The sequence below is a fragment of the Cryptomeria japonica genome, chromosome 6 (assembly GCF_030272615.1).
Source record: "Cryptomeria japonica chromosome 6, Sugi_1.0, whole genome shotgun sequence".
In the NCBI taxonomy this organism is placed as follows: Eukaryota; Viridiplantae; Streptophyta; class Pinopsida; order Cupressales; family Cupressaceae; genus Cryptomeria; species Cryptomeria japonica.
The window spans coordinates 446,394,174-446,682,531 of NC_081410.1; the positions used below are offsets into that span (position 1 = coordinate 446,394,174).

At 37.1% G+C, this 288,358-nt stretch overlaps 1 protein-coding gene across 1 annotated transcript; it reads right to left on the reverse strand.

The window, feature by feature from the left end:
- Positions 1-80,316: 80,316 nt before the first annotated feature.
- Positions 80,317-239,062, reverse strand: LOC131037514 (AUGMIN subunit 2). The gene is made up of 6 exons (XM_057969674.2): positions 238,774-239,062; positions 201,852-201,983; positions 200,976-201,080; positions 193,397-193,465; positions 135,370-135,483; positions 80,317-81,025 (listed from the first exon to the last, which is right to left on the reverse strand). The coding sequence occupies exons 1-6, from the start codon at positions 238,897-238,899 to the stop codon at positions 80,636-80,638; spliced, it is 936 nt and encodes a 311-aa protein (XP_057825657.2). The 5' UTR covers positions 238,900-239,062; the 3' UTR covers positions 80,317-80,635.
- Positions 239,063-288,358: the final 49,296 nt, after the last annotated feature.

Here is a 288,358-nt window from a genome sequence, read left to right on the forward strand (position 1 = left end):
TCTTATGTTTAGGAGATTTTGGAGAAAATGGAATAATGCTTGTTGAAGGTGTTTTCGGAGATTTCAAAGTTTGAGAAGCAGCTGCCTGAGCTCTAAGACGACGCTTCCGTCGGCGTTCACGTGCAGAACGGTTTCGTCTAGTCTTAGTAGGAAGTGGAGAAGATTGAGGAGGAGGAATGTTCTCATCCTTATCACTTGGGTGTTTAGGTTGTGGTCTCTTAGGTTGAATAATAGGAGAAGAGGAAGGTCTCTTCTCTCCATAAGAGGAAGGAGGAGGAACTGCTCCATATAAAGGAGGAATATTTGGTTTAGGAAGGAGACCAAGTCCATCATGACGAGGAGGTATAGGTCTACTTTTAGAAAGTTTATTAGACATAGACATAGTCACATCCATAGGAATGGGTTGGGAATCTTCTTGAGGAAAGACATTAGTTTTATCTTTCAAAGGAAGAACTTCCTTCTCAAGAATGATAGGAATATCAAGTTTGGGTGTTCTAGGTTCACTTAGAGATAGGATCATATCTATTTTCCACTTTTGATAAGATTTGAAAAGATGATCACTTCGCGGAGGAAAAGATTGGAATTGTTTAGGCCAAAAATAATCAATAGGAACGCTAGAAGTTCTTTCAACTGGTTTAAAGAGACTATGATTGACAGTAACAACTTCACCATTATGGGGAAATTTCAAACACTTGTGAATAGGAGAAGCAATAGCTTTCATGGAAGATAGCCAAGGATAGCCAAGCTTCACACGAAATTGTTCGGAAGATGGAATAATAGCAAAGTTCACATCAAGGGATTTGTTATGGACCTCTATAGGTAATGTAATAGAACCAATTGTAGGAGAAGAAAATGCATCAAATAGTTTCACAATCACATCTGTTTTGTCATAGATCACTTGATTCAATTGCAAAGTAAAAAGAAATTCTTCAGTAATAACATTAACCATGCACGAAGGATCAATAAGCACTCCATGGCAAGGTGTATTCTTGACTTTTGCAACTATGTATAAAGGACCATCAGGTGCCCTAATAGTTTCACTAGAATCAAATGTGATGGAAGGTTCTTTAGGGTTTTCTTGCTGCTCTACAAAGTTAATCACATTCGGAGTCATAGACACAAGACCATCAGATGAGAAAGAGGAATCATTAGCCTCAATCACATTAGAGGTATGAGAAGGTAACGGATCAGTAAAAATCTTAAGATTTTGGTTAGGAGGAGCTACAGATGTATTGCCTTTATCATTCACTCTTGAAACAGAGATAGTATTATTATCAATCAAATCTTGAATTTTACCCTTTAAAGCAAAACATTTTTCAGTACCATGCCCAGGTTGACGATGAAATTCACAAAAAGATTTGTTATCAAAATAGGGTGAATTAATCTTTGTAGGATCTATTTGCTTTATAGGAGGAAGAGTAAGCACATTTTGTTCCAATAACTTATTCATAATACTATGCAATGATTCATTCAAAGGAGTAAACTTTCTTTCTTTCTTGAAAAACTTAGAAATAGGAGGCACACCTGATGCTGCATTCACATTGTTGTTGATGATATTTTCATTGATCTTAACAGACTCTCTATTCGGTTTAAACTTTCCAAATGGTTGTTGACTACTATCACCCTTATCACTCGGAGCCATAGGATTTGCTTGTTCCATTTGACTCACAGTCAGTTGATAATTGTGAAGAGTTGCACACAACTGTTGGAAAGAAGTAAACTCAGAAAATAGAAGTTTATCTCGAATATCCTTTTGTAAATTAGAAATAAAGATTCTTTGAATATCATTGTCAGGCATTGGAAAAGAAATTTGAGCATACAAATGCTTATATCTACCAATGAAATCAATCACTTTTTCTTTAACACCTTGTTTACAATGCATTAAATCAATCAAAGTAACTTTAGGACTTATATTGTTTTGAAATTGTTGAATAAAAGCATTTGCAAGTTGTTCGAAAGAAGTAATAGAATAAGAAGGCAACGAGCAATACCATTGTAGAGCCTTATCTCTCAATGTCCTAGTAAACAGTTTTGCAAGCAACCTTTGGTCATAAGCAAAATCGGTACATATTGTTTGAAAAGTCTTAACATGTGTTAGAGGATCACCTTTACCATTATAAAGTTCCAAATGCGGGATTTCAACATGTTTAGGAGGAATAGCTCGAACAATGTCAAGAGAAAGTGGGCTCGCAACATCAAATGTGGGCACACTAAACTTAGATTGATTCATAGAGGCAATTTGTTGCTGTAAAGAAGAGACAGTTTGTGCAAGATTGTTAATGGTCGCTTCAGTCGAAGAGTTCATATTAGATGTGTTAGATTGAGATGGAGGTATTATGTTATTGAAAGAAGGTATTGATTGAGAATAAGGTGGCAGGACACTATGATAGTTAGCCATAGGAGATGATTGGAAAGGAGGAACACTACAAGGAGGAATGGAATGGTTAAATAAATTGCCCCCTTGCGTCATGTTCATTTGTGGAGATGTAATAGGGACACTCATTGAAGTAATGAATGAAGAAGTCGGATTGAATGAAGGAAGAGGGTTAATTGAAGAGGAAGGATTGCCCCCATGACCGGTGATCATAGGCGGGATGTCTTGTATTGAAGTAGTCATTATGTTTGATGTAAAGGTAGGTATGCTAGCAATAGAAGTTGTTAAAGGAACAGAATGATTGACTTGAGTAGGAGGTGGTGTATAACCTAAAGTTTCAGCACAACTCTTCATAGGCATCACATTCGAATCCACAATGTGTGCAATACCACGCAAAATATCAATTCCATTCTTATCACTTTGAACCATACGTTTTAGACCCTCAATTAATGAAAGAGCTTGACTATCGGGGTATTCTTGAGACATCCATTGCTGAAAATCATCAAATTGGTTATCCAATTTTGAAAGTTGTTCTACAAAAACCTCATGGAGAGCTTCTTCATTATTAGGAGGATTAGAGGAATTACCCGTGTCCTCGTTAAAAAGGCTATTCAAATTAGGTTCCATCTCCTCGGTAATTAAACCTCAGAAAGACTTAATTCTAAGGCTTCGTCTAACGGGAATAGTGTAAGTAGGGCTTATTGTTGTAAAACTCATGCACTAGAGAGAGAAGATTTTGAATTTAGAGGTAGCAAATTTCAGTAAAATCGGCCCATCTCCTAGATTTAAGCTGTTAAATGCAATCACAACAATCTCCCGAAATTTCGGAAAAAATGTCAGGGACCGTGGCGCTCGGGGTGCACACGGTCCTCGCAACTTTTTTCAAAATTTTCAGGGATGAAAGCTATGATGATTTTAAAGCTAATTTGAAAAAATTGAGTGATTTCACGATCTGTAGATAGGCCAAATTAAAGTTGCAATCTCAAAATTGAACCCTACCAAGATTGTTGAAAAATGCAAAATTTGAATTTTGAAAAAGAGATGGAAATTGAAATTTTGAATTTTATGATTTTAGAGGGAATACCAAAAGCAATGCCAGTTTTGAATTTTAAAAGTTGACTCAATTTCACGCAAAATTCAATTTTGAAAGTGGAAATCAAGATTGTCGCAATTAAACATTTAATTTCAAAAGTCACAAATTGCAAAAATTTGAATAAAGCACTGAAATTTTGAATGAATGCCAGCAAACTTTTCAGATTTAGGACAGTAAGAAGCACAATTTTGACATGAATTTCAGTTTCAACAATTTTTGAATGATTAGAAGCCTTAATCCAAGCAATCACAAGACCAACTTTGACCTTAATTTTGAAAGTGTTGTAATTGATAAAATCAACCAAAATTCTGGATTTTAGCAGAAAAATACAGTAAGATCTAACTCTCGAAATTTCGAAAAAAATGTCGGGGACGATGGCGCTCGGAGTGCACATGGTCCTCACAACTTTTTTCCAAATTTTCAGGGATGAAAGATATTATGATTTTGTTGCGGAATCCAAAGTTACAGCTAATTTGGAGATGTTTTGATCAGTGAAATTGTCAGTCAAAGGTTGAATCAAGAGGGTTTTAAAAATTAGGGTTTTGACACTTAACCACTTAATTTTCAGAATTAAAGCACAAATGTGAATTGACAATTTGTAATAGAAGGGTAGATCTAAAACAAGCATTAACCATTAAACATTTCGCAAGCTCAATTACTAAAAAGAAAATTTAGGGTTTTTATGCAATTAACCTCTAAAATTTGCAAAAGATCAAACATGGAAATGTAATCAAGGCATCCAATTTTTAGATCTAACCATGAATAATCAGAAAGGATGTTCACGTCAGGTTCACCAAAATATAAAGCGGAAAATCACGAGCGAACCCTAAGTGTTCTCCCCACCACTCCAAGGGGAAAGGGGGTCACTTAGGGTTGACGGTTTTCACTTAGGGGAGACTTTACATTCAAAAGAGGGGTTGAAACCCACAAGATCCAATCCCACACAATGCAAGATTGGATTCTAAATGAGTTTCAAGGGTTAAGACAACAAGGCTACCCTCTTTTGTAAAGAATGTAGATAGAAGGATTAAGCTAGGAATGCATGAAAAGTGAGAAAGATTTGCTTATAAACAGAGATAGGGATATAGGATGAAGCTGCGGACCTGGAATTAGCAATAAAATGTCGAGACAGCGCTATCCTACAAATTTGAGCAAAATTTGACGGGACAATGGCGCCCGACGTGCACACGGTCCTCCGAAAAATCCGCGAAACGAAGGGGGATCTGTTCGTCTCTGCACAAGGATTCTAGATCTTCAATTACAGCCGCGTACTTGCAACCTACACATAGAAAAGCGAAGACGATTGGGGGGTTAGGGATTAGGGGTTTGCCCTTAGGTCAAACCCCGATTTTGGAATTAACCAAGAAATGAGAATGTTGTAAATGTAAATGATTGTAATGTAATAAAGTGCCAATACCTTGTTGTAAGAATGTTTGTATTCTTACATGCAAAGGTGTAAATGTTGTTGTATGTTGTATGTTGTATGTGATCTCCTCTTCAATGGTTGAATCCTTGTCTTGAATGCAACACTTAGCCTTGAATGGAGACTTAGAATGATCAATTGGTTGAAGGAATGCTTGAATGCTTGAATGCTTGAATGTTTGAATGTCGCTTCCGCCTTTTTTTCATCTACCAAAATGGGAGAGGAAATGTAGTTTATATACTTGCCAATTAGGGTTGATAGACTGATTTTTCCGACCTTAGGCCGACCTGGGAAGATTATTTTCCAATTTGCAAACTAAAAGACCCGAAGCCCCATAAGAGACCAGGCCCAAAATAGGGCCAGGGACCAAGGCGCTGGGTGCCATGGTCCCACCTCCAGGGACAGCAGGGTGCAAGGAGGATTAGGCTAGGGTGCTGAAAAATGCAGTTTTTGATGTCATAAATAGGTTTTGGGGTCTCCATTCAGGTTTAGTGTTGCATCACCATCGTGAAGACCCAAATGTAGTCGAAATTGCAAGTGTCGCAATTTTAGGACACTACAATAAGATCTTCGGATCTTCGGGGTAAGAGATTCTGGTATGCCTAAGAAGTGAGTGTTGTGGAGGGGAGCTAGTGCTACCATATCTCTATCTATCCTCTTTGTCTAGATAATTAGAGAAATCCAAGTGGGGATCCAAGAAGGAGAATCCACTTTCCAGCCTAGGTTGTATGTCTTTTGCATGTCTTCATTGTTTATACCCATAAATTTTGTTGCATTGGGCTAATATAGGCCCCCCTCTTTCACACTTTCTTCAAGCATTACCTTGGCCAGTGTGTACATTGATGGGGATATGTGAGAATGCACTTTCTTTGTCTATGAGCATGACTTTGTATGGGTATTTTTGGTAAATATATTAGGGCTTGTTGGCAATGTTGATGACTGGCGGCCTTGGTGAAATTGTAGTGGGCAGAGGGGTTTACAGGTTGGGGATAGTAGCTAGGGTGTTATATGGCTTGTGAGGAATTGATAATGTTTTTGAGGGCTCCGAGCTCATGAGATAACTTGGAATGTAAAGTGAATTTTAGAATAAGTGGATGAAAATGAGTCTAGATGAGTGGTTAAATAGACAAAAGGTAGGCAAGTATTTAAAAATACAGTGTTTGTTGGAGGGTTAGTTCTAATTGTTTAACCCTAAGCGTTTTTTTCTTTTTCTTTTTATGGTTTATATTTTTGGAGGGTTTTTTATTTTTGGATTCCTAATCTATTGTAGTACATAATATACAAGATTTTATTTTCTTTCTGACTTACTTTTTGGGTGGCAACAAATGGTAGTGTTTTAGGCGTGCAACATTAATGTCTCTCCATATTAGGTCTCTATGCAACTATCTAATCCTTATCACTTTAGATTCATTAATCTCATGAATGTAGTATGGTCCTATCCATCACACCTTCAACTTCCCTTTCTTTTTCAAATTGTTGTCATACATCAATACCAAGTTCCATATTTTAAATGTCTTCACTCTTAGATTTTGATCATGCCATGTGTTCTATCTCTATCATTTTAATTGATGGTCATACATTGCAATTTGTTTAAATTCATCCAATTCACACAATGACTCCATCCTTTATGTCAAATACTAATCATCCTCCAATCAAAGTGAGTGCGACATGCATATTAGGTATAATGAAGTTCATCAGAATTGTTGCATCCATTGCCATACACCAAATGAAATGGGATGAACTTACTAGTCCTCTTATATGAAGTCTAGTAGGTCCAAAGTACCATAAGTACTTTTACATCCCAAACCATTATGTTTCTATCACACTATTAGTTAATTCTTTACCAATTATCCTCTTTAGTGCTTCACTTTCCCCATTATCTTGTAGATGATATGGTGAACTCTTATTATGAATAATCATAAAATTCTAAAGTAGTTCCTTGATCATATTATTGACAAAATGCTTCCCTTGATCACTTAAAATACTCAAAGGACATCCATACCTCGTGATTATATTCTCATACAACAACCTTGTAGCAGTCTTTATTGAATCTACCTCTACCATTTTGTTAGATACTTCATTTAGGCGATGATGAACAATGATTTTGAATGACTTGACGATGGATCAATTGGCCCAGTGAAGTATATAGCCCATTTCTCAAATAGATTTTGTGCTGGTACCAGTCTTAGTGGCATCTCATCTCTTATGGTAGGTCTTCCTACTCTTTGGAAAATATCATAACCTTTGGCATACTCCTACCTATAGTTGTATTCTCATCTAAGAGTGGTACATTTTCGCTATGGCTTCGACATTCTATACTTCTAGCTATAGTTTTAATCTCAACTAAGAGTGAATACATTTTGAACATTTTCATAATGGCTATGCCATCTTCCAAAGACTTACCATGAGAGATGAGATGCCACTAAGACAAATACTAGCATATAATTCACATTTTTTATGGTCACCATATCATCTGCAAGATAATGGGTCAAGTGAAGCACTAAACAATATAATTGGCAAATCATTGACTAATATGTGTGATAGAAACAAAATAGATTGGGATGCAAAAGTGTCTATGGTACTTTGGGCCTACCATGTTGCATACAAGATGACTAGTCACTTCACCCCAGTTTAGTTGGTGTATGGCATGGATGCAGTAGTTCTAATGAACATCATTATACCTAATATGCATATTGTTCTCAATTTGCATTTGGATGATGTTTAGTCTTTGGCACGAAGGATGGGGCCATTATAAAAAGTGGATGAATTTAGACATATTGCAATGTATGCCCATCAGTTAGAGCAGTAGAGACATAAGGCATGACATGACCAAACCCCAAGAGTGGAGACATTCAAAACATTTTCCAAAGGTTGTGACATTTGCCAATATCTAGCAATTTGTAGTCTCTTAGTTATAGTTCTCTCTCATTGTTTCCTCTTGCTATTAGTTCATGAGCTTCCTTTAGAATTGATTGTCTTTTATGTTTGTATACTACCCCCCTTAAGATATTGTCTCTCCTCAAAAGGTATTGATCTCCTCCAACCTATGTGTATGGTGCCATACTCCACACTAATGATTTCCGATCCTATTGTAAAATATTATTGGGAAAATTATCCTATTGTAGCAGTATAGCAATGTATTCTAGCTGTTTTGCTACCATCTTGATGTGAAACAAATGTGCGCTAGGTAGATCCTCTCCTTAGGCCTTCAATTCTTCCTAGATTTATATTTTGGACTAGTATCCAAACCTTCATTTCTCTTTCCTAGTTTCACCATGATCTTGAAATCAAACTCCTAAAACAATAACCATTTGCATATGTGCCCATCTGTGACTAGTTTATTCAATAAATACTTCTATAGCTCATGATTAGTAAAGAATGTGAATGGCGTGGATAATAAGTAATGTCTATATTTTTGTAGTGCAAACCATAGCCAATGCTTCTCCAAAAAATTGATCTGGAAGAAATCTCCAAAAACATCGAAAAACAATCAAAACCCTAAAAATTAGAAAACAACCAAAAAATCCAAAAAAAAATCATCATTTTATTTCATCAATAAATGTGTCCTTTTACAAAAGACAGATATCTGAGCAAACATGGATAGAAAAATCATAACACTACACTTATCAAATCATGTATCAACAGACAAACTATCAATCAAATCAACATGTCAGACATATCAACTTGTCGCGTCTATCGATCAATAAATGTATCAACTTGTCCTTTGTCTAACTATCATCTGTCTTATACAGAGTGTAGTATACTCGAAACCAAACCGTGTTTGTCTTATATGAGGTATTTCATTTCTAAAACAAAACATCATGATTGTCCTATCAAACACAAACACAAACTATCAACTTTGACAACAAGATCATAATGGTTGTTGACTCACTTGGTCTAGTGAGTCTTATCTTTTCTTAATTTATCTTTGGTCATGTTCCTATGCTACTTGAGGATATCACCAAGTGTTGAGAGTGGCTAGGATGGTTCATGACCTTTCTTGTTATTGCCTTCTTTTGTGGGATGTTGTTCACGATGTTCTGTATGTCTTGGGTGTCTGTGTTGGTTTTGTCACTTTATGACTATTGCATGTACCTCGACCCTTGACATACAAACCAATTTTTCAGAACACACCATGGATGCATTCCTTATCTATAATGAATATCTATCCCATTTACAAAAGATCGCATTATTTCTCTAACCACATATATGTCTGATAGTTCTGACACTAAATATGATTAGTATAGATGCCAAGCTAACAATATCAGAGGGGGGGGTGAATCATTCAAACTTAATCTTTAATAAAAACAACAGATTCAACCTTGGTAACCTTATCAGAAAAATAGTAATGCATGCAGAACAATAAATAGATAAGATCACAAACATATAACACTAGATTTAACGTGGAAACCCAAATAGGGAAAAACCACTATGGGATTTTGGACCCACTAAGAAATATACTCTTCTAGAGTATGCTCAGTTAAAAGAAAATCCTATTAAAGATTACAAACACATTACTAGATGTGACCCAGTTAAGGGATTTCCCTCAAATCTGTTAGGATCTTCACCTTGTTAGAAGTGACCTTGTTAAAGGATTTCAAACACTCAATAAGAATGTCACCTTGCTAGAGGATTTTACAAATAAGACTGTTAAGTCCACTCAGTTAAGAGATTTTCTGCTACTTCTCAAAATAACAGTAATAAAAATATGTCTGCAACTTCACATCTAAAAATGCTGAAGCAGATTCTTATTTGCTCAATACAATCAATTCATAGGACTTATCTTGTCCCTCTGCTGGGCTCTATACTCTGTTATCAAAATAGGTCTTCAAACTTTTGTGCTCGGTAATCACTATGTAGCATCCCTATGCATACACTTGCCTGCATGCATTGTTTATCAACAGTTTCCTATTTATAAACAATCTTCCAACCGCTTAATCTCCTTGATCACATTTCCCATGATCAATCATAGCCATCAGATCTTCAATCTTGTCCAGGTTCAATGTATCCTTCGATCTGAAAATGTTTTACCCCACCTTGGAACTTGCATTTTCACCTTGGAACTTGTGTTAGGGTATTGCGGTTCAATCTAAGTTGTAGATCTTCCTGCCAATCTTTCTTTACCATAGATTCTTTAACAATCTTCATACACGGCTTACCAATCATTTAATCCGCTCCAGCTCATCAGCTTCCTTCATTAAATATCACATGTAAACATTTAATGCATTTTGTTATAGCTTGGTTGTAACTCAGTAAATACTAAACTTCACTCGGTAGACATTCTGCCTTCATTAACCGATAGCGATAACCTTAGGGTTTACCGACTAGGTTCCTTAGGGTTTACTGACTAGGTTCTTTGCTCGGTAACATAGTATAGTATTAACCTTTCAAACAATAGCATATGTAGGATATCAAGACAATCTAAACATCATGATCTCATCATTGTCTAACTCGGTAATAGTTGCCCATTGAATAACTTATCCCCCTATTCATCATATTCTTTCTGTGTCTTTTACCAACATCTTTATACTTATCAAATCATACTTCTAAAGATATGGCAACATCATACTGAATTAGAAAATCAATTTCTTGACATCAATGACAAAATAATAATATTAAGACAGTAATCATCCTTAATCAGTTATATCCATAGTCATCAACAACCTTCTCAATATCCTTATTGAAATGCCAACCTTCTTCTTGTTTGTTATAATGCCAACAATGTCACAATACGATGCATCCATTTTTGCCATATTAAAATAAAGCTCTCTATTGAAGGTACACGAAAGAAAGAAAAGGTTCCCTTTATCAATTTTCATACCTTTTCTTCTTTGTCTAATCTCTTTTCACTAACCTTTTGTTCTATTAGTCCATTTCAGTCTCTCCAATCTTGTACTCTAGTACCCAAAAAAATGCACATACACATGCATCTTGCATCCACAACATGTTAGTACGCACGTACATCATAAATCACTCACTCTTCATTTCATTTTATGTTAGTGATATTCACACATAAAAACATAATGCATCCAACATCATATAAAAATAAACATGCATCCAACAATCATTACAATCACACTACATATAGAATCTACATATATTATATATATCATCAAAATGTATCGTAGTACATAGTCTTGGTGTCTATCTCAAAATTGAGTGCGCAGGCTTGATATAATATCAAAAAGTGTCTACAATAGATGAACATCAAATTTCTAACTAACAGTATCATAGATTTCTCCCTCGATCCTCATGTTTTCGTCCTTCTCCTAAGGATGAAGCTCCTCCTATCCCATGTCCTATCTATCTAGTTGACCCTAACACTCTCACGCTACTTTGTATCCTTCAAGAATGAGTCACGCTCTGTGATCTACTATGGCTCTGTACCACTAAATAGGATGATGCTCTCTGATCTGATGGTACCACCCCCTCATTAGGAACCTCCAATAACGGATCTCCTCACAATAATGTTGGAATAAAGGAACACTGAGAGGGGGGGTGAATCAGTGTTCTGTAATTTTTAGCTTTGACAATCTGTTCATTAAACCACTTAATGCATATGAAAGAAATTAAAGTGCAGAAACACACAACAAGGATCAACAACACCATAACACCAAGATTTTTACATGGAAACTTGGTTAAGGAAAAAACCATGTTGGGATTATAACCCACAATATTAATATACTCTACTAAAAGTATAAAAATATTACATAAGGGGATTGCACATGCATTAAGGCGTACTGCCTAGAGCTCACTACTCAAATTACAAGAAAGGGCTACAACCCGGAAGGCTCACTGCCTTACAAATGTTTGTAAGAGATTACAATGTGTAGCGTCCTAAAATTGCAACACTTGCAATTTCGACTGCATTTCGGTCTTCACGATGGCGACGCAACACGGAACCTGAATGGAGACCCCGAAACTTGTCCATGACACCAAAAACTGCATTTTTCCAGCACCCTGGCCTGATCCCTCCTTGCACCCTACTGTCTCGGGAGGTGGGACCAGAGCGCCCAGTGCCCTGGTCCCTGGCCCTATTTTGGGCCCGGTCTCCTATGGGACTTCGGGTCTTTTTGTTTGCAAATCAGAAAATAACATTTCCTGGTCGGCCTAAGGTCAAGAAAATCAGTCTATCAGCCCTAATTGACAAGTATATAAACAACATTTTCCTCTCTCATTTAAAAAGACGAAAAGGAGAGACGAAAAAGGCGTGGAAACAATATTCAAACATTCAAGCATTCAAACATTCCTTCAAGCAATTGATCATTCCAAGTCTCCATTCAAGGCTAAGTGTTGCATTCAAGACAAGGATTCAACCATTGAAGAGGAGATCACATACTACAACATACAACATACAACATACAACATACAACAACATCTATACCTTCGCACATAAGGATACAAACATCCTTACAACAAGGTATTAGTACTTGTTTTACATTACAATCATTTACATTTACAACATTTCTCATTTCTTGGTTAATTCCAAAACCGGGGTTTGACCTAAAGGCAAACCCCTAATCCCTAACCCCCCAATCGTCTTCGCTTTTCTGTGTGTAGGTTGCAAGTACGCGGCTGAAATTGAAGATCTGGAATCCTTGTGCAGAGACGAACAGATCCCCCTTCGTTTCACAGATTTTTCGGAGGACCGTGTGCACGCCGGGCGCCATCGTCCTGTCAACTTTTGCTCAAATTTGCAGGACAGCGCCATCTCGACATTTTACTGCTAATTCCAGGTCCGCAGCTTCATCCTATATCCCTATCTCAGTTTATAAGCGAATCTTTCTCACTTTCTATGCATTCCTAGCTTGATCCTTCTATCCACATTCTTTACAAAAGAGGGTAGCCTTGCTATCTTAACCCTTGAAACTCATTTAGAATCCAATCTTGCATTGTGTGGGATTGGATCTTGTGGGTTTCAACCCCTCTTTTGAATGTAAAGTCTCCCCTAAGTGAAAACCGTCAACCCTAGTAACCTCCCTTCTCTCTCCTTGGAGTTGGAAGAGGGGAGAGCAACTAGGGTTCGATCATTTTTCGCTTTACATTTTGGTGAACCCGACGTGAACATCTTTTCTGATTATTCATGGTTAGATCTGAAAATTGGATTCCTTGATTACATTTCCGTGTTTGATCTTTTGCAAAATTTTAGAGGTTGATTGCATAAAAACCCTAAAATTTTCTTTTTAGTAATTAAGCTTGCGAAATGTTTAATTGTTAATGCTTGTTTCAGATCTACCCTTCTATTGCAAATTATCAATTCATATCTGTGCTTTAATTTTGAAAATTAAGTGGTTAAGTGTCAAAACCCTAATTTTTGAAACCCTCTTGATTCAATCTTTGTCCGACAATTTCACTGATCAAAACATCTCCAAATTAGCTGTAACTTTGGATTCCGCAATAAAATCATAATATCTTTCATCCCTGAAAATTTGGAAAAAAGTTGCGAGGACTGTGTGCACTCCGAGCGCCATCATCCCCGACATTTTTTTCAAAATTTTGGGAGCTAGATCTTACTGTATTTTTATGCTAAAATCCAGGATTTTGGCTGATTTTATCAATTCTAAAAATTTCAAAATTACAATCAAAGTTGGTCTTGTGATTGCTTGGATTAAGGCTTCTAATCATTCAAAAATTGTTGAAATTGAAATTTTGTGTCAAAATTGTGTTCTTACTGTCCTAAATCTGAAAAGTGTGTTTGCATTCATTCGAAATTTCAGTGCTTTATTCAAATTCTTGCAATTTGTGACTTTCGAAATTAAGTGCTTAATTACAACAACTCTGATTTCCACTTTCAAAATTGAATTTTGCGTGAAATTGAGTCAACTTTTAAATTTCAAAACTTGCATTGCTTTTGGTATTCCCTCTAAAATCATAAAATTCAAAATTTTAGTTTCCCTCTCTTTTTCAAAATTCAAATTTTGCATTTTTCGACAATCTGGGTAGGGTTCAATTTTGAGATCGCAACTTTAATTTGGCCTATCTATAGATCATAAAATCACTCAATTTTTTCAGATTAGCTCTAAAATCACCATAACTTTCATCCCTGCAAATTTCGAAAAAAGTTGCGAGGACCGTGTGCACTCCGAGCGCCACGGTCCCTGACATTTTTTTTGAAATTTCGGGAGATTGTCGTGATTGCATTTAACAGCTTAAATCTAGGAGATTGGCTGATTTTACTGAAATTTGCTACCTCTAAATTCAAAATTTTCTCTCTCTCCCTAGTGCATGAGTTTTACAACAATAACCCCTACTTACACTATTCCCGTTAGACGAAGCCGTAGAATTAAGTCTTTCCGAGGTTTAATTACCGAGGAGATGGAACCTAATTTGAATAGCCTTTTTAACGAGGACATGGGTAATTCCTCTAATCCTCCTAATCATGAAGAAGCTCTCCATGAGGTTTCTGTAGAACAACTTGCGAAATTGGATAACCAATTTGATGATTTTCGACAATGGATGTCTCAAGAATACCCCGATAGTCAAGCTCTTCCTTTAATTGAGGGTCTAAAACATATGCTTCAAAGTGATAAGAATGGAATTGATATTTTTCGTGGTATTGCACACAGTGTGGATTCGAATGTGATGCCTATGAAGAGTTGTGCTGAAAATTTAGGTTATACACAACCTCCCACTCAAGTCAATCATTCTATTCCTTTGACAACTTCTATTGCTAGCATACCTACCTTTACATCAAACATAATGGCTACCTCTATACAAGACATTCTGCCTATGATTACCAGTCATGGGGGCAATCCTTCTTCTTCAATTAACCCTCTTCCTCCATTCAATCCGACTTCTTCATTCATTCCTTCAATGAGTGTTCCTATTACATCTCCACAAATGAACATGACGCAAGGGGGCAATTCATTCAACCATTCCATTCCTCCTTGTAGTGTTCCTCCTTTCCAATCATCTCCTATGACTAACTATCATAGTGTCCCGCCACCTTACTCTTTACCTTCTTTCAATAACATAACACCTCCATCTCAATCTAACACATCTAATATGAACTCCTCGACTGAAGCGACCATTAACAATCTTGCACAAACTGTCTCTTCTTTACAGCAACAAATTGCCTCTATGAATCAATCTAAGTTTAGTGTGCCCACATTTGATGTTGCGAGCCCACTTTCTCTTGACATTGTCTGAGCTATCCCTCCTAAACATGTTGAAATCCAGCATTTGGAGCTTTATAATGGTAAAGGTGATCCTCTAACACATGTTAAGACTTTTCAAACAATATGTACTGATTTTGCTCATGACCAAAGGTTGCTTGCAAAACTGTTTACTAGAACATTAAGAGACAAAGCCTTACAATGGTATTGCTCGTTGCCTTCTTATTCTATTACTTCTTTCGAACAACTTGCAAATGCTTTCATTCAACAATTTCAAAACAAAAGAAGTCCTAAAGTTACTTTGATTGATTTAATGCATTGTAAACAAGGTGTTAAAGAAAAAGTGACTGATTTCATTGGTAGATATAAGCATTTGTATGCTCAAATTTCTTTTCCAGTGCCTGACAATGATATTCAAAGAATCTTTATTTCTAATTTACAAAAAGATATTCGAGACAAACTTCTGTTTTCTGAGTTTACTTCTTTCCAACAGTTGTGTGCAACTCTTCACAATTATCAACTGACTGTGAGTCAAATGGAACAATCACATCCTATGGCTCCGAGTGATAAGGGTGATAGCAGTCAACAACCATTTGGAAAGTTTAAACCGAACAGAGATTCCATTAAATTCAATGAAAACATCATCAACAACAATGTGAATCCAGCATCAGGTGTGCCTCCTATTTCTAAGTTTTTCAAGAAAGAAAGAAAGTATACTCCTTTGAATGAATCATTGCATAGTATTATGAACAAGCTATTGGAACAAAATGTGCTTACTCTTCCTCCTATAAGGCAAATTGATCCTGCAAAGATTAATTCACCCTATTTGATAACAAATCTTTTTGTCAATTTCATCGTCAACCTGGGCATGATACTGAAAAATGTTTTGCTTTAAAGGGTAAAATTCAAGATTTGATTGATAATAATACTATCTCTGTTTCTGGAGTGAATGATAAAGGCAATACATCTGTAGCTCCTCCTAACCAAAATCTTCATATTTTTACTGATCCATTACCTTCTCATACCTCTAATGCGATTGAGACTAATGATTCCTCTTTTTCATCTGATGGTCTTGTGTCTATGACTCTGAATGTGATTAACTTTGTAGAGAAGCAAGAAAACCCTAAAGAACCTTCCATCACATTTGATTCTAGTGAAACTATCAGAGCACCTGATGGTCCTTTATACATAGTTGCAAAAGTCAAGAATACACCTTGCTGTGGAGTGCTTATTGATCCTTCGTGCATGGTTAATGTTATTACTGAAGAATTTCTTTTTACTTTGCAATTGAATCAAGTGATCTATGACAAAACAGATGTGATTTTGAAATTATTTGATGCATTTTCTTCTCCTGCAATTGGTTCTATTACATTACCTATTGATGTCCATAACAAATCCCTTGATGTGAACTTTGCTATTATTCCTTCATCCGAACAATTTTGTGTGAAGCTTGGCTATCCTTGGCTATCTTCCATGAAAGCTATTGCTTCTCCTATTCACAAGTGTTTGAAATTTTCCCATAATGGTGAAGTTGTTACTGTCAATCATAGTCTCTTTAAACCAGCTGAAAGAACTTCTAGCATTCCTATTGATTACTTTTGGCCTAAACAATTCCAATCTCTTCCTCTGCAAAGTGATCATCTTTTTAAATCTTATCAAAAGTGGAAAACAGATATGATTTTATCTCTAAGTGAACCTAGAACACCCAAACTTGACATTCCTATCGTTCTTGAGAAGGAAGTTCTTCCTTTGAAAGATAAAACTAATATCTTTCCTCAAGAAGATTCCCAACCCATCCCTATGGATGTGACTATGTCTATGCCTAATAAACCTTCTAAAAGTAGACCTATACCTCCTCGTCATGATCGACTTGGTCTTCTTCCCAAACCAAAAATTCCTCCTTTATATGGAGCAGTTCCTCCTCCGTCCTTTTATAGAGAGAAGAGACCTTCCTCTTCTCCTATTATCCAGCCTAAGAGACCACAACCTAAACACCCAAGTGATAAGGATGAGAACATTCCTCCTCCTCAATCTTCTCCACTTCCTACTAAGACTAGACGAAATCATTCTGCACATGAACGCCGACGAAAGCGTCGTCTTAGGGCTCAAGCAGCTGCTTCTCAAACTTTGCAATCTCCAAAAACACCTTCAACAAGCATTATTCCATTTTCTCCAAAATCTCCTAAACATAAGATGCATGATGATCTTGATCCTGTGCGAGTTAAAGATCCTATTTTTATAAATCTTGATGATGCTATAGATGAAAATGTTATTCATGATGAAAATGTTACTTCTCTTGCTTCTGATAGTGAATATGAACTTGTTGATATTGATAACCATTTATCTAACGAATTTTCTAAAGCACTTATCCTAGCTCCTAGACAAGAACAACGTGGCTCGGAACATGAACATAGCCCTTGTTTGGATCTTGTGATAGCTCCATCTGCTGTGTTGGATGTTCCTCCTCTAGCGTGTTCCCTGTCTTCCCGAAACATTGATCAGCAAGATCGGGGGGTAGATGACGTGCTAGACTAGTTTCATTAGCATAGCAGACTCTCTCCTCCTCTTTTTTTTGTTACTTCTTCTATATGTTATTCTCATTCTTCTATTTGTTGTCCTTAGTGTTGTCTACTTGAGGACGATGCAAAGCATTGAGATCTCTTTTGGTCTCTCTCATGTTGACTCAAAAGACACATGTGTTCCCTTCTTCTAGGTGACCTTCCTTGATTGGGGAATGAAGAACAATTATGCATACATACATATGATATACATGAACTATCATACAACATACTGACCCCGAGGAAAGCGAAGTCACCTCGTGCTTTGTGTTTTGTATCTATTATCCTTGGGTTTATCTCACACTTGGGGGCTAAATCTTTGTGATAATGTGCTCCTTTCCCTTCTCGTTTCTTATGTGTATCACTACGTTAAAGCAATCACCCCCTTTGAGGCGTGTGCAATCGCTTTAATGTAGGGGGGCATACACCCTGTCTATCCCTTCAGGATATTTGAAAATTTTTGGTATTTTTCTTGCATGACTCATAGTGAGGGAACCTTACTACTGACAGTCATGGTTCTCCCTCGTGATCTTCCCTTTTACTTTGTCAATCGAAGTCGTAAGATCCTTAGTCCACTTGACATGGTGAAAGTCTTTCAATGTTGTTTCCTTGTACTTTACCGGAAGTATGAGCATACGCTTATACTCCCGCTAAAGTGGGGGCTAAATGTAGCGTCCTAAAATTGTGACACTTGCAATTTCAACTGCATTTCGGTCTTCACGATGGCGACGTAACATGGAACCTGAATGGAGACCCCGAAACTTGTCCATGACACCAAAAACTGCATTTTTCCAGCACCCTGGCCTGATTCCTCCTTGCACCCTGCTGTCCGAGGAGGTGGGACCAGAGTGCCCAGCGCCCTGGTCCTTCAGGACTAGGGCGCCCAGCGCCCTGGTCCCCCAGGACCATGGCGCCCAGCGCCCTGGTCCCTGGCCCTATTTTGGGCTCGGTCTCCTATGGGACTTCGGGTCTTTTTGTTTGCAAATCGGAAAATAACATTTCCTGGTCGGCCTAAGGTCGGGAAAATAAGTCTATCAGCCCTAATTGACAAGTATATAAACGGCATTTTCCTCTCTCATTTAAAAAGATGAAAAGGAGAGACGAAAAAGGCATGGAAACGATATTCAAGCATTCAAACATTCCTTCAAGCAATTGATCATTCCAAGTCTCCATTCAAGGCTAAGTGTTGCATTCAAGACAAGGATTCGACCATTGAAGAGGAGATCACATACTACAACATACAACATACAACATACAACAACATCTATACCTTCGCACATAAGGATACAAACATCCTTACAACAAGGTATTAGTACTTGTTTTACATTACAATCATTTACATTTACAGCATTTCTCATTTCTTGGTTAATTCCAAAACTGGGGTTTGACCTAAAGACAAACCCCTAATCCCTAACCCCCCAATCGTCTTCGCTTTTCTGTGTGTAGGTTGCAGGTACGCGGCTGAAATTGAAGATCTGGAATCCTTGTGCAGAGACGAACAGATCCCCCTTCGTTTCACATATTTTTCGGAGGACCGTGTGCACGCCGGGCGCCATCGTCCCGTCAACTTTTGCTCAAATTTGCAGGACAGCGCCGTCTCGACATTTTACTGCTAATTCCAGGTCCACAGCTTCATCCTATATCCCTATCTCAGTTTATAAGCGAATCTTTCTCACTTTCTATGCATTCCTAGCTTGATCCTTCTATCCACATTCTTTACAAAAGAGGGTAGCCTTGCTGTCTTAACCCTTGAAACTCATTTAGAATCCAATCTTGCATTGTGTGGGATTGGATCTTGTGGGTTTCAACCCCTCTTTTGAATGTAAAGTCTCCCCTAAGTGAAAACCGTCAACCCTAGTAACCTCCCTTCTCTCTCCTTGGAGTTGGAAGAGGGGAGAGCAACTAGGGTTCGATCATTTTTCGCTTTACACAATGAAGTTTTGAACTATGAAGTAGCATCAACAAATGCTTGGATATAGTTCCAATTAATTATAAAACATATTCTTACTCTGCTACACAATATTGCTCTGGTATGATATTCTACAACATATCAGAGCAACAATCTTCACCTTGCGCATGTGAAATTGTGCACAATTGCTCATACACATCCATGACAATCATCGAATACCCAAATGATCATATAAACTTATCTTATGTATCCACATCACAAATTTAGGTCGCCACTAGGTTGACTTCAAGAACACGTCACAAAAAGATGAAACGTGTACACAAGTCGACTTCAATTTGATCCAAAAACAATCAAGCGGACCAAAACAAAATGTCTAAATGCTTCCCTTAGTTCAGATCATCAACCTTAAACACAAAAAAATCGATCCACAAGATCCACAAACTAAAGCATCACACGTTACCCCTGACAACCACTGTTCTAACCAAAACATGATTACCGGATCTTCTAACTTACACAAGAATTATCACTGGAGGCTATAAACCTAGAATAAGGTAAATTGCATATCCCCAACACATCTCACAGATACTCAAAGCAAAATACTTAGCCAAAATAATTTGCCAACCAAAATATTGTACACTCTGTCGGATACCCTGTTTATCTTACTGAATCTTACTAGACTCAAGCAATCTTTACTCAATCTTCCAGAATGATGAAATCATGAAGTGCAGATGCCAATTTTGATATGAGTTTCCATAAATGACAACACCACAACATACCTTTAGTGTCTCTTACCAACAAATAATCCCTTATCCAATCAAAGGCCTCACACATAGTCATATCTTATACCCCATCAATGAACTCTCAGACTCACTCATCTAATATCTATGCCTTGGCCACTATTGTGTCTCAAGAAGCTATCAATGAAGCTCAATATAATGTGCATTGATCCCTCTCTACCCTATGCATATCTCATTCTACTAATAGTGTTTCTCTCTTGGCACTTAACTAATCCCTCTCCGTTGTCACACTCTCCATGTCCGCTATCATAGATGCCCCTTTGACATCCCAAGATGCCATGTCCTGCTAAAGATATGCTACGTGTCTCTCTAATATATCAATGTGCTCCCTTTAATATCTAACCTCTCCTCTCACAAATCCATCATCTAGGATGTGCTCTACATCATCCCCTACTGCTACATCATGCATAGGATCATCCAATACTGCTAGCAAGTCATCATACTGCTCATCTCCCTGCTCATCTGGCTCATCCTCAACCTCACCCTCACCCTCACCCTCACCCTCCTCATCCTCCTTCTCATAATCCTCATTGTCATAGTCATCATCATCTCATGGCTCTTCTCCACCCTTCATGTCGGCTCTGCGACCCTTCTCCTTTGATGACAACCTCATAATAGAACCCTCAGAATAGGATTATCTGGATCTGTCAAAGGAATAGATATATGCTCTGCAAACCATCTATCATATGCCTCTATGGTACCTACATCTATCACATCTACACCTGCACCCCACTACCTAGGCTGCAACTACTTAAACTTTGAGTAGGATACCTATGACATGATAATTGGATCCCAATCTTCTATCTCTCTCCTAGACCGTTGGTGCAGGAGCACCTAGTATCTAGTCATCATGTTAATTAGATGTTTGAGTCTTAGAAGTTGGGGGTCATGTTATTTTGATTCAATAAGGTCTATGGAGACCATTTGTAATGTCATTTCATGTGTTTAGGTCTGTATGTTAGAGTTGGAGTCATATTTTGCAAGTCTATAAAAATCTGTCAATGTTGTCATCAGGATAACTTATACCGACAAAGTGTCATTGTTGTAAAAATTGTCAATGTTGTCATTAGGGTAGTTATTCCGATGAGGTGTCATTGTTGTAAAAGAAGTGTCAAGTTTTTCATCGGGATAGTTATCCTAATAAAAGGTTCATTGGGATAGTTTCTTCTATCGGGATTGGCAAATATGGTTTAACCGATTGTGGAAGGTTATCTCGATAGTCGCTCAATTGCTTCATTTGGTATAGCTATGCCAACATGGGGTCATCGGGGTAAGTTTACCTTATCGGAGTTGCACAAAAAGGTTATTCTGTCGATAGTTGCTATTCTGATGGGTGAGTAAAGACTTCAGTTCAGGATTGCTATCCTGATGTTGGTGTCTAGTAGGGTCTTACCAGTTCAAGATTGTTATCTCGATGTACATGTTCAAATTTGATTTTTCAAATGTGGAAATCAAATAGTCATGCAGTCCAACAGTCATGGCAAGAAAACACAAATTTGGTATAAATTGTATAGCAACGTTGTAAAAACCAATTCTGAAGGGTGAAATACGAAAATTTGATTTTGAATATGAATTTGTAACATAGTTTGAAAGTTTTGAAATCACTAGCATTGTATTGGAAGTTCTTTTCATTTTTTCTGTAATTAATTTGTTTCCTGTACTTACATGTCGTTGTATGAATTCAAATTAGTTGGTCAAGTTATATGTATGGTTAAGCATTGAATTACCTTCTAGTTGTTTGTGGTCTAAGTTTCAAATTTGATGTGAAGAAGAAGTTTAACTGTTTGCACATGGTGATCTGGTTAGCAAGGCAACTAGGGTTTTAATCTTGTTTTGACAATTCTCCCTCTTTGTATTGTACCAACCATGCATAGTAATCCATACCTGTAGGGATTCTTGTCTCTCCCTAAACTGCCTTCACACTCTCTTTGGTAGCTACACTTTAAAGACCCTTTGTCTCATCATCATTTTCCCTATCAAGTACCTCTCATGTTTGTAATAAGGAATATGCTCATCATCATCTAACCAACCCTCACAATCCCTGTATGGTCTCCAAGAAAAATATCTCAAGCAGTCTAACTAATGTCTCTAGTATAGAGTGAATCTAATTGGTCCTCACAATAAGGCCCCATAATAACAATATACATATGGTAATCCTGGTTGTACTTGTCTCTATGGTATAGGCCGACATATCGCAATATGCTCAAATGCCCACACCTGTAGTAGTGTCATCCCAAAATTGAGTGTCAAAGTATCTTTGTATACTATTTGATGTAGATGGAAGTATAATATGCCTAACATGCATGGTCCCCAAGCAAATACCATCCCCCTTGACACCATACGTTGTAACACCCATCCCCATCCAATAGCAAATCCATGTCCTCTCTTGCTTGGTGCAACCAAACCTGCTATGAACACAATGATCACCGTCACAAACCTAAGATGCTGAGTCACCATAGTCTCCCATCTAATCTCATAATCCACAATGCATAGCTCATCCTTGTCCACCTTGAATAGCCAACCCGAAACCTCTCTCCTTGTAGTTGGCTCATACGCTACTAACTCTCCATGAATAGGGATCCTCAGGATGTGCCACACATCCTCTAATGTAATTGTCACCTCCCATGTCGATAGATGAAATGAGTTTACCTTCGAGTGCCACCACTTTGCTAATGTTGTAACCAATCTCCTATTTACCCTTATCTTGAGTTGTATGTGAAAGTTATGCTCCATTGAATAAAACCAGCCTATTAGGCTATATGAAGCACCATTTGTGGATTTTAATTTTGTTTATCCAATCAGATTTAATCTTTAAATTTCAAATATAACAAAAATAAGGTGGGGTTGGCAGACCCGCCCCCTTATAAAATCTGATTAACAATTTTTATTTTTTATTTTCTTAAAATTGGCAATTACAAACTTTTTTAAATGGTAGTTAATCCCCAAGGGCTGGGCGGAGGAGGTGGTGGAGCCCACTGATCGGGATGCCATAATACTGGCGATATCAATACACTGGCGCAATACTACAACAAGAGTACTTTGTTGTCATGAATTGTGTAGGGGTACAGGGATGGGGTCTAGTGACCCCCCCCCACTCGGCCCAAAAACATAAAATCGTAATATATATATATATATATATATTACGCTTTTACAAATAAAATCCGCCTCCTCGACAACACAATATTTTTTTTAAAATTTTTTTTTATTTGCAGGTAAATAATTTTTGATGAGGAATAAATATTTTTTTATTTTGCAAATTGCTTCAGAATAATTTGACGGTCGTCAAGGTCGTGTTATTAAAAAAAATTGCATTTTTTTCCAATTGTGACCTAAATAGGGCAATTTTTTTTTATATCAATTTTCATTTCTTGGCCAACCTAGATCCAATGGTGAGGTTTGTATTTTCCCAGGAGTTCATTTCTACAAACTCCCCCAAAAAACCCTCATTTGAATGCATATCCAAAGGAAACCCTTTTGACCAAATATTTTCCAAACCCCAAATCTGCCAACAACCCATCACAACAACGAACCTAAAGCCCTCAGATCTGCAATAAAACAACCCTCAAGTGTGTTCCATACCTTGTAATGTCCTAATCCTTTCATGCATAGCCATGGCTTCCACTTTGCACCTCTTCCACTCAAACTAGGGTTATACCTCCTAATCAACCATGAAAGCTTTGATACCAACTTTAGGAAATAATGATTTAAATCCACATTCTAATAATCCACTTCCTACATAACCCATTAGAAAAAAGCATGCGTACAAGCTTACGGAATCACCATAATGCAAAGATCAAATTGACAAGACACATGATAACACAATACATATGTACCTTGGGAAAACCCTCATGAGGGAAAAACCCATCCTTCAAAAGCATCCATACTCCATCATATTATTCAACCATAAAGAAATATAGAGTTACAATGAATTCCTTTGAGCCATCAAGCCCTCTAATGCATTCACATGTGTCCAAGCATGAATCCACACATCCCATGCCATGCTCCACAAATGCAATCCTCCAAAGGACTCAATATAATGATATTCCAAAACTACCAACCAACCTTAACCTCTACACATGTACTTTCTTTTATAGACAAAAAACTCACACAAAAACTAGTGGTAAAGTGAAACCATGTGCTCACAACTAACCCTTGACCCCACATTTAATATTGGGTACTAAGTTTTCTCTTTTTAAATATCTTTTCCCAATATTAAATAATCACAATATAATATTAATGTTATAATACAATATCACAATGGCCCCGAGAATATTCCAAAGGAATCTCTACATATTACACATCTATGTGCAACATCACATAATAAATAAATATTACAATTATAACATTATTATGCAAGGTGTAAAACACCTTATTTCCCAACATTGAGATGATTGAAAGCATTTTGTATGTGCTCATCTAATAATTCAAGATCCTATAATCAGGAGACTCTATAATCCTCATCACTAATAAGATCGTGCAAGGAGACCCATAAGGATGGTAACTCGACCTCAATGGGCAAGATAGATTCAACATCATAGACAAATGAATAAGGTGTAGCTCTAGTGGGGGTTCAGACACTTGTGCAATAGGCCCACTAAGCTGGATTAAATTTTATGTGCTAATCACAACCAAGGCCATTGACTATCTTTTTGAGGATTTTAGGGATAGTTTTATTAGATGCCTTAGCTTGAGCATTGTCATGAGGATAATAGGGAGTGGAGAAATGATGTTCGATATGGAACTTATCATAATGCTCATGAACATCCCGATTCTTGAAATTAAGCCTATTATCTATGATGATCGAAAGGGGAACACCATGCTGACAGAGGATGTAATTAAGTATGAATTTGGTGATTAGTTTATCAGTAATTTGTGTTAAGGGAATAAATTCAATCCACTTCATGTAGTACTCAGCAACAGTTATTATAAACTTATGGCCATTGGATGATGGATGGTGAATCTTATCTACCAGGTAGAGTCCCCATTGACAAAACAGCCATGGTGTAGTGATTGGTTGAAGTTCCTGTGCTAGTGCATGTTTCAAGTCTCTAGGAATCTGACATTTCTTCACAAAATGATAGCCTTTTTTTTCCATTGTAGGCCAATAGTAACCAATCCTCATTAGTTTCTTGGCTAAAGTTGGACCACTATATGAGCCCCACATATACCTTCATGAACCTCTCACAATGTGGTTTGAACTTCCTCACTTTCTAAAAATTTAAAGAGACTACCATCGAGACCTCGACGATAAAGGGTGTCGGTAATGATGATATATCCAAAGGTTTGGTGAATGAAAGAATAATATAGATTGTTAGAAAGGTTGGGTGGAAGGCTGTTATTATAGAGGTAAGAAAATATGTCATCATACCAAGGGGAATCAAGATAAATAACACATATAATATTAGATGGAGGGATCTCATATGCGAGGACCAAGAGATTATCCACAAAGAACTCACAACGGGTCATATTTTGTAGCATGTTGATCAAAGAAGTGATTGTAGCCATGACATATGCAAATTGGTTGTTTTCTCTAGGAATCTACTCAAAGATTATCTCTGCAATGTATTTCTTAAAGTCATCCACCATCTTCTTATAAGGAAATTGTTTTTCATCCTTAGTTTAAAAATCATTGTTTGTTTGTGAAATTACAAGCTGGGAATCACCAAAAGCATGAAGCTCCTAGCTTTTTCATTGTATTGCAATCCTTAAACTTGTAGTGAGTGGCTCGCATTTTGCTATGTTGTTGTTGCAAGGAAAATATAGTTGACATAACTTTGAGATGAAACCACCTTGTTGTATTATGAAAAGTATGTATGCACCTGCACTATGTTATGTGAAAGATCCATCAAAATAAAGTTTCCATAACTTTGACTGTGTCACTGTTAGGATGAATTCATTTGAAAATTCTAAAATTAAAGGATAATCACTATCATTAGGGCATCTTCTAGTCATTCTGCAATGGCTTGTCCTTTTATATCATTTTTGTCAACATCCTCGATCTAAAATTCACTTAAGATCATCACCCATTTAGCCAATCTACTTGTGAGAGGTGCTTTATTGAGTAGGTACTTCTTGGGTAAATTCTTGCTACAATATTTATCTAATGATAGCGCATATAATGTCCTAGTTTTTGCAAAGAAAAAACTACAACAAGACATGCATGCTCAATAGGAGTATAATTAAGTTCATAACCCACTAAGGTTCTATTAATTTAATAGATGACTCATTCCTTTCCTTCATGGTCTTGTTTTGCCAAGTGTGGCCCGGGTGTTGTTGTTGTTGTTGATATTGTAGAGTGATGAGGGATTTACTTGAATTGGTGGCATAAGAACTAGTGGACTCATGAGATAACCTTTGAGAAACCGAAACGCTTGTTGGCACTTATCATCCCATCTATATTTGATATTCTTACATAAAAAATATAATTGGATGACACTTATCTGCAAGTTGAGAAATGAATCTATGGATTGACTAAAATTTTCCTTCTAATGATCTCAATTGACTCATGTTCCTTGGAGGTGCATCTCTAAGATTGCTTTGACTTTTTACAAGATCCACTTCAATACCTCATTATGACACTATGTATCCTAGGAGTTTCCTAGAGGTTACCTTGAAGACACATTTCTTGGGATTTAATCTTACTTTGAAATTCTCCTATCAATCAAATATTTATGCTAGAACATTCAAATGGCATTCTCTTGTGATTGACTTTCCCAAGAGGTTACCTACATAGTCTTCCATCAAAACATGCATCATATCATGGAAGATTTTGGTCATATCTCTCTAATAAGTAGCACCTGCATTCTTGAGTCCAAAAGGAATGACATTCCAACAAAATGTTCCATACAAACATTTGAAAATATCCTTGTGTTGGTCCTTAGTTGTGATCTTGATTTGATTATAATCAAAGAATCCATCCTTTAGTGATAATATTGCATGTTTGATTGTGAGATTGATAATCAAATCTATGTTAGGCAAGTGGAATTCATCCTTAGGATAAGCCTTGTTGATGTCTCTAAAATTTATGCATATTTTGATATGGCCATCTAGCTTAGCTACAGGTACAAGATTGGAGATCCATTCAGGATCATTGATAGGTATGATGAAGCCAGCATCCAACAACTTCTAAAGTTCTACTTTGATTAAAAGTACCACCTGCAGATCTATCTTTCACAACTTTTATTTGACTAGTTTTGCACCCAGTGTCATTATTAAATGATGCATAACAAGATCAAGATCTAATCCAAACATATCAATGTATGATCATGAAAAATTGATTTGGCATTCCTTTAAAAACTTAATAAACCTAGGCCTCTCTTGTTCTACCAATGATGTTGCAAGGTAAATATTATGTTGTTCTTTTTTTGTCCCAAGATTTGTTTGTATTGTCTCTTCTATCAAAACAAGTGATCTCTCATGATATGCTGCTATGGGGAGAGTGTCAAACCTTCCATCCTCTAGCACCTCAAGGAGGTTTGTACCATCATATATGTCCTTTCTTTTTACTTTTTCTTAGTTTAAAAGCACCACAAAGCGGTTTTCACTAGAAGACCCTTCATTTGTTTTTGTTTTTTATATTTTTGTGATGAGAAAGTTTGGCACCCTCTCCAAAGTAGGCCACACTGTTGAGTTCAATAGGTGTAACCTGCTCTATGGTCCCCGATAGGAAGATCATCTCTAATGCCAAGATAGTATATGAATGGCTTGTCATTTTGAAAGGTATCAAGTTGTAGAGGCCCTTGTTGGTCCTAGTTTATAAGTTGAGGGTGAATGAGTGAAAGGCCATCAAAATGATCAAAGTAAAAAGGGGTAAGGGTAAAGCTACAAGAGTCATGGTTTATGTCAATTATGTCATCAAGGTCATGACTGGTACTCTCCTCATCAATTTCAATTATGAATTCAGTTGGATCAATGCACCTTTCACAGTTTAGACCTAGAGCCTCAAGACGTAGAGGATTCATGATCCCCCAGAAAACTTATTCATGCTTCACCACTAGACTTTTTGGCTTGGGGTGTTGGATCTGATGATAATTGGCCAACTCTGAATGTCTCTCAAAAAAATTCTTCTGATGTAGGCTGATTAGATTCTTGAAAAGTTTCCTCAAGATCATAGTCACTAGATGACTTGTCTGAACCCCATTCCCATTCATTTGTATTAATAGCGTGGAAATGTTCTTTAGGTGGTGTAATATCCTTGGTGGAACTTGAGGAACCAATTTTTAGTGCTACTTGAGATTTAGGACCATGTAATTGTAAGGGTGTATATCCAAGTCCTTTGGTCCATTTTTTCTTTGGTACTAGTTCTGGTTGAATTGGTTCCACAATTCCTTGTTTTGTAAGCCAAGAGGACCTTTACCATTGTATCCCATATTTTGTAGGAATTTGAAGCCTTTTCCATAGTTCTCAACTAGTATCTTGATGTGGTCCTGATTTGATTATTCTTCTGGATCTTTGTCTAATATTTTATAAAAGACTTTCTTCTTCCATTTCATCTCATTTAGTAAAAGTGGCAAGATCCCATTTCATGATTACTTTTGACATTTTTTTGTGATGATTGTGGTCTATTATATGACTTTGGGGAGTGCATAAGTTGTCTAAGGTACATGGATTGATCAATTTGTATTCTTCCATTCCTTTATCTTTGACCTAAGCCTTGATCTCAACTTGTTTCGAAGTGGAATATTTTAGTGATTCAAGATCAACATATGATGAAGATGAATTATCTTCACGATTAATAGGTATTGTTTCTTGCAATCAAGGATGAATGTTGTTGCAATACAGATAAGCATTTCAATCACCTTCAATAGTAACCTTTTTTCTATTGTGTGGGAATTTGATGCATTGATGATAGGTTGAAGGAATTGATTCATAGCATGTATCCAAGGTTGTCCCAAAAGTATATTATATGTGGGATGAAGGTCCAAAACTTGGCAAACCACATCTCTTACTATGATATTTTGCCTAGATCAAGAGCTCAATGAAATGTACAAAATAGAGACACAATATAGGACAAGAATAAATTGTATTCTCATCAATAGAAAATGATCAATAGTTGTTGTTACAATGAATATGAGCCTGCTTATATAGGCAAGGCTATATGGATATGTGAGCACACAAACATGACATGTGGCTCAATAAGAAACCAGGGTAGGTAGGAAATAGGTGTGCGTAGGTAGGAGAAACAATATAATATTCCACGTGAGGTGGATCACCCACCTAAGGTGGAATTATCACTCCACAATAAGTGGATATGATAAAGTAATAACAAGATCAACACCATAAAAGGTGGAAATTCTCCTACACACACTATCCCAATGTGGCACAAACACCCAAGTGTCTCATACCCAAATTACTATGAAATGCATTTCCTAAGTAAACTTAAGTAAGGTGTAATAATATTAAAGAATAATTATTTACACCAACACCCCCCCTTAAGTGCAACTTAGGGGAATGCACTTAAGTCTACAATGCAACTAAGCAATGCAATATGGGTCCCGACTACTAGGCCATGTTAGGTACCCATGTACAAATGCAAATGGATGCAAACCAATGTTAATGAAATCTCTCACAAAGAGGGGAAAGAGAGAAAAACCCAATGGGAAAAAACCCTCCCCCAAAAGAGAGATGAAAACTATACAAGAGAACTCTCATGGAAGAATGTGAGGAACAAAACCCCATGTGAGGAAAAAGTCCCCCCCATATGAGAGAAGAAAAGAAGCTAGGAAGCCCCCCCCTCAATATGGAATCTACACCAATGATAGAAGCTCGATGATGTATGAAGAAACTGCTCCACGAACATCGAACCACATTCCTCCCCTTAGGAAGAAATAAAACCAAAGGTGTATCCATGAAGTCTCCCCAATCATGAAGGGAAAATGTATAAAAGAAACTCATGATGAAAGGAATCTCTAAAAACTTCTCAAGTGTCCCCATGTCAATGCTGAAAGATACCCCCTCCAAAGGTGGTAAACTACTCCACACTGCTGAAAAAGGCACTCCAAGATCTAGTGGAGATGAATGGAGAACAATATCCAAAGACTCACATGTCTCCTCTAAACATAAAGAGACCTCCTCCAACTGCTGCACATAAGTATCCACAATCATATCAACCTCAAAAGAATGATCATGTAGAGAATGAACAAGAGGGTCAGAGTGTTCCCTCGCAACAATTGAAAAAGGATCATCTTCAGCAAAGAGAAGATGTGTAATGCCTTGCTAGGAAACCCTGAAGGGATAAAGCTAAAACACAAGAGTAGAGTGCAATTTTCCTTTTTTAAAGATAGACACAACATTAAGATACAAAGAGATATCAAAATTCAGATTACATAGCGGAAGACATCAACTAACACCTAAAGGGTTTCCCAATGAGATTACTTAATTCCACATTTCACTTAACTCACACTAATAAATCCAATAAGTTGATTATCTTATAACGAGCTAATTCTTAAACAAGGATAAATTCTTTCAGTAAGATGAAAATATAGATCACAAGATAAGGTTCATCCATTAAGATTTATCCATACCTTTCGTTCATACTTTTCATTAGAATTTAAGTCGAGCATCTAATTTAATAACACACTTGAATTTCATCATATACTAATGAGAGCTTTCCATGCATACTTAATTTCCTTAACAATAACTGAATATATTCCATTATTCTAATCTACATTGTTTCATGATCCAATTACTGCATTTAAAAGACTACTGCAGACATGCATTTAAGAATAATTTCATCTAATCCACTTCATACATTCTAACATAATGTTATTCATACATGCTAAAACTAAAAAAAGAAACATAAGGACATAAGCATCACATAACACCAAATTGATATCGGAGTTCACCCCTAAAGGGCTACATCTCCAGGTCTGCTCAATTGCAAGACCCCTCTTATCATTAAATAAGTTAAGAATACATAAGGTTCACATCATTTACAATCCTGCCATCAAGGTGAACATAACCAATATACAAACGACCACATTGATCAATAAATACATAAATGATACCTAAAAAGAAAGGATCTAGCTAAACATAATAGAAGCAAATACAAAGGTCCACTGGAGCATCTGTGAAACTAAGTCATTGCAACCTGAGGTCTAGCATGAAACCAGGTACTCATAAGGGCATAAGCAATGGGACGACTCCACAAAAGTGCTCCTATCAAGACAACACAACAACGCACTAGCGCACATAAGGGACAAGTGTCATCGCATGACCTGGTATGGTTACCATAACAGGTCTTCATAGGTTCTGGCCCCATACACTGGGTTACCTTGGCAACCTAATCCGAGCCTCCAGCCCATCCAAGCCTCATGTGGACCCACACATCCTTTTGTGAAGACAAGGATGATGGTTTGCCATTTCAGGCCTTCTCACTGCATGTCGAGTCTATGTTAGCACTCATCCCATGTGTGAGGCACAATTATCTTACTCAGTGGTTCATTAACTAACACTCTCATATTCTATTAGGTTATCACTTATTAGACACACTTCCAATGGGTTACCCAACAACCACTTTGGGCGCGGCCCCCAAGCGAAAGCCACTTTCTCATACGATACTAGACCATACTCAACGAACTCATAAACCAAGAAATACACAAGGTCAAGGGACCAGAGTTCAAAAAGGAGGGAACAACCATTTGGTCAAACATGACTTCACAAGAGGTACACTAACTGACAATACTCTAACTAGAGACCCAACCAACTATGGTCAACCACAAATCATCATACTACACCCACATAAAGGATATGACCAAATACAACACCACCACAAATCAACAATCAAACTTGAAACCGAGGACAAAAACAGGTACCCCAAATCAATCCATACGACAAGGTCCAATCAAACAAAGCAAGGCTTGCCACTACTTAAGCAAAAGTGAATACATAAATTAAAGCTTGCATAGGCAATAACCGGAAAAGACAATATTTTCCCATATTGATTTAAACATAAAAGTCAATCAAGTTTTCTAAATGATCTAAGTTAGATTGTAGTTATCTACCTCATCTAAGTACAGATCATTCTTGGTTTTCTAACTCTCTAAGGTTCATTTGCATCATACAATAATTTAAATATTTCATCGTGAGTTTTCAAACCAAAATCACATGATAATAGTTATAATGTATGTAGTATATACAATGATATAAAATCAATTATTCATTACTCGCATAAAAAATATGATATTCATTTTAAAAAACAAAACATCATTTTCATCCATGGTCGAACACAATAATCTAATCTCATATTCCAATAAAAAAAAATTGAAATTAGAAATTACAATTTACAAATTAAAAATTACAATTAGATATATATATATATATATATATATATATATATATTTCACTGAAATGAAAATAAATTATTTAATTCCCAAATAAATTTATTTTCATTTCCTACTTTCAAATTCCCAAATTAACATAATATTTAATCCTTTGATTAAAAATAAAATAATATAATTAATTCATTGAAATATTATTCTCTTCCCAAATTAAATCTCTTTTTCATATGAAAAGAAAATCTTAATGAATTCTCAATTAAAACAAAATCATTTCCTACCTCCAAAATAATTTAAAAATTATTTATATCACTAAAATATAAAAATTATATCAAATAAAATTGTTAGTTCCTGTCGATAGGCAGGATTACTTATGCATCCGTTAGATGCAATTTATTCTTTTTTCATTCCAATCATGTCATTGAATTAAAAAAATCTATTAACATTTTTATAGTTTTATTATTTTTACATATTTTAATAATATTATCAAAATGATTTATTTCTTTTCCTATTGGCTTATATTTGCTACAGTCATTAGCATAATTCAATTTTTTTTCTTTTATTTGTAGAAAAATATTTATTTCTCTAGTCTTAATAGTTCGGTCTGAATAAAATGGGAGAAAGTAAATCTAGAAAGATTTAAAAAAGTCAAAAAACTTATCCTCTTCTTTAATGCAAGGAGAAAGGATCCAATCAGATGTAACCAGTTGTTAGAGAAATCTGGACAAATCTTATCCCATTGAATGTGTCTTTGAATGCATTGAATGTGTCTTTGAATGCAGAGAATGATATGACTTATGCATTTGTTAGATGCAATTTATTCTTTTTGTTGTCCAATCATGTCATTGAATTAAAAAAATCTATTAACATTTCTATAGTTTTATTATTTTTACATATTTTAATAATATTATCAAAATTATTTATTTCTTTTCCTATTGGCTTATATTTGCTATAGTCATTAGCATAATTCAAAATTTTTCCTTTTATTTGTAGAAAAATATTTATTTCTCTAGTCTTAATAGTTTGGTGTGAATAAAATGGGAAAAAGTAAATCTAGAAAGATCTACAAAAGTCAAAAATCTTATCCTCTTCTTTAATGCAAGGAGAAAGGATCCAATCAGATGTAACCAGTTGTTAGAGAAATCTAGACAAATCTTATCCCATTGAATGTGTCTTTGAATGCAGAGAATGATATGAAATTCTATTGAGCCCTTTGTTGTGTTGCTTTTTCCTGCAAAAATATCAACGGTCATAGCATGAAGCTTTTGTGCAATATATGTAGCTATTATAAATTCACTAGCCAAGGGTTTTTCTTTTTAAGAATCGTATTTAATATTTTCAGTTTGCCCAAGTTTAATTTATGGCTTTTGATCAATTCATTTCTTATGTTAAGAGGCAACTAGAGTTTTTACGCTCTCATAGTTTTTTTACTACACCAGAATTGACATTTTTTTATGTTATTCATTGTTGATTATGTTTGTTGCTTGCTCTTTTGGCTTTTGTTATGGCCAGGCGGAGATGCAGTGGGTGGTGGTTTCTCTGTAAGTGGGTTTGCCTGTGTCTTGGGGCTTCTGTTATGCTTTTTTGGTTAAAATTTGGAAGGGAATGTTCCCTGATTTTTACTTGAAAAAAGTTTTGTTTATTTTTTCAATTGCAGATTTCTCTTCTGCTCTTGGTATAGGATAAAAGGATACAAATGGTCTTTTTATATTTATGATGGAGTACTGAATTCACCAAGGATATGTCAGGGATTTTGGGGATTCAATTCTTAGATACCTTAATTTGTTTCTGCAATTCTTCTAATATTTTCACAGCATCCCCAGTTCTTCCATAGGCTATCTCCCAATATTTCCTATCAAAGTAAACATTTCAGATTCAAAATTATAATAAATTTACACACGGAAATGAACTGTATTGTTTGGGTATAAGTAATAAATTTAAATCTTGAAATTGATTTAGTGGTTTGGGGAAATGGCCATGGTTTTGACAAATTAAAACTGTTCATATTTTAATTTGTCTTAAATTTGTTCATTCAGCAAATTTTACAATTCCTTTCTATGGCATTTATTTGGTTACTCACGAACTTTGATGATACAGAATGCATGTGTCAAAGGACTCAACCTCAAAGCCTAGAATGAGGAGACCTCATGTCGTCCATTGTCCCAATGATCAAGCTAAACAAAACACTTCATAGAAAAAATTACAACACTAATCTAAAACATCTCGGTAGGAACTTGACGCTTTGCGTCTCTTGTTAAATAAAACAAAAACATTGATTGCATTAAATATTAATTAACAACCACTTTTTCAAAAAAAGAAAAGAAAAAGAACTTTAGTTTAAATAAAGTTTTAAGCCCGCATGGGCTGGCCCACCATGTGGGTTGTATGTTCCCATGTATGGGGGACAAGCACTACTTTTTGGGCAGCGCTCCCCATACATTGAATTAAATGATCCCCAATGTGGTGTGTGGGTTGAGCCTCGTGCTCCCCACCCACCAAATATATATATATATATATATATATATATATATATATATATATATAAACAAAGTCACTTTATTTAATTTTATTTTTTTACAAGAAATTTCGCTTCCCAGAACACAAGGAAAAACTCATAAATTTATGAGTTTTCTAGCAAACTCATAGATTTCTTGATTTAATTTTTTTTTTACTGTTAAAAAATCAGTTCACAGCCAAAAAAACACAGTCTCAGCAGAGACTTAAAAAATAATTTATTATTATTTTTTTTTCAGAACATTTTGGTTTTCTTAAAATTTATATTAACAGAATACCCAGATCTGGGAAGGAAAAAAAATTCTTTTAAAACAAACACCATTGGCAAAATAAGAAGGATTAACATCCATTTATCCAAACCCTTCTACCAAACTTGACTGAAACACCTAATTTCTCCAAATTAAAACTTAAATCAGAGAACATTCAATGGAGATTTTAACAAAGTTTATTGAGAACAACCAAAATTCCATCTGGAGATTGGGAAGGGAGCAAGGAGAATTTAATTTCAGATATTAATCTACAACTTCTTTCATTTTCCCCAAATAAATGAGATTTTCAACAACACAACCAGATTTTTTACGAAAAAAACAAACAAACAATGATAAACAAAGAAACCAAAGATATAAACCAGAATCTTACCTCATATAGCAATCCTAGAAAAGATTTAGTGAGGAGTCCAACTCGCAGGCTCAAGAAATTTCTTCTCCTCCCAAAATCCCCAAATTTTCCATCCAAAAATATTTTCCAAAAAAAATCTACCTCCCATATTTTTCCAAAAATCTAGGTTAAATGGGAAAGGTTTGACCAAATTTTTATTTATTTATTTTGGATTTAAAATATTTTATTTAAAAAAAAATCTTCAAATTCATTCTTTCCAACTATATCAATATATTAACTTGATTTTCAATTTAAAATTGATTTTCTTAAATAACTAAAATTAACCTTTATATTTCCAAAATTCCAACAAGATTAAATTAATTCTATTTCGATTAAATTTAAATATTTCTTTTCCAACAAAATAAACATAATAAATTTAACATTAAAATTAATCATTTAATTGTACTTGCTACCAACCTGAATTGAGCAATTCAATTAACGATTAATCACATAAAAATGGAATCTATTTAATTTATTCCCCAAAATACTAATGCAAAAACACACATTTAATCAAATTAAGGATTAAGGATTAATTACTCGATTTAACCACACACACAAAACACACAACCCAAGAAAGCCACATAGACAGATGACCCACATACCCAACCAAAGGGAATACCGACAACGACTAACAATACTCACTTGAGCACAACTATGGTCAAATGAGGATCTCACGACCACCTAATCCAACTCTAAGGATTAAAGAGGTACACTCAAACCTGTGAACTCAAGTGGAGACGAATCTCACACCCATGCGGTACTGTACCTGAAATCTCTTGCAACCAAGAGTCATACATGCATAATATATAAACTTAATGAAAGCGTTAGCCCAATATAATAACACAAAATAGGAGAATTAATAACTTGCATACGAATTGGTGTGAAAACCATATTAACAGGTATGCACTAAAATCAAAACATCCGACTATAATCATTATATTATGATAAACTAACCAAGGTCAAACCGAGATTAGAAATTGATTAGGGCAAGGGTACTACAAGATGAATGTCATCAATGATGTCTCCCAAATCTACAATGTAGGATTCCACAAACAAACCTGCAATGTCTATCAAGTAATCATCCCATGAATCTAAAGCTGGAAGACAATGAATATCCTGTTGCACTGAATCACATGAAGGCAAAATTGTCGCACTATCTGCATCATCAGGTGCAATAGGTGATGTGATATCAATATGAGGAGATGAAATACAAGGCTCAAGAATGGGGTCACATGTGAGAATCCCCATGTTAAAGTGCCCAAAGTTCTCCTCAAAATCTAAACCATCACAAGAAGTATGATCATCATGTGTAGAATCATCAAATGTGAAATCATCATCATCAACAAAATCTGAAAAGGAGTATAATCGAGATGCATGATCAACCAACCCAGTTGCAATGATAGCTCTAGTCTCCAAGTCTCTAATGAAAACTGACTCAGGAGTGAACTCCACATTTCTCTTAGTTGCACCATGTGTGATTTGATAGATGGAAAGGAGATTGTTTGTCAAGTGGGGTACACACAACACATCATTGAAGGAGTTATCCCCAATGACAATAGATCATTTCCCAATCACATCCATGTATGTATGATTTCCAATCAAAATCTGTGGCATGGTGCAAGGCTCAAATTTAGAGAACATAGACTGCGAAGATGCCATATGATGAGAAGCCCCTGAATCGAGAAGCCATCTCTCTGAATCATGACTTGTAGTAGCACAAAGAGCTTTTCCTTTTCGTATCCCAAAAGAGTGAGTCTTCCCACTTCTAGAAGCCATGAATGCTTGCCCTTTTCCTTTTGAATGTGAGGAAGTGGAAGTTGATGAATCATCCTTCTTGTCGACATTAGGCAAATCAATGTTATGCTTTTTGAGGATATGTGTGAGCTCATCAATCTTCCTAGAATGGCAATGATGCTCCTCATGACCAAAATTTTTACAATAGGCACAAGTAGGTCTCTCCCTCTTTGGTGAGTTATCCCTCTTGGAAGAGGATGAATCTCCTTTTTGTGGAGAAGATGATGCTTTGTCCTTAGGCTTTGATTGCCATTTATTCTTGTTTGAGTTGTCCTTTCCTTGATTTCCTTTGTTCCCTTGATTTGCCACTAATGCTTCAGACTTAGAAGCCTTAAGACTGCCCATGCTTATCAACTTAGTTTGTTCCATCATCAACATTTTAGTGAAAGCATCAAATGTAGGCATTGTGTAGCTTGAACCCATTGTCATCCTATGGGTTTGGAAACTAGAAACAAATGCTACATATTCTTGTGGAAGCTTGCCCATCAAGTTGAAGATCAATTGAGTATCCTTCTTAATGATGCCACAATCTTTGAGTTGTGCCCTCAACTCATTTGCCTCAGTGACATAATCTTGTATAGTATCCAAGTTCTTGGGATTCAACATGGTGAGATCACTATCAATTTGATATCCCCTAATCTCATCAACTTGACCATACAAGTCTTGAAACTTTTTCCAAGCATCCTTGATTAGTACACTTCTCAATATGAAAAATGAGATCCTTTGATACATACTTTCTTAAGGTACCAATCACCATGTTATTTTTAGTGAGACAATCTAAGTGACCAAATGGATCAATCTTAGGATCAACGGGAGCAACAATAGTTCCATCAATATAATGAGTTGGTCCTTTTTCCATAAGTTTACTCCATGCATCAATTTTCCAAGTAGCATAATTATGAGGAATTAAGAGAGGAAACTTAGAAGAACCCATAGCAGCAAAAAGGAAGGAACACAAGAGCACAAAAGCACAAGAGACACCCCCCAAATTCACTCAATCAAAGTACCCCCCCAAAAATGATGATTTTGGCACTTTATATGTAGTGCGTGTACGATCGACCACTTGCAAAAAATGACAAGGTGGAATTCTAATTTTGTTTTACAAATTCCCCAATAGGTTGAGAAATATAAAGAGAAAGACCATAAAGATAGACCTATGCAATACAAATGCCAAATTGGCCAAATAAGACCATATAATGAAAGTACAATTTCTACCCACAATTGCTACAAACTGATAGCATATTATGAGATTAGAGGAAAAATCATACACTTTCAAAAAAAATGGCACCTGAAAAGGAGTTCGTATGAGCCCGAACGGAGACCTGGAAGTTGCAGAAATGAGGATTGGACAGGTTCAGTCACCAAAAACTGAGAATTCTGAAAAATTTGTCAACCAAAATCAGAAAATAATTTCACCACGTGAAAGTAAACAAAATTCTAGTGCATTTCAAAAAAAATTGCACCGAAAAAGGAGCAAAAATGAGCAAGATATGGCTATTTGAAGTTGGACTACAAAATCCAAAAGCTCAATGAGAGGGGCCTGCAATTTTTTTGAAAAAATGATGACGTAAACAAATTGTGGGGTTAAATTTTTTGGTTGTATGACCGTCGTGAAAACTTCACGACTAACTGGGCGCTGACGTGGCACGATCTGACTGGCCGAAAATTTGACTAAGTGGCTAACGTGTCAGATGATGAGGTGTCCATGGGCCAGTCGCCTCCTGCCACATGGTGGGCATGGATTCACCCAGTACCTATTGAGGTGGCGGCAGACACCTGCCAACAGGAGCGGCTGACGATGGTGGTCGGCAGTTGGGGGGCCACGGGGGTCAATGCCGGTAGGAGGCCTTAGGAGTCAGACCGTTGAGAGGGGCCAATGCCGAAGGAGTCAGGCCGATGGTGCTGGAGGGGCCGATGGGGGTGGGAGGCGGAAGACCTCAGAGACGGGAGACTCAACAGGAGGAGCAGCCAGTGCTGACAATGCCAGAGAAGGTGCGGGCCACAGATGCTAGCAGGGCTATGCGACCTGCAAGCTGTACGGTCCCTACAAAATACAGAGGTCGCGAGGGGGGTCTACGGACCCCCCAAAATAATTTTTTATTTTATTTTTTATTTTTCTGATTTTTTTTCTTCGAAAAATATATTTTTTTTTTTTTAAATCCCTACAATAATAGCCAAAATGGGCAAAACAATTTCTCTCACCAAAATAGGCCGACTTTATAACCAAAATTCATGGAAACGACCACCTAGACGTAATGGCAAGGTTGGATCTAGTCTAGGACGCCTCCAAAAGATGCTGCTCCTCAGATCTGCCTCTTGACGTCGCAATAATGCCTCTTCAAGATGAATCAATGACACTCTAATGGCTTTGATACCATGTGAGATTTTGCCAAGATCAAGAGATCAATGAAATGTACAAAATAGAGACACAATATAGGGCAAGAATAAACTGTATTCTAATCAATAGAAAATGATCAATAGTTGTTGTTACAATGAATATGAGCCTGCTTATATAGGCAAGGCTATATGGATATGTGAGCACACAAACATGACATGTGGCTCAATAAGAAACAAGGGTAGGTAGGAAATAGGTGTGGGTAAGTAGGAGAAACAATATAATATTCCACATGAGGTGGATCACCCACCTAAGGTGGAATTATCACTCCACAATAAGTGGATATGATAAAGTAATAACAAGATCAACACCATAAAAGGTGGAAATTCTCCTACACACACTATCCCAATGTGGCACAAACACCCAAGTGTCTCATACCCAAACTACTATGAAATGCATTTCCTAAGTAAACTTAAGTAAGGTGTAATAATATCCAAGATGAATAATTATTTACACCAACACTTACTTTTGGTCTTACTCTGAGTGGCCAGGTGATTGTTCCCTTATATGAGAATTATTCATCATATTCTTTGATTGTTATGATTTTCCTAGAGTCCACAATTTCTTCAAAAAATCCCAGTTAAGAGCTACTCCTCAATCTATCAAGTCTCGTTTCATTTGGTGTTTATGGAAAAAAACCTCAATGTAATGTGGTGCATTATGTGGTTGTTATGGGGACGAATCATCTTCTTCGGTGAAAGTAAGACTATGAGGGGTAGAAAGATGTCCCACCATGGCTTGAAACTGGTCCACATTCAAATCGATAGGAATGAAAGTTTCTTGCAAAGTCTTGTCTAGGATTGCCTTATGTGAAGGTGATATGCACAATAATTCAATGATGGATATGAGGGTTGGGGTATTACCCAATTGATTGATAAGGTCATACTGGTCGGTTGATGACATAGTTTGGAAATGATGCATTGTAAAGTGACTTTACCTTTACAAGTTTTATTCTTAATGGTTATGGTAGGCATATGATGACCCACTTCAAAAATATGGTTCATTGTGTACTCATAAGATGAATAGGTATAATTAGTTTTAAAATTGGCATCAATTTTAGGAGATTTTCCTTTTTCATGTTTTGGGAATGGATCCTTAAGCATCACATGTTCTTCATTGGACGAGTGACTGATGACTTGAATTGTTCCATTGTTAATAAGATCTTGAATAAGATTTTCCAACTTGTGAAAATTACTAGTTTTATGCCCTATGATCTTATAATTTCACAATACTCATTGTCATTCCACCATGATGGTTTCACTCTTGGTTCAAATGTTCAATTGTCAGGTATTGTAATGAGCTTGCTAGCAACAATTTTCTTAAATGCTGATTCAATTGGTTCTCCCTTAGGCACACATTTTCTCTGTGTTGTAGGTCTTGGTGCCCTTTGGGTACTAACTTGATTGTTAGATCTACCTTTAGGAAAACTTACCATAGGTTTGACCACATTCAAATCTACAACCCCATCGTTCATCGTGTTCTTCTTTTTGTTCCAAAATGGGGTTTTTCTTTCAAACTTAAATTATCTTTGTTTTCCTTAAAGATTGTAATATTGCCTTGGTCAAGAAGAATTTTATAAATGCATAAAACCTTTTCCACAACTTCTTCAAATATGGACAAACATAACTTGAAAAGGTCATATCTAATTTCTCGATTTACATTTTGACCATTTGTTATTGTGGAATGTGATAAGGGCAATGACTAGCCAAACTTCTCCATAATTGTAAAATGATGCAAAGGATTCCCTATTTCATTATTTGGTAGTGCACAAAGTTGTTATCAAAACTTCACAGTTGATATTGTAAGAGAAATGTTGAATAAACACTTCGGCCAAATCATCCCATATCAACTAATACCAAACATTAATTAAGAATCTTTGTGAGCCACTTCTTTGCAAGTCGTGAAAATTATCTAATGTATTGCTTTGGATCACCTTTTCATTTGTACTTGTCAAATTTAGGTACAATGAAATGTGTAGGAAAAGGTTGCATAGGTATGCTCCTATTAAAAGGATAAGGAAAAATATCCCGAATTGTGTATTTCTTTATGTGAGTTTGCATGCTAGCCATTTGTTGTTGCAATTATCTTATTTGTTGTTGCAAATCACTGTTAGGTAGTATTTTATTACTTTAAGGTTCCCTGATGCTTGATCCATAGGAAGGAGGTATACAAGCATGGTATTGGTCATGAGTATCTTCTGGAGGTAGTGGATGAGGTATGTAATTGTTATATCGACAACTTGGAATTCAATTTTGATATTGGGTATTAAATCTTGGATGAGTGTAATCATCATGTCCATGAGCATAATTGGTATTGTAAGCATGTTCTTACAGATGTTCATCAAATCTAACATGAGGTCGTCTTGTATGCGTATTGTCATGATTATAACCTTGGTTAGTATCTTGTTGTTGAGTATATGTATGGGTATTTCGTCGACCATGAAGCTCAGTAGCATGAGGTTGTTCATGATTATGTTGGGTATAAGTCGAGAAAGAACGTGTGTGGATAAGCATATTTGGTTTTTACAAAAGTGATCATAGTGACTCAGGCACATGAATACACTAATATCCATATCCAACATTACTACCACTAGGGCAATTTGGGTCATCCTCAAAAAGTTATGATAAATCAAAATCATGAGGTAATTTATCACCATCTTGCAATAACATTATAATGTTGGGGATCTTTTTTCAAGACTGCGTTAAGAAATTTGTTGAATCTAGTGTTGGACACATGATCTTGAAGTTGTGCTAATGTTAAGGACTCATTATCAAAATATGTTATATTGTTGCAAGTCTCAAAAGATCAAGTGTTATAAAATTCTTCTCCATCATAATTATATGTATCCATGTCTTGAGATCTTGGAGCTTCTTTGACTTGTTTTCTAAATCTTTGGGCTTGGGTTTCAACCATAAAAGAGAAAAGAATTGAATAGAATGGAATGAAAAGGAATGGCAAGGTTGGTGATGGAAGCTAAGATAATAATGGTGATGCAAAAAAAGTAAAAATTTGTCTTGTAGGATCCTAAGATGATGTTCCAAATGGTAAAATTAGAGCTATGACAGATAGCCACAAAATCAACAACTTAAGCAAGCTATGGCTTCCTAGGAGATGAGAAATTCCAATAGGTAAGTTGAACTAACTCAAGAGACTATGATGAAACCCAAGATGATAAATATGATGCGGGAACCACCTAGTGATGTTAAGAAATGTTGAAAGATATGTAAGGACAACAAACAACTTTTGACTTTTTAAGGAAGATTTGATGTTTTGAATGAATGAAAGTATGAAGGTGTTAGAAAATGGAAGGGAAGCAAATGGGAATCCTAAGGAATCAACTTAGAAGATCCTTTAATCTTTGTAACCATATACGTGGTAAAAAACTGCAAACGCATCAAAATGTGTTATAGATGTAGTAATAGAGTCCAAAATCACATTTTCTTGTTTATAAATTGTTCAACAAAGTTGTGCGTTAAAATGTCAAAATATGCAGCAAGTTGTTGTAGGTATATGATAAAATGTTTCAAATACCTAGTGATACTATTCAAATACGTGGCAGAATGAACCGGATATGCGACAGGATTAGCCTATAATGCCCTGCCAGGAACCCTAAAGGATTGCAACACTACAAGGCAACTAAAGGGAGAAATAATTTATTTTTTTTAAACTAAAAAAAAATATATTAAAAAAAAACTTTAAACAAAATTCACGTGGGGCCCAAGGCTCCCATGACAGCAAGTGTTGCTAACCCCAAGTATGAGGAAGGCAGCAAGTGCTGCAGGGAGAGCCTTGGGCCCCACGTGAATTTTGTTTAAAGTTTTTTTTTAATATATTTTTTTTTAGTTTAAAAAAATATATATATTTCTCCCTTTAGTTGCCTTGTATTGTTGCAATCCTTTAGGGTTCCTAGCAGGGCATTACATTTGGTATCAGAGCCAAGTTTCGATCTTGGGACCTATGGGTTATGGGCCCACAGGTCCCAAGATCGAAACTTGGCTCCGATACCAAATGTAATGCCCCGCCAGGAACCCTAAAGGATTGCAACACTACAAGGCAACTAAAGGGAGAAATAATTTTATTTTTTTAAAACTAAAAAAAAATATATTAAAAAAAACTTTAAACAAAATTCACATGGGGCCCAAGGCTCTCCCTGCAGCACTTGTTGCCTTCCTCATACTTGGGGTTAGCAGCACTTGCTGTCGTGGGAGCCTTGGGCCCCACGTGAATTTTGTTTAAAGTTTTTTTTTAATATATTTTTTTTTAGTTTAAAAAAAATAAATTATTTCTCCCTTTAGTTGCCTTGTAGTGTTGCAATCCTTTAGGGTTCCTGGCGGGGCATTACATTGGTAGCAGCGCTGCTTCCCCAAGTATGAGGTTGCAGCGCTTCCCTTTTTTTTTTAAGAGGAATATGAAAAAGAAAAAAAAAGTCAATTGTTGTATTTGAATGTTTTTAAATAGAAAAATATTTCAACCTAGAAGATTAGGTTAAAACATTTTTTCCTATTTTACCCTTGTAAATATTTTGGAGAGGATATGCTTGTTTGGAGGAGAAAACAAATTTTGGAAAAATTTCTTGGAAGGAGGATTTTGGGTTTTGAATTGGCTTGGAATTCTGTTGAAACTCACAATTTCTTATTGGGAACTCCAGAGGTTGGTTGAATCCTTCTTGTCTATTTTTAAAAATCCATGCTTTCTTCCAATTCTCTGATTATTGTTAAAAGTTTGGTTTATGAGTATTGGGTTTTGAATCTTTGCTTGCCATGAGATTGTTGAAGAAGAATCCCATTAATTTGGTTATCAAATTTCAAACTCAAACTCTCCAAGTAATTTCATAATTTAATTTATGTTCTTCATTTTGTTTGTGCAAGAAATTCATGGCTTTTGCTGTTTGTAGTTTGAGATATTGTTTTTGTGTTTTAGTAGAGTTATGCTGGCAAAATTTTGCCAAGTTTTTACACAAATAGTTCCTTCCTGGTAATTTCCAGTTTAAAAAAACAAAACAATAATAGTATATAGTTGTTAAAATATAATAAATAAAGTTATTTTTTTTAATAATAAATAATAATGTATTGTTATTTAAAGAATAATAATAATATCGTTATTATTTAATATTAAATAATAATACTAAAGTTATTGTTAGTAATGATGGTATTAATGTTAATTAATAGTATTTCTTTTAGGGATTAGATCTTCTTTTTTTTTGTATTTGGAAAAAATGATATGGAAGTTATTATTAACTTTTGGAATAAAGGAGAAATTGGATAAATTTAATATTAATTTTCGTTATACAAGTAATGTAATATAATCATATGATATTATATTCGATGAATATGTATCATATTGGAATTATTTTATATTAGTTTATATATATCTGTTTAATTTGATTTAAATGTTGACTTGGTTATAGTTGATTTGGGTAAATTGTAATTTTATCATCATCAACTGGTTGGGGGTTTAAAATCGTAAATGTGGTTCCAATTCAACCTTATTAGACATGTGACTTCATCATTTCTTTATGTTAAATAGATGCGATTTCTTTAATTCTAGAAATCCTTATTGCAAGTATTTTATGTTGTTGACTGCTTAAAAGAAAGATTGCTTGTGTAGGATCTTGTGTTTTTACTATTTGCAGTCTAGTTGTTTAAATGTCGTTGCAATATTGTTAAAATTGTCATTATGTCGTTGATGTTTACCCCTTAGTCAGGTGTCAATGTTTAAACCTTGAGGATGTGAGCCATTATGTGTTATGTTCCTAATGGTCAACCCTGGGTTGTGACTGTGAGTCCTTCACCTGTGTTAGGTTTGGATTAAATATGGTTGTCAGCCCCACCATAGAGTTCTCATAGAGAGTCTTATCCAGTTAGTGTCCTAGTAGAGAGAGTGGTTTTTGGGCGGGGGCCGCACCCGAAGTGGATGGCAGGATAACCCCTCGAAAGTCAGCTATTAAGTGATAACCTAATAATTTGATTAGGGGGTGGGTAGCTATTAAATTAATTAAGATAATGTACCCCACACACGGTTGAGTGCTTGTATAGGCTCAAGGTGTTTGGGAAGGCCTGGAATGGCAAACCTACCACCTTGTCCTCACGAAAGGTTGGTAGGGTCCGCATGATGCTTAGATGGAGTCGGGGGTTCGGGAGAGGTTACCAGGATAACCCAAGATGGGGGTTGGGACCTATGGAGACCTACCTAAGGTAACCATCTTAAGCTATGTGATGACACTCTCTCTTTAGGGTCGCTAGTGTTTTGTGAGTTGAGTCACTTGTGTACTGCGGAGTCATGTGTACTGTTGTACTTATCTTGCTTGCTTGAGGATCTTCTGCTATCTCCTAGCATGGTGGGGTGGTTCCATTATGGGATCGCATGGTCGGGTGGTAGTGCCACTTCCCATCGAATATCTTGTTCCTACCTTCATGCGAGGACTGGCTTCGCCGGTGTATCTTGGTTCTTGCTTCGTGTAACAACTCATGTTCTTGATATTGTACCTTTGAGGCCCGTGTGGTCATTGTATCAGCAACTTTGTAACCTTTGTACTCTATTGTTCTATGGAAGCCATGTAATTTATGAAATGTTGTAATTTAAGTTCATGGGATATATGTTGTTTCAATTATCTTTCATCTTATGTATAAATGAATCATTGGAAGTATATATGTTGTAACTCTTTAAATCTATCTTTTGGAAATCAATTTTTGAATTTGAGTTATTTAATCCTAATTGGCTTTCCCTAATTTAGATGGATAATTAATATTGTGATGTAGTTTTAATTAGAAGTAATCATCGTTGGTAACCCTTTAGGATTTCAATGATAGTCTTCCGCTTGTGTTATTATTATTGTGCAAAGTTATGATTAATTCACTTAATCTTTAAAAAAAAAATTATTTCTCCCTTTAGTTTCCTTGTAGTGTTGCAATCCTTTAGGGTTCCTGGCGGGGCATTACATAGCCACAGATGTGGGAAAAAAGACCAAAAATGTGTTTATGGTAAAATTGTTTGTCCAAGTCTGAATTCTAATTTGAAAAGTCTTAAGTGTGACCACATCTGATTGTTTAATGATTGTTGTGATAAGTAAACACTACAAACAAGAAGAAGCAATGGTTTTCATGTGATTTATCCAAAATTTTGAGTGTAAAGTGTATGTTCATAGGACAAATTTAACCCAATTTTCATAGGTCTCAACACAATCAAAGATACTTCAAACATTTTGTATCCCTAAGGTCAAGGCTTCACTACAATAACTTCAGCCCACAACTTGGAAACTTAGTCAACACAAATGTAAGGACACCTAAAATGGGTGTGTACACTCTTCTCTTTGCAAAGAAGACAGGTAGGGGCCTCCAAGACTAGAAGGATGACCCAATCACCCTTCCCAAAAAGTCATGTGTAACATATGTTAAGAACAAGGATTTTTGTTTCATATCAAGGGAGTCATATGGTGAGTATCTTGGGGAAAAAACCAGCTATGCCCTTGCATTGAAATTATCACAATATCCGGTCAAAATAAGGGTGGGCCACTAAGAATATTTTTAGGTGCAATTCAAGGGATCAACACCTTGTGAATGTCCAACAAGTCACTTAAGACTTTGATCAAACCTAATTGGAGTGTATAATACCTCACATAAATGTTGGTATGGGGTTTCATTTTGGATTGACACTGTACAACAAAGGCTAATGTTGGTTAGATTTTGACTTTCCTCTCAATCGATTTATATAGCGGCCTGAAGGAAAAATTTGCTTAGGATCATCCTCTTGTTTCCAAGGAAAACCCTTCTACAAAAAAATAAATGAAAATTTTAATGATTTCTCTTGCACCCAAGATCCACGAAGGTGAGGAGATAGGATACTTTCATTAACCACCTTAGGGTTCTACAACAAAGAGTGTGCAAGCACACCAAACACTTCAAACAAAGTTCTTTTTAGGTGCACTAAATTCAAATGTTATCTAATCTAGGAAAGCACAAACACACTCCTATGATACCCCTGCAAAACCATGGATTATTAGTTTAGAAAGTCAACCCCAACCTAAAAACATGAGATCAGGACAACAAATAATGAAAAGAGGCCTTCTACAAACAGATAAATTGTCTCAAAGTTTGGGATACCTACAAAATCATAGACGCAACAAAACAAAATAGAAACACGACAGAAATTAGCATATACATGTCAAAATATAAACCCTAAATGCATTAGGACCAATCATAAATGAGCCAAGAATTAACAAAAACATGTCAAAACAAAAATTTGTAGACAACTTGATCCGACTGATTTAAAAACGCAACAAAATAGAGCATATATGTGCTAAAGTAGAACAAAAATATGCTAAAACAAAATGAAAACGTGTCAAAAATTATAATCTTCAGATTAAAATAGGAATGCAGAAACCCTATATGCAACTAATACCATTGTATACGTTTCATGAGCCTACATAAATGCACCAAGAAGGATAAAAAAGCACAAAAATCCATATCTAACATAAGCAATAGAGATGCGACAAAAACTTCCAAAAATGCAGAAAAACAATAGAATTGTCACAAAATTCGGCATTGCAAATCTAAAAACACAAAAACTCAAATAAAATATTAGAAATAAGGGACAAGAGTCCCACCAAGTGTGCCAAAATGTTTATGTCGAATTTGGATACTCTTAATATTATAAATCTAAATAAAGTTCAACCACAAGACCCTAGACTTACAAAGAAATCCAACGTAACATCAATAGAGAACCATAAACATGTAAAAATGATGAACTAAATCACATTGTACCATTCACATGTTCGATGGGTTTGATCTCCATTGATCTTGCTTAATATTGCTTCTCTCAGATTTGTTGCTTGCACAAGAGCTCAATAGAGAATGGGTAGTGGTTGTGGTAGACAATTCAATAGAGTTTAGGTATATTTGAACTTGTTTCTTTGAAAGAGAGGGGAAAGAGCCCCTTTTATAGAGAGCACCTTAAAAATGGAGGGCTAAGATTAATAGGTGAAAGGATAAATGTTCGGCTAGGATTAGAGAGTAGGTATGGGAAATAATAAAATATTGGGAAAGTGGTTAAGAAATGAATGTCACTTGTCGTGGAAAGAAGAAGATAAATGAATCAATTAAATAAATAAAGATTTATTTAACTAATAGAAGGGTGGGGCCAAATAAATAAAATAAATAAAATATTTATTTAATTTAGGAAAAGGAGTTTTAAATAAATAAATAATTTATTTCAATAAGGAAAGGTTTAGAAAATGCTTGATAAATAAATTAAACAAACAAAAATTCATTTAATTAATAGAAGAAAAGGGGAAATAATTAATTAAATAAATAAAAATATTTATTCAAAAAGGCTAGGACAATTTTAGGTGTCTACAGTAAAAACATTGATTGTCTTGATTTGCTAGTTTCCTTCATTCTAGACTGGAGGTTTATTCTTTGGATAGTCTTCTATTAAGTGTATATCCGACACTTGACATATTGCATGGTATGTAGATTTGTGTCTCACTAATTTCACTACAACTAATGTTTTCTTTGGTATGTTCTTGGGGAATTCATTTTAGATGCACCCTTCTCTATTGAAATGTGTGCACCAAGTTCTTTTGGGTTGTTTAGGCTTAGTGGCCCTAATTTCTTAGTGTACTACTAACTTGTGTACTTTCAATTATAAATCTTCAAGGACTTCAATATGTTGGCATTTTGATGATGTTGTGATTGTCATTGATGGACAAACACTTGCTTTGAGATCACTTTTTGTATGTATGAGTTATGCTCAACCGGTATTTGTTCCAACCGGTATTATGAATTATAGTCTTTAGACTATCGGTGTTTTGCAAAAGGTGTTTACCGGTCACAAAGGGGTATGAAGACCTCAAGCGGTTCGAGGATCCCAAAGCAGTATGAAGGAACAAAGCGGTTGTTAATGTTTTCCCAGTCTTCATTTTGACAAACCGGTAATTAGTAAAATGTATGGATTGGTAATCGGTAATAAACCGATATTACTTTGTGATGAGTTACCAACCGATATTTATGTGATGATTTATCTTCCACCAACACTTTGGCAGTGATTTTGTGCCATGTTACCAAATGTTTCCAGATGCACTGAACCTAGGAACTTGCAATGTAATCCTATTGGACTGACATGAAATCATATTCCTTTATAAGAACATCATGCCTAGGGTTTTAGGAGTTGATAGGGTTTTAGAAGTGCGTGAGGTTTTTGTATGTGCGATCACAAAAGAGAAGATTAGGTCTATGTGAAGAAACAAAGTGTGGAGATACTGAAGACTGAAGTAATGCTAAATGTGCATTGACAATGAGCTATCAAGGATCTAACCAAGCATACTGTGCTAGTATCTAGATCACTCACTTGTTGATTACTCACATCTTCAACAAGTCTGAAACCCTTAACTGGGTAGGCCTGAAAATGCCTTTGTAAATCCTCTAAAAAGGTGGTTCACAATTGTGGATCTGAAATCCTCTCACAAGGTAGTCTTTAACATGACTTATCTCCTAACAGAGATCTAGATTCCTAACAGGATCTATTCTAGTGAAGAACAATGTATGACCTTAACCGGTCTGGTTTCTATTCTACAGATAGTTACTTGTGAGTTTCAGCTCACTGTGGTTTTTCCCATTTGGGTTTCCACGTCAAAACCTCTTGTGTTATGGTGATTGTGCTCTTGTGGGTGAATGCTTTATTTGTTGTTTGGTTTGCATTTGTCTTAACTGGTTTGTTAGTAAATCTATTATACCGGTTAACTACTAAACCGTTTAAGAGTTTAAGTTCAATAATTTTGGGTATACTAATTCACCCCCCCCTCTTAGTATTCATCACAATAGTCTTGTCTTTATCTGGTCTCCTCCATGGTTGAGCTTCGACCTAGTATTGCCTTGGAAATTATATTAGCATATTTATCAAATACCCATCCATATAGTCCTACTCTAATATCTTTGCACATTCTATATATGAGCTATTTTATCTTTTATTTTTTCTTAAATGCTCCTCTCATTTCCTACACACTTCCTTAAATTTCTTATCATAAATTTTGCCTGATTCTATGTCTCCTTGTACAAAGCTCCTCATCTAGCTAACACTTTCTATTGAAATATATAGGGTGCTAAAGTTAGCTGAAAATTATTCTTTTACTACATCTCATGTGGTTGAATGTTGAGGATAATTCTTCAAGTGGCATTCCAATTCTTCCTTTCTTAGTAAACCAACATAGTCCAATAGGCTATCCTTGTTTGCATTTTTCCCAATCTCTCCCATACAAACTCCAAAAAGAAAAAAATGTTCCAAAGCTCAAATAGTGTTAGTTCCAAAAATAGGGATCTCAATTGGTGTGTCCATGGTATGTGAATGTTTCTTGGGTTTTGTGTTGTCTTAGGTTTGTATGCCAGTTGCTTTGCCAAATTTGGTGTAGCTTGTTTGGTTTCCTTCTCTATGCTATTTCATGGATTAGTTTCTATGTTCTTATCTCTTTCAAGTTTAATGTCAAAATAATCTTCCCCTAATATCTCACTCCAAGGGGAATCCTACTCTTTACTCCTTTCTTTTTTCTCTTACTTCTCTTCTCTTCTCTCTTATCTTCACTTTGTTTTTGTGATGTTTCCACAACAACTCTCTAAATTTGGGACCTTAATAGGGATATGTCCTAGTTTGGGGCTTGTGACTCCTAATATTTTTTTCCCTTTTGTTAGTAAACGACATTTTATTAGTTAATGGTTGCACCACTATGCCCATTCTATATTAACTTGTTCTTTTCTATTTTCCTCTTCTTTTAAGTTACTTGTATTAATTACTCTTTTCAAATAATCACCATTCATGAATAGGACCTTATTTGACATTTTTTGGAACTCATTAAACCTTTCATCTAATTTAATTGTCATATTTACTAAGTTTGGTTTTTGTTTAGGGTATCTAGAAGGTTCCAATAGAGTAGGAGCCTCTATGCTACAAATTTCCTCTATTGGAAAGCTTTGGGGTTCTTGATTATGTATTATATTTTGAATTACTTGAAAGCCTTCTATTTCCTTTTAATAGAAAGCTCATATTCTCCAATATCTCCTCCTTTTTATTTATACTCTATTTTCCTTGTGTTTATAGTAACACCTACATTGACATGCTCAACGACACCCCCATTGATTTTGTCATCATCTCCATCCTTTTCCTACATGTATCCTCTCTTTCCATCATTTGTATTTTTCTTCTTTCCTCTAAGTCAATTTTCTCCTTAATCTCTCTTGAATTTTGCTTGTTTCCTTTGGCCATGGGTATTTAAGACTTGGGATTGCATTACTCCTATATTGTGTTCCATGGTGGTTATCAAGTAATTTTATTAATGTTCACATCAAGTCTCTTTGGACCTTTTCCCCCTTTCCATTCCCCATCCCCTTGGTGCCTAACCACCTCTCATAGGGTACACATCAAGAAGACAAAATTTTGATTGATCATATATGTTCCATCATTATTATTTATTTCTTGATTCGGTAAAAGGTTTAGAGTTTGAAAAAATTCCTAGTAAACCTCAATAGAACCTAATTAGGGTCTTGGCAACATAAACAATGCTAGCAATAAATATGAGAGATGTAAACTGGAGTTTTATACCCTAAGAATTTCTAGTGTTGTTGCCTTCTACCCCATACTTAGTCCCGTTAAGGCAACAAAGAAATGTATTCTAGACATAATATTAGTTGTAAATTAAATTAAAATAACATATACACACAATATGTGTATTCTTATATCAACAGATATTCATTGCTTTCCTTATATCTTCTATATATTAGTAGCTCCATATATTCTCCTTACTACGCTATGCTATTGGTGAATATATCTCACTATCTACTTATAGTTACAATAGGGGATGTGGCCCTTAGATAACATCCCTAGACTACATTCTATCTTCCCAAGCTTGCATTACAAAGTGTTCTTTCCGGTAAGATATGAAGGATCTTTGGATATGTCTTTGTACATTGTTTTTTGGCCAACGAACTTCTTAAGAATAAATTAATTGAACTTCTTATAATTAGACAACTTTAAATTGAACAACCTTTGTCAGCTTTGTGCAACCCAGATGCTTTTGTCAATTTAATTGTATTCCTATGCCTGATACGAAACAATACACGTGTACTCACCATTTGGTATAATAACACATTGATGCAAGATCAATCTACATATATAATGGAAAATAAAATACTAATAAGTCAATAGCAAAATTGAACTAAAATTAAAAAATTTACAGAAACCTCTTTTCATCATTTAATTTCATTTTAGTTGATCCTTATCCTTCTAATTCTAAATATCCCATTTCATTTAGTGATATAATAAACATAATTGATGTCCACACCTAATCACCTCATCCACATGTCATCACTATGTACATTATATCCTTTTATTCTAATGGTTTTCCCATTGATATAGAGGATGGTTATGTTTATATACCTTCTCATTTCAATAAGAAATATATATATATATATATATATATATATATATATATATGGTTAACCCATTGACCCTATAATTAATGTTATAACAAAATAAATGATCTTCATCAATGGTTTTCATAAAGATAATTATGATACCACACAAATAAAATTGACTTAAAAAATTTACACATAGTTTAATCCTAAAATCTTGAATTGAAACACACAACTAACTATTCACACACACGATGTGCTTTCTCTTCCAACCTTGGGTTCCACCAATTTGATGATCCAAGTTGGACCAAAGTGGGTGGAAGATATGCTTGTTATTATTCCTAGATTTGAGTTTTTCAAGGTGAAGTTAAGCATTCCATGACTAACTTCCATTGACACAGTCACTTTAGTAGTTCACAATTCTTAAAATTTTCACACAAATATGTTGTTCATACTATCTAACATATTGGATATAAACCATTCATCTCTTGTGGGGGATTCTCCCTAGAATAATTTTATCCTATGTTGATTAGACCTTTACAACATCATGAAGATTTTTTGTTTAAATATTATTCTAAATTCAAATTGAGTCATGCAAATTCTTTTGCTTCAAGTCCTTTTTTAATTCTTTGGTGATCACTTTCTCAATCAACCAGATGCACCAACATCTCTCTATCCATATTCCTACCCCCTTGATGACTAAAAATAAGAATAATATATTGGGTATACCTCTTGTTCTCCATAAGATATCCAACTGCGAGTTATTTTTTTGTTTGTCCTCATGTCACTGTGATAGATAGTGGAAAACAAATTATGTTCACCAAATCTTCTCCCTACATTTTTTGACCCCTAGTGGTTCCTATCATTCCTAGGCATACCTCTCTTATGGGAAACATAAAGCATCTCACTAGAAAAAATATCCTCTCATACACCACCTACGCCTCATCTTTCAATTATACCTCTAGTTCCTCTAACTACCCCAACAATAGAAAGTGCAAAAGACACATATGAAATAGGCTAAATCACATACACCCTCGGTCTCTCACCATTTACCTACTAAGACTATGTTGCCTCCTATTTTAGAAGTGAATGTATCTTGCACTATGTTGCTTTCAAAGAAGTTTGTAATGAATTACAAATATTAATAAATTTACTATCATTTGGAAATGTTGCTTCCATTTTACAAATGAAAGTAATATTAAATTTGTGGGTTACTAGAGAGGATGTTTTTATTAAACTCCCTACTCTAGGTTGCATCAACCAACCAAGGCGTTATTTTATCCCCCTTCTCTTCTTTGATTAGAAGTAAGATAGAAGATTAGGAGGTTCAATGATTTCCTTCTAGAGGACAAACAATCATAATAGATTGGGCCTCAACGTGACTTAATGAACATTAATGAAATGCCATCTTGTTGGTAGATTTTTGTGTAAGTTTTGCCCATGGCAAGTCAATTTCACCATCATGTTATGTCATGGAAACGGTTGCATCGTGATATTAGGGTGGATTGTTTGATTTTAAGTACTTTACATGTAGGCTTTATTGACTACTTTGATTTGGTGTCTCCTACATTAGGTAATGATGTTTTGGGCTAGTTGTAGAGTGTGAATATAGGGCTTCTACTAGGTGTCAATTGATGGAACACAAGAATGTGAGATACCATTAAAAACCCCTAAGGTGTGGCCTCATCTTTGACCATTAATTTTGTAAAATCTTTCATTGTCCTAATAGAAAATTACTAAATTTGGTGAAAGGTAGAATTGGCAAAGATGGTATTTGCAATATTTCTTAGCCTAGATCCAAAAGAATGATCTTGGCCAACTTCCTTGCTAAGCCTTGGTAAGTGCGTAATTAGGTTACGATCTTGATTCTCTCCCCAAGTAATAAGTCAATGGTGCCATTGTCTGTCTATGGGTGAATAATTTTCTATGATGTGAGGGAATACACAATCAAGATCAAGATTTGAAGTCTCTTCATGTATAGTCATGGTGTGTCTATCGGTTCATTACCTACTAATATCTCACCATCAAGACTCCATAAAGGTTTTCAAGTGCTTATCCTCTCCCTTGTTGGACATATGCTAAGTTGTGCAAGGCTAATAAGTGGTACAAATCATTCATGGAGTTCAGTTTATGTTTGTTGAGAAGCTTACATCTCAAGGTGATGTTAAGCCAAAGTTGGTGGTAGTTGTTGCAAAAGGATTGTCAATGAATTTGTTTAACAAGGCTATAGGTGGCAATGCTTTGATATGTAGTGTTGGTGGCTAGGAACTCCCATGAATCTGGTACTAATCAATTTTTTGGTGTAGGGATTAGGTGGTTAGATTTGTGCCTTGCATTTTACCTTGCTACACCCTTGCATGATCTATTTATGTAGGACTTTAGCATATTTTTAAGATTTAAATGTTTTTCTTGCTTCTACGGTGGGACCCCATTAATTGAACCTCACAAATATTAACCAAAAACAAGTCCATTTTGTTTGTATCCTACAACAATTGCAGTCCATGAGACCAAATTTTGTTAAGTCATCTTCCTCATTCAATTTGAATGTTTTTTGTATGATTCCACATTTTGCATGTGCAAGGATTTTCAATGACAACCTAAGAGGTTGACAATGCAATGCTAGTATGAAAGCATGTCGATTGTCTCTTTTATTAAAGAAAAGAGGGTAACATCACTTACATTATGATAGAAAGATCTTGATATTGTGCATTACTAGTTGATGAAAAATCAATACATAAAAATGACCGTTGATAAGTTTTCCTTTAAAAATTATAATTGCATTTGTTTCAAACTCTTCAAGGCTTTTATCAAGAAGCCCATTTTTCCACAATCCTATGTTGATCTTCATTCCATGAAACCGCATTTGTTTAGCCATGTCACCAAACAGATAAGGATTTCTTTATATACTTTCATAGTTTGCATAGGATTCTCATTAGGATTTCTTTATATACTTTCATAGTTTGCATAGGATTCTCAGTACATTCACAATAGGTTAAAATCCAATTCATCATCCTTGTGAGTGCCTTCTTTAGTTTTGATTAAGTGAATCAAGGAAGCACCTAAACCCATATACAAATCAATTTTCAAGGTAGTAAAGAGGGGTCTCACAAGGGGTAAAACAAGCAAAAAACAAAAAAAAATTAGATGAAGCTAAGAACCAACGAGAAATAGGGGTTTAGACCCTAGAAAAGTAGTACCCTTTCAAAATAAATTAAAGAAGGGGAGATGAGGTACTAGGACCTTTCCTCCGTCTACTGACAATAGTCTAGACAATACTATCTTCTAAACTACCACAAGGAGGGAAAGAAGAAATCTCCCCTTGAGAAGACAAATAGCCCCAAGAGGGAACAAAAGGAGAGGGTGAGAGACAATTAACTACCACTGAAGGAGTGATTGCCGAAGGAGATACAAGAAGAGAGCAATTGGACGAAGGAACATGCCGAGGAACCACAAAAGTGATAATAGTGTTGATATGTGGTGACTAATCAACAAAGTACTGTACACTCAACACGTATTCTCAGTTACGACTTAAGAAGATTCACACAAGTGAGAATCCTGCTGATATGTTCATGAAGGCAGTTCCATAGGAGAAGCTGATTTCTTCATCAGTTTTTGTTGCTCTTCTTGATTTATAATTGTGGAATTTATACCAGTCGAGCCCCAGTGTTTTATTTAGTGGATGCTGCAAGTATAGTGGTGTCGTCTAGTATCAGTCTCCAAGTGGGAGATTGTTTGGTGTGGAACCTGATCAGTCTCCAAGTGGGAGATTGTTGATATGTGGTGACTGATCAACAAAGTATTGTACACTCAGCACATATTCTCGCCGGGGTTCAGGGCCGGGCCGGGCCCGGGAAAGCGGGCGGTAGCCCGCTGCGGGGTTTCGGGGGCGACAACCCTTGAGAAAAATTTTTTTGGATGTTTTTTTGTTGATGAAAACCGACATTGTAATAAAACCCTAAAAATGACAACTTTGTTTGTTGCCCTAAAAATGCATGTTATAAGTGGATGGGATAATTAAGGCATATAGAGGTTGATGTACTATTTTTCTTGGATAATAAGAAAGATTGGACGACTATGTATGGTGGGCGTAACCCATTCTGGGTGAACCATGTTAAATCTCTATGTTATCTATGTCCTGTTTTATTCCTTTATATTTTGTATTTAAATCTACATATAATTGTTAGTACATATTTGCTTAGGATCTGCTTGAAACCCTAACAAATAGGCTCCCAGACAAGGCACTCCTCATAATCCTAGGAAGAGACTTCCTCATAAGAGGCCAAATCCACAACTATCAAGTGATCATTACAAGCAACAGTAACAACGTTAAGGGATGCCCTCATAGTCTAAAGGTTGAGACCAAGGCCAGTCCCCAACCATCAAAACAACCTCTACATGAAGGGGCAAGGCAATATCAATGTCCACTATGAAGCAAGCATAGGTAGAGTGCCCTATAATAGAAGTTGACTTGTCAATCTTCAAAAACCGACCAATAGAATTTCCAATGGCCTCATAGCAAGTCATCTCCCAAAAATGGAGTGGAATATTAGGAAGCCACACCCATACTAGACGCACGTTTAGTGGTTCCGAAAGAGGGTTGAAAGTAGTAGACCAAGGCTTAAGAGTGAGAGGATGCTCACCTCAAGCCTAAACTCTGTCCAAAGCCAAGTTCTTCCCTTCCAAGGAAGTAAAGGAAGAAATGAAGAAGACTTTAGCACAAGAGTAAAGCTCAATCTTTCCCACCCAAGGGGCTACCAAGGATACACAACCCAAGCATGAAGATCCCATAGAGAGGGCCGAAAACTAGAAAATCTGCAAACTAGGGCTCCATATTGATAAAAGTTTTCATTTTCAACTACATTCTCCCCACAGACCATCACAGGAGGGTCTCTTAGCACAAGGAAGAGGACAAGGAACACCGCTAGAGGAGATGAAACATAAGATCTAGCAATCTAGGAAAAACTCCTAACAACCCTACTAGTAGTCAACTAACTAGAAGTCTCAAACCCAAAACCAGCAATAGAGGTCCAAGCACTTGAGTTGAAACCACCAGGGAGCCCCACAATAGGGATTGTAGCACTATCAAACCTCAAACCTAGATTTGGAGTGAAGGCAAAAAACAAAGCACCATTAGAAACACTGACCGCAACACCAACAAAAGGCAAGAAAAACTCCTACATGCACAGAAGTAGAAAATGCCAAAACAATGGCCTCAACATGCGCATGAACAACATGAAGAGAGGAAATAACAGTAGTAGTAGAATGCCCAGAGGAACTCAAGACCACTCCAAATGCAAATGCACAAGAAAAACCTATAATGACAACAACAAGCAGGAGTGCCATTTGAAATTACACTTAATGCCTTCTTCAATTAGTATTACATTAAAAATATATATATTACCTATTAGCATGTACATGTCAAAATATTATGTCAATACACAAGGAAAACAACTACCTAAACAATTTTCTTGCAGAGATTCTTCATGTTGCTAATTGTCAACACAGGCTTGCACCATAACCATCAAAATGGTGTATTGGCAATGGTGGAGACAAAGTTCAACTTCACTTTCAAATTCTTAAAAAACATGTGAAGAGTTTGGGGAGTAAGCTCATAATATGATTTGGGGAGTAAGCTCATATTAAAGTTGTGTTGAAATATGAATCACCTCAGGATGCAGGGAAATCAGTTGACCAAACTAACACCCATGAAGTGGAAGAAAGTGCAGGTAAGGTAGTAAAAGGAGGTAAGGAAGGAGGTGCTACCAATAAAATACCAAATCTTGGTCACAAGTTATTAGCAATTTTGATAATAAAGTAGTAGAGGCAAACACTCGGGTTGATAGTATGCAAGACAAAGAAGCCAAAGAAAGGCAAGTTAGAGCAGAAAACTTAATCATTCAAGGGGTGAAGGACTATGGGATAAATGAACATACTCTTGAGCTGGTTAGCGATTTCTTCAAAGACAAGATGAGTTGGCAAGGGCGAATATGTCAGGCATGGAGAGTGGGTAAGCTTAGGACTGAAAGAGAAAGACCCATTAGAATCATCTTGTCAAACCTATGGGACAAGCAAGTCCTTCTAAATAAGAAACAACATCTAAGGGGATCTTGCTTTTATTTAGATAAAGATTTAACTATCAGGCAACTAGAAGAGAGGAGGGTGGAAATGTCAATAGTTAGAGCAGCTGGAGATGAGGGAAAAAAAGCATGGCTATACAAAGGCAAAGCGATTATTGCCTCTTTTGGGCCTCATTTAAAAGTAGAACAAACTAGAAGAGAGGAGGGTAGAAATGTCAATAGTTAGAGCATCTAGAGATGAGGGCAAAAAATCATGGCTATACAAAGGCAAAGCGATTATTGCCTCTTTTGGGCCTCATTTCAAAGTAGAACAACAAGTTTGTAGTAAGGAAGTGGCAACAACTTATTTAGCATAAAGCATACCAACACATTCATTATGGGCTAATGAGGAGCTAGACTCATCTTTGAGCCTTACATGTCAACACAAATAGCAATCAAGTCCTACTTGGGTTTCTCTAAGTTTAGTTTGTTGGAATTGTAGAGGTTACCCGTGGAAACATGGACCTAGGTTAGGGCCTATTACGGAAGATCGAGACATTATTTGTCTCATTGAAACTCATGAGCATGAAGGGTACTCAAAGATGTCAGTGTGGAACAAGGCAACAAGGAATGGTAAAGTTCGTGGGGGGTATCATGATTTTAGTGAAGGAAAAAGAAGACCGTTTGATTCAACTAGAAAGAGAAGACACAAATAAACAATTCATTTGGTTCAAAATCATAGAAAATCGTAATCTCATTCGTATTGCAACATGCTACTTTTCTCTGCAAGTTTCAAAAACTTACAATAGTGGCCTTGACTACAAGGATCCTTTTGTATCTTTAAAAAAGGATATAGCAAAATATTCTCAACTTGGTGAAGTTCTTTTGGTGGGGGATTTTAATGCTAGGACAACAAGTGAACAAGTCAACATTCCCTGTATTGAAGAAGATTGCAATCCAATGTGGCTCACGGAAGAAAGTATTCATCAGTGAACAAGGGTCTTAGAAGATAGTAAAGTTTGGAATTTTTTTGGGGAGCAGCTGCTTACTTTATGTGGGTCATTCAATTTAGTCATTGCAATGGTTTGGTTAGATGGGAGAGATCTTGCAATTTCACTTGTTATACTTATAATGGTGCAAGTGTAGTGGATTATGCCATTTGCTCACACAGCTTGTGTCACAAAATGGAAGAAGTTTTGATTGGTGAACAACTCTAGGATTTAAATTTAGACCATAAACCGATTTATTTAAGCTTCTCTTGGACTGAAAAGGTGCAGCTTGGGAAGAATTTCATGTGTATTCTGCAATCTCCTCTAAAGGGTAGAATTTTGTTAACTCAAAAACATTGTAACACCTACCAAATAGTGCTTGAAAGACTTTTCAAGGAGAACATTCCTATTCATTGGCTTCATAGTCATGAGCTTATAAATATAATCCATGGAGCACTTGTAAAATGTAAAAGAGCTAAGAATAGAAAAGCGCAAACAAATTGATTTCGGGTCAATGCTTGGTTTGATGAAAAATGCAAAAAGGCAAGGAGAACTTTTAAGGAGACAAATAATAAACGTATGAATCTCAAAGTTTATAAGCAGATTTTAAGAAAAAAAAAAGACGATTTCATGGTCATAAGGAGAGAAGAGTTAATCTTCCTTGGAAAAAGGTGCGATAACCCTATGGTATCGCAAGATGTAAAATCACTTGCGGGGATGAGGATATTGTAAAGGAATAAATTAACATAAATAATCCAAAGGAAATATATTTATTTTATTTTAATAAAGGGAATGTTATTTAAATAACTAATATTACAATGGAAAGGTATTTAAATATATTTTTTATATATTTAAAAAAAGAAATGTAATTAATAAAATATTGTATGAATTGTAATTAACATTTAATATATTAAAAAGAAATAAAATATTGTATGAAATATAATTAACACTTAATATATTAAAAAATAAATAAAATAAAAATTGCAATTCATATATTAACATTTAAATACTTAATAAAGGGGGAATAAAGCAATCCCAAACAAGCTGGGTGACCCCCGCACGAAGTGGTGCGTAGGTAACCACAGCCTAAGGCTGCGGTTACCTCCACACCCCTTCATGCCGAAGGGGGCCTGTGGAGGGGCACAACCCCTCACGGGTATAAAGGGAGGCAGCGATCAAGCTACGGGGAAGAAAGGAAGGCAACGGACTATGGGGGAAAAAGGAAGGGAGCAAACTGTAGGGAAAAAGGGAGAGAGGTCAGCGGACAGCAAGGTAAGAACCCTATCCTATATTAATTAAGGTGAAATATATGAAGGGTTTCCTTATTATTAATATTAATAAGTAGGATTAAGGGTGAAGGCTCAATAATATTAATTAGTATGAATTAATGAACAATGGGAAATGGGTAAGTCCATTGATAAGTCATGTTCATAATTGTCTAGTAAGAATGTATACACATTGTAGGGTGTAGCATTCACTAGATATAAATAGGAAAAAGGTAATCTTGTAAATAATATACACATAAGTTTCATATCAAGAGGGACTTAGGAATACAAGGTATTATAAGAAACATATTGCAAATATAAAAGATGAAAAGTAATGTTGATATATATATCTATAAGTTAATTATATAATGCATTAAGAGTTCATGTTAACATAAAGGAATATTTATGAACAAAAATGTTATGTAAATACAAGGCTTGGTTGGGTCAAACTTAACCAAGAAGGGAAGGATCGAGTCAAACCCCTTTGAGGACTTGGATGATGAAGGCATCGTCCAGGGAAAGGAAAGGCAAGGGTCTTCCTTGGCTGGCTAGGGTATAAGAGGTTATACTCAAAGGCCAGGTCGATCCCTTCTGAGGACTTGGATGATGAAGGCATCATCCAAGGCAAGGAAAGGCAAGGGTCTTCCTTGGAGGGCTTGGGTGTAAGAGGTTACACCCAAGACAGGATTCAAATTCATCTTCCATTTCCTGGAGGGCTTGGAACCAAGGGGTTCCAAGAAGGCGAGCCTCATAGCTGCCTAAGGACATACATTCATATGGCATTCGTATCCTTTATATTAGATTAAAATTATGATTTGTTAACACCATGTTTTATAATATGCTAAGACATCTTCTCAAGGAATATAGTTATTGCAACTTTGATAGGGCATAGGCTTCCTCAAGAGGCATTCAAACACTTACATGAAACATTGAAAACAACTCTCTATAATATCCACCCATTGGACACTACAATTTTATTTTACATGTACCAATTCAATCGACCAAGCTTCCAGTTCTAGCATAGAAGTGTCAACTTCCTAATTTCTTTAATCTCCATAGTGGTGACAACTCTATTCCACCACTTATGCTTACTGTAAAAGTAATGTTAAGGTCATCTCTAGATCTTGACGTATGCCTCAAGGGTTCATCCCTAATGACCCTGGCTATGCATCCCTTCAAGGAAATATAGAGGCTTCGTAGTTCACCTAGAGTGTTAGAGGGAGATCCTTCTCTCCTCTTGTATAAGATCCTTGATCTCTCTTTAACCTTGATTATTAATTTCATGTAATCAATTCACTTAGTTCATTTCAATAGAAAACAACCATTGGCCATCAAGTAGTGTACAAGCATATGCAATCACACAGGGGTCAAATCCTTCCAAAATGGAGAGTGATTTGAGCACACTTACCATTAACACATGGTGACTAGCTCATACACATCACACACATGATGACTAGCTTTGGCTTATGTCACATTTACAAAGTGACTAGCTCTAGCATACATTGTGTATTCATAGGGACTAGCTTCAATATACATCTCTCGTAGATAGTGACTAGCTTCAATAGGCATCACATACCCAGTGACTAGCATTTACATAGTGAGGAACTGACATATCCATAACAACTAGCTACCACTTACCCATAGTGCATCCTAGATAAAAGTAATGTCGATAAATTGTGCACTACATCATGAGACACATTCTTTTGTCTAGTCTTTTGCACTAACGAGCAAGTGGGAACAAGGTTCGATGTATCCCATACTACAACGAGTGTCCATCCTCATCCTAACAAAGCCAATTATACCATTTCCACATCAAGATATGCCCAAAATTATACAATGGGGTTGATCCAATTATTACCTACCTATTCTTGATTAGAAATTATCTTCCCTGCAATCCATCAGAGGGATAAGCAACAAGGGCATCCATCACCAACATGCAACTAGCCCCTAAGACTACATGCTCATAGAGGAATCTACCCAATACCCTAGATCAATGCAAGGTATCCCTTGCTTGCATGCAATTGGTGGTAACCATTCGCTAACTAGGGGGTATGACTGACAGTCTACCACCATAGTACACTCCTTGACTACTGTCAATCTTGGGCGGATAAGCTTACCTTATGTAGGCCATAGGGTTTATTCTTAGGTGATCACCTCAGATAGAGAGAGGACTAGTCTATGTGCTAGAGGAATACAATCCTCTACCTATGCCCTCGTAGGGTCCAAAATTTATTTGTTGTCGTAAAATTCAGCGCCTGTAATAGGCTTAGCATTATAACTGGAAGAGAGGTTCCCAATTCAAAACAAATAGATCATAATCGACTAATCTAGAAGTCCATACATGGTCTTATAGGTCTACGATTAAATTATAGTTGGATCGAATACAAGATGGCCTATGCTCAATCGGTAAACAAACCAACCGTAATGTGGTCTACCTTTTCACTTTAGCAACTCATCATTCAAAAACACGATTATATATATTAAATACATGTTATAAGGATTTCTTAACTCTTTCATAATCTTCATAATCTTCTAATGCCTATTCAGCCTCATATGAAGCCTACCAAAGAGGAAAGGTGAACAAGTTAGGAACAACCTTGAACCTTGGAGTTATTCTCCCCTAGACCCCACCCCTATGGACTTGAGGTCATAGGGGCATCCTTCACCCAAGGGCCACCTAGGTTCCCTCTTCCGAATGGGTCAAAGTCACACGTAGTTCTCTTCCAATAGTTCTCTCAATGGACACCTACACACATGTTCCCAAGGTTCATCATATCGTCATTTTTATTAATAACACTTAGCATTATATAATACATCATAAACAAGTTCATAATTTAGTAACTAGTACTATAATGCTTTCCCTTTAATGATATCGATGTTTGATCAAGAGTCATCCATTATTATTCATAAACCAACTTGAATGACCCAGGGTTTGTTTAATCAACCTAGGGCTACCTTATTACACAACTTGAAATAATCTTAGTTCACACCAACCCACAAGAAAACACTACCAATCAAAATTCACCTAATAGGTTTAGTATGAAGGTTATTCTACTCAAGGGGTCAATATATAGACCTTATATTCTCAATATAACATTACATATATTATTTCCAATATCACAAGTATTTGAAACCTCATAGGACTTACATCATAGGTGTATCTTGCCTTATCCATGATTCCTACATAACATACCATTAACCAACTCAACTTCCTTAGTTCCCCTGGTAGTTATCTTATCAAGGTTCTGGTACAAGTAAGAGGTCAATAAATATCATGTAATCATAATATCAAAGTGATGCAAAAATAATGCAAAGGTCTCAATAAGGCTCCTAGTTGGGTCCCACTTCTATACAGTTTGATAATATCATGTATCATAATAATATATAACATTATCCTAACACAATAACATAAAATCCTTTTGAACCATGAAAGACGTCTATCAATGTTTACAACTTGCATTAAGCATGTTCAATATGTGACTCCTACAGTCTTGAGATGGTTGGCAACATTATGCCCATCATATCTTCATATAGAGATATACATTTCATAATATTAGAGGTAATGATATTGTTAGTGTCTTGGTTTCAATTTCTTATTAGGTAACCCATTATTCTTATAATAGCCTAATTTTCAAATTAGGTAATTTTTGTACTTGACACATAACTAAATGATTCTTGTAGTTGCAAATACCAACATGGTAGGAGACCTCTATATCATAAGATGTTCCTTCATATAAATACCAATGTAGAGAACTCGGATCTGAGCTCATCCACAAATCCTATACTTGGATTTATTAAACAAAACTCATATCATATACCATTTTCATAGTCTTTAAAATTGTTGTCTTCAAGATAAGTATGTCTTGTATTCTATAGTGGGTTATCCAACTATATGGAGGCACACATCAGTAATGATATTTTTTTTCTAAGTGAATATTACCAACATAATTCTCCCAATAGGTGAAGACACTATATTCATTAAGTCTTTATATTATGATATTCCCATGATAATAATATTAATAATACTCTTTATCTTATGATTTTAATTACTAAATTGTGCAAATCCAAATTATCATAACTCATGATTATGTCCAACTAGATAAAGTTTAATAAGTAACAATTATGGAGTTAATAGCAATCAATGCCATGTTTAATTTTCCATGCATCATAATTTCAAGTTAGACACGATTTGATGGCTAGTCATGCATGGTTGAAATTAACATTATGTCAAAGTTTAACCCAAGGGAAGGATATGCTACATTTATTAATGCCAACATATATGATAATCATTGTATAATCATATATTAGACCAATAATACATAGGGTTACATTATAAATAAATCAACTTACCCTTTTCAAATATGATCTTATCAACTAACAATCAAACTTATTCATTACCCCATTTCACAACCAAAATTTATCAATACCTAGAATATTGAGATTATACAGATATTCTTTACTTCTCATTATTTCAATGCCAACATCCATATGATGTCATACCAACTATGTGGTAGTTTTCAAACACGACCCATAAAGAAGGTACTTATCTTCACCCTTTTTATTTTGTGGTTAATGAAGTCTTTCCATCATCCATTAATTTTTACCTTAAATACCTAAGATTCCATGCCTAATTGTAAAACCAAAACTCTAGTTCAACTTGCTATCACTATCTTAAATATATACCATTTCTATTTTAAAGAGTAATAAAAACTATTTAGCACAGTCAATGGCATTTATAAACTAGGGCACTGTTGCAATTATGTAGAATATTGTGAATGATGGTTGGTTTTCAATTACATATATGTGTGTGATTATAGACAAAACAAGACTACCAAATTCTCAAACTCCACACAAAGTTATTGTAACATCTAAATACTTGAATTGATTGCAGCCCCTTTTCTTTAAAACATATAGACAAAATATAGAGACAAATGGAGTAGAATGACCTGTGAATGTTATTGTCTTAGATTTCAACGCCTGCATTCCGTTGATCTGCATAGCTTGACTCTAAAAGAAAATGCCATTCACAATTTCTTCTTTGCTATTTTATCACCTCTCTCTATTCTTTATGTTGAATCTCCTCTCTTATTAGCATTGATGGGTGTTGGTAGCTTATATGAAGGTTCTCACTTGTCATAGGTTGGGAGAGTGTTGGCAACAACTGTGGAATGTGGCTTTACACCAGGCAATTGAAATTTCTATAGAGGTTTCTCAAGCCTCTTCAACAAATTACTTTTGGGCATATCCTTCGAAGCTTGAATGAAGGAACCCCCAACATTTAAGGCATTTAAATTTTCAAACATTTATGAAAATACACCCAAACCATCACTTCCTCTAGTTTTGGGTGCTTCTCAAAAGAGCTTTGTCCCCATGCCTAAATTCCTCCAACACCATGGATGCTTCCTTTCAAAAGATGTAAAATCAAAGCTTAGCTATGACATTAGGGGTCAATATGTTTCACCCTAAGTCACTAGGTTCGAATTCGAATTCGAAGTTCGACAACTTTGAAATTCGAATGAAGTCTGATGAGGAAAAAATTTGAATTAAATTCGCCATATGTAATTTTTAAAAAAATTTAATCTGTGACTGCCGCGACTCACAGCGGACTGAAGATTCATGTGGCTTGAAGACTCACGGCAATAGGCAGACTGAAGATGTGTTTCAACAAACGTTGGCCTCTCATTTATAAAAAAAAAGACGAAAGAAACCCTAAATCCCAATTTAAAAAATATTAACGAAAAAATCACTTTTTTGACCAATTGAACTTCAACGATTTTTATTGCATGTTTTAAAGTTCGGCGAATTTCGAACTTCAAGGATGAAATTCGGCTGAACCTGGCGACTTAGGTTCCACCTATAATACAATGGATGTGCAGTAACATTTTGCCCTACAATCACCTCATCCCTCTGCAACCTACGGTACCACCCCTGTTGAATCCTTCTTTTTACACAACTAAACGAAGTATCAAGCTATGATTTGAACCCACAACCTCTATTTTGGAAATATACAGACTTGCAGTCTTGAGTACAAGACATTGGGGCTTCTTCCCTTCATTTTCCTTACTCTCCACTCCCATATGATTACTTGCATTCCAATTTCTCTTCTTTCGCTACCCTCATTCTACCCTTCTTTCCTTCTCCATGCACTCTCACATTTCCCTTCCAAACAAAGCCCTCTTCCTACATTTCTCTCTTGTTCATCCCCTTCCTCACATAGTTTACTAGGATTATATTATGTTGAACCGCACCAAAACTATGTTCTAAGGAAGGTCTGTGTACCATTAATCATTCTCTACGTGCCATTTTCTCCACTACCTACCGATTCCACCTTCGTTTTCCACGTAGCATATTGGTCTCCTCTATGTGGATAGGGATGCCATGGTTACTAATGGCACGACTCCTTTCCTGCATACCTGCACTCCTCTCTTCATAATTATCAGCCATCTCCTCACGTAATCTCTCCCCACTTTGACAAATATCTTTATTCTTTGATGGACAACCATACCTCTTAATGACAGTACCAACAACCCTCATATGCATATGGTCTCCCATTTCCTTTCATTTGATTGCTTTTAGGTTTATTTTATTGCACCATGTAGGCACTTGACCTAGGGATGTGACACTCCCTAACAAGATGTTGTTTCATAGAGTAATTATTATTTTTTGATCAGTAAAGGCAGATCCAAGTCCATATATTGATTTTAGTTAAATACAATATAAACATTCATGAATGATATAGGATCATAAACTTGTTGAGTGCTACTGAAACCATTCTCTGCACTTTCGAGAATAAAATTTCAAGGCAAACAAAAACCCTATACATCATCTTCTATCATTCCAAAAACCTATCAAGTTTATGACATTGAAGGTCATATTAGCTATAATAAGTTTAAGTAGCAGGTTCTCAACTGCAAGATTAACAGGGATTTTTTACCATAATTTTATAGCCAAAAATTTAACAAAGACCAGTGTCCAACTATAAGCATCAAAATGTCTAAAAACTGAACCAGAATATAAAACCTAGCTTTCAAGTTTCATCAACGGGCACAACTGGAGGAGTCGAAGTTTTGCCTCTTCCTCGACCTCTGCACAGAGGTCAGCCTTGGTTGCGACCAGACCCACAACCCACCCTTCTGGCACCGCCTCTTCTACCCTGTTCGGCCTGGGGTTCCTCTTCTTCATCTTTAGGAGCTAGGATTCTGTTTAACCTTGCAAATAAGATAAGTTCTTTCTCTCTACCTAGGTCTTCTAGATTCTCACCCATGAAACGCCACTTGAGGTATCTGAGCCCCACTCCAACAAATGCCCTATGTTTGTCTAGGTCCTTACCTTTCAGGTCTAGCAGGAAGGGGTAGTACTTTATTAGCTTCCCATGAACATTGAACAAAATTATTTCACTTGGTCGAGGGGCTCCAAATTCATGAAGCGCCTTGTTAAGAATTTCTTGGAATTCTTGCACAATTTCCTCTGGGAATAACTTTTTTGTAAGGCTCCATACGACTTGTTTGGCCAGTTTCAAGTCTAGCAACGAGGCAACAAACCTAGATGATATACTTGTATTGTCTCAAGGATACTCCTCCCTATTCAAATGCCCACTACCCAAGATCATTTTAATCACCAAGATGACTGAAGGTTCTGTGTGGAGTAAGAGTCGCTTCAGCCTCAAGTCTGTAATTCTTCTAAATGATACTTGGCGCGTTGAAGCCGAGAGAGAAATAGGAGTGTCTACTCCAAAGCAAGAAGTAGGCCTTGGATAAACACTCATGATAAACCCATACGGTTCCTCACCAGACATGATTGACAATTGCAAAGGCTTCGGGCAGGAGAAGGGATTGAATCATATTAATCTTTGATAAGATTTTTGGCAAGTTAGGAAATAATAACGGCTTGCAGTATACACTAAGTAGAGCCTTGAGGGCACTCTTTTTAACACCTAATTATGAGGAGTTGCTTGCATTAAATTCACCTGCAAAGGTGGCGGAGTATATTTGTCCCAGAACGTGCCAAATCTCCCTAGCTCTGATATGATGATTGTCCTGCCGACAACGCATTCCTTGAACTCGAAATGACGTCTCTCACCAGCAGGATTTCGAGAAGCGGAAAAGGAAAGGCTTGATTTGAGAGTGCATTAGGATGACGTCACTGTGACCGGGCACGCTTTATCGCCAAAATGAGGTGTAGACTTGAATTCAAAAAAGAGTAGTCGTTCCCCAACTTGGGCGCCTAAGATAGACCTTAGCTTTAATTAAGGAAAATAGCCTCTACTGGGTCTACTCGCTTATATTGAATCGCTCCCTTGCACTCAACAAACCCAAGGGACACATTCCTGACCTATCCTTGACTGAGCTACTAGACTCCCTAGTCCCACTAATGAATAAAAGTGCCCTATGCTGCTGATTTAGAGAGGGCATCTACTTCTGAATTTGCTTCTCTGAAGATATGTTTTGCTTCATAATGCTCCAATTTTGCCATATTTTCTGATATATTGTCTAAAATTGCCTGTAGCCGTCAATTTGGTTTTTTTTTTCTTTTTGATTGGATTGATTGCTATCTTTGAGTCTCCCTCCAGTGTGATGTTTCTTAAACCATGCTTAATGCAATCCATTAGTCCTAGTTGTAAGGCTTTGAATTCTACTATATTGTTAGTGTCTGGTGGTATCGACTTTGCCATTTTCCCTATGATTGATCTTGAGTGATCTTCGATTACATATCCTATGCTGAGGGGCTTGGGTTGCCTTTAGAGGCACCATCAAAATTTAATTTCAGCCAGCCGAGCTTTGGAGGGGTCCAAATAGCTTCCTTTCTAGAGTTGGATTTTTTCCCAAAAGAGGGAGGAATCCTAATTCCCTACCAATTTTTCCTTATGCTTTCATCCCAAGAAGAGAAAATTTTGGGCGGTTCCAATGAGAAAGCAATTTTGCAGTTTACTATATCCACAATTGTCGTTTCTATTGAGTTTAGGATTGATTCAGGCCTTCTGGCTTTGTCTTCAAATAGCCTACAATTCCTTTCTTTCCAAATTTCCTCGACAAGGCATAATGGAGACACTTCCATAATTTGGCTCAAAGTGTTTTCCTTCACTGGGAGAGGTCAACATTGAAAAAGAGAGATAATGTCATTCAGCAGAGTTGTGATCCACCCAAGTTTAGCATAGAGTCAATGCCAACATTTAGAAGCAAATGAGCAATTTAGGAGGAGGTGATCCATTGTCTCTACCTGTGCTTTACACATAATGCACCTAGATGGTCCTTCATACCCCATTTTGGTGAACTTTTATGCGGTTAAGATTTTTTTTTGAAAGGCTAACCACGCAAAAATCCTTGCTTTTGGAATGATCTTACTGCTCCAAAACAACTTAATTGGAATGTCCTACTTTTCTTGATTTGAATCACTACTAGAACTCTATAGCCATGTTTAGAATTATACTGCCCTGTTTTGGAGGATGCCCAAATTAGGGTATCTTTTCCTCTTCTAGGATTGATGTTTCTTGCTTTTAGCTGGTCTAAAAGTTGTTCCAATTCTTCCCTTGGGATTGGCAATCCTACCATTGGTTTCTGTTGAGACATGGGCCAGCCAGGACTCGAACCTAGGACCAACCCATCATCAGTCTAGATGTGGCTTATTTCCAACACCAACACCCCCCTTAAGCCACACCTCTCGTGTGCTTGGGGCTCCTAACCTGGACCTGGCTCTGATACCATGTTAAGACATGGACCGGCTAGGACTCAAACCTAGGACCTTCCATACGTTGCTGGAGTGCTCTACCACTGAGCTACTAGCCCCTCTTGGACCAGTCCATCGTTGGTCTGGATGTGACTTATTTCCAACACCAACAATTTCCACCTCCAACTTTGGATATTTGAAGTGCTATCCGCTACCATGTAGTCTCTAACTCAAACACCCCAATGTTGTTTAAACAAGTGCTCTATTATTGGAATGTTGTTGGAATTCACATTAGAGGGATAACCTCCCCATGAGTCATCCCAGAAAAGGCTAGATGAACCATCATGAATATCCCAAGAGATTGATTCTAAAATCAGTGTTTTGCAAGAGATAATAAAGTTCCAAGTTCTAGATCCCTTCAGGTGATTGCTTGTTCTTAGCAGATTAAGAGGATCCTGATTTGGTAAATATTTAGTTGCCAGCATTTTGACCCATGTTGTGTTAGGGTTTTTTATAAACTTCCAGGCTAGTTTTGCTCCTAGGGCTTTGTTTTGCAGTTTTAGATCCTTGATACCTAAACCCCCCATTGTCTTGGGTTTAATTATTTTATCCCAAGCAATTAAGGCAATTCTGTGCTTTTCCTCAGTGTTTTGCCAAAAAAAAATTCTCATCTTCTTGATTATGAAGGAATTTGCACTAGTTGTTAGAGATAAGATGGATAATAAATAAATAGGTAGGGCCGAAACCACTGCTTGAATCATAACTAGCCTTCCAACCCATGAGAGCCACTTCCCCTTCCAAGAGTTTGAGTTTTGTTCCATTTTTAACTTTAGAGGATCCTAGAATTTGGTATTCCTTAGTCCTCGGTCTATTGGGATGCCCAGATGAATACATGGGAGAGATCCTGCTCTGCAATCGAGGATTCTTAGAATATTAGCCTGTAGGAGATTTGAGGTGGAGAAAAATAAAACTTTGGTTTTTTCCTTGTTTCTTATTTGGCCTGAGGCCTTTTTGTAAGATTCTAATAGCAAGTTTAGGTGAGTTGCTTCCTTGACTTTTGTTGCACCCAAGAGGAGATTGTCATCTACAAATTGTTGATGAGTAACTACAAAACTTTTGGTTACTTTGATTCCCTCAAGTAGATTATTAGTTTGTCTTGTTTTGATTGCCCTTCCTAAAGCTTCCCCCATTATGATGTAGAGGAAAGGAGATATAGGATCTCCTTGCCTAATGCCCCTGGAGGAAGAAAAGAAACCTGTTGGCTTTCCATTTATCAGGATTTAAAATTTTGGTGTTGAGATACATTCATAGACCCAGTTGATCCACTGTTTGGCGAAGCCAAAGGCTTGCATGATTTTGCAAATGAAACACCAATCTACATTATCATAAGCTTTTGATATGTCTAACTTAATTATCATACCTGGTCTGTTCGTGCTTTGAAGAGTGTGGATTGCTTCTTGCGCCACAATAACCCCATCAAGAATTGAGCGGCCTGGGACAAAACCTGTATGTTCTTCTGATACAATGCTATCCATGAGAGACTTCATTCTGTTTGTCATGACTTTTGAAAGGATTTTGTAAACCGTGTTCCATAGAGAGGGGACTAAAATCTCCTAGATTTGTTGCTCTCTCCTTCTTTGGTATGAGAGCAATAAACATATTATTGATTTCTTTGAGTATTTTTCCTGGTCTTCTTGTGCATTCTAAAGCTTCTGTAAGCTCCTGACCCAATATATGTCAGCACTTCTTGAAAAAATCTACAGGGAAGCCATCTGGGCCAGGAGCCTTTCCAAAGGGAAGCTGGTTTAGGGCTTGAAATACTTCCTCCAGATATAATCTTAGGGATCACTTCTAGAAACTTTTTTTGTTCAGACAATTGAGAGCCTTCAGTGTTGTTTAAGAGGTTGAAGTAATAAGTGATGATCTCTTTCTTTATCTCTTCAGGGTCATGTGAGATTCGATTTTGCTTTGTCTCCAATTTTGAGATCCAATTCTTGCTCCTTCTAAGCTTTGTAACATTATGGAAGAACTTGTTGTTTTTATCCCCCATTCTAAGCCAATTCTCTCTAGACTTTTGTTTCCAAAAGATTTCTTCTTTTGAAAGGATATCCTCATACTCCAAAAGGAGGTTATTTTCTTGTTGAAAGAATTCTTGATCCATACCCACTGAGATGATCTTGTCATTTAGAGCCGCCAATCGCTCTTCTAATGATTTTTTGGTTGAAAAAATATTTTTAAAATGCTAAGAATTCCATTGTAGCAATTTCTGATTTACTAATTTCAACTTCGAAATAAAGCAAAAAAGTTTTGATCCTTCAAATAATTCTTCCTTTCACCAATTTTCAATCAAGGTTAGAAAATTTGGGTCTTTCATCCATGTATTCTCGAACCTAAATGGAGATCTGGAAGTTTCTTGGTTACCTTGAAGTGTAAGCAAAATGGGGTAGTGATCTAAACATGAGCAGGGGAGGACAACACAAGTGATGACAAAGGGAAAGGATCTATAATCACCCTGCCAGAAGAATCTATCTATTTTTTCTGCAATATTGCTAAAGCCTTTCCTTCTGTTTGTCCATGTGAAGCAGTCCCCTGAATCTATTTCTAATAATCCATTCCTTTGAATCCAATCATTAAAATCCTGTTGGGATCCACCTACGCGAGTGATGCCTCCCCTTTTGTCTGAAGCTTTCCTAATGGCATTGAAGTCACCTCCTATGATGAGTTGTTCCTCGGCCAATAGAGATATGACTCCATCTAAAGAAAGCCATAAAAGTCGCTTTTTGAGTGGGGACACTGGGCCATAAGTGTTGATAACAAAAAAGGAAGAGTTTGACTGAAGGTGAGTAATTTTGGCTAGAAGCCAATTTCTGCTAGAAGCTATGCCCTCAACTTGGACTTGAGAAGGCTTCCAGATTATCATTAAGCCTCTAGAGGCCCCTTCTGAGGCTACTGTCAATTGCAGAGATGCCTGGAACAAGGGACTAATTCCACTACCAAATGGGACTACTTGCTGACACTTCAACTTAGTTTCTTGTAGGAGGATGATGTTTGCACTAACCAAAAGAATCCTTCTTTTGATCACCCTCTGTTTGTTAGGGGCATTGAGTCCCCTAACATTCCATGATAAGATTTTCATTGTTGTTCAGGAAGAGGGTTTCCCTTCCCTACTTTCCAAAGATCTGGTAGTTTTGATTGATTCTCCACAACCCCATCATGGGCTCTAGCTTCAATGAGGTATCTGTGACCCTTTTTAGGAGGGGAAGATCCAAAGTCTGGTTTCTCCATACCCTCTTGGTTATGGTACAACCCTAGTTTCCTTTTCTTCTTAATCTGAGAATAAATGCTGCTAGAGGAGTATCTAAGATTGAGTCCAAGTCTTCATCCTCTTTCATGAATTCCTGAAAGATTTTCTAGGCATTCTGATCCACAGACAAATCTAGACCTTGTGGCATTAATGGTGGTGACAACAGAAGTGGATAAGGGATCTCCGCTGATAGATTAAAATGTTGCTTTGTTGGAAAAAGTTCTGGAGAAGGGGAGATCTCTCCTTTAGATAAGTGTGGCTCATCTTCCTCCTCCAAATTAGCTTTAAGGTCTTTTTCAATAACTTCCTCTTCCTGTAAGATTTTAGAAAGATGCATGGGTTTACCTTTGCTAGATTTTATTAGCGTTGGAGCTCCCCTTGGTCTCTTTTGCCTTAGTTTATTCTTCCTTTTGGAAACCTTTGCAGGATGTCGAGAGAATATATTGAAGGCACCCCTGCTCAGAGAGGGAGTTTTCTTTTGACCAAACAAACTCCTAGCTATCTTTTGTGGTTGGATCTTGACAATTGGAGATAAAATGAGAGGAGGACGACTTAAAGGAGATAGCAGATAAGGTTGAGATCCCTAACCTGAAATAGATTGAATCAACTTACCTGACTTCTCTCTTGGAAGCCAATTTTTTCTAGAGGTGTGAAGGTGTTGTGAGTCTATAGGAGCAGGAGATACAATCCGAGGAACTAAGACTCTATTTTGAAATTGCAGAGTAGCATCCTTGCTTGCCTAGGCAACATCCAATACAAGTGGGTCCGATAGGTTTTCCATTCGCTTGTCCACCCTCTGAAGATCTAGACCAACAATGCTTGGCTCTGGTGTCAGATGTATTGTGTTTAGAGCTCCCATAGAAGCTGCCAATGAGCAGTTTTTAACTATTTGATTTTGGAGGATACATTTGCCAAGAATTTCATTTCCCAATCTCAGCACTTTCTATTTCCATCTACCCATTTCTGAAATGATTTCTATTTCACTATAAAAGCCTTGTTTAAGGTCAATCTCAACATATATGTTAGCTACATCCCCTTTGAGGCCATTCAGGAAATCCGCCTCAATCCCCACTAAAGATCCTAATGCATCACTGATCTTCAACAGAGCCCCCAAGCACCAAAACTTTGATGGGAGACCCACTAATGAAAGCCAAACTAGAGTTTTCTCAAATCTATGATTCACCGGATCAAAGCCTAGTTTCTAGTCTAGAAAGTGAAAGGTCAAGCCTTGGAAAAACAACGGGTTGTCATTTATGATTGCATTCTTCAGTGTTGAGTCCACGCATTCTAGGAAGAAAATTTCATTTTGTAGTTGTCTGGCTGAGATCAAACCTGGAAAGGAAGAAGTCCACCAAGCAATTATTTCTTTGCTATTCCCACCACTACCACACCATTACACAAAGAAAGCATTTTCTTTGTATCGAGCAATCGTAGGATTCAAAGAGTCTGAAGGTAGAACAAGCTTTCCATGGATTTCCTGTTCCATTTTTTAACCTTGTGATCAAAGGGAGGTATTTGCCACAAGGGGAAAGGTTTTTTGAAGCCCGAAACCCTCTGATCCCTGAAGGGCTGCGTGGATGAAGCTAGAGGGCGAGCTGGCAAGTTTTGATGCTGAGAGTGCTGATGATATGACGAGGCTTGCTTGGGTGGAGTAAATCTCTGTTCCCTAGATGAAATAGGGATGCTATTTGGTCCTGTTGCTACTTTCCTAGCCCAAGATTATAAGCTTTGGTGCTTAGAAGCATCATTAAACATATGTTTATGTTTACAAGCTTGCTAGGTAACGACAAACCGACAAGGAGAGACTGAACTTTCTTGTGGAAGGCGTGAGTGGAATCCAATCCAGAAATGACTTTGATTGTTCTGGTTCTTATGAAACCCTTGAACTCTGTGATTCTTCTAAAAGCTCATGGATTTTTGGAAACCCATCTGGTTGTTTCAACTCCTAAGGGGGCCTTGATTAAAGTATTGATTTTGGAAGCGCACAAATTTCAAAAAGCTCTGATTTCTCTGGGTTCTCTGAGGTCTTGAGGAGTAACCCTGAAGAGCCCATTTGCTCTTAATCTTCTGGTTTGAAAAGTGAAATGCATTTGGCTTCACCCTCTCCATTCTTTTAGTTCGCAAGTTGATGGACTCTATATCTTGATGTATTGGTCTAAAGCTGCCAACACACCTTTCTCATTCTGTAATAGTATTTTGTTTAGTGTTTTAAGTACTGTTTCTTATGTATTGTATGAGTTGGAGTATATAATGTTCAATATAATACATGTCTAGTGTATTGTTGTTCAGTTTATTCTTATCTAGACTAATGTTTCATAGAGTAATTATTACTGGATATACGCAAAATAGTTTTTGAGTAGCAATACAAGATGCTTGCTAAGGATATTTTTCAGTGAGAAGATATTGGATATTATCTCGAGAGCTGGATTTTTAGTTTGATACTTCTTAGGCATGCAAAGGCCTACATACAGTGCAAACCCCAATATAGAACCCAACATATCCCCAAAGGCCTAAGATAGGTTTGTACCCACTTGTGTAGAATGTACTAATAAGAAATATTTTTGCAGAACAACTTTGACAATGAAAACGATATTTTTGTTCCATTTTATGTAGATGGTTAGTGTACATTGGGCTGTAAATATCTCCTACAATAACGTAAGAGAAGCAGTTCTGAGAAATGCAGAATGAAAAATGTTTGGATCTTAGAAAGCATGGACCATATTCTAGAGATTATTGGCAATGCTCGTGAAGCATTTTATGATCACAGGCTTCCACTATAATAGGGAATCAGGTTTGTATTCATGCCAGCTTCAGACGGGTGGTGGATTATAAAAAAAACATTGACCATGTGGCTGAACCACTCATCTTCTCATTTGACATAATAATTGTAGCTTACCAAGGGAATCATCATGAGAATGAACATTGAAAAAAAGGAGTTGGATGATAAATGTCAAGGTTTTTCAACTAGTAATGATTGCAGTCCACAATGTCTCTTCCAGAGCATGATTTTGTGCACATCATGTATTCATGGCGACCATGGCAATATAGTTGTATTATGTAGTTATCAATCAATGAAACAAATAGTGTACATTTAGCATACATGTCCATAAGGGCTTTAACAACTACATATTTGTACCAAAATCTGCTTTTATGAACAGATTTGTGCTTAATCTACATTAGTGGTTTGGCTAGGGCTTTAGGCAGGGTACCATGCTAGTCTAGGTCTGAATCAGAAAAATGAAGGAAGAATATAATATAAAAGGATAGCATGCACTCTAGGACCACAACCTTGAATGTGAGGATGTGTATAACATGGTCTCTTTTTTCTGTGGGCCCTTGTTCTCGTTCTTTTAGGGCCTATTTTTGGCATAAAGAAAAGAAAAAAGTTTCTTATCAAGTAACTCTAAAAATTTCAACTATATATAACTTCCAAATTTTGTCATTTAAAATTTGACCAAATCTTTTAGGACATTTTAATAGTTTACTTTTAATAACCCCTCCAATTGAAGACTTAACTTATGCAAAGCTTAGATGGTACATTTTGGGTTTATGCCTTGTACACATCTATCACAAGGCCATTCTGTTAATGCATGATAGCCTCAGTAAGATAAATGATTGAATGAGAGATAAATGAAGTCTCTCATTCAAACATTTATTATCGTGAGGGGGCACGATCAAGTGATGTCTTGATTGGCCATGTCCAAAAGACATGGCCGGTCAAGGCATCGCTTGACCGTACCCAACCCACTACATATACCAAATGAAATGTGTGAGAATGGACATTTGAAATAAAAATGCTCCTCTCCTGCAACATAAAAGAAGACAATCCGATTTATACAACAATTCAGTGATAGATAATACATAGAAAAAGATAAATTTTAATTCTGATCCACAAAATTAACATGGTATCAGAGTCAAGTTTTCTTCTATAAAGCCTAACCGCTTGAAGGAAGATCCAATTAAGATCAGATTGATATCTCCTTGAAAGTCTCAAATATGGCCACATTGCAAGAACTTGTCCTCTCAAACTTAAACTACAAGCATCCCTTGCTGAAGTCAGAAATTTAGATGTATGTTCAGAAAAATATGTTCTCTAGAAGAAACTCAAGATACCTTGTGATTGAGAGGGAGCTTACTAATCAAGATTGAGAACTTCTGAGGTAAAAATTGTAAATATTGATTATTATATTATGGGCCCTATGTAAATCATAAGAAAGTGACGACTTCCAAATGATTTCCACTTGTATTTTTGAGGTTATTGGAAGGTGATGATCTTACAATAACTCAAGATTGTGGATAGAATTGCCAACTGAAGCAATCCACGTAAAAGTTTGTGGATAGAATTGCCGACAGAGGCAATCCACGTAAGAGCTCATGGATAGAATCGCTGACTGAGGCAATCCACGTAAGAGCTTGTGGATAGAATCGCCGATTGAGGCAATCCACGTGAGAGCTCATGGATAGAATCTCCGACTGAGGCAATCCACGTGAGAGCTCATGGATAGAATCGTCGACTGAGGCAATCCACACAAGAGCTTATGGATAGAATCGCCGACAAAGGCAATCCACTCAAGAGTTTGTGAATAAAATCGTCGATAGAGGCAATTCACATCTTGAAACTATGGTCCCAAGATAATCATCATACGATTTATGAATATTGCTCCCAATACCTTTTACATCTATCTTACCTAGCTAAGAGGGAGTGTTAATGCATGATAGCCTCGGTAAGATAAATGATTGAATGAGAGATAAATGAAGTCTCTCATTCAAACATTTATTATCGTGAGGGGGCACAATCAAGTGATGTCTTGATCGGCCATGTCCAAAAGACATGGCTGGTCAAGGCATTGCTTGATCGTACCCAGCCCACTACATATACCAAATGAAATATGTGAGAATGGACATTTGAAATAAAAATGCTCCTCCTCTCCTGCAACATAAAAGAAGACAATCAAATTTATACAACAATTCAGTGATAGATAATACATAGAAGAAGATAAATTTTAATTCTGATCCACAAAATTAACACATTCAACATTCAAATCATATAGATGCATATATTCCTTCATTCTAAAATCAGGCTTCACAAGCGTAGTTTCATCTAGTAGCATTTTGGACTTCCACATAACAAGAAGCTTTGTCTCTTTCATACACTAGTTTGACATCCTCAAAATTAAGCATAATGTAAATTTTGTTGATCACAGTTCTTTAACTTTGGATCAGTTTCCTATGTATTTTTGCTCATGGAACCCTCAATTTCTAATTTGATAAGCACCTAAAATTTAGTTATTAAAGAAAAATTGATGTTGGTTGCTGAAGAACACACATGTATTTACTATTTTTCTAACCTTTGTTGTAGATAATTGTTAACTCTAATATTTTGGAATTCATAGGAGAGATAGACTTCAGAGCCTAGGCTAAATAATTTGAATGATACAAAAACTAGATAGGGGCCAAACTGGACATCCAAGTAAATAATTTGTTATGAGCTGTAGAAGAATAATAAGTAAAATGCAGTCAGCAATTACAGTCTCTTTCACTTCATTTTCCTTTCAAAATTTCTGTTTGAACATCACTTTGAAGTTTGATGTCCCCTCAGATCACCTTGCTCATATACTGCAAAAAATATAACTTGCCAACACTGATGAATACCGTTATTTACTATTTGGAAAAGAAGTTTTCTGTTCCATTATGATCACTTTACTCAAAGACTGCAAATATATAACCTGCCAATACCTTCAGATAGGAAGTTCTCTGTTCCATTATGGTAAAATAGAATTTTTATATCACACCTGTCCCATTTCAATAGTAACAATACAGTGAGAAATGAATTCCTTTAACTTAAAAAACAATGCCAAAGTATGGACAATATCCAGCAACGCTTTAAACACACAAATGGATGGCGCATTCCCAAACAAAAAAAACTTAAGCTATAAATTGGATTTTCTGTGTTAGATTAACTGACAACACTAATAGTAGAGTAAGTCACTCCAGACATGTTCAGGACACTTGATGATTAACAGAGAACAAATATCAATATAAATCAATATATCTACATTATTAAGCCATATTACGAGCAATGTTTTGAGGAGGCCATGATAATCGTCTTTGCTTCAAGCTATCATGATCAGGCTGCCCAGCATTAGTTGGCATTCCAAAATCAGTATTTTCGCCCAAAGATTCCAACTGTTCAAGTCTCTTGCGACTACGAATAACAACATCATCTGAGCTTGGTTCATCCATACTGTAAGTTGCATTCCAAGGTGGAGGAGTTGCACATACAGAATCTCCTTGATCTGACATCCAGGATGCTTCTTTCAATGGTGTAACAGGACATGAAGAACCAACACGTGACTTATGAAGATCAGCAATTGATTCTCTCATTGCAGAAACAGCTTCAAAGTATCGTGTGCAAGAAGCCAAGGCAACTGGAATTGGTCGCAGTATTTCCTGTGCAGAAGTCATAAAGAAGAATTTTTAATTTATTCAAGTTCTGTATAGTATTTTCATTTTCCCCAAAAAAGTAGCTCGGAATAGAAATAGCATAACATTCCCAACAGATTTTCATTATCAGGACTTCATGCGAAATAATGCAGTATAATAGGCAATGGTGCAAACATAAATGTATGTGGAGTAAAGAGAATATCAAGAGAGTTGCAAAACAATGCTAAACTGTAATGTCCCCTGTTTAATCGTAATCAATCTTATTTCAATATGACTTGGATTAGTTAAAATAAGAAACTGGCTCAGCAAAAATAATCAAATGTGTGTCGTTCCATATTCTATTGATTTGATTGATTGATAAGTAAATTGTTCATTAATTAATTTAAGATGATTAACTTCAACAATTATGGCCTTTAACCCTTGCATTACTCCAGTCTAAGAGGAAGAGAATGACTATGTTGCCAAGTGCTTTCATACCAATTTCAATAGGCTTCCCTCAAAGTTTACAGATCTAAGCCCTTACCCCATTTTGGACCCTATCCTCAAGGTTCTCGGGTCGCTGATCCCCACCCTCTCTTGGGAAACAACCTATTGACTGGATTTAGACTGCCCCTCTTGGAAACAAGCCCATCACCTCTCCTTAGTTACTAGTAGTAATGGCAGGAATATTTTTAAGTAATTCCACTCTTATACTGATTTTACAATCTAATATTGTTATTTGTCTGATCAAACATTATATATATATCTGACATAAATTATTAACACTACCATTGCCTAAACACTAATTATTAGTCTATCTAGAAGTTGTAAAGGCAGACAGATTTGACATGCATCAGATCTGGTCTGCCACTATATATGATATTAAATATGACTATCATACATATTGCAGTCTATAAATATTTAATAATATTTATATTAATATTCATATATTGATATTACTATTAAATTCTATTAAGCATACATATTGAGCATACCTCCCCACGCATACCATCCAGAACAAGGATGTTACTGCCTGTAACTTAATCATCGTTCTGGTCTGATTTGTTCCCTTTATATATATAGCGCTCATATCCCTTCATCGAAAGGGCACATCTTTATATTAATTATTAAGAATATACTAAACTGATTTTACTGAGTTAATAAATCTTAACATATTTACTAATTCTGTTGTTATATCATAGTATAGCAATTTCGATTGTTTTTGAAGTGAATGACCTTTTTAATATAGTCATATCCTTTCTTTAAGGAATCGCAACAAATGTCTAAAGTAAATCGCATCAATTCACAAACATATCTCTTCATGGAGTCATTTTGTAACTAGTCTTTTCAAAATATGATTTTTGTATTTCTGTCCAGATGTGACTTACGTGTTTACTGACTTGTCCAAATATAAGATTTACTGGCCACGGTATCTTTGGAACTGGTCAACATACCTTTGTTGGTTAGCAAGAGGAAATATTTGAATATCCTTTACACAATGCTTAATAATATTATCATATTTATTACTAGTTTTGATGCTGTATATATATTATAGTTTCTGCAATCTGATAATATAATATTTTATAATATTATATTATTATATTATTGATGCCGAGTGTGTTTACTGTATTTATTGACAGTTATTGTCATTCTGAGACTATACTCTTTTCTGTTGTCTGTATATATATTCGCTGCCATAACAGACTGAGATTATGTAGTGTTGTCTCTATATATACTGCTGACTGTAGAATATGTATAGCTGAGTCTTCAAAGTGAATATGTATTCTATATTGTAGAATATGCATATTACAGATAGATATATATATATATAGTAATTATTCATTAGTTTTCTTCATATTTGCTGCTATGAGTAGGTGCTAATTCTTTGACATCAATGACAATTTCTCTACAGTTGTCATATATTATAGGCTTATTCACTGCTCCTTATTCACTGAGGTATGTATTTCGATAATGGCATTTGGTCAAAGTCTCTAGTTTCAAAGAGGGGACATGACATAAACATCGTAATGAAATTTGAAAATTATGTTCTGGACTGAGCCAAAAGCCATCAACAGGTCTTAAAAAGCATGTCAAAATATAAGTGATAACCTGAGTGAGTGTTCAGCCAATCTCCCTGGGCTAATACTGCTACACTAAATCAAGCCATCAAGACAATTTACTTTGACTGATCTTAATACTTGATAGACAAACTTTAAAAGAAAAGCATTAGAGGGCGGTGGAAGGAACAATGTCCCCATAGAGCTTTGCTGGAATTCTTTAAAAAATTAATTGCGATATAAAATCCCTCCTCTCTGTCAGAGTCTCAAAGAACATTACACGGGGAATTAATAACTACAAGCTCCTCTTTCATTGTATCATCTTTTCTCTGCTCTCAACAGGTCCACTAGAGATTTGCAGCAGTAGGTCAATTTTGTGGACCCTCTTTTCATTTTTATCATCCAATCTGCCCCAGGTAACATCAAATTATGGGGGGAATTCTCAGGGTCGCTTCAAAATGCCTCAAGAGTTTTCTGGCAATCCTTCAAAAGTTACTTGTAATGTGAAACCCCTTCCCATAACCAGAGTCTCAAAGCATATTCCTAAGGGATCAACAAGTAATAGCCCTTCTATTGCATCAGCTTTCCTTTACTAGATATCATATCTACTACAACAGAATTGTATAGGCAGGTCAGTTAAAAGAATCCTTTTCCTCCACTTTTATTGTCCAATCTGCCCCATGTGAGTTCCAATTACACGAGGGACTCTAAAGCTGACCTCAAGCTACAGGCAATAATCTTCTTGGTCAATCTTTAATTGTCAAACTATTTGGCATCCTCGTCTCGCATGCTAAGAATTCCATCAAAGACCTCCAGAAATTCTTAAGGGAACTGACGAGCATCAAACACAATGGTCAATTATGTCCAGTCAGATGACTAGTGCCAGCGGATCCTTAACAATTATGTCACAAGGTCCATGTTTATGGAGTTATTTGAAGAGGGACTTCAGAAGTTCATCAACAGATAAAATGTACGAAAAAATTCAAATAATATAAACTGAATTTTTTTTTATTTAAATATATTAAATTAAACTTAAGATTACAAATATTAAAATTTAGATGAATTTAAAAATTAAAATCTAGCCTAAATATATTAGATATTAATAATAGTTTATAAAACTACAATACTAAAAAAAAAATTTAAGAAAACTTAAAAGGCTTAATGTAAAGCAACTACATAATTGTTTATAAAGAAAATAAAACAAATCTGAGAAAAAATCCTTGGAATCACAGCCACATGATCAACTTCAAAATTTGATCCGATGATCCAGGAAGTCCGTGGGAGGTAAGGTAAGGTGAAGCATAAGGAACAGAAGCTGCAATCATTGACCATCAATTTGAAATCAACAACCATGATCTACCAAGATTAAAACCAAATGTGAGTTGCTGCAGACCTAACACTGACACTGCTGCAACCTGCTTATCTAGAACACCCTCAATGTCAGTCATCTGGAAAACCTGACTCCTGCTGCAAAAGTGATCCCAGCATTTCATTGTTGTGCTATTCCAAACTGTACAACCATGTACAGGCATGTTTAATGGTGATATAGAACAGAATTTAGAATTTCTATAATAAAATTGAGCAAACTCTATGGCTTAGCCTAAGAGTATTTAGTGCTTACAATGCTTTAAAAAGAACAAAAGTCATGTCGATGCCTCTCCCTAACTCCTGCCACCAACTCCAGTTGTTGATTGGTTGCCCCTCCATCTAAAATTTCATCTAGACTAGGTAGGTTTGACTCCCTGTCTTGTTGGCATTATTGGCATTAAGTTGTCATTGATGTCAACTGGTTTGGCAAGGTCACCGATAAGTAAGAAGTGGTGACCGGTATAAGAAAAGTAACACATATGATGGCAATCCACTTATGAGTAAGCACATAGAAGGAAGGGTACCAGTACACATGAATTGTGTCATCTGTCGATAAAGCAGGAGTACCGGTAAGGCATAGACCGGTATCAAGGCTGGCTGTTTTGTTTGTGATGAAGAGGCAGAATGTTAAATAAATCACAACAACACTCGGTGAGCAGAACAAAAAGAATGGCATGAAGACATACCGGAAGGCGAGATGAATTGTCAGGTGAATGTGCTGCCGGTAAAGAGGATGTTTGTTAGTTATACCAGTAAGATGTTGAACCGGTAGTCAATCTTGGTCAACGAAGAATGTCAAACCGACATAGCAAACCAAGCAGAGGTGGATGTCGACAAACATGATAGCTAGATGCCAGGTGGTGATATTGCACAAGTCGGTGGAGTGTGCATCGACGTAACAAGTCAGCAAACAGGTCGACTTTTATGAAAAACCTGCAAGTCACGGGGGATGCCAGAGGATTGCGGCTTGAGGAAGACAAGCTAGCAAACGACTAAACTGATCCTACAAGAAGATCTGATCTTTGTACCCGATTGCTGAAGGAAACAACCGAGCCATTAATGGCGTATGACAGAGAAAAGTAGAAAAGCATGGTGCAGACCTCCAAATTTAGAAAACACACATTGGAATGCGAAACTTTGGTGGTGTTGATTGATGACATGAAGATCATATCCCTGGAAAAGCAAATTGAATCAAATCAAAGATGGATCGAGTTGGTGAAGGAAAAACCTAACACGACATTGTTTGAATGCGGTTTTTGGCGGGGATCTTAGATTATATTTTGTGAGCTCGAGACAAAAATCCGTGATGCTTGATGTGAAGAAGAAGAGAGAAGAGAGCTTGAGCAAAGAAAGAGATCATCTTCCTTAGAATTTATTCTAAGAAAGTTGCAGAGTGAGTTTGCAATCGAACCAATGAAAGGGTTTAACCGACAGAGACAGAGTACCGGTAAACTGTTGTAGGTCTAACAGTTAAGCTAACTGGTGAGGTATGATTGATCAAGAAGGCATTCAAGTGTGACATAGTATGCTGTGAGGCTGAGAGAGGAAGAAGAGATGCCAAGAATCAGAGAGAGTAAACTGATAACCGACAATGTGAGATCCAATGAAGAAGAGGAGATTGTTAATAGACAGGAATCTATTTTATTTAGCATTGCAGAACTCATTTGCAACCAGTCGCTATAACTGTATCAAAATTGTATTTCAATATACATCACCAAGTTGGAGCTTGGTGCAGGGGTTGGTGCTCCTTGGGTTGGTGCCCTAAATCTTTGTAATTCATTGTTTCACTTGTGAGGCTGGATTGGAGCAGTAGTCTCCAGCAGCATTTCTCACCAAGGTTTTTCCCACATTGGGTTTTCCTCGTACATCTGATGTTATGGGTTGCATTTGTGTGTTTGTCTCTTTTGGTATCCACATTTGTGTTACCGGTTTGATTGTTTAGTGCTTAGGATAATAACCGGTATTCTAAGGTTGTAGTAAAATGGAAAAGAATTTAGGAACCATTGATTCACCCCCCTCTTAGTGGTACATTGTGTTCAACATATCTCTCAATAACTTCTTCTAGTGTAGGCAACCAAGGAACGTTCATGCCTTTGTGACACTAAAGAGAACTCAAAGTAGTTGGAAGAAACAAGACATTAGAAGGAAGACACAAACACTAAAGAAATCTGGACGACTTCTCATTGACCACCAGGTGGTAATTGCACTCTATTTACAATTATAATAGAACTTTAAAGGCACTCCGATTGACCAGTACACAGCAAACAATGGTTGTTGGATGGTGGCTTTTTAGCAGTAATATCCATTTGCTTTCTCCAAGGTTGAAATTGACCTATTCATTGTCCATTGAAATCAGTTAAGTTCTTTGATACATAGTATTATGCAGCGATTGATCAGACTCTGTTTCAATTTCTGATATCAGACACTTCAGTGTGCTGATTACATGTATCCATTTTTAGAGTAAATTTTTTAATTCCCTTAGAATTGGGTATATTTCTTCTTCCTAAACATATTTAAGCTTGCCGTGGCATCTTACATAAGAGACACATGTATAACTCCCAGCCATTCTTGGTAGTTTAAATTGCTTGTTCTATTGGATTTAAATGCCACCTTTCTTAACCATTTGTTTGTCTTTTGCCAAGTAGGTGTAGCCATTTTCCTGTATTTCCCACCTATTTAATGTAGTTACAATTATTCCTCCTATTGTTTGTATTTGCCTTCCTTATATCTCTATATATATATTCCACCCATCACTCATTTTAGGTGATGGAGAGAGTTTTTCCTTTATGCTGTTTGTATATCTCTTGTATTGCTGGTAACTCCCTCTATTTACTATTTTGATTCTAGGCTCATTTGTTATAATAGGTCTATTATATATTGCAGTAGATCTTGAATAGTTTCTTGCTTCTTTTCACAATATAACATGGTATCAAAACCCTTGATGAAAAAAATCTATTGCTAGAACTTCAAAGAGTGGATTTCATAACTTTGGGTGTAAGCTAACTTTTTGCACATTATGCATCATTCTTAACTAAATTGTGTCCAAGAGGCTCAAGAAAATCAAATTAGGCTTTTGTTTTGCTCAAATCAGACTCCAATAAGCTAATCTACAACTAGGTTTTCTCAACATTTGCTTAATTGAGTTTGCAGGTAGCATATCTTTTGGAGCACTTCGGCATCCAGTGGATCCTGACATTGCATCCAAAAAACATCATCACCCCTAGATCCATATAAAATTTGTTAAAATCCATACAGTCTTACCATTGTACTTCTGTACCTACACTCAAAGGTGTTTGTTGCTATGCAGTGCTGGTGCTATTGTATGAAATGTTAACATCATCATTTTCAAATGGGTTTCGAAGGACCACTCTCTGCTGGCAGTTTTTAGTTTGCACCTCAGCTTTGGAAGACTATATCTCAATCATCCAAAGTCATAATCAGGTGCAATTTTATTTTATTTTCTTTTTTTTGGTGGATTGTGGGGAGGTACGTATTTTTTCATTGGCTACAGCCTATACAATCAATTTTCATATTTTTGACTCATACATATTGCAGAATTCAAATTTTCTCAAGTATTTTGCTATTCGGACATGGTTTTAACTTTTTGGAACTTAAAAACACTCATAATTTTCATGAACAAACTCATTTCTGATGTTTCTCTTTGAGTTAGTATTTTTCCAAGCTCTATATGTTCCACGGGGATGCGTCCCCCCCCCCTTTTTGGCCGCGTCTTGGAGACGGGGATGCGACGTTCCCCGCCGTCCCGCCACTGCCACCCAAGCGTCGCCGGAGACGGGGAGACACCCAAACATCTCTGTCACCCCCACGTATATGCAATGTTTAAAATTAAATTTTAAAAAAAAATTTAAAAAGTGACTTTTTGGGGGGTTAAGGGGTAACCCTAATTGGACGTGGGCCAATAGAAAAATAACACCCGATGCCTTTATAAAATAATAGGGGGTGATGCCCCTTGAGCCCAACTTGGGGGCGCTGCCCCCAAACCCCCGTCGAAAAATATAGGGGGAAACCGCACCGATAGAAGTAGGGAAAATTTAACCTCCGAGTCTGATTAGGCTCCACGTAATAACACAATTAGCATTGAAGAAATCTTGGTATTTAGATTTAGCATTTCAAATTTCCTAAAGTTTCATTTGAAATGTAATTCTTATACTGTTATACTGCCATACATCTTTTCAAAACTAGTTTTTCAAGTACTATATGTATATGTATAACTATATGAATATCAGCACCACCACCCCACCAACCCCCCCTCCCCTCCCGCCATCCCCAAACTTAGGCCCTTGGTCCCTGTTGTGACCATTTCACACATCGCCCCATTAAAATGGGGACCCCCTCTTTTTGCTCGTTTTGCTCGCCTTTTTTCTCCCTTTTTTTTAGGGTTTTGGTTTAGTGTGTCAGTTGTCTGGATTAGGGTCGAGCCTTAGGGTTTCCGTTTCTGTGTTTTCAGGCCAGAGTCTAGTCAATCTTGAGAGTTTTTTTGAGCTTCCTCTTTTAGGATGCAGTTTTGAAATGAAGTGAATTCGCCAGAGGCTAAGTGAGTTGGTCTAGTTTCAATTGGAATTTTGAATGCAGAGTCCAAATTTGTCTAAGTGTGAATGATGAGACTTTGATTTTTGTCCGATTGAGTGATTTTGACCAAATTTTGAGAATTTTGATAGTTGATCCCGGGCGTTGGAAATGACTTGTTTTTGCCTTGTGAAGTGATTAAACTCATGAAATCTTGATATTTTGGCCTGTAGAAGCAAAATCGCTCCTGTCCCTCACTGAAGGACCGGAGCTTGTTTCTCAAAATTTTACTGTCTCTGCAAGATCAAGACGAATTTTTGATTGGAAGTAATAAAGGGAGGCATGTTCTTGCCATTGAATATAATTTAAAGAATTTCACAAACACGGAAATGTGCCAGGAGCAAAAATCGCTCCTGTCCCTCAGTGAAGGACCGAAGCTTAAAATCCAACATTGCCTTGTCCTTGCAAGATTTGAATAATTTGACGATTTGAGGAGATCAAAGGAGATATGTTTCATCAGTTGAATATAATTTGGAAGTGCCTTCGTGAAGAAAATTGGACCTAGAAGCTAAATCGCTCCTGTCCCTCAGCCAGGGACCAGGGCGAAATTCAGTGGTAGCTCCCGTCCCTCTCCCAGGGACTAGAGCGAATTTCCTCATAAGGCATGTTTTGGGCAAAGATCAAGCAAGTTTTGAGTTTGAAGCAAGTAAAGAAGGTGTAATGAACTCGTTGAAGACAAATTGAAGATTACAAGACACCAAAATGAACTTCATATTGGCCTAGGCGCTCTTGTCCCTCAGTCAGGGACCAGAGCGAAATTTTTATGGAGGCTTAAGTTTTGAATGATTATCACATTTCGTACATTCAAAAGGGATCAAAGGACCTCATTCTACATTGTGAAGGCAATTGCAAGTTGATGAGAACAAGGATGAGCCCAGGATACCTAGAATCGCTCCTGTCCCTCAGTCAGAGACCAGGGCGATATTCATTACACTAGCCAAATCCTTCAAAAATCACGCTAAGTCAAGGACGTACAAGGTTGCACAAAGTCTAAGGTGTCTTGAGAAGATGATATACGAGGAAGTTAAACGTTAAAAGGTGATCAAATTGAGCCAAGAAGCTAAATCGCTCCTGTCCTTCAGGCAAGGACCAGGGCGATTTTCATTAAATCACTTATTTTCCTTCAAAATCATGACAAAGCAAGGGTACACAAGATCGAGGACGTTATTTTGGAAGGCGATGAACAAGAGGCCAAGGTGTAAAAACGACAAATTTAGGCCAGAGCACAAGGTTCGCTCCTGTCCCTCACCAAGGGACCAGGGCGAAAACCATTCAAACATCAAAATGCCTTGTTAAGGACAAATAAAGTAAGCATGGAACGAAGGGATAACGTCATTGCTTGCCTCATGATAAAGATTGGTGATCAAAGAAGCAAAGGTCAAGGAGAAAACACAAGGTTCGCTCCTGTCCCTCACCAAGGGACCAGGGCGATATTAACCTTAGGAGGCACTCATCTACAAAATCAAGTCAATCAAGCTCGAGTTTCCCAACGAACATGCTAGTTTCAACGTGGAGATGATGGTCGTGAACATAAAAGGCAAAGGAATCAAGGCTAAGATGACAATTCGCTCCTGTCCCTCTCCCAGGGACCAGAGCGATATGGTTCGTATTTTTCAACTTCCAAGTTTTGGCGCTAACACAATTTTTAAATTATATTAAATGCTAAAGATCAATAAAATTTGAATATTTAATTAATAGCATTTAAAAATAGCGCAAAACATTTATTAATTAATTTTGCCTATAAAAAAAAAAAATCGAAAAAATTAATTATAAAGGCATTAAATTAATTAATTATTAATAAAAAATGGGGTGCTTGGGGTTTATTTGTTTTATTTTATAAAAGTCGGCCTTTAAATTTATTTAAAACTTGTTTTAAATTACCAAGTCGGCCTAAGGTCAATGTGAGGGTAAGCGCCTATAAAGGGAGGTGAAAATTTCATTTTTTAAATCATCATTTTTTACCTTCATTCATATGCGATTTTGGAGAAGTGCGAATTGTGTTCAAAGTGGAGCGAATTTCACCTAGATCAAGGTGGTGCGAACATCATCAAAAGAGGAGTGCGAACTTAGTTTTAAGTTAGGCGAACTTGCTATCATCAAAGACATTGAAGACCCCCCTCCAAAGGTGGCGAATTGCTAAGGTGGACATTCGCTTGAGAAAGATTACGTTGAAAGCTTCAAATTTTGATTTGTGCCTAAGCGAATTTCTTGTTTTGCATCTTAGAGTTAACTCTCAAATAAGGTATGGCAAGATCCCTTGTTTGGCAAGATCCCTTGTTTTAATTTTGAACTTTGATCGTCATAGCCTTAAAGTTTTGAATTTTGAAATTTTGAATTCCAATAGCTCAATCGTTTTTTAGGAAATGATAACTCAAGGATTTATCATGAAGTTTCCTACAATTAATCTAATCTATGTTATACATTGCAAAATCTGTTACTTATTATGAAATGTTGTGTAGGTATGGTGACCCCGAAGGCGGGAGCATCCACCAGTCGTCCAGCTCTCATGAAGGAAGATCAAAAGACCGAAGAACTGGAGACCAAGATCGTGTCTAAGTGGAGCAACATTGGAGATACCAACTTGGGCAACTTCAGCACGAAGAAGTTTCGAGAGGTCCCTTACATTGGCAAGCCATCGCCTGTCACCCGGAGGATAATTGAAAGTGGCATCATTAAGGCGGCCGGCTTCCCTCCACCAGTTCAGTGCCATGAGTTGATGATCAAGTGTGCTCGTCATTATGATCCTCAGTCCAGAACGATCGTGTCCAATGAGGGAAACACTTTAGCTTATCTTTCAGAAGAGGCTATAAGTGAGGCCTTCCATCTTCCAGAGCACAGAGATATGGTCTACAAGAGCATAGAAGGAGCCAGGTCCATGTATGAAGATGATCCAGATGCTTGTCTAAGCATCATCAACAAGAACTGGTTACTCAAGAGTCGTCCTCGCCTGAGCAAGATCCCGAACACACCACATAGGATTGATTTCCAGGAGGAGTACAGAGATTTGATTACAATGCTCAACCGAGTCACAGGAGCCCCTCAAGCCTTCTACTTTGAGAAGTGGATGTTCTACTTCATCCAACTGATAGTTCAGGGAAAAGGAACAATTCATTGGGCTAGGATGATTAGTCATTGCTTGGACATACAGTTGAGGAGACTCAAAGCTACCAAGTCCTTCCACATGAGTTCATACGTCATATATGCCTTGATCAGGAGCTTTGAGTACGCAGGACTACCTCACAGAGGAGTGATTGGAAGAGGACCCGGCGAGGTCAGAGTTTGTGATTCCTATGTCCACTTGCATCATCCGCCAGGAAGTAACTACAAGCTAGTTAATGATACCTTCACGATGAACATCACAAGGACGTTGCAAGGTGGGATTCACAACAGATTATCTCAGGATGCACAGGAACTAGTGAAGAGGTACGGTGCTTGGTTTATCCAATTTCCGAAGTTCACTTATATTAGAGTTCATGGATGTCCTTCACCTCCATACATGTTGCCGAGATATCCGACAGACAGAATAGTGTTACTTGAAGTAACAAGACAATTGGCAGCATATGCGAAGGCATTCAGACACAGACATGGAAATGGAGTTCCTGTACCTATCATCTTAGGCAATTCAGTTGAGGTATGTCCTAATGCTTTAGCCATGGATGACGCAGAGAAGGAGTTAGCTTTGTATTCTTTTTCATTCTTTGCTTTGAGAGAAAGCTTTGATCCACATGGATATATAGAAGAGATAGTCGGTAGGAAGTTTAAGCATGAGTTTCAGATAGAAGATTTTTTGATGAATCTCTTAGACGATCTTGAAGTGAAAAGAAAGATGCATTCTAGATTGCCTCTGGATTTCATCAGGAAATGCAAGATTTACAGAGTGGCCGACCAAGCTCAGGACAGTGGCAGACATCTCCAGTCATCCTATGATCGAGAAAGCAAATCAGTAAGGTTAGATTGGAATGAGCCCGAAGTTGTGGATCTAGATGCTTTGATGTCTCCAGTCTTGTCTTGTACTCGCAGATGGGTCGATGTGCAGCATCAGAAGTTGAGAGAGCAAGGCATAGCTATGACTTTCACTTTGGAAGAGAAACCAGCCGAACGTGGAGCTAGTGTAAGCGAAGGCAATCCTAATCCCAGAAATACAAGTGAAGGCAACCTTCGAAGTGCAAGTGAAGGCAATCTCCATCCAAGAGGTTCGAAGAGGAAAGAGAGACCTGAAAAGAGAGAATCTTCCAAGAAAAAGCAAGGGGCTAACCGGGATCGCTCATCTGGCACATCTTCTCAACAAGAGAAGAGGACACTTGAAGTGGAAGAGTCTATGGAGTCAATGGTACAGAATGATAGGCAGGAAGAAGGACAGGCACCTTAAGGGTCACCAAGTGGATCTCTCCAAGATTATGAGCTACATGAAGATAGAGAAGATAATGAAATAACATCTCCTCCTAGAGAAGAAGAAACATTGCATAAAGAGATACAGGTTAAAGAGACAAGATCTGCCATCCCAGATTGGTTGAAGGAAAGATTAACTAAAGTGATCGTGATTGAGGACTAAGACAATGTAATTGATTTGGAGAGCCTTGTTGGACGTTCTTAGGAAGTGACAGAGAAGAGGAAGGCTACCAAGATGTCCAAGATGATTAGAGATGAGATTGGATCCAGAAAGTTGCAGATAGCTACACCGGCAGTGGACAAGTGTGAAGGTGAGATCCTAGCAGAGGAATATGATATAGAGACATTTGAGCTAGGTCCATCCACAGCCGAACAGACAATGGACGATGCCACCGATTCATTTGAGGCCTTGAAAGACAAGCTTAGAGAAGAAATGGAGAAGAATAGAAAGCTTGAGAGAGAGAGAGGTGCATGGAGAACATATTTCAGCCATCTCAATGAGCCTTTGGGACGTTAGGATCCAGCAAGATCACCCGTGCAGGCACTTCCCCTTCAATCAATTGGTGAGGCAGAGAGATTCAGGAGTATGGTCCAGCGTATGAGTACTTGGATGGACAAATCTCATACAATTGCCGTAGAATTTGCAACAAGGATGATGAAGACTATTCATAGGGCTATTCAGGTTCTTGAGATCATCCACAACTTGATGATAACGGTAGCCGCTTTTGCTCATACCAAAGATGTTATCATTCTTGTCTTGCGAGTAATCAGACAAACATCAAGGAAGGTCTTAGCGCAGGAAAAGATCATGGATGGAGGACCTCACAGTTTGCTTCAGTGGTCAACCTTACTCCAGATGAAGAGTGTTCTCTTTGAGGACATCAGTACCAGATGTAGCCATGTTGAGGAGGTGATCAACCCGATCCAGGACAGAGTATTTGAGGTACTACGTACCATTCTTGGCAGGAGGATCGAGGTTGAGACAGATGTGGATTTGCAGGAATTGGAGGATAGAATCAAGGTCATCTTTTGCAAGGACGCTAATATCACAGATGAGCAACAGGACCAGATGTTTGCTACCATGCTCCTGATTGAAAAGACTAAGGAACTTGAACCTGAATGGGACGCTGCTCTTCTAGAGGCATTTGATCAGGTCATCCACTTGGAAGAAAGAATGAAGAATCTTCCCGAGATTCCAATTGCTGAGACCGAAGGAATCATATCAAGATTCATTGCATATGCTAAAAAGGAGCATTGGAAAGGGAATAAGATTCTAGATGAAAGGTTGTTATAGATGACATGGCACCTTAATTGTCATTGGTCTATGTCTCCTAGGTTTTTGTGCCAAATTTAATATTTGGCTATGCATTTAATATTGTTCAGTAAAAAGGAGGCTATTTGTGACAAACCCTAATTAGGGTTTAGGTGTCATGATCTTGACCGTTGATCTGCTTTTGATCTGGACCATTCATTGTAATTGAGAATGCTTTTTATACCCTCATTTCATTTCATTTTGTGATTAGAAATTAGAAGATTAGATATCAGAGAGTTAGAAATTATTAGAGAGATTAGAGTTTAGAAGCAATTTACTTTTGTAGCAAGATTGAGCTTTGAAGAAAGAATTCAAACAATTGTTGTACATGATGACTTTGAGATCAATGAAATATTGAAGTTATGGTGTTTTGTTGCATTTCTCTTGGTTATCTTCATGGTTGTTCAATTTTCTCGAATCATTCTCAATCAAAGTAGTGTGTTAATTTGAAGGACAAAGTGTTGGACTTGATCTTTGGTAGGATTCGCTTTCCAAACCACTAGCTTCTTGTTGATTGTAGGAACGCCTTGCGTGGTCGACTGGAGAATACTTGAATCACTTAACCTTCAATCGTTGTTGTATCTTGGATATGTACCTTTGTGGTAGTGTCTTTGATCTTTGATGTATTGAAAAATCATTTGTTACCTTAGAAGATCGCATCAATTTCAATTGAGTTGTTAATTTATGGCGAAATTGAAGTTGGTAGAATCTTACCAAGCCTTGTCCACATTAAGTCATTCTTAGGGTTAGACTAGATTAGACCTCTTGCAAACCCTACTCTTTTGTCATTTTTAAAAGCTTGTTTAGTTTAGCAAAATCTTTGGCAACGTAAGGCCCCTTGATGACACAGCAATCACAACGACCACTGGTGCTTATCCACACGTAGAGACCCTACTTACAAGAACATTGGAGTCATCCTAACTGATCCTTCTTGCGAATCTTCAGCAGTTAGCGACTTTATTCAAGAGAGGATAAGATGCCTTTGGGTATTTTATTCTGTGTATGATTGTGTACAAAATACACGTCAACAGTCCCCCGTCCCCAACGCCGATGGAACACTGTTTTTTTGTTACTATTCTATCAGAATATATTATGTTAGTATTTTGGACATTTTTGGGCTCTATTAAAGCTCAATTTAATCCAGTATTTTACATTGTTGCGTGTACTGAAATAAAGTGCCAAAAATTGTAATATCTTGGGGGCTTCATTTCTCATATTGTATTTAGAAAGAATTGCAGGTGTGTTTCTTACCTTGTTTCTTGTCTCTCGTTTCTGCATTATGGATCTTACAACTTTAGTTCCAAATCCGATTCTTACACCTTATAACTCCTTTGAATGAAAATCTAAATTACTGACTTTACTAGAAAGTAAAGGATACCATAAGCATGCAAAAGAACAGTTCCCAAAACTACTGATGCAACATAAAAGATTAAGTGGGAGATAAAACATGATGAGGTTGTTGGTTTTTTGAATACTTAAACACATTTAATTCTGGAATGCTTTGCCTAATTTGTTTGGAAAACAAGATGTAAAGTGAGGTCACCTCTTTGAAACTCATAACTCTTAATACCTGCAATTTTGACACAATCCAAGATTTTTCTTTACCAACTTTAAAAGCCTCAAAACCAAATTGACATAAAATAGGATAGAGAAAGAGGACACGGGCTCTCAATTGTGTCCTAACTATTTTGTTTTTGTCTCTACTTTTCATGCTGCAAAAAGTGACCTCGGTGCATCATTTCACATGCTATCTTTTATGAATTTGTGTTGTCTCTCTCACAATGCAGCAAGACAAAATCGTGCAGATGGAAACTCTTAAGTCTTCTAAGCCACATCTTGGTGACTCACTAGGACATGAAAGAACAGAAGACTGCTACTGACAAGAAGAAGAAACTAAAGAACAAGAAAGATGGTACAAGGATAAGGATTGGGGATATTCCAATGGTCCTGATACTGATTCATTCTCGTCTAAAGGTGAGAAGCCTAAGAAAGAGAAATGTTCTTACTGCAAAAGGCCTAGACATGATGAACACAAATAAATGAAGAAGCAGATCGAACACCTAACACTTAACATCCTTAGAGCCAAATCCCACGCCACACATTTTGATGGGTGACTATACTGCATTAAAGGTTTGCAGGAGATTTGACTGAACATTTTAAGATGTTCTTTATGTGCCTTCATTGTCAATATACCAGGTCACACATGTATATGTTAAAGCAAACAAGTCAAGTTCACTCCAGATTTCGTGGTCATCAGTGAGTTGCATTGTGGCTCCACAGTGGCAACTAGGACCGATTATTAGTCTTGATTGTATGTCTTTTCACAATTTATTGTTGATTCTCCTTGCATAGCCCTACTTATTTTGATGAGTGGCATGAGCAGTTTGGTCATTTGAACTACTGCACTTACAACAAATCAGCCAACAAAGCATGGCAAGATGTTTGCCTATAATTTATTTTTTCAGAGACATCTATCAATGATGCATTCTTGATAAACATCCAAAAGAGAAATATGAAAAAGGCAAAGCATGGAGGGCTACTCAAATCCTAGAGCTGGTTCATAGTGATATTTCTGGTCCATTTCCAAAGCTTTGTTTCAGTAGGGCTAGAAATGTTCTTACCTTCATTGATGACTTTTTTAATTTACCTGGGTGTACTTTATTCAACTAGAGGTCACAGGTTTTTATTACTATTAAGACTTCAGAGCACATGTAGAGAAACAATCTAAAAAAGATATCAAAATTATGTGCATAGATAATGGTCCTATGTCAACTGTCAATTTCAGTAGCTCTATACTTCAAAGGGGGTTGACTTGCAGCATACAATTCCATATAGTCCTTAGCAAAATGGTTTAGCAGAATGTTAGAAGAAATCCTTGAAAAAAATGGAAAATTGCATTGACCCACTCTAGATCTCTTGCACCACAATTTTGGGTAAAGGTCATAAATTGTGCAAACTATATCCAAAACTGAGTTCCTCATAAAGCCTTGAAAGGAGTTACTCCTTGTTGACCAGAAAACAGTGTACAGACACCGGTCTGGAGATACTTAATATCTAACCAAATATAAGGGTCCGGATTATGAGCTTATGAAGATAGAATGTAATCTAAGACACCGTGAATGTGAAGAATGCCTTTCTTCACAGTGATCTTAAGGAGCAAATATACATGGAGCAACCATAGGTCTCTTAATAGAACTCTTCCTTGGTTTTCAAACTTGAAAAGTTCTACAAAAGGCCTCAAACATGTTCCTCAAGCTTGGTACACCAAGATGGATTCCTTCCTTCTCCCAATCAAATTCATTCAATGTCATTTAGAACCAAATGTGTACATCTTTCAGCTAGATGCATCTTTCTTAATCATGGTTTTGTCTTTTGATGACTTATTTAGAAACTAGGCCTCCACATCTCATTCTACAGAATGATTCAAAAGGGCCAATTAAGTAAACAGTTTTCGAATGTGGGAAATTCCATCTTTAAGATGGTTTCATGGTCTCCAAACATCTTAAATGATGAGATATTGGCATATTCAATGCCTAGATGGGTTATTGTTAAAAACCTCCGGCCTCAACTATGGGCTTTTATCTCTCCTCCATTGCCTCCATTGGGGAAAGTTCTCCAAGTTGAGACTAGAGTTACTCTCCCCCATATGGATGCTAAGGTTCTTGTTTCACTCTCTCTTGAAGTGGAAATCCTTGAGAAAGTTGGTAGTAACTTGGGAGGGAAGACAATTGTTTGCAAGATTTAAGTTTTGGGTGGGCTTAATGCCTATTTTTTGTGCAAAATTGGAAGGTATCACCAAAAAAAGTGCCCTAAATTGGAAAAAAAGAAGAAAAACTACTAGTAGCTTTGACCCAGAATTTCAAAAGAAACCCAATGAATCTAGACTCTTAACTCCAATTTTCCTAGCAAACAAAAGACTCTCTCAATTGTAATTGTAGTGCATGATTTGAGGTACCTGACACTCCTAAGAAGTTCACATTAAGGGGAGGAGGAATATTCTTTCTTCATGAGTGATGAAATGAGCCTAGAAGCCAAACTTGCTAAGTAGCAAACCAATTGGAGGTTGGAGGCATAGGAGGACCTTTTGTCAGTCACTAGTGACGGGGTCATGAAATTGCATTAGTGAAAAAACTATTTGTGCCAAAATGACTAAAGCCAAGATCGGTTTCTAGGTGGCAGCAAAAACTGTCGCATATCATTTGTGATCAAAGTGGCAATGATCTATAATGGTGGTTGCACACGCGACAGCAAGGGCTTGGTGTTCAAGCTTTTTATGTAAGTGATTGGATGTGTTTGTCCACAATCATTATTGTTGGTTATTTGTGAATGGATGTGTTTGTCCCCATTCACAAGATGGTGTAAGCGATTGGAAGTGTTTGTCCCCAATCACAACACTCGGTGATTATGATTGAATGTGTGTGTCCCCAATCATAATTGTTGTGAGTAGATGTGCGTGTCCCTGTTCATAACCTTGATGTTGGATAGATGTGCTTGTCCCTATCCAAATTTGATGCAAGACCTTGGATAGATGTGTTAGTCCCTATCCTTGGTTCCATGGGTAGATGCATTTGTCCCTATCCTTGGATGAAGGTATATTGAGCATAGTGAGGCTAGTTCCACTATTGCTTATCATGAGTAGATGTGTATGTTCCTACTCATACCTATGATGAACTGCTGAATGTGGTCATCAAGTACTATTGTTCCACTATCCCCATTTGCAGAATGACGCAATATGGGGGGGTGTTAGGAATATTGCATAAAATAAATAGGTTTATTATAGTTTGTTGAATAGGTTATTATATTGATGTTACGAATGTTGAGTTGTTAAAAAAACTCAACATAGTTGTTTGGGGAGTTTCCTACAAAATAGGACATAGGAATCCTATGTATGTGTAATATGTATTGAATGGAAAATATGAAGCATGTATACCCTGATTTTAAATATTGCAGCTTCTGTCTATCTCTGCCATTATTTCTTTCAGTTTCCTTGTATATCACCATGTTCTATTAAAACCTGATACAATAGTGTGTACAACATGTTTGATAGCTGCAATCTCATGTTCCCTCTCACTGCTACAACTGTGAAAAAATCAGAAATAATGGCTGACACAGAGTGCATGTAATGTTCCCTTTTGGGAAGACACTAAATCTTGCCCAATATACTTGTAGAATTATTGTAGATTATATATTTTCAGTCTGCTGTGGTAATTTGGACAGATTCAATTCGATGGTGTTTCCCTCTTTAAATGCACAGGTCTGGTGTTTATATGAATCTGATTTGCTTCCTATACTCATATATGTGTTTGTGTGTGTGTGTGTGTGTGCGCGCACGCGAATGAGAATCCTTTCTATTCCATCTGGTCTGATTTTCTGGTTATTGATTTAATTTTTCCTCTTCTTTTCCTTCAATGCCTGCTTTATTATTGTTTGCAGACTTGTATTTGTGTTTTGATCTCTTTGAAAAATGTTCATATCATTCTTCCAGATTTTCTTATAATTCTGATTTAGGTCTGCTTTTAATGCTTCAGATATTTTGTTATATACCATGGATCCTTCCTTCTCAAATGAAAACTTCTCCACTTTATATGCTCTAATGTGAGGGAGAGTCACAACTCTTCTTAAAGGTCACAACAACTTTCAAAAGGGTGCTTTCATCAGTGCTGCCCCTTTGAAAGAGTCACTTCCTTATCTTCTTCCAATTAATGCTTCCTTAATTCCTTTGGTCCCTTCTTTCTTCCTTTTTTCCCCCTTTTCTCCCCAAATGAAGTTCTCTTCTCTCCCTTTTATATCTCAAGTTTGAGGGAGTCACAACTTTTCATTTCATGCCTTTTGACCATTCATCAAACTTAACTAATTTTTAATTATATTATTTTTTATTTTTATTCTTTAATATTTTGATTTATTATTATTATTTATTAATAAATCCTATTTTAACAAGGGGACATTGTTAAATTTTTAGTGATCAAATTAGATAAAAATAATTAAAACACAAATGCACAGAATTTACCCTAAGAAAACCTTCCTCTTGAAGGTGAAAAACCCAGCAATGAAGTTCCTTATTGTATTTATCAATATACAAGATGTCTTTACAATAAATTTGCTTCACTTCTTGAAGCTAGCATCAAACAATTTATTGAACACTTCAATCTACAATTCACAACATGTAAGGAACATATACGATCTGCTGTGTAGGAGAAGTGTAGTCCACTCGCTGTCTATGGTGCAACTGCTGTGTGAAGATATACTGAGATACAATCTACTGAAGATTAATATATCACAGCTTAAGAATGAACACGATCTGCTTGCTGTGTGGGAGATTCGAACTGCTGAAGAATATCACTATTCTGTCAAAAAAGAATACGATCTGCTTTGATGATGAATTCGAATTGCCAAAGGAGATGGAGTTCCCCGATCTATATACCCAACCACGTCATGATCAAGCAACACGACTTATACCAAAAGTCGGCTTCTTACCAACACGTCTCATTTATTAGACATCGGTTACATTATAATTAACCCAACTTTTCACAAAAGATGGAGGGATTACATTTAGTTGTAATTTCAAATACAAAATCAGTAAGAGTATATAAATATTAAATCGATACACATATGAGTCAATCTCACAAAATCTCTAAGGCCGGAGGCTAATTAGACATTTAGTTTTGCTTTGTCGGCTCAGAGAAGGATATTGACCAACGCTATAAACATCAACACTCCCTCTTAGCTATGGAGGAATCCTTCTCGATATATGAGTCACGTAGTGACAACCACCATGGCTACTACTAGAGGGTGGGTCCATCATGGCTACTCCCATGTATGGAAATGCAAGTGAACACAAGTGCCCATCACAGAGTCACTCAACGTGATGTCGTCATCTCGTCATGATGTTCACCATGGCTTCTCCTAGAGGGTGAATAAGCACAAGTGCTAAGTCATGGAGTCTCTCACATGACATCCACCATGGCTACTCCCAAAGGGTGGATCTACCATACCTACTCGCACAGGGTGGAAGAAGGGCTTTCACCTCAAACTTTTTCACAGAGAAGAATACATTAACAAGGGCTTGCACCTCAAACTTCTCTCACAGAGAAAAATGCGTTAACAAGGGCTTGCACCTCAAACTTCTCTCTCATAGAGAAGAATGCATTAACATACATCTCAAGAAGTCACTGATGCTGAGACTACCTCTCAGCAAGGGCTTCAGTCTCCACAACTCCAAGCTTGTCTCAAAAATGCACAAACTTCACTTTCGCAAGAGGCTTGGTGAGAATGTTAGTCGTTTTCTCCTCAGTACAAATGTATCTCAACTGAACAACATTACTCTGTACCATATCTTTGATGTAGTGGTACTGGATCTCAACATGCTTTGTTCTGTCATGGAACACTAGATTAACTGATAGCTTCACACAGCTTTGGTTATCACAATGAATAGTAGTAGGTTTCAATGATTGTCCAAACAATCCTACAAGGAGCTTCCGAAGCCACACTGCTTCGCGAGTTGCCACACATGCTGCAATGTATTTTGCCTCTACGGTGCTCAATGCCACTAAAGACTGCTTCCTGCTACACCAAGAAATCATAGTAGATCCCAAACTGAAGCAACAACCAGAGGTGCTCTTCCGATCGGTAACACTCCCTACCCAATCAAAATTAGAATAGCCTTCTAAATTTAGGTCCACACTGGAAGAATATTTCAAGCCATATCCAATTGTGCCATGCAAGTATCTCGAGATATGCTTGGTTGCAACTAGATGTATCTATCTCAGTTCACACATGAACTAACTAAGTGCACTCATTGCATAGCAAATATCCGGTCTAGTGTTAACTAGACACATCAAGGATCCAATCAACTTCCTGTACATAGTAGGATCCACAAGATCTTAACTAGCTGCAGCTTCCCTCAATTTCTTCAAGTTAGTTTCCATCGGCGTGGACATAGACTTACAATCTAACATTCCAAATCTCTTCAAGATGTCAATGGTGTATTTTCCTTGACTTAGGATAATCTCATTAGGCCTCTGCTATACTTCCAAAGCTAGAAAGAAATGCATGAGTCCTAAATCCTTCATCTCAAATTCTAAAATCATCTCCTTCTTGCATCTAAGGATGAGATGATCTTCCTCGGTAACAAATAGGTCATCAACATATAGTACCAATATCAACATTTCACCATTGAACACCTTAAGTAAAGATTCGAATCAGCTTTATTCTTGCAGAAACCCAAACCCACTAAGTATCTATCAATTCTTTCATACCAAGCATGAGGAGCTTGCTTAAGACCATATAAGGCTTTTTTCAATTTGCATACATGAGACTCTTTCCCATGAATCATGAAACCCTTAGGTTGCTCAATGTAGACCTCTTCCCCAATCACACCATTTAGAAAAGTTGTCTTCACATCCATCTGATGTAACTTCCATCCCTTAGTTGTTGCAATGGCAATGATGGTCCGGATGGAAGTATAGCGAGCAACAGGAGCAAAAGTTTCTTCATAGACTATTCCCTCTTTCTGAGAGAAACCACGAACCACAAATCCAGCCTTGTACTTCTCAATGCTTCCATTAGCTGCATGCTTAATCTTGAACAACCACTTGGAAGATACAACGGACTTCCCCTCAGGTCTAGGAACAATATCCCACACATCATTCTTGATAATGGATTGATACTCTTCATCCATTGCATCTTTCCATACTTGTTGTTTTCAGGCTTCCTCAACAATGGAAGGTTCAATCTTAATAAGATTACACATCAATGCAACATAGGTAGAGAATCTATGTGGTCTTTTACTTTCTCTAAATGTGCCTCTAGGAGCTGCAAACTGTTCTGCCTCTTGCATAGTGTTTTTTGCCCAAAGAGGTCTCTTTCGGCTCACAATAATATCTCTAGGCCCATCAATAGGATCCAAAGGTTCAATTGGATCATCATCTGCTACAGGTTCAGTGGACTCCCTCTAAATCTCAGGAGTATGATCAATGTCCATGTCTTGAGGAGTCTCATGATTTTCATCATCTATCTCCATGCAAGAGCCCTTTGATTTTCTGAATGCAACATCTTCCTCAAATGTGACATCTATGCTCACTTCTATTTGCTTCTGACCAGGAATGTAAGTTCAATAGGCTTTGGAGGTTTCACTGTAGCCCACAAATATTCCTCTCTTGCCAGAAGGTTCCAATTTGGTCCTCTTGTCCTTGGGAATATGGACATACACTGGACAACCAAAGATTCTCAGGTGGCTTACATCAGGTTTAATCCCTGAAAAGGCTTCTTCAGGAGTTACATTCTGCAATATCCGGTGAGGACATCTGTTCTGAACATACACTGTTGTTCTAGAAGCTTCTGCCCACATAAAAGTTTGAAGGTCTTGGTCATGAATCATGGCTTTTGTAGCTTCAACAATGGATCTGTTCTTTCTTTCTGCAACCCCATTTTGCTAAGGGTTGTAAGGGACACATAACTCCCTCTTGATCTCTGCCTCAAGACGAAAATCACGAAAGCTGCCAGAGGTGTACTCACCTCCATTATCAGAACTTAAAACTTTAATTCTTTTTCGAGATAAATTTTCTACTTGAGCCTTAAACTCTTTAAATCTACCTAGGACTTCATCAAACTCTTTATAACTTAAGAAATAAATCCAAGTCTTCCTAAAGTAGTCATCTATGAAAGTTACATAATACAAAAATCCACTTAGGGATGGAATTGACATTGGACCACATAAATCTTAATGTACAAGATCTAAAATTTCTTTAGACCTACTTTCACTGCTATGAAATGGACTCTTAATGTTTTTACCCATAGCACAACCTTTACAAGTACCCTCATGTACATGATTAAGTTTAGGAATACCTTTGACCATCTTCACTAGTGATAGAAGAGCCTTGAAACCCAAGTCTTCTATGTCATAATTCGTTGGAACAGGAAGAGTCATGAAGAAGAGCTTGAACTGGATGAGTGGAGAGTTTATACAAACTCTTATGTCGATTCCCGATCACGAGCAGTCTTGATGTTGGAGTTCTTTGGCCATGCAAGAACTCTTCCTTCTGAAAATGCATTTTGATAGCCCTTATCCTCCAAGGTTGAAATGGACACAAGATTTCTCTTGATTCCCGACATGAATAAAACATCACTTAGATGAAGAGAGACTCCAGATTCTAGGTTGAGTGATGTAACACCAAACCCTCTTACTGAATAGCGTGCATCATCTCCAATGATCACTTGGAGATTTGACGACTCCACCAAATCTTAAAGATGCTCCCGATAGCCGATGATGTGTCTAGAGGCTCCACTATCAATCAGCCAAGTATCACTATCTATAGAAACCAAAGATGCAAATATCTTAATTGGCAATAAATCTTTTGGCCGAAATTTTTTAAAATATCGTGAATTGGGAAAAAATCGGCAAAATTATCGAACATTTGAAAATATATAATATCTTAAAATATTCTTAAAAAACACATATATACATTAAATTTATAGAACATAATTAATAACATTAACATAAATTTTTTAACATAAAAAAACACACATAATAACATATTAAAGTAATTCATAATATTAAATATATAATTTCTTAAAAATTGCATATACATTAAAATTTTCTAAAAAAACAAGCATATTAAATTTAACACGTGATATTCAATTTTAAAGGTGTTAAATTTAAATTGCGTCGGCCGTCAAGGAGTCGTGTGGATGAATGGCATCGGGCGTCAGAGAGACTAAGCATGGAATGAAGCTGCGTTAGAACCTTTTTGCTTTTTAGGGTTCGTGTGGAATGAAGGTCAGTCGAGTGGAATGAAGATGCGCATTATTTAACACGTGATATTCTGCATTTTAATCGCAATTTTTGCCACCCTAAAAACGCGATTTTTAAGGGAAAATTGTTGGCGATATTTTTTGCGATTAAATCAACTGGGCATTTCACTCCCGATAAATCGCGATATAAACGATTTATAGCTGATTTTTTCATCTATGGTAGAAACATTGCTTGATAAAGCTGATATGAAGAGGAATCCATTAGAGTTATCTTCAACTTCCTTTTGAGTTGAGACTTCATTAATGTTCGCCCCTTGTTGCTTAGGCCTTGTCAAACAATCCCTTGCATAGTGACCAAACTTGTCACACCTAAAGCATTGAATTCGAGAGAGATCTTTCTTCTTCTTCTTTGAATCAGGTACGGAATCTGATCTCTATTCCTTTTGAAGTTGCCCTTCTTCCAATTTCTTCCTTTCTTGGTAGATTGGGTGGCAAGAACATGAGTGTCTTCATTTTGAAGAACTTTGACAATTCCCCTAGCAGCCAATCTTGATTCTTCTTGAATGCAATACGCACGAAGACGATTAAATTTAGCCAGTTTAGATCTCCCGCTTATACTTTGAATAAATGGCTTGCATCAATGAGGAAGACCATTCAATGGCAACATAACAAGGTCTTTATCAGTCACTTGGTCTCCAATAGCGCTTAGTTGATCCCTTATTTCTGAAATCTTCATGAAGAATGACATAACAGATTCTCCTTTTGCCATTTTCACTTAATGAAGTTGTTGCCTCAAGGCAAGAGCCCTACTTGTGTTGTTAATCTCATGTAGACCTTCCAAGGTCTTGAACATGTCTCTCGCAAATGTCATCTTGGAGATGAGAAGCACTAAGTGATCCCTCACAGAGTCGATTAGTATCTTCTTTGCTTTTATGGCATCTTCTTGAATTGAAGCTTCTCCTATTGATCTTCTGGCTCGGTTAACTCCTTTTCCTCCACAAATTGAAGAAGATCATTTTCTTCAAGTGCAATAAGCACTCTAGACTTCCATGAGGTGAAGTTTGATGCACCTTCAAGCCTATCCTCGACTTTAAGACTGTTCACCATTTTCGAGGCTTTAAAGTTTCTTCTTGAAAGTGAGAGGCGAGAAAACTTAGCAGTTGAAGGGAAATCTGATCACGATCTTTCTTTACAATGGCTCTAATACCATGTTAAATTTTTAGTGATCAGATTAGATAGAAATAATTCAAACACAAATGCATAGAATTTACCCTCGGAAAACCTTCCTCTTGAAGGTAAAAAACCCAGCAATGAAGTTCCTTATTGTATTTATCAATATACAAGATGTCTTTACAATGAATTTGCTTCACTTCTTGAAGCTAGCATCAAACAATTTATTGAACACTTCAATCTACAATTCACAAAGTGTAAGGAATATATACAATTTGTTGTGTAGGAGAAGTGCAGTCCACTCGATGTCTATGATGCAACTGTTGTGTGAAGATATACTGAGATACAATCTGCTGAAGATGAATATATCACAGCTTAAGAATGAACACGATCTGCTTGCTATGTGGGAGATTCAAACTGCTGAAGAATATCACTATGTTGTCGAAGAAGAATACGATCTGCTTTGGTGATGAATTCGAATTGCCAAAGGAGATGGAGTTCACCGATCTATATACCCAACCACGTCATGATCAAGCAACACGACTTATACCAAAAGTCGGCTTCTTACCAACCAACACGTCTCATTTATTAGACATCGGTTACATTATAATTAACCCGACTTTTCACAAAAGATGGCGGGATTACATTTAGTTGTAATTTCAAATACAAAACCGGCAAGAGTATATAAATATTAAATCGACACACATATGACTCGATCTCACGAAATGTCCAAGGCCAGAAGGCCAATTAGACATTTAGTTTTGCTCTGTCGGCTCAGAGAAGGATACTGACCGATGCTATAAACATCAACAGACATTAGAGTGCAACGGGGGTGTTAGACATAATGCATCATAGGATGCATAAAATAAATAGGTTTATTATATTGATGTTACGAATGTTGAGCTGTTAAAAAACCTCAACATAATAAGGCAACTTGTTTGGGGAGTTACCTACAAAATAGGACATATGATCCTATATATATGTAATATGTATTTGTTGTAACGTATTCACACATCGCCCCATTGCAAATGGGGACATGTTAATGTGTGTTTTAGGCACATAACATTACAAAATAAATTACCAAGATAATTTACCCTCTCTTGAACAAAATCACCTCAGATGCTAAGAATGAGATCAACTAAAATGATTCCAAGGTTTCTACATGTCAAGTCTTGACGAGTGGGTAACTCAATGGTCGATGTGAATTGTTGTGTTTCACTACGGGACTTACGCAAATGTTTGGATTATAATGAATGATGCAGAATAGGTGAGCCGACAACTTAAGATTTATCAATATGGCTCTGGATTTACTTCTTACTAAAAAAAATGAGAAAAAGGAATAGGGTTCAGGAAATCTATTCTAAGCCTAGAAATGTAGGAAATGATGAAAAGATCTAGTGGAATTAAACTAGGCAAGGTCTCACAATCAGGTATTGACACAAGCTTAGCGCAATCGTCTAAGGTATACTTAAAGATTTTTAGGCTATCACCATGAAACATTGACACCTTCCAAGTTGATGCTTGTCAAGGGAAACGTAATAGTTGAAGTTAAGCTTACTTGAATTCCAGTTGACCACACAAGGCGCACTTACTAGCGGCAAGAGGCTGGTGGTATGGATTAAGGATTCCACACAAATGAATTCAACAAATCTTCCACTCAATCTTAACATACATGAAAATAAATTCTAATCTAAATTCTAATTTAACTTGGAGGAATTGAGAACCATGAATGCAAATACAACACTTGAAGAGCAAAATCACCAACAATTGAACAATGATTAGGATTCAAATAGTTGTAGCATATACCAACAATTCTACAAAAACTCTCCCTTACAAATGAGAGACAAGTAGGCATATATAGAGTCTCTTACAAAATAGATGGCCCAGATTGATCTAAGATCAACGGCTGAGATCATGCCAACAAAACCCTAGAATTGCCCTAATTAGGGTTACATCAAAAATGGTGCCACCAACATATGGCCCAATGAAAAGATACCTAGTCATCAAATAGGGAATCTTCTAGAAGATTCCTCCCTGCATCTCTCTCTCCTAGCATACTCCAAGAATCTAGCCAATACTCAATCTAAATCCTCCATGGAAATGCTAGGCAAGGTATCTTGCTATAAATCAATCACGTCCAGTGAATCCGAGCAAGCATTCAAAGTATTCTCCCATTCTGGCGTGAGCTTCTGCGAACTATGAACATGAATCAACAAAGAGACCAAGTCATCTATCTGACTCTTCTTCAAAGAGTCCAACTGGCAAAAATACATAAATTTCATCTTGTCTCTTAATTCGACTAAGTGTAAACCTATAGCATCACTAACATCAACACCCATTAATTCCTCAATCGAGGCAAGGATCTTCATCTGAATGTCCTGAATTAATCCTTCCATCTCCATACAACTCGACAGGGCATTCTCATAAGTTGATTTCTTCACAGCTAATAAACAATACCAGCCATGGAAATCACATTTGTCTCCACTATGCACAATGTTCTCGCTGACCAAGGTGGAATTAGGAATCTTCTTCAAATCCTTGAGGCGTAGAATAGTCTTGTCTTGGACAGGCCGGAATTCTTCCCAAACTCCCTCCAAATACTGGATTCTGAATACGAGCCTTGTTGTCCTTTCATATGCATGGACAAACTGAGTAAGGAAATCATCTGCCTGCCTTCTTGTGCTCTCAATCCACTTTTCCACCTCTGAGTGTGTACCTCTCGCCACCTCACAGTGTGAATGTATTCCATGGTCAACTACAATAGGGGAAATAAGGGTGGGATTTCCACACCTTGTCCCTGCAATATACTCTCTGAGTCTAATATTTTCTTCTCTGTACCTTTCCTTTTCCGCAACCTCTCTATCTAACCTTGCATCAATTGCCTTGATGTTTTCACCAACCTCATGAAATTCCTGCTTTCTGGATGTACGACCAAGGGCAACTGAAGTGATCTAGAAATCCATAGGGGTAGCCAAGTCTGTTGTTACGCCTGCAATAGGAACAGCAATCCGCATTCCTGTCTCATCTCTAGCTATGTGCGACAAAATCTCCGCTCTCTTGGGCTCCTTCTCCTTACCATTCCTAGCTAGGTAGTCATCAATGTCGTCAATAGGTTGTACCTCTATCATTTGTTTACTTTTCTCCATACTTCTCATCAGCCATTCAGGAATAGCGACCATCTCCATACCATCATATTTCTCGATCAAGTCCTCTCAATGCCGAGATAACATCATCATTATCATCAAGATTATTCTTGGTCCAATCATATACCTCATTTCCCAGATTAAATTCCAAAAGGACAGTAGGGGATTTCGGCTGAACATTATTATCATTCGAAGGTGTAGATGTCATTGTAGCATGGAACTCTTAAATATTCTCCGGTAGTATCACTGTGTTGGAACACTGTTGAGTCTCCTTGTTCTATTCTATTACTTCAATCACTTCGATTGATGAGACACTAGGAGGGGGTGAAGGAATGATAGGCGGAATGATAGTCTTTTGTTTCTTCTTCGTCTCATTAATCTTCTTCCCTCTGGCCTTGACTTCTCCTGGCATGTTCTTCCTTCTCTTGGGAGCTTGACTTTCTTCATATGCATGAATCCTGACATCACTGATAGTCCTCTGATCATCCTCAGAAGTAGACTTTTCCGGCTTCATCCTTTCATAAGTGAAGGGAACTCCCATGTCAACTAACTTATTCATCTATATATCCACCCATAGGCGAGAGAAATTCAAGACCTCTCTCATCAATATATTCAGGTCAATCTCCTCTGACTCTGACCAATTTGGCAATAGGATTGCCTTCTTCATTTCACTCTCATATTGTGGATGTGTATGATCTCTATCATCTAATACTTGATCAGGAATGAGGAAAAGTCCACACTTCCTCATGAAATCCACTGCCATTCTGGACCACATTCTTCTCTTCAATGCTTGCTCGTCCATCAGGTTAGCCCAATAATATTCTATGTCAATTTTGTGAGTGAACTTCTCTCCCCTGATCCTTCCAACCTTCTTGTCTGGATAAAATCTTTCTTTTTTCTTGTATGTAGCAAATCGGTAGAACGCAAGCTCCTCACTCGCAGTGCTGGCGACTATGGCGAACCAGCAAACCTCTGACATCTTCCCAACTAAAATAGGGAATGTCATTCCTGTCATGTGCTTCTCTCTCTGAATAACATCGAACTCTAGAAGTTGTCTTACCACTTCTAACAATATCATTCTGTCGGTTGGATACCTAGGAAGTCTGTAGGGTTCAGATTGAAACCCATGAATCCTAAGGTATGTGAAGGTGGGAAACTGTATATACCACGATCCATATTTTTCTATTAACTCTGTTGCCGCCTTGGACAATCTTCTGTGGATTCTACCTTGCAGCATCTGTGTGATGTACATAGTGAATGCATCATTCAATCTCTTATAGTCTTCAATTTTATACATGTTCGGCTAGGGGTAGCACTCATGACTCTTGAATTGTCCTTGCCCATTCCCAACTTCACCTTTGCATATTAATCCTCTGTATGAAACAAACCGTGCAAGCAGGTATACCAGGTAAGAAGTCATGGCGAATAACTTGGACCGCTCTACATTCCTCAGCTGAAAATCCAGGTTGTCACTTATATTCTTGGACCAATTTACTAGTGTCCCTCTAAGACAATCTTGGATGAAGTAGAACATCCATCCATCAAATATTGCTCCCTGCAGCATCCCCATCACTCTGTTGAGTAGGAATATCAAATCATTATACTCCTTAAAATCTATGCACATGAGCGTCTTGGGACCCTTGGAATGATGAGACCTAGGCTCAATCATCCACTCTTTGTTAATCAAATTCTTGCATACGCCCATCTTCTTCGTGTATCTTTCTGCATATTCATCCTTGGTCACATCCTTCATGTTTGTTCCACGTGGAATTCCGAAAACCTCTGCAATAGCATCCTCAAAAGGTAGGCGATGACAACACCCTTAGGAGTCTTGATCATTCTTGTGAGCGGATCGTAACATTGTGCACACTCCAGGATAAGCTCACTGCACTGTATGGATTATGGAAATCCAGCAACATGGAAAATGGCAATCTTCATAATGTTCGCATATGCTGGGGAAGAAACTTGATCTCCGACTCCGAACATCCAACGCTGCATCTGGTCAAAGTTTAGGAAATGCATGTTTGTATCAGTGATCTCCTTCCATCTAGATGAAATCTTAAGCTCTAGATAAAATCCAGTCTCCAACATCTTCAATAGTTCTTTCCTTTCCTTATATCCAGACTTTGACATTGCACCTGTAAGAAGCTCGAAATTAGACTTAAGAAAATAAATAATGTTCTTACTAAAATTCCTAACTTTCTAAAGATTTTAGTTAATTTAGAGCATGGAGTCAGGAAAATAATCCATACACTTGATAAATTTTAACAGTTAAGTTCAAAGTGTGACAAAATTAAGGCATGGAAGCCTTCCATAAAATTTATGAATACCTCCTTATACTTAAAAAATATGCAAACTAAAATGCAAAGGAGTATACCAGATTAATGATGACTAAGGAAAGGTGTGAAAGGTTGTGTTTTCATACAATGTATGTCTGAAGACACCTTTCGTAATCAACGATGGAGGTCAAAAAATTCTGAAGACAACCTGAAAAATCAAACTTTTAAAACATGTTGCAATCTTAAAAAATGTGCACAAACTTGATAAAATCAGTTCTAACGGTGAAAATAATCATATTCGGGAATGTAAGTGTGGTTGGTAAAAGATTAATTTCTGAGAACAAATCTGAAATTATCAATTCTAACGGTGAAAATAATCATATTCACGAATGTAAGTGTGGCTGGTAAAAGATTAATTTCTGAGAACAAATCTGAAAATTGATTACTTCAGACTTACCAGCACCTTGCAGAGTAGGTAAAAATCCCTGAAAATGATAAAAAATGGCTAAGGAATCATCTCCAAGCAAAATCGCCAAAATGGTTAGGTGGCTGGAAATGAAAATTTCTGAAGACAACCTCCTAACAATGGAGTTTTCAGACCTGCAACAGCGATCAGATGGTTCTGAAAATGCACAAAAATCTCCACAAAGTACCTCCAAATGCAAATCGCCTAAGTTGGAAGTCTGAAAACTAATGGCCACCATTAATGGAGGTCAAAATCTAAAGCAAACCTCAGATCTGAAGCGAATCAGCAGGCTGGAGATGATGGCAGCCACCAATAATGCATGAAAATCACCAAAATGTAGCACAAGACACCTCTCCAAGCAAAATCGAAATTTTCCTAACTATGGCACCAAAGTGGAATTCTAAAAAATGATATCAATGGCAGCTTAGATCTGCAGTAGCAAGGATGGCAGCAATCTGGAAAATTGCCCAAGTTGAGATTGGATACCCCAAACACAAAAAAAAAGGCCTTCCCTAGCAAAATCGAATTTCACCAAAAAATTGCCATTTTTTGCAAAAATCATGGCACTTGATCAACAATGGCAGCAAGGCACCCAGCTGGAAAAAGAAAGGAATGGCAATGGCAGCCAACAAAGTCTTCAATCACTTAGCCAAAAATTCGCCAACTATGGAAAAATTACCTTTCATGGAGACACCTGACAAATTTTAATAATAAAATAATGTTAAGGCTCCTCTCTTATACTTGTTTTTACCTCTTACTTTTATCACACAAGCAATGTGGGATAAAACACTTGCTTAAATACTTGCTTGGTGAAAACTTAACTTGCTTCTAGAAGGTTCAAATATTAAATGATTATTGCAAGTTATTAAATTTTGCTTTTAAAATTTTAACTAATCATTAGTCATTATTTAAAAGCAATTAAATGGCGCTTATTTATTAAAATATTGCAATTTAAATCAAAATTAATCCTTCAGGGGAAAATCGACTTGGGTTTGGATTGAAAAATCCCTTTAAAAATTATTAAAATTGCCAAAAATTCCCCATAAGGGAAAATCGATCCTAGCTTGGATTAAAATCCATGCATAAATTCATCAAAAATACACACAAAACTCCCCAAGGGAAAATCGATGGCAGTCTAGATTGAAAAATCCACACTCCAAACTCACTTAACTTGGAAAAATCCTCCCTGGTGGAATTTCGACCTCAATCTGGATGAAAATCTGGACTCAAAACTCTTTAAAATACTCCCAATGGAAAATCGATCTCTGTTTGTATGAAAATCTGGACTGAAATCCTTACAAAAATGCTCTCAGGGAAAATTGATCTCTGTTTGGATGAAAATCCGAACAAAAATTCACACTTAGTTGTCACAAAAATCTTGGTGGAAAATCGACCCAGGCATGGAATCATCCTCAACGTTGTTCGCACTTTAGTCCGCACTCCAGTCCGTACTCCTGGTGGAAAATCGATGGCAGTCTGGATAATTCTTGACACTTAGCCAAATTTTAGCACTCCCAGGAGAAAATCAATTTGGGTATGGATAAACAGTGAGGGAAAATAGTAGCCAGTATGGATTTCAGGGGAAACCCATGTGTAGCATGGATTTTGAGTGGGGGAAATGGGTTGGGTAGTCTGGAATGTGAGAGGAAAAGCACCTCTAGCATGGAATTTGACCCTTTAACCCTTGGAATATGGATTTCCCTTAGGATTTTATCATTTTAACCACTCAAAATCACTTAGAAACTTTAAATCTAAACTGGACTTAGGCAAATTTTCCAAAAATATGAGCGAAACACCAAGAAAATATTGGAATAAAGTGCAAAATCATCATAAATAATACCTTAGGAGTGAGAAAACAACTCCAAATGGTCTTGCAATACCTTGGCACTTTAAAATCACTAATACACGTGTTTAAAAACATGTTAACGCTCAATAGGTCTACACTTAGACAAAACTTAGGATCATTAAAATATCAACATTTGCAACGTGATCCTATAACTTCAAAAACCCTAGACAGCACTAGGCATGATCAAAACTCCAAGACTCGAGCATGGGAAACGCAAAATTGTCCACTAAGCAGCCAAAACCCTAACTTAACAATGCAAAAAGTCAACAAAGAGGGGGTCCCCGTTAGCAATGGGGTGATGTGTGAAAAGGTCACAACATCTGGCAACTCCACTGAGGAAATGTTCCAGAACATTTCGAGAACAAAGCTCAATCCGACACTTAGAATCTTCAATTAATCCTTGCATAACATAGCAAAAGGTCAGAAAACACGTTTGAAAAGATGGAATCCAAGAATTGTATCAAGTTACTTGGTCATTGATTATCCAAGTGTGTGCAATCGCGTTCATTACCTTCACAAGAATATTGTAAAGTCAAAGGATCCATTGAGACTAGCTACGTAAGATGTCCATACTTTGCAGGCGGCCGATTATAACCTCATGAATATCGCTCCACTACCGGCCAGGCGTCTATAGCCCCAGTGGAGTTACTCGCATATTCCCACTAACCAATTTAGATATTTCATTTCTTTCTATTTCTTTCTATTTCTTTCTTTTCTTTTGATATTTCACTTTTTGAGTACTTTCAAATTCCGTCAATTCATTTGGCTCGTAAGTAATAAACTTACTTGGGTTCAAGAATTATAATGGCACTGAAGCAGGATATAAGATTTTTCACTAGTCGCAACTTCACTTGAGAATTTATAATAACACGGATAAAATTAATGTGTAAAATATAATAATCAAATGATGTCAACGACAAAATACAATAAAAGTTTTCCAATCCCGTCAAATACGGATTCAACCTATGATACACTATACAAAAACAATCTCTAATTCAAAGAACTTCATGAGGTGTCGCTCAAAAAATGGACTTAACAAAACCTGGTGGAATGCAGAGTGTCTTGACAACAACTCCCACATCACAAGCGGATATCCCTCAGAACCAACACCTAAGCAAAGCCGAACTAAAACCTAAAGCAAAACCGGAAGCAAAACTAAACTAAGGCAAATGAAAGCAAACCTATTCTAACTATGGTACAAGGGGTAGGCTTCAAAAGAAACCTAAGATTGGAAGTAATGCTTGAGGAATTGTCCATTGACGGGCAACAGAACATCCTCACCAGTTAACGTTCTCAACTTAAATGCATTCTCTCCCAGTATCTCAGCAATCTGATAAGGGCCTTTCCATAGTTTGTCAAATTTGTCGTGATCTCCCCTTCTTTCATGGGCTTTATCCCAATATAGCACTAGGTTAGAAATCCTAAAGGCTTTTACCCGTGCTTGTCTGTCAACCCATCTCTTAACTACACCTTGATGTTTGGCGAAATTCTCTAATGCTTTATCTCTCTTTTCTTCTAAATTCATCAACTGTGTCAATCTCGTTTGCACTCTATCTTCGCCCTCCATGTAATCTTGTATGAATCTCAGTGTAGGAATTCTCAGTTGTACGGGGAAGACAGGCTCTTGGCCATATACCAGAAAATATGGGGATGTCCCCAATGAATTCTTAACTCTTGTTCTATCTGCCCAAAGGGCGAATCTCAATTGTGTGTGCCAATCTTTCGAATTTTTCTCTAACAATTTCTTGATCACACTCAGCAAATTCTTATTTGTTTATTCAGCTAACCCATTACCCTGAGGATAATAATTCGATGAAAACTTAAGGGTTATACCATATTCAAAAGCCCAATTTGAAAATTTTAATGATGTAAAGGAAGAACCATTATCACAAACGATAGCATGTGGACAACCAAACCTGGTAATGATGTTCTCCTCTAAAAATTTAATCACAGCGTCAGTTGTACATAACTTTAAAGCTTGAGCTTCTGACCAACGAGTACAGTAATCGATCACGGCTAGAATGTACCTGTGTTGCACAGAGGAAGGTGGATTGATCGTACCAATGAAGTCGATACCCCACGTAGTGAAAGGTCTGGACTCGATCACGGGCTGCAGCGGCATGGCTGGATTTTTCTCTCAAACGACAGCAACCTGGCATGTGTGATTGATCGTACCAATGAAGTCGATACCCCACATAGCGAAAGGTCTGGACTCGATCACGGGCTGCAGCGGCATGGCTGGATTTTTCTCTCGAACGACAGCAACCTGGCATGTGTGACATGTCTTCACATGTTCATGAGTATCTCGGAACAAGGTAGGCTAGTAATAGCCTGCTCTCAAAATTTGGTGCGCAGTAGCCAAGCTTGCACCATGACCTATCCCAAATCTGTTGTGAAAATGTTCCACAATCTGTTTAGCTTCATTCTTTCCAACACATCTCAAATATATTCCTTCATGATTTCTTCGGTATAAAACCGAGCCTTGTAACATAAAATGTTGACAATTCAATTTTAATGCTCTCTTCTAAGGAGAGCCCATATGCGCGGGGCATCTCTGTTTTAATAAATAGCAAACAATATCTTTATACCATTCATCTGGAGTGACATCGTCAAATGCATAGACTTGTTGGACTAATCTGGGTCCATCAACTGCTAGAGTTTGCGCTAAGGCTTGACCTTGAACAAGTCTCATTGGTTGTATCTCAATGTCGTACCCCTGGATAGTGGCAAACCACTTTCCTCTTCTTTGTCCTAATTCATTCTGCATAAGGAGTGTCTTAACTGCTGCATCTGGGACAATGGCATGAACTTTTGTCCTCAAATTGTAATGTCTGAATTTCTTTATTGCTTTCACCAAAGCGTCAACTTGTTTCTCTACGTTCGGATATCTCAACTCCGCATCTTTCAACGGTGCGCTCATAAATGCTATGGGATGTTCATCTTTATCTTCGTTCTTCTGTGTAAGGACTGCAGCACAAGTATGTTCTGAGGAGAATGAATACACATAAAAAGGTCTCGCATAATCAGGATTGACCAAAACAGGAGCCTCAATGATGGTGGACTTGATTTCTTGAAATGCTTTCTTTGCTTCTGTCATCTAATCCATCTTAGCATCTTTCTTCAACATTTCATTCAGTGGTTGTATTATCTCAACAAATCCAAAGATAAATTTCCTCACAAAATTAATCTTACCAAAGAAGGACTTCACTTCTTTCTTACTGCTTGGGAGGTTTATCTTATAGATATAGCCTCAACTCTTTCTGGATCAATGGAGATTCCTTTCTCCGAGATAATGTCCTAACAATTTACCTTCTGTAACCCCGAATATGCATTTCTTCGGATTAAGAGATATCTCGTACTTTTTGCATCTTTGAAATACCTTTCTCAAATCTTCAATATGATCTTCCCTTTTCCTTGAGAAAATTGTAATGTCATCCATGTAAATAATGATGCATTTTCCAATTAAATCTTGAAATGCAATGTCCATAGCTCTCTGGAACATGACTCCAACATTGATTAAGCCAAATGGCATCCTTCTGTATGCAAACGTACCCCACTTTGTGGTGAAGGTTGTCTTTAATCTATCTTCATATTCTACCATCACCTGATTGTATCCTGAATATCCGTCCAAAAAGGACATCATTTGCAATCCATTCACAATTTGTAAAACCTCATCCAATGATGGAAGCAGGTAGTTATCTTTCTCTGATGCTTTATTCAAATTTTTGAAATCAACACAAAGCCTTATCTCTCCACTCTTCTTTCTAACTAGGACCAAATTGGCGACCCATGCCAAGTGTTGCACAGGAAAGATAATCCTTGCTGATAGCAATTTCTTCACTTCTTGATATATGAGAGGCTCCAACAAAGGGTTCACTAGCCTCTGTCTCTGCCTAAATGGCTTACTGTCTGGTTTCAAGGGAATAGTATGTGTAATGATTGATGTATCATATGTCTTCAAATCATCATATCCCCATGCAATCACATCAGGAAAATCTCTCATATTCTTTAATATGCCTTCCCTTTCATAGGGTGTGCATGTTTTCCCTATGAATACATTCGTAACTTCTTTGCCATTTCCCAAATTCACCGTTTCACAAGCACTTCCACTTGAGTCATGCAATCTTTCAATCTTCATTTTATCTCTATCAAATATTCTTTCTAGCTCTATCATTCCCTTAGGAATGAAGTTTGCCTTCAAATCTAGGATACTATCTAAATCATATTCTGCTTCTTCGGTTTCCTCTTCATCAATAACAAGACTAAGGAAAATATTTGTATTTGTTAGAAAATCCAATATATGCTTATCATCTTCAAAAACTTGGAAATTGGTGACATTATCCGGTACAGATGGAACCGATGTGAGTTCCACAGTAAACTTCTTTAATCCTTCCATGGCGATGGGTGCCAAGGAACTAGCAGCCTGTGCAAGCGCATTTGCCACTTGATTTTGTGATCTGTATATTGACTTGATATTGAAAGCATCAAAGCTTTCGATGAGATCCCATATCCTGTTGTGGTATTTTGTCAATCTTTTGTCCTGGCAGACATACTGCTTCCGCACTTGTCTTACTACAATCTTTGAATCTCCGAATACATGTAAGATCTTCACTTTCTTCTGAATGGCTAACAGCAATCCATGAACTAAGGATTCATACTCAACAACATTATTCGTACATGGAAATTGTAATCTATGGGAGGCCAAATAAGTTTCCCCAGAGAGACTTATTAATTCAAATCCGGCTCCTGATCCTTTCTTTGACTTTGAACCATCAAATCTCAATGTCCAAACTTGATCTTCGTCATGTATTTCTTCTTTAATTTTATCTATAATTTCTTCATCTGGCCTAGGAGAGGCCTCTTTAATTTCTTCTCATGTCAGAATTTCAGGAATTCTGTTGTGTATCTGATTCAAAGCTACCTTGCACATCGCGCAAGAGAATTTAGAACGAGCAATATCGTGAATTCGGCACCAATTAGGCAACAATAAATTTTGAATGCGAGCACGGTTGCCTAATTCAACTCCCTGCTGGATATTCTTGAATACAAATCCTCTAAAACTTTCAAACATGTCAATTTCTTCATCTGTATCATGATCACTTTCTACTACAATTTATGTGGAATTCACAATCTCATGATTTTCTTCTATCTTTTCAACTGGGTTTTGAAGCATCAAAACCTTTGCAACTTTTGGTCTATAATTTCCCAGATCTGTTTCTAAGAAAAGAATTTCATTGTTTTCCCCATATTCTGTTATCATCAATCTTAATCTTGGGGTACTATCTATCTTGATTTGGTTTGGTACACCTCTCCATGGCAGCCACATGTGAGAGAAATTGGTCGAAAAGTAACCATTCAATCTTCGTGACCAATCTCAACTCAGGAGCATGCCATATCCGTTTGGAATGTCTACAACTGATATATCTATGAAGTGTTGGACTCTTGGATCCGCAACCAACTGCATATGAATATTGTTTAACTCTCCAATCACAGGTACCTCTGTCTTATCTAATTGTGTAACTCTTTTACTAGTCTGTATGAGAATGAGATCCAATTTCTCGCATATAGCCTTTGGCATTACATTACTTGAAGCCCCGGAATCCACTAGACAATTATGCAATAGCTTGTCGAATATCCTTACTAAAAGCAAGAATGGAGCTGGCTCATCTTGATAATTCACTGCTGGCTTATCCCTATGGACTTGCAAGCTTTCTTCTTTTTTCACACTTTCTTTGGAAACTTCATCTTTTTTAACTGTACTTTTGACAGAAGCAATCTCACTCTTAGGAGGGATTTCAGCCTTGGTAGGATTTTCAGTCATAACTGGTGAATCCCTAACTCTCTTTACATTATCTCTTGTGAGAAAGGCTTTGCCTTCTAGCATATCTTCTTTCTTTGGCGCATTTGCCATTTTTACTAATTCTTCTTTCTTGGGCATATTAGATGAATCTTGAACCATACATGCCTCTTTTGACAACTATTGAATATTTGGTTCATCTTGAACCACATTTATGCTCGCTTGAGGAAGACTTGAACCTCTTTGAATGTTGGAATTGGTTTGAGTTGTTGCTCTCCCAGCAGTATTCTCATTTAATCCATTCATTAATGTATCTCTGATATCAGGTACCTTCATTAGCTCGAACAATGGTCGGCTTACCTTGACTTTCTTGAATTCTTCTAACACACACAGACCCAGCCGCTTCAACTCCTCTCCGAGAGGGGAAATGTTCTTCTGTCTATACTCAAGTGAATCTTGTGGATAGCTTGGTGTATTGCTAGCACTTGGATTTGGTGGCGTAGCAAAATTGTTCAGAGGAACGGAAGTAGTTAAAGGCTCTTGATTCCTCTGATTCCTCTGATAAACTCAAGGCTCTTGATTCCTAACGATTGATGAAACACTTCTTTAATTCCTTCAACTAAAACACTATTATTCAATGGTGGGAAATAATAGTCTGGATCCTCAATAGGTCCATTGGCTAAAGCAGGTGGGAACTGAGAATTAGGCCGAACCATAGGTCCATTCGCTGATTCTGGAGGAAATCTCCCACCTTGTTCGCACATTAAACTTTCTTCATAAACTGGAGGAAACTTGAAATCCTCAATTATTAACGCTTGGTCATATCTTGTAGTCGGGACAATTTCATACCCCGTTGTTGGAATGCTTTCTGATACTTCATTATTTCACACTTCCTGCAGGAAAATGTCAACAACCACCTTAAATTCGGGACAATGCAACTCTGAATGCTGACTAGTGTTGTGTAATCTGCACCAATTTGATAAGGCAGCCTCTACGAGGAAGACTCTATCAGTCGGTCGACTTTACGAAGCTAGCGGATTGTCAAGGGGTGACGGCACATTTCCATTGTTGGGCACAATATTCCACGTTCTCTTTTGATAGCTCTGATTATTGCCACGATATCCTTGATTATTCTGATTGTTGTTCTGATAATTTTGATTGTTACTTTGGTAACCTTGATTGTTGTTTTGATTACCACCTTGATAATTTCTATGCTACTATAGAGCTGATTGTTCTGGTTCCTCAAATGAGTAACCTCTGTAGATAATTTCTTTACTTGGTCTATTAACTCTTTCATTTCTTCTTTCTCCAATTGTGTCCTTGTGGATGTCACAGCATTTTGCAGGTACACTGGATGCGTTTGCGGAGCTTGAAAAATGGGTGCTCCAAGATGGAGTACCAACTGATTTGATGGCTGAGCAACTGGATACATCGGTTGTGGAACTTGATTCATTATTGGCGTATGATGCACCAAAGCTTGGCTTAAATTCTGAATTTGATTTGCGGCCGCGGGCGACCCCAAATTGAGCAAAGGTCCACTAAGATTCTAACATAATATTTTACTAACTTCTATCGCCTTCGCATATGCTTCGTTCAAATTTGCTGGAGAGGGATGAGTTCGCACAAACATAGCTGTAAGTGGATCTAGACCATGATAATATATCTCTCGAGCATTTGGAATAAGATAAGGAGTCTGCAACCTTGTGTAATCTTTCTGGAATCGGTTGTTGAATGAATTGATAGGTTCATTCTCTTGTCTTTTGCACTCAACAAACTATCTATGCAACTCCGATGGGGAAATTTGGATTCCAAACTTTCCAATGAATGTCTCCTTCAATTCCTCCCATGAGGTGATGGATCCTGCAAGTAAATGGATGAACCAATGATACGCTTCTTCTCCTAAGGAATAGGAAAAAAGCTTGCAAGCAACATCTCCATACTCAATTGGTCTTCAAACATCTTGATGTGATCTTCCGTCATCCAACTTGAGTCACTAGCATTGTACTTCGAACAGAAATTCTCCAGATTCTTCGGCATTTCATGAATGTCATTGAAAGCGGGTGGTGACGGGTTGCTAACCAACCAAGTAGCACCGTTTGGAGGTGGTCCTTGATTCTCGGCCATCTCTTGGTCTTCTTGTCGAAACTGTTGATCTTCCTCTTGATTTCGATCTGGAGGATCTGGAAAAGTATTGTCTTCTCTCAGCACGTCCCTTTGATTGAATAATCTATCTCTATCTGCTATATCTGAACTCGGCGAAGTCTCCCGCCTTCCAAGTCTAGATCTGCAAGGAGTCCTCAACTCACAATGTCTTCGATCTCCAGGAGTAGATCTTAGAATTCTCTGAAGTCTCTTGGGTGAGAAGGAATTGATGCGATCTAGCGTGATCTATCTAGGATCAATCCGGACTTGTTTTAATCTTTGAGCAAGTAAATCTCTTTCAATCTGCTCTTCAATTTGTTCGTCAATTCATTCAGCTATCTCTTCTTCTTCGTCCAAGATAAGAGAAACTCCGATGTATTGTGGTGCACTTGTTTTCACTTCCCAGGAAAAGTTGTTCAAACTACATATAATCTTTCTTTCGTCTCCCAAGTTCGGTTGCTTGAACTCAAGTTCGTCCAATTCAAGCTCGTTCGTTCTATCAAGATCAGGTAGCACCATGGTATTTCATACTAACTTGAAATCTTCAACAGGTTAAATTTCTTTCAGGCTGATTGGTAGACAAGTTCTCATTATCAACTGCTCTAGGAACAATGATAATCGGAGGCAAGTTTCCCAACTGCTCTTCTTTGTCTATCACTTTTCTCACTTGTCTGAATTCAGCGTGACTACATTGGTTTCTCCAAGCAAGAGTGTTGAATTGTGAAGTGATATCTCTTTGTTCACCTTGGATAAGTTCTTCTTCAGGCAACACCATTTCGGAACATAATCTTCGAATGATTGCAAACAATGTTGAGCGCGAAATATGAATTGATAGAATCTGCAGTCTAACTGCTCACAGCATGATAATGCTCAACCCTCCTTCTAGCGCCAATTCTTTGTTGATGTGTGTTTTAGGCACATAACATTACAGAATAAATTACCAAGATAATTTACCCTCTCTTGAACAAAATCACCTCAGATGCTAAGAATGAGATCAACTAAAATGATTCCAAGGTTTCTACATGTCAGGTCTTGACAAGTGGGTAACTCAATGGTCGATGTGAATTGTTGTGTTTCACTTGGGGACTTACAAAAATGTTTGGATTATCATGAATGATGCGGAATAGCTGTGCTGACAACTTAAGATTTATCAATATGGCTCTGGAATTTTATTCTTACTAAAAAAATGGGCTAAAGGAATAAGGTTCAGGAAATCTATTCTAAGCCTAGGAATGTAGGAAATGATGAACGGATCTAGTGCAATCAAACTAGGCAAGGTCTCACAATCAGGTATTGACACAAGCTTAGTGCAATCGTCTAAGGTATACTTAAAGATTTTTAGGCTATCACCATCAAACGTTGACAGCATCCAAGTTGATGCTTCTCCAGGGATGCATAATAGTTGAAGTTAAGCTTACTTGAATTCCAGTTGACCACACAAGGCGCACTTACCAATGGCAAGAGGGTAGTGGTATGGATTAAGGATTCCACATAAATGAACTCAACAAATCTTCCACTCAATCTAACATACATGAAAATATATTCTAGTCTAAATTATAATCTAACTTGGAGGAATTGAGAACTATGAATGCAAATACAACACTTGAAGAGCAAAATCACCAACAATTGAACAATGATTAGGATTCAAATAGCTATAGCATATACGAACAATTCTACAAAAACTCTCCCTTACAAATGAGAGACAAGGAGGCATATATAAAGTCTCTTACAAAATGGATGGCCTAGATTGATCTAAGATCAACGACCGAGATCATGCCAACAAAACCCTAAAATTGCCCTAATTAGGGTTACATCAAAAATGGTGCCACCAACATATGGCCCAACGAAAAGATACCTAGTCATCAATTAGGGAATCTTCTAGAAGATTCCTCCTTGCATCTCTCTCTCTCTCCTAGCATACTCCTAGAATCTAGCCAATACTAAATCTAACTCCTCCATAGAAATGCTAGGCAAGGTATCCTACTGTAAATCAATCACGTCCAGTGAATCCAAGCAAGCATTCAAAGTATTCTCCCATTCTGGCATGAGCTTCTGCGAACTATGAACATGAATCAACAAAGAGACCAAGTCATCTATCTGACTCTTCTTCAAAGAATCCAACTAGCAAACATACATAAATTTCATCTTGTCTCTTAATTCGGCTAAGTGTAAACCACTAGCATCACTAACATCAACACCCATTAATTCCTCAATCGAGGCAAGGATCTTCATCTGAATGTCTTGAATTAATCCTTCCATCTCCATACAACTTGATTGGGCATTCTCATAAGTTGATTTCTTCACGGCTAATAAACAATACCAGCCATGGAAATCACATCTGTCTCCACTGTGCATAATGTTCTCGCTAACCAAGGTGGAATTAAGAATCTTCTTCAAAGCCTGAAGGCGTGTAATAGTCTTGCCTTGGACAGGCCGGAATTCTTCCCAAACTCCCTCCAAATACTGGATTCTGAATACGAGCCCTGTTGTCCTTTCATATGCATGGACAAACTAAGTAACGAAATCATCTGCCTGGTTTCTTGTGCTCTCAATCCACTTTTCCACCTCCGAGTGTGTACCTCTCGCCACCTCAGTGTGAATGTATTCCATTGTCAACTGCAACAGGGGAAATAAGGGTGGGATTTCCACGCCTTGTCCGTGCAATATACTCTTTGAGTCTAATGTTTTCTTCTTTGTACCTTCCTTTTCCACAACCTCTCTATCTAACCTTGCATCAATTGCCTTGAGATTTCCACCAACCTCATGAAATTCCTACTTTTTGGATGTACGACCAAGGGCAACTGAAGTGATCTAGAAATCCATAGGGGTAGCCATGTCAGCTGTTACGCATGCAATAGGAACAACAATCTATGCAATCCGCATTCCTGTCTCATCTATAGCTATGAGCGACAAAATCTCTGCTCTGTTGGGCTCCTTCTCCTTAGCACTCCTAGCTAGGTAGTCATCAATGTCGTCAATAGGTTGTACCTCTATCATTTGTTTACTTTTCTCCATACTTCTCATCAGCCATTCAGGAATAGCGACCATCTCCATACCATCATCGAGACATATTTCTCAATCAAGTCCTCTCAATGCCGAGATAGCATCATCATTATCATCAAGATTATTCTTGGTCCAATCATATACCTCATTTCCCAGATTAACTTCCAAAAGGACAATAGGGGATTCCAGCTGATCATTATTATCGTTTGGAGGTGCAGATGTCGAAGTGGCATGGAACTCCTGAATATTCTCTGGTAGTATCATTGTGTTGGAACACTGCTGAGTCTCCTTGTTCCATTCTGTTACTTCAATCACTTCGATTGATGAGACATTGGAAGGGGGTGAAGGAATGATAGGTGGAATGATAGTCTTTTGTTTCTTCTTCGTCTCACCAATCTTCTTCCCTCTGGCCTTGACTTCTCCTGGCGTGTTCTTCCTTCTCTTGGGAGCTTGACTCTCTTCTTCTGCAGGAATCCTGACATCACTGATAGTCCTCTGATCATCCTCGGAAGTAGACTTTTCCGGCTTCATCCTTTCATAAGTGAAGGGAACACCCATGTCAACTAACTTATTCATCTGTATATCCACCAATAGGCAGGAGAAATTCAAGACCTCTCTCATCAATATATTCAGGTCAATCTCCTCTGACTCTGACCAATTTGGCAATAGGATTGCCTTCTTCATTTCACTCTCATATTGTGGATGTGTATGATCTCTATCATCTAATACTTGATCAGGAATGAGGAAAAGTCCACATTTCCTCATGAAATCCACTGACATTCTGGACCACATTCTTCTCTTCACTGCTTGCTCGTCTATCAGGTTAGCCCAATAATCTTCTATGTCAATTTTGTGAGTGAACTTTTCTCCCCTGATCCTTCCGACCTTCTTGTATAGATCAAATCTTTCTCTTTTCTTGTATGTCGCAAATCGGTAGAATGCAAGCTCCTCACTCGCAGTGCTGGCGGCTATGGCGGACTGGCAAACCTCTGACGTCTTCCCAACTAAAATAGGGAATGTCATTCATGTCCTATGCTTCTCTCTCTGAATAACATCGAACTCTAGAAGTTGTCTTACCACTTCCAACAATATCATTTTGTCAGTTGGATACTAGGAAGTCTGAAGGGTTCAGATTGAAACCCATGAATCCTAAGGTATGTGAAAATGGGAAACTGTATATACCACGATCCATATTTTTCTATTAACTCTGTTGCCTCCTTCGACAATCTTCTATGGATTCCGCCTTGCAGAATTCGTGTGATGTACATAGTGAATGCATCATTCAGTCTCTTATAGTCTTCGATTTTATATATGTTCAGCTGGGGGTAGCACTCATGACTCTTGAATTGTCCTTACCCATTCTCAACTTCACCTTTGCATATTAATCCTCTGTATGAAACAAACCGTGCAAGCAGGTATAACAGGTAAGAAGTTATCGCGAATGACATGGACCGCTCTACATTCCTCAGCTGAAAATCCAGGTTGTCAATTATAATCTTGAAACAATTTACTAGTGTCCCTCTAAAACAATCCTGGATGAAGTAGAACATCCATCCATCAAATATTGCTCCCTGTAGCATCCCCATCACTCTGTTGAGTACGAATATCAAATCACTATACTCCTTAAAATCTATGCACATGAGTTTCTTGGAAGCCTTGGAATGATGACACCTAGGCTCAATCATCCACTCTTTGTTAATCAAATTCTTGCATACAACCATCGTCATTGTGTACTTTTCTACATATTCATCCTTGGTCACATTTTTCATGTTTGTTCCTTATGGAATTTCGAACACCTCTGCAATAGCATTCTCAGCAAGGTAGGCGATGACAACACCCTTAGGAGTCTTGATCATTCTTGTGAGTGGATAGTAACATCGTGCACACTCCAAGATAAGCTCACTGCACTATATGGATTGTGGAAATCCAGCGGCATGGAAAATGCCACTCTTCATAATGTTCGCATATGCTGGGGAAGAAACTTGATCTCTGACTCCAAACATCCGACACTGCATCTGGTCGAAGTCTAGGAAATGCATGTTTGTATCAGTAATCTCCATCCATCGAGATGAAATCTTAAGCTCTGGATAAAATCCAGTCTCCAGCATTTTCAATAGTTCTTTCCTTTCCTTATATCCAGACTTTGACATTGCACCTGTACGAAGCTCTAAATTAGTCTTAGAAAAATAAATAATGTTCTTAATAAAATTCCTGACTTTCTAAAGATTTTAGCTAATTTAGAGCATGGAGTCAGGAAAATAATCCATACATTTGATAAATTTTAATAATTATGTTCAAAGTGTGACAACACTAAGGCATTGAAGCCTTCCATAAAATTCATGAATACATCCTTATGCTTAGAAAATATGCAAGCTAAAATGCAAAGGAGTATACCAGATTAATGATGACTAAGGAAAGGTGTGAAAGGTTGTGTTTTCACACAATGTATGTCTGAAGACACCTTCCATAGTCAATAATGGAGGTCAGAAAATTCTGAAGACAACCTGAAAATCAGACTTTTAAAACATGTTGCAATCTTCAAAAATGTGCATAAACTTGATAAAATCAGTTCATACGATGAAAATAATCATATTCAGGAATGTAAGTGTGCCCGGTAAAAGATTAATTTCTAAGAACAAATCTGAAAATTGATTACTTCAGACTTACCAGCACCTTGCAGAGTACTTAAAAATCCCTGAAAATGATGAAAAATGGCTAAGGAATCATCTCCAAACAAAATCGTCAAAATGGTTAGGTGGCTGGAAATGAAAATTTCTGAAGACAACCTCCTAACAATGGAGTTTTCAGACCTACAACAGTAATGAGATGGTTCTGAAAATGCACAGAAAACTCCACAAAGTACCTCCAAATGCAAATCGCCTAAGTTGGAATTGGCTAGGCAATAAAAACTTAAGTTTGAAAATTAATGGAGGTCAAAATCTGAAGCAAACCTCAGATCTGAAGCAGGTTGGAGATGATGGCAGCCACCAACAATGCATGAAAATCACCAAAATGTGGCACAAGACACCTCTCCAAGAAAAATCGAAATTTTCCTAACTATGGCACCAAAGTGGAATTCTGAAAAATGTTATCAATGGCAGCTTAGATCTGCAGTAGCAAGGATGGCAGCAATCTAGAAAATCGCCCAAGTCGGAATTGGATACCCCAAACACAAAAAAAAAAAAAGCCTTCCCTAGCAAAATCGAATTTCACCAAAAAATCGCCATTTTTTGCAAAAATCATGGCACTTGATCCACAATGGCAGCAAGGCGCCCAGCTGGAAAATGAATGGAATGACAATGGCAGCCAACAAAGTCTTCAATCACCTTACTTCAATCACTTAGCCAACAATTCGCCAACTATGGAAAAATTGCCTTTCAGGGATACTCCTGGCAGATTTTAATAATAAAATAATGCTAAGGCTCCTCTCTTATACTTGTTCTTACCTCTTACTTTCATCACACAAGCAATGTGGGATAAAATGTTTGCTTAAATACTTGCTTGGTGAAAACCTAACTTGCTTCTAGAAGGTTCAAATATTAAATGATTATTGCAAGTTATTAAATTTTGTTTTTAAAATTTTAAATAATCATTAATCATTATTTAAAAGCAATTAAATGGGGTTTATTTATTAAAATATTGCAATTTAAATCAAAATTAAGCCTCCAGGGGAAAATCGACTTGGGTTGGGATTGAAAAATCCCTTTAAAAATAATTAAAATTGCCAAAAATTCCCCATAAGGGAAAATTGATCCTAGCTTGGATAAAAATCCATGCATAAATTCATCAAAAATGCACACAAAACTCCCCAGGGGAAAATCGATGGCAGTCTGGATTAAAAAATCCTCTCTCCAAACTCACTTAACTTGGAAAAATCCTTTCGAGTGGAATTTCGACCTTAGTCTGGATGAAAATCTGGACTCAAAACTCTTCAAAATACTCCCAGTGGAAAATCGATCTCTGTCTCGATGAAAATTCGGACAAAAATCCTTACAAAAATGCTCTCAGGGAAAATCGATCTCTGTTTGGATGAAAATCCGAACAAAAATCCGCAGTTAGTTGTCACAAAAATCCTGGTGGAATATTGACCCAGGCATGGAATCATCCTCAACGTTGTCCGCACTCCAGTCCGTACTCCTGGTGGAAAATTGATGGTCGTCTAGATAATTCCTGACACTTAGCCAAATTTTAGCACTCCCAGGGGAAAATCGATTTGGGTATGGATAAACAGTGGGGGAAAATAGTAGCCAGTATGGATTTCAAGGGAAACCCATGTGTAGTATGGATTTTGAGTGGGGGAATGGGTTGGGTAGTCTAGAATGTGAGGGGAAAAGCACCTCTAGCATGGAATTTGACCCTTTAACCCTAGGAATGTGGATTTCCCTTAGGATTTTATCAATTTAACCACTCAAAATCACTTAGAAACTTTAAATTTAAACAATTTTCCAAAAATATGAGCAAAACGCTGGGAAGATATTGGAATAAAGTGCAAAATCATCATAAATAATACCTTAAATATTGGAATAAAGTGCAAAATCATCATAAATAATACCTTAGGAGCGAGAAAACAACTCCAAAAGGTCTAGCAATACCTTGGCACTTTAAAATCACTGATGTGCGTGTTTAAAAACACGTTAACACTCAATAGGTCTACACTTAGAAAAAACTTAGGATCATTAAAATATCAACGTTTGCAACATGATCCTATAACTTCAAAAACCTTAGACAGCACTAGGCATGATCAAAACTCTGATACTCGGGCACGGTAAACGCAAAATTGCCCACTAAGGAGCCAAAACTCTAACTTAACAATGCAGAATGCCGGCAAAGAGGGGGTCCCCGTTAGCAATGGGGCGATGTGTGAAAAGCTCACAACAGGACCCCTTCTTTTTTGCTTTCTAGGGTTAGTTCAGTTTGCTTGGTTGTCTGGTCTTGGCTTTTAGCCTTTGTATTGGAGAGTTGCCAGGGGGATCACTAGGATAGCAAGGTTTGTTTGAATTCAAATTGGTTAGTAGATGGTTCAGGTCAAGGTCTCTTTGAAAGCCTTCTCTAGGCCAGGCCTTTGCTCTTGTTTCTAGGTTATGTCTTGATCGAGTTTGAGGAAGTCTTTATATCCTGTTAGGGTGGCCTTGCCTTTAAGATCTAGGGTATTTAGTCAAGGAAGTGATGAGGAAGTTGAGTAAATTTCCTTTGAAGCCTCTTTTGCTCCCTGTCTAGACCTCAAAGCTTGCCCCTACATCTTGACTGAGTGAAGAATGACCTATTTTTGCCTTGTGATCAAGTTGGAATGAGTTAAAATAAGGAAATTGAGCCTAAAAGACATTTCGCTCCTGACCCATCCAAAGGGTCCAGAGCGAAATTCTTGGATAGGTCTTGTCCTTCCAAAGGTACCTAGGCGAAATGGCTAAGATGTCCTTGTAATCCAAATTTTTTGAGCCAGGAACTTCTTTAAGGTGAGAGCAACATGAATGAGGGAGAGGTTTGAGTGTATGGGTAGTATCTAAGGCTAATTCCTCAATTTCGCTCCAGACCCTTCCAAAGGGTCCAAAGCAAATTTCCTCAAACCTCCCTTCCTGGTCCTAATTTGCATCAAAAAACCTTGTCTGTATGACGTATGAATAGAGAATTGATGTGTGAAACATAGTGAAGAGGGGAAAAGTGAGGAATTTGTGCAAAAAGAAAAATTTTGCTCCGGACCCTTCCCAAAAGACTTATTTCTTCACTAAGGACATTGAATGGTGGCAGAGAAAAGGATCAAAGATCAAGTCTAAAGCAAAGATGGGTGAAAAAGGATGAGAATTGAGCCTAATTGAGCAATTTCGTTCCTGACCATTCCAAAGGGTCCAAAGGGAATTTCTCAATGAAGCATTATACCTTGCTCCAACCTACAAACTAACTCATTCCCAAGCATTTCTTCAAGGCAAAAGGATTGTTTTTGATGATTAAGGGATGAGAAATGAAGTTTTGTGAAGGAAGATCAAGCAAAATGCAAATTTCACTTTTGAGCCTTCCAAAGGGTCCAGAGCGAAATCCTTAACTAGACTCTCTATTTTGCCTAATGCACTAAGAGGACCTTGTTTTTAGCTAAATAGATGGTGAATTGACTTGATTATGGTAGAAGGAGGTTTGACAAGTTAAATTCAAGGCAAAGAAAGGAGAAAAGAGGTGTGAAATGAGCCTAAGGAAGAATTTCACTCATGACCCTTCCAAAGGGTCCAGAGCAAAATTCCAAAAACCTCCTTTTTGCTCCCAATTTTGTATCAAGCCTAGTGTTGATTGAGGTGGATTGAACTTAGAGGCATCCTTAGGCATGTATTTGAGTAAGTGGTGGTCACAAAATGTGAAGAATTTGTCCTAAAATGCAAATTTCGCTCCTAACCCTTCCAAAGGGTCCAGAGCGAAATTTCCTATAACCCCTATTTGCTCCTTGTTGAGACCAAGATCTTGATTTATAAGGCATGGTTGGGAAAGAATTGATATGTACTTGTCCTTGAAAGGTGATTTAAGGCAATGAAGTGATATAATTGAAGCTAAATCACCAATTTTGCTCCTGACCCTTCCAAAGGGTCCATAGCAAAATTCCTTATAGGTCATGTCCTTGGCCAAGGTCCAAAGCGAAATTTTTTAAAGCACTATTTTGCTCCTTGTTTGAAGCCTAGATTTTGTCCCTATGGCGTAAGATTGATGTATTCTTGCTTTAAGAAGAGATTTGAAGCAAAGAAATGATGAAAATTGAACTAAAATGCAAATTTCGCTACTGACCCTTCCAAAGGGTCCACAGCAAAATTCCTAGGAGATCTAAAGTTTTGACTAAGTCCTTGAGCAAAACAATTTGTCCAATTTCGCTCCTAACCCTTCCAGAGGGTCCAGAGTGAATCTCATTATAGGTCTTGTCCCTGGAGAGGATCCAGAGCAAATCTCATTATAGGTCCTGTCCTTGGAAAGGATCCAAAGCGAAATTAATCCTAATGCCTTCTTTTTGATGATTTAAGGTAAAAAATGTCATGTTAGAACAAATATATCATGAAGGGTCAGTAGCGAAATTCCTAGGAGATCTAAAGTTTTGACTAAGTCCTTGAGCAAAACAATTTGTCCAATTTCGCTCCTAACCCTTCCAGAGGGTCCAGAGTGAATCTCATTATAGGTCTTGTCCCTGGAGAGGATCCAGAGCAAATCTCATTATAGGTCCTGTCCTTGGAAAGGATCCAGAGCGAAATTAATCCTAATGCCTTCTTTTTGATGATTTAAGGTAAAAAATGTCATGTTAGAACAAATATATCATGTATACTTAATCATCATTTGTTTCTTTTGCAGATTAATAAAATCAAGATGGAGGAGGATCAGGCCAGGACAAGGAAGACCTATTCAAGTTTCATCATCACTAAGGACGCCTTGGATGCATGAGAAGGTACTCAAGGTGCTACTGAATTGAAGGACTTTGAATGATCAACAATTGCAAGCAATGTGTTAGAACTATCCTCAAAGAGATCACAGGATGACAGAGAAGAAGGATCTTGTAAGCATTTCAAGGCGAAGTGGGCTATTAAGGAGTGATATGACCATAAGGAGGCTTCATCAAACATATGAGAGTCAAGGGGTTACATCATCCATCAAGTACACCAAGGACAGAAGAAGATCAACCAAGCATAAACGCAAGCAAAGTGGGTCCCAATCATTGTTCCTCCAGTCAGATAGGTTCACCTCAGCATGTCCAGATTTAATGTACCTGACTCACCAGTGATGGCACAAACTTCGAGGCACCTACCCCTGTTTCCTATTGGTTCTCAAATATTGAATGTAATTTTATCATTGGCTAAGGGAGTTTGATGTAACAAACCCTAATTAGGGTTTTCATCTTGTAATCCTAGCCATTGAATTGTAAAGAGCTCCCTCTATAAAGCTTTGGCTCTTCATTTGTAAGGGTTAATAGTTAATAGTTGGTTAATAGTTAGGAGCTAAGAGTTAGTAGCTAGAATAGTGAATAGAATAGCAATAGAGTAGATTAGGAAGAGAAGGCAAGAAATTGATGCCTTGGTTGTAAAAAGACTCCATTTTCATTGAAGATATGGTGTAATGTGTTGTTTCTTTGCAATATGCATGGTCTCTTGTTGAATCTTCATTTTAGATGATAAATAATTAGATTGAATGAAGGAAGTTATTGAATGCAATCGAGTGGAATCCACTTAGTCCAAACCACTAGCCTCTTGCTGACTGTAAGTGTGCCCTGCATGGTCAACTGGCATAGAATGAACTTAATCTCGAATCGTTACACGTCTATTGGTCATGCATTAGCTTAAATGGTGATCAGTGTTTGACAGTGATGATTTGAATATATTTTAAGCATCCCCTAGAAGATCGCACTGAGTTTGTGTCGGATTGTTCAACCTGATGGTGAGACCCAACCTAGTAGGACTCCAACTAGTCATTCATCCATCTTCTCATATTCTAGGTCTTAAAGTAGACTTTTTGAGCCCTGTATCTTTTGATGTTTCTTTATCTTCCAGCTAGTAGATAGGACTTGAGTTTCAGCAAATTTAAACGCTCAGACAGTCGAATGTAAGTCCCCTTGTGATTCCAGCAAAATCATATCAAACCACAGAGCTTATCCACATGTAGAGAACCTACATACCAAAACCTTGGAGTTGCCTTGATTGATCCTTAGGCAAAATCTTCAGCATTCGGGGAAACTTTGTTCAAGAGAGGATAAGATACCTTGGTATTTTATTCTGTGTTCGCATGTGCATAAAAAACACATCAACAGTATTGAATGGAAAATATGAAGCACATATACCCTGATTTTAAATATTGCAGCTTCTGTCTATCTCTGCCACTATTTCTTTAAGTTTCCTTGTATATCACTGTGTTCTATTAACACCTGATACAATAGTGTGTACAGCATGTTTGATAGCTGCAATCTCATGTTCTCTCTCACTTCTCCAATTGTGCTCATATCAAAAATAATGGCTGACATAGAGTGCAACTATAACCCTGTTCGATTTACAAAAGAATAATGAAATCATTGAAAAAGTTAAAGATCCAGTAATGGATACTAATTAAACATGCTATGTTTAAAACTTGCTTATGGTGGAAAAACAATATGTGGAACTCTCCAAGGCTGTTCTGAATGTCAAACCCTTAGGCATACCATTATAAAAACAAATAAAAATGGATTCCGAAGACAAAAAATATTGCTCGAATTGCAATGTCATTCGTCATTCACAGTATCTGTGGATAAAGATATACCATCATACACATCTATTTTCTGACATGACAGCCCCTTCATATATGGGCAGAAACATTTGCTGTGCCTTATATTTAGCCAAGGACGAACACTCAAGAAAATTCCCAACCTTGGTACCACCCTATTCGTAATACCACTAAATCAATTTCTAATAAACTACATAGTAATTGTTACAGCCTCAATAGCAATTGTTTACAGATCCATATCCAAGTTGAGAAAGCAGCTCTGAATCTTGAAAATCTGAGAATGCTCCAACATGGAATTAGAACAATGCACTATACATTTAATTGAGACCCACTGGCCCTGAAACTGCATCTAAAAATAGAACTGGATTTAGGTCCAAGCAAACCAGAAGAGATGAGTTGCCACAAAATAAGTTATGAAAGTGAATTTTATAAAACAGAATATTAATTCTAGCTTAGTATTATAGAAAAAGAAGAAACAACTTACATTGAATTAATTGATTTAAAAACTAACAACCCTGTAAAACCCATTAATTGATTTATACCGACTGAAGGCCTTCTCTATTAATTTATTTGAAATATCCTCTCACATCGAAGTTTCCCAAGGTGTCCATATGATGGGTAGTAATATATCTTTATTCGGTGGCTCTTCATGACTTAAATTTGGCTAATAATTATCCATGCCTGACAATTCCATCCAAATTGTTTGAGTAAGAAAACACAAATGGTATGACATGAGAATTCATTGCTTATGGAAACCAAGATGTACAACAATGCATGCTTACTAACATTTATTTGTGAATAATAAACTTCAAATATGCATCTTTCTCAATGCCAATTGTAATTTTGTATTGCTTACCGCCCAGATTGATGGTGGATCCTTAAAGCTTTGGCTCCACTGGAAATCTGCAATTGCCGTAGTTAAAGCTCCATAGTCACTCGCAGCTTTAAGTAACAACTCTGAAAATTGCCGCTGCAAAACAAGATATAGACCAAAGACCATCCCTTAATTAGGCTGCCCGCTGGTCTTAATTAGAAAGATTTACTCATTAATTGACATTGCTGGTTTCTTTAAAAACCTCATTTAAACAAGCTAAGCACATATAGCATTTATGATAACACAAATATCAGCAATCTTTTACAAAATAAAATAATGGATGTTTCCATATTTATCTACCTGTTAGCTGCAATGTGATCCATTATCTAGTAATGAACAGATAAGTTATCAGATTTCCAATATGAATCTTAAATATTTCAAGAATCAACAAAGAAACCACAACAAACATTTACCAAAACACAAAATCCCTCAAATTTTCACAAATAAATAAGCCTTGCATATTAGTGGCCAAAAGAATACCAGATACTTTCTTTAGCGGATCACATGCCTGGTCCTACAAGGAACACTGGACTAAGCCAAACAACTGTTAAAGCAATGCCAAGTGTCTACAACATGTCTTATTAAATAGACAACAAAAAGGGCAGAAATATATTATTGAGTGGCCACAAACAACCAAAGCAAAACAGGGCTGTAAAGCACAACCAGATAAGAATCCATGAATGGCAGAATTCATAAAAATATCCGTCATATATTGAGAAAAAAAAAAACAGTACTAACCAATGGAATAAAAAGTGAGTTTACCAATAAATGGTAAATTAAATGAGCCTAAAAAACTAACAAGTTACAACAATATATCGTCCAAGCTACGAAACCACCCCAAAGAGCGAAGAAATGATTTCAGATAAATAAAGCATAGAAATGATTTCAGATACATAGAGCATAGAAATGATTTCTTTCCAAAGATTTGAATTCGAAATGATCTTGACTCTAGTAATGTAAGATTTGAATTCAAGATGTTCTGTTTGATTGTAGGGTTATCCTCAATCAAGCTTTCAGCTACAGGTTAAGGCACTATACTGTTAATTTTAAGCAATCAGATGTTAATCTTAAATAATCAGGTTACAACAGAACAGTAACAGCAATAAAAACACAGAACAAGACACACCCATACCCTGGGAAAACCTCCCTCTTTGAGGTGAAAAACCCAGCCACAAAGTACAATGTGTATTATCTCAAATGTAGGCAATTACAAGGCAAGTGTGCTTATCTCAGATTGCTGTTCAACCAGCAAGATAGCAGATCTGAATTCCTCTTTATATGATAATGGAGATTGCAGCCCTTATCATCAGCATCAAATTCACTCAAGGCAAGTCTTCATTAGCTTCGCAAGATCTTGATAGCATCACCTAACAGCCAGCCTTCACACAACGGATGATGAGCAAGTTTGCACGAGAAAGAGAGAGAGAGAGAGAGAGAGAGAGAGAGAGAGAGAGATCGCCAAATGTTGGAGAGCAGATTACGTGCGTTGACAGCCTTAAGAGTGATTCGCCTTGTATGTAAATTGATTGATTATGCTATGCAAATGACTTGCTTATATACTTGACTTGTGGTGTCAAGTCTCAAGTCGGCCTGCCTTGTTTATTTAATAATAAAATTATGTATATTGTCCAAATAGGTCTTGACCTATTAAGACGTTATTGCTTGATTGCCTTTACCACACGCTACATGAGTTTGGGCCCAGCCCAATTACATAATCGCTCAAAATACATATTGGGCCTACCCTATCTAAAAGTTACATTCAATATAGGACCACAAGTTACATCGCCCAATTAGGGTCAGACCAAATTACAAGTTACATTTATAGGGCCTGCCCTATCCACAAGTTACATTATATATAGGTCTTGCCCAAGCAAGACATAATTACAAGTTAATGTATTTGGGCCCAGCCCTAAGTTCGATTTACATAATGGATAATACATGTGTATTTTAATTGTCATTGACAACATTAAAATACAATAGATAGGTATCTGAGCTAGCTACTATTTCAACATATACCAGTAGGGGGCATCACACTCCTATTGGTGCTCTACAGGGAATTCCTCCATTCTCCCCTACCACCCTCACTTTGGCCATGCAAACTCAGTCACTAGCTCTTGTAGCCCCGACTCCATCTGTTCTCCCACCTGGGGCCCCCTTTGTAGGGCCAATGATGCCTTCTCCATCAGAGTTCATTCAGCATGCAACTTCCACTAAGCTTACTCGATCTCAAAAAGCATAGAAAAGAAAAGCAAAAGATTCTCAGAAGCCTGTTGAGCCTAGTATACAGATAGTCTACAACAAAGATCATGTGAATCTATTTTTCCTAGCCATGACACCTAATGTCATCAAACCAGCAGGAGAAATGCACCCAGAAGACTATGCAGTGCATGTCATTGGCATCAACTTAAAGCGGGCGCGGCCACAAGATAAAGTGGAGCTAATGGAGGAAACTCAGAGAGTGGTCTCATTTGATTACTTGAAGCGTACTCGACGATTAGATAAAGTTACAACTGAATTGGATGTGATTAAAGCCACGGTGGAGGGTTTGTAAAAATAAGAAAGGGCCAGAGAGGTAGAGAGGCAGAGATCTCTTGACTTCAGTCTACTGTGTCGCAAGAGAAAGTGGAGAAAGAAAGGCTCCAAAGTGCGTTGAACAACGTGGCAACCTAGTTGCAGGCAGAGCAAGCTGCAAAGGAAAAGTTAACCAAAGAGTTCCATGATAAGGAACAAGAGTTTTTCAAGATTTGGGCAGATTTCCCTGATGTGACTCAGATCCAAGCCCAACTGCAGACTACCATTAAAGAAAAGGATCAATATTATGAGTTGAATAGTACATAGGTTCTCCTTGTAGAGGAGAGAAGGGTAAAAGAGCAAACATTGCAGAAGCTACAAGACAATAAGGTCCACTTTGATAAGGAGCTTCAGGATCCAAGGCTAGCCTTGGAGAGTGAACACAGGAATCTCAATCAGATACAAGAAAAGTGCATGATGGAAGTACGGAGATCATAATGTTGCAACACCAAGTGTTTGATGCAGCTCAGAAGATGAAAGAGTTGTATGAGAAACTAGAGTCAAGAGAAGCAACGATCAACCTCCTCTCAAAGCCCTTCGCACTCCCTCTTGCTCCCCTTGCAGATTTTACCCCTACAATACAGAAGCTTTACATCTCTTATTGGGAGAAGGTGAAGCAATTCCTTCCAGTTTTGCAACCGGCCCTTAAGTTCTTAGCAGACGCCCAATCCCTATGCAAAGAAGCAAATAGCACTACAGATCGGGTCATACAGTCCACCGCACCTAAAGTTCCCGATTCTCATAAGCTAGTGAATTGGTTGTATATTGCCTCCGATTAGGAATTAGTTGCAGCAGTAATTGGAGATCACAGGGAAATGATTAAGAAAGCTAATGGATTCTTAAATTGCAATAGAGCGGCAGTGCAAGCCATGTCTAGTTTGACAACGCTAAAATCCTCAGCCACGCATATAAGGGAACGTTTTGAACGTTTCGTAAGTCTTAGCCTACTATCGCCTTTTCTTCCTGATGATTCAGTCATGAAAGTTGAGCAAGTCATGGACCTAATAGAACGATAGCAACAGGATCAATCATATCTCCAGGCTCTGAGCAACCATCCTGATACAAGTGAAGTTGAAGAATTGATCCACCCCCTAGCTCGGCTCTACACTATCTTTCAGTTAACCCATAATGAGCTAAGTGATTTGCCTTTCAAGGAAATCATTGAGTTGGATTAGAATTATCAAAGTTTGAAATCCCAAGTTCTACCTTCAAAGGATGATTGACTTTCGTTGCAGTAGGCTCTCAACCAACTCTCCCGAGAAATTGCATAAGCCTGGTCTGCAAGATCAGAAATTTTGGGTATTGACATCCCGCAAGCAGGATTTTCCTAGAAGTCGCCAAAAACTGTGGATTTTACTATCCACGTCGCTTCATCAAAAGGCTTCCCCTTTCCCTTATTGTCTAAGTCCACGGTTTTTCCTTCAATCGCATTATGTTTTGGTTGTATCTTGCACGCGCCCTCCACATGTTGGCGCGGTGCGTATTTTCGATGGCCTCTTCTTCCTCAATGCCACGAAGCCCCATTTGAGTGCCACATGGTGTTTTCTTTTCTTCTCCGCAAAGGTCTTGCTCACACTTTTGAAGAGACATATCTGTCACGACGTGTGACAGTTCTGCGGGAGATTATGAGGTTGCAGTTTGTCGAGAGCCGAGACTCCCTGTCCTGCCACCATGTGTGTTTCCAAAGCAATTGTCGGAAGCTCCACACATCCGGATGACAAAAAGCATGGCGTTTTGTCATAAGATTCAAGTGGTGTAATGAGTAGCCACAAACCATTTTTGGGGCGATGTTCCAGATGTGTCCAATAGTTTGTTGCAAAGGAACGATTGGGATTCCCTTTTTTAATCTGATTAACAAAAAGATGGACACAGTTGTGCCACGAAAAAAAAGCAGTCATCACTTTCACGAGATTTGATGTTCATAGAATGATGAATTGGTGCCAGCTAGTGTTTTACGAATATGCTTTCTTGTTTTCTTGGTTGTGGGCCGTTAGGCTAGCTCTATTTAATTTGAAATGTTTAGTAAGGAGGACTTCGGATCTTTTATTCAAGAAAAACAGATAGGAATTCTAGACAGAATTTTAGCCTCAAAACTATTATTGTTTTGCTGAATTTAAGTAATCAAAGTATGCTTCAAGCCTTTGGGACAATTTTGTTCATGGCGCATTAATAGGTTTTTGTGCATTTTCATATTCGATCTTGACTCTAGTAATGTATGACTAAACTTTGCTAAATTGAATCATGTTATACACTCTTTCAATCCAGTAGATGTTTTATGAATGCTTTGCTTCATGTTTTAGGGATTTCTAAAAGTATCTAGAGAGATGTTTTGAAGCATGTAGATTGTTTAATGGGCCTTAGAATTGTTTATTACGCAAGTAATTGGTAAAAAATTGAATATCTATTAACAATGAGCAAACGCTCAACAAATAGGATTACAAAGAATTACAAGAGGGCGAGTTTCTAAAAAGAAACTGCCAATAAGATCAAGCAAGATCTTATTAAAATATTTACACTAAGTTTACAATATTGAGCATTAATAATAAAATAATAAAGTATTATTCTAATACCCTCCCTTAATGCTCAATCTATCAACTACACCAATAGACCCCCTGAATTTTACAAACTTATCTGGACTGAGGGGTTTGGTGAAAATATCTGTTGACTACTCTGAGGTAGGAACATACAACAACTGAATGGATCCGTCTTCAACCAACCGCCGAATGTAGTGACAATGAAGTTCTATATGTTTGGTTCTTTCATGGAAGACTGGATTCTTGGCAAGTTTGAGAACTCCCTGATTGTCCGAAAACAAGGGAGTCGGACTTGCTTGAGATATTTGCATATCTCCAAGCATCTGGCGAAGCCAAACTGCCTCACAAGCTGCCTTAACAGCTCCTCTATACTCTGCTTCTGTCGAAGAGAGAGCCACTGCCTGTTGCTTCTTACTAGTCCAAGTGACTGCACCAGATCCCAAACTGAACACATATCCAGAGGTTGATTTCCTGCCATCAACTGAGCCTGCCCAATCTGAATTTGTGAACCCACTGAGTCGAGGATCATCACTCCTAGCATAAAGAAGTCCATAATCCGAGGTGCCTTTCACATAGTGCAAGACACGCTTCGCTGCTACCCAATGATCAGCCCTGGGGGCTGTCATGAAGCATGAGATGTAGCTCACTGCAAAACTGAGGTCAGGTCTAGTGGCAGTGAGACAGATGAGAATGCCCACTAGTTGCCTAAATTGTGTTTCATCTACAAGAGAAGAATCAAACTTGACTGACAATTTCAGACCAGTCTCCATAGGTGTGGAAGCAGGTTTGCAATCCTGCATTCAAAACCTGTCAAGCAAGCTTCTGGCATACTTAGACTGAGAAAGGAAGATGTTGCTATCAGTCTGCCAAACCTCAACACCCAAACAATAATGAAGAAGTCCTCAATCTGTCATATCAAAAGTGTTGCACAAATCCTGTTTGATTTTTGAAATCAAATGTGCTGAATTCCCAGTAATGATCAAGTCATCCACATAGACAACAAGAAAGAGAATATCATTACCAGAGTGTTTGATATACAGATTATTGTCCGAAGGACTACACTGAAAACCATGAGCAACCAAGTACTGATCAATTTTTATGTACCATGCTCAAGGAGCCTGTTTAAGTTTGTAGAGTGCTTTCCGGAGTCTACACACTTGCGGTTCTAAACAAGCAACCTTGAAACCAGGAGGCTGCGTCATGTAGACTTCTTCCTGCAATTCACCATTGAGGAAGGCACTCTTCATGTCCATCTGATGGACTTTCCAACCATTCTGAGCTGCAATGGCGAAAAGAAGACAAATAGTACTCATCTTAGCAGTAGGAGCAAAAGTCTCCTCATAGTCAATGCCTTCTCGCAGTGTGAATCCTCGAGCAACTAATCTGGCCTTATATTTATCTAAGGTACCATCTACAAGATACTTGACCTTATATACCCATTTACAGCTAATGGGTTTCTTCCCTGGAGGAAGATCTGAAAGAACTCAAGTGTGATTCTTCTGAAGACTTTGGAACTCAGCATCCATTGCATGTTCCCACTCTGGAATCCCTTTGGCCTCTGCATATGTTTGAGGCTCATAGATACTATGGATGTTAGCCATAAGAGCAAAATTAACTGTGTTTTGCTGTTTGCCCTTATTTCTAGAAGCTCTACCCTTAATGAGCTCATCAGGACGAAGATCACTAATGGTCTTAGCCCACCATTTAGGCCGAAGAGTAGATGTGCCAACATCAGGAGCAAGAGGAATAACTGGAAGAGGAAGCGGAACAGGATCAGGAGGAGGAGGAAGATGAGCATCTTCCGAAGGAAACTCGGGTAGTGCATCATCAAATACAGAATGTGCATCATCCCTCCCATCAGGTGAACCGAATGGAAGACAAATACCTAGTCAGAAGCCTTCAAAGGCTGATCCTCAGAATGTTGCTGAGACGAGGAAAGCTAAAATGGTCCTCGTTCTTCATCAAAGACAACATCACGACTGAAGATAAGACGATCAGAGTCTACATCAATCAGTCGGTAAGCCTTATGGTTGTCACTGTACCCTGTAAACATGAGCTTCTGACTCTTGGAATCCAACTTAGTGCGCTTGGCATCAAGAATCCACACATAAGCTAAAGAGCCAAAAACTTTCAAATGGCTGATCCTAGGTTTGCGACCAGGCCATGCTTCCTCAGGAGTCTTATTTTTAACAGCATGAGTGGGTGACCTATTAAGAAGATAGACTGTTGTGAACACTTCTACCCAATATTTCTTAGGAACGTTTCTATGTTCCATCATAGACCTAGCCATTTTTGTAATGGTGCGGTTACGACATTCTACAACGCCGTTTTGTTGAGGGGTGTATGGTGTGGTTAACTGACGTTTGATGCTATGTGTATCACAGAAAGTAGAGAAAGCAGAAGAACAAAACTCCCCCCCATTATCAAACCTAAGAGTAATAATAGAAGAACTAGACTCTTTTTCTACTAAGGCCTTAAATTTTTGAAATACAATAAACACATATGATTTGTGCTTAAGGAAATACACCCACATTTTACGACTAAAATCATCAACAAAAAGCAAGAAATACCTGCACCCACTAACAGAAGTAGTTTTCATTCAACCACATACATCAGCGTGGACCAGCTGCAATACCTTAGAGGCTCACCATGAGTCACCATCCTTGAACGGTGTCCGGTGCTGTTTCCCAGCCTGGCAAGCTTCACAAACGCGATGATTCTGAGTCTGAATATCAGGGAGACCATGTACTAAGTCTTCCCGAACAAGCTGTGCAAGATAATGAATGTTCAAGTGACCATATCGCTGATGCCAGAGACTGTTGATAGATGAAGATTTAGCTGCGAAGGCATGCTCAAGAGAATCACTTGTATCCACAAGTCTATATAGACCATGATCCTCAATGCCAACAACTACAATAGTCCTAGAAGCACAATCAACAATCGAGCACTTATGTGTACTCAAAATGACATCCAGCTGAGGAGAATGCCGCATAATCTGACTGACAGAAAGGAGGTTAAGTTCCATACCAGGAACATAGTACACATTGAGGAATATGAGATTCCTCCCTCTAGACTATATCTGAACGTTGCCCTTGCCGACAACAGTGTACTCTTCACCACCTCCAAAAATAACTGAATCAATGTAGGGAGAGAACTCAACAAACCAATCACGCCTATGAGTGAAATGACGAGAAGCACCAGAATCAACGTACCAGGCAGAAGAGTTCACATGATCTGCAGGTCTTTTAGCCATTAAGGCATAAAAGGTAGACTCTTTCTACTCTGTGTGCTCAGCAACATTGGCTTTAGGCTGAGACCCTCCCTCCTTCCGCTACTCGGAAGCCAATCTGGTACAGTAATCTTTGATCATATGACCAAATTTGTGACAGTAATTGCATTGCACCTTCTTTTTCTTGGAACCATCCGAAGATTGAGAAGAGCCCTTCTGCTGAAAGGATTGGGATGACTGGGATTTGCCTTTATCCTTGTGAAAGTATTTGGCAGCAAAGGCATGTTCTGAGGAGGTTGAAGTAGCACCGCTACCAAACTGTTGTTTCCAACTATCCTGCTGTAGAAGTTTGGTGCATAACTCTGGAAATTTCAGATCAACATTAGTAGAAGTAATGTTGAGAGTCTCTATAAAGTGCTCATACGGTTTTGGTAGACTTTTCAGAGTAATGACTACCATATCCTCTTCCTCCGTTTGCCAACCAATAGCTTCAAGTTGATCTCGAATGTCCTTAATCTTTGTAAGATGATCCTATAACGACATGTGTTCATCCATCATAATGGAGAACAGCTGATTCTTCAAAAAAAAGGCTCGACTCTTGTCGGATGTCTCATGCGACTCCTTCAGATGCTTCCAAATTTCTGCAATTGACTCGCCGGAAGGAATCTGAGGTAGCTAGTCATCTGTAACAGAGAGCTTGAGAAGCATAACAGCTTCTCAATTGCGGTCATCAAACTTGTCCTGGTCAACTCCAGGTGTTTGAGGACGAGACTCTGTGCCCAAAACAAGATTATCCAAACAGCGATATTCAAAAATAGTCAGCATGCGTTGCTTCCAGGTGTTATAATTTTTCCCATTAAATCACTGACTGCCTTCCAAAATCAAGTTGGTCAATGACACCATCTTGCACGTTTCCCAATGCACGAAAAAAAATTGGGAGGTGTTGGCACGGAATTCAAAAAATTTGAATCCCAATGTAGAAACAAAGGCAAATGCAGGTACAAACTTCAAAAAATGAAGTACGGCTAGCACGAATTTCAAGAAAAAAATTCGGCTGACCTAGAAAAATCCAAAGACAACCCAGAAATCCTTGCAAAAAACCCAAAAAGAATCTGCTGTCAAAATTTGGATCCGCTGGCTCAAAAATCGAGGCACCCAGAAAATTCTAACGACGACCCAATTGAGATCTTGAAAAACCCACCAAGAATCTATAATCCGAAAAAAAATTCGACTTGATCTGAAGGGTAAAAACCCTAATCGAAAATGCAGATTTTCATCCAAAAATGGCAGAAAAAAATTGCAGGCGGGAGAAAAAACGCGTCGCGTGGTTGTGCGAAATGCAAGAGAGACGGGTTGCGGGAGAGGGCAGAAAATAGCGAAAAAACCGTAGTAGCTGCAGCCAAAACGAACTGCCAAAGTAGCAATTTCGAATAAACAAAGAAATTTTTCAAAAAAACTGTTAAAATTTTTAATTGAAAAACTATTTCGAAAATAACTTGGCTCTGATACCACATATTACGCAAGTAATTGGTAAAAAATTGAATGTCCATTAACAATGAGCAAACACTCAATAAATAGGATTATAAAGAATTACAAGAGGGCGAGTTTCTAAAAAGAAACTGCCAATAAGATTGAGCAAGATCTTATTAAGATATTTACACTAAGTTTACAATATTGAGCATTAATAATAAAATAATAAAGTATTATTCTAATATTGTTTATATTGGAAATACTCTGTGCTATTTGTTCGACACCATATCAAGTTGGGCACATCGCCTTAGAGTAGATTGTTTTATTTTCTTCTCTCCCTTTTCCTTCTTGATGAATGAAGAGTTGGCTTCTCAAATCCCAGAGGTTACTAAGTGAAAATGCATAGGTCCCCCAACACTGAGTTTTCCGTAAGACTTTTTCTAAGAAGCATTTTTAGAGATCAGCAGAAACATAGCTATGTAATCTCTACTTAAGGAGCCTTCCTCTCCTCTGTTTAATATCGAATTATTTGAACATGGTATCAAAGCAAGTTGATGGGGTTTTATAAGATTTGGTGATTTTTTTAATAAAAATTTCAAGGCCTTCTTCGAAATTTTTCCAGCAATTTTTTCAATTTTTTTATGAAAAAAAATCATTAGTGCTTTTTTGAAGGAGTTCCTCTCTACAATTTATTAGGTTTTTTAAACCCCTATTTGTCTACAAATCATGGCTTTTCGTGAAGAGGGTTTTCTTCTTTTTTTGTCATTCTGTGTTGTTTTCATCAAAAATCGCAAGCGTGAGTGTTGTTCTTTTCTCGTGTGACTGTTCTTTTTTGCAATTTTTTGGTTGCAAAATCGCAAGTTTGTTTGTTTCCTGAGAATTTTCGCGTGGACTTTTTGTGGAATTTTCGTGTGGATTTGCTGAAGGTTGTGCATTTTTTAACTGTCGTTTTTTTGGGTTCCGTGGTACGTTTTGGTTTTTTTGGCCTTCATGTCTTCAACCAGCCCACGGCCTGCTTTTGGTGATTTTTTCGTGGCTTCTCTCCATGTAGAGGGTCTTTCTAGGTCACGACATGCTCTTTGTGAGCTACAGGACAGGAGTTCTTTTTGCAGGTGGGGATCTTGCATTTTTTGTAGGCAGTGAATTTTTTTTTAGGGCCGCGCAAGACAGGTTTCATAAACCACATTTTCTACTTATGATTTTTGTCTAAGTCTCTGCATTTTTCCATGCCCAATGATGGTCTTTTTTTATTTTGTGGCTCTCTTTTGGGTTTACAACAGCTAGTCACTGGCTTTGATGATTGCTTAGCAACAATTTTGGTGATGTTGCAAATTAGCCCCTTTGTTTGGGTAGGCAAACTTATTGCCAATATCTCATCTTCGCGTGGCAGCAACCTCCTTCATTGGCTAACGGTTTCATTCTTCGGCGACCTCTTTATTAGTGGTAGCAGTCTTTCCTTGTTGGGATCAATCTTTTCCTTCCTTGTGGTGATGTTTATTTTTGACAGCCAACACTTTCGTCTAAGGTTTTGCATGTTTTTCTCCTCAAAATTCGTGGGTTTCTACCATGGACTGAGGTTTTGTGTTTTTCCCATGGAAAATCAATTATAATTCGCAAATTTGTTTGTTCATGTGGGAATTTATTATTCCGGGGTTTATTATTTTTTTCTTCAAAAATTATGATGGGTGTTTCTATTTTAGGTTTTTTACTATTTTCTTCAAAAAACGATGATTTGTAAAATCCAGTTTTCAGGGATTTCATTTTTCCACAAAAATTGTAGTTTGTTGCGGTCTGTTTTGGGTCGCACTTGGAGTTGTTGGGGCAAACATCTGCAACACTGGTTTTTTGTAGTTTGTTTCGGAGTTGCTAGGGAGAATAGTGCTTAGTGCTCATTTGCAAAAGTTTTTGCGGTTTTTGCTAAAATCGTGTTTGTTGCTCTTTGGAGGGTTTGTAAATTTTTCCTCAAAATCATGGTTTCATTTTGAGTTGTTCTCAATAACTCTGGCCACAGGGAGGGACAGTTTTGTTTCCCAACATCGGGTTGGAAAGATTCTGGTATTCTTGGTCATTAACATTCAACAAATCCAGGGAGGGTCTCAATAGCAGTAGAGTGTTTTGAGGAGAAGGGGCAGCCTTCTTTACGTTTGTGATCAAAAGACCTACAGTGTCTTCTGTAGGGTAGTGTTGTGACGTCATCACACATTGCCCCATTGCAAATGGGGACCCCCACTTTTTGCTTTTTAGAGTAGAAGTTTTGCCTAATTTCTTAGTGTTTGCCTTTGTTGATGAGAGGGTTTTTGAATTTTGAATAGGATCATGTGTTTAAAATGTCAAAATATTAGAGTGATCCTAAATTTTGTCTAAGTGTTGACCTTTTGAGCGTTAACGTGTTTTTAAAGTGCCAAGGTATTCCAAGACCTTTTGGAGTTGTTTTCTCGCTCCTAAGGTATTATTTAAATTGATTTCGCACTGTATTCCAATATTTTTCTAGCGTTTTGCTCATATTTTTGGAAAATTTGCCTAAGTCCAGTCTAAATTTAAAGTTTCTAAGTGATTTTGAGAGGTTAAAAATTTAAAATGATAAAATCCTAAGGGAAATCCTTATTCCAAGGGTTAAAGGGTCAAATTCCATGCTAGTGGTGCTTTTCCCCTCACATTCCAGACTACCCAAACCATTCCCCCACTCAAAATCCACACTACACATGGGTTTCCCCTGAAATCCATACTGGCTACTATTTTCCCCCACTGTTTATCCATGCCTGGGTCGATTTTCCCCTAGAAGTGCTAAAATTTGTCTAAGTGTCAAGATTTATTCAGACTGCCATCGATTTTCCACCAGGAGCGTGGACTGGAGTGAGTACTAAAGTGCGGACAACATTAAGGATGATTCCATGCCTGGGTCGATTTTCCACTAGGATGTTTTGTGACAAGTGACTGCAGATTTTTGTCCGGATTTTCATCCAGACAAAGGTCGATTTTCCAATGAGAGCATTTTAATGAATTTTGAGTCTGGATTTTCATCCACACTGAGGTCAATTTTCCACCAGGGAGTTTTTTTTCAAGCAAAGTGAGTTTGGAGTATGGATTTTTCAATCCAGACTGCCATCGATTTTCCTCTGGGGAGTTTTGTGTGCATTTTTTATGAAGTTATGCATGGATTTTTATCCAAGCTAGGATCGATTTTCCCTTATAGGGAATTTTTGACAATTTTAATGATTTTTAAAGGGATTTTTCAATCCCAACCCAAGTCGATTTCCCCTGGAGGCTTAATTTGGACTTAAATTGCAATATTTTAATAAGTAAGCCCCATTTTAATTGCTTTTAAATAATGACTAATGATTATTTAAAATTTTAAAAGCAAAATTAAATAACTTGCAATAATCATTTAATATTTGAACCTTCTAGAAGCAAGTTAGGTTTTTACCAAGCAAGTATTAAAGCAAGTGTTTTACCCCACATTGCTTGTGTGGTGAAAGTAAGAGGTAAAAGCAAGTATATGAGAGGAGTCTCCAACATTATTTTATTATTAAATCTGCCAGATTTCTCCATGAAAGGTGATTTTTCTCCTTTATTGGCGAATGTTGGCAAAGTGCTAAAGTGAAGTGTTGGGTTGAGGATTCTTTCCTCCTCCACTTTTTCCAGCTTGACTGTTCCAACCTCCATTGTTGCAGATCCGAGCTGCCATTGAAAACATTTTCAAAATTTTGGAATGGCGCCATAGCTGGGAAAATTTCGATTTTTATTTGGGAGTGCTTTGTGCCATTGTTTGGGGTGATTTTCTTCATGCTTGGTGGCTGCCATTATTTTCAGACCTTGTTGGGCGCCATTGCTAGGAGTGATTTCACCTCCATTGTTGGTTGGGAACACATTTTCAGAATTATTCTTCATTGCCCAGCTCATCCACACTAAGGCGATTTTGGTTAAGGGTTGTTTGGAGGAGTTTTCAATGCATTTTCAAGGGATGACATTGTTGTTACAGTCTGAAACTCCATAGTTGCGAGTTGTCTTTAGACTGATTTTCATTTCCAGCCACTTGCCAACTTGGAAAATTTTACTTGGGCGTCATTCCTTATGAGTTTTTTTGGGCATTTGGTGGAGCTTCCATTGCTAATCTAAGTCTGAAACTCCATTTTCAGATTTGTCTTCAGACTTAGATATTTTTTACCAGCCCTTTGTTTGTGTCCAGATTTGACAAAATTCACTTTCGGAAGGTGAAATCCATCAAATACAGGTGTTTCCTATGACTGCGACAAGTTTAAATGACTGATTTATTAAAGTTGCAGGTTGTCTTCAGACATTGGGCAGCCATTGTTGGACCCTGGAATTCCAAGCATTTTCAGAATTATGGTATACTTCCGGGCACCATTTTTGACATTTTTCTGAGAATACCAGGTTGTCTTCAGACTGAAACTTCATTTCCAGCCACATAGTTGTGCCCAGATGTGACCATTTTTGAGTTTTGAAGGTCAACATAATTCAAATGCAAGCATGTGACATGGTTGTGACCACTTCCAGCCATTGATATTCATCATTTTCAGAGTGTCTTCAGACTTTTTGGAGCCATTTTCAGACTTTAGAGGGTGTATTCAGACTTAAGAATCAGAAAATCAGACTTCAATACACCATTTTCTGAGTATTTTCAGGCATTGGAGGGCGTATTCAAACTTTGTCCTTAGAAAATCAGACTTTTATTACAACTTTGATATCAAAAATCAATCACTTTCTAAGTATTTTCAGACCTCCAAGTGATATTTCCAGACCTGGACATTCAATTTTGGGCTCCAAATACTTGATTTTCTGAGTTTACATGGGTGTCTTCAGACTTAGCAATTATGATCAGACTTATCCTAAGTCTGAAAATCGGTTTTTCTTAAGGAAAATCTTCCAGACTTTAATCCGGACCTTCATATTTTCCAGAGTTGGTGTTACAATTTTCTAAGACTCCCTATCACATGTTGGGACAAATGTCAGGAACAAAGTCCTCATGGTGTCCGGATTTCCACTCCATGGAATGGTGATCCAGTCAACACAAGATTTTCAAGGACGGTGAGTCTGGATGAGGGTCGGATTTCCACTGCAGGGCGAAATTACAAAGGAAGGAAGTTGTCCAGATAGGCATCAAATTTCCACCAAGTAAAGAATGGACAAGGATAATGCGGATGGTTTTGAGGAATGATCAGTCCATATGCGGATGGATTTCCCACCAAGGTTGAAATCAAGTTTATCACATGGGTGTTTGATTTAATGCTTGTTTGTTTTGCAGGACTATTACGAGGAAAGGAAGTACGATGATCAGGGCTTGAGGTGAAGGCGGATGCACGCAATGAGGATTTCCGGATAGAGATTCCAGAAGGCGAAGGTGAGGACTGGATCAATCATGAGGAAGACTTCACTTTGATGATGAACAAATGAAGGAAAGCAAGTTCAAGAAATGAACACAAAGGATTTTAAATCAAGAAATCCATAACTACATCAAGGAATTTCAATATCAAAGTGCGTCAAGGAGGGAAATATTTCAGGATTCCAAAATTGGGAAATTTTCCAAACATAAGGAGGGAACAATTCATGGAATTCCTTAACATAAGGATGGAATGTAAAGTATCATAAGGGATTTCAAACATTGTGAAGATGAAGAATGTACAAGGCAAATTGGTTAAGTGTATAAGGCAAGCTGAGGTGGCATCCTAGTCACCACTCGTTCAATCAAAGGGTACCAAGTCAACATTCATTCAAGGAGGGAATAGATGACACATGGTGATACATCAAATATTATTTATCTTACCTACCCTCGTTTCTTATTGGCCAATGTAATGGTGGTTGTACAAACCCTAATCAAGGTGTTATCTTGTAATCTTGGCCGTTGATCTTGAATCAATTTGAGCCATTCATTTCTTTTGAGGCTCTATATATGCCTCATTGTCTCTCATTTGTAAGGGAGAGTTTTTGTAGAATTGTTGGTATATGCTACAGCTATTTGAATCCTAATCATTGTTCAATTGTTGGTGATTTTGCTCTTCAAATGTTGTCTTTGCATTCATGGTTCTCAATTCCTCCAAGTTAGATTAGAATTTATTTTCATGTATGTTAGATTGAGTGAAAGATTTGTTAAATTCATTTGTGTGGAATCCTTAATCCATACCACTAGCCTCTTGCCGCCGGTAAGTGTGCCTTGTGTGGTCAACTGGAATTTAAGTAAGCATAACTTCAACTATTACGCGTCCTTTGACAAGCATCAACTTGGATGGTGTCAACATTTGATGGTGATAGCTTGAAAATCTTTAAGTATACCTTAGACGATTGCACTAAGCTTGTGTCAATACCTGATTGTGAGATCTTGCCTAGTTTGATTCCATTAAATCCATTCATCATTTCCTACATTCTTAGGTTTAGAATAGACTTCCTAAACCCTATTCCTTTTGCTCATTTTTTTAGTAAGAAGTAAATCCAGAACCACATTGATAAATCTTAAGTTGTCAACACACCTATTCCATATCATTCATCATAATCGAAACATTTGCGTAAGTCCCCAAGTGAACACAACAATTCACATTAACCACTGAACTTACCCACTCGTCAAGACCTGACATGTAGAAACCTTGGAATTATTTTAGTTGATCTCATTCTTAGCATCTGAGGTGATTTTGTTCAAGAGAGGGTAAATTATCTTGGTAATTTATTCTGTATTGTTATGTGCGTAAAATACACATCAACAGGTAGTTAGTACCATAGTTGAACTACTCGCGACTCAGCTCGACTCACCAAGCCCCTGGGAAAAAACTCGAGAAAAACTCGGAAAAACTTGGCGAAAAACTCAACAACTTAAAAACATGCTTAAACTTAGTAAAAAATGCATTTTTTTTGCAAAATTTAATGAGAAGATACATCCAATGAGTCAATAAATGATAACAAAAAAGAAACAAGCTGATTCTAGATATATTTAAATGCAAAGTGTACAAAATCGCATCCTCATGAGGAATGCTGATGGCTGGAAGCAAAATAGTTAATAGTTTTTGTAAAACCAAAAGTAAATACATCATTACAAATTACAATTACAACTTCCTCTTCCCAGCTCTAGCTAAAAGCCTAAAACTATTTACTATTCCTCTTCCTCTTCCCAATTCTGAGGGTGAGAAAAAGAGGGGTAGAGAGATAGGTATAGATCTTGGTGGAGATCTACAAACGTGCAATGTTTGAAATTTCATCATTCATACTGATAGTTTCAAACTTTCAACTCTAAAATGTATAATACCAAGATTTCTTCAATGCTAATTATGTTGTTATATGGAGCCTAATCAGACTCGAAGGTTAACTTTTTCCTACTTCCATCAACGCAATTTCCCCCTATATTTTTCGATAGGGGTTTGGGGGTAGTGCCCCCAAGTTGGGTTCAAGGGGCAGTGCCCCTTGCGCGCTCCCTATCGCGATACAGGGCGGGATCGAGGGGCAGCACCCCTCGAGGCCAAAAATACTTTTATTTTATAAAGGCGTCGGAAGTTATAAAGTATAAGAAAGGAAAAAGACATATTGAAATGCCGCTTATACTTAAATGTTATATTTCATGTGTATATTTTGATGAAAAGAATGAAACTGACCTGAAAAAACAAAAAATGATAATTTTTTGACATGTTTGGGCCTCTTTTTTTAGTCAAGCTGAGTTTTTGCAAAAAACTCGACGATTACTCGGCGAGTTTTTGCTGCGAGTTAAAGTCAGAAAAACTCGCAGAGCTCAAAAACTCGGTGAGTTTTTCTGACTCGCCGAGTACTCTGCAAGTGTGCCATCTATGGTTAGTATGATGACCATTAAGGGAGGGTATTAATATAATATTAAATTATTTCTATAATGGTCATCTTAGATGTCATCTTAAGTTATTTTTTGAGTCTTAGTTAGAATACCTTGTCTCTATTTTTAGCTTCAGTTAACCAATTGTTAACAAGATCTTGTGCTCTCAATCATCTTGATGATGGATAACAGAGTATGATCTGAAACATTGATCAAAAAACTCAAACACAATCTTCTCCAAAAGCTTGCTTACAAAGAAATGACAAGATCTTAACATTTTTTTCCTGAAAAGGCATGCACTCTTCATTATTAGACTAAAAACAAAAAAGATTAACATCTTCTAAATCAGTTTTCATCTTATCTCTAATATTAAAGACATTTCTCTCCTCCTATCTTCTTTATAAAATGCCCCAAAAAAGATCATAATTCTGTAGTAGGGCAGGCATGGCCTACTGCCATTAATTTTAAACAAACAATATGTGCTTCATGAAACTCTTTTGCTTCAAATTAACAAAAAACGAAATTGCCCATCCATGCTTCTCTCTTGTAAGGAGTAGAAGAAGCAAGAGAGGTATGCCTTGCCATCCTTTGCTAATGCTAGTCGATCTTTGAACATGCTTGAACTTGAGGAGAACATGACTATAAGTATGAGAAGAAAAATCCCTTGCTTATATCTGATGGAACTGCAGAGTGTGCAGGAATTTATTGCAGCTCATATCCCTGATTATTAGCATAATAAGGTTTGGGAACATTTTGGGCACATTGCCTTTTAAAATTCATCCACTCATTTAACAATGTGCTCATTACGTTCTTCACTTCAATTATATCATTAGGAGTTTCAAATATAATATCCATTGTAGTAAGAGCTTTAGGATGTGGTTTCATGGTTAGTCACAAGGAATATTGAGTGATTTGAAGGGGTCTGGCCCATCTATATATCTCAAGAAATAAAGGCATTCTAGGCCTAGGAGCAAGTTTCCTAGCCTATATGAGATAACCTTATGCTAAAACAATAATTTCAAATCCTCCTAGGAGAGTTCTTCCCAATGATTGTAGCATTACAAACTAAGTTGCAAGGTACATTGCTTTCTCCTCTTGCACCCACACTTGATTCATTTGGGTCCAGGTTTGCCTGAGGATACGTCTAGGGTACACCCTGGACGCCTCAGTTTCCCTATAGATACACACTTGCATACCCATAGGGAACCTGGGGCATTCGAGGCACACCCTAGGCATACTTGGGTGAACCTGCGGTTACCTAGGACCAAAAAGCACCTAGACACAAATAAAAACATTTTTTTTCCTTTTTTTTTTGCATTGAAAACCTAAAAAACCCCTAAAGCGTCATTTCCCCCTACACAAACATTTTTCTCTCTTCACTCTCTCTTTTCTCATTTTGGCATTTTGAAGGGCAGCTGGTTTTTTTTAAGGCGATCAATCGAGGAGTAGAGGAAAGATAGCTTGCACAAAGAAGATTTAATCATCTAAGGTAAGTATTTTACCCTATTCTCTAGTCTTTTAACAAAAAATTTCAAGTTTTTGATGAAATTTTTTTTAATTTTTTTTTTTTAATTTTTTTAGAAAAAAACAAGAAACTAGTTTCACTATTTGTTATAATGTTTTTTGATCTTCATTTTGAACTTTCATTGGCTTGAACATATTGTAGGCTTGCATTTATTTATTTATTTTTCTAATTTAAAATTGTATAATTTCTTATAATAGCAAAATCAGATTGCAAGAATGGCCAGTAATTCAAGTTTAGTGGATGTGGATGCAAACAAAAAATATAAAAATGATAAAGCATCTCCTTTATGGAGACATACTAAGATGATTGAAGCCTTGAATGACTTCCAGGAGGTGGGGGATACCTTTGGAATTCTAATAAGTGTAAAACCAACTTTAAGAGTTTGTATTATCAAGTGAAACTTCACTTTTGTGGCATTGGTGGGAAAGGGACTAGAGTATGTGAAGGGACAAATAAGAAGAGGTTTTCAAACGGAAAAATTGTGGCATTCATTAGAGAACAAGTAGAAGCTGATGCTATGGGTGAAAGAGAAAAACTAAGATCTCATCCTTCAGCAAGGAAATAAATCAATGACTTTAGCTACAGATTCTCAACTAGTAATGGCCTTCCAACATCCTTTCTTGGAGACACCCTCTTTCAAGTAGAAGATCCCACTCCTTGTAAAAGAGGCTCATTGAACAAGGCATTTAAAAATGAAGCAAGAGACATTGCAGCGGAAAAGTTGCAAATTGCATTTATGCCAATTGTCTTCCTTTCAACTTGATGAGATCACCATTTTGTCAAGAAACAGTGACAACAATCAATAGTGCACCTTCTAGTTTCACAAATCTCGGGTATGAAAAGGTGCGCACCACTTTATTGGCAAGAGAAAAGAATTTTGTAGAAACATCACTCAAACCAATAAAGATTCTTGCATTGAAAATGGTAGTTTCTATTGTTTCTAATGGATGGAAAGATTGCAAAAACTATCATTTAATAAATGTTATTGCAATGTCCCCTAAAGGGACAATGTTTTCAGAGGTGATTGTGAAGGACAAATGAAAGATGCAAAATTCATTTCTAAAATCCTCATTGAGTCCATAGAAATGGTGGGTCCTGAAAATGTTGTCCAAATCATTATAGACAATGCAAAAAATTGCAGGGCTGCAGGTGCTTTGGTTAAAGATATGACCACCTTTTTTGGACTCCATGCACCATACACTCCCTTAACTTGGTGATACAAGTAATTGGCACTCAAATGTAGTGTGTAAAAGAAACATACCAAGAAGGTGAGGATATTCAAATGTTTATGACAAACCACCACATGTCACAAGGCATTTCAAGACTTTCTTGAAGTTGGAATTGGTGAAGGTAAATTTAATTTATTTTTTAATTATATTTATGCCATGTTTAATATGTCTATTATATATTTTAATGTGTTATTAACATATTTTTTACATGATCCTCGGTTGTTGAGACCCAATTTGCATCACAGAATCGTTTTGAGACAACTTTTGAAGGTGCGAGAGGGTGCCATGGTTATTAGTAACCAATGGAGTGTTTGAAAGCAATCAAATTCGGAGAGGGCCCAAAAGGTTAGGTTATTTAACCTAAATGATGATTGGTGGGCTTATGTGGAATATGGCTTGACTTACACCACGCCTACCATGAGTATGATCAAGTTTGTTGATATTGATCAGCCATGTCTTGGGGAAATCTATGATGACATGGACTCCATGATAGAAAAAGTAAAAGACATAACAGCACAAAAAGAGAATAACCGTGAAGAAACATTTTCCAAAATGGTGGATAAAAATCATTCATCATCGCTAGAACATGATGAACACACCATTACCTCGTTGCATATGCATTATCTCCCAAATACTATAGCACTTAGATACTTACTTTGCCAAGGAGAACTCCACCATTGTAATATCCCTACATATATATTAATATTTCTTACCTTATTAATTTATTTCTTATATAACCAGTTTCTATTTTTATATTTAATCAATGTCTAATATTAAATAAATTAATATTAATTTAGTGTCTAAAAATTAATTTAATAAATTAATTTAATGTCTAAATATTTAATAAATTAATGACTAAATATTAATTAATGATTGATACTATCCTAAACACCAAAGCATAAATATTCAGCCATAATGTATCGGCTATCATACTTGAAAAGGCACGACTACTAGCAATAAAATGGTGCAAGGGAAAGGTCATAAGCCAAGAGCCACGTACAAGACCCCTGAAGGAGTTTATAAGAGGAGCATTCCAACATGGAAAGGAATCGAAGAAAAATAAAAGTGAAAGGCTGAGAATCGTGTCTCAGAAAATTAAAATTACAATTTGAGACTTGAGATCTGCTTGCCAAGGATTATAACCTGGTAAAGGGAACAATCTGGTATGTTGGCTGATCCATGTAATCTGATGCTCTCATTAGGTATATATGTTGTCTATTTTAAGCAATATAAACAGTAATATAAGTCAGAAATAGCTGACATGTAATGCAAACTAATATATATAATAATTAAGACAAACAGTTTAACAGTCTTCTAAATCAGAAAAAATTTAATAATGAAAATCAGAAAGAATATATATATATATATATATATATGTCTTGATTAGAAGAGAATAACAGTAATAGATTGTAAAGCAGAAATAACTCTTAAATAAACGTTTAAAGAGAATATGAATATACTATTCATTCTTGCTACTACTGTCAGTATTTAAGGAGATGGGGATGAGATGTTCCAAAGAGGGGCAGTCTAAATCCAAGCAATAGGTTGAGTCCCAAGATAGGGTAGGGATCAGCGTCCTGTAAACTTTGACGGCATAGTCCCAAGATAGGGTAAGGGCTTGGATCTGTAAACTTTGAGGGAACCTATTGTAGTTGGTCTCTAAGCACTTTGGTAACATACATATCCTCCTCCTTCCTTAAAACCAAATTAGTAACAAAGGTTGGTACTTTGCATTAAGAGTTATGGAAGATAATTATCTAATATGGTTGATGAACGATTTACTTATAAATAATTGATAAATTAATTGAACTATGAATAGCACAGATTTGATTCATGTTAAAATAAATTTGTCTCCTAATCAACTTAATTTAAGTCATAAGTATATTGAAATAGATTAATTATGTTGATCAGGTAAGGGACATTACAACCATTTAGAGATAGTGAAGTTGCTAATGGATACAAGCGGTCATTCAAAAGACTCTTCTCAGATCCGGAAGTGGTGGAACATGTTAAGAAAGAGTTTGGTTTGTTCACCTCAAGACAAGATCATAGTCCTTAATCCTCTTAACGACCAATACACTATAGATGCTTGTACATGGTGGTACCTCCATGGGTAAAAATATTTGTTCCTCCAACCTCTTGCAATCAAGATTCCATCACAAGTAGACTTTAGTACTTAACATTTGTATCATAGACTTTAGTACTTAACATTCTTTAATTAATTTTGCATTTTTTATTTTTAAGTTGTGTTGGCTTTCTCTCCAATTTCAACAAGTTGCAAGTTCTTCAGCTGAACAAAATTGGAGTACATACTCCATTATCCGCTCAGTGAAGCGTAACTAGTTGGTTGCAAAAAAAGCAAAAGACTTGGTTTATGTTCATTCCAATTTGCGTCTTCTATCACATAAGAAATAACACTATAAGGATGGGTCAATGAAGCACTGGGATATAGCCCTGGAGTGTACCAACTTGGATGCATCTATTCAAGAACTTGCTAGAGTCACTATGGATGATGATGATGAGACACTTACACGTGACGCACCTAGCAGGAGTGGCATTGCATTTACTTGTGGTTCAAATGATGTTGAATTTGAAGCAAACAATGATCTTGATCTAGATCCTTTTGATGATTGATGAAGATTGAAGACAATTATTATTTTTTATTGTCAATTTTGTAATAGTAATTATTTTCATTTGAATTGTGACCCTAGATATATATGATATATGTTATATGGCACATGACTTAATATTGAAATTCTGCACTATCAATTGGCATTTAATATTTATCTTTATCACTACCATTTGGGCATTTGGCATTGATCAATGAAGTATTATACTATCAAATGTATTTAGTTTTACAATTATGTATGTTTCTTTAAAAAATTTTGCATATGTATATATACTGTACCAGCGAACCCGTATTCTATACCCATACTGGCAACTTAGATTACAAACTTACAAGTATATTAGGATTAAATGATTTGAATAATACAAGAAAGCCATGTCAGACAAAGGGCAAAACTCTCAGTTTCTTCCCAATGCCCTTTTAAATCTGATGTTGGAATCTTGAATGTACTCCATGGGGGTTCTCTTTATGGTGGTGAGCTGCTCCAATAGAGATAGGATGTCTCCATTCTCTTTGAACTAGTTATATTGCAAACCACCCAGCTAATCCCATGTAGAAATTCATGGTGTTGCTAAACTTCTAAACCAATCAAGGGCCCTGCCCATGAAAGATACTAATGTATTCTGAGGGCTGCATTAGAGGTTGTCACCTGTCAAATTGCACAAATATTAGCTATACCTTGATGGGGTCAATATGGATGGTGGAACTTTTTCCATTAAAATAAGGTTTTTTTAAGCAAAAACTGGGATATTGTTCCATTACGATTGGCTATAACATTTTTACTATAACACAGCAGAAAGTATGAGAATATTTCTCATTGTTTGAAGACATGCATAGAATTTTTTTATAAAATGGGCAAAGACTCTTCCTCTTTGGATTCTATGTCTGTCAGATGAGTCACAAAGTAATTAGATTAATCTAGAGCTCCTGAGCAGATTTCCCAGATTTTGGTTGTTTTTACCCTGTGGAACCTTTGCAGGTTTCTTGATACTCGCTACAAAATCATCCCACCAGGCATGCCATAATAGCATAAGTTTTTAAAATGGTATATGTTAATGCAGCCACAATCAAGGCATACAAATGAGCTATTTGAGTGTAGTCCCCTTAAACTCAAACAACATCAAGATTAGGGCCAGCTTCCCTATTCTAATGCTATCTAAAAATGTTTGAAGGTGAAAAGGTACAAAAATATACAGAAAATCTAGAATTTTTTGAATGGGTGATGCACCAATATTGTTTGGTTACTCTCAAAGGAACAAAATATGGACAAAATAGCTAGAAATTTGAACATTCAACAATAAAATAGACACGGTGAATTATGTATGATAGAGGTAACAAATTCACATAGAACTCAGGATTGAGGGCAGAATGAAAAAAGCACAGAATCTTTATTACTTGCTTCCCTTATGTCTCAAAGATTACGACACAGAATCTATTATGGGCCCCAGTGACAACATTTTCAGAGATTTTGCAATGCTTCTCCACTCCATTTAGGCTTCATCTTATCATGCAATGGTTACTAATTCTTTTAGAACTTTCTATGCATTGAATTATGTAGTCAGGGTTATCGTACAATCTTTTGAAGTTTCATTAGTTCATCGAAGGAATCCCTAGACTCCATTGTAATAGATCTTGGTTGGTTCGTCTGCTAGATCCTATTTTAATTTTTTGGTACATTTTCCACCTTACAAGTCGTGTATCAGAATCAGATGACTTCTTCTGTCATTTTGGCATTGAGATAATTTCACTTACATTCAACCAATTTGGCTTGATCAGAATTTGCATTCACTATCAGCCAATTTGACTCAATTCTATGATTTGCTTTGATTGTAAATTGGACAGCCACCTGCCAATATCTTTCATGTAATTCCTCTTTCCCTATTCTAATTATAAATTATTGTATGCTCTTACCTTGTCCACATCACAAACTTAATGACAAGAAAGAATTAAAAATTGAGCAATCACCAAAATTTTATGTGGATTTCAGCCAACGCATTACATTCACCCAACAAAACATGTCTTTAACATCCACATGACAAAAACACAATAAGAGATGAGATTGAAAGGACATTTAAGGTGCCTTCAAAGATTCCAAACCATATGTATCTTCTTCTTCTTCTTCTTCTTCTTCTTCTTCTTGAAATTACAAAAGCTTAAAACCTAGAGGAAATGTTGTCCATTTCCCCTTTCCCTCTCATTTCCTATTGTTTTCCCGTTTTATTTGCATTCTATTTTCTTTTATAAATAGTTTTCACTTTGCCATAACAGTTTTTTTCAAAATCTAGCTCATTTTTTTTCTCTGTTAAAATCAGCAATGTCAAATTCAACATAAATGAGTGGTAAGAAAATCCCTACATGGAAGTATGGTATGTTGGGTGTTGTCAAAAGCCAAGTCTATTGTATTGAATACTAACATCTTACGATAAGAAAAACTCATAGATTAAAATACTAGGTTGCTAAAAAATACCTAGACATGATAATGTGAAGATGTTCATTATTGTGTTTTAAGAGATTGTGCGGAAAAAAAAATGTCATGCCAATTATGAAATGAGAAAAAAAACGGAAAAGTAGCAGATAAAGGAAACAATGGCAACAATGATGAATGTTATACATAATTTATCTACATATTCCTTTGCTACCACAAACATTTGTCATTCACTTTCATCTACTACTGAGACTCCCCAAGATTCTTCTTCTAGCCATCTTCCTTCTTCATTGAAGTTGAATTTCATTATTCCACTCATGTCCCAAAAGCAAAACCCTCACTTTAAGGTACCGCTTGGAATTAGGAAAAACTCCATGAGGTTGGGATGGCAACAACAAACATTTGGTAATACATTGAATTACCCTTCAATGTGGCAAACAGCCCACATTGGGAAAGGTTGGTGAATACATTGATAGCTATTGATAAGAAATTTAAAACTCCAACAGGTAGGGATATGAGTGGGCCATTCCTAGAGGAAATTGTAAAAATTACTTGACTTATGGTTGATGATCAGAAGAAAGTATCATAGAGAAAGAGTTGCAACATCTTATCAGATGGATGGACAAAGGGTTGGAATAAGACTCACCTTAAATTTTTAGTGGTTTCTAATGGCAAATTAGTGGTTCTTGAAGTCTATATACACCTTGCATTAAGTCAAAAAATGCTGAGACTTTGTGCAATCTATTGGAGGATGTGATCCAGGAGGTTGAGGTTGAAAATGTTGTCCAAATCATCATGAACAATACAACAACATACTTTCTATAGGAAGGCTTATTATACAAAGGCATCCTACTATTTCTTGCACTACTTGTGCTACACATTGCCTGGATTTGATGCTAGAGGACATTGGAAAGATTGGATGGATGAAAGGTGCGGTTGAAGATGTTCAATAAGTTACCAAATTTATCTACAACTATGCTTGGGTCCTTTCTTTAATGAGAAAGCACATGAATAGCAAGGAGTTTACGTGACCAAAAGTGACACGATTTGCCAACCACTTTCTCACTTTGCAAAGCTTTGTTGCCACACTTCTCTTTCAAGCAAATGTTTGTGTCCAATGCTTAGATGGAGTATCCATATTCCAATAAAACTAAACCAAAAAAGACTGAAATAACAATTTTTTATAACTTTCATCAAAAAAGCAAAGTAATCACTCAAAGTGAACAATTATAAACATAACTTTATACCAAATTTTCAAATGGTTTTCTTTTTTTTTGGTTAATTTTGTAATAATTTCATATTTGTTTTCAATTTTTTAGGTGACAATACCTTTGCTCAAGGTTTTTTGTTTGGTAGATGGCGATTGGCATGCTGATGGTTATCTCTATAAGGCCATGGACAAGGTCAAATATTCACATTTATAACGATATTCATCTTCACAATCATTTATAAAGATCAACTGGTAATATATAAGGTTTGTAGTTTAGTTTTTGGTGTTGACATAGTTTAGCATATTGTGTTGGCATGGTTGATAGATATATCATATATCAATAGAGAAATTTCTTAAGTTGTACATTGAATTTTTCAATATTCATTTTTTCATAAAAATAGATAAACATTGAGCTTTTTTATTTAAAGTTTAGCTAGGTTCTATAGAAAATTTTATTTTAATTGATGGTTTAATCTTAGTTTTTAATTGTAGTTTCTTATAATTATTAATCATCATTGATATTAGTAAGATAATATCCTTATCCAATAGTTATTATTATTGTTATTACGCAGAGAGGCATCTCCTACAGCCACAGCACGGAGTTGAGGCATCCATTTACATAAAAAAGAAAATGTGGACAGTTACAAAGCCGTTCAAATGCCGACAATTACAAAGCAATTTGAATTTGAAATTCTACTTTTGTATCCTAAATCTAAAGAATATATGCCTGGATAGAGTGATCAGCAATATGTAATCGGCAGAGCGAAGCAAAGATGGCAATAAAGAATATATGCCTGGCTAGAGTGATCAGCGATATGTGATCAGCATAGCGAAGCAAAGATGGCGACAGGGGGTAGTAGAACAACAGGTTGTTCCAAATATTCATACTAGCAATGGTGTCAAATAATAATATTCACATTTATAACGATATTCATCTTCACAATCATTGAGTCGGTGCCATCATATATCTCTCCCAAGAAAAAGCTTATTTATATCAGTAACAAATCACGCTCAAAATGGGTTTGGTGAAGCACGATCCCACCAAGAGTCATCTAAGATCATCCACTTAATATTTGTTGCCCTCTCAATGTTGCTTTGCCTCCATATGGACCAAATTTAGCTAATAACCATGCCAAAAAGTGTCTCAAACTTTCACAAGTCATGTCAAGACAATTGTGTTAAAGGAGATATAGATCTCAACATGTTCAAAAATAGATAAAACAAAATAATTAAATACAAACTTTAAAAAAGAATTTGAATGCGCAATCAAATTATGGCTAAAGTAATAAAGTTTAAAAAAAAAATCAAATGACTAAGTCAAAACTAAAATATAAAACTTTATACTATTCACTTATCTTCAATAGCTCCATTTTTAAAAATAATCAGTGTTCCACCGAGTTTGGGGACGTGGGGATGTGTTTGGGGGATGGGGGTACTTGGGGCCTAAGTCTGGGAACGACAGGGGGAGGGCAGGGGGGCGAGGGTGCAGTGGGGGAGTGATGCTGACATAATACATATAGTACTTGAAAAATTAGTTATAAAAATATGTATCTGTATAAGGAATAAGTAAACACATTGCAATGATTGCATTGAACTTTGAACATTAAGTTATAAGTAGAAAGATTGTGTTGGAGTATCTTAAAAGGATCTAACTCTAAAGACAATAAAAGCTCTAATTACTCCTATCATTTCAGCTCAGGCTATAGAAATAATAGCATAAATCTATTTCAATTTTGTCATCATGAAGAACATCTTTATATGTGTAATGACCACTCTAGACGATCTCTTATTTTTTAGCAAGCATAAGAACCATGCAAACTGAAACAATGCTATCTTTTCCATTAAGTATTGATATTGATAACAAGCTGATACAAATGTTGGTACAGGGCAGAAAATTGAAAAGACACTTTCTAGATTGCCCAAATTGCATGAAACTAGCACCCAATAGAAAACAATAAAGGAAAATACCTTGAAGAGATAACTGAAATAATCACTACAGGTAGGGAGCACACATTTAAATATAAATTAATGTATACGACAATACAGGTCTGATACAACTGGAAAATATGTTATAGGTCTAAAACATCACCATTGTAGGTCCAAACAACCCCTTAAAGCCTTCTAAAACTCATTCTATGCAACCATGTTTGCAACCAAACAATGCCAAACAACCTAAGATAGACTCAACGATGCCAATCAGTCTTAAAAGTTTGCAAGTCCCCTCCAAGGTTGAGGGACATCTAGGAGTCTCGGAGACGTAACAGCATCTTGTTGTGCTTCGCATAGCACACCCCATCTTCGCAGGGGACCCCTGTTGTTTTTTTCGCAATCTACTTGAAGTCATTTGTAGAGAAGTCTTCTTAAAGCCCGAAATGGCCTTCAAAGCCGAAATAGATCTACGAATTCCACAAGAGCAAAAGGTTGAAATGCCCGAATTTCTTTCAGATAGGGGGGGCATCTAAAGAAACAGCAAAAAATCACGTTTTTTCCCAAAAGGGGCCCCGAAGTTAGGCATATAAACTTCAAAGGCACAAGGAGAATCGTGCATTTTGAGCTAAAAGCTTGAAAATTGTGAGGCGTTAAAGAGAAACCCAACGAAATTTGCCCAAAGTCCCCAAAAATACCCGAAATTCATTTTTTTTTCAAAGGGCATGCAAACACCAAAAATAGCGCAATATTCTTCAAAGAGTGAAAGTATTGAGTCAAGACAGATATCGCTTAGTTTTTCCCTGGAGCCCGAGTATCATCTAAACCTAAGTCAGTGATTTTCATTGGCAAGCAAGGGAGCGATGTGATGTAATAAAAAGAATTCACAAAACACAAAGTTCGCATATCTCTATTAAAAGGCCCAAATTTCACTTTGGTCATTTTTGCAAGACAAACAAAATTTACTTATTTTCATTTCAAAGCCCAATTTTAGCATAAGGGGTGAAAACATGGAAGTTCGGGCTTTTCCCTCTGAGTGCAAATCAAGATTCTCACATTTTCACCCTGTGTCACCTTCCAAAGCCAAGGAAAACCCTGAAATTTTATAGTGCGAAGTCGTTTTTCAAGTCAAAATGGAGTTTGCACATTTTTCTTAAAATGTCGAATTCTCTCAAAGGTAGTGTCATACTTTTCAACAAATAGCCCGAGTTTCACCTAATAAAGGGGGATTTAAAACAAAAACTCGACGCATTTGACCATTTTGCGAGAGAAAAGGGCACTTTAAGTTTTAACCGAAATTGCACAAAACATGTAAAATGGCTGAGTTTTAAATCAAGGCATTGGGCAATCAAGAGTATGAGGTTCGCACATTTTGACCAAAGGGCCTGATTTTCTATCAAGGGAAAAGGGCAAGATAAACCTAAGTGTGTTTTTTTTTATTTTACAAGAAGGGCATCACACATCCCATGCCAAATAAAATTTGCAAGGCAAATTTCGTGCGATTTGCCCCTAGAATCTCGAATTCTGCTAGGGCATTGGGCATCTAAAGCAAGCAAAATAGCATAACTCAAGACTAGAAAAAGTTCACTCATTTCAATTGAAATGGCCGAATTTCATAAAGAAAACAAAAGTCGCACCATTCCATGCAAGATCAAAATCGCATTTGATAAACAAGTTAGGCGTTTTAGTTTAAAGATCAAAATCGCACTTTTAAGTGAAATAGCCGAATTTTTTTAACTTAACATAAGAGGGACGTTTAAAATAAATCTTGGTGTATTTGTTGCACATTTTAATCTTAAAACCCTTATTTCTCACAAGAGGGATTTATATTGTTTTAAAAGCAACATCTTTCGTCTTCGCCAAAACAAAGCCGAACGTTGCCCCAGAAATTTAATATTTGTTAAATTAACTTATTTAATTTTTCAAAATGATTAATCCAAGTTGAAATTGATTGTTTGCAGATCGACAACGTCGAGAAGATAGGATTGTGATCGACATCGAGAAGCGAAAATGCAAAGCGCAAGATCAAAACGACGATCCCAAAGCACTACTAATGCAGAGAGCACCGTTGAACGTAAAACGATGCACAGAGAAACACGCCACCACCAGTCGACAAGTTGAAGTCCACCCTCAAGACTTGAGGTTGTCCCCTTTGATCAACTAAAACAACATTAGGGATTCCTTGCGCAAGAGAGGATAGGATACTCAGCAACATTCTATTTTGCATTGACCAGAGAGAGTTGTGGTAATCTGACTTTAGCCACGTCAACACATCCCCTTTGCGAATCTGACACAAGAAAATTCTGAGAAACGTCTCCCTAGGGAGGAAATGTCTCGGAGATGGTGGAGGAAACTTGGTGGCAGTGGAGGGACATTCCCCAAGCGTCCCTACGTCTCAAGGACGTCCCCATCTCGAAAACGCCTGCATTTTCAATGGGTACGTGTCCCCGTGGAACACTGAAAATAATCTAACTATGCCTTGCAACACATGTTGGTTGGTGACAAACATTTGGATCTCCTCAACCTCTACATACAACTCTTTAATCCAATCAATTCTATTCCCAATCTTTTGAAACATAAGATTGAGAGACTAGACCACACAAGATGTCCCAAAAATTTGTGAATAACATTCCTCAACCAACAACTCTACAAGTCTTTTCATTGTCCGTTATGACTTAAACTGAAGAAATTGTTAGAAATACTGAGAGGGGGAGGGGGTGAATCAGTATTTCAGTTTTAAAAAATTATAAAGGAAATAAACAACCCAACAAGAATTTCAACAAAAAGAGCTCAAAACAAAGACACAAAATTTCCCGTGGAAAACCCTTCTAGGTAAAAAACCACATAATAATCAGTTCTCTTTTATCTTTAAGGGCACCAACCCAGATTACATAAAAATAGAACAGAGAGCACCAACTCTCCATCAAAGCACCAACCCAAATAATCAGAGGCACCAACCCCAAAACAGCAAAGGCTCCAACCTTTTCATTGTAGAAATATATAAGAATGAGATAACCATTTCACAGACAACATATATTATAATTCAACATTTGAATCATACTGTGAGCTTTTGTGTATTGAATACATCACAAATAAACTCATAATCTTCTCTATCTCAGTTCATAACTTTTTTACATTCTCATAACACTGCAATATGTGTTTGTTTGTTTTTAAACTTCATCCAAATACTAGAACTGCTTTCACACAAAGAGACAGAATCACTAAAATCCAGCGCATATATATTTTGAGACTTCTTGAGCCAGCTTCATCATTTAGTAACTTCTTGATAAGAAGTCATTATCACACAGCCTAGCAGGCACACTTTACACTTACAATATCAAGTTCAGAAAATCACCACACAAGCTACGATGCCAAAAACATACAGACTTTCTTTCTCCACTGAAAAATTTTAAAACATGGTCACTAAAAACATCTTCTTCAGATCCATAGTCCCAGCAACACATTTAAAAAAAAAAAAATCAAGAAATACAAGTCGACCCTTTCTATGAAGGACATAAATATTCCTTCAAATGTGTATTCTTAACGCCTTCCATTCATAATCATTCACAACTCAAATGATAAAAATCGCTCACTTCTTCACAAAAAACAGACTCACTTTTCATCCCACAGTATAAGCGATGATTGCCAAAAAAGACACTTTCAAGGCCACCTAGCAGAAGATGACCACACTTTTTACTTGAGACGGCCCATGTTTGCCCTCTCGGGTGAATAACTTAGAACATAACGTACGTAATGCAGAATAATAACACCATAGATATCAAAAAAGTATCTGTGATATTATTCCATTCCTAATCGTCTTCCCGTTACAAGTTACATTCGGAAGTATATAAAGATACCGAGGGGGTGCGAGCGCCAACCATCGCACCGCAACGACCACCCCTCGGTTGCCAACTAACCAAAACAATTACACATAATTAACTAGTCTTATGTTTGTGTACAATAATGCCGCTAACATCATCCCCCCCAAAAGAAAAGAAGTCGTCTCCGGACGACTTAATACAAAATAGAGATGACATTAAACAGAACTGCTGACGCCAGTCGAGCCCAGAACTTATACACTTGCTACGTCCTCGCTTGAAAACCCTTTTCTGCTACCATCCGATGCTCAAGTGCAGATTTCACTATTAGTGCTTCCTTTGACATCACAATCCTCCTATGCCTAAACCAAACTTGTCTACAAAACATGCTTTTCAGTCTCAACCTCCACCAAGTGCTACTCAAATGATACTGTCTCCCTAGCCAATTTGTCCTTGATAGCCACCAGCATTACCCTCTCGGCATCCAACTCCTAGGTACGCTGAGTTAAGTCTCACACTAGTACTGCCTCCAAACTCGTGATCAGCTCCTCCCGAGCCCTCTCTGCATCCACCAAGGCAACCTCACGTCCAACCGAGACCTGCTCCAAGTTCCTCAAAGCATACCATTCCTGCCTGGAGGTGGCCACAACCCGCTAGCACAAAGGCTAGGAGACACCTCAAATCCTCCATCACACTCCCCGGTGTCATTGTTGATGTCTATTTTGTACACAATCATACACAGAATAAAATACCCAAGGGTACCTTATCCTCTCTTGAATAAAGCCTCTGATTGCTGAAGATGTCACAAAAAAGGATCAATCAGGGTGACTCCAATGTTCTTTTATGTAGGGTCTCTACGTGTGGATAAGCACCAGTGGTCGTTGTGAATGTTGTTTCATCAAGGGGCCTTACGTCCTCCGAGCTGCAGGAACAAGATTTCCCTAAACTAACAAGTTCTCAAAAAAGATCAAAAGGTAGAGTTTGCAAGGGATAAATTCTAATCTAATCCTAAGAATGACTCAATGTAGGCTAGACTTGGTAAGATTCTACCAATTTCAATATTGCCATGAAATAACAACTCAACTGAAATTGATGCGATCTTCTAAGGTAACAAATGATCTTTCAATTCATCAAGGATCATAGACACTACCACAAAGGCACATATCCAAAGCTCAATGACGATTGAAGGTTTAAGTAATTCGAGTCTCTCCAGTTGACCACACAAGGCGTTCCTACAATCAGTAAGAAGCTAGTGGTTTGGAACGTGAATCTCACCAAAGATCAAGCCCAACACTTAGTCCTTCAAACTTAAATACCATTTTGACTGAGAATGATTCAAGAAAGTAAACAACCATGAAGATAGCCACAAGAATTGCAATAAAACACCATAACTTCAATATTTTATTGATCTCAAAGCCAAAATAGACAACAATTGCTTGAAATTCTTTCTTCAATGCTCAATCTTGCTACAAAATAACTTTCTTCTCCAAAAGCTCTAAACTTCTAACTATTTCTTATTGCTAACTATTACAAAATGAAAATGAGTGAGGGTATATATAGCATCCTCAATTACAATGAACGGCCCAAATCAAAAGAAGATCAACGGCTGAGATTCTGACACCTAAACCCTAATTAGGGTTTTATTACAAAAGTTCCCCTTTTATTGAACAATATTAAATGCATAGCCAAATATTTAATTTGGCACAAAAATCTAGGAAACATAGACCAATGATAATTAAGGTGCCATGTCATCTATAACAACCTCTCTTCTAAAACCTTATTCCCTTTCCAATGCTCCTTTTTAGCATATGCAATGAATCTAGACACGATTCCTTCAATCTCAGCAATTGGAATCTCGGGAAGATTCCTCATTCGTTCTTCCAAGTGGATGACCTGATCGAAAGCCTTGAGAAGAGCCGCATCCCATTCAGGTTCAAGTTCTTTGATCTTCTCAATTAGGAGCATGGTAGCAAACATTTGATCCCGTTGCTCATCTGTGATAACATTCTCATCTTTGCAAAAGATGACCTTGACTCTTTCTTCTAATTCTTGAAGATCCACATCTGTCTCAACTTCGATCCTCCTGCCAAGAATAGTACATAATACTTCGAACACCTTCTCTTGGATCGAATGGATAATCTCTTCAACTTGATTGCATTTGTTACTGATGTCCTCAAAAAGAACTTCCTTCATCTGGAGTAAAGTTGACCATTGGAGTAAACTATGGGATCCTCCATCGATTATCTTCTCTTGTGCTAGGATCTTCCTTGATGTTTGTCTGATTACTTGCAGGACAGGAATGATAACATCTCTAGTATGGGCAAAGGCGGCTACAGTTATCATTAGGTTGTGGATGATCTCAAGAACCTGGATAGCTCGGTGGATGGTCTGCATCATTCTTGTTGCAAATTCAACAGCAACTGTATGGGATTTGTCAATCCAAGAGCTCATAAGCTGGACCAAACTCTTGACTCTCTTTGCCTCACCAACTGATTCAAGGGGAAGTGCCTGCACAGGAGATACTGCTGGATCCTGACGCCCCAAAGGCTGATTGAGATGGCTAAAGTAGCCTCTCCATGCACCGACTTCTCTCTCAAGCTTTCTATTTTTCTCCATTTCTTCCCTAAGCTTGTCTTTTAGTGCCTCAAACAAATCGGTTGCCTCATCCAATGTTTGCTCAGCAGTGAGTGGACCAAGCTCAAATGTTTCTACATCATATTCCTCTGCGAGGATTTCACCTTCATATTTGTCTACTGCTGGTGTAGCTATCTGCAATTTCTTGGATCCCATCTCATCTCTGATCATCTTAGACATCTTAGTGGCCTTCTTTTCTGTCACTTCTTGAGAATTTCCAACAAGGCTTTCTAAATCAATCACATTATCTTCGTCCTCAATCACAATCACCCTTGTTAGTCTCTCCTTTAACCAATCTGGAATGGCAGACCTCGTCTCCCTAACTTGTATTTCTTTAGGCAATGTCTCTTCTTCTCGGAGAGGAGATGTCACTTCGTCATCATTCTTGTCTTCATGTAGCCCATTGACTTGGAGAGATCGACTTGATGAACGTTGAAGTGCCAGTCCTTCTTCATGTTTATCGTTCTGTACCATTGATTCCATAGATTCCTCCATTTCAAGTGTCCTCTTCTCTTGTCAAGAAGATGTGCCGGATGAGCAATCTCGATTGGCCTTTGGCTTCTTCTTGGAGGATTCCCTTTTCTCAAGTCTCTCTTTTCTCTTTGAGCCTCTAGGATGAGGATTACCTTCACTTGTGCTTCAAAGGTTGCCTTCGCTTGTGTTTCTGAGATGAGGATTGCCTTCACTTACACTGGTTCCTCCTTCCCCTGGCCTTTCCTCCAAAGTAAAAGTCATAGATATGTTATGCTCTCTCAACTTTTGATGTTGCACATCAACCCATCTGCGAGTACAAGACAAAACTGGAGCCATCAAAGCATCTAGATCCAAAACCTCAAGTTCGTTCCAATCTATCCTCACTGCTTTGTTTTCTCGATCATAAGACGATTGGAGATGTCTGCCATTGTCCTGACCTTGATCGGCCACTCTGTAAACCTTGCATCTCCTGATGAAATCCAAAGGCAATCTGGAATGCATCTTTCTTTTTACTTCAAAATCATCTGAGAGATTCATCCAAAAGTCCTCCACCTGAAATTCATGCTTGTATTTTCTACCAACTGTCTCCTCTATATACCCATAAGGATCAAAACTCTCTCTCAAGGCAAAGAATGAAAATGAATATAAGGCCAATTCCCTTTCTGCGTCATCCATGGCTAGAGCATTAGGACATACCTCAACTGAATTTCCTAGTATGATCGGCACAGGAATTCCATTTCCATGCCTGTGTCTGAATGCCTTCGCATAAGCTACCAACTGTCTAGTAACCTCAAGTAACACTATTCTGTCTGTCGGATATCTCGGCAACATGTAGGGAGGTGAAGGAAATCCATGAACTCTAATATAAGTAAATTTCTGAAATTGGATGAACCAAGCACCATACCTCTTTACAAGCTCTTGTGCGTCTTGAGATAGCCGATTGTGAATCCCGCCTTGCAATGTCCTGGTGATGTTCATCGTGAAGGTATCATTGACTAACTTGTAGTCACTTCCTGGTGGATGATGCAAATGAACATAGGAATCACAAACTCTGACTTCCCCGGGCCCTCTTCCAATCACTCCTCTGTGAGGTGGTCCTGCATATTCAAAACTCCTGATCAAGGCATATATGATGTATGAACTCGTGGAAGGACTTGGTAGCCTTCAGTCTTCTTAACTGCACGTCCAAGCAATGGCTAATCATTCTAGCCCAATGAATTGTTCCTTTTCCTTGAACTATCACTTGGATGAAGTAGAACATCCACTTCTCAAAATAGAAGGCTTGAGGAGCCCCTGTGACTCGGTTGAGCAAGGTTATCAAATCTCTATACTCCTCCTGGAAGTCGATCCTATGTGGTGTGTTTGGAATCTTACTCAGGCGAGGACGACTCTTGAGTAACCAATTCTTGTTGATGATGCTCAAGCAACTATCTGGATCATCTTCGTACATGGACCTGGCTCCTTCTAAGCTTTTATAAATCATATCTCTGTGCTCCGGAAGATGGAGAGCCTCACTTATAGCCTCCTCTGAAAGGTAAGCCAAAGTGTTTCCCTCCTTGGACACGATCGATCTTGATTGTGGGTCGTAATGGCGGGCACACTCAATCATCAGCTCATGGCACTGGATTGCTGGAGGGAAGCCGACCGCCTTGATAATGCCACTTTCAATTATTCTCTTTGCGACAGGTGATGGCTTTCCAATGTAAGGGACCTCTCGAAACTTCTTCACACTGAAGTTTCCCAAGTTGGTATCTCCAATGTTGCTCCACTTCGACATGATCTTGGTCTCCAATTCTTCATTCTTCTGATCTTCCTTCATAAGGGCTAGACGACTGGTGGATGCTCCTGTCTTTGGGGTTGCCATCTTGATACCTACACAACATTTCATAATGAGTAATAGATTTTGCAATTTAAATATTTAGGAAACTTCATGATAAATCTTTGAATTATCATTTCCTAAATATAACTAAGCCACCTGAATTTCAAGATTCAAAATTCAAAATTCAAAATTGAGACTAGGACAATCTCACCATACCTCTCTTTGAGAACTAGCTCTAAAAAATGATGCAAAAATTAAGAAATTCGCTAGGCAAAATGAAGATCGAAGTCCTCTAGCAAATGCGCCTCCTTGATCAACTTCACCACCCTTTGGGGTCTTCAACGCCTTGAGGAAGACTCACTCCACCTCTAACCTCCAACAAAGTTCGCACTCCTTCTTGGATCAAAATTCGCACTTCTCCTTGGATCAAAATTCGCACTTGAACAAATGATTGAATGATGGGTTAACATGCTCAACACACCTCCACTATATAGGCGCTTACCATTGCAATTTCCAATAGGCCGACTTTGACAAAATAGGCCAAAAAAATAAAAATTAAATAAAAGAGGAGGCCGACCCTTTAAAAAAAAATATCAAAATAATATCCCAAGCGCTCTCTTTTTAAATTTAATTTAATAATAATTAATTTAAATCCCTTTGCAATTAAAAATTTTGATTTTTTAAAGGCTTAAATTAATTATTAAATGCCCATGCGTTCTTATTAAATGCCAATTTAATTAAAATATTTCAAAGTTTTAGCGAATTTAGCATCTAATGCAATTCGAAAAAATATTGGCGCCTAAGCATGGGAGGAATAAGGGACATCAACAACATCGCTCTGGTCCCCGGGTGAGGGACAGCAGCGCCTATTGCAACTTGGGCATTGTATTTCTCGCTTTTCATGCTCAAAGTCTCATCTTGGACGTCCAAAATGGCCTTTTCGCTTGGAATCTTGAGTTTGATTTATTCCATCTTTGGAATGAATGCTCCTTAAAACATTTCCGCCCTGGTCCCTTGGTGAGGGACAGGAGCGATTTCATCCTTTTGTCCTTGGTCCTTGTCCTTTTAATCGCCAAATCAATTTGCGAGGTAGGAAATGATCATTATCGCTCGTTCTATGCATGTTTTGTTTGCTTTCTTAAGGCAAAATTGACCCTCTTAGGATTTTCGCCCTGGTCCTCTAGTGAAGGATAGGAGCGATTTTCGCTTTTGTGCTTAAAATTGTCGATTCTTGAGGTTAATTCCTTGCTCATCGTCCTTTGAAGGACATTTTTGACCTTGCATAGCCTTGCTTTGATGTGGTTTTGGAAGGGAATGGTTGATCCTATAGAAATCACCCTAGTCCTCCAGTGAAGGATAGGAGCGATTTTTAGTTCATGGCACAAATCCTTAATCATATCAACATCAAATTATCTTCAAGGCGTAAAACGTCATTGCTTACTCCATCTCGAGTGTTGGAAACGAAAGCGGCAATTTAAAATTAGGCATACTTGGATATTTTGCTCTGGTCCCTTGGTGAGGGACAAGAGCGCCTTAGCCAATTTCATCAAGTTTTTGTGGTCTTTGCAACTTTGTTCTTCCTTGAAGCATTCCAAATATCATTGCCATCTTGTGCCTTGGCCTGGATTCATCTAAATTTGGAGGGAAAGACTTGATGATATGTTTTTCGCCCTGGTCCCTAGGTGAGGGACAAGAGCGCCTTGGCCATTATAGGTTCCACTTGTGTTTTGCAGTCTCTCAAAATTATCTTCAATGGAGCGATTATGCCTTCCTTTACTCATCTCAAACGTAAAACTTGCTTTTCCTTTGCCAAAAACTTGTCTCTTGAGAAAATCGCTCTTGTCCCTTGGAGAGGGACAGGAGCTTCCTTTAAAAATCGCTTTGGTCCCTTGGAGAGGGACAGGAGCTTCCTTTAAAAATCGCTCTAGTCCCTGGGTGAGGGACAGGAGTGCCTATTGCAACTTGGGTTGATTTTCTCCTTCATAAGCCACTCAAGTTATATTCAACGAATAAAACATACTTCTCTTGACCTCCTCAAATCGCGAAATCATTTAAATCTTGTGAGGACAATGTAATTTAGGAACTCAAGCTCCGGTCCTTCAGTGAGGGACAGGAGCGATTTTGCAAACCCAAGCTTATCCGTCCTTTGTTAGCCTTCCAAATTATATTCAATGGATAAATCATGCTTTCCTTGGTCTCTTCAAATCATAAAAATCGTCTTGATCTTGCAAGGACAGTGCAAATTTGAAGATCAAGCTCCGGTCCTTCAGTGAGGGACAGGAGCGATTTTTGTCCTCAAGGTCAAATCTTTACAATTTTCATCTCAAATTTCCTTTGCTGGGGAAGATACCATCATTTTGCAAGCTATGAACAAAAGCCCAAATCCAAAAAATGTCCAAGAAGGTGTGTTTGAAGAAAATCGCTCTGGTCCCTGGGTGAGGGACAGGAGCGAACTTGTCTTGCTAGGCCAAAAGTTCAACCTTTCATTGGCAACGACTAAGTCTGGATACTCCATTATGCTCGTTTCATCCTTCATTGTGTCCTTGATGCTTCAGTTCGATCAACTAAGGCCAAAAAGGATCTAAGTAGGCCATTTCGCCCTAGTCCTTCAGTGAAGGACAGGAGCGATTTGGTCTTAAACTTTAAAAACTTGTCATTTTTGAGCCTTCAAAATCTTCAAGATCTTCAATTTACGTCCAATTGCATCTCCTGGTGACCCTGCACAAAACAATTAAAACAAGTCAATAACCAAGATGCATCAAAAATCACTTTCGCCCTGGTCCCTGAGAGAGGGACAGGAGCGATTTTGCCCTTATAAGCCAAAATATCAAAAATTTAGGTCTTCAGATCACTTCATCATGCGGGGTTAGGTCGTCTTCAAGTCCAGGAATCGGTTACCTTGCTTCCAAAATCTGGTTAAAGTTTGCCAAGACAAAATGTATAATTTAATCATTAAAATGCTAACACTTAGACCTAACTTGAATTTGCCCTCGAAATCTTAACTGGACCCATCCTGAGACACACTTGACTTCCTGGCAGGCTCATCCTATTTCAAAATTGCAACCTTCGGGAGGAGGCTTAATAATCTTTCAAAATTTGACTGGACTTCAGCTTGAAAATATCAAAAGGAAACTCCTAAGGCTTAACCCTAGTCCAGACGACTCACTCACTTACTCAAAACCCTAAAAGCAGAGAGAAGAACAGGCAAAACAAAAGCAAAAAAGAGGGGGTCCCCGTTCTAATGGGGCGATGTGTGAAATGGTCACAACAGTCATACAACTATGCGGACCTGCAATGCCTTCCCTCAAACTCTGTTTTTTCCCAACCTCCAAATCCGTCTCCCTCTATGACTTATGGCTTCCCCGCCAATGCTTAGCTACAAGCTTCTTTCTCACAGTACAGACAACCACAACACTTACCGTGACATCTCAAATGCCCTTCGCCCAACTCCAACAAGTGTACTGCAGCTCAAAAATAAACTGGGGTGCGGGGGCAGTGCCCCCAGTGGGGTCTGGGGCAGCGCCCCCGCCGCCAAGACCAATTTACAACCTTCAAAACTACATGAAAGTCCATGGCACGCATCATTTCTGTGATATTTTAAGATGTCAAAACCCTTCTTCTCCACTCTAATATTTTCAGCGTCCTGGCTCCAAATGTCATCGAATGATTTTTCAATCTGGTCGTCGTCGTTTTTTGTTTTTTTTTTTTAATCCACTGTAATGTCCCCGATGGCACCCCGGCCATACAACCCCCCCATACGGTCAACATCAGCACTGGCACCTCCAATCTTACGACCACCTTCCCGTGTGGTCAACACCTCTCCACCGTACGGTTGTGTTTGTTTGTGCGGTGCTGCGTTTATGTTTGCGTTTTATGTCTCCGTCCGTGCTCCGCACCTTTATTCCTTGCGGCAGCGGTAATTCCACCGCCGGTGTTGCCACCGCATGGTGGTGCTACCATATGGTGGTTCCACCGCTAGTGGTCCCATTGCCGGTGTTGCCACCGCATGGTGGTTCCACCGCCGGTGGTCCCACCGCACGGTGGTGCTACCGTACAATGGTTCCACCTTGGCTTTCTTCCCTTTCTTTTCTTTTTTTTTTTGTTTAAATTTTTTTTTTCCAGCCATACGGTGTTTGTTTTTTTTTAATTATAATTTCCTAATTTAGTTGTCTAAAGAGTTGTCGGTTCGAGTCCCCTGTCTCTAGGATCGCCCTTCATCCTTCTCAATTTTCCTCACCCAAGAGTCTCCCACGTTGGTCCCGTGCCTCTCGAGTCCCCTTCCATCCTCTCGAGTCCCCTTCCATCCTCTCGAGTGTCCTTTCGGCCTCTTAGGTCCCCTGCATGCTTCGCGTGGTAGGGTTTCAATTTGGATCCGTTGGTGGCAAGTCTATTTTCATTAGCCATTCGAAGACCTGGAACCGCAAATTCTACAGGGACCACGGTCTCCTTCCCGTACATAAGAAGAAGAAGAAGAATAAAGATTTTGAAGGCTACGGCCTTCAGCACTGGGTTCCAGTCATCTTCGACAAGGATGATCTTGGGGTCACTCATCCCCCCAAGGTTTGTCTCCTTTAAATTGGCTTCCTGGTATTTAATGGGCTCCCCCTTCGAGAATTGGTGTGCCGGTGACTCGTTCACCAAGGCCTCCCCTTCCTTGTACTTGCCATATTTTGGGGGAAATATATCTAGTTCTTCCTCGATGCTCAATACATTGCACGAGGGTATAAATATTTCATAATCTCCCATTTGCCAATGGAAGAGGCCATTCAAGGAGTCCCTGTCGTCCCTTGAGCATGCCTCCAGTTCTAACACCCCTTCGTCACTAGGCTCCATGCGGCGTCCGCCTCCACCCTCCCCCAACTGGTCTCCCTCCGATTCCGAGTTGGAGGAGGATGCCAACTCCTCACTCACCATCTGGGTATGGAGATCGATCACATACTTCCTCCCCACCTTTTCCAAGGAAAGAGTATTCCGCTTCCAGTTATGGTTTGCTTTTGCTGCAATGAGCCACCCACGCCCAAGAATGGCGTCATACCCTTTCTGCTTCAGGGGAATTACTACGAAATCTAGTATGAATGGCTGTGTGCCAATCATCACTTGCTGGCCCATGAGGGTACCAAGAGGTTTAATCCCATGTTGATCTGCCCCTAGTAGATTGAACGTGGGGTCCACAACGTAGGCTTTCCCAGTTTTTTCCATGTGGCTTCTGGGAGCACATTTACTCCTGACCCTGACCCTCCATCCACAATAGTGTCTATCAAGGTAGTCCCCAGTATGCCCATTTCTACCACTGCCGGTTGGTGTCCGCTATTGACTACCAACAACATGGGGTCGACAGTGGGGATTAGGACCTTCCTTAACGTAGGGTCGGCTATGGGGCTCACGACCTCCCTCATTTTCACCTGTGAGGGTACAGAGTTTAAGATAGCCGTTGTAAACTACAGCATGGTCTCCAGGAGGTCTTGAATTCTCACGAGTACCTCCATCTACAATATTTGCCGTAAGATTTCCTCTTCTCCCCTCGTTCGTGGCGGATTTGAGGTCTAGTGGCTGTTTTGTCCTTGTGCGGCCATTTCCTTTGTGATCCTGTCTCTTGCTTCCCGCACCCTCTCGGTCTCCGTGCGGGGATTTGGGTATGCACTCTTTTTGGCCTACGCCCTAGTGATTGCCAATACTTCCGCCTTCATGGGTTCTATGTTTAGAAGGTTTACACTAGGCTTCAAGCAATTTGCGTCCTCATGGTCACCTGGCCCGCACCATCGGCAAAGGTGCTGAGGATTGGCTTCCTTTGTGCAATCGCGGGTGAAGTGTCCCCACTGATTGCAGGCCCTACACTGGATCATTGGCCGGCCTTTGGCATCATACTGGATCCGGTTTCTGATATTGTTATTGTTATTGTTATTATTTCTTCCGCCGCCGCGTCTGTTATCCCGGTATCCTCCAGATGATGTCGTTGTGTTTGTTTGTTGGCCCGTACCCGCTGGTGGGAACGTTGTGGCCTGCTCCGTGAACAGCACCTGGTTCATTTGCGTATTCCGGGTTTTCATGTTGTATGGGCACTCCTTGTTGGAGTGTCCCATCACTTGGCAAATCTTGCAGAATGCCTTCTTCTGGCAAGTAGCCTTTGTGTGCCCCTCCTCTTTGCACTCAGTGCACCATATGTCCCCTTCGGTCCGACCGGTGCTTCTCATTGTTTTGAATTCCCTCCTCATTCGCTCCATGTCTTTCTAAAGCGCTTGCACCCGTTTGCCAGCCTTGTTGTCGCTGTTGCTTTCGTGTGACAAGTCATCCTCCTCGGACGAGCTATCCTTCTTCTTTTTCTTCGATGTCTTGGTCTCGCTCTTGAGATCCATCGCTCTATTGTATGCGTCTTCGTACGATGTAGGTGGAACGATTTTCATCTTCTTTCGGAGGGAATGCTTTAGTCCCTCCACGAACCATCGCTTTTTCAACCCATCTGCTGGTTGACTCTCCATTTTTCCCAGTAGTTCCTTCAGCCGCCGACTATAAGCTCGCACTGTCTCGTTCTTATTCTGCTTCATTCCATAGATCTCGACGACTATTTCGTTGTCATCTCTCAAGAGGCGAAACTCTATCCCAAACTCCTCCTTCAGGTCAGGCTGGGAATTGTGTTACCCATTCATCTTGATCGGTAACGCTGTTTGCTGATCATATGGTTTCGCATGTTCGACAATGGCGAACGGGATCTTCCTTCCCATCACCATTGAACTTCAGTAGTTTCTATTTACTTGCCATTGATGGGGGTCGTATCCCCTATTGTGGTTGTAGCTGTGTCTGAGCCCTTGCGCCGCTCCCTCCGGCGCCTGTGGTGTGTCCTGCCTGGGTGACTGGGGGTTGCCTGCCGTGTGTTGCACTTACAACCATACGGTTGCCCTCCCCCTCGTTCTCACCCGCACCCACTCCTTGCTCTCCTTGGTGATCCTCACTCCGTGGTGTAAGGGATAAGTTTCTAAATTGATCCCGAGTCTCCTCGACTAGATTTTGCCGTAACCTTGTCTCTTCCAGAAACTCTTCGTGGCTCCATGCCCTACGGTGTTATGGCGGCACGTAGAAGTTTCCCTCGGCTTCTGCACCCTCCATGACACCTCCATGGTTCCCTTCGGGCCACCCTTTGGCAGGTCGTCCTTTGGTAAATTGCCTCAGCCTCCGTCTCTGTTCTACTCGCTGCTCCAGAATCAAGGCCCTCTACGCGACCTCCCACTCGTTCATTTCCGCTTTTTTATTTCTATCTTTATTCAATAGGTTGGGCATTAATTGCCGCACATTTCCATAACTCACAATACATAAATCAAAACACATCTTTATTAATTCATTTCCGCAAATACAACTCATGTCAATGACACTTTTATTTGAATATAGAAGATTCAAGGTTCAATTCCTTCCTGGCCTGGCACCATCCCGTTCCACTTCCCGTCGGCTGTTATCTTCGTACTGTTGAAGGATCTGTTGGCGTCGCTCTTCCTGGGCAATCTCCTTCAGGCAAGCTTCTTGTGCCAGCGATGCCTGTGCAAGCAACCGGGGAAGATGGTTCATCAACCGATTTACTGCCGGGCTCACCTCCAACGCTGTCCACACGGCACTTGGTGGGATTTCCGCCTCCATCGCCTCTCGTCAGACGTAGGTCTGGATGGCTACCTGGAGTAGAATTGAAAATTCTCTCGTTGCGGTGTCTTCTCCTATGCAAAGTTATGTTCACGCGTCATCGGCCTCTGGGTTTATCTCACCAACGGGTAGGCCCATCGTGTCTGTGCGCCATCCGCGTCTTCCGTTCCCGAGTACGTCTAGGCAACAGTGCCAAATGTTTGCCCTCTTGGGTGAATAACTTAGAACATAAAGTACGTAATGCAGAATAATAACGCCATAGATATCAGACAAGTATCTGTGATATTATTCCATTCGTAATCGTCTTCCCGTTACATGTTACATTCGGAAGTATATAAAGATACCGAGGGGGTGCGAGTGCCAACAGTCGCACCGCAACGACCACCCCTCGGTTGTCAACTAACCAAAACAATTACACATAATTAACTAGTCTTATGTTTGTGTACAATAATGCCGCTAACAACCCAAACATAGCATAATCAAACTACTCAAAAAAAACATCTCTTCTTCAAATAATCCCAATTAGCATAACTTGATACCATAACTGCCCAACTGACAAAAAAATGTAACCAATCATCTTCTTTGAAAGCGCCACATATTCAAAAATAATGACATTTCTTTAAATCTGCAAGATTGAACAAATAATGGCATCTCTCAATCTGAAAAAAATGCCATCTTTACAACTTTACACACATACCCAAAGTCGACACCAAGTAGCAGACAAACAAACTACTAAAAAAGCATAGAATAAACTCAACAGGTGTTCTTCTAACAAGAACATGTAACTCTTTTAGAATGCCAAACAGTGCCTCCAAAAGTGAATATTTTAGATGCCTATCAGGCGAATAGTAAGAAGAACGCAACACAGAAAGCATTGCGCAATAGAAAGACGCATTCATTGCAAAATTTGGCATTCCAACCACTCTTGTTGAACTATACAGACAATTCAGGGAGATCTAAAGAAGAGAACATGAGCCTATTACCGCTTTCAATAACTAGTTCCATAGAGCTTACACGATGCTTTGAGCTCCTTATCTCATCGCGGATGCAAGAGAAATATACTATGGTGCCTTAGATCATTTGACTTCCATGTTCGTAAGAGCCTACCCTGCCCCAAATGATTTGAATACAGCATATACAAAAGCTATTGAAGTGAGCAAGAATATGGGCCAAAACATCACCGGACCACCCGCGACACCTAACCAAATTCAAGCCAGAAGTCAGGCCTTGATGCATCAAACCCCAGTCCTGAATGTAGTTCTACAATCAGCATATCCTAATATACAGCCATCCAACCAACTGGTACTTCATCCAGAAGTCGCACTTTCTCAAGCTCCACCAGCACATCCCGTTTATCTGCAAAATGTATCAACATCTACAAGAACGCGGGAAGAAAAGGATGAAATGAAGGAATTAATCGAGCAAGTTAAGAAGTTGTCAACTTAAGTAACATACTTGAGAAATCAAAATAATCAGTTACAGAGCATGCAAAGGAGTAATCAAAGCTATCAAGGAAATAATCAAAACTACCAAGGAAATAATCAAAATCATCAAGGAGGTAACAATCAAGGATTCAGGAGTAACAACGAAGGATTTCAAAGAACATGGAATACGGCATCTAACAATGGAAATATAGTTTCACTGCTAGATAATCCACCTAGCTCACAAAATCAAGAGAATCGTCCAACGGACAAGGTATTTTTAGCAGAAGCAGCATTGTCTAGTTGGTGCAGATTACATAATACAAACCAACACTCCGAGCTCCAATGCCCCGAATTCAAAATCGTTGCTGACATATTTCAACAAGAGATGCGCAATGCTAAAGCACCTGAAAATCCTCCAACAAGTAGTTATGAAATGGTTCCCACAATGCGATAAGATCAAGCATTAGTTGTTGAAAGCTTCAAGCCTGCTTCTGCATACTCAGAGGAACAATATCCCAAAGCTCCGATGGTGCCACCAGGTTCTCCATTTCCACCCGCTTCTGCAAACGAACCTGTTAAAGACTCAGAATACGTCTTTCCACCTCTCAACAACAGCGTCCTAGTTGAAGGCATAAAAGAAGTACATATGCCACAACAATCATCGAGAAATCGAGGAACAAAAGTATATCAAAGGAATCATAGAAATCAAGAGCCACTAACAACATCAATTCCTCCAAATAATTTCTCTACACCGCCAAACCTAGATGCTAGCAATCTTCCAAGTTATCCACAAGATTCATCAGAATATAGACAAAGGAACATCCCTTCTCCTCCCAAGGACGAAATGAAGAAGCTTAGTTTGTATGTACTCGAAGAGTTTAAGAAGGTCAAAGTCAGGTTGTCACTATTTGAGTTGATGAAAGTACTCGAGATCAGGGAAACATTAGTTAACAGCTTGAGTGATGTTGAGACAGCAAGGCCGAACAGTCAAAACACTTCCAATGCTTCAAGAGGAACAACCAACGCTCCTCAAGCTAATATAAACATGATTCAGGAAGAAGCAAATGAAGAAGGACAACCAGCTAGCAACGAATGCATGGTCCAGATTTCATCCTTCTTGCCAAAGAAAGCAAATATGTTAGAAGGAAAGATGCTGCCCAAAAGAGATAACAAGAAGACCTCGGAAAACCCAAAAATAGAAGAAAAGCCTACTTCAAGTGAGATTGTTCCAAGGAAAGAGACTACCACCAAAAAGGATCCAACTAAAGAAAAAACATCAAAGCAAGAAAACAATGTTGAAGGTGACAGTTCAAAAGAACATAACAATGTTGACAAAAGTGAAGCAAGTCAACAAGCACAGAAAGATAAATCTACAATTTTATGTCAAGGGAAAGATGAGCCAGCACCATTTCTACTTTCAATAAGAATTTTTGGGAAACTCCTACATAACTGTTTGTATGACTCAGAAGCCTCAAGCAACATTATGCCCTTAGCCATCTGCCAGAAGCTAAGTATAACTCCTACACCTACCACAAAGAAGGTAACTCCTACACCTACCACATAGGATAGACTTCAATGATGAATTCAGAGACTTCATCACCTTACTCCATCGATGGTTGGTGCACTTGAGGCTTCAGATTTTGAGGATTGGATGTTCCTATTTCATTGAGACTGTTACTCATGGCAAGAATGCAATCAATTGGGCAAGGCTCATCAACAACAACATTGATCTACAGTTAAGCAGGTTGATGCACACCAAAACATTCTATATGAGCCCCTACATCATATACTCCATGGCAAGAAATTATGAGTATCCAGGACTTATGTACACGAGCGTATTTGGAAGGAGATCTGGAGAGATTAAGGTATATGATTGTTATCCACGACTTAAGCATCCACCAAAACAACACTATAGGAGATTGAATGATGCTATCACTATGCATATCACAAGGACACTTTGAGGTGGATTGCAGTGAAGACTCTCTCCAAAAGCACAAGCATTGGTAGAACAACATGGTGGATGGTTCATCCAGTTTCCGAAATTCACATATATCAGAGTTCAAGGATGTCCTTATCCTCCCTACATGTTGCCGCGCTATCCAACGAATAGAGTGGTGTTACTAGAGGGGTGAGACAATTGATAGCATATGTCAAGGCATATAGGCATAAGCGTGGAACAAATGTTTCTTTTCCTATCACGCTTGGAGATTCCATTGAAGTATGCCCATCCATTCATGCAACAGAAGATGCTGAGAGAGAGTTGGCATTGCATTCACTCAAGTTATTCACGCCTAGAGATTGTTTTGACCCATATGATAATGTAAAAGCAGTTCTGGGAAAGAAATATGGACACTGATGGCAGTTAGAAGACTATTGGGTGAACATTCAAAATGATGTGGAAGTGAAGAACGAGATGTATTCCAAGCTATCTCTCGATTTCATCAGGAAATGCAAGTTGTTTCATATTGCCAACCAAGTTCAAGATAGTGGCAAATATCTCCAAGCAGCCTACGCCAAAGAAGACAAAGAGATTAAAATAGACCCGCATGTGGATAGACATACAACACCAGAAGTTGAAAGAACAGAATATAGCGCTAACATTCTACTCAGAAGAAAGAGCAGATGATGAAAATGAGGCAAGCCCAAGTGGGAGTACTCCTCAACCATCTAACTCAAGAGGATATAAGAGAAAGGAGGATCGTGGAGAAAAGGAGCTCTCAAGAAAGAAGCATAAATCAAATACAAGTCATCCTTCCTCCAGACATGAAGAAGAACCAAACCTGGATGAAAGACACAATGAACAAAGAATAGAAAAAGAGTTGAGTCAAGGAGCTAATGAATCAACGAAATCTACAGTTCACAACAATAAAGGCAAGGAGAAATCGTCTCAAGGACAAGAACATCTCACCCATCTCATTCAAGAGATTGAAGGAGGCAAAGAAGAGGATAATGATGAGACTACCTCACCATCTAGAGATCAACAAATGCATGACGAAGCACAAATTCAAGAAGGAAGATCTTCTATTCCGAAATGGCTAAAGGAAGGACTAGCTCAAGAAGTGATAGTAGTTGAGGAAGAGAAAACATATGATATAGCGAGTGTTCTAAGCCAAACTCGAGAAGTCACCAAGAAGAGGAAAGCTACTAAAATGTCGAAGGTGATTAGAGATGATTCGGGATCAAGGAAGTTGCAAATACCTACTCCAAGGGTTGAGAAGTATGAAGGTGAGATCACAGCAGATGAGTATGATATGGAGACTATTGATTTGGGTCCACTCACTTCCGAGCAAGCTATAAGTGATGCAACTGATCCATTGAAGGCAGTTAATGACATGTTGAGAGCTGAAATAGAAAAGAACAGAAGATTAGAAAAGGAGATAAGTGCGTGGAGGAACTATGTCCAGCAATTTCAGCAGCCATTAAGACATCAGAGTCCAGCAACCACACCACCACCTTTGCTTCCTCTAGAGTCAATTAATCATATGGAGAAGACGAGGAATTCGGCACAGTTGATGGATATATGGATAGAGGATGCATACACCAAAGTTAACAAGTTCATGAAGGGCACAATGAAGACACTAGATATAGTTATCAAGGTTCTTGGGAGACCTCATGTCCTCATAGAAGCCTTTGAAGCATTTGCTCATGCTAGAGATGTCATCATTCCAACGCTTCAAGTAATAAGAAAAACATCCCGAAAAAGTTTTGTCAAGAGAGAAGATAACAAGAGAGAGATCAACACCTAGATTTCTACGATGGAGCAGTCTACTTCGAACAAAGAGAGTCATTTTTTAGGAAATTGGAAATGGATGCAGTCAAGTTCAAGATGATATGCATCGAATTCATGATAAGATAGTGGAAGTAGCACAGATTGTTTTAGAGAAAAAGATTGATCCAAGAACGATCATAGAAGCTAGAGAGTTGGAGGAAAGGATAAGAGTCATCTTCCATGGGACTGATGGAATGATCACCAGGGAACAATTGAATGATATGCTTGAGTTCATGGTTTTAGCACGAAAAACTCAAGAACTCGAACTTGAATGGGATAATGCCATCGTCAGAGCTTTCGGAGAAGTCATGCACATAGAGGAACAACTAAAGTCTCTGCCTATGACAAAGATAGATGGTATAGTGACTAGATTCATTGAATATGCCAGAAAGGAAACAAGATTCTAGAAGACAGTTTGTTATGATCCTACTTGGCAGTTCATTTTCTCATTGGAGAATGCTTCCTCGATTTCCATGTCGGCACATGCTATTTTCTGATTGGTTGTTTCCATGATGATGTTTATCTAGATAGGGTTTCATTTGTATCAAACCCGAATTAGGGTTTAGGTGGCAAAATCTTGGCCCTTGATCTTCATTCGATCTCGGCCCTTCATTGTATTTGGGAGTATTATATAAACTCCACTCATTTCATTTGTAAAGGTTAATAGTGCTAGAATAGTGGATAGAGAAATGGAGATTTTGATTAGAAGTCAAGAGTGATAAGAGAAGGACTTGAAGAATTGTTGTTTGTTTGGTTATTGGATTAATAAAACATTGAAGTTATCGTGTTTCTATTCAATCTTTGAAGCTTATTGCATGGTTCTTTATCCTCTCAAGTCAATCTTGGATATTACTTTAAGTATTTAGATTAAATGATGGAATGTTGCATTTGATGTATCTTGAAACTCGTAATCCATACCAATAGCCTCTTGCTGATTGTAAGTGCGCCTTGTGTGGTCAATTGGAATCATTGATAGCGCTTAAGTTCAATTGTCGCTCAATCATCGATATACATTCAAGTAATGGTGTCTATGTTTAGCAATGATTTGAAAACCCTTAAAGGTCCTTAGAAGGTTGCACTAGTTCTAGTGGAGTTGTTCTTGTATGGTGATGCTAAGACTAGTAGAGTTTCACTTGTATCGTTCTTCATCCATTCATTCTTAGGATAGCTTAGAACCTCTCTAAACCCTTATCTTTTGCCATTTTTTGACAAACATTTAGTAGTGTTAGGAAGGAACTTCACTGCACATCATCCACGAAATACTTCATGAAATCTTTCGTAACCAAAAATGCCCCTTGATGAAACAGCAATCACAACGACCAACGGAGCTTATCCACACGTAGTGACCCTACATTCATGAACATTGGAGTCTTCTCAAGTGATCCTTAAGCTAACCTTCAGCATTTGAGAGATTTTATTCAAGAGAGGATAAGATACTTTTGGGTATTTTATTTTGTGTTTGCATGTGCCTAAAAGACACATCAACAGGGTACACTACTATGACATTGATCAAGGGTTGTGTTGTGATGTATTCACACATCGCCCCATTGCAAATGGGGACCCCTGCTTTTTGCTTTCTAGGGTTTGTTTTCTAGGTCTTTTAGGGTTTTGTCTGTTAGCCTTTGCAGGATGAGTGTTGTCGAGAGGATCGTTGGATTGCAGGCTTTGCTTGAGCCAGGGTGAGTCCACAGGGCCCCAGAATTAGGGTTTCTTTGAGAGTCTTCCTTAGGGCCTGGTTTTGCTCTTGTTATTAATTGTGTCTTGCTTGGTGAGTGAGTATCATTCTTGAAGGTCCGAGCTAGGTCAAGTTGGTGAGTAATAAAGTCTGGAATGTCATCCTGATCTTTAAATGTCTTGAAATTTGGCTAAGTTTGGAATGTCCTGATCCTGAAATTTGACTAAGTCTGGAAAACTAAAGAATCCTCCAAAAACTAGATTTTGCAATATAACTCCTGGAGGTCCGAAACCACTCTCAAACATCCTGGAAGTATATATGGAATATAACTTAAAGTATAAGTTCTTATACTTAAACGTTATATTCCATAAAATAATCCTGACGAAGAGGCTAAAATGTCAAAATTCACTCCTGACCCTTCCAAAGGGTCCAGAGCGAATGTCAATTTTCACTCCTGACCCTTCCAAAGGGTCTAGAGCAAAAATTCACCAAAGACTCAAGACAAAGTCAAGTCAATTTGAAGGTGAATTGAGCCTAGAATAGAAATTTCGCTTCTGACCCTTCCAAAGGGTCTAGACCGAAATTCTTGAAAGCACTCATTTTCCCCTTTGCTAAAGTCAAGACCAAGATGGAGATGAAAGGAGAGTAGTCTATGTTTGCCTCCCAAAGAAAATTAGAGTTGAAAAAAGCAAGAATCAAGGTCAAATCATGATTTTCGCTCCTGACCCTTCCAAAGGGTCCAAAGCGAAAATCCTTGTAGCTCTTATTTCCTTCTTTGTTTTGGCTAGGTGTTGGCGTGATGTAGGATAAATTGGTATGTTCTTGCCTTGGGAGGGAGTTGGACACTTTGAAAGATGAAGATTTTAGCCAAAAAGTGAATTTCGCTCCTGACCCTTCTAAAGGGTCCAGAGCGAAATTCATCATAAACCTTTTGCTCCCTTGTTTTGTCTTGAAACCTTGCTCCTTTGATGGAAAACGATCTATATTTGCCTCTAGGAGAAAATTGAAGTTTAAAAAATGAACAATCAAGCCCAAATGGTGATTTTCGCTCCTGACCCTTCCAAAGGGTCCAGAGCAAAAATCCTCCTAAGGCTCATCTCCTCCCTAGTTTGACCAAATTTTGAGTTGCAAGGCATCTTGAAGGGAAGTGTGGACATGTTTGGACTTCGGAAATGTTTGAAAGCCTTGAAAAAAATGAAGGATTCTAGCCAAGAAGGCGAATTTCGCTCCTGACCCTTCCAAAGGGTCCAGAGCGAAATTCCTTACAAGCCTACCTTTTTGACCTTGCTTGGGCTTAAGACTTTGTTCCTTGCATGAGAATGATGTTTAGTTACCTTCTAGAGAAGATTGGAGGTGAAAAGATGAAGGATCAAGTCAAGAATGAGATTTTCACTCCTGACCCTTCCAAAGGGTCCAGAGCAAAAATCCTCCTAGACCTCATTTCTTTCCATATTTGGCCAAATTTTGATGTCCAAGGTATGTTGAAAGAGAGAATGGGCATATTGAAACCCTTAAGGACGTTTGAAAGAGTTGAGGAATGAGTGTTTTAGCCAAGGAAGGAAATTTCGCTCCTGACCCTTCCAAAGGGTCCAAAGAAAAATTCCTTACAAGCCTATATTTTTTACCTTGCTTGAGCTTAAAACCTTGTTCCTAGGGCGAAGAGAGATAAGATTTTACCTTGCAATGAAGATTGGGTTTGAAAGAATGATGATTTTGGCCTAAAAGTGAATTTCGCTCCTGACCCTTCCAAAGGGTCCAGAGCGAAATTCCTAAAAACCTTTATTTTCTTAGCAAGATCAAATCAAACTTGGGTTTCTATAACTTGGATGTGAGAGGAGAAGTGTTTTCTTGCCTTTTAAGGTGGATTCAAGTTGAAATGATGGAGGAGTGAGCCTAAAACAAGATTTTCGCTCCTGACCCTTCCAAAGGGTCCAGAGCGAAAATCTTAAAACCCATCATTTTCTCCAAAATTTGTGCCAAGCCATGCCTAGACTAAGGTGAGGGAAGCCCTTAAGATTGCCCTTGAATGGATTTTTGTCTCAAAAATGATGATTTTGGGCTAGAGGAAGAATTTCACTCCTGACCCTTTCAGAGGGTCCAGGGCGAAATTCATTATGGGTCCTGTCCCTGGCCATGATTTCTAGCGAAATTCTCTTTTCTAGTCACTTTGAGGTCAAGCAAAATGTTGCAAGCATGGGAGAGGGATCCAAGGATAAGAGTCCAAGTAAACAAAGTGAAAAGAATGGAATTGAATGAGGATAAACAAGCAAATCATGAAATTCGCTCCTAACCCTTCCAAAGGCTCCAGGGCGAAATTGTGCAAAACCTATCTTTTCCCTCAAATTTATGCCAAGTCTAGTGTGGGTCAAGATTAGAGGTGTCCTTAAGCATGTCCTTGAATTGTCAAGAGTCATCAAATATGAAGAAATGAGCTCAACACAAGAAATTCGCTCCTAACCCTTCCAAAGGGTCCAAAGCGAAATTCCTAGGATCACCCTTTTTTCCTTGCAAATCAAGTCAAGTTTTTGGTTTTTATGGCCTAGATAGGAGTGAGGCAATGTGTCCTTGGTCTTGGAGGTGGATTGGAGTTGAAAAGATGAGGAAATAAGCCTAAAATAAGATTTTTGCTCCTGACCCTTCCAAAGGGTCTAGAGCAAAAATCCTAAAAACCATCTTATCCTCCAAATTTTGTGCTAAGTCAGGCCTAGACTAGAGTGAGAGAAGCTATTTGGAATGCCTTGGAAAGATGTTTGACCTTCAAAAGTGTGAATTTTGAGCTAAAAGGTGAATTTCGCTCCTGACCCTTCCAAAGGGTCCAGAGCGAAATTGCGAAATTCTTCATCTACCTATTTCCTCCTTGTGTCAAGTCAAGACTTGGAGTCCTAAGGCGAGGTTGAGGTTAAATTGATGTTACTTTGCCCTACAAGATGAATTGAAGTGAAGAAAATAAAGAGTTGTGACCTAAAAGGTGAATTTTGCTCCTGACCCTTCCAAAGGGTCCAGAGCGAAATTCCCAATTTCACTCAGATTGCTCATGATAAAGATCAAAGCGAAGAGTTGGTTGTGAGGTAATGTTGAAAAGAGGTCTAAATGAGCCAAGAATGCAAATTTCGCTCCTGACCCTTCCAGAGGGTCCAGGGCGAAATTCTTATGAAGCCTGTCCCTGGAAAGAATCTTGAGCAAACTTCATTTTGATGTCTTCTTGTTGATGATTTAAGGTATAAAATGCTATGTCGAAATGAATTTATTATGTGTCCTTAATCATCTTTTGGGTTTGTTTTGCAGAAGAAAGAAGACCATAACAAGGATGACCTTCTCCAGTCCAGCATCAACAGGGACGACCTTTTCGGTCTAGCATCATCAAGGATGACATCTTCCAGTCCAAGAGGAAAGAAGACCATAACAAGGACAACCTTCTCCAATCCAGCATCAACAGGGACGACCTTTTCGGTCTAGCATCATCAAAGACGACATCTTTCAGTCCAAGGTACATCATCCATCCTGCACATCAAAGACAAAGGAAGATAAAGCAAGGGTTCGTTGAAGAAGCAGATAGTTTCAGAAGAGTTAATTAAAGCTAGCTTCACAACATCATCAAATTGAACATCAGCCAAGTTCAGAGTGTCAGGCAAGGTGGCATCCCAGTCATCACTCCTCCATGTTGGGTTGATCCACCTTAGCGTGTCCAGGTTCAATGTACCTGACTCATCAAAGATGACACAAACTTCAATGTACCTACCCCAGCTATCCATTGGTCGAATATTCCAAAGAAGACGTGTCCAAATAATGCAATTATTTCATTGGCCAGAATTGAGTTTGTTGTAACAAACCCTAATTAGGGTTTTCATTGTAAAATCTCGGCCATTGATCTCGAGTTGATCTGAGCCATCGAATTGTATTAAGGGCACTATATAAGCCCTGGCTCCTCATTTGTAAAGGCTAATAGTTAGTCAATAGTTGATAGTAGGTGAATAGTTAGCTAATAGTGAATAGTCAGTTGATAGAATAGCAATTAGAGTAGAATAGCAAGAGAAGGCAAAGATTGTTGCCAAGATGTTGTTGTAAAAGACTTGTAAAACTTCATTGAAGAAATGGTGAAATCTATGGGTCGATTCAACAATTTGCATGGTCTTTATACTTCTCAGATTTGATTTCATGTTATTAGATGAGTGGAAGAAATGTGTTTGATTGATGGTGAAATTTGTATATCCATACTACTAGCAGTTTGTTGATTGCAGACTTGCCTTGTGTAGTCAACTGGAAACATTCAGCTTAAGCTTAACTTCAATTGTCACTTCTTCATTGATATGCATCAACCTGATGGTGTTTATGCTTATAGTGATGATCTGAACATCATAAAGCTTTCCTCCGAAGATTGCACTAACCTTGTGGAGATGGTCCTAGGATGTCAAAACAAAACTTTGTTAGAATTTCACCGAAGGTTATTCATTGCTCCTACATTCTTAGTGTCAGAATTAGATCCTTTCCTCGCCCTCATCTTTTTTCTTTTTTTTCAAAATCTAGGCTAGTGAAATCTTGTGATTCCAGCAAATCAGACGTTCAGGTCATCGAGTGTAAGTCCCCTTGTGATTCCAGCAAAATCACATCATACCACAGAGAGCTTATCCACGAGTAGAGATCCTACATAACAGGAACCTTGAAGCTTCTCCAATTGATCCTTCTGCGATATCTTCAGCATTCGGGAGCTTTATTCAAGAGAGGATAAGGTACCTTTAAGTATTTTATTCTGTGTTTGGTCATGTACAAAATACACATCAACAGGTTGTTTTTAGCATCTTTCAACCCATCAAAAACAATGAACACCCTATCCTGCCCCTTGAATCACATATATGCTACAATGAATCTTCTATGAGCTTGACCTCTTTTTCCAATAAAAGTGTCATGTACCTTCCCATAACCTGAGCCCTAGTACCATTTTGCAGCCTCGTTAACTTTTTCACCATTTCTTGCTAATATGGTGAGCGATAAATATTGAGAGCCAACTCATTTCAATAAATACATCTTGTTATGTGTTGATCAGAAATGTCTTGAATCTCATTTTGAAATGCAGTTTCCAAAGGTCCCTTTTGTCTTCTGTTTGTAGTGGGTTCTTCACTTTCAAGAGTGGCCAAAAATGGGTGGCTCTCTACCACAACACAGGACTAGATGGGGGCATAGGAGGGTTCATTCCATTCGATCTTTTTGCTTAGAGATAATTTGCTCTGTGGCCTACTGTATTGAAATGATAAGGCAATCCAGAACTTTATAGTTTTTTTTAGTTTGCTGCTGTACAGTCAAGCTACAGGCCTGATGTATGGATTTTTTATTCAATTTTGCTGTAAGTGTATTCAAGGGTAAATATTTTATGCTGCAGGTAGAGCAAAAGCTGGTCGTGGTCGTTCACAGTCAAAACAACACCTTTGATGATAACCTTACGCTTTTTATGTAAAATCCTTCGCTTCCTCTGTATTATTGTAATCCACATTCATAGTTGCTTGACCCATTACAAAAGGCCAATATTCATAATTTAAAAACTAGGTCACATCAGATAGAATTCTTACGGGAGAAAAAACAGAAATCTATAATCTACTCAAGATGAAACTTTGTTACTAACTTTACGAGGACCGGGATATCTAGAACACGATTGAACCTTGTTTTCCTACATAGCTGTAAAGAACATAACAGGCCTATGGTATGTTCTAAGAAAATCATTGAACAAAAATTTCGAATTGAATTCTCTGTGCAAATGAATAATGACTTTGTAAATCATTGATTTGATTGCCTTCATTCCTTTTAAGAATTTTACCCGTAAAGTTTAGAGCTTGATAGAATTGAAAAATGGGGGAAGCAAACAAATATATAATCAAATCAATTATAAATTTTCCATATAAATAATCCATAAACCCATTAGATTACAGAACCAAACTAGAGAATATTGCAGTTATGACTATATTCTATAATAGCTGGCATCAACAATAATATGAGAGATGCTCACATGAGATCAAAAATCTGTTTGTTCACATTGAATGATGAAGGTAGCCATATTGATGGCAAAAGAACAAATATTGTGAAGTAAAGCAAAATGGTCTCTCCATTCACTAAAAAAATTGTGCCTTTTCTCATTTCCTCATCATTATTCAAACACAATAAACAGGACCCTATAAATCAATACATTAACCTAATCCAGTAAAGAATTAAGCTGCCAGGCATTTCATATCCGATGCCTTAAAAATACATAGACACCATACCTGATACTCCGCCTCAACAGGAAGGCAATCGATCGAATAAGGTTGTTGAAGACGAGCAATGATTCTATCCTGGAATAAAACCAAGCATTATGGCAATAAGAATTACATGATAGAAGTTTAACTCCATTTTCCCTATAATTAATGTAAAGTTTTATTTATGGAATGGTTTGAGTTCATTCTATATTTCTAAATCAATTTATATGAATATAATAAGGAATCTGGGAAAACTTGCACATTCACCAAATATGAACTTCCTATAATCATTTATTAGTGTCTGGACACGATATCAATTCACCAAAGATTTGCCATCATTAGAGTTGGTCTCTTGCAAGCTATAATCAATAAACAAAAAATACAAAACATTTCAGTGGGGCACACGATTGCATCTGAGAATATTTTCTTTGGTATCATCAGTCTAACTCATTCTACATTTAGCATTCTCAGCGGTGTTCATATAGATCACACAGTAAAATTAAAGCCAAATGCATTTCTCCTGTTCAGAAGGACAAAGGAATCTTTTTGGCTCTCATAAATTTATAAATTTTCTTGATGTGATCTCTATCCCTTTTTAACCCCTTTTCTTTGAGTCTACCTCTTTGATACTTCTTGGGAATGGTCCTTTTGTTGATATAACAGTTAACTTGATTTTATATTTTAAGTCCAAGCGTATTTTTTTAATCACTTGTTAATGTTGGTATTATTTATTTAGTCTATGTATACAATACAAACTTAGGCAGCAAAAATGTACATTTTCACTTTGGCCCATTTCAAAACAATATGACATCTTAGCACACGAACTTATTGAATTCAGCTTAGAATCTCAACCAGAATATTACAAAAACGAATTGGTACAATGCATAATGCAAACAAAATGATTATCATAAAATAATTGAAAATACTTTCAATACTCTGAGGATACACAATCTGTAATGAGGTAATTGCAGACATTCTGTCAAGATGGCACCTTCCCATGCATCCAAAAGCACAATATTGGATAACATGTAGGATGATCAATCTGTATCATCTCTAGATAGATTACTAAAATATGAGAAATGGACTGTATATTTTATTTTTTAACCCCATAAGAAAAAAATTTAAAGAAACATAAAAGTTTGTTTTCCCAAAACTTGATCGATAATATATTCCAGAAAATTATAAATGTTAAAAAATGATTTTGCATTCCTACTAAGCTATTTATAAAGTGGTGTAGAATATTTATAATATAGCAACATGACATCTTTTTTTTATTTGAAAAACAGTCAATTGCATTAATAAAGAGAGGGTAAAATGCTACAAATCTTCAGTTCACAGCTATTTTTTTTTATCACTTGTCAATGTTGGTATTAGTTATCTATTCTATGTATACAATACAAACTTAGGCAGCAAAAATGCTTAGCACACAGACATATTGAGTTCAGCTTGGAATCTGAACAAGCATATGACACGAGAAATGAATCAGTCCAATGCATAACGCAAATGAAATGATTATCAATAATTGGAAAAACTCGTAGGATACACAATCTGTAATGAGGTATTTTGTAATAGCCATTTCCTGAAATTAGATTTTTTAATACATACTAATAATAAAATTAAAATATAAAATAATAATTAATAAAATATAATATAATATAATTACAAGTTAATTAATTTTATAGAAAGCTCAAGAGGCATGACATGAAGAGTTGTGACTCCCTCAAAAATAAGATATAAAAGGGGGAAGAATTCATTTGAAGAGGGGGAGGAAAAGAGAATGAAGGATAGGAATAAAAGACGGATAAATGGAAGAAGAAGAATAAGAAACAAGGAGGAAATGAAGGGTTGCACACTTTCTAAGGGTGCTAATGGTGAAAGGTTGTGTCTCTTTCGAAGGACAAACTATGAAGGGTTGTACTATTTCAAAGGGGGGAATTATGAAAGGTTGTGTCTTTTGCCGAAGGGCATACATGATGAAGAGGTGTGACCTCACCCTCATATTGGGAGATATAAAAGGGAAGAGGGATCAAATGGAATGGGCGAAAGGAAGTGGCATTGGAGGAGATCTAGAGCAGATTCAGAGCATAAATATATGGAGGGGTCTTAAATGAGATTTGAGAAGGAAAGAAGAAAATAAGATATGCAGATCTAGAAGAGGAAGATATGCAGACCATAAATGAGATAAATGCAGATTTGAAAAGCAGTAAAGACTGATTTGAGAAGTGAGAGATAGGTGAAGATTAAATAAGAAGTAAAAAGGCAACAGTTTTACCAAACAGATGTATCTTTTCATAACCAAAAGATGTGACCCTTGGTCTCCATGAAGGGTATAAAATGAAGGAGACATCATTTGAAGAAGGCATCAAACCAAGAAGAAGATCAGTCGATCCATTCAAGGGAGCATTAAACTTCATAACCAACTTCAGAATTCATAAAGAGAGGAATCGAGAAGTTTTGTTAATAATAAGGGCAAGATTTAGGATGATCCCAATAGGGGACATTACATATTTGCAGACATTCTGTCAAGATGGCACCTTCCCATGCATCCAAAAGCACAATATTGGATAACATGTAGGATGATCAATCTGTATCATCTCTAGATAGATTACTAAAATATGAGAAATGGACTGTATATTTAAGTTTTCAACCACACAAGGAATAAATTTAAAGAAACATAGAAGTTTGTCTTCCCAAAACTTGATAGATAATATATTCCAGAAAAAAATATAAATGTTAAAAAATGACTTTACATTACTACTATATTTATAAAGCAAGATAGAATATTTATGATATAGCAACATGACATATTTATTTATATAAAAAACAGTCAATTGCATTAATAAAGAGTGGGTTAAATGCTAATGATCTTCAGTTCACGGTTAATTAAAAGCTTGAAACTCAGGTAGAGCAGTGTGACTACAGATTTTACATTGAGTTCTAATCAGAGCGGCAGTGGCAAAATTAACCAATCATATAGTGCACTGGATTAATAACTATCTCCATAAATTTATATCCACCAAACCGAACATAAACATTCAACATCATAGAAATTCGTCCTAACACCAAGTAACAACTGATAGCAAAGAAAAAATAAACTTGAAATTTCACTGTGTTGATTAGACAGGTGACAACTTTTGAATATTATTATTGTATATCAGTCAAACTTCTCTATGTCAAAGTCCAAGTGGGATGAGCCTATACGCTGTTAGATATTGGCTTGTGTGTGAGTTAAAGCTCAAAGGTTTACTGATGTTATAAGTTATCAATGGGAAAAAAAAAATCAAGGATCTCCTCCTATTTATTATTCTTTCCTCCTTGCTTGCTTTAATTACTTGTTACAGAAATTTGACATATAAAAGAATAATTCTTTAGTTTGGACCTGCTATTTTACGGTTCTAATTTGCATTTCAAGCAAGCTGGAATTTCAAGGATATCTTCTAATCACTTTAGAATTGAGGTTCATTTTTATTATGCAGTGCCTCTTCACCTAATCTATTATTCAAACCTCATATGTTTCATGTATGAGCAGTTTGCATTGTACTTATTAGTGATATAGTGTTTCAGATTTTAGGAATTCTAGATGTTAACAAATAGATCTGCCACTGTGTTCAAGTAATTTTATAAATTGAAATGGGAATTTTCTAGCAATATTTTCCGCCAAATGAAAGAGATCATTCAACAATTATAAATACAAGTCCTCGATAGCACATATACATGTGGCATGCAAAGACAAGCAGAAGTTGATTTCTATCTTTCAAGAATTTCAAAAATGGAAAAACTTTTGGTGCCAGAAAACTCATGCTATTCAGGCCAAAGAATTTTATGCCAATATGAAATTCTTTTACTAATAAGTTCAAAAATGCAGAAAATTAATGTGGTTCAGCAGCTCAAATTTTCAAGTGGAAGGGTGATTGACAATAATTAGTATCTCCTCTCTCGGTCCAATAAGTCCCAAGCAAAATGAAGACAGAAAAATAGAATCTTGGGTTTTGGCACATATCCCTTCCATTGTAACAGCATCTCAAAATGAAGTCCTACATCTCCATTCACATAAGGAGAGTTGATAAAGATAGTTTTTCCCTCTTCTCATGACAAGGCCCCAGGGTCAATAGGTTTTCATCTCAATTCTTACAAGAATTTAGAATGTGACTATATCATTTCTTATATCAATGAACTCACAACACTAACAATTTGGATTCCGACAGATATCTCAAAAAAACTAGCACAGTATATTCATTTTCTCTTTAATAAGAACTTTTCTTAGAGGCTGATAGATCACATACCAGATTATGCAGTCCAGAAAAACAAAAACAAAATACTTAAGTAGCAGAAAAAGCCAGGAATAATAGCCAAGGCATTTCAGAAGCATTCGATCATGATAACTGCACTTTTATTCTCAGTACTCTCACAGGCAATTTGAATCCAGTTTGGAATTCATGCAATGCTTTCCCACAACCCCAATGTTTTCTGCTTCCACTAATGGGACAACAGGAAAAGACTGCTCTCCACCCAGAGTTTACAGTACTCTGACCAACTATCATAGTTAACCTCCTCTCTTTATAATCAGCTACAGTATATACATGAAAGGAGTGTTGTGTGACCAACTAATTAGAGGAGGGACATACAGCAGAGATGTTCTGAAGAAATCTCCCACTCATCACCCCACTAACCAGATTATGACTACCATGAATATGACTGTGAGGAGAAAGTTGACGCACTCCATTTTTTGTTGTCTAGAGGGCACATCAATGGAACTCCTTGAAACCCTAATCAGCTTGTGAGCAACAAATCATTGACCTAGAGGTAGCAACTGTGGGAAACTCACCAAAAGTATTGGCTTGATGGTGGTCAGCATCTCTGAATCACTTTGCTCCAATTTCCATGCCCAGTTAGGACCTTTGGGGCATTTATGCATAGTAGGGAGCTCTCAACCACCTCTAGGATTAGGGTGGTCGGAAAAATGGATCATACTTGCATGACCATGTGTCAGATGTTATTTCCATCTCCAAAGACAACTAAAGACCGTGGTTGCATATGTTCCATATTACAGTTTGCAACTAATGTTGTTCAATCTCAGCTTAGAGGCAACCTAGGGATCTAGAGCATCTCAAGGATGTCAAAAATAGGGAATAAGATGTTGCAATGAAAAGAAAATGCATGGCAATGAAATTGTCAGTTTTTAGCAGGAGATAGTTTCACAACTTCCCCAGAGGTTTTGGGATCAATACTAAGGATTTGCAGCAATTTTTATATAACTTGGGCAGAGCATGGAAGCTGTCTAAGTTTTTACCTTCAATTTGTGTTTCCAAAATTAGATCTTCCTTTTGGTGCCAAGGATGGGAAAAGCCATAAGAACACTTCTAAATCATCGTTCAAGGGTTTTCTCTGAATTATACCTTCAAATTTTTCAAGTTTTGACTGTTGAAAGAGGAAAAACAGGAATTCCATCGTTCAGAGACCGTAGAAAAGTGTTTGGAGCTTGTTTAAGTTGTTGTAAAGTCTCTATTTGTCCCAAGTGTCATTAGCCACATTTGTAATCTACTTGAAGATAGTGACATCAGGAGCATGAGCTCACTCTTCTAGAATTTTCTTCTGTTTTAAGGATTCTTCCAGGTGTACTTACTTGCATCTGTCCTTTTGTATTTTGTTCTTACACTAACTGGATGTGTCTACTTCTTTGTTTATGTTATGCAAAGTTGAACATGTTAAACTGAAATTTCAAGCATTATTAGCAGGTAATTCAGTTGTTTAATCTTGAACTAGTGATTGTTAGGAAAGTGTCTCCAGCATTTTGCAGATCATGGGGCAGCCTTTGGGGCCCCTATCCACAGTAGGGTGAACTTGTCCAATAGGAACGGGGATAGAGGGAACTTGTCCAAAAGGATGAGAGTTTCCCTCTCCCTGCCAGTCAATAGCATAAATGCCCTTGATCAAATGACTGAATGATGCCAATCGGCAGTCACCATCTGAATGGCTGGGCAAATAGCCCCCAGCTAACGAACCGAATGCCCACCAATGACTCAGATTGCTTGGTGTCAGATAATATATTAAATACCAGTTCAGTGTGGAAAATATTACTTCTCCTGATCAATAACCCAAGCACCTTAAGACACTTATCTGAAGAATTTGCATAAAGAAGCACCTTGAGATTTAGAAGTAACACGATCCTTTATGGATCATTGTAGCTCTGTGTATTGCGTGTAGTTCCTTAAGAAATACACAAAAGTGCCATACCCCACTTGGACAATTTTTCATGAAGGGAGTTCCGTTTTCCTGGACTGATACACATAAAAGGCAAGGTGACATCTCATCATCTTTACTAGTAGTAACCTGCTATAGTAGGCATAAAAGTGAGTTTTGCCACTCGTAATAAAACCTTAGCACCTTTGCACTTTTATCTTAAGTGTTTATAGATGTAAATACCCCAAGATGGGGAAGAAATAGGTGCCCTTTGGGTCACACCAAGAATTACAGGCAGTTCATTACGAAGTTTGTCCTACTCCTTGAACACCTTGAAGATGAATGGAGTCTCAGTTGTCTGGACTGGTAAGCATCAAAAGACTTTTGAAGTGTTGAAGGAGAGGTTGATTAGTGCACCAATGATGAGTGCCTAAATTAGCAAAAGGAGTTTCATGTGCATGTTAATGCTTTCACCTGTGCCATTGAGTGTATGTTGGCTCCTGAAAGCAGTCAAGGGTTGGATCACCCAATTGAATTTATAGCAAGATTTTTTTCTAGATAAAAAGTCAATTATTATTACGTTAAACAGAATATATTTCATCAATACATTAGAGAGATTTTACATTAATTCACTGGCAGAGCATAATTATCATGCCCTCTACATCAAAAAGGACAAGTATAACCAATGATAATTGATTGGTTTGTTAATATTCCCATTGCCAAAATCTTTCAGACATTGTGCTCCCATCTTTGCTGAATTCTCTTTCTTCAACAGATATACAAAACAGCCATAATAACAGTAGAAAACAAAATTACACAGGATTGATATTAGACTACTACAAGTCACAGTGTTGTTAATCTTTGTCATCTTCAGCCCTGTTTAATTCCCTTGAAATAGTCTCCTATGCAGCAATGGCGAGGCCTCACATGTTAACAGTATCTGATGAACTCCCTGGTGTCGGGGATACTTTTATCCCTTTCAGATGTGCCCTCTTTAGGCCAGAAAATTCTGGCATATATAAAGATGAGCCTTACCACTTTCAACAATAACATTGCCTTTCTCAGATCTCTAAAGGTAAGTCAATTGAATGCATTATAAGGTGCCTTCCAATTATATTCCTAAACTGTCTCCAACACAAAGAAGAGACATGAGATCTTGCAATGTGTAAGAAAAGCCAGTTCTTGGAAAATTCTGCTATGTATTCTATAAAGGATAAATATAACAATGGGCCACAAAAGCTATGAACATGGATAGAGTATGGAAGAGATTGACTTATACCTAAGCATTTAAAATAAAATGAAAAAGTAGAACATTTCATATCAAAATTTCAGTAATTAATTTTGATACTAGAAATGCTCATATTTGAATAAAAGTATTAAAACAATATAGAGAATTAATTTGAGCTATAATCATTGCAGGAATCACCTTATTTTGAATGACATCCTTCAGTATAGCAGTGGTCTTTGCAAGTGTCTGACATTTCTTTTCCATTTCACTCACATGGGTGAGATGTGCAACACTATTATCATCCTGAAAAACAGACCCAGTGTCATGTATTGGCTTCAAACTTTTGTCTTTCATGCGGTCCACTTGAGCTAGTTTAGACTACTTTAGAAGGCCTTTGGAAAAAATGTGGAAAATTGAACTGAATGAAACTAAAACAAACAGTACTCCCAATGAAAAAGTCAGCAATTCTCACATTAAAAAAAAAAGAGCTGCTAGAGTTCCTTCGGGTCTATTTTTTTTTTAAATGGCACCAGTAAGTTCACTCTCCTAGGTATTGGGTTAAAGCCACAAGATGAGAGCAAAGATTGTTATCAGAAAGGTAATACTAAAAAAATTATTTTATCTCTAGGAACACATGTTGCAACAGACAACATTCAAGAGTAACTTCAACATAGTTGTTAAAAATGACAGACTAAACATCATAGGATCCTAAAATGTATTTAAGCAGATACCAAACACAAAAGACATGTAATTCTTCTAATCCAAAAATCCTATTTAGGCCATGAATTTACATTGGTGCAAGATGAAGAAAAGCATGATATAAGTGGATGATTGCAAGGCAACTAATTTTAAAAATGTGTAACACCAAAAGCCGTGGGGGATGACAGATAAAAGATAAGTATGAGGCTAGTTCATATTACAAGCGAAACGTAGAGTCAAAGACAATGAAATGAAACCACATACAAAGAAGAGCATCGCATACTATTAAACAGCCTATATATATATATAAGAACATAAAGACTTTTTGATCTAGCCATGCCTTTTAGATGGTAAGTCTCATTACAATAAGCTTACCTGTCGACCTTGAAGTTCTACTTGCAAATTTGCCAGATTTCGTTGGACAGATGTAAGATCCCTCAGGACCTTTACCAAACTATCACTTTTATCGCTAAATCCTGTTGTATTGCCCAAATTTTGAACATCATCCTGCAAACGACAGCTTAAGTAAGATCTGAAATAATACAGTTGAGCAGCATCAATCATTCATAGCTAGTTCAATCCCTATAAAAGTAAGTGAAGCTCAATACTGAATTAAAGTACAGTGTAGAAATAAATGAATTGTTTTGGTAAGAGTAATTATACAGTCAGATAGAACCAATTGCCATTATTCATATAAGTACAAAAAAGCACATTAAAAGAACTCAAAAAGGAAATGATAGATACAAAGAGAGACTAGTTTTAAGACAATGATTATAAATGGTGAAAGGTACTGTTCTTTGCATTATATTAAGCTACAAACAGCACAAGGTTCCCAAAGAAATCTACCAATGCCCAAGAAGATTATCTAGGGGAAGGGATGGGAGGATTTTTGGTCATCCAGTCTATTAGCAGATACCCCGAAGTGAGCAGGGGCAATAAAGATAGAAAATGAAGGGTTTAATGGTTTTTTCCTCTTGTCTACAACTTTAAAAACAGACTTTCGTTCATTATATACAACCATGGTTAATAGGGTTTTTTTAAAGGCAAGGACTTTGTTTGAACTTACCATATATATCCCCAGTCTAAAAGTCTAGCCAGATATTAGAAAGCCTGTATTTACAGAAATCATTAACTATAGAAACCTGAAAGAAATAGGCCAGGGTATCAGTTATGTTCTGGATGACTTTTACAAAATCCCATTTTTACTGGCAGAGTGATTATTAGTTGATCGGAATTGGATAACTCATGCTTTTGTCTTTCAATTTGTTTCAGTCCTTCAGATTACCGGAACACATTCATTGTTTGTATGACCAATGAAGACCTCAAGATATGTTTTAATTTGGTGGTAGCATTATGGCTCCATCAACATGGAGTACTGATAGTGTTTGATTGTGGACCACCAACATCTGGTTGAAAATTAGCTGTAGGGGGAGTGTTAAAATCATACATCTGAATCTCCAACCAACAGCTGCAGTTATAATGTATTTTGAATTTTAATCAGTGTTTCTTTGAATTTCCAGGACAGGAAGGCATGGGAAAGCAGTATCAGCAACAGCAATAAATTTGCCAAATTTTGGGGACAGCTGAGGATGTCTATTTAAAAAACTTAAACAGACTAAAAGGAGAAGAAATAAATTAACTGCAACATACTGAATTTTGCAATGTCAAATCTCTCCCTTTTAGATTTTTAGGGGGTTTTTATAAATAATTGCTGCTAATGGTTACCTTTTCTATTAATGATATCAGGTTTCCACAAATCGTTATATTGATATTTGCTGTTTCTGGATTAGACGGTGAGAGTTTTTTGCATCAAACAGCAGTGATCAAGGTTACCTCTTTTTTTTTAATTTTTTCCCCATAATTCTACTACTGCATTAACTTTGGGCAATAGTTCCACGGAGTTTCCTGATGAAGGTATGCCAGGACATTGGGATGGTTTTCGGGGATAAGTTTCAGGGACAGGGGGACCAAAAGCCTAAATTTGGGGACAGTGAGTGTAATGTCCCCTTGTTGAAATAGGATTTATTAATAAATAATAATAATAATAAATTAAACTATAAAAGAATAAAAATAACAATTAATATAATTTAAACTTAGTTAAGTTTAATGAATGGTCAAAAGGCATGAAATGAAAAGTTGACTCCCTCAAACATGAGATATAAAAGGGAGAGAAGCGAACTTCATTTGGAAAAAAGGAAGAAAGAAGAGAGCAAAAGGAATTAAGGAAGCATTAATGGGAAGAAGATAAGTGACTCTTTCAAAAGGGCAGCAATGATGAAAGGTTGTGACCCTTTCGAGGGGTGGTAATTGTGAAAGGCTGTGACCATTAAGAAGAGGTGTGACTCTCCCTTACATTGGAGGGTATAAAGGGGAGGAGTTTTCATTTGAGAAGGTAGGATCCATGGAGTAGAACAAAATATCTGAGGCGTTAAAACAGATTTGGGAGCAGACCTAAATCAGAATTATAAGAAAATCTGGAAGAATGATATGAACATTTTTCAAAGAGGTCAGAACACAAATACAAATCTGCAAACAATAATAAAGTAGGTAGGTATTGAAAGAAAAGAAGAGGAAACATCAAATCAATAATCAGAGAATCAGACCTGATGGAATAGAAAGGATTCTCATACATACATACATACATACATACATACATACATACATACATATATATATATATATATATATATATATATATATATATATATATCTGAGTATAGCAGCAAATCAGATTGATATAAACAGCAGACCTGTGCATTTAAAGAGGGAAACAACATCGAATTGAATCTGTCCAAATTACTACAACAGACTGAATATACATAACTTGCAATAACTCTACAAGTATATTAGGCAAGATTTAGAGCCCTCCCAAAAGGCGACATTACAGTGAGAGGGCTGGCAACACTGAGCGGATGGTGGGGTGGGGGGTGGCACTAATATACAAATTGAGGTGAAATGAAATCTTCAAGGCAAAATTTGCAATATAACATCTCCGTAAGGGCCCCATGAAAGACAAACTAGTTTTCACAAAGTTAAAGGTTGCAATCAGTATGTAATGGCATGTTACATATAGCAAGCGACCTGGCAGCATCCCCGGAGGAGGTGGTGGAGGTAGTGGTGCTGTGGGGAGACATCCCCATACAGGGAACGCGAGGCTTTTTTGGGTGGATGCATCTCCATGGAACAGTGTTAAATAAATTAAATTTGAGCTACTACTGCACAGAGCTTTATGCTGTAGATTGCAGCCTCACTTTGAGCATTTACAATTGGTATTTTATATTGCTCCTGGAGTAAATTGGCTTTTCCAAAATTGATTGATTGATTGCAATTAGATTTAAATTTAATACTACAATGTTACAACCCCAAGAGTTTTAAAATAGAAATGAGTTGTTTCCAAAGTTGAACACTGTTTACCATAAACTATGATTATAGCATATCCATACTGACTGTCTTGTCTTGTTTTTTGAGCACGGCTATCGTATATTCAAGATTCGAAAAAAAATAAATTCCCAGGAGCATTGAGCTTTTTCTTTTGAAGTTTTTCAACTAAGCACCTCTACAGGCAAAAATGCAACCACAACAGAATGCACACAAAATGACTCAACAATGAAATAGATTATTACAACAGATAATAGTACACAATACAGAAGAACAACTCAATGGTGAGCCCTCCTAAGCGGGCAGTCTAGAGGTCACAATAGCCAAAACATAATCATAACATGATCTGCTAGTAACCTATGACACTTAATTGTAGAATCTCGGGGGCCCAGCTTGACTAGTGTTGTTGACTGAATTCAATGTGCCACAAATAAAACACAACATTGACACTAGGTACATGTAATGTCCCCGCTTTGAAATAGAATTTAATGGTAAATAATAATAATAAAATTAAAATTCAAAAGAATAAAATTAAAATATAAAAGAATATAATTAGATATAATTCAAATTTAATTTAAGTTAATGAATGGTCAAAAGACATGGAATGAAAAGTTGTGACTCCCTCAAACATTAGATATAAAAGGGAAAAGAGAACCTCATTTGAGAGGGGGATAATTTGGGAATCAGAAGTGCAGATCTGATCATGAAAGGTTGTGTCCCTTTCAAAAGGGCAGATATAATGAAGAGTTGCACTCTTTCAAAGGGTGCTAATGGTGGAAAGGAAGTGCCTCTTGCCAAAGGGCATACACGATGAAGAGGTGTGACCTCTCCCTCACATTGAGAAATATAAAGGAAAGGAATCAAAGCATCCAGTGACATCACCATCGATCAGATCAGATCAAAACTGTTATTAAGTTACAGGCAGTAACATCTTTGTTCTTGGTGGTATGCATGGGGATGTCCTTAATATGTATGCTTAATATATGAAGCCTGATAATGTTCTTATGCAGAATTTAGTAGTAATATTAATATAGACTACAATATGTATGACAGTCATACTTAATACATGAGAAGTTAGTATACTCATAGCCCAATCACTTAATCATTTCTAATTCTTTCCCAAGGAGAGGTGTGGTGTTGTTAGGGAGCAGCAGAGTAAATCCATCCCAAAAATAGATGAGCCCCAAGGGTGAATGGACTGATGATCCTGAAATCTGGACTGCATTATGAGCCCCAAGAGTGAATGGACTGATGTTCCTGAAATCTGGGCTGCATTGTGGGGGTGGTGTCATCGCACCCCAGACAAGTAAATCCCCATCCAGGGTTTGAGAATTAGAAGGGATCTAGATTAGAGCTTGAAGATGGACAATATCAGTCGTACTATGAGCAAACATAATTATTTAGTTTGTGTAATTAGTGTAAAGGCAAAAATAATGAGTAGTGAAGTATGTTAATCAGTGGGAATTGGCTGCCTCCCAGTAGGGGACATTACAGTTCATAATATTTTTGAAAATTAAGTAATAATTGTTTCCCTGTGCTCTCTTGTTTGAGATCCCCACGGTAGGGAAATCAGTGCTCAAACAAACCTGGAATATATTATCGATGCCAGTGGAACTGCAGGTATCATATCCTCCAGAGGATTTCCAACACTAGTCATTTCTAAAGATAACAAAGGCATAGGTAATCAGATTCCAAAAGGCAAAGTTTTAAAATCTTTAATTTAATTGTGGATTCTTGCTAACTTTGAAACCAGAGAACAATTTCCCCAAAGGGTTGTGATATATTAGTAAAGAGGTAAATGACTAATGATAGTCCCCTCAGATCAAATCCCTAGTCTGTAATAAGGTGGCCCATAACCAAGAGAAAATGCGACATTACTGGGGTTCTGAAGTACTGAAATACAAACTAGAAAAGTTGTGAAGTATAAAAAACAAGGGCATATTCTGTAATCAGCAACTTGGGGTCAAACCCACCCCACAGTAAGACTGCCCACAATCCCATCCCATATCACACAATAACGCAGCCCACTGTCTCAGCACCAGACTCTGAAAAACTAAATTAAACAAAAAATGGAAAATCAAAAAACAGGAATATAATGTTGCTTTGCTAAAGCCATAGAAGCAGATATCTTGAATTGATCCGTAATTGTCTAAAAAACTATGCATTGTGAATTCAAAATCAGCAAAAACTTATTATGTTCTCATTTAAAACTATTACCTTATCGACGCCAGTGGAACTGCAGGTATCATATCCTCTAGAGGATTTCCAACACTAGTCATTTCTAAAGATACCAAAGGCATAGGTAATCAGATTCCAAAAGGCAAAGTTTAAAGATCTTTAATTTAATTATGGATTCTTGCTAACTTTGAAACCAGAGAACAATTTCCCCAAAGGGTTGTGATATATTAGTAAAGAGGTAAATGACTAATGACAGTCCCCTCAGATCAACTCCCCAGTCTGTAATAAGGTGGCCCATAACTAAGAGAAAGTGTGACATTACTGGGGTTCTGGAGTACTGAAATACAAATATAAAAAACAACGGTATATTTTGTAATCAGCAACTTGGGGTCGTCAAACCCACCCCACAGCTAAGTCACTGTGTTCGAATTCACCAACAATAAAATTCGGATGAAGTTCGGCAAGGGTAAAAAATTCAAAAAAAATTGACATTAAATTCGCCTATATAAATTTGAATTTTTTAAATATATAAATAATAAATTCATTAAATTGTCAAAATAATTTAACATTTTAAATATATTTGAAATAAAAAGATCAAATTTATTATTTATTCAAATAAAATAATATTATATTCAATTTTCAAATTAAGAGATATTTTTCATATATTAAATTAAAATTATTACAAATAAAACAATATTATGAATTATTTAATACATTATAATAAATTTTAAAAAAACATTATAATATAAATATATTTAAAAATTTAATTTTTTAATTTGTTAATAATAAATAATAATTTTGTTAAATATTATGTATTAAATAATAAATATATTCTACGCTTGCAATGGAGTTTCGTATCCATGGTAAGCTTAGAATATATTTATTATTTATTATTTAATATTGTGAAGTATACATTGCATTTAGGGAAAACACAGTTTCAAAGGCTTTGTTTCGTTCATCAGATACGCATACCCTACAAGCATTGTTCACGATGCCCATTCTCTCGCAAACGGGCATTCAAAAAACGAGTCTTATTGCTTAGTGCTCACGGCTTCAGAAAATTGCTGCAGTCTGCATGCGTTGATGGAGGATCTTCCACCCACTGTGGAGGCAGCGAGGAGGACCCGAGATCGTTTGTGGATAAAGCTTGCCCCCCTCATACATTTAACTACTGATGGCCCTAGTTTTGTTCTGTATGAATTTTCTGCCGAATTAGAACGAATTTTTAACATTTTTTTGAAATTCGCCAAATTTCGAACTTGATACATCAAGTTCGGCGAATGCAGTGACTTAGCCCCACAGTAAGACTGCCCACAATCCCATACCATATCCCACAATAATGCAGCCCACTGTCTCAGCACCAGACTCTGAAAAAAGAAATGAAACAAAAAATGGAAAAAACAGGAATATAATGTTGCTTTGCTAAAGCCATAGAAGCAGATATCTTGAATTGATCCGTAATTGTCTACAAAACTATGCATAGTGAATTAAAAATCAGCAAAAACTTATTATGTTCTCATTTAAAACTGTTACCATATGCTTTGGAAGCTGGACTAAGTTCACAAAAGCTGGAAATTTATGCAAAATACAAGCATAAACACTTAACACTTCAGTTTTCAGCTGGGAAACCCCCAACATAAAGGAGAAAATCCGGCTTGGTGGGCACCAGTAGCACTTCTATCTGTTGTATTAGTTGTAAATCAGTACAAATAAGAGGCATTACAACTCTGGTGGTTGTTTCAACCCTCTGTCTGGTTCACTGTGAACTAGAACTGTGCTTTTAGTGTTCAAAAATGGTGTCTTCCAATTTTGCAAAACTTCCCAAAACCTTGAATGTACTCCTTCATTCCTTCTTGTAGTCATCACATGGTCCTCTTATAACTGTCATGCCCCCATCTTAATAACATTTCCCACACCGTCCTTAGGATGAGTTCAAATATAGATATTCAAAAAATCATCTTATTAATAAGACTTCACGATTTTCTGTAGAAATTAATACATTAAGCCAGTGATTATCTTCATAGGAAAGATGAGAGAGCAGCAATCATTTGAAATAAAAGGCAGCAAGTTAACTAATGCAGTGATTAAATAAATATACAATGCAGCCTCAAATAACAGTCAAACCTGGACATTAGCAACTAAGGCCGGCTAACATTAGAAACAGAAATAATAATAATAATGGCTAATGGAAGAGAAGCGACTAAGCCCAGGAAAATAAATAATTTTTGGTGGATTATTCTAAAAGGCCAACCTGGCTAGGAAGAAAAAATGAATATCATGTAGTGGCCGACTAGGCTAAGGGATTAAGCAATATTCAAATAATGATTTCTTTAAGGCTGACTGAGTATTGTTAAAGGCAGTGGTCAGTTGGAAAAAACATCTCCTGTCGAGAACAAGAGACCCTTGGTAAGAGTCACACCCCTACGTGTCCCTTAAGGGATATAAGAGGAAAGTCTCCCATTGGGGAAGGGGCATCGAACAAGACAGAAACAAATGTTTGGATCAGCAACCAAGCAAGGGAATCAAATAATAAGGAAGATAAGAATAGATTGGTAAATCAAGAAAATCTGTCATTCAAAAATACAGCCATGCCTGATTTAGTGAACATTGTGGTATGCAGGGATATATGTTTAACATGTATGCTTGATTTATGCAGCATGATAATGTTTTTAATGCATAATTCCTCATATATTAGATATAGGCAATAATGTGTAATACCCATTCTATTGCTGCAATCAATCATAACAAGGTTAGTAAGGGAGCACAAGAAGGGAGAGCAGAAACAGGCTCCCCCACTAAGTAGACCACCCCATGCTGGATGTCCAAAGTGCCTGCCCGTTGGGGCCAAGGGGTGCAAAGTCACGCCCTTGGGTTTAGATAAGGGATGGTCTGGCTGACCTATCATGTTTCCTCATGCAACCCTCCAATATGGTTGATTACTATATTTAAGTATGTTGCCGATTTATTAAGTTCAGTATAATTTAATGTTATCACTAATGATCATCGATGCAATTGCTAATAGGTACAAATATTTGTTATTAAACCCTAACTATAATAGAATAAATTGGAATTATGAATTACAACTCCTATGTTGGCTAACACTATTGCAGGGTTTACACCAAATTCTATCAGTGAGTTGCCTTAAACTTGTGATTTTAGAGAAAAAGGAAGAATCTTCCTAAGTGGGGACATTACAATGAACTCCTAAATTCCTTCTTGTAGTCATGGCATGGTCCTTTCATGCAACAGAAGCCTCCAACACTGGAAATGAAGTGTCAAAAGTCATATACTTTTAAGTTCCTAACTGCACAATAGCCAATTCAACACATACAATAGTAAGAAATCGCTGCAGTATTTCTACATTTACCCAGGTAATTTACCATTCACTGCAGAGCTCTAATCACTCACTGTTGGAGTTGATAGTGAACCCCACAGCTTCTAGAGATCACCTAAAAACAAAACACCTATCACATGAAAAGAGAAAAGGCCACTGATTGTGTTATGCAACCTTGCGGAATGAATTGATCCAAATAGGCTCCATGATTGAGCTTCTGTATTGAATGGATTAATACATCTGAATGATTACAAATTTACATTGACGAATAATGAATCCCCATAAAAAGGAGCAAGAAACCCTAGGTGACAATTAAATTGGATAAAGACAAGTTGTAATGTCCCCTTCTGGTTTTGCCCTAAAATCATAATTCCAAGCTCATTGAAAGAGTAATCCATAAAATAGATCTTTCCTACTAGGGTTAGGAACATTATTTTAGTCATATGATATATCTAATTCATTAATGGAATTCAACCATTGGAAAGTTAGAATAAGGAGGCATATTAAGGTGCCTGAATGATCCTCTACCCTAGGCATATTGCATATTAGTGAGGAGTCCTATAGTCCTTCCCCTTATCTTACAACCTTTATCCTTCTCCCTATGATTGGGATTCCTAAATCCAAGGGTCAGCCATGGTAGGGGTTTGCGGAAACTACATTAGAGTGTCCCAAAAGTCCTTCCCTCCTAAGCCCAAGGGCAACAACTCCTTGTGCCCCCTTGGCCTCATGGGATTTGGGACTATCGGTCACCACCATGAGGTGGTCTACTTAAGAAAAGACCTCATAAATGTTTCCCCTCCTAGTATTCCCTTATCATCCTTCCAATAATTTCATCTTCTATATTGCATGCATACCATTCATAAGAGAATAATTATTCATTATGCTATCTTAGTACTTCATACCAAATTACAAATATAATATTAGCTTCTGTATGCCTGAAATCTAGTTATCTGTATCTAATCTGCTCCTCTTCCGTGCCTCCTATGAATGTTGGGGGTTGTTTTCTTATATTCCTCCATCGGGGGTAGCAGGTTATGATCTTCTCCTTTAAAGTTGTGACCGTTGAAGTGCGAAGTGCCCCAACCTGCCAACCGCATGTCTCTTCATGTTCAACCCCCTCCTCTAATCCTTTATTGTTTATCCTAACTAATCCTCCATCCTGTCTTAGAAGAGATTGTTGTTGCCAAGTGGGGGAAGGTCGATCAAGTGTTGTTTATTACATAGCAAGTCTCATCATCTTCGTCCTGCAATATCCAGGCTGCTGAATACAAGCGATTGTAGTGTGTTCTACAATCAATGAAATTGTGAAGTCTTACTTGCGTAAGACAATTTCATATTACGATCTGCTATTCATTTGATATTAGATCGGGGCATGACAAAAGTGTCATCCTATGCTATGAGACAACATGGCTTAAAGATAGAAAAGCACTCCCAAGTTTAGCTTGTATAATAAAGTTAAAAAAGGACTTAATTAATTAATTGGTGATTAATTAATTAATTTGGTGATTACTTATTTTTCTGTAACACCACCCCTTAAGTTCAACTTAATGAGAAGCTGAAAAAACTAATGACAAATGCATGGATGGGTTCTAGCTACAAGGCTTGATAAGGTACCCATATACAAACAAATAGATCTCTCATAACTGGAGAAAAGGAGAAAACCTCAAGTAAAAAAAACTCATCTACAAAAGAGAGAAAATGAAATAAATGCATACTAGTGAAAGAAGGAAACAAGGAATCGATATGACATGACCCCCCAAGGATTGCTGCTATCACATAAGTACAAAGAATGTTCCCCCAATAGGAGAGAGAAGATGAGAATATGAATCCTCCACAAAAAGAAATAGCTTCTATGCCAATGATGAAAGCTTGAAGACAAAATATGATCCACTACCTGAAAACAACATTTCTCCCCTTGTGAAGAAACAAATCTATTGGTGATTGGAGAAGCCACTCTCATAAGTTGGATGAATAGGGAATCCAAATCTAAATGATGTGTGCCTTTGCAAACTGCTCAAATCTCCACATGTCAAAATAAGATGATGTCGATCCAAAATCCTCTAAAGAATAGTGTAGAACAAGCTCCAAAGACAATGATGATAGGATAACAATAATGATTTGGTTGTCATTAAAGAGGAGATGAATGTCCTCCAAATCTACAATATGGGACTATGCAAACAAGGCTGATATGTCTGATAGATATGAATCCCAAGAAGTTGTATTTGAAAGAGAATGAATAACCTGTTGTACCTAAATCAATAGATGCCATGGATGTGATGACACTAATCTAATCAGGAAAAACAAAAGACGGAGATTGGATATCAATATGAAAAGTGGGAACAAGGAGCCTCTAAACCATCGAAATATGCAAACCTTATGGTATACTAAAGCTTCTCTAAAGCATCATCATCAAAGGATATGCAATCTACACCATCAAGAAGAATAAGACAATTTGTAGCAAAATCCTCTACAATGGAGAGATATGAGGGTCTCCATGGATCTCCCAAAGTCTAGTGCAAAGTGTGTGTGTGAAGACAACCAATGTCTGATACAACAAACAGTGTCATGATCAATGATGTTACCCCATCTTGATCTGTTCCCTAGTGTATCTAGTTCGAGTATGAGTCCATAAAGATAAGGCAAAATATTAAGCCACCTAAGATGTGTTAGAATGTTGTTTTGTCAAGGCTCGTAGTTATCTTTCTATAGGATAACTATAGAAGGATGAACAGAAAAACCCATGAAACTTCCTCAATTGATAAAAAAAAAGACAGCCTCAATGTATGTAAAGATCAAATGAAGTCATCTAATACAAATAGAACATTTTTAGGTGCCAAGATATTCAATTAATTCACCAAAATGTGAAAATGACAAACCAAATAAAATGTAGTTGGAATAGATTCTGGGAAAAGTGCATCAATAGATTTGAAGAGCAACGAAATGCCTTTCTGATGCCATAAAAATTCCAAATATTGGAGATTCAAGCAAAAAGTTATGAGCTTACAAGCAAAAAAATGATGATTTGACTTTGACATGTTATAAAATAAACCAAAAGCTAATGTGACTTGCACCATTGGAAAGTACGCAATACCAATTTTTCAATGATATCTCATTTGCGAAAATCTAACACCATACGCCCAAGTTATGTCGAAAAGAAAAATAGCTCCTGTAGGGCATGAGAACTAGGGTCTGGGGCTAAGCAAATGGTACAAGATTGACATCATGCTGATGTTAGTAGTTCTAAGCGCCAAAAAAAGCCCTCATATGCTAGAATATTTTGCACAGTGCCAATATTTTCCCAATCAAACATAATATGCTCTTCTAGTCGTACAAACACCAAAATATGTTGATTCTAGTCTAAATATTCTCCTTCTACCATGAGTCTACCAAAAAGACTTCTACAAGGGTGTGAGTTTTTTTATGACAACAATTGTCAAACATTGGCATAAATTTGCTGGACAATTGTTGTGGCACCAAGGACCAGGAAAAGGTCGACTATAATACCTCTCCCATTTGCTCTTCTACATTGCAAACTTCTTGATGTGGACTTGGTATTGTGCCTATGGTTGTGTCATTTGTAGTTTGGATGTGGATCATTTTGTGGTGCTTTGATTTTGTTTAGGATACTTCATTTTTGTAGAATGTGACTTTGAGTGCTTATATTATGCTCTATTTTGATATATGTTCCACAATCATTTTGGACCAGTGATGTGTTGGATTTGCTTCATGGTGATCTTGATTATGGTACTACATTGAGATACATGCTTGCTTTCTTGTGCCTATGTGTGAGAGCCATTGTGTTATTTATTGCATAATTGATTTGGATACTTCACTTATGGGGGATTGTTGCCATAGTTTGATGACTCTACGAATACTCTCCAGTCTCCATAACTCTTGAGTCCTATCTCTGGCCAAGTCCACTCGCCACTAACTCCCCCAGTGTGTCCAGAAGAGTTCTAGGGAGTACTCGTTCAAGTCTCACCCCAGGACTCTCCGAGTACCAATCTCGAACTCTCAAGTTCTAGGTGCGGACTCTCAGATCCACTTGGGTGCGGGTAGGGACGTAGAAAAAAAATTAAAAAGTGACTTTTTATTCACTTTATTTTTGTCTAATCTTGTCAAAACAGGTCTAAACACCAAAATAGGAAAGGAAGGAGAGGAGAAGAGGAGCATTTGAGATCCAAAAAGACAATGTTGAAGAAACAATTCGACATCATTTTGATATTGCAGCACCTTTTAGTTCGAGGCCTAACAAATTGAGTTACATTAGGAAGGCGAAGAGGAAGATGTAGCTTGTATTTGGTTGTTTTTCTCATTTTGATATATCATTATATGTAAACAATTATAAACTTATAATGGTGAAAGTTTGAAACTATGAGTATGAATTATGAAATTTCAAATATTGAGTGTTTGAAGATCATATGACATGTATAATGTTTAAATTGTGATAAATTGATAGTCAAATTAGGCTTTTGTGTTCTCTAAACGAATTAATTCCCTTTTTTCCAGAAAACTACGTTATTTTTTGCCAAGTCCGTGTCAAGTCCCTATTTCAAGATGTCGAGTCTGCGGCGAGTTTGAGTTTTTGAACTTTGGTTGTTGCTAATGTAGACCAATTGTGCTCAAGATGATTGAGATAGATTAACTATGTGATATCAATTATTGCATTCGGAAATATATTGATGCTTGAGTTGAAAAGTGATGTTAACCTGATCAATGACTAAAAAGTAATAAATCATATTTTACATTATTTTATTTGTTAAGGGAAAATGCTTATAGTCATGATTGATGATATTTATGTTAGATGTATTAGTTTGGTATATCCAACTTGATTATATTATATTGATTTGATGAGATATTATGTTACTAACAATGTTATTGAGTGACCTCTATTGGGGAATGATTATATATGTATTTGTTATAATATGCATTGACAGGTATATTGTTGAGGTCCATCAATGATGGATGGCCTCGTGACTAATTTTTGGTCCAAAATTGAGACCTATGTAAGAATGAATTTTGTTGATTATGAGTTGATATTCTATTGTGGAATGATGCATTTATATATGAGAAATTCAATTTGGAATCGTATTGGATCCGTCTTATGGCATTTTTGTCCATTTGAAAAATTGAGTAAATTTGACGATTTTCGGCTCAAACTGATGAAAAAAATTGATTTCGTAAATTGATATCTTTGTTATTGGCTTCATATTTTGGAATTTCATTGAGCCTAGGGTAGGTAATAGGGCCAATGATGAGTGGTGTCCAATGGGGGTCGGAGCACAAAGGGGCCGCCAAGGTAACTCATTGGGCATTTTAGTAATCAAGTGAAAACTAATGACACGTTATTAAAATGAACCAAGATAAAGTGGATGACCCTCTCATGCCTTGAGTGCTCGTACAGACTAAGGATGAGTTAAGAAAGCCTGGCTGTTCGTGGGACGTTGATCAATCATGATCAAGTCTCCTAGTCCATATGAGAGGACTAAATTCCGCATGAGCCATTCCTTCAAGCTACACAATGACACTCCCCACTCTTGTTCTCTATGTACCTAGCCATGTAGATACAAGTAGCACCTGGAAGATGATGTGTCCTTCATGTTGATAGTATTTCATTTTGGATTCATGTGGTTGCCTTGTATGTCAGTCATGGTGCTATGAGATGTTTGAGGTGTTGGATGGTGAGTTGATTTATACTTGATGGCTTGATGTTGTCCTTCATGTTTAGTGTGTCCTTGCTCTATATATGAATTGGTTTGTATTGAGGTTATGGTTCTTTCTACCTTTATTGGATGTTCGCTTTATGTTCTTGAAAGATGTGTATACTTGGTGTTCAATATGCATGTAAGCCTATAGCCCTTTTGTTTGCTTGTACGATTGTTTGGGTTGTGTGACTATCTCCACGAGCACAATGGGTTGGACCTAAGGGTACCACATGGTCAAGTGGCATTGCAAACCACCGTTGGGGACCGATGGACTTAGATCATGATCGGCTTGGAGAGTCCTTCCACCATCCTCAATACTTGTTCCTTCTCATTCGCTCTTTCTTGTAAGATTGTAATCATTTGTATATTGAAATAAACATTGTGGACATTGATGATATGGATATTGTACACTCCAAGTGGAGAATGATGTAATTGTAACCCTGTTGATATGGTTAGATTGGATTTGTGTACACCAGTGTTGGAAACAAGCACGATCTATGGCTTGTAGCTTAACGAAGTAATGATGTGTCATGTTGATATCATAGGAACATTTCCATTGGTGCTTTAAAATGAATGTAGATGTGATTGTTATAGTCTTGGAGGTTGGTTTACTCGTCTCATATGGTGGTCAAGAGTTATTGATCAACTTAATGTGGTTTTAATGGATCGGAGTCATTCCAGACTCAATCGGGACACCCTATGAGGTGTCTTAACCTGGTTTCTTGTTAGTTTGGACATCCTTGAGTGTCATGGAGTCAATTTAGGGAAGTTTTGGGTGGATTGAGTATGTTTTGAATCCACCTGATTCTCAACTAGTCTTGTAGGTGTCCCCCAATGACTTGGTGATACGTTGTTGTCCTCTTTTCACAACTTTTGGTCCAATTCTCACAATTCGAGTGTCATGAGGATATTTTGACTTTACCAAGGGTTTTGAGGTGTTCAAGAGACCAAACTGTCCAACCAAGAAGCTCACTAGTCAGGACAAATGTGCATCTGAAAGGATAACAACGTGAGTTCACCAATTCAAAGGACGCCAACACGATTCAAGGACACTAGTGCATCATGCATGTGTCCTTTTGGTCTGCCTATGTTAGGTGCAAGAGCCTATGTTGACTGTTCAATCTTGAGAGGTTTCTAGGAGCTAAAGGTGTCAGTTTGATCCAATTTCAAATGCGTTACAAAGGTAGTGACATCTAGGAACCCTCAAAGGGTCTTGAGTTGGTTTAGAGTGAGTTTAGATGGCATCAAGGGCGTCCGATTGTGACTTGGGTTTTGTCGGAGCTCAACAATGACACCTAGGACCAAGTAGTTGGTCCTATTTATCGATTCGAGTCTTGCAACTTTAGATATGGTCTTGAGTGACCCTAAATACCTCAATGACCTTGTCTTATGGTCAAGGAGACATTTCCGCTTGCTTGATTGAAATTTCAAGTGTTTAGAATTCTGCGTGTGCATTGTCTATTAACAACAATTCGACCTAATATTGAGGTTTGAGCTTAATACTTGTTAGAGATGTATACGTTTACAATTGAGTACTAAAAAAAAATCCATTTTACTATGTGTAGTTTGCACATACCCTCTAGGATTCCTTGGTGGGGCATTACATCGACAAAGGGAAAATCCATCAGATCAAGCAAATAAACATCTTCAGGAGTAAGTTGAATGATATTGACAAGCTTGCAATGTCATCAACAAAGACAAAAAAATTGTTGACCTTTGAAAATTACACCACTATGAATAAACTTCCAACCGAAAACAAATAAAGCCTGTCGGATTTCATTACTTGTGATGTCAATTTTCTACATAGAGGACAAGGCAATTTTTATGTAAACATCGTATGGTGATTTAGTTGTATGGATCTATACTATCGTACAGAATTTTATGCATGAATTTCAATACCCTTAAAAAAAATCTGTTTTTAAACCACTTGGATTTTGGCACTTGAATAGACAATCTTAAAGATTTTGATCTTTTTGAACCAACGGTGATGTCCATTTTGCTCCAAGATAAGCTAAATTTTTTTCAAAGCTAAATATCTCAAAAAAGGGCAATAAGTCACAAATTTGGTGCTTTGATGCAATGTTGGAGTTGATAGTGAATCCCACAACTCCCAAAAATACTTGCAACAACGATGTTCGTTTTGCTCCAAGATGTGCTATTTTTTTTTTCAAAGCCGAATATCTCAAAAAACAGGCTTCAAGTCACAAATTTGATGCTCTGAATACCATGTTGGAGTTGATAGTGAACCCCACAACTCCCAATAATACTTACAACTAAAATGTCTAGCACATGAAAAGAGAAAAAGCCATTAATTGTGCTATGAAACCTTCAAAAATTAATTGATCCAAATAGACTCCATGATTGAGTTTCTGTATGACATGAGTTAATTCATTTGAATGATTACAATGATGAATAATAAACCCTAAAAAAGGAAAAACCCAACCCTAGATAAAACCCTAGGGCACTTTTGGGAAGCAGGAAATTCATCTGTCATAAAATAGTGGGTACTTGCACATTTACAAATTTTGAAAGAAAAACCATTTTCTTCTTCCTTATTTTACCTTTGTTCTTTTCAGATAAAAAATTTATCATAATATATCTTTTATCAACAAGCTCAGTAGAATTTACTCCAATTTGTTGTATATTGAATTGAGTATTGGCTAGTAATTTTGACAATATATCAACACTGTGTTGTCGATAATATGATGATATTTTCCCATTCTTTGTTTTGAAGATAAATTGCAATCTTTTATGTTTCTATACCCCCTGCAATTTTTCTATCATTCTTTCACATTTGAGCCTAAAACAACATGCGGTGCATGTCAGACCAAGATGTGATGTCCATGTAGAAACAGATTTGTCAAAACAAAGGCATCACCTCAAGCCCTCATGCATCAAGGCAACTGCAAATAAAGAGTTTGAAATGGTGTAATCTATCTAAATTTTCAGAATTAACCCTGTTAAAAACCAATCAACCAATGAGATTTGGTGATTCATCATAGTTGAATTAAACAAACCCCTACCCAAGTAGATAGTAATCCAAGTCTCACTTGGGGCTTGCTAACAGTATCAAGTACCGACTACTTCACCAATGATTATCACTAAGGTTCAAAGTCCAAAGATTCACAATTACTAAGATTGTCGAAGCTCCAACATAATACACAAGACAATAGAGCTAGGAAATGTCAATGGCCAAAGAATTACACCAAAGCGCAAGAGAAGTCATGCCATCCCTACAAACAGTAAACCCTGATAGCAATAGAATGAGAATGCACCGAGTGACTGATCAGCTCCTTGAGCATTTCTTTCTTGTTGAGGACACACTGAGGACTTGTACTTTGTAAGTTGACATTTGTATTTTGTGGCTTGTAATTGATTTTGACCTTTGAGCTTTCAAGTCGAATTGCGTAGGAATGCACTATACGATGTGTATTGTAATCTACTAATAAGTGATCTCAAAATTGATAAGAAAAATCCACATATCGAAATTCATGTTACGCACTCTCCTTTACTTTCACTCTATCACACTCTAGGATCCTCCTTGTACAACCTTTTTTATAAACCGGTGTGCTCTTGAGTCCCATCAATCTACTTTTGGTCATCTATTGACATTAACATAATTTTATTCTCTCTCTCTCTATGCAATAAGGATGGCTTTAAATATTAAAAAATCAATTGTTTATCTTTCTTTTTTTCTTGCACTTTTTAGGTCCCTGTTTTATCCCAATATTATCTCGAGAAATTCAAAAAATCTTTATATTTTGGTTTGCCAAAAAAATCCTAAGATATTTGCTTCTTTGGCTAAAATCATACCACTTAGGCAAGTGCCCATGAAGGCAAGCCATTTCAATCTTCTAAGTTGGTGTGGTTGAGAAACATTTGGAATAAATTGCAGAAATATTATCCTATGTAACATCAACTTTTTGCTTTCCACAATGGCATTTTTGCACTTCATATTTAAAGCCATTAGAATTGTATTTCTCACATAAAAGACATACTCTTGACTAGAATAAAATGCCTAGAGACTAGAAAAAATTGAGTAGGTGCTACAAGCATCTAAGAAAAACATTTGCATTGGGAGGCTACTACAATTAAATATCAATTGCAAGTGCTCCCATATAACCCATGTAAAATTCTTACTTTCTCCAAAATCCAAAAGCGGTGATCTTCAATAAGCAAAATTGCACTATGTGAAGAGGTGGGGGGCTAGAGAGTTTGCAATGCAGCTCAAGATCTTTCAAGAATGCATTGTACTCTATGTTACCCCTAGTTTCCAAGACAAGTACGACAAAGGATAGGGGAACAGGTTTCAAAACGAGAATTTTTTAAGCCATTTTGGGGGAGGGTAGGGGATGACAAAGGGGACGATTATATAAAAACAAGGGGAAAATTTTTTATATATAGGGATATTTTAATATTCATATGATAACATTGATAAAGCATTCATATATACATTATAGCACCTTAATACATAACATTTGTGTTCAATTGAGAACTCACATGAGAGTCAAATGAATTAGCAAATGTCAAAACTTAATTCAAATTGCTTTCATAATTCATTGCCAATATGCATGTCATATTAAAAAATAGTACACAAGTTACCACAAAATGCTGAAGGATGCAAGTTTCACTTTCAATTACAATATGAAATTACAAAAAAAGAAAGTACACTAATACCCCTAATCTACATCTCTCAACATTGCATCAAAATCAAAGTCCTCGAATTCATTGCCACTGAGGGTCTACCTCATTCATAGGAACCCCGACCAATCCCGTCGATGCCTCCTCCTCAACTTGAACGACATCTTTGAGATCAATATCTACCATAAAATTGGAGCCTATCAATACTCTAGAATTTGAGACGATCCTAAAGTCGAAGAGTACTACACACAGACATGTTGACGTGTTTTTTATGTCAGTGCCTAACACAGAATAAAGTTGCCTAATGGTCACACCACTCTCTCTTGATCAAAGTACGATTGTTTGCTAAGATTGCAGTGAGTTCAAACAATCGACTCCAAGGTTCACATATGCAATGGACATGACTCAATGGGCTGATGTGATTTGTTGGTAATCCAAGGGGACTTACGTTTGGATCATTCTTCCACTTCTTTGCTTTGGCTGGAACTTCATCATCATATATAGCAATTTTGTGATGCTCCTGCTTCAAACGAACTAAACTAAAATGAACTGAAAATAAAGGAGAAAGGTTAGAAGGATCTAAATCTACTCCTAATGGCAGTGATATCAATAGATAATGCTTTAGTGGACAAATTCCAAGTAAACCAAGCTCTGCTTTGCCAAGATTAACTACAACTCTACAAGAAGCGATGCAATCTTCTAAGGATGTTGAAGGATTTTCACATTGAGAAAGTGCATTTGAATGCCCAACATGATGCAATCCAAACAACTATTCACAATTAAACTTAGCACAAATTTGGGGGTTCAAGCTAACTTTACGCTGCAACTTATAATCAACAAGATGCAAAAAGTATGAACCATGGAAATTCATCAAACACAATTACATTCTCCATTGAAATCAAAGCACTACTCTACTTCTACTCTAAGTGACGAAGGTGAAACCATACAAGTTTTAAAAAATAACTTAAGTGGAAGGTGAAACCATGCAAGTTTTCAAAAATAACTTAAGTGAACACCTTCAGAGAACAATGTTTCACTGTTATTATCTCAAAAACTTATCACAACAATTTCATACAAATCTCCCTCCTTTTTTACAAATGAGGGGATCACCCCTTTATATAGGCTTCAAGCCTTGGCTACATGCAAAACCCTAATTAGGGTTTTCCCCTAAAAGATTCCCCACACATGATGCAACAAGGTAGGAATTAGCAATAAATGCCCATTATGCCCATATACAATTAATTCCGACCCATTACAACTGGTATCCAAAATGCATTAAATGCACCACTCTTCACTAAATTAGCCCAACATGCACTAAATATTCCTCCATGCAAAAATCGCCCCATTATGTCATAAATGCACCATCATCTCCAAATGTGATGGCAACATGCAAAAGAATCAGCCATGATGCCATAAATGTGGCGGCTACATGCAAAAAGATGCTCTATTAATTCAACATGCATTGACCCGACTACCACTTGGCAAGAAACCCTTGGAGAGAGAAAATTTTATCTAGGAAGAATTTTCTTGAAGTTTTTGAATTTGCCTTGTTTTGGAGGGAATTTTCTATCAGTTTTCAACATCTCCTACTTTTTAGCAATTTTTTTCAAATTAGTGTTCTATGGTCCAAAAGAGAGAAAATTCTCTCAAGAATCCAAATCTATCATCATTATGAAATTCGGATGATTTTTTATGCCCAAAAATAGATTTTTCATTTTTTTTTCCCGAGGGGAATTTTCTTTCTTCAATCAATCCTTGACTCCAATTTTCCATGCCATGGAATTCATCTTCAACCTTGAGCGTGGAATTCACCTTGAGGAGGAATTTTCATTTGACTGACCTTTTCCATGACCATCTTTCTTTGGCACCTCACACCTGGCTTGGGCGCTATTCTCACAGCATGGAGGAATTTTGAGATTTTTGACTTTTCCATGGCACCTCCTATTTGGCGCCCATCCTGGCTCTTGGGCGCTAAAACACCATCATGGAAGATTCTTGTGCCTTAGACCATTTTACTTGCCCACCTCAATTTAGTGCTCTATAACTGTCTTGGGCGTTGATTCCATGTAGGAGAGGAATTTTTTGATTTTCATGTTTTCCACGACACCTCCCATTTGGCACCCTTGCACATGCTTGGGCGCTATTTGGCCCTTATGGAGGAATTTCATTCCTTGCTAGCTTTTCCTTGGCACCTTGAAATTGGCGCCTGACTCCTCAATTGGGCATTGGATGCTTGGTATGGAAGAATTTTTACCGGCTTTGACTTTCCATGACCCCCCTTGTCTAGAGCTTGAGCACCTCCTTGGGCATTGATTTGGCATCATGAAGGAATTTGACTTGTCTTTTGGTTTTCCATGGCACCTTTATTCTAGCACCCATACCTAACCTTGGGCACCAAAATCACCACGAGGAGGAATTCCTATTTCCCAAACTTTTTTCCTTGCTATCCCCCATTTGGCGCTCTACAGCTGTCTTGGGCGAAGAATTACCAAGGTCAAGGAAAATTGGGGGTGGAGGAATTTTCCTCCATCACCCCAATCTAGTGCCCACCTTACTTCTTAGGCGCTAAAAGCACCATGTCAAGGAAAACTTGCCATGGAGGAAAAAATTCCTCCATGGCCTCAATTCGGTGCCCCTTTGGCATTTGGTTTCTTTGCCTTATGAATTCATGCTTGGTATTTCATCCAAACTTAGTCATTTTCACATTTTCTAGATCAGGGTACCATCTTGGAGTTGAAGTTGTTTTCTTTACCAAACTTATGAGATTTTCCCAATGTTTTCCACTTCTGGAATGGGCATCCGTACTTAGCCACTTTTTCACCCATTAGCCTTCTTTTTTGACTTTCTGGATTTAGACAATTCTTTAGGATTGCTCAATCTTCAGTGTCTCCCTCTAAAGAGCCTACCAAAATAGACTTTCCCAAAATAGTAAGTATTTCAAAATGTTAAGATTAGGTCAAAACATGACGAGATGACACTTACTAAAAATTGAAACTTACTAAAAATAGAAACTGGTAAAAATAGTAAGTTTGATTTTTGGCAAAATCAGACCAATCCGAGAGGCAGTGAAATCCCTAAAAAATAGGAACTTTCTAAAAAATAGAAAGTTGCTCAGAATTGGCTCAAATTTCACATGCACGTTCCTTAAACGATCCTAATTCCAATGCAATGTTCAGTTTTTACAAAAGCCTAAGGGAAAGGCCTCAAATTCAAGTCTGAAAGATAAAAACCTAAAATGGATGAAACAGGTTCCAAACTTGGCCAAATTTACTCAAACGAGTTGCAGACTTAATCAGACTAACCCCCAAACACATGCAAATTGAGGAGACTGACAGGACTACCGCGAAAAGACCCGACAAACAAAAGCCAAAAGATCAAGAGGGCCTAAAAAATACGGGGTCCCCATTTGCAATGGGGTGATGTGTGATTAGGTCACAACAAGACACAAGTTTCTCCATTCATCTAGAGGTAAGTCTTCCTCTCCATGTAGTGGATAAAGCCATGTGTGGACTGTAGTTTTGTAGCTAGATTGGATCCCTTCTAGGGCCGACCTAGTACATAAAATGCTAAGTTGCCTATCGGCCTTAGCATTTTTGCATATAACCCTATTTGGGTCAGGTCCTATTTGGGCGATGGGTGTAACTTGTATAACTGGCTGTTATATGTAACGTGTAATAATGATATAGGTCAAGACCTATTCATATAACTTGTAAAGCATTTGAAATTGTATTGTATCTTGGCACCAAAATACACAAGGCCGACCAAGGGTTATTGTATGTGTCATCTCCTATATATGAAAGGTGATTTGAAGATCACAAGCAATCAATCACAAGCGAATTATCACTCTCATGTGCGACTGATCTCTGCACTTGCGAATCTTCCTAGGGCAGCGAATACTTGTCTCTACATCAGTGAATTTGCCTAAAGTGGAGCAAATCTATGTTACTACTGGCGAGGTCATTCTACGGCTGAGTGAATACTATCTCGGGCGGCCGAACTTGTCTTGGACTGGGCGAAGTATCTTAGGATTGTCAAATTCAGTCTCAAATTAGCTTACTGTAACAGTGACCTGCATATACATTCAGTCCTCTATCTTCAAATAAGTTTCGCTCTAGTTGATGTGTGCCCTAGCTAAAGGAGGGTAAAGATTGTAATCTGCTACTGTGTTTATTCTAATCAGATTTGAGACATTTCTTGTTGGGTTTTTCACCTCCAAGAGGGAGGTTTCGCAGGGTATCACTGTGTTATGTGTTGCATTTGTGCTTTCTATTTTTTTTTACTTTCAGTCTGATTGCTAAAATTAACATGGTATCAGAGCTTGGTTCGAATTAGGTGTAATCAGATTGACAGTAATTAGTTATCTTCATTCTGCTCTTATCACTTCTTCAAGATGGTGAACAGACTCGAGGTTGAAGATAGATTGGATGGTGCTTCCAATTTCACGTCATGGAGATTCTGAATTATGCTTGATTTGAATGGAAGTGATCTTGCAGACTTTGTGGACAGGAAATCCACCGAGCCTGAGCAGAAGAAGAAAAGATTCAATGGAGGAAGAAAGACATTCAAGCTCGGAAGATACTGGTTGATTCCGTGAAGGATCACATCATTCCCATCGTCTCCAAGATGAAGACAACAAGCGATATGTTCAGAACCTTGGAGGAGATGTACAAAATCAACAACACTGGTCGTGCCCTAGCCTTGAAGCAGCAGCTTCATCACATCAAGATGGCGAAAGGAGAGTTTGTCATAGCATACTTCATGAGGATTTCTGATTTGAGAGATCAGCTCTCTTCTATCGGAAATGTTGTTGATGACAAAGACTTGACCATGTTAGCCCTCAATGGTCTTCTGGCATCTTGGGAGTCTTACATTCAAGGAATTAATGCAAGGGCAGAACTTCCCATGTTTAATCGTTTGAGGGCAGATTGCATACAAGAAGAATCGAGACTGGCCACAAGAGGAGTTATCAAAAGCACTCGTGGAGAAGACAATCATGTTCTTGCTGCCCAGTCCATCAAGAAGAAAGGAGGCTATTGGAAGAAGAACAATTTCAAGAGAAATAGAGACCAAAGGTCTGATCCAGCTCCTGATTCAATGAAGAAGAAGAAGGATCTTTCACAAATCAAGTGTTTCAGGTGTGACAAGTTCGGTCACTGTGCTAGGGATTGCTTATCCCAGCCAAAGCAACAAGGAGCAAACATAAATGAAGTTTCAAATCAGAATGATGTTGAAGACTTCCTCTTCATCTCTGCCTTGTCCAGCAATGTTCCTACAAACAGTCATACATAGCTGATTGATAGTGGAGCATCTAGACACATCACCGGCTACAGGGAGCATCTTTCGGACTTGGTGGAGGAGTCCAACCTACATGTGATCATTGGAGATGATGCACACTATTCTGTAAGAGGTTTTGGTCCTACTTCCTTTAACTTAGATTCTGGAATTTCTCTTCACCTCAGTGATATATTGTTTGTGCCAGGAATCAAGAGGAACCTTATCTCCATATCAGCATTGGAAGATAAAGGTTATCAGATTGCATTTTCTGAGGGAAGAGTTCTTGCATGGCCTAAGAAGTCCAACATCAAATCAGCTTGTGTCATTGGGAATCAGTATGAGTGTTGGTGTTTGTAGCTAGGTCGGATCCCTTCTAGGGCCGACCTAGTACACTTAGCGGTTATGTGGCCTGGCCTTAGAAGGCATTAATGATTCAATGTTAGTTGGGCCCTAATTGGGCGTCATGTGTAACTTGTAATTAGTTAAGACCTATATGGATGTAACTTGTAAATTATAGGTTTGATCCTCCTTGGCGCCAGAAGTTAACAAGGCCGACTTAAGTGAATTAGGATGCTAGAGACTCATATATATGCAAAGTCAATCTCATTGTAATGACACCAAAGAAACGGGACTCAAACTCAGCTTGGACTCAGACTCGGACTCGGCGTCAAACTCGGCTCCAAACTCGACTGGACTCGGGAAAGTGAAAAACTCAAGAAATTTAGAGATTTTTTAGGATTTAAAACTTGTTTCAAGCACCCTTTATTGAATACACCTTAAAGACACAATAACATCATCAAACTCGGCTCATTTGATTACATACACAAGTATACATCAATCACATAAGCATAAACACAAATTGTAGCTAAAGGAAATAACAAACATAGATATATAAATATTGTCAAATGAATACAATATTACAAAACTCATGGAATAAAAAATCCATGTCATCATATGATCATCATCAAATGTTTCATACAAATACCAAAGGTAAATACAACTACAAGCCTATGGCTCAGAGGAGACTACACCCTCTGGCCCCGGCCCCCTACTAAGGCGTCTAAGGTAGGTCCTAGATGATTCGACAGCCATAGCCGCTCCCCGTGACACCATGCCATGCTCACCAACATCAAGAACATCTGTGTCACTATCTGCCTTTGAATCTCCTGTTTGTGCTTGTGCTCTCCGCTCCTCCTCTGCCATGGCTACAGTCTCAACCTCTATATCTACCCGATCAATCCAATCAGTGTCAAACTCGGAGCTTAAATTTTCCCTACTTCTATCGACGCAGTTTCCCCCCATATTTTTCGATGGGGGTTTGGGAGCAGCGCCCCCAAGGTGGGGTCAAGGGGCATCACCCCTTGCGGGGTCTTATTATTTAATAAAGGTGTCGGGTGTTATTTTTCTACTGGCTGACATGTTGTAACCCTAATTTTTCTCATTCTCAGGCGAAGGTTGTAGTGAACAAAGACGATACCATTCATTTAAAAAAAACCATTTAAAATGTATTTTTTTGTCATTTTACTAACCCAGCCAATAGCCGAGTTTGGGGCTCGGGACTCGCCGAGTTTGGCGAGTTTGAGCCAAACTCACCAACTCGACGAGTCTGGCAAGTTTGCTCGCCAGACTCAAACGAGTCCGAGTCCGAGTCCAAGTCCCAAAGACTCGGCGAGCATGACTCGGACTCGGACTCGCCGAGTTTAGGCGAGTCTCGTTTCTATGAATGACACACAATCAGCAATTACATTCCTATTTGGCATTCTCCATCGAATTACTTTTGTGATCAGCAAACCATATCCTAAGTCAGCAAAGCACATTCAGAGGTCAACGAATCATATACAAAGGGCAGCGAACTGGTCTTTCTGACAACGAAGATCATCTAGAAGACAGCGAACATCATTTGAGGGCAGCGAACATCATTTGAGGGCAGCGAACTCCATCTCTGAGACAGCGAACATCATTTGAGGGCAGCAAACATCATTTGAAGGCAGTGAACTCCATCTCTGAGACAGCGAACCTCCTTGTGACAGCAAACACCCTATTCTCAGAGATAAGTTCATCATTGTGTATAACCTAGGTTGAAGATGCTATTCTACTGTGAATAATTTACTGGTTTTGATTGCTTCAAATGTTGAAGCTAATTGTAAAAGATACCTACTAATCATTGGATAATAAGATCTAAGAATTATAGTTGGGTTTTTCACCTCCAAGAGGGAGGTTTTCCCAGGATACATTGGTGTTCTTTGTGTGCATTCCATTGGTTGTTATCTATTTTGCTACTGTCTGATCTAAAATTAACAATAAGAGCCTATATAAGCTTTCAGCTCGTCCAATTCAAGCTCACATTCATGAAGCACCTGAGTCAAGCGAGCTATGGCATAGAAGACTTGGACATCTTCATTTTCGAGCCCTTCCTACCCTAGAGAAGATGGTTACAAGTATGCCTAAACTTAGTCATATTCATGATGATACATGTAAAGGTTGTGCTATGGGTAAAAACACTAAGAGTCCATTTCATCAAAGTGAAAGTAGGTCTAAAGAGAAATTAGCTCTTGTGCATTCTAATTTATGTGGACCTACGTTTGTTGCTTCTCCAAGTGGATTCTTGTATTATGTAATCTTCATAGATGACTACTCTAGGAAAACGTGGATTTACTTTCTAAAATCAACAGAATCTAATGAAGTCCTAGGTAGATTCAAAGATTTTAAGGCCTTAGCTGAAAATCTATCTGAGAAAAGAATTAAAGTTTTAAGGTCTGACAATGGAGGTGAATACACCTCGGGTAGTTTTCATGATTTTTGTATTGAGGCAGGAATCAAGAGGGATTTTTGTGTTCCCTACAACCCTCAACAAAATGGGGTTGTAGAAAGAAAGAAGAGATCTATAGTTGAGGCTGCAAAAGCTATGATTCATGATCAAGACCTGCAGACCTTTCTTTGGGCCGAAGCATCTAGAATAGCAGTATACATTCAGAATAGATGCCCTTGCCGCGTACTGAAGGATATGACTCTAGAAGAAGCATTTTCAGGGATCAAACCTAACATCAGCCACTTGAGGATCTTTGGGAGTCCAGTATATGCTCGTGTACCCAAAGAGAAAAGAACCAAGTTGGAACCTTCTAGAAAGAGAGGAATTCTTGTGGGCTACAGTGAAACCTCCAAAGCATTTGGAATCTACATTCCAGGTCATAAGTATATTGAGGTTCGTAGAGATGTTACTTTTGAAGAAGATATTGCATTCAAAAAGTCTAGAGGTTCAAGTATGGAGATTGACAATGAAGTTCATGATAACCCTCAAAACTTGGATATTGATCATGATACTGAGATTCAGAGTGAGTCTACAGAACCTGAAGAGCATGATGATCCAATTGAGCCTATGGATCCTACTGATGGGCCTAGAGATATTACTGTGAGCAAGAAGAGACCCCTTTGGGCAAGAAACATTGTACAGGAGGCTGAAAAGTTTGCAGCCCCAAGTGGCACATTCAAAGAAAGTAGGAGACCTCAAAAGTTCTCCAACTATGTTGCATTGATGTGCAACATCATTGAGACTGAACCTTCCAGCGTTGAAGAGGCCATGAACCAGCAAGCATGGAAGAATGCTATGGATGAAGAATATCATTCTATCATCAAGAATGATGTTTGGGATATTGTGCCTAGGCCCAAAGGTAAGTCAGTTGTATCTTCCAAATGGTTGTTTAAAATTAAACATGCTGCTAATGGAAGTATTGAGAAATACAAAGCTAGGTTTGTGGCTTGTGGATTCTCTCAAAAGGAAGGCATAGATTATGGGGAAACCTTTGCCCCTATAGCTCGATATACTTCTATCAAGACTATCATTGCTATTGTCGTAGCTAAGGGATGGAAGTTACATCAGATGGACGTAAAGATAGTTTTTCTCAATGGAGTTACTGAAGAAGAGTTTACATAGAGCAACCTGAAGGCTTCGTGATCCATGAGAGAGAGTCTCATGTATGCAGATTGAAGAAATCATTATATGGCCTTAAGCAAGCTCCTCGTGCTTGGTATGAAAGAATTGACAAGTACTTGGTAAGCTTAGGTTTCTGTAAAAATGATGCTGATCCAAATCTTTACTTCAAAGTATTCAATGGTGAGATGTTAATTCTGGTTTTATATGTTGCTGATTTATTTTTGACTGGAGAAGATCATCTCATTCTTAGATGTAAGAAAGAACTGACTTCAAAATTTGAAATGAAAGATCTAGGTCTCATGCATTTCTTTCTAGGGCTAGAAGTATGGCAAAGACCTAATGAGATTATAGTATGGCAAAGACCTAATGAGATTATTCTAAGTCAAGGAAAATAAACCATTGATATTTTGAAGAGGTTTGGAATGTTAGATTGTAAATATATGTCTACTCCTATGGAATCTAACTTGAAGAAGTTGAGTGAATCTACAACTAGTTCAGATCTTGTGGATCCTACTAAGTATCGACAGTTGATTGGATCCTTGATGTATCTAGTTAACACTAGACCTGACATTTGCTATGCAGTGAATGCTCTTAGTCAGTTTGTGTGTGAACCTAGATAGATTCATCTAGTTGCAGCCAAGCATATCTTGAGATACTTTCATGGCACAGTTGGATATGGATTGAAGTACTCTTCCAACACAGTACTGAACTTGGAAGGTTATTATGATTCTAATTGGGCAGGAAGTGTCACTGATCGTAAGCGCACTTGTAATATCCCTTGCCCAAACTCACTGATTTTGGCTCAAGGAATATTGTCAAACACTTTGTATGTTGTCTTTCTCTATTCTGATTTTTGTATTTCAGATTGTTTGATACACTTTGAAAGTTGCCAAGAAATTTAGGAAGTTCACCAATGATGTTGACAATACCTCTTACAATGAACTAGTATGTGAGTGCAGTTCTTTTTGGTATTTTCAATGCATATACATGAAAACTAGATATGGAATGCATACCTACAGCCAACTGACATTTCGACAAACAACTGGCATGCAACTATTAAGCTGATCATATATGCTATTAAAAGGATATTTCGTCAAACAAATGGTATGCAACATATATCTTCTTTATTGAATTCATTCCTAAGTCCAATGCTGCTATGGATTTGCCAAGACTAATTGGCTTACAAAAAGACTACAGCAATGCCAAAACTGATTCAAAGTTATCACTTACAACAACAAAATTATATGCCTACGATTTCAATACTAGCTACTATTAGTTGCAAGAGGAACCTGATAATAGTGATGCTCGATGATGGAGATGAAAGTTGCAATTGGAATCAAGCACAAATACTGTAGCGCGGCACTATTCATGCACACTATTCATGCGCACTGTAGCAGCAAGAACAAACTTGCAATCTGCTCTTAAAACCTTGACTAATTTGTTGATAATCTCTCCCAACAAGAATGATATAACTCCATGTGCCAAAGAAGGATGATTCACAACCAATTATAAATGTTCTCCAACAATAAACTTCAAACCCTTGTAGAAAACTTCACCAATTTGCACAAATGAAAGAACTGAAGTATTCTTTCCCACAACTGCAATAATTCAGGTGTTATTTCACACCTTCAAAATTGCTATCAATAGGAAGTTTTCGTTTCCTATGATCAAAGAAGAAAATTGCGAAAGCCCTAGGCTCCACAATAAAAATCAATCAAAATACTATTCATCAACTGGATGCCGAGAATGAACTCTTGCTTGAACCCACACCTGGTGGACTCTAACCAACCACAATTTTCTGCCTTTGTTTGATTTTTCAATGTTTTCAGTGTTTGGGTTTTGCTTGAGTTTTCAATGATGTTTCACCAAGGAATAAAGAAAGTGCAAATAACATATGCTACAAACTAGAGTATGGAAATGAGAGCTACAGCCATAAGCATTTTATCGAACATTTGCCATGCAATTCCTATTATGAAATGTTGACTTTCAGCTAGGGACATTAAGACAAACAGTTATCTTGCAAACTGAAATAAATACTACAAATATATCATATGCAACTCCTTTTTATTGATGTCCCAATTACCACAGATATGAAAGGGCCAAGACTCTTGGCTGACAGTTGAATATGATATGAAACAAAATACCCAGGTCTGAATACAATGGCAGCATACAACCAACTTCGAATGTCTATTAAATACTGAAATTAAATGCAAGAGAACCTGATCGAATGAAGCGCCTACGTTGTGGGTAATGTAGCAACTCAAATACCATGTAAATTGTGAAGCAACATGTGTGGCTGCTGCTGCTATAGTACGACCTCCAACAATTATAAATTCTGCCCAAATTTCAATGTCATGACAGCAGCAACTAATCCGGAAATGAGCAGCAATTAAAACCCTTGAAGAACCCTTGAGTAGACTCAACTAAGATGCAATATACTGTAGCGATTTTACTATTCACGTATCACTGTAGCGTTTCACTATTCACGAGTTACTGTAGCGTGGCACTATTCATGCGCACTGTAGCAGCAAGAACAAACTTGCAATCTTCTCTTAAAACCTTGAATAACTTGTTGATAATCTCTCCCAACAAGAATGATATAACTCCATGTGCCAAAGAAGGATGATTCACAACCAACTATAAATGTTCTTCAACAATAAACTTCAAACCCTTGTAGAAAACTTCACCAATTTGCACAAATGAAAGAACTGAAGTATTCTTCACCACAACTGCAATAATTCAGATGTTATTTCACACCTTCAAAATTGCTATCAATAGGAAGTTTTTGTTTCCTATGATCAAGAAAATTGCGAAAGCCCTAGGCTCCACAATAAAAATCAAAATACTATTCATCAACTGGATGCCGAGAATGAACTCTTGCTTTTCCTTTTATTCTTTCCTTAAGAGAGCTCAAACACCTTCCTGGCCAATGTGGGATAAAAGATTTATTCCCACATTAAATTATTCACTTAACGCACTTTATTATATTAAAGTGACTTTATTATTATAAAGTTACTTTAGAACTTTATAATAATATTAAAATATTAAATAAATCACTTAAGTCACTTAAACTTTAATATCTCTTGATGTACTTGTCTGATTGCTAAGCCGTCTGAGCTAGGAGTCGACTCTCCCTGTTCTCCATGTGATTGAATGCCTGTCTAAAAATAGAAACCCTGAATAGTGACTTTCTATAAATAGTATGTGGAACTGAGTCTAGAAATAGTTGCAAAGGCCCAATCAAGGTCGACACAGCCAATAAGCTCTGCTCAGGTGTCTTTCTATTAATAGGAACCCTGACTCTCCCAAAATAGTAACTTACTATAAATAGTAAGTGTGCCAATCTGAGTCAAAAAAACCTGTGCAAAGGCCAAAACCTGAATCCAGCTGAAGAGGAATGTCTCTAATCACCAAGTAACTGCCACACAAGGCCCTCTATCAATAATTGTTAGCCTACGAGGGTCAAATGATAAGCTAATTCTTACAAACTCTGATGCTCGCAAAATGGGGACATTATAGCACTTCTGGAGTTTGCTTCAGCTTGGGATCCACTATGATTTCCTGGTGTAACAGGAAACAGTCTTCAATGGCATTGAGTACTGCAAAAGCAAAATACATTGCAGCATGTGTGGCAGCTAGAGAAGCAGTGTGGCTTCGAAAACTCCTTGCAGGATTGTTTGGACAACCTTGGGAGCCTACAGTTATCGATAGTGATAACCAGAGCTATGTGAAGCTTTTTGCCAATCCAGTGTTTCATGACAAAACAAAGCATGCGGAAATCCAGTATCACTATATCAAGGATATGGTGCAAAGGAACGTTGTTCAGCTGAAGTACATCAGCATTGATGAGCAAACAGTAGATGTTCTCACCAAGCCTCTTGGTCAAGTGAAGTTTGCATACTTTCGGGATAAGCTTGGAGTTGTGGAGAATGAAGCTCTAGCTAAGAGGGAGTCTCAGCATCAATGATACATTGAGATGTATCTTCCACCCTCTACGAATAGGCATGGTGGAACCACCCTCTGCGAGTAGGCATGGTGGTAATACACTCCTCTAGGAGAAGTTTGAGGTGAAAGCCCTCTTCCACCCTCTGCGAGTAGGCATGGTGGATCCACCCTCTGCGAGTAGGTATAGTGGATGTCATGGAAGAAATTCCATAATGAGTTTGTTCACCCTCTGGGAGGAGCTATGGTGAACGTCATGTTGAGATGACAACGAGCACTTATGTTCTCCATCCATGGGAGTAGCCATGATGGACCCACCCTCTGGGAGTAGCCATGGTGGTAGTCACTATGTGACTCAATTATTTCAAAGGTATCCTCCCTAGCTAAGAGGGGGTGTTGTTTTGTAGCTAGGTCGGATCCCTTCTAGGGCTGACCTAGTACATAAAATGCTAAGTTGCCTATCGGCCTTAGCATTTTGGCATATAACCCTATTTGGGTCAGGCCCTATTTGGGTGATGGGTGTAACTTGTATAACTAGCTGTTATATGTAACTTGTAATAATGATATAGGTCAAGACCTTTTCATATAACTTGTAAAGCATTTGAAATTATATTGTATCTTGGCGCCATAATACACAAGGCCGACCAAGGGTTATTGTATGTGTCATCTCCTATATATGAAAGGTGATTTGAAGATCACAAGCAATCAATCACAAGCGAATTATCACTCTCATGTGCGACTAATCTCTGCACTTGCGAATCTTCCTAGGGTAGCGAATACTTGTCTCTACATCAGCGAATTTGCCTAAGGTGGAGCAAAGCTATGTTACTGCTGGTGAGGTCATTCTAAGGCTAAGCGAATACTATCCTGGGCTGCCAAACTTGTCTCAAACTGGGTGAAGTATCTTAGGACTGTCGAATTCAGTCTCGGGTTAGCTTACTGTAACAGCGACCTGCATATACATTCAGTCCTCTATCTTAAGATAAGTTTCATTCTAGTTGATGTGTGCCCTGAAGGAGGGTAAAGATTGTAATCTGCTACTATGTTTATTCTAATCAGATCTGAGATATTTCTTGCTGGGTTTTTCATCTCCAAGAGTGAGGTTTTCCCAGGGTATCACTGTGTTATGTGTTGCATTTGTGCTTTCTATTTTTTTTACTTTCAGTCTGATTGCTAAAATTAACATGGACCAATTGCTCTCTACAATAGAAGAACTAGCAAGTGAAAGGAGGCAAATGGCAAGCATTCTCATTTGTGGCATATCATTTATGTGCCATGTCTACCTTCCATAGGATCAGCTAATGTGGCTCCATTTGTATTCGCCTCTAGTTTACTAAATGTTGGATTACAAAGATTTGTGAAGGCAAACCATTGTGTGTGAAGCATTGTAAACTCCTCAGTTGAATACATCTTTCAAAAGGCCTTCATTAGCCCTTCTTGCACCTCGTCATCATCACAAAGTGGAAACCTTTCAGCCATTAGTGCATACCATTTGGGATTTAGAGCAAAAGTTGCCCTAGGAAGCGGGGTGTTCATTGTCTTCCACCTCCACATCAAAATGGGCTTAATATGTCACTCATATAATCTCAAAATAGGATCCTTGGCCAAAATTGTTTTTTTTATCTTTGCAAGCATGCTATCAAATGTCTCATATATCTCTCAAAGACTAGGAGAGTCTGTATCAGTAATGACATTTGAAACAAGTGAGATGAAAAAGCAAACATATCTGTGAAATGTGAACACAAAGTTCAAAAGAATTTATTGACAAATTAGAAAATATTGAAATTAGAAATTCAATATGAAAATCAGCAATTTAATGATAAAATCAGCAATGTCTTACCTCACAATAAACCACCAATCATCATCAAGGATCCTTTGTTTGATGGGTTTTCCTTCAATAGAGCTTGACTTAGGCCATCTACTCCACTCTAAATTCACCATCATCAATTGTAAAGGCTCATGCAACTCAAGCATCTTATCTCTACAGGTTTGATATATTTCTTCTTTGAAAACATCCTAAAGGGAGCAAGTGAGGTGTAGTGGTTGCAGATGAACATTAGAATATCTCTTGCTTCTACCACCACCAGCTTCACCCAATATATTTTCCCTATGTCTTTCAATGCATTGTTCAATACATGGGGTCCAAAAGGTGTGCTTGTAAGCACCCTCCACCATCATATCAACCGATTTGCACACAACATGTTGAATCAAAGACCACCTATACAACAATTGAAGCCCCAACCCCCTCTATGGCCTCTCTCAAAATGCTAAATTGGAAGTTTGCATCCTTACTCTTATTTGAACAATCCACAGCTCTAAGAAAATAAGAGCCAATTGAGGATGTGACTATGATATTGATGAGCGGTCAATATCTAATATCAATCCACAATCCATCACAATAGAGCAACCCATCTTGATCCAAATTCGCCTCATATCCTCCATTAGCAAATTGGTCTTGGAGGTTAGTGCATAGGGGCAAATGAGGGACCAATAAAGGCTATATATTTGATGATTTGTTTGAAATAAGAGGAACAAGCCACATGAAATGGGATGGCATGAGCATAAAAAAATTGGCAATGGAAGACTCTATTGCCAAATGTGTCTACACGTTAAATACACTTGCAACTGTCCCTAGCATCTCACCGCCACTAATCTTCATTTTTCCTCTTGTGGCAATATCACTATTACCACTACCAACCATGGATGGCGTAGGCATAGAAGATTGTCCACTTGTAGAAGAATGTACTGGCATTGTCACACCTTTAGACCTCATTTCCACTTCCATGTGCAATCTATGAGCCTCTACCTTCTCATCCTCCTTTATGTTTAGAAAAACTTTAACTCCATGACTTGTCACACTAAAGAAATGAGACCATATCCTTGTGTAGCTCCCTCTAAAACCTATCTTGCAAATGTGACACAACCACACTCTATTCACTCTTGGATTTTTCTTTTTGGTATCTCATGCTAAAAGCTGAAGAAGAGGTTATTTTGGGTTAAAAGGGCCCTTTGCATAAGGCTTCAAGGCAACGAAAGGGCACTCAGATGGATTTGGTAGATATTAACCTCTACCCCCAACACTTCCACTCTAATGAGGCTGAAACTCCTGCATTTATTTAAGTTTCTTCCACTTCAATGTCACTACTATCATTCTCACTACTGCTCATGTTGGTTTTGTGGGATGTAATGGAACTTTAACTTTAAACTAAAAGATAGAAATAAAAATAAAAAACAGACATGCTTTTATTACTTTATGAGCTTTAGAAAAAAAAGAAGAAGAATGACATAGCACTTTCAAGAAAATGTTGTCACACTACCAAATATGCCCTGGATTCAACCTCTCTTACAATTGCTCCTTCAAACCTTGCTGCAACATCTTTGGACAAATATAAAATGAAATGGCATTCAAAATGAAGCCGTTTTCCTCATTTAAAGCAACCTTGGGTGTGGGGGGCCACCAACAATGAATAAAATACTTTTTCTTCAAAGCCTTGAGTTAGTTTGTTTTATTTAAAGACGTTGCTTTTTTGTTGGAGACAGCCGGCCATCCCCTTTTTTCTTCCAACACGTCTCACATTTCAACATTTCAAAAACGTTTTCGGGTAATTTTGCAAATTTAGGGATAGCCCGAGGCATTCCCGACGCATCCCCCAATCTTCAGAACGTTCCAAAGACGGGGACACATCCCCGGGTTTCCTTGAGTGTACACAATTTAAGCATAAACATTTTCAAGGGTAAACGTAATAACGTAGGTCTGGACTCTGGACACAACTGTGTAATGGTTCTTATTCCTCTCAAATAATTAGGTAGTGGTTTATCCTAATTCCAAAAATTCTACAGTACAACAAAAAAACATAAGCTTTCATTGGATCACTTTACATGGAAGGGGCTCCTGAATTTTCTCCACATCAGCTGCTGCACCAAGGCCGGAATGCCCCTCAATGGAACTGCTAGGTAACCCCCCATATCGAGTTCCTGAGAAATATATAGGGCCAGAGTATAGACACTCCGCAATTTAAGGTGGAGTTTGTTTTATCCATTAGTATGAACACAGTCATGTTGAGGGTGGCCTTTATAGGAAATTCTGGAGTAATGGACCCTGATGCAGCTTTCCTTTCAGCGTTTTGAAGTAGTTTTAACAACCATAACATTAGTGGTCCAACAGGCTGCTAGATACTGTGGATGTCTTTAAAATCGTTTCATTTCTTTTCATCACCCCTACGTTAGATATTTTCCCCTCGGTGTAAAGGAATCCTCACTCATCTTCAAGGCCATTGAACCTGAACTTTGAGAGCATCAAATGCAACCCTATTTTGTTGGGATTTGACGCACGCATAAAATTGCTGCGATAAATAGTATTACAAATTTTCTAAAACCAAACGAAAGGGGGGCGAGGGGGCGGAATGGGTAATGTAGTTTGTGAAAAATGACATGTACAATAAGGAATTAAGGAGAATGCTCACAATTCATAGTGAATTTAAGGAATATGAATTTCCAGTAACCGAGTCACCGAAACTGGAAAAGATAAAACCCAGCACAGATAATAGTGAAAAAAGTTTAGCGGATGTGACTGAAGATAAAGCCTGAACATTTCCCCCGTGAAAGCCTAAGCTCAATTCTACCCTTGCAAACCGCAATGTAGACTCCCTGACTAAACGCTCAAAACGATTCTGCGTAAGCTTCCTCACTGCCTCGATGCTCAAAAGGGTTTCACCAAGGCTTCCTCACTGCCTCAATGCTCAAAATGATTTCACCCGGCAAAACAATGGCACAATTATTGATGATGACGACGATGGATCGTGTAGTGTATATTGAAAAACAGATCGGGATATCTCCTTCCCCAATTATTATGGACTGCAAGATCCTTGAATGTTTCAAATTATAGAAATATACGATGAGGAAGAGACAATGTACCTGTGGAGGAAGAGAGAACCCGAGATCAGAAGCAATTTGAAGCGCGTCAGCCATGCCTCCCAGCCGCTTCAGTGGCTTCTTTCCCACCCACGCGGTATCTCCTCCTCCTCCTCCTGAATTCGCCATTTCCGCCTAAATCTACCAAAAACGTTTACTCATGTGACTGTCAAACGGCCCGCACCACCCTCCATTTCCTTTTTTGAACCTCGATCAATTTTAACAACGTTGAGTGCATCCACCAAATTCGATACATTTTTTAATTTTATTCTTTTAATGGCCTGCAACAGATTAACTCTATCTTTCTCCTTCCTTAACTAGCTATTGGACTCACTTTCATTCCATTGTCTACTTCGTAATTTTTATATTTATATTTTGTATAAGTTGTGGAAATGATTTGATTTTTTATTAAAAAATAATAATAATATGTTTTTTAAAGATTTAGATTTAATTTGTATTCTTTTTATTTATTTGTTATAGTTAATTTTTAAATTTTTAAATTCAATTTTGATAATGTTATCAAGCTGTTTTTTTTTCTAACTAATCATTATTTGTCATGAAATAAGAAAAAATACTAATTTATTTGAATCATTTAAGAATTATCAAATAAACATATTTACATTTAGTTTTTCCATCGCATAAGCACTTAGTATAACTCTTGCTAAGAACAATTAGATATTTGCAAATGTCTTTGATTTTGTCAAAAAAAATATTAAATCAATTCAAGGATTAACTTAGTCAAACGAAGGCAAGAAAGTCACCTCCCACTTTAGTAAAGCAAACTCAATTGTTATATATTGACACACTAATGTTTAAATGATAGAGATAGATACAATTACATAAAAATCAAATCATGGGTTCATGCAACATAAAACTAGATTTTGTAACTATTTTTTATCATGCATGCTTGATGGTCGGTAGGGGTTGCTAGTTGTTTGTTCTAGTGGTTGTTTTGTGGCTTGGTGTTTTGTGATGAACTTATGTGGGATCAGGTCCAGGCATCATACCCACACATATAGAAATGACCTAAAGTAAAGCATAGTAAATTTTATAGTCTATCAAGTGTCATTTGATACAACTCTAATTTTTAACATGAAAGTAAATTATAGAACAATATTAGTGATGAGATATTTTTTGTTGTTTTCTTGTTTATTATTGTTCTTTTGCATTATTTTTGCATTCTTTATTGCCTCACAATATTATAAGTAGATAATTATTTTTAATATCTTGGTTGACTTACTCTCGAAACTTATAATGTAAAGTAAGACATAAGAAGTATTTGTTGAAGTAAATTTAAACCTTGAGATATATTAATATCATTATAGAGGAGAAAAGTATATACTTTTTCTTTTCCCTACTAGGAGTCTACTCATTTTAGCAATGTCCCAAGATGTGTTGGCTTATCACTTAATTTAGGTTATATAATCATAAAAGATAACAAAACATATAAATTACTCATCCATCTACCAATTCTTACGCTCATGCATCCACACATTCTATCCTTCATTCATCTACACCTATTGAATGTGTTTGAAATTGTGATTCTCTTCCTTAGACAAGATCAATGGCAAGATCATGTCAGCCTAAATTTCAGTTCATTTCTCATCCATTATAAGTCAACCAAATTTAAAATATAATCTACCTATAAATTATGTGCTAAATTATTTAAAATGGAAGTCTACAATGTCATATTTAAAGACATGTGTCGGGTCACTAATCAATAATAAGGAATGGTTGTAAAGAATGGTTATTAGAAAATTCCATAAATAAGGTAAATATTATTCAATCATTAATGCTTACATCAACATTATCTATGGAGAATTGTGGCATTCATCTTTTACACTATGCAAAGCAATGACACAAGGCTTGATTGGGGCAAAGAAAAGATTCATGTAGTGTCCACCCTTTACTTGACTTTTATTTCATGCTTGATAGACTTATCTAGACTATTTACGATGTTTTGGATTATGATTATATATGTGTTCAGATACTCATTATGATGTGACATTATTTGGACATATGTTATTTTGATGGCTTATATGGATGATGATGCTATCATTATTGATCATGTGATTTGGTGGATATATATGTTAACTATGGTATTAGCTAATAATTATTTATTTAATTATTAGTCTATTATAGTCTACGCTTAAGCTAAACTTAGGCATTTAATAATATTGTAGGTATTTAATTATCAAATACTCTTTATCCCTTTAGGGTTTCTTTAGGGTTGCACATCTTTAGGGTTTCTATTCTTTTGTCATAAGGATTGTATTGTAACTTTTCTTTTTTAATTCCCTCTCTGAAATGATAGTCTTTTCTTCAGAGCCTTTTTGTGTTTTGTCTCCAATATTCTCTTGTGACAGGTATTTTGCTTGTAGATGCTCTTGGGATCTCAGAAGTTGTACTTTCTCAACTTCTTCGTGGTATCAGAGTCATCATCTACTGCTACTTGTTCCTGATTTATTTTCAGAAGATTTTCTCTAGAGGCAAGGGTTTCAATTATTTTTCAAAGTTTTTAGTTTGGATCTGGGGTATCTTTTTTGTTTTTGGGCATTTTGAGCTCAAAAGAACCTCCCCATTGAGCTCAAAACACCCAAAAACCCCCATTTTCATATAAAATTTGTCCAGTTTGGACAACTTTAGCTCTGGGAAACTTTTTTTGAGTTTGGCCCTTGCAAGCACGTTTTTCGAGAAAAAAATCTTTTTTTTATAACCCTCTATATGCCCTACAAGAGGGGTTTTTTTCTTTTTGCCATAACTTGCGCACACGGAGTCGGATTTTCGAAAACGAATAGGCATCAGAAAGCTCTTTTCGAGCCCTACTCAATTCTGGTGGTGAGATTTGCTGATTTTTTCATTTGGTACCTGTTTTTTGCCATCCAAGTTAGCGCTCTTTTCTGTCCTCCAGGAGCCATAATTTGGGAAAACAAACTTCGTTTTTGGAAAACAAACTTCGTTTTTGGAAAACGAATAGGCGTCGAAAAAGTATTGGAGAGTTCTTCTCAGATTTTGAGTTTTTTTTTTTCAAAAAAATCACCAGGTACACAAGATAGTGTCTGTCGCATTTTATTTGCTCTTGTCTTCTTTTCTGGCTATCAGATTGTACTAGGTTTTTGTTTTACATATTGTGGGGGGTGTTATTTTTTACTATTTTCTATAATTTACTTCAGAAAATCAAAACACCTAAACTCAAAACAAACAAACAAAACCCCTTCTGCATCTTCTATCTAGTCTGAAAGATCACTTAATTAAAAAAAATCAAGAGCAGGTCCAAGTGCCCATGGCAGATTCTTCAGTTGAGCTTCTTACATCCCATAACTATCACCTCTGGAAAGCTCATATGACGAGGCTTCTCAGATCAAGGGGGTTGTGGTCCTGTTTGGATGTGGATCAGTCATTGTTGCAGCGTCCTTTTGAGATTCTTCAGCACCAAAATTAGATGGATGAGGCTATGGGTGTCATCTCCTTACATGTTTCAGACAACTTGTTTTTTCACCTTGATGGTTTGCTCACTCCTCAGGCTATGTGGTCCAAATTTGAAACTCTTTTTGGTACTATCAATGAGTTCAGAGCATTACAGATTGAGGTCGAGCTCTCTTCCTTGTTACCTGAGTCTTTTCCTCACAATGAGGACTTTCTGAACAAGTTCAAAACCACTAGATCTATCTTACACAGTTGTGGTAAGAATAAGACAGACCCATAGTGTATCTACCTGATTTTCTCTAAGCTTTGAGGTCCCTATCAGATATTTGCTTCCACATTTTATTTTACTATGGATGTGTTGGGTGCATGCTTCACCAGCCTACTTTTGTTGTATTATGTGATTGCTTGACTCATGAGCAGGCTCACCTATCTCAGTTGGACACTCTCACAAGATCACAGCTGAAAGCATTGGTTGCTCAGACATCTAAAGAGAACAAGAAGCAAAAACCTAAGCCTAAGAAGGATTCAGTTGGCAGTGAGCGTTCCTCCAAGCCACCACCTAAGTCTAATTACAAACCAAAGTCCTATCCCAAACAGGAGCACTCTTCTAAGTCTAGTGAGTCTTCCTCCAAGACTAAGAAGAAGTCAGATGAACTTTATAGTTTCTATGGCAAAGAAGGTCATCCAGTTTCTCGTTGTTGGAAACGATTAGAGGCCTTGGAGGCAGCCATGCAGTAGCATCATATTTCTCCTCCTCAGCCACCATCTTCCTCTTCTACTAAGAAAGAACGTGCTCTTTATGCACGAGCTATTCCTTTTGCATCCACTTGGATTATTGATTCTGGGGCTTCTCACCACATGACACACTCATCGCTGCTTGTTACCTCACTTGCTCACAGTAATACTTTATAGATTGCAGTTGGTGACTCAACACAACTTTCTATTTTAGGTTCAAGTTATGTTATATTAATAGGTGGTTGTTTTCATAATATTCTTTTGGTTCCTAACATTTCTACGAACCTCCTCTCTGTTTATCAGATTTGTCATCCTAGCTCTGGTTTAATGGTTGAGTTCTCACCACATGATGTGGTTATTCAAGAGCTCCATGATCTTGATTTGGTTGTGGCTATTGGAAGTGTTGATCCTGATTCTCGGTTATATCGGTTTGATGGCTTTGAGAGTCCAGATGGTTTAGGTGTTTCTCTTATAGCACATGCAAATTCAGTGAGCAAACTATGGCATGAGCGTTTTGGCCATGTCAACTACAGATACTTACAACAGATGAGCACATAGGCACTTGTTATTGGGCTCCCTCAGATATCCTATACTGATGGTGTATGTCAAGGTTGTGCACTTGACAAGCATCACCATGATCCTTTTCCTACAGCCAGAGCCACCCGTGCTAAGGCACCCTTGGATTTGATCCATAGTGATCTTATGTCATTTCCAACTCCATCTTTTTCACGGTCCAAGTATGTGCTCACTTTCATTGATGACTTCTCTAGATGCACGTGGGTGTACTTTCTTAAGTACAAGTCTGATGTTTTTTATTCATTTCGAGTCTTTAAGACATTTGTATAAAAGTAGTCTGGTCTTTCTATAAAGAGGATACACACAAATAATGGGAGAGAATATGTGAATCAAGCTTTTACAGTTCCTCACACCCCTCGGTGAAATGGTGTTGCTAAGAGAAAGAACGGAACACTAAGAGAGATGTACAATTGTATGCTTCAATCACGTTCTATGCAACCTGCATTTTGAGCTGAGGCAGTTGATTATACCACCTATATTTAGAATCGGATGCCTCATAAGGCATTGCGCCAATTGACTCCTGAGGAGGCTTGGTCCCATGTCAAGCCTGATGTTTCTTCATTCTGAGTTTTGGTAGTGAGGCTTGGGTGTTTATTCCATATGCTCAGAGGAAAGCCATGGAGAGAAAGAGCCAACCACTCATTTTTGTTGGCTACTATGAAGATTTTAAGGCGTACAAGTTGTTTGATCCTGATTCTAGATAGGTCCTATTTAGGCGAGATGTCCAGTTTGATGAGCACCTTCCTCAAATGGATTCTCCATCAACAGCTTCTCCCTCACTGCCTCCTCCCTCTTCATCTTTTGAGGATGCCTTCTTCCTTGAGGATGATGCAGATGGTGGTCCACCTTCACCACCACCATCACCACCACCACCCGTTGCTCAGCCTTTGCCCAAGTGGGCCCGATTTATAGTTGATGTTGTTGGTTCCATGGCAATTGATCCTACTGACACTCGTCTTACTCATGCACAGACATCTGGTTCTAGTCTTCCAAGTCATGCCATTTCAGATGATCCTCTGAAATTTTCAAAGGTGATAGGTCACCTAGAGTGGGATAGGGTCATGGATGAGGAGTATTCTTATTTGATGAAGAATCATACTTGGGATCTTTGTTCTCTTCCGAAGGGAAGAAAGTTGGTTTGGTGCAAGTGGGTGTATCGTACCAAGTATGTTGCAAATGGTTCTATTAATAAGTATAAGGCTCGTCTTGTTGCGAAGGGGTTTTCTCAGGTGGAGGGTATTGATTATTCCAAGACCTTTGCTCCTGTCACCAAGATGAATTATATTCGCTTTGTACTTTCTCTGGCAGCTTCACAAGGATGGACAGTTTTTCAAATGGATGTGAAGAGTGTTTTCTTGCATGGAGACCTTCGTGAGGAGATCTATATGGAGCAACCTCAGGGATTTGTGCAGGATTCCTCTTTGGTTTGCAGACTTCAACGTTCATTATATGGTCTCAAACAAGCTCCTCGGGCCTGGTATGAGAAGATGGACTCCTTCTTGCTTTCCACACTCTTTACACATTGTCATTTTGATCCTAGAGTCTACATTTAGCATTAGGGGAATGATATAGTTATTCTTGTGCTCTATGTTGATGATCTTATCATTACTGGTAGTTCATCCTCCTTGATTCAGGATATTCAGCGAGCCTTGATGGAGTAGTTTAAGATGACAAATCTTGGCCTTTTGCACTATTTTTTGGGCCTACAGGTTATTCAGTCTTCTGATGGGATTTCCATACTTCAGTAGAAGTATGCTCTTGATATGCTTCATAGATTTGACATGCTTACTTGCAAGCATGCTCCCACACCATTTCAGTCAGGTGTTGTTTTGTCTACCACTTGTTCTACACTTTCTATGGATTCTACCTTATATAGGCAGTTGGTTGGCAGTTTGTTGTACCTGACTCATACCCACCCAGATCTTTCTTTTGCGGTTGGTCTTGTCTCTCGGTTCTCCCATGATCCTCATGAGAGCCATTGGCAAGCAGCCAAACATATTTTGAGGTACATTCGGAGCACTACACAGTTTGGCATTCACTATAGTTCAGGATCCCCTCACATTGTTGGCTTCACTGACTCATATTTGGTTGGTGATACTCAAGATCAGAAGTCTACTTTTGGCTTTTCTTTTTGCCTTGGTTTTGGTCCTATCACATGGTCTTGCAAGAAGCATTTTGCTTTTGCATTATCATCTAGAGAGGTTGAGTGTCAAGCAGCAGTGTTAGCTAGTCAGAAGGTTTTATGGCTTTGAGAGTTGATGACTGCGTTTGGGTTTCCTCCTAATAGTCCCACCATTCTTTGGTGTGACAATGAGAGTGTCATTCACCTTTCTCGCAACCCAGTGGAGCACCAGGGGTCTAAACACATTGAGCTTCACATGCACTTCATCAGACAGTTGATTTAAGATGGCTTTCTCATCTTGGAGTACACTCCTACAAAGAAGCGGGTTGCTGACATCTTCACTAAACCTTTTACATCTTCGCACTATCTTCAGTTGCACTCTATGCTTGGGGTGAAGGAAGTTGTCCTTGGGGGGTCTCATTGAGGCCTTCCTTCCTTCATGTTCTTTTTTGCATGCTTTTCCCATCTCTTTTTGGAGTAGATTTTTTTCCCATGTGGTTTTCTCTATTTATCCATTTCATAGAGGTTTGGTTGTGATTGGGTACCTCATCAGGCCTTGTTGTCAGGACCCAAATTTGCCTTCTTCTTGTAGTTGCATTTTGCTTTCCTGCATTTAGTGTTTTTAGCTACTCCCTAAGTTCATATTAAGGGGGGGGTGTTAGAGTTATCTTGTATTAGCTAATAATTATTTATTTAATTGTTAGTTTATTATACTCTACACTTAAGCTAAACTTAGGCATTTAATAATATTGTAGGTATTTAATAATTATTCTAAATTATTAAATACTCTTTATCACTTTAGGGTTTCTTTAGGGTTGCACATCTTTAAGGTTTCTATTCTCCCGTCATATGGATTGTATTGTAACTTTTCTTTTTTAATTCCCTCTCTGAAATGATAGTCTTTTCTTCAGAGCCTTTTTTGTGTTTTGTCTTCAATCTTCTCTTGTGATAGGTATTTTTCTTGCAGATGCTGTTGGGATCTCAGAAGTTGTATTTTCTCAACTTCAATATATATATATATATATATATATATATATATATATAGTCACATAAATCTGTCCACTTAATTAAATGAATACTTAGTATTTATTTGATTATTTAACCATCAATTAATAATTAATTAAATTAATATTTAATTAATTCATCTTAACCCTATTCTCTTATTAATTAAATAAATTATTCAATTTATTTGATTTAATTCACTTAACCAAATTCAGACCATTAATTAAATAAATAAATCATATTTATTTAATTAAATATTCTCTCACATTTAAATAAATTAATATTTATTTAAATCCCCCAAAATCCCACCTCTCACATTTAAATAAATTAACATTTATTTAAATCACCTTTATCCTCTACCCACTTGCATTTTCCTACAAATGCAAGTTGCACAATTATTTTAAATAAATAATTTATTTAAATCACCTTTATCCTCCACCCACTTGCATTTTCCTACAAAAGCAAGTTGCACAACTATTTTAAATAAATTATTTATTTAAAATCCTATTTATCCTCACCCACTTGAAACCTTTAATGGTTTCCCTTAAAGTATTCAAACTTGATGGCTTCAAAGTCTTCAAACTTAATGGCTTCCCTTAAAGTCTTCTTAAGACTTTAATGGTTTTCCTTAAAAGTCTTCAAGCCTTTAATGGTTTCCCTCAAAGTCTTCAAGCATTTTAATGCTTTATCTTCATTTTTCTCATTTAAATAAATTAATATTTATTTGAATATTTATCTAAATGCAAATTACACCATTTAATTGAAATAAATGATTTTATTTTAATTGAAAATACCAAAATTTCTCCCGCTTGCATTTTCCTACAAAATCCACTTGCATGCCTAAACCCCTTCTAGATTCTTCTAAACCTTTCCTAATTAACCTAATCCATCCCCTAAATATTGTCACATTCCTAAGCAAAAGGGAAGTCACTTCTCAAACCCTCAAAGTCTTTGATAACCATTAAAGGCTTTCAACCTTCAACCACTAAATGGCTCAAAGTCTTTGATAACCATTGAAGGCTTTCAACCTTCAACCACTTAATCCCCAAAGTCTCCAATAACCATTAATGGTTACCTCAAACCCTCCCACATGGTTAAAACATTTGTTTTGACTCAACCTCTACCCAACCCAAAGGTTTCATCAGGCCATTAATGCTTTGACCATGATTATCTCTTAAACATTTGCACAAAGTTTATCCTTGGATTAACTCTTAATCCAGTGGGTAATCTTAATTTGGACTTGACCCTTAGCCTCTAGATAACCATGAGGTCTTCTCAGGCCTTTAATCCTTCCAACCTCTTCTCTCAACCCAATCCTATGTTGACACTTGTCACCATTTTATTGGTGCCAATTGTGCACATGGATCCCCAACTTTCAAACTTGGCCCTTGATTAAACCATTCAATCTTAACCCTTCATTTCCCCATTTCTTCTATAAATAGAACCCTTCTCCTCAAGCAAAAGAGAAGCATTTAGAGTATTGTTGTTATACTGGCATTAGCATAGAGTTTTTTCATAGTATCACTATCTACTATTGCATAGTATTTGCTTATCATATTCAACTATCTTGAATCTCCATATGGCATCCATGGCTAGTGCTAAAAGCTGAGAGCTACACTCATTTGGGACTTGGAGAGGAGAGGAACAAGGGAGGAGCAACTATGAGCATCTTGATTAGCTATTTTATTCTATGTTTATATGCTTTCTATTTCATGCTTAATATCTCTCTTGATATGCCTGTTTAGGATAATCTTTTGTTGCTAACACTAACGTTTGTTTCTTGTGCTTTTGTGTGTGTTGCCATCAAACAGATTTTCTAATCCTTTTTTGCAGAGCATCAATATATATATATATATATATATATATATATATTGATGGGTTATATTGGTCATGGATTTGATGTTATTATGATTTCATTAACCCTAGTTCGTGATTACATATGATGAGTTGATTATATGACGTGTTCGATTATTGTATGAGTGTCTTCATGAGAGGGACTATGTCACATCACTCATTGCAAGTGGGATGTGTCGTTGTGATTCCCTATCACTTGTCTATTATAATATATATATGTTGTATCGTTCCATTGTGATTGCAGAATTTGTAGGTACCAGACATCGACTCCACCTGGCTTCACAGATCAGAGTGTGTCTTTAAATCCCAATGGCATGTGGTTTGGAGATGACATGAGTTCCCTACACAAACTCTAGGTCTAAGTTGTTCACTTTGAGTCGTCAGCGTCTTGGTGCAGTTTGCCATGTCAATTAGTGAGATATGGCTTTGTGAGTATACTAGTTATTGCTAATTTATTTAATTAATCGATGCATGATTTTATATGGCTCTTGATTGATTAATTGAATGGTTGGTTTAATATAGTTTTATTTGGATATTTAATTTTGTGCGATTTAATGTCTTTTATTTATTATTGAGTTATTGACATTTTGATTATTTGGAATTTATTATGTATTTACTTATTTATTTGTCATTCATTTGGAATTTATTGTTTAAATATTTATTTATTATTTATTTTATATTTATTGTTATTTATTTATTTCTTTATTATTTATGATATGGGGGTAGAAAAGTATGTTACCTTGTCTCTTTTTACATCCCCAATAATAATACTACATATGATTTTTATATTATTCCTACCTACCCTTTATTCCCATTGGTGGAATTTCAAATGAGAAATAATATTATAATTATGACGGGTAGGTGAAATATATTCCAGATTGGAATATTTAGATTGGTCAAGAATGTGGCTAGGGTTTTTGATTTTCATGGCTTTTTATTTTCAAGCCTGTGATGGTTCATGGGTTACTTTCTCTTGGCTTCTTTTGCAATTTTGATTCATGGCTTTTGGAAGTCAGTATTTTGGTTTATGGAGCTTGTTGGAGTGTGTGTGAACTCTTCATCAGCTTCCTTCCAGCGCATAGGGTGCAGGTTGGAGGCTTTTTGCCTTTGTTTTAGTTTTTAAACTTCCAGGATTGTATGCTCCATGTCTAAATTGTTTGGGGAGCTAGGAATGTTATTTACTTCTCTCTTTTATTTGGTTTTGATATAGTTTAAGAGAAATCTATGGGTATATGATTATATTACTTAGCTTGGATTTGGGGAAAGAATATTGTTTTGTGAGCATTACTATGAATTCACGGCCTGAGTATTGTATTCTTTATGTGGTTTATTTTTATACACATTAATAGATTTATGTCTTATTGCCTTGGAGATTGAACCTCCTTGTTGTGATTTTCATTGTGGATTTGAGGTTTTGGGTAAAAGGTTGGAGCTTCCTGTGAGCCTCCCAGTCTAGCATTGCCATGAGGGAGAATCACAAAACCTCTTCCCTTCCTCAATAAATGCTTTATGTGATGTTTTTTCGATGTTATTCTATGTTTTGAATGAAGCCTTGAGTTTGTATAAGAGTTTGTTGGCCTTTGTGGAAGTTTTATGCAAAATTTTTGAGTATTGATAGCCTTTTTGTGTATTTTGGAAGGAGTTTTGTTCCTAGGACTGTGATATGTTTTTGGCAAGATTTGGTGCCTTGATTTTTGTTATTTGATTTTGTTTTCATATTCTTGGAGGTCTCTTCAAGGAGTTCTCAGTGGTATTAGTTTCATCATTTAACCCTACCTATGAATTTTCCATTTTGGATTTCGTACTTGGCTTCTTTTTTGCAAATATGTCTTTGTGGCATATGCACTACTTTAGTGGGCATATGCGCCACAAAACAGTGTAAATGCACCACAAGATAGTGCAAATGTGCCATAAGACTTATTGGATGGGCCACAGGATTGGTCATATGCACCAATCTGCAATATTTTAGGGTTAAGTCAAGTTTAGCAGTCTGTTTGATATTTGCTCAGTTTGGACCTATACTAGAGGCATTTTGAGGGCTTGATTGATGTTTTCCAATGTTCGTTGATTGGTTTTTATGTCCTCTTATGGCCCTATTTGTGTGTAGTTATTATTTTATGGTTGTTGTTTTGGATAGGCTCTCTTTCATGTTTAAGCATCATGTTAGAGAAGTGTTGGGTTGTGATTTGAGACAACAAGTGAAAGGCCTTGCTGTGACTTTTTCTATTGTTAAGGACAAATTTGTTGGCCCTTTTGATGGCCCTTGATTTATTAGTTTTCCAAGAGGCTCATTTGGTTTTGTTTTCTTATAGTCAATTGTATGCTCTCGCACGTGTGAAAAGATTATTGGTTGCATGATGATTGTTTATGATTCAGATTTGCATATGGTTTTGGAGCCTCTTGTGAATATTATTGTTTGGATCCATGTTAGGGGGAGTGGGCTTCCTTGTGATGACCGGGATCATGAGAGATAGGCTTACATGAGGTTCCTTGTAAGGATGCATGAACTCTAGGTCACCAGGGCACATTGAAAGTTTACCATGATTGTAACCAGGTGATAACATTAATAATGAATTAATGGGATGGGTAATTAGATTTGTTAATCAAGATAATTAATAGTTGAGCCCCATGACTTGATCCTAGGGATGATGTTTTAGGATAAGCTTGGGAAGGCCATTGTGATGGCAAGTCAATCTCCCTTGATCTCTCATAGGTTGAGATGGCTCCACATGTCCATCAGGCTTATGCCTTGTGTTATAGTATTTGTTAGAGGATGGCATGTGATGACACTCCAATCCTACATGTGTCCCCTTGTTGTTGATTAGTATGCCTTATGGATATATGTTTATGATTTTTTGATTTGTAAGCCTCTAGAAGTTTTCTTATTTGTGGTTGTTGTGATTGGACCATGCTTGAGAGTCCTTGTTTGTGTGTTGTCACTTTGGTTGTTGAGTGTCAGCCTAGATGTAGAGTATATGTTGGGACCTTGTGTCATCTCCTAGCATAGGGGGGTGGTTCCTTTGGTTCCACATGGTTGGGTGGTGGGTGCTTTTCAACCATTGGGATATTCCTATGGATTCTTCATGTGTGGATGTGGATTCTTCAGCAGATATGGATGTTTCTTGTAGCAAATTTATGTAATGGATATCTTGGATCTATGCAATGTATTATCACGTAAAGAATGTAAATTTATTAGGAAGAGCCGAGTTCATGATGTATTATTTATATGATTGTAAATGTAATTGTATTATAGTTGATACCTTAGGATTATGACATGATTTGTATTATTGTGACCATGAGATGTATGGTAATGATCTTGTATAATGAATGTATATGACCTTAATGTACTTAGACATTGTAATCGAATTATATTTGTAATAGAATGGTTTCATGTTAACATTTTATTAGTATAGATTCCATGGTTATTATCTAGAAGTAGATTTGCACGTGAAAAGACCTTAAGAAAATGGAATGCATATAATGTAGGAATTGTGGATAATTAATAGTATCATGTAGATGAGATGTTGTTCATGTGATTGTATTGGAATTTAGGAAGTATGCATAGGATATAGGGTCAAAGGAAAGAATTAAGATACCTGCATTAATGCAAATTAGGATTCAAGATGAAGGAAATGATCATGTTATAATTTAGATGCATGTATAGCTTGGTTAAGTAGTTAAGAAATGATTGAAAATGTCATGCATTAGTAGTGCATTGTCATGGAAATGGATAAAGAGCATGTAGATAGGAAAATATTGGTAATAACACATTTGGATTTGGTGTATAAAATGAATGTAGGAGTAAAGTGACTAGTCTTGCATTGAAAGAGTAAATGTATCATGCTAGTGAATGGTAGTGTATTGCATATCATATTTGGTAATTAATCTAGTAGGTTTTTTATATCATGGTTGGCAAATGATTATGATACAATAGATTAAAGGTTGATTATTATTAGATGAGATTATCATGTGAGTAGGATGTCATTATGGTAGTTAATTAAGTAATGACATTGAAGTACCCTAGGCAAAAGTTAATGATATTTTGTTTATTTCCGCTTGCGTAATTTAATCATTGTGCTATGATGTATGTTCATAATGGTTAATTAATTAATTAATGTAATTAGAAGATGATGTTATGTGTTGCAATAGTTGATATTTTTAAAAAAAAATTATCTCCATTTAGTATGTTAGATGCTTATTTTCTCTAGGGTATTTTGGTGGGCATTACAATTCACAACTTCAACCCTTGCAAAGAAATCCACCAAACGTGTTTCTCAATGCCACTTAATTAAAAAAATGTATGGGTTAAAGAAAGCAACTTCCATAAGTCTACAATTTTTGGGTTCCTACTCTGAGTTTTTTTTCTCTCTTGCACAGATTGAGCTTGGTTCCATGTTCCTATCAAGGTTCTCATCAGCTCTTAACTTCTTATTGTACTTAAATTCTTTTATATTAATATAATTATATGCTTTTGTGTTTTTAAAAAAAAAAAACTTTCACAAGTCTATGAGAAGGACATAATCACATACACTAGTTAGGATTGTAATTGCAATCTAATCCAAAAAATTATAAGAACAATTTTAGCTTATCATATTCATCTACACACATATCTAGCCTCTAGTTTAATTCACAATTAGTTCATATGTTAGCTCATTACAATAAAAAGGATACATAATCTATTTTTCCCTCTCTTGTCTTTTTTTCATATTATGGTAATTGACTTCATTGTTTATATTAATTTAGGTTTGATTTATATTGATTAAACAATCAGTTGTATCACGTATATAGATTAAACGATCATTTAATAGACCTTGGTCTAATATTTGTAGGGAATTTAAGTAATCTAGATTATTTTACTTTCCTTTCCCTATATTTTGGTGAACCTAACCTTTCCTACGTGCTTAGGGTTTTACCTTTGGGTTTTCCTACTTTTGTTGACAGTTGATTTGATTTTTCTAACTATATGTCTATATTTCTTTCAAATATGAGATAGATTCAAGTTTCCTTATTATTTAATCTTTTCTTTCAATTAGGGCATTGCCTCTAACTTTTGTCCTCTCCTTCACCTATAATATTTTAAAATTGTCTTAAGGTTTAGATCTTATACCCATTATTGATTTTAATATTTTTTTTTCATATTTCTCATTTTAGTCCAAGTCTAAAACTCATTTTCTTGCCCACCCCTTATCCATAGTTTTTTTATTTGATTATTGATCCCTTTACTATGGATTCTCACCAACCTTTATATCTAGCTTCCATTCATACTTGCATTAAGGGTGTTGGTGTGATATTGTAATTTTTTACATCTAATCCAACAATTTGAATATTCTCATGCTAATTTTTAACATAATGTTTGTAGCCTCGTAAATTGTACTCCCTTAATATTTTGTCCTCATTTGGGCGCTTGCCTTGACGTTCTTGTCCCAAGGCCTAATCAAAGTCGTGATTATGCTCACACTATGTAATATAGTTCATATTTTTCAACATACACACTTTATGCCCCCCATTTCTTGGCCCCTAATTGGTCAAGACCAAGGTGCTAGCACTCTAGTCCTAAGGGACCAAAGTGCCCAACACTCTAGTCCTCCCAATCAAGGCCCATTTTCGGGCCCCTTGATGGTAACATCATTTTGGTGGGGACTTAGATCCTGTGTAAGCTCATGTTGGAAAATTAAATTTTTTTTTGACAAGCATATATAAAAGGAGGTTTACCCCTCTCATTTTGATAACAACCTAAGAGATTCATACAATCAATTCAAGCAATCAAGCATTCAAATTCAAGTAAGCAAGCAATCAGTTTTCTTTCAAGCATTAGAGTAGAAGTAAGGTCAAGATTCAAGCATTGGAATTGAAATTTGTGTCTATGTTTATGAAGACTTAATGAAACCCTAATTCCTTGTGGATACAAACAAAAATCCATTAAAAGGTATATTATTGGTGTTTTCAGATATTATTCACCATTTTCCTCAAAAGCAAATAATTTTTATTACAATAATTCAATTACATTTCATTTCTATTTCATGCTTAATTCCAAAACCAGGGTTTGACCTAAGGCACACCCCTAATCCCAACCATTTTCTCTTCTCTACTATGCACAAGAACAAGTATGGAGTTGCGATAATTGGAATTGGCTTTATTTATAGAGACTAACAAGTTCCCCTTTGGCAATGAAAAATGTGGAGGACAAGAGCGACATGCATTCTAGTCCCAACATTTCAGGAGCTCCTTCTCGAAACACATCCGAACACTCTTATATTGCTCAAATCCAAGTACATGGCTCAATTTGATGATTGTAGCTCATTGTTTATGTATTTTTACTCCAATTCCAATGCATTTATCCTAATTTCAACATTTTCACAATTCAACTTAAAAGAGGATAATCAACTTAATTTCAACATTTTCACAATTCAACTTAAAAGAGGATAATCAACTTAATTTCAATATTTTCACAATTTAACTTAAAAGTGGATAATCAACCTCCAATCCAGTGAATCCAATAGATTACTCAACCATATCCTTGTTGATTTGTGGCTAGATCTATTGGGTTCACTCCTCTTTAATGTGGTGATCTCTAAGCAAAATATTAGCGGTTTTACTACATCATTAGTTGAAATGCTAATATTTTCACCATTACATTTTGGTGAACCCGACATATTACATTTTAATTTTCTGATTTATGTTCTTGGATTTGAGTGTTTTGTTCTCAGATTTGAGTGTTTATGCATTTCAAATTCAAATTTACATTTACAAGTTTAATTTTCAATTGAATTTAAAAAATTTAGAGGTTAAATTTACAAAAACCCTAATTTTTAATTCTAAAATTGAGCTTGTGGGTTGTCTAATTTGGATTAATTATTTTAGATATGATTATTAAATCAAATTAAAATTAAAAATTTCCCTCCTAGATCTCATTCTCAAATTGAATTAAATAAATATAGTGGTTGAAATTACAAAAACCTTAATTTATAACTCTAAAATTATTTATGGGTTGCATAATTTTTCAAATTCATTTTCAGATCTGATCTTTATGATATGTTATGCTATGATTTAGATGCATTTATCTTTCAAATTCATAAAACAAATTACTCAATCAATTGGTTAATCAATCATTTTTATAAAAAATGCATTGTTTAATCATAATTTTCAATTTTCAAATTCAAATTTCCCTCCCTTGTGCATGAGTTTTACTACCATTGGTCCTACCTACAATATTCCCATGAGAAGAATTTGTAAAATTAAGTCTTCCCAAGGGTTAATTGATAATGATTGGAGCCTAAATTGGATAACTTATTTCATGAGAATGTTGGTGGTTTCTCTAATCCTACAAACGATGTCATTTATCCTCATGTTTTTCCTAATTCTTATAATGTGGATGAATCACTAACTAGGGTTTTTGTTGATCAATTGGAGAAGATTGACAATGAATTTGAAAATTTTCAACAATTGATGAGTCAACAATACTTGGAAAGTGAGCCAATCCCATTGATTGAAGGATTAAAAAGTATGGTTCAAAGTGGTAAAATTGGTATTGATTTGTTGTGTGTCCTTACTCATATTGTCGACACTAATATCATGTCTATTAAAAGTTATGTCAAAGTCCTTGGATACACTCAAGATCCTAGTCAAGTTAATCATTCTCTTCCTGTGGCTACAACTATGCCTAGTGTGCATACATTCACATCTTCTATCATGACTACTTCCACACAAAATATTAATCCTACACATGCTAGTCAAGGGAGAAACTTTTTTAATCAAAATTCTTACATACCTCCTTTCGCGAGTCTTCCATTTGAGATACAATCATCTCCCATACCTACATATTGTCGTATGTAAAATTCATCTATCAAATCAATTAGAAACAGAGGGAAATCATGAATCCCTATCTAATCAAAGAATCCTAAATAAACCAATGAAATAATACAATCAAGCAAATAGGAATGCAAAATTATAAATGAAAACTCCCTATTCCATGACTGCATATTGCTTCCATTGTTCTTCTCTTCCTTGTGGTATGGTGGCTCTCGGATATTGCACTAGCAACCTGCAAATAACACAAAGATTCAAAGTTCGTGATTGTTGAAAATGGAGATTGAATGCTCAATTTATAGATTTTTGGAGAAGATTTATTGAAAGGTGGAACAAATTGATCAAGAGAGGTGGAACTCAGGTGAGCTCACATGTTGATTGATAGTTGAATTGCTGATTTGGAGGTGAAAAAAAATTAATTGAATAGGTTAAATGAGTTAACTGATTGAGAAAAAGCTGATTTAAGGAAATAAAGAGGAGGAAATAGTTAACTGATTGAAAGCTAATTGAGAGCTTTATTTAAAAAAGGCTAACTAAAAGATAAAAAATAGAGATTGAAGAGATAATTGAATTAATTAATTGATTGATTGAATTAATTAATTTAGCATGTGCTTGAACTTTGACTTAGATTTTCAATTTAATCTTTGCATGAGATTTAATTCAAATATTGAATTTATTTTAAATTCAATTTGTTATTTGAATATATTTAAACTTGACTTTGATTTTCAATTTGATTTTTGAAATCATGCAAACGTATTTGAAATTAGAAGAAAATAGAAGAATTTAAATGAATTAAATAAAATTAGAATTTGGGGAATTGGAATTTGAATTAGAAAATTTAATTAACTACTTAAATAATTTAAAGAAACTATTTAATTATTTAGAAATGGAATTTAATTAAATACTAAAGATTATTTAAATTAAAGGAATCAAATCACAATTACTTAAATAATAAATACTTAATTAATATTTAGAAAAGGGTTAATGATTAATTGAATAGAGATAGAAATTGAAAAAGAAATTATTTAAATAATAAAGATTATTTAAATTGAAGGATTAATCATAATTATTTAAATAATAAGTATTTGATTAATATTAAAAAATGGTTTAAATGATTAAACAATGATCAAATTGGAAATGAAATAATTAGTAAGGTGATGAGGCAATATGAAATTAGAAGAATAAGATTAATTAACTTAATTAAATAATTAAATAATTATTTAATCAATCAAAGGAATAATTGGCTTAATTAAATAATTAAAAAATTATTTAATCAATTAGAGGAATAATTAGTACATGATCAATGGGACATTTTTAGGTATCTACATTTTCCCCTCTTTGGGTCAAAGTTGGAATGACGTTGTTTCAAAGAAAACAAAAAAAAATATGCCCCAATATGCCTTGGTAACATTGTATAATGTAATTATGCCCTCTTGAAAAAGGTGGTCAAAAAATTCGAAAATTGAGATCATATTTTCGATATCAGTATAATAAGCAATCGTGTGAAGTTTCATGCATTTTCGAGATCATTTGAGTAGCCTACAAGTTGTTTGAAATTGGTGTGGACCACGGGTGTTGGAGTGGTGAAAAACCCCAATTTTGAGCTATAAATAGAGATTTTAGCTTTTCATTTGCTCATTTGCATTGTGGTGAGTTCGTATAGATTCTTGCGAGTTTTTTGCTTTCCTGCGAGTATTTGATCATCATGGTTGGCTATAGGGCACAAGTGCACTTGTCTGACCGAGTACATTCTTATCAGAGACCTTCGGCGACTGGCAACATGGTATTTTTCTAAATTTTTGCTTTATTTTTTGTCTATTTTTTGCAATTTTTTCAAAAAAATTCCAGAGACCTGATTTTTATTCATCACGCATTTGCCTGTCGATATTTACGCATTAGTGCTAAGTGTTACACAAACACTATAAATGTACCGCAAAAGCTTAAGTGTTACGCATAGGTGCTTAGTATTACGCATTTGCTTTTCTGTTTACGCATTAGTTGTAAATGCTACGCATTCGTTGCAATTGTCATGCATACGCATTAGTTGTATCACAATGGTGTTAAATGTCACACATAATTGTTTAACTTTACCCATTCATTGGTAATTAATTTTTTTTGTCATGCAGTTGATAATTTTTTGTAATCTCATTATCCAATATCTGACATTTTCAATATTTTCTCTGTGCAAGAGAATATTGGAGTGTTATATTATCGACAGAGCAAACCCAGTGGACTTGATCTTCGAGTTGATTTACTTGATGAGGAGATTGCACATATCCAACATCTAGGACTATATCATGTTTTACATTTGCCAGAGGTTACAACCAACAAGGCCTTGATTACAATGTTAGTAGAGCGGTGGCATTTTGAGACACGTTCCTTCCATCTTCCTACTGGTGAGGCATCCATTACCTTAGAGGATGTTTGGCATATACTACACATTCCCATTCATGGTGCGAGAGTTGTTTATGATCACAACAATGGCATTGCTAGACTATGTGCCCTTTTTGAGTGTGAGGAGTAGGATTTATAGATCAGTGGTCATTATGACATTCCTTGGGCTTGATTGGACTATGATGATTTAACTATAGTATTGTGCAGTATTGTAGGCAGTTTATTGATTCCTGACAGACACGGTCATGGCTTTCCAATTGGATGGGGCAGAGTGCTCCATGATATGATTGTTCATTGTCTAGTATACGCTTGGGGTCCTTGTCTTTTAGCCATGGTTTATTATCAGATGCATGATATTGTATACCTGGGATACCGATCTATCACTTGTGGTGTGACATTGCTCCAGACGAGCATGGGAGAATATTTCTATCTCGAGACCTATAATTCATGTTGACTTGCAACCTGTTGAGCCTTATGCGTACAGATACACACCTGGTATTAGACACAGGGGTTCGGGTAACACCTTGTACTAGCAACATCAACTTGATATCTTGCAACATTTCATTTGGAGACCGTATTTAGATTTCCCTGGTTGGGCAGATGATGCACAACACTTGCCTTTCTATAGACATCAAAGATGTCTTATTGGGAGGACCATTGAGACTAAGAGGATTATTGAGATGTCTCTTCCAGAACGGGTACTCAGACAGTTTGGAGAGATATAGGTGACAAATGTTTTTACAACATACTTTGCTCATGTTTCTCGTGAGGTTTCTGATTGGGGTGTATGCATACAACCACATGTTGTTACTACCGAGTTTGATGCTCTTCGGCCATTACCATGGGGATAGAGTGTAGGTGCAGTAGATCCAGGGACTACTCTTGAGTATGCTGCATGGTGGGCCAGACATAGGCCTATTCCACTGACTGGTCCGACTATTCCGATCACAGCACAAAATATACGACATCCTAGACAATGAGTGAGGATCGACATGGGGGAGAGGAGAGGAGATGATAGGGGAGAGGATGGAGGAGGATGAGAGGAGGGAGGAGGAGATGAGGATGTAGATATTGGTGGAGACATCGATTCTATAAGAAGCAAAGATGACGATGATTCTTCAAAGTCATCGAGTAGTGAGGACGGGGATGATAATGATATGCCAGAGCTAGAGGACATGCCTGCTGCATAGGGGGGAGGAGGACAGGTTGGTGACAGGGATGATGATAATCCACAAATTTGCAAAGCACAGATCCAAAGTCTAGAGGACGAGGTTTCCAGACTTAGGCAACGATGAGATACTGAGTAGGAGGCATTCCATAGAGACTATGGTGCATTAGAGACTGAGAGAGATCATCTCCAGAGGGAGAGAGATGACACAGTCAGACGGTCGTAGATGATTCAGGCTGCCTATGATCAACATTTTTCTCCAGGTACTGATGCACGCAGACAGTCTGACAGACTCTACTACGCTGCACAGGAGGCTTTTTATTATCGACAGCTATACTATGACACTGTACTTGAGGGACAAAGAGCTCCTAGCTTTAGTGAGATTAGAGGTCATTCTGGTTCTAGTATGACTTCTACATGGAGGACCAACAATGGTGGTGTTATGGGTCCACCTTGACATCTTGGGGCAGGATCTAGCAGGCAAGATCCACCTGTTAACAGAGGCAGTGTTGGTTGAGACATTTGGATCATGTTATCTGAGCCTTCGGGCTTATTTTATGTATTTAGACACATTACCATTTTTGAGTTTTATATATATATATATATATGATATGCAGTTTTTGGTGGCGATCAATTATGCTTTGTTTTCTATGTATGTTGTATGATTCTATTAGTTATGCAATGCACATCTATATAATTTATGATGTAATGTTATGAATGCAATGATTTCTACATTATTTCTATATGATATATGAATAGTGTTATGAATGCAATGGTTACTAAATGCAATTTAAACTAGATCAATACAACTTACAACTATATGGATGCACTTTTAAAACTATATGTATGCAAATTTTAAAACTATATGGATCCAACTTAAACTATATGGATGCAAATTTTAAAACTATATGGATGTAATTTTTGTTTTTGTATGATAATTCCAGAATATTCTTTTAACTCAGATGGACCTTGAGGATATGTTAGTAAGATGAAAGAAAGAAGAGATTGATGAAAGAATAATGTTAGAAAAGAAAATGATTTAGACAGAAGATGAGAAATTAGAAAACTATCAATAAACAAGTAAGATGAGAATGAGAAAGATTGAATCACGAACCTGTGTGCAATATATATTCATCACTGAGCCTTATTATTGAACAATGAAGCTTAGCACATCAGGGTTTAAGGAACCAAGATGTAAAGATATCTCATTGAAGAAACAAATACATAGCAGACAAGGAGTGAACCCCTCCATTATGGGAAATACACTAGGGGTCGAGGTATGTGTGGCATTCACAAGTTGAATGCTCCTATCACAAACACCAACTAGAGCAATTTCCCTATAACTTCATCGGTTCACACCACAAACAACAAACAAAGAAAAAGATAATGCCCATCATGGCTCCTCTAGTCATTTGTGGACATCCTTGAGTAGAATAGGAACATAACCTGTCGCCAAATGATAAAAGATAAAGACTAACCTGGAAAAAATTCAGTAGCTATACTGACCTTGTGCCTTCATTCTTAGTTGCTTGATGTGATGGTTGATAATGTCTGAGCTCATAAAGTTGTGGACCCTATTTAAGATTGACTTGTCTGATTTCGAGTGTATCCTCTTCTGTTTAAGACAAGATAATGATCACTTGATATGGATATGATACGATTGATAAGACAGTTTGATCAGTTGATTGTAGATGTTTGACTGGATAGTCATATCCTTTGTTAACTTCGTGTGAAGCATTTGCTGGATATTTGCTAGGGTATTTGTTTCTTGGAAGACATTTTATTGCCAATTTTTTGATTTATTGATTTTTTATTATTTTTGGATTTTGTGGATTGATATTTGAATGTTTTTGGATGATTTTTTGAGGACATTAAATGGATGTTTGTGATTGATTTTTTTTCAAAATCGTATATGGATGTTTTTGGTATTTTTTCAGGATCATATTTGAATGTTTTTTATTGATTTTTTGAAAGATTTTCCAATGTTTTTGGAATTTTTGAAAGATTTTCTAATGTTTTTAGATTTAATGTTTTGCACTATTTTTGGATTTTATTTAGGACTTTATATGATTTTTTGGATTTTTTCAGTTATGCCCCCAGTGTGCAGACTTGTATGACATGATGATCAGCAAAATGCATGTGGAGACAATGAATTTTTTACATGACCTATGTTAATGCAATATGCATGATGAAGATGCATTTCTTATTCAAACAAGGACGACTGTGTTTGTTTAGCATTTTGTAATATACCAATTGAATTGGAGGTACAAAACATTTCATAGATAAGTGGTTTATTGATCTTTAAGGTCCCTTGGAACATCCAAATTAACACACTTAGTGACTAGGATTTACAAATAGAGGCATGGAAAACTTCCCCATTGGTTCTAGAAACTTTGATCTTCTTTTGCCCATGTGTGTGCAAATGAGTTAATTCCTACTCTTGTGTTCACTAAAGATCCTTAGCATCCTATATGACTAGCTACATGGATTATTCTAACTTCAAAAGCATCTTGAATAGAGCCTTGCTACCAACAAGCTTTTAGAGCTTCGACAAGGTTATAGACTGTAATTTCTCAAATATTACTCCCTTGCCAGTAGGCATTCATAGCCCTGATGGAGTTACTTGCATGTTCCCCTGGTCAAGTTTTTTGTCACACTTTGTATGTGTGATATTTCAGTTATATATCATTGTTCTTTTGCCTTGAGATGAATATTTGGCATAGCTCTTTTTTCTTTTATACTTTCTTGCCTTGACTTGTAAGTAATGAAACCTACTTGGGTGTGACAATTACAATGGTGCTAAAGTAGAATTTTAGTTTTTTCACTAGTTATATGATCAACTAGGTGTCTAGAATGAATTAGAGATTTTGTTAATATGTTTAAGATATAGCAATTGATAGAGTTTGGGTTAACAAGTCTCAAATAGTGAAATCACTACCCAACCATAAGTAAAGCATCGTCACAGGGTAATGTTGAAAATGAATGACCTTAGGACCTCAAAGAATTCATGTCCGAATATCTAAGAAAGGAGATGACCCTTGTTTCTCTTGAATGCCAACAGATGATAAACTTGGACAATTGCCTTGTTTTATTGATACTTTTATATGCTAATGCAGTCATTTTGCGAATGCGATGCATTTGAAAAAGAAATTATATGCAATCCAATGCTTTGAATAAAATGATATGCAATGCGGAAAGTAAAACCTAAACTAACCCAACCCTTAGATATAATATCATTTAAGGTGCATGTTTTTCATAGGGTCAGGGAGTGGATCTCCCTCCATGGTAGCCAAATTGTATGCTCCATTGCCTATAACCCTTGTTATGATAAAAGGACCTAGCTAGTTAGGTTCAAACTTCCCTGGCTTTTCTCGTTCCGCTAGGTTCCTTTGGTTCTCCTTGAGAACTAGATCTCCCACTTCAAAATTACTTGGGCATACTCGTTTATTGTAACTCCTTCTCAATATATTTTGGTAACCTTGCAAATGATTTAAAGTAGTTTATCTATTTTCATCGAGCGTTTCAAGCTCTTGTAATCTTGCAACCCCATAGTCTTCCTTTGATATGGTGTTTTTTAAGGAGACTCTTCAAGATGGTAGTTCTATTTCATTAGGCAGTATCGCTTATGTACCATAGACCAAGGAATATGGTGTTGCTCCTATAGGGGTGCATGCTCATATTTTGTAATCCCAAAGAGTGGGATTTAACTGGAGATGTCAGTCTCATCTTGTGTCAGTGACAAATTTCTTAAGGATCTTCAATATTGTCTTGTTTGTTGCCTCTGCTTGTCCATTGCTTTGTGAATAATATGGTGTTGAAAATATTTGTTGTATTTGAAAATTTTCACATAGTTCTCTCATTTCTTGATTTTTGAATGGACGTCCATTGTTTGTCACTATGCACATTGGAATCTCGTACCGACAAGATATGTAATTGAGCATGAACTTGGCTATTTGCTTACCAGTGGTGTATGTAAGGGGAATTGCCTCAACCCATTTAGTAAAATACTCGGTAGTTGTTAAGATGAATTTGTGACCATTGGAAGAAGTAGGATTGACTTTACCAACTAGATCTAACCCTCATTGTGAAAATGTTCATGGTGATGTAATAGGCTGAAGATCTTGTGCTGGTGCATGAATGAGGTCTCCATGCATTTGACATTATTTACATTTTTGTACATATTTATTGGCATCCTTTTCCATAGTTGGCCAATAGTATCTATTTCTTAACAATTTCTTTGATAGTGGTGGGCCACTTTGATGTGCCCCACAAATTCCATCATGTATCTCCTTTAGGGAAAGTTGTGCATCATTTTCATCAAGACATCAGAGAAGGGTTCCATCAAAGCCCTTCTTATACAACGTGTTAGCGATAATAATGTGTCTAGATGCCCGACGAATAAGAGTTTTCTATTGATTTCTAGACAAATCAGGAGACATATATTGAGTATGTAAGTATGTGTATATCTCATTATACCACGGGGATTCTAGACCCACAATTGCACATACATATTCTGATGAGGGCATCTCATATTTCGGTATCATTAATTGTTCTATAATAAACTCAAACTAAGTTTCATTATTAGGCATATTTAGTAGAGACCCTACTGTAGCCATGGTGTCAGTTGCCTTGTTATGCATCCTTGGAATATGTTCAAAAGTGATGTTACTGAAATGTTCTTTGTAATCTTCTACCATTTGTTTATAAGGAAAGAGTTTATCATCTTTTGTGTTCTAGTCATCATTGACTTGATTTACAATCAGTTGTGAGTCACCCTAGACTTGTAATTCTTTTATCGTCCATTGTACAACGGTACGAAGTCCTGTGATGAGAGCTTCATATTCAACTATATTGTTCGTATAGGGAAAAATTATTCTAAATGACTTAGGGATAGAATCATCTTGAGGGGTGATGAAAATAATCCCAAATCCAACTCCATGGTCTGTATATGACCCATAAAAGTATAATTTCCACATGGTAGATGTTGTCAATGTAAATATAGATTCATCAGGAAAGTCTATTAGTAGCGGGTGACTGTCTTGCAAGGGAGCCTTGCTAACTGTTTTTCTATAATTTTCCCTTTGATTTCCTTTCTATCCACATACTCTATATCAAAATCACTTAAAATCATGACCCACTTAGCCAATCTTCCAGTCAATGTTTCTCTGCTTAACAAATATTTGAGTGGATCAAAGTGTGCAATGAGTTGTACTTTATGACTTAGCATATAATGTCTAAGTTTCTGAGATGCAAAAATTACTGCTAGACATGCTCGTTCTATAGGAGTGTAATTAAGCTCATCTCCAATTAAAGTTCTACTTATATAGTAGATTGCTCTTTCTTTTCCTTGATCATCATGTTGTGCCAACAAGGCTCCTAAAGATGAGTTTGCTGCTGATATATATAGTAATAGGGGTTTTCCTGGAGTAGGTGGAACTAACACTAGAGTATTCAGAAGATAATATTTTAAATCTTGAAATGCTTCTTGGCACTGTTCTGTCCATTTGAAGGTAACTCATTTTCTGAGTAAATACTAGAATGGATGACATTTATCTGCTAGCTATTCTATGAACCTCCTTATGGACTATAGTCTTCCTTGTAACCCTCTTAACTATTTAAGTGTTGATGGAGGTTGCATATCCATGATTGCTTTGACCTTTGAAGGATCTACTTCAATTCCTCTGTTAGACACAACAAACCCTTCAAGTTTGCCTGTTGTTACACCAAACACAAACTTTTTGGAGTTTAGCTTGACATTGTACTGCTCTAATCGATCAAATATCTTTGCAAGGACTTCAAGATGACCTTCTCTTATCTGTGATTTAGCCAATAGATCATCCACATAATCTTCCATGATATTGTGGATCATGTCATGAAATAGTGTCGTCATAGCCCTTTGATATGTTGCTTCTGCATTCTTAAGACCAAACGGCATAACATTCCAGTAGTATGTTCCCCATAGACATGTAAATGTTGACTTGTGTTGATCTTCTAGTGCAATCCTTATCTGGTTGTATCCTGAGAAACCATCCATTAATGAAATCATTTCATTCCCAACAGTTAAGTCAATTATCCTGTCTATGTTGGGTAATGGGGAATCATCCTTAGGACATGCTTTTTTTAGATCTCGAAAGTCGATATAGATTCTTATGCCCCTAGTGGGCTTAGTCATAGGTACTAGATTGGATATCCATTCTGCATAGTCAATAGGTCGACTGAAGCTCACATCCAACAACTTTTGGAGTTCTATTTTGACCAGTAATGCAATCTATAGATGCATCTTTCTTAACTTTTGTTTGTACAGTTTAATTCCTGGTAGCAATGGTAGACGATGTAACACCAATTATGGATCTAAGCCTGGCATATCTGCATAGGACCAAGTGAAATTTATAGGACGTTGTTTGAAAAACTATATGACTTTGTCCTTTTCTTCCTGGTTTAATAATTTTGCTAAGTGGATATTATGTACAACTTCTCCTTCTGCTATGTTGACTTCTTCATTTTCTTCCATGAGTAATGTCGAATTCTCTTTTTCAATAGGGAGATTGTCTAACTCACTCTTTCCATTGTGATTACTTTGATCCATATCTTCTATTACAAAGGCTCTTGCCTCTCCAAAGTATGATGTTCTATCCAGGTCTACAACAAATCCTGCCTTGTGATCACTTTGTGGAAACCCTTTTCTGACACCAAGGAATTCTGCAATAGCTTCATCGTTCTCAAACCAATCTATAATTGGTTTTCCTTCTCATCCCCAATCAATTAGATGTGAGTGTACAAGGGGTAATTCATTACTCCCTTCTATTTTAACAGATTCTGATAACATGCATACCTGATTATTTGAGGGACCTGGTATATTCTCATCATCTATAGGGGATTTGTGATACCTTATCATGTCAATTGTTTGTAGGTTGGAATCAAGATTAGATAAAAATTCATAGTCGTGAGAATTTGTCTCACTTTCTATGTGCGTTTCAGCTTCTGAGGTTGTATCACTTATCTCTTCTTATTCTTGTATCTGATTTTGTTGTAGATCGACAGACCTCCTTTGTATGGGGGTTACCCTTCTTAAACTTGGTATAAGTCTTTGTAGCCTTTCTTCATCCGATTCATTGGGTAGAGCTTGAGTTGTTTCCCTTGGCATAAGTATTGAAAATAACCAAGGATTAGGCTCATTTACTGGTGCTAAGCATGTGTCTATTACGATATTTGCTTGTGCGGATGTGTCAGATATTGTATTGCTGGGTGACTCAATGCTAGGTTCTTGTAGAAGTTGTCTCATATCTTCACCATCTGATTCTGCACTAGGCGATGTTGGTACTTTCTTGCTTGTCTGAGATGAAGAGGGAAACACTCATGTTGATGACTGACTTTGAGATATATACTTCGACGGTAGCCTTGGTCTGTTTAGTATATCCAATGTACATTGTCTTGCTTCTATTATATTTGGTACATGTTTATATCCTAACCCTTGATTCCTTGTATTGTCATTTGGTACAATGGGTTCTAATCTTCCTTGCTTTTGTAACCCCAAGCCTATGGTACCATCATACCCATGTTTTTGTAGCATCTTGAATCCATTGCCATACTTATCTAAAGGTAACCTAGGTATTGTCATGTCATCTTCTTCTTTGTATACCCAACGATTGACATATTCATTCAGAGATTCTTCTTGAAAATCACCCCACCTAATGAAAGAGCATGAATCTGAGTATTTGACTTTTTTCTTTTCCTTTGCCTTGTTTCATTACTACATTTTGAGGTTTCCCAAAAGACCTAGGAGACATAGATAATTGTTTTCCATTTGAGTTACTTGAAATAGAGTATTCTCCACAACCAATATCTTTTATCTACAAAGAAGATGTTGTAGGCACGTTCTTCTATGTTTTTGTAATTGTTAATGACTCCATTTGTGTAGTGAGTGGTGTTGCTTGATTAATTGGTACCTGGTTATCTACACTTGCCTTTAAGTGATAACAGTGTTGGAATGGATTTGGATCACCCTTTATGGCGATTTCAATGCCATTGTACGAGAATTTGACACATTGATGAAATGTTGATGGTACAACTTGCATGGTGTGAATCCATGGGTGACCCAATAACATGTTGTACCCTAGTTCTTTGTCCAACACTTGGAAAGTAACCTTTGTTGTTATAGGTCCTATTTGTACCAGTAGCGTAACTATACCTTTTGAGGGATGCTCTTCATCATCATATGCTTTGATGTTTATTCTCTTTGAAGACTCAATATGAAGCTGAGAATATCCTAATGCCTTAACCAACTTTAATTTACAAATGTTGAGACTGACTCCTCCATCTATAAGTACTCTTCTGATTCTTCTCTAATGTATGCAAGCTTCTAGATGTAGTGGGCTATTATGGAGAAGTCTGTCACTAGGAATATCATGTTCTGTGAATGCAATGCGGGTACCCTATGCCAAATTCCCCACCATGGATTGGAAGGTATTTTCATCTATATTTTTGTCCACTATTAAATCTTGAAGTGCTTTGTCCAGAATAGCTTTATGGGTTGGTGATATACGTAATAGTTCAAAGAGTGATATATGTGTCAGATTTTTCTTGAGTTGATCAACAACGTTAGAAGTCCCTACTGTTGGTGTTGGGTTTGATGGTACTCCTTGTAAAGTTACTTTAGATTTGCAAGTAATTACTGCATAGTCTCTGTCTTTGGGAGTTATCATGATTGTAGCCACTGTATCATCTCTTGTGAAGGAACTGTCTCTAACATATGTTATGTTATCAAGGTTTATGTCATATCCTTCCCTATAGTCATCATGTGCAAGTATGACATCCATGATATGTGCTATAAGTTTATCTTCAAACCATCCTGAATGAAATGGTTCTTCATGACCCCAATCCATAAGACAAAGATTCTTGTCTTCATCATATTTTAGTGCTTCTAACAACATGCAAATTTGGTTATCATCATTGTGAGTCTCTTGATATTTCTCATCATTATCGAGTGTTTCTTGTGAACCACTATTTACTATATCTTCTAAGCTAATGACATGAATAGTGTAGTTGTATGAGACTTTTGTGTAGTTAGTTGTATTATCTTGTGTTCCTGATGTAGATGCCTTCCCTTTTTCATGTTTGACAAATGGATCCTTAAAGATGGTATGATTCATGTTTGCTAACATTTTGTTGGTGTGAATTGTGATGTCACCTTGATTGATCATGTCTTCGATTGTTTTTCAATTTACAACAACTTGCAGTTTTATGACCTTTAGTATGATGATAGTCACATAAATCACTATCATTCCACCATGTAGGTTTGAAAGGACCTGGTTCATATACTCTTACTTCTAGCAAAGTGATCATGTTTGTCTGTATCAACTTTTTTAGTGTTGATTCAATAGGTTCCCCTAGAGGTGTGTAATTCCTTCTTGGAGTGTTTACCCTTGGAAATTTTGTGTTCGTAGTTTGCGTAGTGTTTAAATTTGTTGAGACAATGTTATTCTCTATGTGCGGACTAAATGATTGACTTGGACCTTGTAAAGATAAAATCGGTTGAGTTTTGTTCACTATACGGGCGTCTACAACACCATCCTTGGTCACATTTTTGTTTTTCGACCAAAATTTGGATTTATCATTGTTGTTGTAATTGTCATACATTATGAGACCTTTTTCTACTAGTCCCTTCTCACACTTTAGGGATTTTTCAATGATTTATTTAAATATGGTCAAACATTGCATTTGTATCGGGTACTTGATCTTAGGGATTAAGTTTTCCATGAACATGTCGACTTGCACTGTGTCTGGGATAATAGTCTTGCACCTCCTATAGAGAGCTCTCCATCATTGTACGAAGGATGCAAATATTTCATTCTCATATTGTTTTGCGACATATAAGTCCATCAAAGTGACTGGGGTTTCAATGTTATGCAAGAAGTTGGCAATGAAGTGTTCATCTAATTCACCCCATGATGTGATAGTTAGTGGTAAATGTGAAAACCACTCCAAGGTTGAGCCTCCCAGACTTTTAGGAAATAGTCTCATTAGATAAGTGTCTTCAGTTGCAACCTCTATACATGTTGTAAAAAACTCTTTGATGTGATCTCTAGGATCACCTTTCCCTCAATATTTGTCAAATTTTGGCGTTTCAAAATGTGGTGGGAAAGGCGACATGTATAATGTGTGATCAAAAGGATACAAACGTAAGTCCTGCATTGTGTAGCTCTTTTTATCGTTACCTGTTTGTATAGTTGTCATCTGTTGTTATAGATTATGTATTTGTTGGGACAGAATATCTGTTTGAGTCAGAGGTACACTTTGTGCATGTATATTTCCCACAAAAGGATTCGTGGTAGTATAACTAGGAGGTTGTTGAAAGGTACCATAATTATAATTCCACGTTTTATGAGTTCCACTAGGTACTGTGAAATAAGTGATATGTGAACCCATGTTTGATTGAGTTGTACTTGTTGTATTAGCGGAACCTAGGTTTGTGTTCTGATGACGGTATGTAGATCCTACATAATAGGAAGTCAAAGGTTGGGTTGCACTTGTTGTATGAGGAACTTTTGTTTGAATAGGTGCTTAGACACTTGACATTATCGGTATAGCCCATGTTGGTACGTTGACGTTTATTGTTGAGGATGATGCACTTGATTGAGAATTTGCGTTTGAAATGTCATTTGTTTGTATAGATGATGTTGGTGCATTTTGAGGAAAACTTGAGGCAATTGCTTGCGTTTGTGTCATATGTGGTATTTGACTGCTATTTTGACCTAGAGTATTTCCTAGTGGTAAGATTGTTTTGACATCAAAATCTTCAGGTAATTTGGCCCCATTTTGTAATAACAACAAGAGATACTTGTTCCTATCATTATGTATAAGAGCATCTAATATCATAAGGACATGTGGGTCATGTTGAGCTGATTCAATCTCTTCATGTGTTAAACTTTGTTGTAGTTCATGTATTGTGGGCATTGCCTACGAATTTGACTGTTGACTAGTTGATATGTCCATGTTCCAAGTTGGATTTACTGACAGGTCGTTGTTTGGGTCTATTTTACTTTTTGCCTTTTGTGACCTTGTGATGGGCATTTAAGACTTATATATGAGGATAGTTTAGAATCTAATGCAAGACGACAATAATGCAAGACTCTAGACCTAAATATAAAATATGCAACACTAGACCAGACTCTCCATTGAGGATTATGACGTGAGACTTGTTGAGTATTTCGAGATTTTTGTAATGCAAGTTTTTCAAGCTCTTCTCTTACACGTTATGCCTCAATCTCTCTATCAATTCTACGAGCAATTTTATACTCTATATTTAGTTTGTACTTGACTCTTATATAATGAGGTATGTTTCTCTTCAATTGCCAGGCCAAGTTACCTAAACCGTCAAGGATTTCTCATTGATCGCCATTTGGCACTAGATAAGGTTGCTTGAAGGGGAGAAAACCATCACCTGGGAGACCCATTAAGACGCATGCTATGAATTTCTAGGATGATTATGCGAATGATGAGGGACGAAGATAGACGTATATGAGGTCTAGATAGGAAATTAATCTAACGACGTATATGAGGATGATAATAAGGATGCAAATAGAGATTATGCAACTTCTAAGGATGATAATAAGGATGTAAATGAGGACTATGCAAGGACTATGCAAGGACTAAGGATGATAATAAGGATGTAAAGGAGGAATATGCAAGGATTAAGGACGATAATAAGTGTAGACACCTAAAAATATCTCATTAATTCTACAAAAATTATTCGTCTATTTAATTAAGTAATTATTTAATTATTTGATTAAACTAACTATTTCTTCTAACCATCACCCTTCAACACTTCTAATTATTCTATTTCTATTCTCAAATCATTTTAATCAGTTAACCCTATCTCAATTATTAATTAAATATCAATTATTTAGTTAATTATGATCTTTTCCTTAGTTAAATAATCTTTATTGATTAATTAATTCTATTTCCTAATGTTTAAATAATTTCATTTAAATTATTTAAATTAACTAACTTATTCCTCCAATTCCCCAAATTATAATTCCAATTAATTCCATCTAATTTCATTTCATATTTCCCCAAATTCAAATTTAATATCATTTCATCTAATTTCATATTTCCAAATTCACATTTTCCCCAAATCTGAATTTCAGATAATTTCATGTGCATTTCAGCATTCAAATGACCAAATTCAAATCCAAATTGAAAATGAAAATGAAATTCAGTTTCAAATTCCTACAACACATGCTAAAATTAGAATTGATTGATTAAATCAGTTGTCTAATCAGTTAACTCAGTTAACTCATCAATCATCCTTTTTAACTCTCAATCACCTTTTTATAACTAATCCATCTATTCAGTTCACTAATCAATCAATCCAGATCACTCTTCAATCAATCCAGTTGACTACTCAAACAAATGAGTTAACAAATCAATCAATTGCGTTCACTGATCAATCTAAATCAGTTATCTATCAATCAATACTTGTTATATTTCTCACCCCCTTTGTGTTGAAAATCTATAAATTCAACCTCTTTTCATCATTTCAAGCTATCTTTTTAGAATCATAGTCTTCAAAACATTTGTATGTAGGAAATTGGTGCGATACCTGAGAGCCATCAACCACACAGATTGGAGAAGAACAATAGAAGCACAAGTGGAGAATATGGAGTTTTAATTAGTTTAAATTTCTTATTTCCTTTATTTATTTCATTGAATTGTGTTTATAATCAGTTTAATTAGTTAAGGATTCTTGTGATTCATCTTTTTAGTCTAATTAGCCTCAGATTTCTGATGATTTCAAGCATGATGAAATTGGTGAACCCGACGTGAAACACTCTAACCTTTGATTTTGTTTTGATATGTTTTGTAGATTTGTACGAACACAAGAAATTGGACGTCGCAATTGCATACACAGAAATTTGCAATTGCGCATATAATATCGCAATCTCTTTGACAATATGTCGCAATTGATCACATAGGATATCGCAATTGCCTAAACAAATCACAATTGCCCTAAAAGATTGATAATTAAAAAATTCTTGTGTCATTTTTGCATGATTTTGTATTGCGCATCTAACCTTGAATTTTTATTGAATTCTGGAAAATTTCATTTATGCATATAAAATGTTTCTAATTTAATGGAAGGAAATGTGACATTCTGAATTTCATGTGCAAGGAAGGCAAAGCAAAATAGGAGACAACAAAAAAATTATCAGAAACTTCTAAAGGCTGAAAAGGAGCTCCGTGAAATCGAAGAAAGAGAGGAGATCACTTAGTATCACAGAACCATCCATCGCTTTCTAACCAAGTACTAGTTCTTTGATGAAATCGATGTGTTGGCTCACATAGTGTGGAACAACATCATTTCAGAGCAACTCTTCTATCTTCTATCTTTTCCTTCTTTTTTTTTCTGTTAAAAGTCCGAAAATAAATAAATAAATAAATATATATATATATATATATATATATATATATATATATATATATATATATATTTCAGAAGTTGCAATTGCTATCACATCATATCACAATTGATCAATCATCATGTCATAATTGATTACACAGTAATTCATAATTGATGGTTCATCATGTCACATTTGATATGATATTGATTCGCATTTGATTAGTAGGTTAGTCGCATTTGATAAATTTAGTTTCCTATTTTCTATTTTATTACAGTTCTGATTTTTACCAGAATACCTCTCTGTCTGTGAAAAGACAGAACTTTGTAACCTGCAAATTAGGTTGGATAGCCCACCGTGTGTTGTCTAACATTATTATTTTTTGCAAAGGTAGCTTAGAAACACTTCTTTTTGGTGCTTTAATAAAGAACAAAACAACTTTCATCATTACTATGCTGGTTAAAATGAACACCATGTTTGTGTGGAGCAACATCTCCACTTAGAATAGAAAATCATTGCAATGAAGGGATAAAAAGAACCTTGTCTTTTGTGTCTTCTAAGGGATAGGTATTATGCTCTCCCCTTCAATGGGTGATCAAAAAACTAGACTCTCTTCTTTCATGTTTTTCTTTATTTAATGCAATTAAATCCTTTAGAAGGCCTGCCCTCCCAAGTTACCCTTAGGGTTCCATTAAGGCTGGTGAGAGGGGAACGACCTAAGTCATCAACAACTAAAGCCAAGTAATCCAAGCCACTATAATCAAATTTGTATGTGATGAAAATCATGCGCAACGAGTGTTACATGCTGTCAAAATGCATTATGCCTCCCTCAATGCCTATACGGTGCGTTAAAATCTGTAGAGTGTAACCTCTATAGACTGGGAGACCTCCCTCAATGGAGTCTAAAACGCTGCTGATTGTGACCACTCGAATGGAACCCTATCTAAACACCTTAGAAATTAGAAGTCAAGCCGAGTCAATAACTAGACACTTGTTTTGTCACAATGCAAGGGTGGGGAAGAATCTGCCCCCAAGACACTCACCATAAATCTCCCAGGATAACGAACAAATTAAGGAGCAATCTTCTTTGGTCTAATTTCCTGAAAAAGGCAAAAAAATGGGTGCACCCTAGGGTGTGACATGACTATTTGAGCTGACAGAGTATCAAGATGTGGGCTGTGATAATACTTGTGACCTTTTGACATTAGGAGAGTCTGTCTGATATCGAATTGCCCAAATAAAACAAAAACAAAATGGGGTCTTGAAAAAGATTCTAACATTCATGGAAATTTGAAAAACTTTCCTAAACAATTGCTATATTCATGGTTTTATTCCTTTTGATGTGACTGTTGTGCTCTTTGCTATACTTCAACAAATTCCAAAACATTGCAAGATTCAAATCAAAACAAAGTCAAGAGTTTCAGTGTTCAACAAGGTCAAAAGATTCAAAAAGAAAAACGAGTGCCAACAACAAAACCAATGTCAAAACCAAACCTTTTTGCACATATTCAAAGATGATGAAAATGTTAGTTTCAAGTGACCATAGGTCCTAGATACACAATTCATGTAGAAGTCTCATTAGAGTCATCGCACAAATTCCTCACACAAGTCATTTTACCTTAAGATTAGCATCACGTCAGATTATAGGAATCATACCTAAGTACATGGGTATTAGAGGAGATGGAGAATTCCCATTTGAACAACCAAATCTTGGACCAAACACTGACCAATTACAAATAATTGATGGTTTAGATAACCTCACTTGGGAGTTAAGAGCCAATCATGCCCAATATGACATAGTTGAGGCCATCATAGATGATGAAATCCGAAAGTATGTTCACCTTGATGAGAAAATAAGGAAAAAGATACAAAGAGTAGCTAAAAAAGAAGCCATTAGACAATTGGTAGAGAAAACCATAGCAACATTCCTCAAACCGTGTTAGAAAAAGAAAAAGTATCCATCATCTTAGGTATCATTCATTTATTCTTAGAGTCTGTATTGTCTACATGGTAATATTCAAACGCATGGGTCTAAAAGGAAATGATCAATTCCCATTTGAACAACCAAATCTTGGGGCAAACAACACTCAATTAGAAATAATTGACGATTTAAATACCCTTGCTGAAGAATTAATAATTGATCAAAACCAATATGACATATTATAGGTCATCATAGAAGAAGAAGTTCGAAAATCAGTATAGATAGACATAGACCTAGAAAACCGAATTAAAGAAGAGGCAAAATTTGAAGCTTTCAAGCAATACGCTGAAAATCTTATGTCCGAATTTCAAAATCCTAGATAGCAAGTCATCATCATAGATCACGTTGTCTGCATTTTATGGTGTCATAGAAACATATTTAGTTGCATTTAACCAAGTCTTGAATACACATCTTAGAGAGTCAAGATCACTTCGAAGCAATATTCATGCCATTAACACGTAATCAGAAGACAAAAAATCAAATGGATCCTAACAACGACCCCTTGGTCAACCCAACATGAAATATGGATCTATCCACACAACAAAAAACATAGGGTTACACACCCACAACAATGTCAACATACCCAAACAAGATGCCTTCCCTTGATGAAATATGACATAATTTGACAAAGGAAGAGCTCGAAGCAGCCCAACAAGACCCCACAACATTAATGATCCTCAACACTCTCATTAATAGTAAGAGATAGGTATCTCTCTTTGTTAGTACAAAATGGGGCCAAACTATTGCCAGGGGTAGATATTTCAGTAATACTGCCACAAGGTATGACATTAAGCATGAATATACCTCAAATACCTGTTACAATGTAAACACAAGCAACAATTGCTACAACAACACAAGGTACGTCTCAAAATGCAAACATGGCTACAAACTCAATACAATCAACAATGACACCACCAAGTACCAATCTTACAACATGGGCAACACCAAATATGGCTCCAACCTCAATACAATCAACAGTGACACCACTAAGTGCCAATCTTACAACATGGGCAATGCCAAATATGACGCTAAAAGCTCCAATTTCTCACACCACTACCTTGGCAAATATAACTCAATTAGCAGTCTCAGTTGGTTCCTCCTACAATAGTCAGGATGTGAATCCAAGGATAACAAGCTTGGCTCAGCCAAACGCTACTTCGTAATTTGCATACTTCACACCGCTTGTTGGGACTTATGGAACACAGTTACCTGGTTTATCTACATTTCAACAAGCCCAAAGGTACTCAAATACTATTCCTTTTGTAGGCAGCATTCATCAAGTCAACACACCGATAACCCAAACAAAACTTCTGACTCAACAAATGGAGAACCTACAAAAGCAAATGACTAGTATACAAGCGGGGAATGATAAAAAGAACTATACCATAGAATATCTTTGTCCTTATCCTTTTGACAGAAAATTATGCATGCCACCTTTTCCCCCATATTTTGAAATGCCAAAATTTGACAAATATAGAGGGAAAGGAGATCCTCAAGATCATATAAGAGAATTCTTCATAGCATACATCAAAGTAGCTCACAATGATACATACTTGATGAGACTATTTTCAAAGAGCCTGGGAGGGACAACACTAGAATGGTTTTCACACCTTCCGCCAAAAATTACTTCATGGGTAGAATTAGTTGAGTTGTTTATATACAACTTTTCCTTCAACATAGAAAATCCAATCACATTAATAGATTTATGTGCAACAAGATAGAAAGAAGGTGAGACTTTCACTATATTATTACAAAGATGGAGAGGCCTATATCGTAGATGCCTTAGTCACATCCCCAAAGCGGAACAAGTAGACATCTTTAATAAAATCTTGTGCCTTCGATTAAATATCCATTACAAATGCAATTCCTAAATAATTTCAAAGAAATTACAGAAAAAGGCATCAAATGTGAGAAAGGCCTATTAGAACAAGGGATATTGAAACACCAAAAGGGTAGTGGACCAACCACTAGCACAAGCAATGAAAGACCAAAATTTTGGTCTAAAAACAAAAATGTCACAAATGACGGAGTTGTTGACGCATGTATTGTGAACAGAGCTCACCCAGTAATATCTTTACAAGGGCCAGTTGATAAGAACCAATCTCAAACAAATGACACCAATGTGCTACAATCAAATAATCCAAGGCCTCCAAGGATAGGCACACCTAAAAGGAACTTCACACCCCTTGGAGAACCCATTGAATCAACACTGAAGAAGTTGATACAGAGAAATGCTATAACTTTACCAAAAGCTAGGCCATATGAACCAGGTTCATTTAAGCCTACTTGGTGGAATGACAATGACTTCTACGAATATCATTGTAATAAGGGCCACAAGACAACAACCTGCTACAAATTAAAGAACCTCATCCAAGATCTCATAGATCAAGGTGAGATTACAGTAGATAATAAAGCAACAAATATAAATCATACCATTTTCAAAGATCCTTTTGTCAAACATGACAAGGGAAAGGCTTCCAGTTCTAATACACAAGGCAATACTACTAATTATACCAATGTAGCATTTGACTATGTCATTAACACACTAAGTGAGGGACATGAAATGGTAGCTACAATCATAGTGAATCCTAGAATCAGAGATTATGTCGTCATTACAAGAAGATCAAAAGTAACATTACAAGGAGTACCACCAAACCAGCCTTCAATAACTAGAACTATAATATGGTGGATCAATTGAAGAGAACTCCAACCCAAATTTCATTATTTGAGTTGTTGTGCATATCAACAGCCCATAAATAAGTCCTAGATAAAGCCTTACATGATTCAGTTGTTGCTAGGGACATCGATGAGAATATATTTCAATCAATGGTGGGAAACTTGTCAGCCTCAAAGGTCACATTCACTGAATAGGATGTTCGTGCAAACCGACTCATGCATAATGATCCATTGCACTTAGATGATTTCATTGACCGAAAAAAGGTTCGAAGAGTACTAATAGATGGTGGTGCGGGCCTCAACATTTGCACTCTACATTTGATCAAAGCTTTGGGATATTTTGAACATTATATTGACTCTACTAAGAGAATCAATATACAATCCTATAATGATGAGGAGAGCCCTTCCAAAGGTATGGTGAAATTTCCAGTACAAGTGGGATCGACTACAACAAATATTGCCTTCCAAGTACTAGATAGAGAACTAGGGTACAATATGTTGTTAGGTCGCCCATGGATACATACAATGCAAGCAGTACCATCAACTTTTCACCAATGTATAAAGTTCCCATATAATGGTATAGAGATCATTGTCAATGGTGACCCAAACCCTTTTCAACATTGTAATCATTTAAAGGCAAGCTCAGACAATTAGGTACCAAACAATCAAGAAGCTCCTATTCACCTACAAATGGAAACATTATCAATTAAAGAAACAGAGAAAAATACACCAACTACATCTTCTTTTCATATTAAAGAAGTTGGTTGTGGAGAATATTCCATTTCAAGCACATCAGATGGAAAACAATCATCATTTTCTCCAAGGTCCTTTGGGAAGCATCAGAACCCAACAATGAAGCAAGATAAAGGCAAAGAAATAGTAAAATATTCAGATTCTTGTTCCTTCATTAGATGGGAAGATCTACAAGAAGAATCTTTAAATGAAGATATTAATCACTGTATATATAGAGAGGAGGATGACATGGTAGTACCTAGGATACCTCTACATCAATATGGAAACAACTTCAAGATGTTACAAAAACATGGATATGATGGCACAAACCCAAAGAATCAAGGCTTGGGATATAAATATGTGCCACCAATTACAGAAGCTAGACAACAAATATTGGATATATTAAACAGGCCCAAGGTACCCTCAGATTTCATACCTATAAGCCAGATGGATTTCTTTCCACCTTAGAAAAGAAAGAAACTACCAACATCTCCTTTCACAGAATCAGATGGTGAAGACATGAGGCAACTTCAGCAAGAACCTAACATAGAGACAACCAACAATACAATACCTGAATTATCTATGCAAGCAAACATGGCAACAGATACAAGCTTAACATCAGTAGATGAACCAAATCCTTGGTTATTGTCAATACTGTTGCCAAGAGAAACAACTTCAACACCTCCATTTGAATCAGATGAAGAAAGACTACAAAGACTAATACCAAGATTAAGAAGGGTATCCATAATGAAAAGGAGGCCTACTCATTTACGAGAACAAGAGCAGATAAGTGATACAAAATCAGAAAGTGAAATGTACATAGAAAGCGTAACAGATTCTCATGACTATAAATTTCCATCTGACAATGAAGACAACTTGTCACCAATATATGATGAAGAAACAACAGATCATAATCAAGTATGCATGATATTTGGATCCTCTAAAATGACAAGAGAGACATATTTACCCCTCATACATCTATGTTTGATTGATTGGGGGAAAGAAGTAGAGCCACGATTAAACTGGTTCCAAAATGATGAAGCTATAACATAATTCTTAGGTGCAAGGGATGAATTCCTTTACAATGATCACAAAGCTGGCTATGTAGTAGATCTAGATAGAACTACATATTTTGGAGAGGCAAGCTCTTCTCTTAATCACAACAGTGATGATAAAGTTGAACACATAATAGCTGCCCTACCTGTTGGTAAAGAACGATCAACATTACTAGTAGAATAAACTGAGGAAATCAACATCGGCGATGCTGAGAAGGTTCATAACATTCACCTCGAAAAATCCCTTGATCTAGTCAAGAAATAAAAATTTATCAACTTCTTTAAGAAAAGACCCATCAATTTTGCATGGTCTTATGCAGATATGCCTAGATTAGACCTGGAATTAGTCTTACATCACTTGCTTTTACTTCCAGGGGTAAAGCCATACAAACAAAAGCTCAAGAAAATGCACCCTCACATAGCCTTGTTAGTCAAAATTGAGTTACAAAAATTGTTAGATGTGGGTTTCATCAGACCTATAGACTATGTTGAATGGATTTAAAATTTAGACCCATTTGTCATAACAAAAGTAATTGGAAATGGTGCTTATCATTTGCAAATAATGGAGGGAGATTCACTTCCTGATCCCATCAACATTATGCACCTAAAAAGATATTACATCTAAGTGTGGGTACATTTCAATTCTAGTACTGCATTTGCATATCTCTTTACCGCATTGCATTATCTCTTCTCATATAGTTGCATCAATAAAACAAGGTGATTGTTTGAGTCATTTACCTATCCGCACTGAAAGGAATGAAGGTTGTCTCATTTCCTAGATACTTGTTCATGAAGTCTTTCAGAGGTCTCTAGTCATTCATCTTCAACATCACATTGTGATTACACTTTATCCTTGGTTGGGTAGAGGGTCCTTATCAAGTCTTGTTACCAAAAATATATCAATTTCTATATCTTACACATTAATCAAAAGCTCTAAGTCATTATAGATACCTAGTTGGTCACGTGGCTAGTGAAAAATCCAATATTATGCTTCAGTGCTGCTGTAATTATCATACCCAAGTAGGTTTCATTACTTACAAGTCAAGGAAAGAAAAAAAGAAAAAAAAGTGTTATGTCAATCTCAAGACAAAGCAAACAAAAAAAATGATATATTACTGAAATATCACGCATACAAGTGTGACAAAAAAAGAAGAGAAAGCTTGACTATGGGAACATGCAAGTAACTCCATCAGGGCTATGGACACCTACTGGCAATGGAGCAATATTTGAGAGATTATAGTGCATAACCTCGTCAGAGCCCTAAAATATTACTGGTAGTGAGGCTCTATCCAGGTTGCTTTTGAAGTCACAATAACTCACGTAGCTAGCCACATAGGATTCCAAGGGTCTTTAATGGTTATAGAGTCAAAATGAACTCAAACACACACACATGGGCAAAAGAAGATAAAAGTTTCAAGAATTGATGGAGAATTTTTCCACACCTCCATTCATAAATCTTGATTACATAGTGTGTTAAGTTGTATGGTCTAAGTATTTTGAGAATGGATTGAACTCCTATCTCTAAAACGTTTCACACCTTTAATCCAATTAGTGCATTTCAGAATGAAATACACACGTACCCATCCTTGTTTGAATACAAACAGCATTTTTGTCATGCATCCTGCATTAGCATAACTCATATCAAAAATTCATTGGCTCCATCACATTATGCATCATCATGTTATCATCATAGGTCTGCATACTTGGGGGCATAACTGAAAAAAATAAAAAATAAAAAAACATTTGAAAAATGATCTTGAAAAAATCCTAAACATTTGAAAAATGATCCTGAAAAAATTAAAAATAAAAAAATATCAAAATCACAGCAAAAACATTCAAATACGATCCTGAAAAAAAGAACAGAAACATTGAGAAAATACCAAAAATCCTAAACATCAGAAAAGCTCTTCGAAAACAAAAACAATCAATAACAATTGTAAAACTTGCAATAAATTATCTTGCAAGAATCAAACGCCCCAATAGATGTCCAACAAACACTTCGCACGAAGTTAAACAAAGGATACAACTAGATTGTCAAAACGTCTGCAATCACACTGATCAACTGTCTAATCTATCAATTTATCAAACTATCAACGTGATCAATATCTTGTCTTAAACAGAATCGGTACACTCGAAACCAGACAGATCGGTCTTATACGGGGTCAAAAACTTCTGAAACTAGACATTATCAAAATCACACCAAACATATCAAAGCAAAGGCACAATTAGTCTCACTACTGAGTTTTGTCTATTTTGGTTGACTCTTTTTATCAAATTGGCAAAGATCATTGATTTTAGCTACTCAAGGATGTCCAAAAGTGACTAGAGGAGCCATGATGGGCATGATCCTTTTCTTTGTTTGTTGTTTGTGGTTTGAATCGATGAAGTTCTGGGGCAATTGCTCTAATGGGTGTCTGTGATAGGAGCATTCAACTTGTGAATGCCACACATACCTTGAACCCTAGTGTAATTCCCATAATGGAGGGTTCATTCCTTGTCTGTTACGTGTTTTTTTCTTTGCAATGAGATATCTATACATCTTGGTTCCTTATACCCTGGTGTAATAAGCTCCATTGCTATATAATAAGGCTCAATGATGACAATGTATTGCACCACGAATAAAGAAATGAAGACTTTCTCATCAAAATTTCTATCATATCATCTATTATTACATGGAAATCTGGATTCCAAAGATTGATTCAGTTGATTGATTATCTTTTCCACATCTAACAATTAACAATTCTTCTAAGATCTTCAACATGTATTTTGACACACAAAAATATATAAGCATCATCACATTGCATGTTCATTACCATTTTGTACTCATAATAAAATTTTCATCAACTATTATACATCACAACATAAAGCTACATCAAATCACTGCATGATATCACATTCATATTACATTCATCATCACAACAAAAAATTGCATGAAGTTCACAATCAAAAATCTCATCAAGAATGCATATCATATATATATCACATAAAAATGTGTCAAAATACATTGTATCTACATTATCAAAATCAACATTCAATCTCTCAACCTATACTGCCTCTATTAGTAGGAGCATCTCGACTAGCTCTAGCCTATCCCGACGGTGCTCTAGGTGGACCCATCACTCCCCCACTGCTAGTCTGTCAAGAAGTAGATCGTATCGATCTTCTCCCCATGAAAGAACCAAAAATAGGTTTCCTAAGACCCTCAGGGATAGCTCTTGCATAAGCCTACCCATAATAAATAGCCTCTTGTGCTACAACAAAATATCTATCAGCCTGGATACGTGCCTCCATCACTAACCTAAATAGCTGATCATATGCATCCATAGTGATTTGAGACTGCATAACTACCTCATCCCTCTCCTACTATAATCAATCTCTATCAGCAGCTATCTGATCCCTCTCCATGATCAAATCATCCATCGCATGCCAATACTGATCCCTATCCTCCATCCGTCACTGCTGCAAAGTAGCGACCAAATCCTCCAAACGCCTAACCTGATCTCTCAATCCCTCATCATCTCCTCTATCCACACCTACAAACCCTGGAGCCTAGGGCATCTCCATATCATATCATCCCCACCCTCATCTCCATCGCTGCCCGATGACCCTGATCCTGACTCATCACTATCATCAGAACTGCTCATGGATGCAGTCTCTCTGCCAATATCCACATCCTGCCTATCACTATCCACCTACCCTGTGACCGCTGCTATAAGATCTATACCTATTCCACCTCTAACTCCTCCACCCCTATCCTCTCCACCTCTCCCTCTAGGACCCTTGCCATGTCTAATCTGTTGAGAACCAATCTAAATTGTCGGATCTGTCAAAGGTATAGGCCTATGATGTATCCACCATACACTATACTGCGCTATGGACCCTGGATCCGCTACACCAAGCCACCATCCCCACAAAATAGGATCAAGAGCATCAAACTCAACAATAGCAACATGAGGCTGTATAGAAGCACCCTAATCACCAACCTCTCGATTAGTGTGAGGAAAATAAGCTGTCACGTCTGGAATACCCTGTACTTCCCTGAACTGTCTAAGCACACGGCTAGAAAGATGCATATCAATAACCTTGTGACTACCAACATCTTGACCAATAAGATATCTCTGCTGTCAACAAAAAGGAAGATGTTGAGCATCATCAATCCAACCAGGACAAGTAAGATAAGGCCTCCATGAGAAGTACTATAAGATATCAATCTGATGACACCAATACAAAATGTTACTCGATGCCCTATGCCTCACACCAACAGTATATCCATAAGCATATGGTTGATCTGGTTCTAAATCTATACGTAACACAGGACGAAAAATAGCAATGTGTTCCCAAGCCCATGTTTGAAGAAAAGTAATACCACATCTAACTGATTTCTGCTATAAGTAAACAAGCCCATGCATTTGATGATACAAAGTTGCAAGAAGACAAGGACCCCAAGAAAAAACACATCTCTCAATAATTATATCATGTATAACATGTCCCCATCCAACATGAAAACCATAGGCACGTCTATCAGGAATAAATAATCCAACAACCGTATAAGCAAGCACAATGATGAGATCATAATAATCAAAATCATCCCAATGAATATCATAATGACCACGGATATGTAGACCCTGCTCCTCACACTCGACCAATGTACACAAAGCTAAAATACCATCATCATGATCAAAAGTAACTCACCTACTAGATATCAGAATGTGTAAAATACGTTACAAATCCTCAAGTGTGATAGATGCCTCACTAGTTGGTAGATGAAAAGAACATGTCTCTAAATGCCACTGCTCAACCAAAGCAGTAATCATAGCCTTGTTGGCCGTAACCTCAGGCAAATGTGCAATATAATATAATCCAATCTACCACAACAAAGTGGTATCCTCTGCATCCAACTCATGATGTCGATCAAGACTATCTGGTTGTGTCTGCCTAGCAAGAAGCATTGGATAATGCACCTGCATTTGGAAAACATAAAAAATGAGTCAACTACATCATCAAAACTACTAGGACACATAAACTAAACTAAAGAAAGACTTTTATTATCAATTGCGATTCAATATAATCATATGCGAAGCAAAACAAGCAAATGCAACATATTTATGCCAAATGCGACATGAAATAATCATATGCGATACAAAACATTCAATTGCGATACAATTTTGTCAAGTGCGACAAAAAGTTAACAACTACAACATAAAGTATCAAATGTGATGCGTTAAACTCAATTGCGACATGATAAAGTCAATTACGGAAATATCGATGCTCAATTGCGACATACATGAAAAATGACACCAAAAAATGATTAAAAAATTACAAAATATAGACAAAAAACAAGCACAAAGTCAGGCAACTCATCATGCCACCAGTGTCGGGAGGTCTCTGATAAGATCATACTCACTCGGATAAATGCAGCCTCGCTCTATGACTCGCCATTTCGCTCCAAGGACGCCATAAACTCTAATCTCTCTAAGAAATTCTTGTAAAACAAAAAAATATAAATGAGCTCAAACCCATACCAATCCTCAATTTATAAGCTCAAAAATTAGAGTTTCTTAACATAAACGCCTGTGGACCCCTCCAGCTTCAATACAGTGTCAGACTTAGCAAATGAGATCGAAACTCTTTCAAACTTTATATTATCACTATCTCGCATATTTCCGAAAAACTGGTCTTCGATCCAAAATTTTCCAACCACATTTTTTGAGGGGGCATTATACCCTAAGCGTCACCGGGGTAGTTTTTCTTTTCATTTTCTTTGAAACAATGTTGTTTCAACATTATCTCAAAGAGGGGCAAATGTATAAACCTAAAAATGTCTCATTAATTTTACAATAATTAGTCGTCTATTTAATTAAGTAATTCTTTAATTATTTGATTAAACTAACTATTTCTTCTAATCATCGCCCTTCAACACTTCTAATTATTCTATTTCTATTCTCAAATCATTTTAATCAGTTAACCCTATCTCAATTATTAATTAAATATCAATTATTTAATTAATTATGATCTTTTCCTTAGTTAATTAATCTTTATTAATTAATTAATTCTATTTCCTAATGTTTAAATAATTTCATTTAAATTATTTAAATTAATTAACTTATTCCTCCAATTCCCCAAATTATAATTCAAATTAATTCCGTATAATTTCATTTCATATTTCCCTAAATTTGAATTTAATATCATTTCATCTAATTTCATATTTCCAAATTCACATTTTCCCCAAATCTGAATTTCAGTTAATTTCATGTGCATTTCAGCATTCAAATGACCAAATTCAAATCCAAATTGAAAATGAAAATCAAATTTAATTTCAAATTCCTACAACACATGCTAAAATCAGAATTGATTGATCAAATCAATTGTCTAATCAGTTAACTCATCAATCATCCTTTTTAACTCTCAATCACCTTTTTATGACTAATCCATCTATTCAGTTCACTAATCAATCAATCCAGACCACTCTTCAATCAATCCAGTTGACTACTCAATCAAATGAGTTAACAGATCAATCAATTGAGTTCACTGATCAATCTAAATCAATTATCTATCAATCAACACTTGAGTTCTATTTCTCACCCCCTTTGTGTTGAAAATCTATAAATTCAACCTCTTTTCATCATTTCAAGCTAGCTTTTTAGAATCACAGTCTTCAAAACATTTGTATGTAGGAAATTGGTGCAACACCTGAGAGCCATCAATCACGCAGATTGGAGAAGAACAATGGAAGCACAAGTGGAGAATAGGGAGTTTTAATTTCTTATTTCCTTCATTTATTTCATTGAATTGTGTTTAGAATCAGTTTAATTAGTCAAGGATTCTTGTGATTCATCCTTTTAGTCTAATTAGCCTCAGATTCTTGATTATTTCAAGCATGATGAAAATAAGGACATAAATGAGGACTATGCAAGGACTATGCATAGACTAACTATGGTCACAAGTATGTAAAAATTTGAGTTTGCAGGACTGTCTGACTTTTCAAAATGGACTTTGTTTTCAGTAACTCTGTATGTAGGACAAGTTTGTTGTTTTCCAAGTTTGTGAATAGTTGTTTGAAGCTAGGTATAGCTGACTGAACTTGTTTTCAAACAAACTATGAAAATTCAGAGATACGCAGGGTAAGGTTTGAAAAAGCCCAATACTGAATCAATACTAGTTTGACGCAACGATACATATAAAAGCACAAAATACAATCTTAGGCTAGAAATTGGAAACCATTCAAATGAGGCCCTTACAAAATACCAAAACAAGACAAACAACTAGAGAGTTTGGTAGCACTGGCTCCACTCCACGACACACACTTCTCGGGCATGCCAATCTCTCTTACCTCGAAGATCTAAAGATCTTATCATCAAGGGATTTCTATCTCATAATGCAAGGTACATGAAGGGAATCTATGGGGTATGATCCACATTCCCAGAATCATTAAATGTAGGATTTGGGCTACTAAGTTGGTTCTTATTGTAAAATTTTGAGGGTTACTGATCTAACAATGGATTCTCAAAGCAAGCCACTTAAGACTTTAGTTGAGCTTATCGGTGCAGGGAAGGCCCCCAGATACGTCAAATTCACTCAACACTCTAGCCGCTTGACCAGTATATTTATATAGGGGCTCGAAAAACCCACTCGAGAGTATGCTAGGAGAGATGATATCCCCAATGCATCCCAATTCGAAGTACCTCTATGGGGTGATGAAATCCCTAGTCAAAGATACCCGTCACTACTTGAGATAAAATAAAATTGGGCATTGTTGTCACCTTCTCCCTTTCTCCCAAGACCCCAAAGGTAGGTGGAAAGGTAGTTAATGCAACAATAGATTCACCCCAAACATGATAAAAGATTCTTTCCCTTAAGAAAATGAAATGTGAGTTAATCTATTGAGCAACTTGATTCACATTCATTTTAAAAACCCAAATTTAGGTGTTAAATATGCATATGCATGTCAATTTTAAAACACCAAATTGAAATGTGAATGCATGCATATCAATTTTAACCATTGTTTATTTTAAGCCCAAAACTGAAGTGTTATACATGCATCTCCATTTTAACCATTGTTAATTTTAAGCCCAAAATTGAAGTGTGAGAGCATGAGTGTTTATGATTCAATAATAATCCGATCCTCTTTGTAAATTTTCCATAGGCTCCAAATAGATAATCAGTAACCCAATAAAATTCACAGAAAACAAAGAAATAAATTATGACAAATATGAATGCGTGATGATACCTGAGTGATTGCGTGATCCTGTATGGCTGAATGCGTAATTTTGTCAAAGCGATTACGTGATCCTGTCAGAACGATTGCGTGATCTTAACAGAGTGATTGTGTGATCCTAATAGAGCAATTGCGTGATCCTAACAGAGCAATTGCATGATCCACAAATAGACCAAACAAAAAATAAAAAATAAAGCTAGTTCTGATCTAGAACCTGCAAAACAGATTGATTCTCTAGCAAGATCTCTCATCATCCATTCTATATTAATTAAATCATATTTCACCCTATATGAGAGAACTAGGCTATTGTATTTGTCGATGGCTAGTTGGTCCTCTAGACCTTGTATCTTCTTTTCTACTTTGAGGATTTGCTGATAGCATTTGGCTTGTCTTCTTTGTTCCTTCGTCCTCTTGGCACCTGAAATTTTGAATTATATCTTATGTGCCAT

What these genes read in the sequence shown, in the direction of transcription:
- LOC131037514 (XM_057969674.2), bottom strand. Translation starts at nt 238,899, where the DNA reads ATGGCGAATTCAGGAGGAGGAGGAGGAGATACCGCGTGGGTGGGAAAG. An exon ending in GGTTCTCTCTTCCTCCACAG is followed by an intron (nt 201,984 to 238,773) that starts GTACATTGTCTC and finishes TGTCGTTTGCAG; the next exon opens with GATGATGTTCAAAATTTGGG. An exon ending in ATCCACCATCAATCTGGGCG is followed by an intron (nt 81,026 to 135,369) that starts GTAAGCAATACA and finishes ACTTCTGCACAG; the next exon opens with GAAATACTGCGACCAATTCC.